We start from the raw sequence: 243,793 nt of genomic DNA on the forward strand, positions 1-243,793 counted from the left end.
AGCCCTCCTCCTTGCCAGAATTGCAACCTGAGATTCTGTCAGTCAGGGATGAGGCTATGTTAGTGAAACGTCTATAGCCTGACCCCCGGTAGGAGACAGTGAGGCCATTGGTGTGAGCATCTGCCATGGCAGAGACTCAGCAGAGATTTGGTGGGCAAGAGTCAGGAGTCTCAGTTTAGACGTTGACACAGGCCTGAGGATCCTCGGAGTGTCATACATGGCATGTTGTGATGGAAGCCTTTAGGGATGTGGATTCCAACCTCCTTTTTGCACAGATGGAGAATCCAAGGCCAGGTAGGGGAAGTTACCAGCTCAAGGTCCCCAGCCATGAGTGAAAGAGCTGGCACCTCTCATACTTCTGTACCTTCAGGTGAGAACCCCCCCATCTCATCCCTACTCTAACAATAGAAAATAAAACATTGAAAATTCAAAAATAGAACACTGAAACCAGGACGGGTACCATGTTTGACCTGGCTGCTTTGGGAGGGCCTATGTGTCTAAGCCCATGTCATGCCCCCTGAGTATCCCTGGAAAGCCAAGTTGGCATCCTGCATTGTGTGGATGGGATTCACGCTTGTGCCAATCACGCACCAGCCCACCTCCAAACGCAGAATGGTGTTTGCGTTTGGGCACGGCATCTTTGCCTGTGATTTTCCTCTGATGATATCTTGTTTTGCCAACTAAATTAAGACTATGACAGAGAACAGAGACTACCTCTAGCAGTTTAGTTCAATTAAGATTTCACATCAACAAATTAAAATGCATCCTCACTGTCTGCAAAGTAAATCTGCCTACATTTAGGAGGAGGCTCTGACATTTGCTGTTCAGACACCTAGCTGTTACAAGCCAAGTATCAATGAGGACCCACCCTTTCTGGGACTGGCTCTGGGGGTTCAGGGCCAGGGTTTGTCTCCAGGGACTTACAGCTTCTGGGCCAGGGCTTCCCAAGCATGAGTGTGAGGACCAGCCTGAGCCTTTGATGAAGTTTTCACTGGTCCTCCAGTGAAAAGAGAAGTAAATAGTCATGTTTTCCATAAAACGAAGTCAATTCAAACTAAAAGACTGTTAACAAACAGTTGTAAATTTGTCAGCCACTCTTCAAGGGACTGAGGATTCACCAATGAACAAAACAGACAAAAAACAGACAAAAATCCCTGTTCTCTAGGAGCTTTTATTCTATGCGGAAGAGACAGACAATAAATAAGACAGATGAGTGAAATATGCAATAAGTTAGAGAGTGATAAGAGCTGTGGAGAAAAATAAAGCCGAGGAAGAGGATAGTGAGTGTGGAGGGCAGAGTTTGGAAGGCCTCCCTGAGAAGGTGACAACTGAGTCAAGACCTGAAAAGGTGAGGGTCTGAGCCATGAGGATATGGGAGGTGCAGGGTAGCGGGGGCACTCGGGCAGAGGAGTGCCAAATGCAAAGGCTGATATGTAGTTGTAGGTGGTGTGTGGATGGAACAGACTGAGCAGGAGGAAGAAGAGGAGGAGAGGAGGTCAGAAGAGAGGGATCATAGGCCATAATAGGGACTTCAGATCATCCTCTGAGCGAACAGGAAGTAAGCACAGGGATGGAGCAGAGAAGAGACAAGCTCTCCCTTAGATTTTAGTAGGATGGTTGTGGCTGCTGTGTGGAGCATAGGCAGAAAGAGGGCAAGGTTGGGAGCAGGGAGACAAGAGACTTATTGTGGTTACTAAGTGAGATATGGTGGTAGCCAGAGTGATGGCAGCTGAAGAGCAGGTGATGTGGGAAATTGGCTCAAAATGTTTAAAATCAGTAATATCTCAGAAAGTTCAGCACCTCCTTGACATCTTTTTTTTTTTTTTTTTTTTTTTTTGCGGTACGCGGGCCTCTCACTGTTGTGGCCTCTCCTGTTGCGGAGCACAGGCTCCGGACGCGCAGGCTCAGCGGCCATGGCTCACGGGCCCAGCCGCTCTGCGGCATGTGGGATCTTCCCAGACGGGGGCACGAACCCGCGTTCCCTACATCGGCAGGCGGACTCTCAACCACTGCGCCACCAGGGAAGCCCTCCTTGACATATTTGAAAAAAGGCAATTCCATTCGTGGTCCTGGGACAGGGACCTCAAATCCTTAATGGCAGCACAGGGACCACCCACAATGTGGTGCTCCAAGAAATGGACCTTTTCCTCTGTAAAATGAGATGAATAATCTTTTCTTTTTAGAGAAGGCAAGTAAAGCTATTTCCTCCATTGAAAATTAGAGAACTGAGAGAGTGCAAGCCCCATGAGGGCAGGTGCTATGTCCACATCCTCTGTTCAGATGTTCCCCAGCAGCTACTTCTAGGTCCAGGACATGCAACTCCAAAAATAGTTGTTGAAAAAATGAATGCATGAGTACCCTTCCCCCATACTTTAGATAGGGATTTAAACAGAGTTTTAATAACAAACTTTGAAATTGTGTGTGTGTATATATATATATATATATATATATATATATATATATATATGTGTGTGTGTGTGTGTGTGTGTGTGTGTTTGTACATATATATATTTTATATATGTATATATATATATATATATACTTTTTTTTTTAAACCAGAGGGCTGTTTGTGTGTGGTGATGGTGGTGAGTTTGTTTTCTGTTGGTTTGTTTGTTTTCAGTGAACATAAAAAATTATGGATTATTATATAGATTAGGTTCTTGCTGCTGAAGGATTTGGGTAACTTCAGGGTTATTTCTCATTCTCTCTTTTCCCCTTATTTTCTTCATTTCCTTTCTCCTTCCTCTGTAATCTTAGTTGGCCATCATGTAAAACTGGACAGAGTTTTATGCTTCCTATTTCTACTCTTTAAAGTAGATATGTGAAATGTTTTTTATTTTTATCTTTTAGAAAAGCCCAACAACTAAATTAAATTCTTTTTTACTTGTGTAACTCTCAGTTGATTTTTCTCTCACTGTATGTCAGCATCCCCACTTTCTGCGTCTAAGGAGTTGATACTACTTCCTGTTGGGAAGGAAAACACACCCAACATAGGACTCTGGACTTCACCACTTCAAACTTCTCTGCTATTTAACTTGCATGGTAATTTGCATAGATCTACATATGTTATGCAATCAGCCTGCTCTCCTTTTACATTTAAGCCTAAAATAATTTTGCTTTTATGATGTTCTTCTCTGCTGCCTTCTTTATTTCTTAATGGTCTTGCGATTTAGATTTTTGTAAAAGGAATTGATGAAAAGCCAAAGGTATAGATACATTACCCAAACAGCTATTGGGGAGAGGGAGATGGGGAAGCAGCATGGTAAGATTGTCTTTGGGATTCATTTATTCATTCAGCAAATGTTTATTGAGCACCTACTATGTGTTAGGCTCTGTGCAGGTGCTAGGACAGTGGTGAGGAAACCAGGCACAGTTCTTACTTACATAGAGCTTATACTCTCCTGAGGAAAATAGACAATAAACAAGTAAACACAAAAATACAAGCATGATTTCTGATACTAATAAGTGCTAAAATGAAAATATAGTTATTGGAAAACTGGTTTAGATTGGGTAGTTCATAGAAAGTCTCTCTGGAAAAGTGAAATTTGAGCTGAGGCCTGAATGATTGGAAGGAGACAACCAGGTGAACATCTGGTGGAAAAGTGTCCCAGACAGCGGGAACAGCCCTGAAATGAGAAGGAGCTTGAAAGGTTTTAGGAGCAGAAAGGAGGTGTAGCATTTTGAATGCTTTCAGTGGAAAGGAGAAGTTGCCTCAATTCAAAGTAGTGCAAAAAAAAAAAAAAAGGAATTGTACTACCTCATATAAAGAAGCCTGAGGGCAGAGGGGGTAGGGTTGTAAGGTTGGTCAACATCATCCAGAGCCAGACTATTCCCTTCTTTCTGCACAGTCACCCTTTTGTGCTGAGGTCCTTCTGGATGCCAAGATGGCTGCCAAAGCTCCAACTTCATACAACTCCCTGGCAGTGGTACAATGTCCAGGAAGACAGGAAGAGGGCAAATCCTTCCCTTTTCAAAACAAGGAAACCCTTCCCTGGATACTGTGCAGATTTCCCTTCATATCTCAGAACATAACAAAAATTTCAACACATATGCATTCCTAAACTGGTCATTAGCAAGGAGAATGAATGACTCAGATTGGTGTAGAGTTGGGCAGAGGATCAGTCTAGCTTCTACTGAACTTCATGGAAGAACCAGTGCTACCAATTTCTGACAAAAACCAGGCTTCTGAGAGTAAAATTAGGCTTCTGTGAGCAAGGAAGAAGTGGGGAATGGCTGACTGTAATTTGGTGCTCAAGAATATTGCCGCAGGAGGACAGTGTGGCTGGAGTACTGGTATAAGAGAAGGTTATGGAGATGGAATGAGGGAATGCAGAGCTTGTTTTAGGTTCTTCAAATGTTATCTTTCAGATCCATGTAAGTCCCTAAGGCCTTACCCCATTTTGCACTAGTTACTCTCTCCAGTGCTGTCTCTCTTCCCGTTACTCCCCCAAGGAGCCACCTCACCTCTGGGTGTGGAGTTCTAGAAAGGCTGCCCAACTCAAATATTAGACACTGAGTCTAACACTAGCTGATGACACTGGGTAAATCCCTTCCCTTCCTTAAGCTTAGTTTCATAATCTACAGCAATGACACAATAACATTTGTCCAACTGGCTCTTCAGGAAAGTTGTAGGGATCAAATCAAAGAGTTTCTGCATGCCCTTTGAATACTATAAAGTGCCGTAGTTATTATTATTGCTGTTACTGTCATTTATCTTCAGTGAGAGACAAAGGTTTTTTTAAAATTTTATTTTATTGATCCGGGCTTCCCTGGTGACGCAGTGATTGAGAATCCGCCTGCTGATGCGGGGGACACGGGTTTGTGCCCCAGTCCAGGAAGATCCCACATGCCGCGGAGCAGCTGGGCCCGTGAGCCATGGCCGCTGAGCCTGCGCGTCCGGAGCCTCTGCTCCGCAACGGGAGAGGCCACAACAGTGAGAGGCCCGCGTACCACAAAAAAAAAAAAAAAAAAAAAGTATTGAAATGTAGTTGATTTACAATGTTGTGTTAATTTCTACTGTATAGCAAAGTGATTCAGTTATACATATATAAACTTTCTTTTTCATATTCTTTTCCATTGTGGTTTATCACAGGATATTGAATATAGTTCCCTGTGCCATACAGTAGGACCTTGTTGTTTATCCATTCTGTACATAATAGTTTGCCATCTGCTAACCCCAAACTCCCACTCCATCCCTCCCCCATCACCCTTCCCCTTGGCAACCACAAGTCTGTTCTCTAGAGACAAAGCAGTTTTAAATTTTGAGTAGTCACCTCCTCCAGCTCCTTGGGAAGGGACAGCTGTCATTTTGAAATACTCTGAAGGGGTAAGGAGGGCGGCCTTGAGCTCTCTTTTGCCCTTCATTCCCCTAGACCTTTCCTCAGTGTCCCCCATTCCCCCCTCTCCCGACAGTCTTCTGTGCTTCTCATCAGAGATGTCCTTAGAAACAAGCTGGGCTGATGTTCAATAAAATGTGAGCTAAAGCTGGCTGAGTTATTATCCTTTTTTCTTGATAAAAAGAGTGGATGTATTTTCATTACTGGCAGAGTGCTTTTAGCTGGTGCGGACAATTAAGCCCTGGAAATGCAGCAATCCATTTCACACTGAGAGAAGATTTGAGGGATGACTCACCAAACACCCAGGCCCCAGAGGAGCCAAAAACATGGCCACTGTACTCAATAATAAAAACCATAGCATTTTTGTGGTAATAAGGTAAAGCAGCCCCTAGATGACTCCAAGTAATTTGCCCCACAGTGGAATGCTGCTGTTGCTGCTGGCATGAGAGCTGTGAGCCTGACACTTCTCCACATACCTCAAGACCCTTCTTAGCCATCCTCTTCCTTATTCTTATCATCTCTTGGGAAGGCAGGCTGGGAGGAGCTCCATGTTATGGGCAGCAGCTTCTGCCAAATGTTACCTTTTAGGTTCAGACACTCTTCTTGGTTTTGCTTCAAAATCTTTTGATCACCTCCCTCACCCCTCAAGCCAGACCCTATGTCCACAGAATCAGATCTCTGAGACCAACGGAGTTGTCCATTCCAAAGCTACAAGATCGGTGGAAAAACCCTCCTTTACGAGATCAATGACAACCCTCCTCTCTCCTCTCTCCTTCCCTCCCGTCTTTTTTTTTCTCTTTTTCAAAGATGAATTAGCTGGGGCTTCCCTGGTGGCGCAGTGGTTGAGTCTGCCTGCTGATGCAGGAGACACGGGTTCGTGCCCCGGTCCGGGAAGCTCCCACATGCCGCGGAGTGGCTGGGCCCATGAGCCATGGCCGCTGAGCCTGCGCGGCCAGAGCCTGTGCTCCTCAACGGGAGAGGCCGCAGCAGTGAGAGGCCCGCGTAACACACACACAAAAAACAACAACAAAAAAAACCAACCAAACAAACAAAAAGATGAATTAGCAGTTCTCATTTCCAGCCCCCAGAGGCAAAGGTTCAATGACCACTGCCCCACCAACCTAAGCTGAGAGGAAGAGTCTTAAGCTGCAGATTCTTGGAAGCAAGAAATTTGCTGGTATTGTGGCTTATTTGGCTACACATCTACCTCCCTCCCTAAGAACAACGAGGGGCAGGGACGGAGTTGCCACCTCCTTCACCTCTGCATCTCCTGCAGCCCGCACAGTGCCTGGGATAGTCAGCTCTTAGGTGTTTGATGAATGAATGAATGAACAAACAAAGCCACCTCTGTGTTGGTTTATTTCTCATGGCTTTGTCTTTTTGTTCTGTTCAACACACAGCTCCACCATCATTAGTTAGAAAGTGGAAATTACTTCAGAGATGCAGGGACTGAGTATCAGTGGAGTGAAAGCGATCTGGTACATTATTACAATTTTTTCTTAAACTATTTAAGTTCTAGTTTCCCTCCTGTTTACTGTTAGAAGGGATCCCAAATCAGTCGTGAACTTTTGTCTGCCTTGAGGGAGTAAGAGGAGAGGGCTGGGGTGGTTGTCCAAGCTTATTATCCTCTCCATTACTCAGTAGTGTTCCCCTGAGCTTTTGCATGATTTTATTTTAATGCTGTTATTTGTATTAGGCCAGCCTCCAGCTCAGCCAGGCCAAAAATGGAGGTGGGGGAACCAGGGAGGAGTTGATGGAAAAATAAACATCCTGTAGGTTCATGATGATCTGACCATGGCTTTAATATGAATCATATTTGCTCTAACCTGCTTTCCCACAGTCAGCATTTCTGCTAGAAATAATTTATAATTATCAAACTCCAGTTAGGCTAGAAGATTCCTTGCAGAGGACTTTGATATGATTAGGGAAAGGCTTGGAAATGTAATTTGCATGGTTCTTGTCCTCTCTGCCAATGACATTCCTGGAGAAGGCATCTTGTCCTTCCTGGCAGGAGAAATTCCAAGGGCAGATAGGAGCTGGGGACCAGACTTCAGGGTCACTGGGGCTGCTGCTCCAAGGCTGGCCCAAGAAGAAGATGCTTTCCTGGAATAATGAGCCTGAAAGATTTCCCATCTCAGTATTTCAAGAACTGAGAGTCAGTGAGTGGCCCAGAGTGGGACAGTGCCAAGTGCATGCTGACCAACAGCTGTGCCCAACACTTCAGTGTGAAGGCCCTTTGGTAACTGCCCAACACCCAGCATGGGTCATCCGAAGAGAGTCCCGGTCTTGCTCCTGGCTGAGAACTAGTAACAATCCCCTCTACCTCTTCCCTCATCTTAACCCTCAACTCTGCAGCAGCTGAGCCAGAGAAGGACAAAAGTTAAGCAAAGGTGCGCTGAAAAATACAAATATTATTGAAAGAAATTAAAGAAAACCTAAATAAATGAAAATATATCCCATGTTTGTTACCAAACCAGGTTCATTTGCCTGACACACAGCAAGCAAAACGCTGAGACACTGAGGTCTGCGGCAGAGAAAGGGTTTATTTACAAGGCAGACAAGTGAGAGATATGAGGACAAGTCTCAAATCCACCTTCCTGAAGGTGAGGGGCTTGGGATATTAATGGGATAAAGAAGCAGGGTGGTCTGAGATGTGGGGAAAGATAATTGGAGGCAAGAAAAAGGTAAAGTAATTGGCGTTCTGCGCAGGCATATCTGAGTTACAGGCTCCTTCATGGGATACCCATTCAGAAAATGGCTGCATTAAGCATGAGGGTGGAGTTTTTGGCCCTCTGATATCCAATGTTGTCCTTCAGACACTCAAGCAGACCCAGTTGAATGGTTGATGGTCTTGATTGGTTTGAACTGGGCAAGGCTAGCTCCATGTTTCTGAAAAACAATTTAAACAACAGTTGCTATAGTGGAATATACATCAGAGGTGTTATCTATAGAGGGGTGGTTAAAGGAGTCTTGTGATATGTTGTCTAAGCTATGTGAAGCTTAGAGGGTATGCAATTTGCAAAAACAATTAAAGCAAGTTTAGTTAGTAAAGGCAGGTTACAGGATATTATTTATTAAGCAAGTTATAGTTTAAGGGATCTAACTGATGACTGCCCTCGGTTTCATGTTCATGGAAGACTCAATATTGTTAAGGTGGCATTACTCCCTAAATTAATTTACACAGTCAATTCAATTCCTATTAAAATCCAAGCTGCCTTACAACAAGAAAAAAACTAAACAAACTGAAGAGCAACAACTTTTCTTAGATTCATCAGAAACTGAGGTCACAGGACAAATGACAACCCTAAAAACTAGAGAGATAGGTGAATGCAGAGAATGCAGACCACTTTACCTAAAGAAGAAGTTGCTGGAGCCAGGAACCAATAGCACTGAAGTACTGATACATGCTACAGTATAGATGAACCTTGAAAATATTATGCTAAGTGAAAGAAGCCAGTCACGAAAAACCATACATTATATGATTCCCTTGATATGAGTATCCAGAATAGGCAAATCCACAGAGACAGAAAGTAAATTTGTGGTGGCCAGGTTGGGGTGAGTGGGAAATGAGGAGTGACTGCTAATGGACACAGGGTTTCTTTCTGGGATGATGAAAATATTCAGATTGTCGTGATGGTTGCACAACTTTGTGAATATATTAAAAACCACTGAATTGTATGTTTTAAAATAGTGAGTATTAAGCTATGTGAATCATATCTCAATTAAAAAATAAAAAGTTGGGCTTCCCTGGTGGCGCAGTGGTTGAGAGTCCGCCTGCCGATGCAGGGGACGCGGGTTCGTGCCCTGGTCCGGGAGGATCCCACATGCCGCGGAGCGACTGAGCCCGTGAGCCATGGCCGCTGGGCCTGCGCGTCCGGAGCCTGTGTTCCGCAACGGGAGAGGCCACAGCAGTGAGAGGCCCGCATACCGCAAAATAAATAAATAAATAAATAAAATAAAATAAAATAAAAAATAAAAAAAATAAAAAGTTAACCAACGGTGATTTGGGATGGGAAATCCAAATTTCCCTTTAGATTCGGTCTGCAGACCGTTTTGGGGAACCAGAGCCTCTGTAGGTCATTTTCCTACTGACTGACCAACCCAGCCTTTGACCATTCCAAGAGGAATTCTGGGACATGGAAGGAAAGAGAGTGAAGACGGGACTTGTAGGAAGGGGGCTAGGACTGGGAAATGCCTGAAATCAGACTCCACAGCCTTGTGATTGTAGCCACTGTTCTGCAGGAGGCTACCTCCTTCATTAAGTCTCCCTGGTTTTTTCTTTCCCTAAAGCATTTCATCCAAAATATATCATTTTGACCCAAAGACCTCTCACTGGATCCTTGTTAGCTTGTAGGCTCTCTGTTTATTCCACAGTAAGCTATTTTACTTGTTCCAGATATGTGTCCCCTCCACAATGACACCACAACCTCTTCCAGGGCAGGACCCCTGTCTTGGTCTCACAGACCCTTAATGTAGGAAAGAACTTTGGGCATCACTTGGCCTTCCCGTCCTAATTTAAATGTAACCCAACTATCAGCTTCTTGGGTTTATCCAAGTCTCCCAGCCTCCTGGGGTTATCTTTCCCCTCATGTTCAGCTGGGAGGAATCACCTTATGCTGCTCCCCACCCTCAAATACAATAGGAAACCCCATGTCCTGAACTCTGTGTCTGGGAATTCTTGTGCAGTGTTTGAGAGAATGGCTTTGGAGCCTGGGTTCACATCCTATCTCTGCCACTTATTGGTGGTATGACCTTGGACAAGTTATTTAACTTCTCTGTGCCTCAGTTTCCCTGTATGTAAAATGGGAATAGTCAAAGCTCCTCCTTCATAGCATTAAATGAGTTACCAGTAATATATGAATATACAGCATGTAGAACTGTATCTACCACTCCATAAGGGCAATAAAAATATTTGCTCTTGGGGCTTCCCTGGTGGCGCAGTGGCTAAGAATCTGCCTGCCAATGCAGGGGACATAGGTTCGAGCCTCAGTCCGGGAAGATCCCTCGTGCCATGGAGCAACTAAGCCCGTGCGCCACAACTACTGAGGTTGCGCTCTAGAGCCTGCGTGCCACAACTACTGAACCTCGCGTGCCTAGAATCCGTGCTCCACACAAGAGAAGACACCGCAATGAGAAGCCCGCGCACCGCAACAAAGAGTAGCCCTCGCTCGCTGCAACTAGAGAAAAGCCAGAGTGCAGCAACGAAGACCCAACGCAGCCAAAAGTAAATAAATAAAATAAATAAATTAAAACAAAAAAATTTGCTCTTATTACCTGTTTCAGCTGAATTCTTGACCTACTGTGCCCCTCATCCCTTTCTCCTCTCATGCTGCCAAAACTCTTCACTCTCCAAAGCATCCCTAATTCAAAGCGATGTGTGGCAGACTTTTGCTAAAAGCTCGAGGGAAACATGCCACACAGCTCAGCCAACAACTTAAAATTGTATCTTGAGCATCGTTGTTCTTCAAAGTCCCCTGATCATTCTTGCCACCAGGCATCTCTCAGTTACCATCCAACTTTTCTTCTCTAACGCCAGCTTGCTGCCTTGCTCTGTACACCCAGTTTCCATCAACACTTTCTCACATCTCCTCTCGCCTTTCCCAAGCCCCTCATCCTGGAAACTCAAAATTTCACGGTGGAATTCTGTTCTCGTTAAACCTCACAGTAGCCATCTAAGCCCTGCATGAGGGGGGCAGGGGAGCATGGGGAGAGACAGGGAGAATAGCTTTTGCATCCAGAGAGGCCTTGAAGCTGGTTTCTTATTAAAGAGGGCTCTCACTACCAGGACTCAAGGAGGCCCAGCAGGGGCCAGGAACACCCCCAAGGTTTCCTGGATGGAGAGAAGTTACCATCTTCCCAAGGAATGCATTGCACACCCAGCAAAAGCCACATAAAGCACCCACTGCACAAAGGACTATCCAGAGAGCAGCAGAGTAAAACTAGCTTCTTTGTGCCATTTGCCTTACATAATTTGTTACTAGGCCCAGATGATCAGGGAGTTATTGTTTTTGAGGGAGGGTTGGAGGTGATATTTTAGCCCAGTAAAGCCTCTGCTTCCCCAGGCCTGATTTTCCTCTGGCACCGCGCTGAACTTTTTCTCTAGCTGCCAAGGAAGGCAGGATTTCAGGCTAAGGTAATTTATGTTAATTTTTTTCCCTTTCTGGTCCATTAACTTTTGTGATGTTAATATATTTTACAGGATCTCCTCACAGCTCAAGTTGCTGCATCTGCTGGGTGCTGCAGGGCCTGCGCAGGGGGCTACCTGCTGGCATGACCTCCCGGGCCCTGTGTGTACTCTTTCTCCACTGCCTGGGGATGTTGGTAGGGGGTGGGTTGGCTCCTGCCTGCTCAGATGAAAGTTAATGATTCCCTGAAGTGGGATTCCCGGAAGCTCTGGGAGGGAAATGTTGCCAACAAAGACGTTCCCTGGGCAGTTTCTTTGGAGTTCCTGTGGCCAACCCCATTCCAAGGCCAATTTGAAAGGAGGCTAGGGTGGAATAAACTGAGCAACGCTCATTTCCTTACATTACAGTGTGCTGTCTTGCAGGGAGGGGGAGTTTTGGGGATTAGAAAAGGAATAATAATCTCTTCGTGCCCTTCAGGTGCTGTCTGTATAGTTGGGGATGGGTTGGGGTGGGAGGGTAGATGTAACCTAATAGGGTCAGTTCTGTTAGAAGGTGATGTTGAGGAGGGGGAAATGTCCCCCTCTACTTCTCTGGAGTTCTTGTGGCTGGATAAATAAAATTGACATGAAACAGATTAACAGGAGAAAAGAAAAAGGTTTTAATTCATGCGCATGGAGGTCTTATAGAGGGACCTAAGAAGTGGCCAAAGCAGGCAGCTTTTATACTTTTTAGACAAGGAAACAATAAATTTGTGAGGAATTGACAGGACAAAGAAACTTAGTTTTGGGCGCCCAATTAGTGAAGAATCTAAACAGCGTTTTAAAGAAGTAACATGGTTTATATACACTTCTTGGCCTGAATTCCCTATCTTGGACGATAAGGGTGTCCTTTTACTTCCAGATGCAGGGAGAGCATCTGTCACGTTAGAGACTGATTTCCTGCTTTCAGGAGACAGAAAGGAGAGTCACAGTGTCCCTCTTGTGTTGGCCGTTTTTAAAGTAACTTTAATGTAAAATAAGCAATATGCCACTGAGACACATTTTGGGATGGCCTAACCTGGGCCCCAACAGTGACATATATGCTCCTAAATATCACCAAGCTTTGCAAAATCCCTCAGGGCTTATAAGAAAACATGGGATTTCACAACAGTGAAAACTTCACCAGTGACGCATTTAAAAAAGACAGGAACCTGATAAAAATCGTAGCATAGCTTTACAAATGTTAAATGGTTAAGCAAAACATAAATACTATAGTAAATATAGCACTCTGATTTGGAAAAAAACCTGCAGTTTGCTTGTGGAAGTGGGTGTCGGCAAAGTCACAGCTCATGAGTTATTGTGAAGTGGAGGAAGGAGGGTTATCTGAAATTTTGTTTGTTTGAATAAATTTATTTATTTTTGGCTGCGTTGGGTCTTTGTTGCTGCGCACGGGACTTTCTCTAGTTGCTGCGAGCAGGGGTACTCTTCGTTGCGGTACGCGGGCTTCTCATTGCAGTGGCTTCTCTTTTTGCAGAGCACGGGCTCTAGGCATGTGGGCTTCAGCAGTTGTGGCTCGCGGGCTCTAGAGCACAAGCTTAGTAGTGGTGGCACACGGGCTTAGTTGCTTCGCCGCATGTGGGATCTTCCCAGACTAGGGCTTGAACCCACGTCTCCTGCATTGGCAGGCGGATTTTAACCACTGCGCCACCAGGGAAGGCCGGGTTATCTGAAATTTGATGGAAAGTTGTAATACCAGATGTGGATGGGTATGGATCATAACACATATGTGGTGTTTGTGTGTGTTGTGTATTTCTACATGGGTTGATTCAGGTGGGTGTATTTTTCTGCACTCACCTAGTGTTTCTTATGGATGAAGTTGTACAGAAGCAAATGTGAAATTTGCATTTTTGTCCAAATTGTTTCCTAATATATCAATCAGTTTGGAACAAATTCATGTTTTCAAAACAAGCCTTATAGAAACATAAGACTCTGTATACAAACACCAAATTCCATAATATCAGTTTGTAACCAGATAATTTATTAAGAAACTAATTCATTTGTTTTCTCTACTTTTTCTTTCCTCTTCTCCATTCCAAGAAGGTGGCCAAGTTCTTTGTAATTCTTTGCCTCTGTGACATTTGCAGAACAGAAAACATGCAGTCATTCAATCAATAAATAAACATTCATGAGTCTCTCCTATACACCAGGCAGGGTTCTACACACAAGGGGATAGAGTAGTGAACAACCCACACAGTCTTTGTTTTCATGGAGTAAGGGTTCTAGTGGGAGCAGCAGACAAAAAACAAATAAATGTATAATAGAATGTCAGGCAGTGAGAAGTGCTGTAAAGAAATATAGAGCAGAATAAGTGGTTAGGGAGTGACTAGGGGTGGAGGGAGAGGACATGACTCCTTTAAAATCGATGAAATAGTGGTGGGAAAGGGGAGATTTGAGCAGAGATCTAAATGAAGTGAGGGAGTGGGCCATATGATTATTTAAGGGAAAAGTGTTCAAGACAGAGGGAACAGCAAGTGCAAAGACTCTGAGGAAGAATCATGCTTGGTACATTCTAGGGATATCAAAGAGGCTGAGGGCCGGAAGGATTGAAAGATGGAGAGAGCAATAGGAAACTAGATAGGAGGCATAGCAGGAACCTGGTCACATAATGTCTGTAGGTCATGGTCAGGTCTATGGATTTTTTTTTTTTTTTTTTTTTCTGGTAAATGTGATAGGAAGTCATTGGAGTGTTTTGAGCAGGTGAGAGACGTCTGACTGAAGTGTTAAAAGACTCACTCTAGATCAGTGCTGTCCAAAAGAACTTCAGTGATGAAAATGTTCTGTCTACTCTGCCCAGTGTGGTAGCCATTGGCCATATGTGGCTATTGAGCATTTGAAATGTGGTAAGTATGATTGAGGAAGTAAAATTTTAATTTATTTAATTTGAATTAATTTGAATTTATATTTGAGTAGCCACATGTGGCTAGTGGCTAGTATATTAGTGCAGTTCTAGATGTTGAGCATAAAATAGACTAAAAGGGAGTGAGAATTGAAGCAGGAGGACTGATAGGAGTGCAATAGTCCACATAAGAGGTGATGGTCACTTGGACTGAGGTGGTAGCATTGGAGGTGATAAAGAAGTAGTTATATTTTTATTCTGGATATATTTTGAAGGTAGAGGCAACAGGCTGATGGATTAAATATTATAGAGTATAAGAGAAAGAAAGGAATTGAAAATGATTATTAAGTTTTTGGCTTGCAACTGAATGAACAGTGGTTTCATTTCCTGCCATGGGAAATAATTGGTAATGAACAGAAAGTTTCCATTTTGTGTTGTTTTGTTTTTTTCCCCCAAACCTAAGCTCACTGATGAGGCTGTTCCAGGGTCCTAGAGTGCATGGAAGAGAGGAAGGTGCCCTGGAATGCAGCCAGGTTGGGAAGAAATCTAAAGTCAGGAACATTTCAAATTGTGTAAACCTAAACCCTACTCCTTGCAGAACTTCTGAGTGAGTGCACTAGAGAAGCCGGCCCCCAAAGAACACTCTGTCCCAAGTCTGGGCCCAAAGCAGCAGAGCTTCCTGATCTGAAGTGACCAGTGGGCTGGGATGATGGATGTGTCAGTGGTGGCCTGGATGGCTGACATGTGGAAGAATCTCCCCGACCCTGCCTAAGACACTGAGCTTCATGAAGGTGGGCAAAATGGCTGGATATCAGCGTTCTGCCAGTCTCAAGAGATGGGTATTTAGAGTCATCTTTACATGCATTTAAGGTAGAGAAAGAAGTGTAGGTACATGAGAAGCATTGTGGATGGGCTGAGGCATTGTGGATGGCTGTGAGGGAGATTGGGGGGATTAGGAGGCAGAGTCAGGAATGGTGGGTGCTTCTACCCCATAGACTCTAGATTCTAAGTCCAACAGTCAACTTTTAGTGCCTTCTGTAAACTTCTCAAGGCGTGTAAAAGATCCTTTCATTCAAGTCATTCTATATACATGTTAGGAATAACCTTTAATCTTTTCGTTTTTCATTTTGAGGAGGGTGGGAGTCACACGCTGGGATATCTGTTCCAAGGCAAGGATATACCTCTCACACGCAGCAGGTAAAATAAAGAATTCAGAGTAAACAAATCTGAGTTTGAATACCAGGTCCCTCCCACACTAGCTGTGTGATTTGGGGCAATTAACTTCAGTTAATTAATTACTTTTTTGTGAGCCTCAGTTTACTCATTCATAAAACGGGACCACCCAGGTCTGAAATGAGGAAAAAATAATGTATGTACAATATCTTGCATGGCACCTGACAAATAGGAAGAGTTCAGTAAATGCTAGTTTCCCCTTCCTATAGAATTGCCCAGAGTTGCTCTTTGTAGCTTCAGCCCCAGAACCTTCTTGTGGTGTGCTGCCCAGCATCTCCTGTTTGACCTGGGTTCTCCATGGCTTGCTCAGATCACATCACAGCTTTTTCTCCCCTGCATTAACGCTAAGCACTTCTTATTAAAAAAAAAAAATTCTCTGTTTGCCTCATACATTGTGATCTGAAAAAGCAGCTGTAAATAGAAGGTGTGCTCCCTATGATGCAGCACTTTTGGCATTTTGCTCTTTAAAGGTTAATGGCCGGGACTTTACCTTTGGAAAACTCAGCCTACAGCACTCACCAGAAATTGCTGTGAAGGAAAGTGAGCTTGAGAGGATGCGGGGAGGGTGCTGAGGAAGGTCTGTGGAGTGGGATGGTGAACCTGTACAGGGAGAATGGTACATTCTAGGAAAAAAAGATAGGCCATGGGCGCCCCCAGTCATGAGAGGTAACAGGACTATGGCTTCCATCTGGCCCCCTTTCTGGACCAGACTGAGGTCTTATTGCCTACCCTTTGCTAGAGAATTCCTGAGAGGACTTGCAGTGATAATTCAGTGCTCAATCATGCTTCAGTTGCAATTTATTTAAAGTCGACAATAGGGTTCCTGCCTTTTACAACCAGATTCCTAGTACTTGAATCTCTGAGGCTGGATTTTTTTAATCTTGATAAAAAAGCTATATTTCACACTTATTACAACACCTGGCACCTGACACCCTCCAGAGACTTTATAAAACTAATGAAATGAAACCCTCAGCATCATTGTAAACAGGAAAGAGTTGAAAAACTAGATTCCATACCCTCTCACGTAGGAGAGAAAGGAACAAACCTGCCTCACCTCCACCTTACTGGTAGATCCAGATTTTTTTAGGCCAGTCTTCGAAGAGCTTTTGATTGGTCCTCAAAGAGGTCCTAGCTCACAACATCTCCTGGAGGTCAGGATATACCTGAAAAATGGGTCAATCAGGCACCAGCATACAGCTCTGACCTGTATGCAGATGAGTCCTCCAGACCCAGGAACCCTGCTCCAGCTTTTCATGCTCAGCATCGGACAATAGCCAGTCAGAGAAGCTGGATTCATCTTTGCCGAATGTCCTCAGGGGATGAAGTATGTGGGCATGTCTGCCCTGAGATGGAAAGGTAAATGCAGGATTTGGGGTGTGGTTCAATTGAGGAAAAGTACAATCATATGATTCTCCCTGACCCTACAACCCAGCTGTCCTGATATCTCATCCCTGATTGGGTCCCTACTGGAAAAACAGTGGGGCTTATGGTCAGAGACTTGAGTTCAAATCATCCTCTGCCACTTAACTAGACTTAAAACTTAATTTTTTTTTTTTTTTTTTGTGGTATGCGGGCCTCTCACTGCTGTGGCCTCTCCCGCTGCGGGGCACAGGCTCCGGACGCGCAGACCCAGCGGCCATGGCCCACGGGCCCAGCCGCTCCGCGGCATGTGGGACCTTCCCGGACCGGGGCACGAACCCGTAGCCCCTGCATCGGCAGGCGGACTCTCAACCACTGCGCCACCAGGGAAGCCCTTTAAAACTTAATTTCTCCAAGTCTCAGTTTTCACATCTGTACAGCAGGAATAATAATACCATTATGATTATCTATTACGGTGTAACAAACAACCTCAAACTTAGTGGCATTAAAAAACAACTAATCTGTCATGCTCACAGATTCTGTAAGTTAGTAATTTGGACAAGGCACAGTGGACATGGGTTGTTTCTGCTTCATGATGTCTGGGACTTCAGCTGGGATGATTTGAAACTGGGCTCAGTTGGGACTGTTGACCATGGCCTCTCCACATGGCTTGGGCTTCCTCATAGCATGGTGGCCTCTGGGACTTCTTACATGATGATTCCATGTTCCAGGAATGAGTGTCCCAGCCAACAAGGCAGGAACTTCATGGCCTTTTATAATCTAGCCATGGGATTCACATAGCATCATTTGTACCATACTCCACAGTCATAGAAGTCACCAGCCTGCCCAGATTCAAGGGGAGAGAACATAGAATAGATATCACCTCTTGCTGACAGGAGGATTAAGAATTTGAAGTCTTGCTTTCAAACTGCCATCAGTTCCTCCCTCACTAGGTTCCTGTGAGGAATGAAATAACAATCTTGTACATAGTAGGGGCTCAATAAATAGTACTCTGTATTCTCTTTATCTCCTTTAGGCCTTTCAGAACAATTTGCACTCACTCCAAAGGAGAGGAACACAACCAAAATGGACAAAATAACCAAAACTGCTTCTCTTTTTTCTGATTTATGTCCAACTCTGGAATACACAAAACCTAGAGAAATGGTCCCTCAATGCTGACTCTTAGGGTGGTGACCTGGGGCAGGTAGGTGATTTAATGTCCCTTGGGAATTTTCAGAGCTACTTCTCAGGATAGAAAATTAAAACTGAAAAAACCCAAAAAACAACCAAAAGGAGATGGACTTCCCTGGTGGTGCAGTGGTTAAGAATCCGCCTGCCAATGCAGGGGACATGGGTTCGAGCCCTTGTCCAGGAAGATCCCATGTGCCGCGGAGCAACTAAGCCCGTGTGCCACAACTACTGAGCCTGTGTGCCTAGAGCCCATGCTCTGCAACAAGAGAAGACACCACAATGAGAAGCCCGTGTACTGCAATGAAGAGTATCCCCCTCTTGCAGCAACTAGAGGAAAGCCCATGTGCAGCAACAAAGACCCAACGCAGCCAAAAATAAATAAATAAATAAATGAATTTAGGGTGGGGGGGGGAAGAACAATTATTAAAACAAAAGGGGAAAACCAAGTTCAGAGCTTGACTCCTCTGCTGATAGGAAATCCAGCCCTGCAATTCAATGCTAAGCATGTCCAAATTCTGCACTATAGCTTTAAGATAAGTCTGTATTTGACTGTGTATTTTCTTAATGCTCTGTGAGGAAATCACCCTGCGAGTGTTTGCATATCTCTGACTGAAAGAGCTGTCCAATGAGGCAGAGGGACTGAATCAGAGGAGGGCAAGGAAGCTGCTGCCAGGTTTGGAGTCCACTCAGAGAACACAAATCCCAGATTCAAAATCCAACTCCAACGTTTTGAGGTCCAAGTTTTGTTTACTCTTGGCAAGCTCACTTCTTTTGTTCACAGAAAGAGTAGAAGTTTTAAGGCGCTCAAAGAGAGAACTCTCTCACACCAGAAGCCCATTCATAAGGCCATGGGAATGAAGTGAGTATAAATGAATCAGGAAATTATGGCTTCTTTTTTCCCTTGAATTGTATATAAGGGAACATAAATTAAGAGAAAAAACTGGTAAGGGAAAGAAAAGTGTGTAGGGTTTTAGCCAACTTTGAAGCTTTGAAAGCACCTTCGGAATCATGTTGGGATGCCTTCCACCAGGCCCACCAAGAGATGCTGGTGAGCAGGTGGACAATGAGAATCATATGGGACAAGCAGAAAGGCCCTGGATATCAAGGGGAAGGTGGTATATTAAGGCAGTATATTAATCTATTGCTATGTAACAAATTACCCACCAAATGTAGCAGCTTTAAACATTTATTATCTCCTATAGTTTCTGAGGGATGGAAATCAGGGAACAGCTTAGCAAGGTGGTTCTGGCTCAGGGTGTCTCAGGAGGTTTCATCGCCTAGGACTGGAGTCACCTGAAGGCTTGACTGAGGCTGGAGGATCTATTTCTAAGATGTCACTGATATGGCTGTTTTCTGGAAGTCTCATTTTACTCCACAGAGATGCTTATGATATGGCAGTGGAATCTCACAGCAAATGATGTGAGAGAGAGAGGAAAAAAATGAGCCCAAGATAGAAGCTGCAGTGTCTTTTATAACCTAATCTCAGTAGTGATATACAATTACTTCTGCCATATTCTTCTTCTTTTTTTTTTTTTTTTTTTTTGCTGCATTGGATCTTCGTTGCTGCACACAGGCTTTCTCTAGTTGCAGAGAGCAGGGGATACTCTTCATTGCGATTTGCAGGTTTCTCATTGCAGTGGCTTCTCTTGTTGCAGAGCATGGGCTCTAGGCATGTGGGCTTCAGTAGTTGCGGCACATAGGCTCAGTAGTTGTGGCTCATGGGCTCAGTAGTTGTGGTGCAAGGGGCTTAGTTGCTCCACAGCATGTGGAATCTTCCTGGACCATGGCTCGAACCCATGTCCCTTGCATTGGCAGGCGGATTCTTAACCGCTGCACCACCAGGGAAGTCCCTGCCATATTCTGTTGGTCACATAGACTGACTCCGGCACAGTGTGGGAAGAGCCACACCAGGTGTGAATACCAGAAGACAGGAATAATTGGAGGCTGGATACAGATGGGAGAGGCACAGAGACCAGGATGGCAGTTGGATCTGGGTTCCTTCCAGAATGCTTTTTTTTTTTTTTAAAAATACATCTTTATTGGAGTATAATTGCTTCACAATGCTGTGGTAGTTTTTATTGTGCAACAAAGTGAATCAGCCATATGCATACATATATCCCCATATCCCCTCCCTCTTGAGCCTCCCTCCTACCCTCCCTATCCCACCCCTCTAGGTTGTCGCAAAGCACGTAGCTGATCTCCCTGTGCTATGTTGCTGCTTCCCACTAGCTATCTATTTTAATTTGGTAGTGTATATATGTCAATGCTACTCTCACTTCACCCCAGCTTCCCCCTCCCCCTCTCCATGTCCTCAAGTCCATTCTCCATGTCTGCGTCTTTATTCCTGCCCTGCCACTAGGTTCATCAGTACCAATTTTTTTAGATTCCATATATATGCATTAGCATACGGTATTTGTTTTTCTCTTCCTGACTTATTACTTCACTCTGTATGACAGTTTCTAGGTCCATCCACCTCACTACAAATAACTCAATTTCATTTCTTTTATGGCTGAGTAATATTCCATTGTATATATGTGCCACATCTTCTTTATCCATTCATCTGTCGATGGACATTTAGGTTGCTTTCATGTCCTGGCTATTGTAAATAGTGCTGCAATGAACATTGTGGTGCATGTCCCTTTTTGAATTATGTTTTTCTCAGGGTATATGCCCAGTAGTGGGATTGTTGGGTCATATGGTAGTTCTATTTTTAGTTTTTTAAGGAACCTCCATACTGATCTCCATAGTGGTTGTATCAATTTACATTCCCACCAAGAGTGCACGAGGGTTCCCTTTTCACCACACCCTCTCCAGCATTTATTGTTTCTAGATTTTTTAATAATGGCCATTCTGACCAGTGTGAGGTGATACCTCATTGTAGTTTTGATTTGCATTTCTCTAATAATTAGTGATTTTCAGCATCTTTTCATGTGCCTCTTGGCCATCTGTATGTCTTCCTTGGTGAAATGTCTGTTTAGGTTTTCCACCCATTTTTTAATTGGGTTGTTTTTTTTTTTGATATAGAGCTCCATGAGCTATTTGTATACTTTGGAGATTAATCCTTTGTCCGTTGCTTCATTTGCAAATATTTTCTCTGATTCTGAGGGTTGTCTTTTCATCTTGTTTATGGTTTCCTTTTCTGTGCAAAAGCTTTTGAGTTTCATTAGGTCCCATTTGTTTATTTTTGTTTTTATTTTCATTACTCTAGGAGGTGGGTCAAAAAAGATCTTGTTGTGGTTTACGTCAAAGAATGTTTTTCCTATATTTTCCTCTAAGAGTTTTATAGTGTCTGGTATTACATTTAGGTCTTTGGTCCATTTGGAGTTTATTTTTGTGTATGGTCTTAGGTAGTGTTCTAATTTCATTCTCCTACATGTAGCTGTCCAGTTTTCTTAGCACCACTTATTGAAGATGCTGTCATTTCTCCCTTGTATGTTCTTGCCTCCTTTGTCATAAATTAGGTGACCATATGTGTATGGTTTATCTCTGGGCTTTCTGTCCTGTACCATTGATCTATATTTCTGTTTTTGTGCCAGTACCATACTGTCTTGAGTATTGTAGCTTTGTAGTATAGTTTGAAGTCAGGGAGCCTGATTCCTCCAGCTCCATTTTTCTTTCTCAAGATTGCTTTGGCTATTCAGGGTCTTTTGTGTTTCCATACAAATTGTGAAATTTTTTGTTCTAGTTCTGTGAAAAATGCCATTGGTAGTTTGATAGGGACTGCAGTGAATCTGTAGATTGCTTTGGGTAGTATAGTCATTTTCACAATATTGATTCTTCCAATCCAAGAACATGGTATATTTTTCTGTTTATGTTATCTTTGATTTCTTTCATCAGTGTTTTATAGTTTTCTGATTACAGTTCTTTTGCCTCCTTAGGTAGTTTTTTTCCTAGATTTTTTATTCTTTTTATTGTGATGGTAAATGGGATTATGTCCTTAATTTCTCTTTCTGATTTTTTGTTGTTAGTGTATAGGAATGCCAGAGATTTCTGTGCATTAATTCTGTATCCTGAAACCTTACTAAATTCATTGATTAGTTCTAGTAGTTTTCTGGTGGCATTTTTAGGATTTTCTACGTAGAGTAGAAAATCATGTCATGTCATCTGCAAATAGTGACAGTTTTACTTCTTCTTTTCCAATTTCTATTCCTTTTATTTCTTTTTCTTCTCTGACTGCCGTGGCTAGGACTTCCAAAACTATGTTGAATAAGAGTGGTGAGAGTGGACATCCTTGTCTTGTTCCTGATCTTAGTGGAAATGCTTTCAGTTTTTCACCACTGAGTATGATGTTTGCTGTGGGTTTGTCATATATGGCCTTTATTATGTTGAGGTAGGTTCCCTCTATGCCCATTTCCTGGAGAGTTTTTATCATAAATGGCGTTGAATGTTGTCAAAAGCTTTTTCTGCATCTATTGATATGATCATATGGTTTTTATTCCTTAATTTGTTAACATGGTGTATCACATTGATTGATTTGAGTATATTGAAGAATTCTTGCATTCTTGGGATAATCCCACTTGGTCATGGTGTATGATCCTTTTAATGTGTTGTTGGATTCTGTTTGCTAGTATTTTGTTCAGGAGTTTTGCATCTATGTTCATCAGTGGTCCTGGTCTGTAATTTTCTTTTTTTGTGATATCTTTGTCTGGTTTTGATATCAGGGTGATGGTGGTTTCATAGAATGAATTTGGGAGTGTTCCTCCCTCTGCAAATTTTTGGAAGAGTCTGAGAAGGATTGGAGTTAGTTCGTCTCTAAATGTTTGATAGAATTCACCTTTGAAGCCATCTGGTCCCGGACTTTTGTTTGTTGGAAATTTTTAAATTACAGTTTCAATTTCATTACTTGTGATAAGTCTGTTTATATTTTCTAATTCTTCCTGGTTCAGTCTTGGAAAATTGTACCTTCCCCAAAATTTGTCCATTTCTTCGTGGTTGTCCATTTTATTGGCATATAGTTGTTTGTAGTAGTCTCTTATAATCCTTTGTATTTCTGTGGTGTCAGTTGTGATTTCTCCTTTTTCATTTCTAATTTTATTGATTTGTGTCCTCTCCCTTTTTTTCTTGATGAGTCTGGCTAAGGGTTTATCAATTTTGTTTATCTTCTCAAAGGACCAACTTTTAGTTTTATTGACCTTTGCTGTTGTTGTCTTCACTTCTATTTCGTTTATTTCTGCTCTGATCTTTATGATTTCTTTCCTTCTACTGACTTGGGGTTTTCTTTGTTCTTCTTTCTCTAGTTGCTTTAGGTGTAGGTTAGATCGTTTATTTGAGATTTTTCTTGTTTCTTGACGTAAGACTGAATTGCTATAAACTTCCCTCTTAGAATTGTTTTTGCTGTGTCCCATAGGTTTTGGGTCATCATGTTTTTATTGTCATTCTATGTAGTTTTTAATTTCTTTTTTGATTTCTTCAGTGACCTCTTGGTTATTTAGTAGCACACTATTTAGCCTCCATGTATTTGTGGTTTTTAGTTTTTTTCCTGTAATTGATTTCCAATCTCATAGTATTGTGGTCAGAAAAGATGCTTGATACGATTTCAATTTTCTTAAATATTCTGAGGCTTGATGTGTGACCCAAGATGCAATCTATCCTGGAGGATGTTCCATGTGCGCTTGAAAAGAAAGTGAATGCTTTTTGGATCAAAGAAGGGCAATCTTCGTAGGATCTCCACTCCATCTTTCTCTTCTGCACCCCTAATGGGCTGTAAACTCTATGAGGACAGAGAATGTGTAAATGTGTCTGTCTTATTCACTGCTCTTTCCTGGTGCCTGGCCCATGCTTGTTACATAGTAAAGCCCTTGATGTTTGTTGAATAATGAGATGCATAGGAAAAGACAGAAGTAGATTAGGTAAAGAATGGTGAATTGGATTAAATCATTGAATTCCAGGCTCAGGAATTTTGTATCCTGGGTGATGTGAAGCCACTGGGAGGGCACTCTTAGACTTAGTTTATGAGCAGGCTCTTATGGCTTCTGCTGCCTGGAATACTCTCTCTTCAGGACTCCTGCTCCTCAGTCAAGGAGGGTAACTGATAACAGAACAAAGTCTTAAAAGAAGCAAGAGGTGTGTGTGTGTGTGTGTGTGTGTGTGTGTCAGTATGCACACGTGCATGGGCATATATGTGCATGCATACGGAAGTTCAGGTGGAAGGAAAATATTACAAGCCCAAAGCAAAGGAAAAAACATGGGTGGAGATTCAAAGACATTTTGAGGTGGATAAGAGAGACCTTTTAAGTCCACAGGGACAAGAGAAAAGAGGGAGAGTGAGGAAGCTCCCAAATAAACTATGTGCACCTGAATCCCTGTTTCAGGGTTTGTTTTGTGGGAACCCAAAACAAGATGTCTCACAAAATTCAAGCATAGATATTTAGATCTTGCTTGGAGGAGATGCAAGACAAGGGATGCTTTTCCAAAGCCCAGAGTCAGGGTGAAGTGTCTTCAGGATGCTTTTCCCTCTTATGGTATAGCTCTGGTAGTTATTATGCTAACAATAATATCTCTTTTCTCCAACAATGTCTTTCTCCATCTTTACAAAACCTGCCTTCTAACTCCCTAGTTTGGTGTATGCCACAGTCCCTACTCTGTCATATATGTCACTGAGCTCATCATGTCTGAAAGAGCTTCATAATCTGTACTGTTAAGCAAATGGAACAAGTGAGGAAGAGGGCGAGAAGGAGAAGGAGGGGGAAGGAGAAGACAAACAGAGGGAGGAAGATGGAAGGTCTCTAACGTAGAACAAGTAATGCAGAGTTGGGCACAAAAGGCAAGGGCAGGGTGATGGGAGGTATGTTACAGAAAGTAGCCAGAAGTTGGGCACTGAACTTTTGTAGGAAGCCAGTGTTGAAACAGCCTGTGAATAGCAGACACAGGCCTTCGCTTGAAGCTGGTTCTTCAACTCTCCTTGACTTCATTTTAAGTAACCCTTCCACCAGGCTGGCATGTGGCAGACTGGAGCTGCAGTGAAGATGCTGGGTTGCTCACAGCTGTGCTGCATGATGCTGTGTGGCATTTCTTCAGTTTCCTCTTTTGCTTCTGTATCTGCTGGCAGCTAGCAGGGGTGGCTCAGAGGACCTGCAGAGCTTAGGAATATGCTCTCCTGGGGTGTGGCACTCAGAACCCTCCCTGGAGCTGACTGCAGATCCCTAGACACACAGTTTTGGCTTTCTTCAAGGCTAATATTCTGGGGGTGGAGCAGAGGCAAGAGCGGGGCTAGGGCAGTGGGGCGGGCCGGGGTGGGGGGGAATTTAGGTCAAATGTCAAGAAGGCCAACCTAGCCCTCTGGATTTTCTGGGGAGAGAATGCAAGGACTGCAAAACTGACAAACAATGCAGGGTGGCTGGGGATTTCTGAAAGCTCCCTTTACCCTTTCCCCAAGAGGAGACTTTGTGCTTCATGCCTTCCTGGAATTCCGCTGGCAGGGGCCTGGACCCAAGTAAAAAGGCTGGGTTTGTTGTTTCTTGAGGTTAGGAGGCAGAGAATCATCAAGACACAGAGGAAACAAGCTTTGGGAGGGAGAGGTAAAGGGCTTAAGCCACGGAGTGACACCGTTTTGGGGTGGGGAAAGAGTCTTTGTTGTGTTCATTCATTCATGCATGCTTCCATTCATACATTCATCTACTTGCAGGCATTTATTACTAGAGTTGCTGAGCTCAGGGGTGGCCCAGATACACAAAGCTTCCTGACTTACGAGTCAGGTTGCTGCCTTTAAGGATAGCTCTCCTGCTGTGGTGAAACGAATCTTTTCTGTTCTCTGAGGAGCAAATTTTAATAGTTCAAGCACAGGGGGTAGATGTGAATTCCAGACTGCTGCCTGTAGAGAGGATGAGCTTTCAGAGGGAGGAGGCCTGGCAGGATCAGTATGCCTCACTTTCCTGCCTGTCCCCCACATTCCCTGAACCCCAAGAGAGGGTACAATCATGCCTGTACTTGGGCAATCTGCCTTCTTGCTTCCTCATTCTTCACTCCAGCACCACTTTAGTCCACGGAATGGGATGGACTTGCAGGGTATATTCTTCCTTCCTTCGATGCTTTCTCTTTCTTTTCCGTCTTCTAATATTTACTGAACATCTACCAAGCACCAGGCACTCTACTGGGTGGCTTTCTTAAAGCTGTTGAAGTGAAATGGTGCTTTCCAAACAAGAAGTATTCTGTTGTCATTCCTCTTTCTTTGGCCACGTGGAGCTAGGCAGAGATGTTTTTTCTCCATCTCTCTTTTCTCTGCCTCAGTCCGTTCTCTGAGGTGACAAAAGCTGGCCTTTGGCTCCCTCCTTGGCGACAGCCCACTGCAGCCCTCCCTTCCTTTCCCCACTTTCTCTGGCACCTACGGGCCTGATGAGACTGGGGCACCGTGAGTCCTGCCGTCTATGCCTGTGTCCATTCCATTAGCACTTTGGTCACTTTAGGGCCTCTGGGAGCCAGGACACTTTCATAACCCCCAGAGAAGACCAAAGCCACCCCAGCCTTCTGTATGCCAAAAGTTCCCTCTCATGTGGCTTCTGCATCAATGACCTACCCCTGGTTTTGTGTGTGTGTGTGTGTGTGTGTGTGTGTGTGTGTGTGTGTGTGTGTGTGGTGGTTTTTTTGGTTTGTTTCTGCCTCAGGCACATTTTCTCTGTAATTTTTGGAACCCAAATATAAGGGAAATCTCATTTGCTCCGTTCTGACTCATTTACAATTAAATACACTTGTTCCCATCTGTGTCTGTATACATCTGCATACATTTGCTATAGCATTGCCCTTAATTTTGGAAAATGATGTGGCTGGTGTTATTTTTACCCTGACTGACAAATTGTCTGAGACCAGTGGGTGTTCACCCACCCAGTGACAGCCCCCACCCAGTCCTGTCCCTGAGGGAGGTGGTGACATTTCTCGCATGGGAAAGACATCAGACCCCTGGTCAGTACCGGTCTTTGTGGTTGCCTGTCTTAGGGGATCCAGCTGCCAGGACTGGGTGTGTTCCTGTCCATCTCAGTGCCAAGGCCTCACTGACCACAGAGATGGGCCTTGACTCCCTAGGCTAACTGCTGACAGCTGCTTTGTTAAGCATCGAATTGGGAGGTGGAGTGGGGGGGGCTTGCTGACACTCAAGGAAGGTGACACTGAGGAAGTGCTGCCAGGTCACCTCAGCCCATCCCCTCCCAGCCCAAGAGAACTGAAGAGCTGTCTTTACTGTTCAGAGGGATATGGTGGCATGTGTGGGTGTCTGCCTCACCTACATACCTAAAAATACCACACCATGGTTGTCTACCACTTTTTTCCTCAAAAACCCAAGTTATATTCACATTTAATGAGATGATGGTGCCTATTAGTACACTTCAAGACCTTTTTATATTATCTCATTGAATAATTTTATTTATACCCATATGCTAAAATAGAACTTGGCCAACAATAATATAGGATGCAGAAGATAAGACATCAACTGCTGCCTATCAAAAAAAGGTTTATATCAAAACAATTCTTGAAACAATATTCACGTTCTGCTGATCTTTAACCTCTCTTGGAAATTCTGTGATGGGTAGTGTTGCTACTGCTGTTGATAAATAATTCAGATCTTCTCAGAGAAAGGCTAGGCTCTCGTATTTTTTCTGCATTACTTCCAAGATCCTGGACTCCATACTTCATGTTGATGCCAGAATTGCCCAGAGTGTCATTCTGTAGCCTGAGACCTCTTTAGGCTGAGAAACAATGATCCATGGGCACCAGTTACAGCCAAGGATACTCTTTGTACTCTTTGTACTTGGCTTTGTCTTGGGCCTAAAGACTCCACAGAGATGGAGTAGCTGCCATCCCTGGCCTTGGAGAGCTTAATGATTGGCCAATATTTCCAATCTAAGGTTGGGGATCAGTTAGCTACTCTCCTCCAGTGGGTTCCTGGGTCTCTGCCATCTCCACTGAGAACCTCTGCCCAAGATTCCTTGACTGGTTAAGGCCTTATCCCTTGCTCAGTCTGAGTGGCTGCTAAGCGCACACACACACACACACACACACACACACACACACACACACACACACACACAGAGTCAGTTGTGGGCAGAGTCAGCTGCTCCTTAAGCAACCAAATCTACTATAAATAACCCCCTTTGCCTACGTTGTAGACCTACAATGCCTCTTAAAATTTCCTCTCTTTTGGTGCTTAACTCCTTGCCATCCCTCAGGTCTTGATTGAGACACCACCTTCTCCAAGAAACCAGGTTGGGCTGGGTGTCCCTGCTCTGTGTCTATATAGCAGTATATTGTAATTGTCTGGAGATGTGTCTTTGGTTTCACTAGACTGTATGCTTCCTGTAGACAAAAGCTGTGTCTGTCTTACATCCTTTGTGCCTAGAGCAGGACCTGATATTTGGTAGCTGTTCAATAAATATGTATTAAATGAGTGAGTGAATAAATGAATGCATTCCTAAACTGAGTCATTTTATAGAATCCAAGCTCCATGGTCATTTCACTCAATTCATCCTGTGGAAGAAACCAGTTTTCTTAAAAAGAAACTGATATTGCATATGTTGAGATAAACATTTAGAGAGATCTACTCCAAAATGAAACAGTAATGACAGTAATAATTGAAAACAATATGGGATAGTACAATAATAGGTGAATTGAATTTTCTTTTTACTTGTGTGTGTTTTCTAAGTTTTCTACAATGAGATATATATACCAAAAGAAGTTACCATGCACAATTATGCTATATAACTGTCTTAAATTCTTTTTATAAATTTGCTTTAAATGCATCTTCCCCTTCCCAAGAAATAATGATAATGCTAAATAATGTTTATTAAAAAGCAGTTGTGTCAGTATGGTCCTCTGAGAAATAGATACCAAGATGAGATCAGGCATGCAAGAGATTAATGGGGGAGCATCTGTGAAGGATAAAGGGAGAGGGAGCTGGGGAAGGTGGTGAGAGTCTTTTGACTACAATGCAGATTTGACAATCTGGAAAAGGAGATGGGCAATGAGGGAGGATTGGGTTGGAAGAGCTTCAGACTGAAAGTGCAGTTCTGAAAAAGTCTCAGCCAGGATCGCTGAGAGTCCTGAGCAAATGTTGGCCATCAGATCAAAGAATAAACAAAATGTCATATATACAAAACAGAATATTATTCAATTCAATCTTCTTCTTTTTTTTTTTTTTGCGGTACACGGGCCTCTCACTGTTGTGGCCTCTCCTGCTGCGCAGCACAGGCTCTGGACGCGCAGGCTCATTGGCCATTGCTCACGGGCCCAGCCGCTCCGCGGCATGTGGGATCTTCCCAGACCTGGGCATGAACCCGTGTCCCCTGCATCGGCAGGAGGACTCTCAACCACTGCGCCACCAGGGAAGCCCCAATTTTCTTTTTTTAAAATTTATTTTTGGCTGCATTTGGTCTTCGTTGCTGCTTTCTCTAGTCGCGGTGAGTGGGGGCTACTCTTTGTTGTGGTGCACGGCCTTCTCATTGTAGTTGCTTCTCTTGTGGAGCATGGGCTCTAGGTGCCCAAGATTCAGTAGTTGCAGCACGTGGGCTCAGTAGTTGCGGCGTGTGGGCTCTAGGGCACCCAGGGTTCAGCAGTTGTGGCACACGGGCTCAGTTGCTCCACGCCATGTGGGATCTTCCCAGACCAGGGATCAAACTCATGTCCCCTGCATTGGCAGGCAGATTTTTAAACACTACACCGGGGAAGTCCATTATTCAATCTTAAAGGAAAGGAATCTGACACATGATAACATGAGTGAACCCTGAAGGCATTATGCTAAGCAAAATAAGCTAGTCACAAAAGGACAAACAGTGTAGGATTCCACTTATATGAGGTACCTAGAGTAGTCAAATTCATACAGATAGAAAGTAGAATGGCGGTTGCCAGGAGCTTCAGTTGGGGAGCACGGGAGTGGGGAGTTAATGTTTAATCAGTATGGAATTTCAGTCTGGGAAGATGAAAAAGTTCTGAAGATGAATGGTGGTAATGGTTGAACAATAATGTGAATGCACTTAGTGCCACTGAACTGTATACTTAAAAATGGTTAAAATGATGAACTTTATGTTATGTATATTTTACCACACACACACAAAAAGTTGTCCATCAGAGCAGTCCCATGTTGGGCAGGAAAGGCCCAACTCTAGTACCCCTGCTAGGTTCAGTCATAGGCTGAGAGCGGCCCAGAGGGTGCATGACCTTGGTGTGGATGCTGTGATAGATCTTGAGGTCAGTCAACTCTGCTCACTACAGCAGTTTTCTCAAAGGGAAATCTGAGCAGCACATCACCATGGCCACCATAGTCACCATAGCTGTGTAAGGCCTCTAGACTTTGACTGCCTGGGTTCAATACCCAGCTCTGGCATTTTCTGGCTCTGTGACTGTGGGGAAATTATTCAACTTCCCTGTGTGTGCCTTAGTTTATTTATCTATAAAAAAGGGGTAATGATGTTAGTTCCTACCTTATAGTGTATTACATAAATGAGCTAATATAGGTAAAGTGCTTACAACATTGCCAGTCGTAAAGTATACTGTTTGTAAGAATTTGCTAGTATCATCATGAAGCATTTACTGTGATACAGGCTCTGTGATAATGAGCTTATTTGATTACTTCAGCCTCCCAACAATTTAAGAGGTAATAATCTCTCCATTTAGAGATGGGGAAACTGAGGCTTGGTGAGGCTACACAGCCAATTAGAAGTGAAGCCCTGAGGAGGTCACTGGTGGCCCAGCTGAAGAGTCCAGGCAATTACTAGGTAATGCTGTATCCTGATCAGCCCTTTGCCTGTGACACTGGCTCTTGCTCCATTCCAAGGTAAGGGTTCCATCTTGGCCCTTGTCCTCAAGGACAAGCATATAGCATCTTCATCATCACCATTATCAAAATTGCCATCACCTTCAGCAGCAGCAGCAGCAGCAGCAGCAGCATCCAAAAGGCCTTTATTAAAAGCATCTAATTATACATTCTGCTGTTCTGTATTTTAGACAATAATTATACAGACTTCTAGGAGCTTAGCAACTAATGCTTTGATGAGCCACGTTAAGGGCTCCCAAATAGCAGGATAAAGGCACAGCTGTAGAGTAACTTACAACTGGTGATGTCTCCTTGGGCAGGCTGTGAACTTTGAGCCTTTTTGATAGGATAAAATCTACTTTCCTTCCCCCCAGACCATAGTGAGATAAGGTTTGAGGACATGCTTGGAGGATTAGGAAGCTCTGTGCAAACTTTAGCTAGCACTTCTCCCAGGCCTCTTTGATTGATCCTGCCCGAGTTCATAGTGAGAATGCTCCTGTACTTCTCACCTGTGAATTCACTGCTCTTGCCCACTTGGGAGTACATGGATGATGAGAAGTAGGATCTTTTTGGCTACACCCTCTGCCTTTTGTTCTTAGTTATTAGAATTTAATATGGTGTTATTTTCCTGGTTTGGCCCATAGGAAGGGGCTGCCTCTCTGCTTTAGGTCTAGATTTATGACAACCCCTCCTACTACTGCCATAAAAATGACCGTTTCCTAATCCATATTTCTCTGAACCACATTTTTCTATCTAGTCAGTCAACACACATTAGTGAAGTACCTATTGTGTGCTGGTTATTGTGTTGTGTGCTAGGGGTAAGGAGGTGAATGGATGCCTTCCTTGAGCAGCTCACTGATATGGGCTAGTGGGGTAGATGACAGGTAAATGTGTCATTGCAATACAATGAGATAAGCCTTGACAGATGTGTGTACCAGGCTTGAATATCTGGGAGGATATCAGAATCTGGAAGAAAAAAGAGAATAACTGTGGGGGTAGGGAGGTGGGTGGTGAGGAGAGGAGGAAAGTTGTTCCAAGCTGAAGGAATTAGAGGCTTTGATTAGTGAAGCAGGTCTAAAGACATTCATAAACCCCCATCCCTCCCAAGCTCAGGGAATGAATACAGGAATTGAGTGGGATGAGGTTGGAAAGATAGATCAGCACCATTCATCCATTCAGCACCTACTATGTGCCAGACATTGTTCTAGGTACTGGGAATAAAATAGTGAACAAGACAGACAAGGTCCAAGATGTCAGGCTACATCCCAGAGGGAGAAGACCAATAATAAGTAAGTAGACAAACAAATGAATAATTTTGGATGGTGACATGTGCTATGAAGAAAATACAATGGGATGGTGGGATAGAGAGTGACTATCTAGCTACCTTAGAGTGGGTGATCAGGGAGGCTGAATTGAGGCGGTGACATTTGAGTTGAGACCTGAACAATAAGAAGGCACTGCCACAGGGAGATTTGGGAGAAGAGCCCAATTGGCAGGGGGACAACTTGTAGAAAGGAGCAGATCCCCAAAGGCCTTGTAGGCAGGCTAAATTGTTTAGGTTTTGTCCTGTAACAATGGTAAGCCACCTGAGGCAGGGAGCACCTGCCTAGGCCACATTTTGGAAATCTCACCCTAGTCTCCTGGGCCTCAGCCTCAGTGAAGACACAGGACACCTTCTCCCTACCCCCTAAACCTGAGTACGCTTTGATGGGCAGGGCAGTCAGAAGACATTGCTCACCACAAGGTAAAAAGGGCTTTGGTCCAGAGAGCCCAATGTTTGGCTGAAAGCTCAAGGTGAGAGCAAAACGCTGAGGGCAAATGATAGCAGTCAGGGTGTCACAATCACCTTAAGCAAATTAATGAAAGGAATAAGGCATTGCATCTAAGGGGACCTTGCTCTGTGCACTGCATTATGGCCCAGGAGGCAGAGGAAACTGGTGTGCCCAGTGTTGGAGGCACTGATGCATTATTGCTTAGCACGACAGGCGGATGTCTTCCGAATTCATGACTCCTGCTGGTCCTGGGCTGGGCTGTGGAGGCTGGGAAAAGCAGTAATGGGGTAGCCAATTTCATTTGCTAAACTGGACCTTGCTCAACCCAGAAAACCCCAAGAAGGGTTTCACTGAGGGCATAATGTCCACTTTCAGTAGGAACTGCTGTTCTAGATAAAGTGCGGTATGTTGTGTGGGGCTCAGCCTGGTGGTCTCCTTTCTGTGTCCAGAGACGTTTCTAATACTCCATCTGGCATGGTCATTCCCCTGCTTAAAATCCTTTACCAGTCAAAAGAATTTATTAGCATGGCATGATTCTAACCTGCTTGTTTCTCTATTCTCTCTGACCTTGCTGTGCCCAGTCATTTAAAAAATATATTTATTTATTTATGTATTTTTGGCTGTGTTGGGTCTTTGTTGCGGCACTTGGACTTCTCTCTAGTTGTGGCACATGGGCTCCGGAGCGCATGGGCTCTGTAGTTGCGGCACGCGGGCTTAGTTGCCCTGTGGCATGTGGGATCTTAATTCCCCCATCAGAGATCGAACCCGTGTCCCCTGCATTGGAAGGCGGATTCTTAACCACTGGACCACCAGGGAAGTCCTCCAGCCCAGTCATATCGAACATCTTGCTTTCCCCCAGAATCCACTATATTCTGTTGCCTCTGTGCCTTTGCACAGGCTGTTCCCTTGCTCTTGAATGCCTTCCCTTCACCTCCAGCAACTCTTCACCTGGCTAACTCCTACTTATCTTTCAGGACTCAGCTTAGATGTCAGAAAGTCTTTCCTGCCCTGCAGAGCTAGGGTTAGAATTCAGTGGGCCACAGCACTCTTCCCCTCCTTTTTTTTTTCTCTTTTTTTATTTCTTCCCAGTTTTATTGAGATATAATTGACAATCTTCCTTTCCTTTTTTACCTACCTCTTTACTTGCAGCTCATCCTTCTGGCCTCCTGAGTCCTCCCAGACTAATCCAAGCTTCCCTCTTATACATTCTCACATTATTTTTCTTTCATACCTCGTATCACAATGGGTAATGACATGTCCGTGAGAGTGTTTAATTAATGTCTGCCTCCTCCGCTAATCTGTAAACACCAGGGGGGTATGTATGTTGTCTGTTTAGTTCATCATTGTATTCCAAGAGCTTGGCACATAAATACTTACTAAATGAATGAATGAATGGTACCCTTAACAAATGGAGATTACTCCCAGCACAGGACTTATCTCATTATAAGAGCCTATGTACTTCTCTGTCCCTCCAGCTATCCTATAAAATCCTTGAAGGGAGGAATGATGTTTGGCTCACCATGATTTCCCAGTGCTTGCCATACTGTCTGGCAATTAGCCACTCAAAAAATATTTTTGAATAGGTGAATAAATTAATGTATGATGACAAGCATTCACTCATGTTCTCTTACCCTTCATTCTTTTTTTTTGGCTGCACCACACAGCATGGCATGCAGGATCTTAGTTCCCCCACCAGAGTCCTAATCACTGGACTGCCAGGGAAGTCCCACACTTCATTCTTTTTGTTTTGGTTTGGTTTTTTTTCATAATGTTACTTTTTTTATTACTATTAATTTTTATTGGAGTATAGTTGCTTTACAATGTTGTGTTAGTTTCTGCTGTACTGCAAAGTGAATCAGTTATACGTATACATATATCCACTCTTTTTTAAAAATAAAATTTATTTATTTAGGCTGCATTGGGTCTTTGTTGCTGTGCATGGACTTTCTCTAGTTGCGGCAAGTGGGGGCTACTCTTCGTCGTGGTGCATGGGCTTCTCTTTGTTGTGGAGCACGGGCTCTAGGCGCACGGGCTTCAGTAGTTGTGGCTCATGGGCTATAGAGCACAGGCTCAGTACTTGTGGCGTGTGGGCTTAGTTGCACCATGGCATGTGGGATCTTCCCGGACCAGGGCTCAAACCCGTGTCCCCTGCACTGGCAGGCAAATTCTTAACCACTGTGCCACCAGGGAAGCCCTATCCACTCTTTTTAAAAATATTTCCTTCCCATTTAGGTCACCACAGATTAATGAGTAGGGTTCCCTGTGCTAAACAGTAGGTTCTCATTAGTTATCTATTTTATACATAGTAGTGTATATATGTCAATCCCAATCTCCCAGCTCGTCCCACCCTCCCCTTCCCTCCTTGGTAACCATAGCTTGTTCTCTACATCTGTGACTCTATTTCTGCTTTGCCAATAAGTTAATCTGTACCATTTTTCTAGTTTCCACATATAAGCGATATTATATGATATTTGTTTTTCTCTTTCTAACTTCACTTTGTATGACAATTGCTAGGTCCATCCATGTCTCTGCAAATGGCACTATTTCATGCCTTTTTAAAGGCTGAGTAATATTCCATTGTATATATGTACCACATCTTCTTTATCCATTCCTCTGTTGATGGACATTTTGGTTGCTTCCATGTCCCGGCTATTGTAAATAGCACTGCAGTGAACATCGTGGTGCATGCATCCTTTTAAATTATGGTTTTCCCCAGATATATGCCTAGGAGCGGGATTGTTGGGTCATATGGTAGCTTTATTTTTAGTTTTTTAAGGAACCTCCATATTGTTCTTAGTGGCTGTACCAATATACATTCCCACCAACAGTGTAGGAGGGTTCCCTTTTCTCCACACCTTCTCCAGCATTTATTGTTTGTAGATTTTTTGATAATGGCCATTCTGACCTGTGTGAGGTGATACCTCATTGTAGTTTTGATTTGCATTTCTCTAATAATTAGTGATGCTGAGCATCTTTTCATGTGTTCATTGTCCATCTCTATGTATTCTTTGGAGAAATGTCTACTTGGGCCTTCTGCCCATTTTTTCATTGGATTATTTGTTTTTTGTGATATTGAGCTGCATGAGCTGTTGGTATATTTTGGAGTTTAATCCCTTGTCAGTTGCTTCGTTTGAAAATATTTTCTCCATTCTGAGGGTTGTCTTTTTCTTTTTTAAAATTTTTATTTATTTATTTATTTGGCTGTGTTGGGTCTTCATTTCTGTGCGAGGGCTTTCTCTAGTTGTGGCGAGCGGGGGCCACTCTTCATCGCGGTGCGCAGGCCTCTCACTGTCACGGCCTCTCTTGTTGCAGAGCACAGGCTGCAGACACGCAGGCTCAGTAGCTGTGGCTCACAGGCCCAGTTGCTCCACAGCATGTGGGATCTTCCCAGACCAGGGCTCAAACCCACGTCGCCTGCATTGGCAGGCAGATTCTCTGCCACTGCACCACCAGGGAAGCCCTAAGGGTTGTCTTTCTGTTTTGCTTATGGTTTCCTTTGCTCTGCAACCACACTTCATTCTTAATATAGCAGTCATGTGACCTTATAAAAATGCAAATCAGGTCACGGTCACCACTTCGTTTCTTAATATTACTAGGGGTTTTGCATTGCTCTTAAAGGACAACCCAAAGTCCTTACCATCACCTACAAGGTCCTACATGATTTGGCCCCTGCCTATTCCTCTGACCTTATGTAGTACTATCTTTTCCTCATTTACTACCCCTCATACACTTGTCTTTCTTGTGTTCCTTGAATACACCAGGCTTATTCCCACCCTCAGGCCTTTACACTTGCTATTTCCTCCTGTGGGATATTGTGCCCCACCACAGGGCTCATTTTGGTCATTCAGGTCTCAGCTCAAAGCTCACCTTTTCAGTGAGGCCTCTCCTGACCTTTCTATCCAAATAAGCATGCCTCCTCCCGGTCACTCTTAGCACTTACCCCTACCTGAAATCACATTGTTCATTTAACTGTTACCTACTTACTGTCTTTCTCCTTCTCTAGAATGTAAATTTCATGAGGGCTGCCCACTACGGTATCTCCAGGGTCTAGTACAATGCATGTCACATAGTAGGTGCTCCAAAATATTTGTTGATTGAGCAAAAAAATGGATGAATGAATGAATATGGTAATAGCCTTCTGTGATGGAGGGGCAGCACCTGCCAAACTTACAGGCAGGTAGAAGAGTGAGTTACTGTGACTAAAGAAATAAAGAAGCTGGCCTGGTAAGAACTGATGGAGGGAGACAGACAGGATGGAATGTAGGTTTGCCACATTCCACTGTGAGCTCATAGAGTCTGGGAATCCCAGGGCCTACTAGACTGCCTGACTCTAGTCAACTCAGAATCAAATTCACTCTGGGCAAACCAAAGACAAAGGCTGCCCCGGCTTCCACTTTAAGTTTTCCTGTATTCAGAATGCCCATGTGGGGACACACGGGGGCATGTAAAGATTCTTGGCAGATGTATCTCTCTGCTCTGTTCAAACAGGTTTTCTTTTTCTCAAAGTTTCTTGGAATTTAGAAAAATTGTTAAGCAACGAAAGTGATGAATGGAGACAAATGACTCATTCACTATTACATCTGAAATCTAAAGTGTATTAATTTAATTGAGCTTACATTACAATGCAACAATTCTTATTCTGATAACACTTTTCATACTCTTATAAAAATCTAAAAATGCCAGACATAAAAATAATTTTTAGAATGGTGAATACAAAGAACCTGGTTTCCATAATAAAGCCTACTGATACTTTAAAGAGAAAAATAAAGCACAAACAACCTCTTCTATCTCCCTCCCTTTTTTTTCTTTTTTTAAAAAAAATATTTATTTATTTAGGCTGCATTGGGTCTCTTGCTGAGCGTGGGCTTTCTCTAGTTGCAGTGAGCGGGGGCTACCTTTGTTGTGGTGTGCAGGCTTCTCATTGCGGTGGCTTCTCTTGTTGCAGAGCATGGGCTCTAGGTGTGTGGGCTTCAGTAGTTGTGGCATGTGGGCTCAGTAGTTGTGGCTCACAGGCTCTAGAGCACAGGCTCAGTAGTTGTGGTGCACAGGCCTAGCTGCTCCATGGCATATGGAATTCTCCTGGACCAGGACTCGAACCCGTGTCTCTTGCATTGGCAGGCAGATTCTTAACCACTGCACCACCAGGGAAGTCCCTCTCTCCCTTTTTAAAAGACTTCTTTTTAGATACGATTGTGCTTGGTTGTCAGTCTTTAACTTTTTTCTTTTCAGGTTCTCTTTGTCCATTGTTATCAACAAAAATACGAGCATGAAAAGGGGGGAGTGTTTTTGTGTACTCATCTTTGATCATATCAGAGAGGAAAGAATCGTGAACACCCACTGCTGACTGATTTTAAAAACTAAATCTTGATTTCAGTTTCTGCAGGGAAGATGAATAACATGAATAAAGAGAACCTTACACATGTTTCTTAAGCATCAAGGGCCTAAGTTTGGTTCTTTTATTTAAAACTTAACTCACCAAATAAAGCCAACAGCATCCTCTATTAGAAGAGACCTGGAAAGGACACAAGTGAGCCCCTATCTTGGTACCCCCCACCCACAAGAGAAGCTCCCAACCAGCCTCACTTATCACACTGTTTGAAGCTGTGTAAAAAGACAAAATGTAACAGTATAACAACCAAGGATTTAAATTACCTCCATCGGGCTTCCCTGGTGGCGCAGTGGTTGAGAGTCCGCCTGCCGATGCAGGGGACACGGGTTCGCGCCCCGGTCCGGGAGGATCCCACATGCCGCGGAGCGGCTGGGCCCGTGGGCCATGGCCGCTGAGCCTGCGCGTCCGGAGCCTGTGCTCTGCAATGGGAGAGACCACAACAGTGAGAGGCCCGCGTACCGAAGAAAAAAATAAAATAAATAAATAAATTACCTCCATCATAGTATAGCCTCAAAATGAAAACTATTCTAATTGTGGCTTGTCAACAAAGAATTTTTAAAAGCCATTGACATGGGACTTCTGTGGTGGTGCAGTGGTTAAGAATCCGCCTGCCAATGCAGGGGACACGGGTTCGATCCCTGGTCCGGGAAGATCCCGCATGGCGTGGAGCAACTAAGCCCGTGAGCCACAACTACTGAGCCTGTGCTCTAGAGGCTGCAGGCCACAACTACTGAGCCTGTGCTCCTATAGCCCATGCTCCACAACCTACAACAAAGAGTAGCCCCCTGTCGCCACAACCAGAGAAGGCCTGCATGCAGCAACGAAGACCCAATGCAGCCAAAATAAATAAATAAATTTATTAAAAAAAAAAAAGCCATTGACATTTCAGAGGCTAAGTGGGGCAAGGTTAAGAGCCTGGTTCTGGATTCTGGTAGATCTGGGTCCCAGCACTGCCATATTCCCAGTGTGACCCAAGCTTCTGTTTCTCATTTATAGAATGAGGAATACAATAATCCTAACTTCTTTAGGATTATTGAGAGGTTTGGATGACATGTGAAGCTCTTACCATGGAAATTGGCATGTACTTAAGACTTAGTAAATAAATACAAGCTATTATTATTTTCAGTCACTGAGTATTAAAATAATTATAATTGTGTGAACAAATGAATTAATGAATGAGTTTTAAGTATACTTGACTTCACTTTGTTTTCTGTCCAACCTTAGACAAGTTATCAGTGATTCTCAACTCTGGCTGCACAGTAGAATCACCCAGGGAGATTTTAAAAAATGCTTAGTCCCTGCCTAAGAACAGCTGAATCTGAGCCCCCTGGGTGGTGCCTGGGTATTATATTTTTAAAAAGCTCTTCAGGTGATTCTAAGGTGCAGACAGAATTGTGAATTACTGTGCTACACAGAAATGAGGAAAATACCCTGGTGTTAAGTTAAGCTAACAGACAAAACTGCCAGGATGGCAGGGCTTTACTGCTTTCCCCCAGCCATCTGAAAGGGAACGGAAAGGCAACCAGTGCCACTAGTCATCCAATTGCCTTTGACCCTGATGTAGTCCCACACTTAGGGTTTTATTTATTTATTTTTGGCTTCATTGGGTCTTCGTTGCTGTGCGCGGGCTTTCTCTGGTCGTGGCGAGTGGGGGCTACTCTTTGTTGCGGTGCGCGGGCTTCTCTTCCTTGCGGAGCACGAACTCTAGGCGCGCGGGCTTCAGTAGTTGCAGCACGCGTGCTCAGTAGTTGTGGTGCACGGGCTTAGTTGCCCTGCGGCATGTGGGATCTTCCCTGACCCACGTCCCCTGCATTGGCAGGCGGATTCTTAACCCACTGCACCACCAGGGAAGCCCGCCACACCTAGGTTTTACCTTTAGTTTTTTCTGACTCCTGTCCCAATCTGATCCCCTTTGTTGGCTTTCCCAGGCTAATCCAAGAGTCCCTTTGGTCTCTTCTATGGGTCTTATTGGGGGAGGGTGGCTCATCATTTCATGGCAACAAGAGGTAAAGGTTTTCCAAACTTTCATTTCAAAGCTGCCAAGTCTGTTCTCATCTTCATTATTTTCGGATCTCTACTCATTTTGGTTCTTCCTTCCTCAAATGAGATAATATACAGGAACGTGCTTTGTAAACTGTAAAGCTGTTTACCAGCACATGAAGATAAATAATAATGAAGTCCTCATAATGTAGAGAATCTCTAAAATGATCTCTGATGGTTCATCTTTATTGACATTTTGACATTATTTTATGTTACTTTTCAGAATACTCCGGGAAGTCTTGCTGATTGACTTTTTTGGACTGTTTTTTCCTTAACATTCTTTTTTTTTTTTTCCTTAACATTCTTGATGCACCTTAATCCTCATGATTATGTACACTATGTTCAGCAACCTGAAGTTGAAACCTGAAGTTTCAATCCAAATATCATCAATTGACATTAGTGACCAAGTCCTTGGCTTCAGTGACACATGGATTTCCTCCTGTATCTATGGCCACTCATTCTTTCTCCAAATATTTTTAAGTGCTTTTTTTTTTTTTTTTTTTGGCCGAGCCATGCGTCATTTGGGATCTTAGTTCCCCGACCACGGATCGAACCTGTACCTCCTGCATTGGGAGCTTGGAGTCTTAATCACTGGACCATCAGGGAAGTCCCTTAAAGTGCATTTTATCTTCTAGGCATTGTGCTAAATTTTTATTTTTCTTTATTTTTGGCTGTGTTGGATCTTCGTTGCTGTGCGCGGGCTTTCTCTAGTTGCGGCGAGTAGGGGCTACTCTTGGCTGCGGTGCGTGGGCTTCTCATTGCAGTGGCTTCTCTTGTTGCTGAGCACGGGCTCTAGGCACGTGGGCTTCAGTAGTTGTGGCACGCAGGCTCAGTAGTTGTGGCTCGTGGGCTCTAGAACGCAGGCTCAGTAGTTGTGGTGCATGGGCTTAGTTGCTCCGCGGCATGTGGGATCTTCCCGGGCTAGGGCTGGAACCCGTGTCTCCTGCTTTGGCAGGAGGATTCTTAACCACTGTGCTACCAGGGAAGTTCAGCACTGTGCTACATTATCGGAGCAGAGAAGTTAAAAAGTCAGACAAGATTCCTGTTCTCATGGAGTATATAGTCTAACAGAGGAGACAGAAAATAAACCATTAGACAAGACAATTCTAGAGAGGGATGAGTGCTATAAAGAAGAGAAATGCAGTAACGTGGGTGGAGAGTGACTGGGGTGTGGGAGATGTGGTCAGGAAAGGTCTCTCTGACCAGGTGATGATGAAACACCAAATGTGTTAGGTGGTGACAAGTGCTAAGAAGTACAGCAGGGTAAATAAATAAAACGGAGAGAGGCGGGAAGGGAAGTGGGTGCTAGTGTTATTTTACAAAGGGTAATTAGGGAAAGACTCTTGGATAAGGTGATATTTGAGCAGAGATCTGAACGAAGCCATGGAGTGAGCTAAGGAGCTATGGGGGAGAAGACCATTCCAAGTAGAGGAAACTGGAAACGCAAAGGCTCTGAGGAAGGAAAGTGCTTCCTTGTGTTATGGGAATGTCTAGGACTCCAGTGTGAGTTGGAGTGTAAGGATGGAGGGGAAAAGCCAAAGATGGGTCTGAGGTTGCTGGGCAAGACTACCACTCTTTTATTTAGAGTAAGATGGGAAGAACTGGAGGGTTTTGAACAGATGATAGGTTTTAAATGTCTCAGATGCTATGAGAAAATAGCTTTAAAACGAATATGTATTCATTGTTAAAACATAAATGGGATATTATATGCATTGCTTTACAATCTGCTTTTTTCCAAGGTGAATTTTATTTATTTAAAAAATTTTTAAAAGTCTGTATTGAATTTATTACAATATTGCTTCTGTTTTATGTTTTAGTTTTTTGGTCCCAAAACATGTGGGATCTTAGCTCCTCAACCAGGGATCGAACCCGCAACCCCTGAATTGGAAGGCGAAGTCTTAACCACTGGACTGCCAGGGAAGTCCCCAAAAGTGAATTTTAAAAATACCAAAATGTTATCATCTTTATCTCTTTATGTCTGAAATCCTTTGTGGTGCCCATTCCCTCACAATCAAGTCTGAAGCCTTACAAAGCCTTCTCCAGTCTGGCCTCTCCCGACTTTACAGCTCTCAAATCACGGGACTTCGTTTCCTGTAGTGGGACTTGGGGCTTTCAGACTTGCTTGTCCCCTTGTCTAGAAATACTCTTTCCTTCCCTCCCTATTCACCTTGTCAATGGCTTTTCTATAGATTCCATGTATTCTTTCTTTCATTCATTTAACAAATATTTATTGAGGGATCTATGTTCCTCAGGTCTTCTTCTAGAAATATATTCTAGGTAACAAGGACATAGCACGGAACAAAACAGACAAAAATTCTAGCCCTCATGGGGCTTAAATTCTAGTGAGAGGAAGACAGGAGAAAACAATAATTAAAAAAATATAAGTGTAGATATATACTGTACAACTTTACATGTCAGATGGCGATCTACCCTAAGGAGAAAAATAAAGCAAAGAAGGAGGGATGCGATGCTGAGGGAAGGGAATGCAATTTTAGATAGGGTGGCCAAGAGGAAGCCTCACCAAGAAAGTGACAGCTGAGCAAAAGACCTGGGGGAGGTGAGGGAGTGAGTCAGGCAGCTATTTGGAGGAGAACATTCCAGGCAGAAAGCAAAGGCCCTAAGCCGAGAGCCTGTCTCTAAGTGTTCCAGAAATTGTAGAGGCCAGTGTGTCAGGTTTGTGGTGGGGTAGGTGAGCTCTGGAGGCCCTTACATGGACCTTGCCTTTTACTCTGAGTGAGATAGGAGCCACTGGAGGGTTTTGGGCAAAGTAGGAGTGACATGTTTGGACTTATTAAAAATTTTAACAGTATCAGTCCAGCTGCTGAATTGAGACTAGACTGAGGGAGGCAAGGGCAGAAGTAGGAAGACCAGTTAGGAGGCTCCTGTTAAATTCAAGCTAAGTAATAATAGCTTGACATAGGATGGTAACAATGGACATGGTAAAAAGTTGGTGGATTCTGAATATACATTGAAGAGAGAGGCACAGGATTTGCCGAGGAATCAGGTATGAAATGTGTGAGAGAAATAAAATAGTCAAGGATGACTCCAAAGTTTGGCCTAAACAACCTACAAGAATGGAATTGCCATTTATGAAATGAAGAAAACTGTGGGATCAATAGGTTTGGACAAAGGTATCAGGAAATCAATTTTGGACATATAGACATAAAGCGTCAGATGCCTAGATGCCTACTGGATATCCATATCGAGGTATCAAGGAGGGAGCTGAAAGTGGGAGTTTAGAATTCAGAGGGAAAGGTTCAGGTTGAGATATAAACCTGCAGTTGACAGCATAGTTAAAGGCAAAAGACTGGATGAGATCACCAATGAGTTGATGGTAGACAGAAAAAGAGGTCCAAGGATGGAGTCCTGGGACACTCTAACAGTAGTTCTTAAACTTTTTAACCTCAAGATCCTTTTACACTCTTAAAAATTTTTGAGGATCTTGAAGAGCTTTTGTTCAGGTGAGTTTTATCTACCAATATTGACTGTTTTATTACATTATCATAAATAGCTTTTTTTAAAACATAGAAAGTCAAAGTTTATTTTGGTAGACTTGCTTTTATAGGCGTTGGTTTAAAGTATAAAATAGCATTTTTTAAAAGAAAAATAACAATGTTTTCTGAAACAAAAGAAAATTCAGGGGGAGAAGTGTCCTTGTTTTGCATTTTTGCAAATTTAATGTCTGGCTTAATACAAGGTAGCTGTATTCTTATATCTGCTTCTGCATTCTGTGTGATGCCATATTATATATATCATGTAACCTGTAAAACACTATTGTACACCATGAGAGACAGGGAGTGAAAAAGGCAAATGATATTTTAGTATTATTATGAAAATAGTCTTTATCTTACAATCCCTTGGAAAGGTCTCAGGAGTGCTCAGATTGAACTTTGAGAACTTTAAGAACTATTTAGAGGTTGGGAAGATTTAGAAGGAATCATTAAAGAAGACTAAGAAGTTGCATCCAGGGAGGCTGAAGGAAAATCAGAAGAGCCTGGTGCCCTGGAGATCCAATGAAGACAGTATTTTAAGGGGGAGAGTGATCAAACACTGCTGATGGTACAAGTCAACTGTGGGCAGAGACTGATCACTGGATTTGGCATCATGGAGGTCATTAGGGACCTTGATAAAAGCAGTTTTGGTGGAGAGGTGAGTGTAAAACTGGCAGGAGTGGGTCACAGCATAAAGGTGACTTACTTAGGTCACTGAACCCCAGACTAGGTTAATTTCCCCCTAAATCTACTTGTATCTCTTCCCTATCTTCACATTTGACCTTCTTTTTTTTTATAGTTTACCTGTTTTAATACCTGTCTCTTCCATTATATTTTAAATTTTGTGAAAACAGGGATCTCAGTTTTATTATCTCAGTTTTTTTAATATGTATAGTTGATTCACCTCGCTACAAAGCAGAAACTAACACCACTGCAAAGCAACCATACTCCAACAAAGATGTATATAAAAAAAAATACCTTCCTTGTGTGCCCAACCTTGTCTCTCTATGCTCCATTCATTTGCCAGAGCTCCAAACTATGTGACAAGGTAATGAGCCCCTTATCGAACCATCTGGAGGTCGGCTCTGCAGCAGCTTTCATGCTCAGGTCTACACCTCAGAGAGAATTTATTGAGCCTCTGCTTCCCGGACCACAGTGACCCCACAGCCCCTCAAATCCAGAGGAATGCCTCAGCCTCAGCAGTGAGGCACTAGTAGCTGGCAGCCCAGCCAGCCCCAAGGACAAGGATTCCATTTCTCTGCACGTCAGGCCCAGGTCATCCTCTCTCTGGTTTTCTTCTCTCCCCCCAGGTGCCATCACCCACCTCTGACCAGGCTGGGGCTGTGGTCCTTCCCCATCAGAGCCACTCTTCCTCTTCCTTGCCCCCAACCCGGGGAGCTGGGAGCCCCCAGGCCTGCTTGGCAATGACATCTGTTCTGCAACTGGAATTCTGTGTCAAGTCTGGTTTCTGTACCTCAGAAACAGCGGGGGAGGCAGAACAGGATGCGGTGGGTGGGGATGGGTGGAGCAGAGTAGAGTCCAGAGCCCAGACCCAAACACACCACCTGAGGGGGGCCAAGCCCAAAGTTGTCCATAACTTCTCATGTGAGGGGGAGAGGGTGAAGAGAGACTGAACTTGAGTTCATGTGTACCAAATCCCGGGAAAGTACGGCTCCTCCAAGAGCCAGGAGACTGGTTCCAGTCCCAGTTTAGTCCCCATCCATGTAACTCTGGGAAGTCACTCAGTTTTTTCATCTGTAAAATGGGTTCATGCTAAAATTATTTCTAAGTTCCCCTCAGTGCTGACATTCAAAGACGCTAATTGTGGGATTATTCAACTTGAAACAACGTACCGCGCGCGGCCAGCAGGCAGATGGTCAGCGCGATGAGCCCGCCGCCGCGGCCAGTGTTCCACCAGCGCCATGGGACCGGGCCTGGGCTGCCGCCGCGTCCGCCGCCTCCTCCCCGCGCCTCGGCCGCCGCTGTCGGGGGAGGGCGCGCCGGGCTTCAGTGGCCCGGGGAGGAGCGGCGCTGCGGGCGGGGGCGCGGCCTCGGGGGCTCCGGCCCGAGGGCCCGGGCTGCCGCCGGCTCGCCCGCCCCTCCCGCCCCTCCATCGCCATCTTGGGAGAGCAGCCTATCTCAGTTTTATTCACTACTGCTTCTCCAGCACATAGCAAGTACTTAGGACATAGTGAATGCTCAAGTTGCCCCTAGTAAGTTTTTCATGCTTTCTCAGGGGTCAGGAACTGACTCCCCATAACTTACAGGGCTCACTGCAAGTCTCTCATCATATTATTCTTCTGTCACCTGATCCTTCTTTTCCTCAAACAAATCCACTCTTTCATCTTTAGGGCCTCAGTCCGTTCGGGCTGCTATAACAAAATACCACAGAATAAGTAGCTTATAAATGTCAGAAATTTATTTCTCACAGTTCTAGAGGCTGGAAAGTCCAAGATCAAAGTACCAGCATCATCATGTTCTAGTGAGAGCTCTCTTCCTGGTTCATAGAGCCTTCTTGCTCTGTCCTCACATGGCAGAAGGGGCAAGGGATACCTCTGGGGCCTCCTTTTTAAGGGCACAAATCCCGTTCATGGGGGCTCTGCCCTCATGACCTAATCACCTCCCAAAGGCCCCATCTCCTAATACCATCACCTAGGGCATTAGGTTTTCAACATATAAATTTGGGGGGACACAAACATTCAGTCTATAGCAGGGCCCCATGCTTAGAAAGGTCCCATGCTTGGTTTAATGCTCCAATGTTGCTGTCTTGAAATTTTAGTAATTTTTGAACACGGGGCCTTGCAAACTAAGTAAATGGTACTTGAGTGAAGTGATGAATATACTAAGTTATGGAGCATAATCCTTTAACTCTGTCTCTTGTTAGTTCAAATATTTATTGACTGAATATTATGTTCTAAGGTAGCTAAGTGTAGTGGGGGGAAGCCATAGCCACTCCAGGCAGGGGAGACCATAGGAGCAAAGGCTTTGAAGCTAGAAACAGAATGGGGTGTGGCTGGAAGAGAATGGCCTCATTAAGGTATATCTCTTGAAGGTTGTTCTCTCCCTTCATGGTCCTATTTCCTTTTGCCACCAACTCTTGACTAGCACAAATCCATAGTGCTTTGAATTACAGTGGGCACATTCACCCACAGACATTAACTGGGCACTGCCTAGGGGATGAGCCTTGTGCTGGGTGCTGTAGGGGATATAGCTCCTGTCTTGCAGGAGTTTGCATTTCCTGGGAAAAGGAGATATAAGTAGTAAAGGCTAAACATGTTGAAGGCAAGTCTCCCTAGCACCCTATTCAGTGCTCAGCACCAAATAAGCAGTGGATACTGTCTTGCATTATTTTGGATTTATAGACCAATATTGAAATCAACCTCTTTCATCATCCCATGATGAAGATAAAACATCATTAGGGTTTTCTATACCAGGATGATAGTGAATATGTATTTGGTTTGTTTTTTGTTTGGTAGATTTTTGGGGGAACATTCACCAGGAAGATAAGGAAGAGTGGCAATAAAATTCCGTAAATGGCCAGAAGGATAGGAATAGACGCCAGGTCCTTCAAATTTGTGTGTATGTATGTGTGTATGTGTGTGTGTGTGTGTGGGGGGGGGGCAATCTCAGGAGGGGACACTGATGTGAGAAGCCTCTTGTCCTCCATCAGGAGAGCTCTCGGTTTCCCCATCTGTCAAGTGACAGATGAGTTAGATGACTTCTAGAAGGGCTTCCATCGCACATTATGAGGCCCCTAGAGTCGGATTCTACTTCCACTTCGCCTCAAGCTGTGAGGCCTCAGTTTCTCCTTCTGTAAAACCAGTGGGTGGACCTAGAGCACTTTTCGGGAAGCCTGCTACTCCGAACACCTGTGGCACTCCTCAAATGAGAGGGCCCAGGACTCTGCGTCGCCGCACCCGGTCCCTGGGGCACCAGCGGGGGGTGGCGCTTGAGCAGGCCGCGCCCGGAGACTCACCTGTGAGCGGAGCGGTGACTCACCTGCCCTCCCCCGCTCGCGGGCTGTTCCAGGAGTCAGCGCTCCTCCTTCCTCTCGGGGGTGGGGTGGGGGGGAGGGTCACTCCCATTCCTAGATCACTAGGGTCCTGGAATTAAGTAACTCAGGGGTGAGGGGCGGAGAGCAAGAGGTCCTGTTGGGGGTCCAGGCCTGGCACTGCCAGGCTCTTTGGTCGAGCGCTTTCCCCAAATCGAGGACCGGGAAAGCTGGGCTGCAGCGGGAGGCGCCGGGAACAGCGCGCCGGAGGGAGGTGCTGGGAAGGGCGGGCGGGGCCGGGGGCGCCGGGCGGCCCATTTCCTCCTCGGAGCCGGACAGGCGGAGACAAAGCGGCGGCGGTCGGCTTTGGGCTTCGGGAATCTTCCTGCACTCGCCGAGCTCGCCGCAGGTAATTGTCTTCGTGCGGGTGCGGGCTCCCCAGCCGGGCCGAGGGGCTCCTCGGGTGGGCGGGCCGGGCGCGGTCACTTCCACGACCCCGCCCGGAATCGGGCTCCGGGCGGGCGCTGGTGCGGCCTCCTGCCCGCTTCCCCGGCGGCGCCCCGGGCCTGGGCCCTGGCCGAGCGGGGCGGGCGTTTCCTGGCGCTCGGGAAGTTGAGGGGCCGCGGCGGCTGGAGCAGAGCGAGCCGCCGGCCCCGCGCCGCCGCGGCGCTTCCTCGCTTGAAAGTTTCTCCCGGTTTCTAAACTTTGTTCAAGTGGGCTTGGTGCGCGCGCCAGGCCCGCGCTGGGCCCCCTCGGCTGCCTTCCTTGTGGGGAAGAGTCGGCGCGTTGTTCCAGGTGCGGGAGGGTCCGGGAGTTGAGTTTTCCATTGAAGTACGTGTGGTTTGTGGTTTCTGAGGTCGCACCCCCGCCACCGAAACTTCCTGGTCAGGTGGACAGGAGGTTTGCTGGGCCCGCAGCCCGCATTCCCGGCCCGAGCGTATGTGAAAGTTTGAGTGGCCCTTTTCTCTGACACAGTCTGGCTGGGAAGGGCAGCCACGCCCGTGTGGACTTCTGGCGTGCACCGTGTTAGCCTTTGTTGTGAAATTACTCAGACTTCTTGTGCTGGTTAATTGGACGCACTTAACACTGATTAGTACTAGTTTTCACGAATGTCCTTGGAACCTTTTTGTTGTTGTTGACTTTTAAAGGAGTGTGCGTGTGCGAAGCACTTGTTGGAAAAAATGTTGACTGAATGCCTAACCTTGGCTTGGCAGGAATGGCTTCCCAATAATGCAGGCGGCAGTTGGCTCAGTTCCAGGACTGACAACCTCTTATGTACTCCCGCGTCTTTGTAACATTTTTTTGGTGTGTTTGTTTTGTACAAAACTTAGAACAATTTAGAAAAGAGTAAGATATGTTAAGTCTCCAACTAAATTAAGGGCATTTCATGTTTATGATGAAGGAAATGATTACACCACTGTATTGTTGCAACAGGAAAGGCATTTCGATGAGAGGATATTTTGTTTAGCAGTGATTCTTAAAGACTGTACAGGTGTATGTTACTTTGGGAAAGTATGAATTTATAAATCAAATTAAGATGTGTTACTTTATTTTACAAGAGGGAGGGGTTGAGAAATTATCCATAGCCTCTAAGCAATTATTTACCCTTTTTGACTTTTACCAAGTTAAAAAATAATTTATCCTCTTAAGGGACCACAGTTGATTAAGAAATAGTCTCTGCCCTCAAGAGTTCACAGTTGTAATAAGGAGACACACACACCCCAGGTGTAGTACAAGGCTGATGGCGTTTAGTACCATAACACTACTGTTGAGAAACTTGTGCATGGGTCAGTTTTACATAATAATAATGATAAAAACTGGTGGAGATGTGGAGTGGGGGCTAATGCTTCCAGGAGGGGACGGCATTTGAACTGGATGAAACAGGAGTAGGGTTTGGTTGGGAGGAAGCATAATAGGGCGAAGGAGTTTGTGGAGTTGTGGTGTAAATCTCTCCTGGTTTTCCATATAGTTTTGGCTCTTGTTTCTCAGCCTTTTTGTTGTTGTTCAGTACACCCATATCCAGGATTCTGTCCAGCATATCTCAGTCTTTCACACCGTTGATGTGGTATCACCCTCCTTCCATCAGTAACATCTCATTCCTATGGTGACTTAAGAGATCAGGGGTGCCCTCTCCTTCCAAGTTGAGAATCAATTCTCTGTGCAGTCTCCCTGCCATCAAACTTATGCTAAAGTCTGATACTTGTGCTAAAGTGGAAGCTTCTATTTTGAGTGCAGATGTTTCACCTCATCCACATGGTCACCTGTGCACTGGAGAGCTGTTTGGGTGCCCCCAGGGGCATCTCAAACTCAAGGGGACCGGGCTCCCCTGGTGGCGCAGCGGTTAAGAATCCACCTGCCAGTGCAGGGGACATGGGTTTCGAGCCCTGGTCTGGGAAGATCCCACATGCTGCGGAGCTGCTAAGACCTTGTGCCACAACTACTGAGCCCACGTGCCACAACTACTGAAGCCTGTGCGCCTAGAGCCTGTGCTCCGCAGCAAGAGAAGTCACTGCTGTGAGAAGCCAGCACACTGCAATGAGCCGCAACTAGAGAAAGCCCACACGCAGCAAGGAAGACCCAACGCAGACAAAAAGAAAACAAAAACAAAACCAAAAACACCAAAAAAACTCAAGAGGACCAAAATGAGACACCTTTTTCTTGTTTAGACCTAAACCAGATGTAGAGATAGGCAGTAACTGGCAGAGTCCTGGGATTTCTTTGAGAAAGTAGTAGTGTGAGACGTGACAGACCGACCTGGTTGTTGGGAGTAGTGGTTTGTGTGCTAATGAAGATCTAGACAGAGGGAACAGGATATTCTGCTTGTGTAAATAAGGGTCCTGAGACAGGAGAGAACTCCATGTGTTTAGAGACCTAAGAGAAGACTTGTGTAGCTTGAATACTTCTAGGGTGGGAGAAGGCCTTAACATGAGATTGCCAGGAAACTACAGGTCACATGTTTGGATTTTCTTTTAAGAGCTGTAAGAAACCATTGTAGGAAGTTTCATGATCTGATTTCCTTTTTAAGAAGATTGCTCCTGGGCTTCCCTGGTGGTGCAGTAGTTGAGAATCTGCCTGCTAATGCAGGGGACACGGGTTCGAGCCCTGGTCTGGGAAGATCCCACATGCCGCGGAGCAACTAGGCCCGTGATCCACAACTACTGAGCCTGCGTGTCTGGAGCCTGTGCTCTGCAACAAGAGAGGCTGCGATAGTGAGAGGCCCACGCACCGCAACTGGAGAAAGCCCTCGCACAGAAACGAAGACCCAACACAGCCAAAAATAAATAAATAAACAAATGTGGGTTAAAAAAAAAATCGTTTAAAAAAAAAAGATTGCTCCTGCTAGTGCTTGCAAGGCTTGTGTATGTGTACAAGTGGAAGTAGGGAGTTGAGCTAAGAAGATGATGGGAGTGAAGGTGGTGGATTAAAGGGAGCTGTATTTTGGAGAAATGAGATAGGTCTTACATATAAATTGAATGTAGGGGCCTAGGATTATCTGTTACTGTTGTTCTGTTGTTTGCTCAGTGACGTACCTTGTTCTCCCCCACTCCCCCAATTTGTATTCCATCACTTTTATAATGAGCTCGTAGTCCTATCACAAGACTCAAGCTAGCACTTTTCCTTTCTGGTAGCAAACTTCTTCCCACTAGCTGGTATACTCCACTGTACTATACCTTGTTATTGATATCCCTGTTTGCCTTTCCCGCTAGAAAATGAGCCTTAGCCTTCGGCATGGTACCTGGCCTGGAGATTAAAGAAAAAATTAGATGCACGTTGAATGAAGGAGGAAGGAGTCTTTTCTTTCTGGAGTCTGGCTTGTGGTTGGAACTATGACAGATGAGGCAACAGTCAGATTATGGAGGGCCTTGATGACCAAGCTGCTGTTATGGGCAAATTGAGAACCATTCTCTTTCCATTCTTATTCCTTTCCACCCAGATCTAATCAGTTGAAATCCTTTACATCTGGTCTTCTTCTTTACATAAATTCCTGTTTTCCCTTCTCTCTGCTTCCACTCTAGTTTAGATTATCTTCTTATCTTTGAACTATCAAAACTACTTGTAGTTCTCTGGATAAATTGTTCTGTTGTTTGCTTTGGTGCCTTTTTCATATTTTTTCCTTTGCTTGGAGCACTGTTTTTCTCATCCATCTGACAAACTTGTTTATTCTTTAAAACTTACCTTAGATGTTAGTGCCTTTGCATTTTCTCTTGGATCTCAGTGCTTCTTGGGTACCTTGTACATATTCTGTGGTTGCATCTTTCATGTCATTTGGTAAATATTTTTATGGATTACTTCCTCTCAGCTGGGGGTTTCTTAGTAGTTGGGTCTTAGCCTTTATTTTTAATAAAACTTTAAAAAATTAAAGTATAACATACATGTAGAAAAGTATTCAAATTATAGCAGTACCTGTCTAATGAATTATTTGAGTGAATACCACCCATAGACACCATCCTGATCAAGAAACAGAAAATTACCAGTACTCTAGAAATCTCTTTGCAGTCACCACCCACCCCTCCTCTCCCTTCAGTTTTTATAATCTGAGAATTTGGAACACTGTTGTTGCTCTGTAAGTGTTTGCTGAAGTTAGTTGAATTTCTTACTGTCTTCCCCTCCACCATTCAGTCTTTTACACATAAGCAGTACTCATTCTTCTTTTGGGAAGTGTACTGCTATCTTGTTGCACTAGTCAAAATCTTAGACAGGCGTTCAGCACCTTCTAAGTCCTGGCCCTGACTTATTTTTCAGCCTTATTTTCTATTGTGAATTGTTGCTATATGTCTCTGCATCTGCCGGGCATTTGTTTTGGAATACTCCGTCCTTCTCTGACACAAATGCTATCCATCGAAGGCTGATTGATATGCTTTTTCTATTGAGACATTGATCATCGTTACTGAAAGTGATCTTTAACTTATCTGAAATTCTAAAATTTGCACCTGATTATGACATCACTAGTTTTTTTTTTTTTTTTTTTTTTTTCCCCTGGTACGCGCGGACCTCTCACTGTTGTGGCCTCTCCCGTTGCGGAGTGGACGCGCAGGCCCAGCCGCTCCGTGGCATGTGGGATCTTCCCGGACTGGGGCACGAACCCGTGTCCCCTGCATCAGCAGGCGGACTCTCAACCACTGCGCCACCAGGGAAGCCCCTCACTAGTTTTTAAAATAAAATATACATAACAAAACTTACCATTTAAATTATCTTTATGTGTACACTTCAGTGGCATTAAGTACATTCATGTTGTTGTGTAACCACTACCACTATCCATATCCAGAAAAATTTTTCATTGTCCTAAACTGAAACTCCATATCCATTAAACAATAACTCTCCATTTCCTCTCCCCCCAGCCCAAGGGCAACCACCATTGTACTTTCTGTCACTTTGAATTATTAACTATGTTAAGTACCTGGCTTATTTTACTTAGCATAATGCCTTCAGGGCCTACCCATGTTGTAGCATGTGTCAGAATTTCCTTCTTTTTTAAGGTTGAGTAACATTCCATTGTCCATTCATCTGTTGATGAACGCTTGGGTTGCCTCCATATTTTGGCCATTGTGGATAATGCTGCTATGAACATCGGTGTGCAACTATGTGTTTGTGTCACTGCTTTCAGCTCTTTTGGGTATATACCCAGAAGTGGAATTTCTAGGTCATTTGGTATGGTAATTCTACGCTTAAATTTTTGAGGAACTGCCATACTGTTTTCCACAGTAGCTATGTTACTTTACATTCCTAACAGCAATGTGTAAGTGTTCCATATTCTTTACATTTTCACCAACACTTGTTATTTTCTGTTTTTTAATTTAAAAAAATTTATTTACTTTCTAATAATAGTCATCCTAATGGATGTGAGTTGATGTTTCATTGTGATTTTGATTTGCATTTCTCTAATGTTTAGTGTTGTTGAGCATTTTTCATGATTATTGGCCATTTGTATATTTTCTTTGAAGAAATCTCTATTCACGTTCTTCGGCCATTTTAATTGTTTGGTTTTTTTGTTGTTGAGTTATAGGAGTTCTTTGTATATTCTGGCTGTTAATCACTTCTTAGATAGAGGACTTGCAATATTTTCTCTCAGTTTTACCCTGTTGATATGTCCTTTGATGTTAAAAAGCTTTAAATTCTGATCAAGTTCCATTTATTTGTTTTTTCTTTTGTTGCTCATGCTTTTGGTATCTTCTAAGAAGTCATTGCCAAATCCAGTGTCAGAGCTTTTTCCCTATGTGTCTCTCCCCACCCCCACCCCAGCTGAGCTGTGTCTACTTTGAGGGCAGGAACTAAAGTTTTTATTGTAGCCAACTTCTGGAAAGAATTTTTTTTAAATGTAGTTCTTAAAATGTCATAGCAAACAATAATTGTATGGTAAGGTGTTTCCTACTATTGCTAATTTGTCATTGATTATGTGTCTATTATCTGATGATTTATGATGTTAACCTGCTTTTAGGGGTTTTTTAATCTTATGAGTCTCAGTTGGAGAGTTTGAACTTTGTCATCTATGTAATGACTAAGATGACTTATAAAGGGTATTTATTTTAATGTCTAACATGATAGAATGCTAATTTATTCTTTTAGTTATGGACTGCTGGACAGGACATGTTTTGGTTCATATTAAGTTGTCTTTTCAGTAAAACCAGTGCACTAGTTCAGTTATTTACATAGCACTGAGTTGCTGATTTACCTTCATAAAGACTCTTGTGGACCATAAATTCTTTTGTTACATGCTGAGCTCCTTCAAGGCAATTACATTCTTTTGTATCTTTTAGTCTTTTGTGATATCTGACTCATATCTAATATGAGTAGATATACTTATGTTATATATAGGATTGTGCCAGATTGATATGGGGGTGGAGGCAGCATGGCTTTACATCCAGTTTATTTAAGTTTTTTAAAAAAATAAAACCACTGAGACTTCCCTGGTGGTCCAGTGGTTAAGACTCCCCACTTCCAATGCAGGGGGGGCGAGAGTTTGATCCCTGACCAGGGAATAAGATCCCATGTGCTGCGCTGCGGCTGAAAGATTAAAAACAATAACAAAAAAAGTCAACAACTTCATTAAAAAAATTCATATTTGTATCACCTAGAGATAAACACTTAACATTTTGGTGTACATCCTGTGATATTTTTTTCTAGGTATGTGTATTGACCGTGTATAACTTTTATAAAAACTAGATTTTACTTTATTTGCTCTTTTGTAATCTGCTGTCCATTTATCATACTTGAACATTTCCCCTATTAATAGCATTAAGATTAACCTTTATGTACCACTAAGAAAATAAACACTGCCAAATAAACTAGGAAATGCCATCAATTGTAAGACACATCCAAATTTTAGAGACTTAAAGATGTGAAATATGTATGCTTTAGAATTGATGAAATATGGTTAATCTCACACTGTTAGCATATTAATGATCCCCTAATGTTCCAGTATAGCTTCTTTAATCAGTCCTCTGTTGGACATTTCATTTGCTTCCAGAGCTGCTTTAATTTGTAGCTGAATCTTTTGCCCGTCCTTACTTCTTTTTTTTTTTTTTTTTTTTTTGTGGTATGCGGGCCTCTCACTGTTGTGGCCTCTCCTGTTGCGGAGCACAGGCTCAGCGGCCATGGCTCACGGGCCCAACCGCTCCGCGGCATGTGGGATCTTCCTGGACCAGGGCACGAACCCGTGTCCCCTGCATTGGGAGGCGGATTCTCAACCACTGCGCCACCAGGGAAGCCCTGTCCTTACTTCTTAAGGGAAACTTCTTAGAAGTGGAATTCCTGGGGGAAAAGATTTGCTACTCTTAAAATAATGTTTTTAAATTGGGGTTAAATATACATAACATAAAATTTACCATTTTCACTATTTTTAAGCATTAAGTGCATTTACAGTGTTGTGCAACCATCATCACCATACATTTTAGAACTTTTCCATCATTCTAAACAGGAACTCTACTCATTTAACAGTAACTCCCCATCCTGCCCTCTCCCCAGCCCCTGATAATCTCTTATCTACCTTTTTTTTTTTTTTTTTTTTTTTTTGCGGTACACGGGCATCTCAGGGCCTCTCACCATTGTGGCCTCTCGCGTTGCGGAGCACAGACGCGCAGTCTCAACGGCCATGGTTCACGGGCCCAGCTGCTCCGCGGCATGTGGGATCCTCCTGGACCGGGGCACGAACCCATGTCCCCTGCATTGGCAGGCGGGCTCTCGACCACTGCGCCACCAGGGGAGCCCTTATCTACATTTTTTCTTTATGAATTTGCCTATTCTAGGTACCTCATATAAGTGGAATCATATTTGTCCTGTTGTCTCTGGCTTATTTCACTTAACCTTTGAGGTTCATCTGTGTTGTAGCATGTGTCAGAATTTTCTTCCCTTCCTTTTTTTTCTTAAATTAAAAAATTGTAAAATACACGTAACATAAAATTTACCGACATAACCATTTTTAAATGTATAGTTCAGTGGTACTAAGTACATTCATATTGTGCAGTCATCAACACCATTTATCTCCAGAAGTCTTTTAATGTTGTAAAATTAAAACTATATACCCATTAAACTTCAAGTCCCCATTACCCACTTACCCTAGCTCTTGACAACCACCTTTCTTTCTGTCTCTGACTACTGTAGGTAACTCATATAAGTGGAATCTTAATCTTTTTGTGACTAGCTTATGTTACTTAAGCATTGCTTAGCATAATGTCCTCAGGGTCCATCCATGTTGTAGCAGAATTTCCTTCCCTTTTTAAGACTGAATAATATTTTATATATATCCCAGTTTGCTTATCTGTTCATTTGCTAATAAGCATTTGGATAGTTCTGCTGTGAATAGTACTGCTATGAACATGGGTATACAAATATCTCTTCGAGACACTGTTTTCAGTTCTTTTGGCTATATACCCAGAAGTGGAATTGCTGGATTATATGGTAAGTTTATTTTTAACTTTTTTTTTTTTTTTTTTTTTGGTACGCGGGCCTCTCACTGTTGAGGCCTCTTCCGTTGCGGACGGAGCACAGGCTCCGGACGCGCAGGCCCAGCGGCCGTGGCTCACGGGCCCAGCCGCTCCGCGGCATGTGGGATCTTCCCGCACCGGGGCACGAACCCGTGTCCCCTGCATCGGCAGGCGGACTCTCAACCACTGCGCCACCAGGGAAGCCCTATTTTTAACTTTTTGAGAAACTTCCATACTGTTTTCCACAGTGGCTGACCATTTTGCATTCCAACCAGCAGGGCACAAGGGTTCTGATTTCTCCACATCCTTACCAACACTTGTTATTTTCTTTTTTTCTTTTTTTTTTTTTTTTTTTGATAGTAGCCATCTTAATGAATGTGAGATGGTATCTCATTATAGTTTTGATGTGCATTCCCCAAATGATTAGTGATATTGAGTAGCTTTTCATGGGTTTATTGGCCATTTGTGTATCTCTGGAGAAATGTTTATTCAAGTGTTTTGCACATCATTGAGTTTTTTTTTTTTTTTGGTTGTTGAGGTTTAGTTTTCTGTATATTCTGGATACTAATCTCTTTTCACATGTATGTTTTGCAGTTAATTTCTTCTGTTGTCTGGATTGCCTTTTCACTGTTCATAATGTCCTTTGGTACACACAGGTTTTTATTTTGATGAAGTTTATCTCTTTTTTTCTTTTGTTACCTGTGCCTTTGGTGTCATATCCAAGAAATCATTACTAAGTCCAATGTCATGAAACTTGCCCTGTGATTTTTTAAAAATTTATTTATTTATTTTTGGCTGCGTTTTGGGTCTTCGTTGCTACACATGGGCTTTCTCTACTTGTGGCGAGTGGGGGCTACTCTTCGTTGTGGTGTGTGGGCTTCTCATTGTGGTGGCTTCTCTTGTTGTGGAGAACCAGCTCTAGGCGCGTGGGCTTCAGTAGTTGTGACACATGGGCTCAGTGGTTGTGGCTTGCGGGCTCTAGAGTGCAGGCTCAGTAGTTGTGGCACACGGTTTTAGTTGCTCCGCAGCGTGTGGGATCTTCCTGGACCAGGGATTGAACCTGTGTCCCCTGCATTGGCAGGTGGATTCTTACCCACTGTGCCACCAGGGAAGTCCCCCTGTGATTGTTTTTTTTCTAAGAGTTTTAAAGTTTTAGCTCTTACATTTAGATGTTTGATCCATTTTGAGTTAATTATTATATATGATATTAGGTAAGAGTCCATGTTCATTGTTTTACATGTGGATATCTAGTTTTCTCAGCCCAACTTATTGAAAAGACTGTCCTTTCCTCATTCGGTGGTTTTGACACCTTGTCGAAAGTCATTTGACTATGAGAGGGTTTGTTTCTGGGTTCTCTATTTTGTTCTATTGATCTCTGTGTCTGTCTTTTGCCAGTACCACACTGTTTTGATTACTGTAGCTTTGCAGTAATTTGATGCCAAATTTGCTCTTGAAGTGAATAATCTTTTGTACAGTTAGGGTCTATGGTTCAGTTGTATGTGTGTGCTGTTGTGAAAATAAAATAAATTCTTTAAACTGTTCTATCTCTGGGCTTCCCTGGTGGCGCAGTGGTTGAGAGTCTGCCTGCCGATGCAGGGGACGTGGGTTTGTGCCCTGGTCTGGGAGGATCCCACATGCCGCAGAGCAGCTGGGCCCGTGAACCATGGCTGCTGGGCCTGCATGTCCGGAGCCGGCCTGCGTACCGCAAAAAACCAACCAAACAAACAAACAAAACTGTTCTCTTTATTATGGAGGTGATTACACAACTGAGTTTGTCAAAAGTCGTAGAATAGTATACTAGAGTGAATTTTACTGCATATAAAAAGTGAAAAAATAAACAGGTAAAAATAAATTCATTCAAAAAGTATGTATTTTGCAAGTTTGACCTTCTGTATAGAGATAAACAAATATTGAAAAACATGAGATCAGTTATCCTTTCTGCTTTCCCAGCCCAAATCATTTTTTCGTCTTGAGGGACTGTGAAGCTGCACACACTTAGAAGTCTTAAAGGAATTTTGGCTATACCTTATGTGTTGGAGGATTTGTTTTATTAGTACCTTCTGTTTTCTCTTAAGAAAAAAAGTTAAACACATCAGGCATTGCGGAGAGTCTCACAGAGCAACAGTTCCTAAAATTTGCCTAGGTGCCCCTGTGCTTGCTTCCAGACATTGAGGGTGATGTTGCTTGTGCAGTGTGGTGGTCGGCTCAGCCCCCCATGTTGTGGGCCTGGGCTGAATGGGCCGAACTGTGTAGGGAGGTGAACAGTCTGGCTTTACTTGCCCTGTCTCATGCTGTTTTGTTCACTTGCAAGAGCACTATACTAAATTTATCCATTATTGAAAGTTCAGAGTGTGCAGAAATAACTGCTTCAAAATAAAACTTCAGCATTGCCCTTTCTCTGTTGGAGCATCTAAATGTTCATTATTTTCCCCTTTAGTTTTTTTTTTTTTATAACTATCAAATTTTCTCTGTGTGCAAGCATACCCCCAACTCCATTTCTAATGGAGCTTGAAATTACCATGCATTTCTATTTACTTGTTGATGGGCTGTCATCTATCAAACCCCCTTTTGATTGGGATTTAATTTGTGCTTTTTCACTGGCTGAAAGTTTGGAGCAATGCATATAAGGTAAATACAGTTTGCAAGGCAACTTTGAGTGTTATTCTAAATATTTGTAACAGATTTGATCATTTGGAACAAGCATTGTATGAGTAGTGTGATTAGATTTTTAAAATTTCTTGTCATCTGTTCAATGGTCCTATAGTAGTAAAAGAAGAGAGGGAATTTTATTGTGGAAGTTGTAATTTTCATCTGTAAGAATTTTTTTTTGCATTTTAAAAATATTCTTTTCCATTATGGTTTATCACAGGATATTGAATATATTTCCCTGTGCTCTACCTTAGGACCTTGTTGTTTATCCATTCTAAATGTAATAGTTTGCATCTATGAACCTCAAACTCCCAGTCCATCCCTCTCCCTCCTCACCTTCCCCGGGGCAACCACAAGTTTGTTCTCTGTCTGTGATTCTGTTTCTGTTTTTGTAGGTAGGTTCATTTGTGCCATATATTAGATTCCACATGTAAGTGATATCATATGGTATTTGTCTTTCTCTTCCTGACTTACCTCACTTAGTATGATCTCTGGTTGCATCCATGTTGCTGCAAATGGCATTATTTCATTCTTTTTGATGGCTGAGTAGTATGCCATTGTATATGTGTACCACATTTTTATTTTGGGGGGACAAAACTGTGAAACTTTACTGAGAGAATTTTAACAGTCACATTTCCAACACAACAACGGCCTGCATGGTTACAGTTTGTCTTCATTTAAACCTGTGGTTTCCCTTCACCTGTAAGATAACATAACATTTGGAAATATTAGTTAGAACTTTATTTAGATGACGCTAAAGGAATACAGAGGACACTACAGTCTTAGTTTTATAAAATGGATTAAAACCAGAACCCTAAGGGTGACCCTTGTCTTATATACAGTTAAACCTCTGTAGAGACTTTGAAGGTAGACTTTCAGGCACATTAACAATATTTGCTAAACACACCACTCTTTCTAGTGGTACAGAGAAACAAAGAGACACTTCAAGTTCAGAACTGATTAAACCCAATGCTTCCATTCAGAGGTAGTTTTTTTTGTTTCTTTTTTTAACATCATCTTTGGAGTATAATTGCTTTACAGTGGTGTGTTAGTTTCTGCTTTATAACAAAATGAATCAGTTATACATATACATATGTTCCCATATCTCTTCCCTCTTGCATCTCCCTTGCTCCCACCCTCCCTATCCCACCCTTCTAGGTGGTCACAAAGCACCGAGCTGATCTCCCTGTGCTATGTGGCTGCTTCCCACTAGCTATCTGTTTTACATTTGGTAGTGTATATATGTCCATGCCACTCTCTTACTTTGTCACAGCTTACCCTTCCCCCTCCCCATATCCTCAAGTCCATTCTCGAGTAGGTCTGTGTCTTTATTCCCATCTTGCCCCTAGGTTCTTCATGAACTTTTTTTTCTTAGATTCCATATACATGTGTTAGCATACAGTATTTGTTTTTTTCTTTCTGACTTACTTCAGTCTCTATGACAGACTCTAGGTCCATTCACCTCACTACAAATAACTCAGTTTCGTTTCTTTTTATGCTGAGTATGTACCACATCTTTATCCATTCATCTGTTGATGGACATTTAGGTTGTTGCCATGTTTTGGCTATTGTAAACAGTGCTGCTATGAACATAGGGATGCATGTATCTTTTTATTTTTTTTTAATTAAAAAAAATCTTTTTGGCCACTCCATATGGCATGTGGGATCTTAGTTCCTGGACCAGGGATGGAACCTGCATCACCTACATTGGCAGTGTGGAGTCTTAACCACTGAACCGTCAGGGAAGTCCCTATCTTTTTGAATTATAGTTTTATCTGGGTATATTCCCAGGAGTGGGATTGCTGGATCATATGGTAATTTTATTTTTAGTTTTCTGAGGAACCTCCATACTGTTTTCCATAGTGGCTGTACCAACTTACATTCCCCACCATCATCTGTAAGAATTTTTTTAAAAAAAGACTTTGAGGGCTTTACAGAAGAAAAAATTTATCATTTGCATTTAATTTTTGTGATGAAGTAATTTAATCCAATTTAATCTTAGTGTTAGATAACTGATGTAATTCCTTAATTGCTAATTTAAAGGGTAATTGTTTTCTGGATTACTTCATTTTGGCTATTCCATTTCATTATATTGAGCTGTGGATTTTCTTCTTTTTCTTGTTCTGAGACTTTATTATTAAATACTGTCATAAGTAAGTGGCTCATCAGTTGTATTTTAAAAATGTTTTATTGCTATATTTTATTTTATTTTGTTAGTATTATACATTATGATTTGAAGAGTGTGTTGAAAGCCTGGTTAATTGTCAGATTACATGTACTGGTTTATTAGGTTAGACTGCAGACTGTTCTTGAAACTGAAAGTGCTATCATAACTCAGAAAACACATTCACTGTTGCACATTTCAAGTTACATGAAGGAAAGGAGCCTTTGCTAATAGTCCATTTGCCCTGTGCAACTCCGATACATGCTTTGTTTCCAAGCAAAGATGCATTGTTACTATTCTCTCATGGTATGTTGAATATTTCATTATGTTAAATATTTCAATATTAATCTAGACTCTTAATCATGGTTTGTGAAAAATGATAGTGCACTGAATAAGGCAGAGCTGAAAGGGTAGGTTATTATTACTGACGAGTCAGTGTTCTTGGGGGTTTTCTGTTCCTGGGGATCTCTAAATTGGCAAAGGTTTCTTATAATCATCTGTTATCATTTTCTTGCTTCCTTGGACCTGGGGTCATCATGTTCTCAGAAAAGCTCTGGACTGACTTTGAAGTGTATCTTTAGAAACCTGTCATTTTGCACAGAAGTGGATAAGTGAAATGTGAGCTTGATCCCTTGGGAGAAAGGGAAAAAACTCAAGGAAATGGAAGATGGCAACCCTTGAGAGAAATTTAAGCTTTTTTGGTGTCATTAAGACCTGTGAAAGAGGTAATGTTTTCTAGGTATCTTTATTGAGTTAGGGTCTAAGGTCATGTTTAGTTTGCTGTATCTCAATTTCAGGGGGAAGGGTTCAGTTAAATACAATGCATTTATTAATCCTGCCTTTTTTTTTGTTTTGCTAATCTATAACGGGAGAGAGATTTCTTAGTCCTTTGCACACACATCGGTGTTGCTAGATGAAATCTAAAAACAGTGGAGCCAGTTCAGTTAATCATTTATAGAATGTTGTTAGATGAAAGTTACCATGCTCAAAAAAGGCATGATCTCTACTCAAAGGAGCTCTCAGCTTTATGGGAGATGGAAACACTGATATCGTGCTATGTGGCAAGTGCTGAAATAGAGATGCTTGTAAAGTGATGGGGGAACCCAGGAAAGAGGGAACAGCTCTTTCTATGAAAGCAGAGGACATTTGTGTGAGCCTTGAAGGAAGGTGGAAGAGTCTGGAGGGGTGCTCTGGGCAGAGGATAGGGGTTATATAAAGGTCTGGAGACATATACTATCTGGAGAAGAGTTTGGAGTGGAGGCAGGTGATGAGGTTGGCAGGCCATTGTGAGTAAGGTTTGTTTGTAGGAGTTTCCACTTCATCCTGCCTGTGGTGGGGAAGCAATGCCAAGTTCTTTTCAGAGGAGAGTCGATTCCATGACAGTGATAACTGGGGCTGTCTGGAGGGTGATTGGAAATGAGAAGACTCCTGAGAATGGGAAGGGTTAGAGTGAGATATTTACTAAGGTGCAGAGGAGGGGAGGGAAGAGGAGGAAAGGGGCCTAGAGTCTCCTAGGGGACCTGGTTTGGTGGAGCTTTGGTAGGTGGAGATGAGGAAGGCTAAGGGGGAATAGATGGGGAGGAAAATGCTTGGCTCGGTCCTTGTGGGGTTTAAGGAACTGAGCTCTGTGGTCATGTTTGTGAAGTCCTTTAGATTGGGAAAGTGCTGCTCTGGCCAGGAAGGCGCTTGCTGTTGGCTTTTGGTCTTTACTATGGTTACTGTAAGAGGTGGGGTTTTCTCCTTTGTCTTTGAGGGTTTTTTCTGGGGCAGGGTGTGCATTTCAGGATTTCTCAAGTATTATAGAATGGTATTTTCAAGTTAAGAAAGATAACCTCCAGTGCCTTCTTAATTTCTTTGCTTGTCTTTTAGCCTTATCTTCTTCCGTTTCACTATCTGTCTTATATTTTTCATTCACACTTGTTCTTGGAAGGTGCCAAAGTTCTCTGGTCCCTTTGCACAAACTGCCCTCCCTCACTCCCAGTACATCAGATCCTCAGTGAGGACTCTGGCCTTTGGGGATTCCTTCCTGGGTGCTCCTCTTTGCACTGGTGGTTCACTGTACAACTCTATACTTTCTGTTTTATTGTAACTATTTTCCGTTCTAGACTGTAAGAGCATTTCCCCCAACTGTTTTTGGAATTCTTCAAACGTACAGGAAGGTTGAAAGCGTAATACAACGAGCACTTGATTCTTCAGTTCACCTAGTTTCATCAACTGTTAACATTTTTCACATTTGCTCCATTACTCTATATAAACTTTTTTTCTGAGGAATTTGAAAGTAGACTGCAGACACTAAGTATTTCACCCTTAGGTTTTTTGTCATGTAACTCCTAAGAGTAAGGACATTGCCTTACTTAACTATACTATATAAGAAATTTTACATTGATATAGTAACATGTTTTCTTTCAAAGAGTGGTTCAAGAATCAGTGTCTGCTCTCCCTAGGAACTTCTGAGAAATTCAGACTCTTACATACTACCCTAGATCTACTGATTCAGAATTTGCCTTTTTTTTTTTTAACATCTTTATTGGAGTATAATTGCTTTACAATGGTGTGTTAGTTTCTGCTTTACAACAAAGTGAGTCAGTTATACATATACATGTTTCCATATGTCTTCCCTCTTGCGTGTCCCTCCCTCCTACCCTCCCTATCCTACCCGTCTAGGTGGTCACAAACCACCTAGCTGATCTCCCTGTGCCATGCGGCTGCTCTCCACTAGCTATCCACCCTACGTTTGGTAGTGTATATATGTCCATGCCACTCTCTCACTTCATCACAGCCTCCCCCTCCGCCTCCCTATATCCTCAAGTCCATGCTCTAGTAGGTCTGTGTTTTATTCCCATCCTACCCCTAGTCTCTTCATGACATTTTTTTTTCTTAGATTCCATATATATGTGTTAGCATATGGTATTTGTTTTTCTCCTTCTGACTTACTTCACTCTGTATGACAGACTCCAGGTCCATCCACCTCACTACAAATAACTCAGTTTCATTTCTTTTTATGGCTGAGTAATATTCCATTGTATATATATGTGCCACATCTTCTTTATCCATTCATCTGTTGATGGACACTTAGGTTGCTTCCATGTCCTGGCTATTGTAAACAGAGCTGCAATGAACATTTTGGTACATGTCTCTTTTTGAATTATGGTTTTCTCAGGGTATATGCCCAGTAGTGGGATTGCTGGGTCGTATGGTAGTTCTATTTTTAGTTTTTTAAGGAACCTCCATACTGTTCTCCATAGTGGCTGTATCAATTTACATTCCCACCAACAGTGCAAGAGTGTTCCCTTTTCTCCACACCTTCTCCAACATTTATTGTTGATGGCCATTCTGATTTTTGTTGATGGCCATTTTTTGTTGATGATTTTTTGTTGATGGCCATTCTGACCGGTGTGAGATGATATCTCATTGTAGTTTTGATTTGCATTTCTCTAATGATTAATGATGTTGAGCCTTCTTTCATGTGTTTGTTGGCAATCTGTATATCTTCTTTGGAGAAATGTCTATTTAGTTCTTCTGCCCATTTTTGGATCGGGTTGTTTGTTTTTTGTTATTGAGCTGCATGAGTTGCTTATAAGTTTTGGAGATTAATCCTTTGTTAGTTGCTTCATTTGCAACTATTTTCTCCCATTCTGAGGGTTGTCTTTTGGTCTTGTTTATGGTATCCTTTGCTGTGCAAAAGTTTTTAAGTTTCATTAGGTTCCATTTGTTTATTTTTGTTTTTATTTCCATTTCTCTAGGAGGTGGGTCAAAAAAGATCTTGCTGTGATTTATGTCATAGAGTGTTCTGTGTATGTTTTCCTCCAAGAGTTTGATAGTGTCTGGCCTTACATTTAGGTCTTTAACCCATTTTGAGTTTATTTTTGTGTATGGTGTTAGGGAGTGTTCTAATTTCATACTTTTACATGTACCTGTCCGGTTTTCCCAGCACCACTTATTGAAGAGGATGTCTTTTCTCCACTGTATATTCTTGCCTCCATTATCAAAGATAAGGTGACCATATGTGTGTGGGTTTATCTCTGGGCTTTCTATCCTGTTCCATTGATCTATATTTCTGTTTTTGTGCCAGTACCATACTCTCTTGATTACTGTAGCTTTGTAGTATAGTTTGAAGCCAGGGAGCCTGATTCCTCCAGATCCATTTTTCGTCCTCAAGATTGCTTTGGCTATTCGGGGTCATTTGTGTTTCCATACAAATTGTGAAATTTTTTGTTCTAGTTCTGTAAAAAATGCCAGTGGTAGTTTGATAGGGATCGCATTGAATCGGTAGATTGCTTTGGGTAGTAGAGTCATTTTCACTATGTTGATTCTTCCAATCCAAGAACATGGTATATTTCTCCATCTATTTGTATCATCTTTAATTTTTTTCATCAGTGTCTTATAATTTTCTGCATACAGGTCTTTTGTCTCCTTAGGTAGGTTTATTCCTAGATATTTTATTCTTTTTGTTGCAATGGTAAATGGGAGTGTTTTCTTAATATCACTCAGATTTTTCATCATTAGTGTATAAGAATGCCAGAGATTTCTGTGCATTAATTTTGTATCCTGCTACTCTACCAAATTCACTGATTAGCTCTAGTAGTTTTCTGGTAGCATCTTTAGGATTCTCTATGTATAGTATCGTGTCATCTGCAAACAGTGACAGCTTTACTTCTTCTTTTCCGATTTGGATTCCTTTTATTTCTCTTTTTCCTCTGATTGCTGTGGCTAGAACTTCCAAAACTGTTGAATAAGAGTGGTGAGAGTGGGCAACCTTGTTTTGTTCCTGATCTTAGTGGAAATGGTTTCAGTTTTTCACCATTGAGGACAATGCTGGCTGTGGATTTGTCATATATGGCCTTTATTATGTTGAGGAAAGTTCCCTCTATGCCTACTTTCTGCAGGGTTTTTATCATAAGTGGGTGTTGAATTTTGTCAAAAGCTTTCTCTGCATCTATTGAGATGATCATATGGTTTTTCTCCTTCAGTTTGTTGATATGGTGTATCACGTTGATTTGCGTATATTGAAGAATCCTTGCATTCCTGGAATAAACCCCACTTGATCATGGTGTATGATCCTTTTAATGTGCTGTTGGATTCTGTTTGCTAATATTTTGTTGAGGATTTTTGCATCTATGTTCATCAGTGATGTTGGCCTGTAGTTTTCTTTCTTTGTGATGTCTTTGTCTGGTTTTGGTATCAGGGTGATGGTGGCCTCATCGAATGAGTTTGAGAGTGTTCCTCCCTCTGCTGTTTTTTGGAAGAGTTTGAGAAGGATAGGTGTTAGCTCTTCTCTAAATGTTTGATAGAATTCTCCTGTGAAGCCATCTGGTCCTGGACTTTTGTTTGTTGGAAGGTTTTTTTTTTTTTTTTTTTTTTTTTTGTGGTATGCGGGCCTCTCACTGTTGTGGCCTCTCCCGTTGCGGAGCACAGGCTCCGGACGCGCAGGCCCAGCGGCCACGGCTTACGGGCCTAGTTGCTCCGCGGCATGTGGGATCTTCCCGGACCAGGGCACGAACCCGTGTCCCCTGCATCTGCAGGTGGACTCTCAACCACTGCGCCACCAGGGAAGCCCTGTTGGAAGGTTTTTAATCACAGTTTCAATTTCAGTGCTTGTGATTGGTCTGTTCACATTTTCTATTTTATCCTGGTTCAGTCTCAGCAGGTTGTGCATTTTTAAGAATTTGTCCATTTCTTCCAGGTTTTCCATTTTATTGGCATACAGTTGCTTGTAGTAATCTCTCATAATCTTTTGTATTTCTGCAGTGTCAGTTGTTACTTCTCCTTTTTCTTTTCTAATTCTATTGATTTGAGTCTTCTCCCTTTTTTTCTTGATGAGTCTGGCTAATGGTTTATCCATTTTGTTCATCTTCTCAAAGAACCAGCTTTTAGTTTTATTGATCTTTGCTATCGTTTCCTTCATTTCTTTTTCATTTATTTCTGATCTGATCTTTATGATTTCTTTCCTTCTGCTAAATTTGGGGTATTTTTGTTCTTCTTTCTCTAATTGCTTTAGGTGCAAGGTTAGGGTGTTTATTCGAGATGTTTCCTGTTTCTTAAGGTAGGATTGTATTGCTATAAACTTCCCTCTTAGAACTGCTTTTGCTGCATCCCATAGGTTTTGGGTTGTCGTGTGTCCATTGTCATTTGTTTCTAGGTATTTTTTGATTTCCTCTTTGATTTCTTCAGTGATCACTTGGTTATTAAGTAGTGTATTGTTTAGCCTCCATGTGTTTGTACTTTTTTTTTTTTTTTTTTCCAGTACGTGGGCCTCTCACTGTTGTGGCCTCTCCCGTTGCGGAGCACAGGCTCCGGACGCTCAGGCTCAGCAGCCATGGCTCACGGGCCCAGCCGCTCCACGGCATGTGGATCTTCCTGGACCGGGGCACGAACCCGTGTCCCCTGCATCGGCAGGTGGATTCTCAACCACTGCGCCACCAGGGAAGTCCTGTTTGTACTTTTTTACAGATCTTTTCCTGTAATTGATATCTAGTCTCATAGTGTTGTGGTTGGAAAAGATACTGATACGATTTCAATTTTCTTAAATTTACGAAGGCTAGATTTGTGACCCAAGGTATTATCTATCCTGGAGAATGTTCCATGAGCACTTGAGGAAAATGTGTATTCTGTTGTTTTTGGATGGAATGTCCTATAAATATCAATTAAGTCCATCTTGTTTAATGTATCATTTAAAACTTGTGATTCCTTGTTTATTTTCATTTTGGATGATCTGTCCATTGGTGAAAGTGGGGTGTTAAAGTCCCCTACTATGATTGTGTTACTGTCGATTTCCCCTTTTATGGCTGTTAGTATTTGTCTTATGTATTGAGGTGCTCCTATGTTTGGTGCATAAATATTTACAATTGTTATATCTTCTTCATGGATCGATCCTTTGATCATTATATAGTGTCCTTCTTTGTCTCTTGTAATAGTCTTTATTTTAAAGTCTGTTTTGTCTCATATGAGAATTGCTACTCCTACTTTCTTCTGATTTCCATTTGCATGGAATATCTTTTTCCATCCCCTTACTTTCAGTCTGTATGTGTCCCTAGGTCTGAAGTGGGTATCTTGTAGACAGCATATATATGGGTCTCATTTTTGTATCCATTCAGCCAGTCTGTGTCTTTTGGTGGGAGCATTTAATCCATTTACATTTAAGGTAATTATTGATATGTATGTTCCTATTACCATTTACTTAATTGTTTCGAGTTTGTTCTTGTAGATCTTTTCCTTCTCTTGTGTTTCTTGCCTAGAGAAGTCCCTTTAGCATTTGTTGTAAAGCTGGTTTGGTGGTGCTGAACTCTCTCAGCTTCTACTTGTCTGTAAAGGTTTTAATTTCTCCATTAAATCTGAATGAGATCCTTGCTGGGTAGAGTAATCTTGGTTGTAGGTTTTTCTCCTTCATCACTTTAAATATGTCCTTCTACTCCCTTCTGGCTTGCAGAGTTTCTGCTGAAAGATTAGCTGTTAACCTTACGGGGTTTCCCTTGTGTGTTATTTGTTGTTTTTTCCTTGCTGCTTTTAATATATTTTCTTTATATTTAATTTTTGATAGTTTGATTAATATGTGTCTTGGAGTGTTTCTCCTTGGATTTATCCTGTATGGGACTCTCCTTGCTTCCTGGACTTGATTAACTATTTCCTTTCCCATACTAGGGAAGTTTTCAACTATAATCTCTTCAAATATTTTCTCAGTCCCTTTCTTTTTCTCTTCTTCTCTGGGCCTCTGTAATTCGAATGTTGGTGCATTTAATGTTGTCCCAGAGGTCTCCTGAGACTGTCCTCAGTTCTTTTCATTTTTTTTTCTTTATTCTGCTCTGCAGTAGTTATTTCCACTATTTTATCTTCCAGGTCACTTATCTGTTCTTATGCCTCAGTTATTCTGCTATTGGTCCCATCTAGAGTATTTTTAATTTCATTTATTGTGTTGTTCATCGTTGCTTGCTTCCTCTTTAGTTCTTCTAGGTCCTTGTTAAATGTTCTTGCATTTTGGATGCAAGGTTTTGGATCATCTTTACTATCATTATTCTGAATTCTTTTTCAGGTAGACTGCCTATTTCCTCTTCATTTGTTAGGTCTGGTGGGTTTTTACCTTGCTCCTTCATCTGCTTTGTGTTTTTCTGTCTTCTCATTTTGCATATCTTACTGTGTTTGGGGTCTCCTTTTTGCAGTCTGCAGGTTTGTAGTTCCCATTGTTTTTGGTGTCTGTCCCCAGTTGCTAAGGTTGGTTCAGTGGGTTGAGTAGGTTTCCTGGTTGAGGGGACTAGTGCCTGTGTTCTGGTGGATGAGGCTGGATCTTGTTTTTCTGGTGGGCAGTTCCACATCTGGTGGTGTGTTTTGGGGTGTCTGCAGCCTTATTATAATTTTAGGCAGCCTCCCTGCTAATGGATAGGGCTGTGGTCCTGTCTTGCTCTTTGTTGGGCATAGGGTGTCCAGCACTGTAGCTTGCTGGTCATTGAGTGAAGCTGGGTCTTGGTGTTGAGATGGAGATCTCTGGGAGATTTTTGCCGTTTGATATTACGTGGAGCTGGGAGGTCTCTTGTGGACCAGTGTCCTGAAGTTGGTTCTCCCAACTTAGAGACACAGCCGTGATTCTTGGCTGGAGCACCAAGCGCCTTTAATCCACATGGCTCAGAATAAAAGGGAGAAGAAATAGAAAAGAAAGAAAAGAAGGAAGGAAGGAATGAAGAAAGAAGGAAAGAAGATAAAATAAAGTAGGATAAAATAGTTATTAAAATAAAAAATAATTATTAAGAAAATTTTTAAAAAGTAAAAAACGAACAAACAAAAAAAAACCAGGACAGTCAGAACCCTAGGACAAATAGTGAAAGCAAAGCTATACAGAAAAAATGTCACACAGAAGCACACACATACACACTCACAAAAAGAGAAAAAGGGGGAAAAATAATATATCTTGCTCCCGAAGTCCACCTCCTCAATTTTGGATGATTCGCTGTCTATTCAGGTATTCCACAGATATAGGGCACTTCAGGTTGATTGTGGATATTTAATCTGCTGCTTCTGAGGCTGCTAGGAGAGACCTCCCCCTCTCCTCTTTGTTCAGACAGCTCCTGGGGTTCAGCTTTGGATTTGGCCCCGCCTCTGCGTATAGGTCGCCTGAGGGCGTCTGCTCTTCGCTCAGACAGGACGGGGTTAAAGGAGCAGCTGATTCGGGGATTCTGGCTGACTCAGGCCGGTGAAGGGGGAAGGGAGGGGGCACAGAGGGAGAGGCACGGAGTGCGGGGTGAGCCTGCGGCTGCAGAGGCCGGCATGACGTTGCACCAGCCTGAGGCGCGCCGTGCGTTCTCCCGGGGAAGGTGTCCCTGGATCACTGGGCCCTGGCAGTGGTGGGCTGCACAGGCTCCCCCCAGGAGGGAGGGGAGGTGTGGAAAGTGACCTGTGCTGGCACACAGGCTTCTTGGTGGAGGCAGCAGCAGCCTTAGCGTCTCATGCCCGTCTCTCGTGTCCGCGCTTTTAGCCCCGGTCGTACCCGTCTCTGGAGCTCTTTTAAGTAGCCGGCTTAATCCCCTCTCCTCTCGCACCAGGAAGCAAAGAGGGAAGAAAAAGTCTCTTGCCTCTGGTAGCTCCAGACTTCTCCCGGACTCCCTCCCGGCTAGCCGTGGTGCACTAGCCCCTTCAGGCTGTGTTCACACCACCAACCCCAGTCCTCTCCCTTCGATCCAACTGAAGCCCGAGCCTCAGCTCCCAGCCCCCGCCCGCCCCAGCGGGTGAGCAGACAAGCCTCTCGTGTTGTTACTGGTCGGCACCGGTCCTCTGCGGGAATCTCTCCGCTTTTCCCTCCACACCCTGTTACTGCGCTCTCCTCTGCGGCTCCAAAGTTTCCCCCTCTGCCACCCGCAGTCTCCGTCCGTGAAGGGGCTTCTAGTGTGTGGAAGGAAACCTTTCCTCCTTCATGGCTCCCTCCCACTGGTGCAGGTCCCATCCCTATTCTTTGGTCTTTGTTTATTCTTTTTTCTTTTGCTCTACCCAGGTATGTGGGGAGTTTCTTGCCTTTTGGAAGGTCTGAGGTCTTCTGCCAGCATTCAGTGGGTGTTCTATAGGAGCAGTTCCACGTGTAGATGTATTTCTCATGTATCTGTGGGGAGGAAGTGATCTCCGTGTCTTACTCTTCCGCCATCTTATCTCCGGCCTCTCAGAATTTGCCTTTTAACAAGATTCCCAGAAGTGCTGATCTCATGTATAGTCCATATTCATATTAAATTCCACCAGTTGTCCCAGTGATGTCCTTCATAGTTTTTTTTTTTTAAATCCAGGAATCAGTGAAAGATCCCATACCTCATTTAGTTGTTGCATTTCTGTAGTTTTTTTTTTTTTTCAAATTATATCCTTTTAATAAATATATTTATTTGGCTCCACAGGGTCTTAGTTGCGGCACATGGGATCTTTGTTGCAGCACGCAGGGTCTTTTTAGTTGTGGCATGTGGGGTCTTTTTAGTTATGGCATACCGGATCTAGTTCCCTGACCAGGGATGGAACCTGGGCCCCCTGCATTGAGAGCGTGAAGTCTTAACCATTGGACCACCAAGGAAGTCCCCTGTATCTCTTTAGTTTTGATTTTCAGTCTTTTTTCCCCCCATGATATTGACACTTTTGAAGAGTTTAAGCCAGTTTTATAGAATGTCCAGTTTGGATTTGTCTTATTGTTGCCACTTTTGGCAGGAACAGTACATGTGTGATGATGTACCTTCCTCAGGGCATTGAAATGATTGTCAGGTTGTTCTACTGGTGGTGATGCTAAGTTTAAACACTTGTAATTAAGTGGCATCTGCCAGGTTGTTCCATTTAAAGGCAACTTTTTCCTTTTGTACTTAATAATTAATTGCTGTGATGATCTGGTACAGATTTCTAATTAGTCTTTGTGTCCCTGGCACCTAGCAGGATCTGCAGGATGTGGTAATTGGTCAGTCATTGACAAGTGAATGACAAACTAGGTCATCAAAGGTATACATTACAAGTTTTAGAGTCAGTTCTTTCTTGCTTTCTCACTCAGTCTGGGTAACTTCCTATACTCTAGTTAAGTTCGGGCATCTTTTCTCCTGGGTCTCCAAGAAAAGTACAGTCCTCTTCTTCCTGCGCACTTCTCAGCTGTGTGAGAAGTTTCTCTGCCTTTTAGTCCCATTGTTGTAAAACAAAACCCTCTTTTTCCCTGTGTCTCTTCTCTTGTGCTTCCAGTCCACATGCTGGTTTCATCTTTGTTTTTCAGACGAGAGTCATCCAGTTTCTTATGGAAACAGGGACTTCCTGTGTATCCATAATCAGTTGCCTGTTAGAGGGCTTAGTGCAATTTTCTCTTAAACACTTCCTTTGTTGATGGTCTCAACCATGTCCAGTGGAAGCTAAGTAAACGAACATAGATATCCAGACCACACTGCAGTTACTTCAGCAGCTCTGGAGCTTGTTTTTGTTTTTTCCTTCACTTAATCTCTCTCACCTCTTATTGCTCTATGCTCCAGCCACATTGGCCACCTCTTTCTCTAAGCCCTGGGAGATGCTGCCTTGTCTGTGTTACCTCTGCCTGCAGTGTTCTTCCCCCAAATAATTCACTTGATTGACTTCCTTGACTTTCAGATTTCAGCTCAAGTGTTACCCAGACAGAAGGGCCCTGGAAGGACCCTACCTAATTTCCTTACCATTACCCTGCTTAATTTTCTTTCTAGCACAGATACTGTCTTATTTGTTTATTTATTTATACTGTTACTACAGCATAGTTTCATGAAGGCAGAGTTTTTGGTCTCAAATAGTGTCTATACAGAGAAGGCACTAAAATATTTGCTGATTGAGTGGCTAAATGGTGGACTGAACGTTGTTTTTTTTTTTTTTTTTAGGTTTACCTTTTGTCCTTTGCTTAATGCTCTTGGTAATCATTGTGTCTCCTAGTGCTTGTGGCATGGAAGTTCTTTAATTCAGTTGTTCCCTGTGTTTCCCCATTGCCTGCTTTTTTTTTTTTTTTTGATATTTATTTGGCTGCATCGGGTCTTAGTTGTACCTTGTGGGATCTTTCATTGGGGTGCGCGGGCTTCTCTCTACTTGTGGCACATGGGCTCTGGAGCTCACGGGCTTAGTTGCCCCGCGGCATGTGGGATCTTAGTTCCCTGACCAGGGATGGAACCCGAGTCCCCTGCATTGGAAGGCAGATTCTTAACCACTGGACTGCCAGTGAAGTACCTCCACATTGACTTTGGTACTCTAGAGCAGATAAGAAACAAAATGAGAGTGATGGTATGTTTTATTATGATTAAAAATAATTACAATCTTTAAAAAGTAATTATAATAATAAAAGTAATCATAATTATAATCTTAAAAAAATAATAAAGATTTAGCCAAGTGTCCTTTTTCTTATACATCTATATATACCTGGAAGTAGAGTGACAGCTTGTACTATGTGCCATATAAGTGCCTGATATAAAATGTATTTGTATATGAGTTGGTCACTGGTTTATGTAATCCAGTATTCTGCTGTAGATGGAAACTTTTTTTACTCTGATTGTGTTTTGGCTCTCAGGTTTGACCAAGGCTAAGTATTTTTTTTTGGACAATGATATTATTGTACTTGTGATTAGAAAGAGACTGTGCATTTTTTTGTGGTGGAGGGAGGGGAACAGGTTTTCTTTTTGTTTACATGAACCTGTGCTTTTTTTAATATATAAATTTATTTATTTTAGTTTTGGCTGCATTGGGTCTTCGTTGCTGCGTACGGGCTTTCTCTAGTTGTGGCTTGCGGGCTCAGTAGTTGTGGCTCGCGGGCTCTAGAGCGCAGGCTCAGTAGTTGTGGCACACGGGCTTAGTTGCTCCGCGGCATGTGGGATCTTCCCGTACCAGGGCTTGATCCCGTGTCCCCTGCATCGGCAGGTGGATTCTTAACCACTGCGCCACCAGGGAAGTCTGAACCTGTGCTTTTATACTTCTTATTTTCTTACCTCTCCTTGGCCCTCTGCTCCCAATTCCTAACTCCTTTACATTTTAGGAGAAAGTGACAGGCTTGGGGGTGGATTTCATAAAATAGGTGTTGGAGTGAGTCTTTATTATTATTTTAACTTTTTGGCAACATTGGGTCTTTGTTGCTGTGCATAGGCTTTCTCTAGTTGCAGCGAGCAGGGCTACTCTTCGTTGCGGTGTGCAGGCTTCTCATTGTGGTGGCTTCTCTTGTTGCGGAACACCAGCTCTAGGCGCAAGGGCTTCAGCAGTTGCAGCACGTGGGATCAGTAGTTGTGGCTTGTGGGCTCTAGAGTGCAGGCTCAGTAGTTCTGGTGCATGGGTTTAGTTGCTCTGCAGTATGTCGGATCTTCCCAGACCAGGGCTCAAACCCATGTCCCCTGCATTGGCAGGCAGATTCTTAACCACTGTGCCACCAGGGAAGTCCCTGGACTGAGTCTTAATTATAAAGGTTACCATTTTTTTTTTTTTTTTTGACAGTAACCAGGAGATTTGAGAGTTGAGATTCCAATAGCTGTGTTAACTCTGTTTAATGCAGATGCAACCTGGCATCCCTGTGACTGCCCTGAGTAATCCACAGTCCTATATCTTGTGCACTGTGATAGTTAACGTTACTGTGGGTACTTTAATTTCTAAATTTCCTGATTTGCATTTAAATGAACCATTCTGACATTGCATTAACTTAACCTTGCTGTTTAAAAAAAATTGGCATTTAGTAGCTAGGTGCGGATATTCTAAAGCTTTGGAGCAGACACATTTTAAGAATAATGTGGCCATTCTGTTGTAAATGAACATTTAATATTTTTGGAGAAGGTATATAGCTCTTTGCACAAATGAGGCAGTTTGCCAACAGCCTCCTTGGTTCTGATGGAACTATGCTTTTATTTTCTGCTTGTTGCTTCTCCATTTCTCTTTCTGTCATGAAGATTGCTAGTCAAATGCCTACCATCTCTGCCCCTGTCTGAATTTATAGTGAACTTTTGCTTTATAGCCAGGATTGCTATTTATAAGGTAATGAAGTCTGAGTAACTACAGTTTAACTTTTTATTTTGTTCCACTAAGCGTGATCCCTCCTGGAAAAACCTAAGGTTGCTGTAATTCATTAAGGTTGGCTGGCTCTAGTAGGTTTTGTAATAGATCTTGTGAAGGATTGCTCTGTAAGTTAATTGGAAAACTAGAAATTGCCAAGAGTTTAAAAGTTATTTGTTTAGTTACTTTAAGCAGTGCCATTAATTGTAGAGAAGTAGAAGCTATGACTAAGATTGAGGCAGGAGCTTTGTCTTGGTAGGCTTGTAAATATTTTAAAATCAGGTTGCATAAATTTAATTCAACTAATACTGTGTCTGCTCTGCATAAAGCATCTTTGCATAAAGTACCTTGCCAGCAACTTAAGGCATATAAAGAAGCATAAGCATAGTTATCATGTTAAAACTTAAAATACAGGTAGGAATACCACAGGCTAAACCTGGGAAAAATAAATTACAATTAATGAAACAGTTCAGAGGCTACAGAGAGACCATTTAAATGAAGGGAATACTAGAATTTCAGAGCTGGAAGGACATGGAGCTTAGAATTCAACCCTTTTCATTTTATTGATGAGAAAACTGAGGATCCAGAAAGGTGAGGTCACTTGTCCAAGGTCAGAGAATAAATGACAAAGCTGGTAGCAGGAGCCATGTTCTTTCCAGAGAACGTATTTTCATTAGATTTTATTTTATTTTATTTTTGTGGTACGCGGGCCTCTCACTGTTGTGGCCTCTCCCGTTGCGGAGCACAGGCTCCGGACGCGCAGGCTCAGCGGCCATGGCTCACGGGCCCAGCCGCTCCGCGGCATGTTGGGATCTTCCCGGACCGGGGCACGAACCCGTGTCCCCTGCATCGGCAGGCGGATTCTCAACCACTGCGCCACCAGGGAAGCCCTATTTTTTATTAAAAAAAATTTGTTTTAAACTTTGAAGAGGTCAGTATTCTTTTGTTTTTAAATTTTATTTAATTAATTTATTTTTGGCTTTGTTGGGTCTTCTTGCTGCACGTGGGCTATCTCTAGTTGCAGTGAGTGGGGGCTACTCTTCGTTGCGGTGCACGAGCTTCTCATTGCGGTGGCTTCTACTGTTGTGGAGCACAGTCTGCAGGCACATGGGCTTCAGCAGTTGTGGCTCATGGGCTCTAGAGCACAGGCTCAGTAGTTGTGGCACACGGGCTTCGTTGCTTCGCTGCATGTGGGACCTTCCTGGACCAGGGCTGGAACCTGTGTCCCCTGCATTGGCAGGCGGATTCTTAACCACTGCACCATGAGGGAAGCCCTTCATTAGATTTTTAAATGTTCTACCTCTGCTTTTTGAAATCCTTTTAGGGTTGGGGTCACCAAAAGCATAACTTGATTCTGTAGTATAGTTTAATAACATTTGGTGTCACTCTTGGAGGGGCCTTTGATTAAAGGTGCCTCCTCACAAGTCTGCTTCCATCATGGTTATTGAAAGACTTGAAAACACACTGAATGGGTTCTCAGTTTTCAAGTGTCAGTGTTATTTCAAGTTTCTCAATGGAAGTGAATGAGTGAGTCCTTTGCCTTAACACCTCCCTCCTCAGAGACTGTACTTAAGAGGATGTGGAGGGCTTCCCTGGTGGCGCAGTGGTTGAGAGTCCGCCTGCCGATGCAGGGGACACGGGTTCGTGCCCTGGTCCAGGAAGATCCCACATGCCGCGGAGCAGCTGGGCCCGTGAGCCATGGCCGCTGAGCCTGCGCGTCAGGAGCCTGTGCTCCGCAACGGGAGAGACCACAACAGTGAGAGGCCCCAGGTACCGCAAAAAAAAAAAAAAAAAAAAAAAAGAAGAAGATGTGGAGTTCTGGGATGTGGAACCAGAAAGGACTTCAGGGGAGAATCTTGTTTAGTGATTGCTAAGTGGTGACCAATAGGGCAAACATAGTACTCAGATATGAGTGTTTGTCCCATACGGTGGTAAAATATTTTGGAACAAGTTTCTAACATTAAAGTTGGGAGATATAATGTAAAAATCTGCAAGTTTGTATCTCTTAAAAAATCGAATGATCTGTTAACTAGAGGTGTGCATGATAAAGATTGCCTGGAGCTCATGGGAAGCTGGGTACATGCTTTTCCCATTTACCAGTCCCTAGTGGGTCTTCCCAGACCCAGAGAGGTCAGGGTCATTTGCAGTTCATTATTGTGCTTACACTCTGCCTTTTTTTCCAGTTAATAAGAAAGTGAAATTATTTTGTAATTGGGAAAACAAAAGACCAAAAAGACTGTTTTTTTTTTTTGAGAATTAAAAAATTGTTATTATCAACGTGTACAGATCGTCAGGGGACTCTTGTTCTTTCTCTAAGGCAGTCCTAATTTTTCTCCAAGTGTCTGAAGCCTTTTTCCCCATTACTGGACCCAGGCTCACCTTGAGCAGCTTGCTCCGTCTTTGAGTTATCTCCAAACAGCTTTTCTTCTCCTTGGCAGCTTCCCTGTGGCTTGAGACCTTGTCTCTCTCTCAGCTCAGGACTCTCATCCTCTCCAGTTTTGCTCACTGGGCCTGAGCAATGGATTCTAAAACTGTAAGAATGCATGTGTATGGTGTTTGGACCTTGTTTGCTGGTTTTCAAAAATAATCAAGTCCTCAGGCCAGGTGCCTTTCCTCAGGCAGGGGTTGGGCTAAGTGCTTTTCCCTGGGCTCCTTTCAAGAAGGCCTTTTATTTCAAGAAAAAAATGAAAGGGTGTATTTCTTTGGGAAAGTGAATTGTTATATGTTGTACTTGTTTAATAATTAAAATCCAAATGTGGCCACATGTCTTCTTGCAGCTAACTTCACTTAAGTTGTCTTTTGACTCCTTCCCTCTGCAACCTTTGAAAGATTTTCTGTTCTGTGTTGATACAGTGGCTGGAATGCTAGGATACAGAAATGTGGGATCCATGGGGAAAAATCATTCCTTCTGAAATGTCTTATCTTTGACATTTGATGACATTTGCTTGAGCTGTTGTCAGTCCTGTAGCAATCTAAAGGACTCCCATCTCCTAGGGTTTACTGACTTGGGCTGATGTTTAGTGGGCAAATAACCTTTAAAAACCAAAGTATAGGCTTGACATAATATGAGTGTAGAGAGCAAATTTGCCCACTTGAAATGAAACAAATTCCCTGGAAATGGGCATTTTGTGTTACCAGATTAAGCAAATCCACATTCCTTTTGGCATTCCATCTTCAGCGATTCTAGAATTTTTAGATGATGCTTCCAATAATATTTTCAGCTATATCTAAAGGAGTCTACCTATTTGTGCTCAAGCATGCATTTATGGGAGAGGATACAGATATTTTTTATACTGAAGTTGTTAGTGTACTGGTCACAGACATGCGCAGTTCTATCTGTTTTGGTCATTATTCAAATATAGGATTTAGATGTCTGATGTTGCTTTCTGTAGAGGGTTTAGAACTGTGCTGATCGGTAAGGTGGCTATTTAACATTAATTACAATGAAATAAAATAAAGATAATCAATTCTCAGCTACACTAGCCACATTTCAAGATGTCTCTCTCCTTCTCCTCTCCTTTCCCCTCCCCCCCTTGTTCTCTCCCTGTCCTCTCCCTCTCCTCCTACCTTCTTCCTCTCTGCTCCTCCTCCCTTCTCTTCTCTCCTGCTACCCCTCCCTCTCTCTCCATCCTGTCTCTCATTTTTCCCCTTCAATTTCCCTCTGTTCCTTGTCTTTCTCCTCTCTCCCTTCTTTTCTTCTCCTTCCCACTCTTCCTCCCACTTTCCATTTTTCTCTGTATATATGCATATATTTAATACATTAGTTTTTTCTAAACCATATGAGAGTAAGTTGCAAACATCATTCCCATTACATGTCACAAGGACATAGCTACAATATAATGATGGGAATTTGAAAAGTTAACATTGATACATTACTATTATCTATTTCAGAGTCCCTGATCAAATTTTATCAGTTGTCTCAATTTTTTTTCCTCCTAATACAATTTTCAGTCCAGAATAACTGCATTTAGTTTTCATGTCTTTTTTAGCCTCTTTTAATTTGGAAGAATTTCTCAGCCTATCTTTGTTTTTCCTAACTTGACATTTTTGAAGACTGTAGCTAGTTATTCTGTAGAATATCCATCACTTTGAGTTTGTCTGGTGTTTCCTCATGACAAGATTGAGGTTATGTAATATTGGTAGGAAATACAACAGAAGGTGATGCTGTATCCTTCTCAGTGCATTGTACCAGGGGGTACATGATGTCCATTTGTCCCATTATTAGGGATGTTAATTTTTGTCACTTGGCTAAGGTGGTGTTTGCCAGGTTTCTGTACTGCAGAGTTATATTTCCCCTCTTGGTAATCAGTAATCTGTTGGGAGTTACTATGAGACTATGTAAGTACTCAGTTTCTTAGTAAACTTTTCATCTGTTTGCTTTAGCATTCTTTAATAATTCTTGCCTGAATATTATTATGATGTTTCCTAAATGGTAATTTTTCTAAATAGGTTATTCCTTCTCTATTCATTGGTTAATTTCCTGTTACGGAGGAACTTTTCTTCTCTTTTGTTCATGTTAGTGTGGACTCATTCAGTGGATCACTGTTTAATTTAATGTTCACAAAAGCCATCTAAAGATAATGATAGTCTTTTTTTCTTTATTATTATTTTAATAAATTTATTTATTTATTTATTTATGGCTGCATTGGGCCTTCATTGCTGCATGCGGGCTTTCTCTAGTTGCGGCGAGCAGGGCTACTCTTTGTTGTGGTGCACGGGCTTCTCATTGCAGTGGCTTCTCTTGTTGCAGAGCACAGGCTCTAGGCACACAGCCTTCAGTAGTTATGACACGCAGGCTCAGTAGTTGTGGCACATGGGCTTAGTTGCTCCGCGGCATGTGGGATCTTTCCTGACCAGGGCTCAAACCCGTGTCCCCTGCATTGGCAGGAGGATTCTTAGCCCCTGCACCACCAGGGAAGACCCGTATTATTATTTTTCTTTTCTTTATTTTTTTGGTTGCATTGGGTCTTAGTTGCAGCACACTGGATCTTTGTTGAGGCATGCGGGATCTTTCATTGCGGCTCTCAGGCTTCTCTCTAGCTGTGGCGCACAGGCTCCAGAGCGTGTGGGCTCTGTAGTTTGTGGCACTCAGCCTCTCTAGTTGAGACGTGAGAGCTCAGTAGTTGTGGAGTGTGGGCTTAGTTGCCCTGTGGCATGTGGGATCTTAGTTCCCCGACCAGGGGTCGAACCTGTGTCCTCTGCATTGGAAGGTGGATTCTTTACCACTGGGCCACCAGGGAAGTCCCTGATAGTCTTTCTAAAAAGTAAATGATAGTTTTATTTTATAAATGAGGAAACAAGTTCAAAGTAATTAAGTGATGATCGAGCCTGCCTTTTGATTATATTGTCCTCCTTACAATTTGTAAAATATTCTACTGTTTTTCATTATAAAAACAACTTTCTAAGTACCTGTCATTTTATAAAATCAGAAAATACAATTATAAAAAAGAATGTTAAAACCACTCATAATCCCCAAATCTTAGAGGTAACAATGTTAATATTTTGGTTTATATATCCCCCTGCAGTTATACTTCATATTGTTTTCAGAATCCCCTTTCTGTCTTCAGTAGTATATATTTTGAACATTTTCTCATAAACCTCTACATTTACCCCATTTTTAAAATGAGAAATTGAGATATACACACCCAGCCACACACTACATGTCTTCCATCTAATTTAACATTTATGAATATTTTTTCATAATTCCTTTGTCTCTCTGTGTATGTATTTTTACTTTCGCTGAATTTGAAAGTTGCAATCATCTTGACATTTCACCCCTAGATATTTCAACATACATCTCCTAAAATAGTCCTTTTTTTATATAGCCACAATTCATTACCACACCTATGAAATTGAGCAGTAATTCCATAATATAAATATTAAAAATTTACCAATTTTCCTGCAGATGTCTTCTTAATAGCTTTTTGTCTCAAGCTGGGATCCAAACAAGATACATGTATCGCATTAGATTCTTATGTCTTCTGAGCCTTTTAGTCTAAAATATTCCCCACACCCCCCATATTGACTTTCTGACGAGTTAATGTCCTGTTGTCTTGTAGGATGCCTTACATTCTGGATTTGTCTGTTACCTCATGGTGTTGTTTAACATGCATGTGTATCCCCTGTAAACTTCTATACTTCATGTAAACTTGTAACACAGTCTAGGTTAGGGTTTCTTTTTTTAAAAAAAAAATTTAATTAATTAATTAATGGCTGCATTGTGGTGAGCGGGGGCTACTCTTTGTTGCATTGCATGGGCCTCTTCATCCTGGTGGCTTCTCTTGTGCAGAGCACGGGCTCTAGGCACACGGGCTTCAGTAGTTGTGGCACGTGGGCTCAGTAGTTGTGGCTTGCAGACTTTAGAGCGCAGGCTCAGTAGTTGTGGCTCATGAGCTTAGTTGCTCTGCGGCATGTGGGATCTTCCCAGACCAGGGCTCGAACCTGTGTCCCCTGCATTAGCAGGCAGATTCTTAACCACTGTGCCACTAGGGAAGTCCCTTGACATCTTATTTAATATGTTAATAAAGAGCATATATATTACTGCATCGCACATTTGTAAAGTATTTTTATAACTAATTTTCAATATATGTGTTTCCTTGGTAATCCTTTGAATTGTATTTCATGTATTTAAAAAAAGTTTTGAGAAAGGGTCTATAGCTACCCTGTGCAGTACTGAATAGCCACATGTGGCTATTGAGCCCTTAAAGTGTGGCTTGTCTGAATTTAAATGTGCCTTAAGTGTAAAACATCCCAGATTTCCAACACTTAGTACTTATGTAAACATCTCTAATTAAAAAAAAATTATGTAATGAAATGATAATATTTTAGATATACTGTTTTAAATAAAATATATTATTGAAATTAATTTCATCAGTTTCTATTTACTTTTTTAACACGGCTACTAGAAAATAAATTACATAGGTGGCTTGTATTTTATTTCTATTGGACAACATTAGTCTATAGACTTTACTAGACTGCTAAAGGGATCCGTACATTGAAAAAGGTTTAGAATCCCTGTGCAGAGGCTTCATTAGACTCAGGTTAAACATTTAATTTTAATTTTGCTGTTGCACAGCTAACTTTGCTCAGTTTATAGTAATACAGAGGCTCTTGAAAAACAGTTAAAACTTTTTTTTTTTTTTGTGGTACTCAGGCCTCTCACTGTTGTGGTCTCTTCCGTAGTGGAGCACAGGCTCTGGACGCGCAGGCTCAGCGGCAATGGTTCACGGGCCTAGCCGCTCTGCGACATGTGGGATATTCCCGGACCGGGGCATGAACCCGTGTCCCCTGCATCGGCAGGCGGACTCTCAACCACTGCGCCACCAGGGAAGCCCTTAAAACTTTTTTTTTCATTAAGAGTACTTTCTCGGAAACGTAGGGCACTTCATATTTCATTATGTTAGGCATATACTATCAGAGTTGCATTATTAGCAATACTGTTTAGTTATTTAAGGGGATGATTATTAGATCCCAACATTGTAAAGGTGTATCCTCTCCCCTTTGTAATTAGTAAGTAACCTGTTCAGGTGATACTTTGGCACCTTACAAATACCCTATTCCCCAATAGCCTATCACCTAATGGTGTTAATATTCATTGATAATCCGTGTTTGAATCAGTTATCACACTGGGGTTTACAAAATGGTCATTTTCTAATTCTATTTTATATTTATGGTACAGAAATTCTCTTCCCACCCCCTTTCTTTTGAGGATACCTGTGGTCATAGGATAGCTATCTAATAGGCAGTTATAGTCAGTTATTCTTCTTGATACTCAACTTGTGAATTTAGCCAATGGAGCCCTTGGTTGTATTATCTTTCTGATATGATCTTGTTAGTCTTTGTGTCTTTCCTTGCTTTCTGCACAATAGGATATATCAGACCTATAATAAGCCTTTTTTTTTCTTTTTTTTTAAGGAAATAGTATTTAATAGAAATAAAGACCTGGGCAGTGAGAACACTAATTTTTGTTTTTTCTAAATTTTGTCAGTATAGTTTTTTTTTTTTTTTTTTTTTTTGCGGTATGCGGGCCTCTCACTGCTGTGGCCTTTCCCATTGCGGAGCACAGGCTCCGGACGCGCAGGCCCAGCGGCCATGGCTCACGGGCTTAGTTGCTCCGCGGCATGTGGGATCTTCCCGGACCAGGGCACGAACCCGTGTCTCCTGCATCTGCAGGCGGATTCTCAACCGCTGCGCCACCAGGGAAGCCCATCAGTATAGTTTTTTAGGAGTAGCACAGTATCCCCTTGTGTGGTTGGTTTTGTGATTTATTCAGTGATCTATTGTTTGAAATTTAGGTAGTTTCCAGTTTTTAACGATTGTATACAGTGTTGATGTGAACATTGTATCCAAGTTTTTACATGTACCTTAATTTTTCCTTTAGAATAAAAATTGAGAGGTAGAATTTCTTGTTCACAAAAATGCACCTTTTTAAGGTTTTATATTTATATGAACAGTTTGTTGTCTGGAAAGTTTTAGTGTTTACTTCAATTACATGTCTCACCTGGTTTTTAATCTTTGAGGCACTACTTTTTTTTTTTTTTTTTTTTTTTGCGGGCCTCTCCTGTTACGGAACGCAGGCTCAGCAGCCACGGCTCACGGGCCCAGCTGCTCCGCGTCATGTGGGATCTTCCCGTACCAGGGCACAAACCCCGTCCCCTGCAGCAGCAGGTGGACTCAATCACTGCCCCACCAGGGAAGCCCTGAGGCACTACTTTTAGAAGCAAACACCAACTGCTTGGTATTTTGGCTGAAGTCTTTTCCCTTAGTCTTAAATTAAAGCCTCTGTCTAATGGAGGTTTACCTTGACACTGATACAGTAATATTTGACTAAGTGTGACTTGAAATTTCTTCTGGCTACAAGTAAGTGATAATAGCTGTAGGTGCAGAGGACAGTAGGCTTAAGCATTGTGTTTTAATACAGTAAGACAAGATATTCTCTAAGAATCCATCGAACAATGAAGTGAGATTTACGTTTTAGATAATAGTGTATAATAAATATTTTGGAATAAGAAAAACCAGAATCTTCTGTATTTAGTCTTCTTTCACTTTAGCTTTTCATCCTAATTCTCAGTCAGTGTGGAAAAACTGGAGGTAGAAGTGTCTTGGTGCCAGAGAAGCGGAAAGGGAAAAGCTCTGTGTGTTTGGGAATGCCCTCTTACAGTAGCCCTAATGTTTGTAAACTCGAAATCTTAAGTGTGAGATGTTGTAAGAATTATGGGCCCTCATGTGCAGGCTGGTAAGAATTTTTTTCATCTTGTGGTGATTGTAGCTTTCCTGGTATAAAAGTCCTTAAGTAGGAGAAGATTTGTTATATGTTTCATGTTTGTGTTTGATACTTGCCTGACTTTATCTCTTTCTCTTTCAGAAATGACTGCTGTCCACGCAGGCAACATAAACTTCAAATGGGACCCCAAAAGTCTAGAGATCAGGACTCTGGCAGTTGAAAGACTGTTGGAGCCTCTTGTTACCCAGGTAAGAATCTGCAAATAAATACATAGTTGTTGTAACATGGTTCCATAGCAGTAGGGCCCCGGTAATAAACACAGAGCAAGGTAATTTAGTTCAAAGCCTTAAGTTGAGTTGGTTGAGTTTAGGCTGATAGTAATGAGACAGTTTGGCTCCGCTAATAGTTAAATATTGATGTGTGGATTCATTTAGCCGTTTAGAAACACATTTGCTGCCATTTTTTCAGTCTTATTGGCAGTAATAGGGGCTCGTGGTATGTAGTGCAACTAATACTTAGAAGTATTTCCAAAAAAGATAGGATGCAGAGCCTTGACTGTTAAGCTTCTTCACCCTGCTTAACACACCTTTTGTTGTGTAGGATTAATTAACAGGTCATTTAACTTGAGGGTGTAGGTTTGGTATGTTTTGTTACAAGTACAGATATCACAGTGTGATGACATTTCATTAACTGTTAGCAACTAGCTATGCACTTTTAGTGTTTTGGCACATTTTACTCGTGTGTGTGTGTGTGTGTGTGTGTGTGTGTGTGTGTGTGAGAGAGAGAGAGAGAGAGAGACAGATACCATGCGAGCATGAAAATGAAATGTAATGGCATGTGTTATCTTTTTCAAAAACTCTGTTCTAGCTCATAAATATAAACTAGTATTATAAAAAAGTAAGTAAGTAAGTAGGAGTGTGTGGTAATACTCGAGAATATTTACTTTTCTTGGAGCCCATCTACTACGGCTCTTAGGTCTTCTGTGGACCACGTTACACTAATAAATGTTTAGTCATCTTCAACCTATACAGATCATCATTATTATATGTGTTAATGATGGTTAATGTCTGGGACTTAAAACACCATCACAGTAGGCTGCTTTGGGCAGTTGTTCCTTTCTTTTTTAAGGGCCTTTCCTAATAATTGCGATTTGTGTGAATACACTGAAAAGATTTCAGAAGCAAGTTATCTTAAAACATTTTGCACAGGTTGAAAACATGGAAAAATGTGACCTCCAGGCAGATCTAATAAATTCATTGTTAACCTCTTTCTAACCTTCTTGATGACATGCAGTAGAGACATGTGACTTGTTTGTTACCAGTTTTTAATTTGTAAATTGAAGCTTAAAAACCTAATGATCATGTTTGAGGAATTAAAATATTTATTATGTTTCTTAGCTTACACATTGAGATAGCTAAATTATCTTGGAAACTAACTAGAGTATCATTCCTGAATATCTTAAATATGGAGAGAGTTGTATGTTATTTGTTAATACTTAGTGGAATCTCATAAGTGTGATGTTTCATTTTATTATGAATAATTTATTCTTGCTACCTTTAAAGATGTTAGTCTTTCTGTTTTTTTTTTTAAAATTTTAATTGACTACAATTTAATTTTCAAAAATGAAACTTTTAGGTTACAACCCTGGTAAACACCAATAGCAAGGGGCCCTCTAATAAGAAGAGAGGTCGTTCAAAGAAGGCCCATGTTTTGGCTGCATCTGTTGAACAGGCAACTGAGAATTTCTTGGAGAAGGGGGATAAAATTGCAAAGGAGAGTCAGTTTCTCAAGGAGGAGCTTGTGGCTGCTGTAGAAGATGTTCGAAAACAAGGTAGGTCAATATTGCTTTTTATGTAGAGAGAGGCAGGCCTTTCTAGAAAAATAATCCTTAAAGGTGACTTTTTGTGGTCAGTATTTTCATTCTTATATGCTTGCCAGTTGCTCAAGTAACTGAATATTCACTTAGTGGAGATGTATTAAGTTGTACTGGCTTAAGCTTTAATCAGGAGAGATTAACAAAGAAACATCTTTTTTGGAGAATCTGAATCTAGTTCCCTTGGGTGTTCCAAATAATAGTTGAGTCTTAGAAATGTTATAACACAATTTGATAGGAAATAAATGGGGCAGAAGTTTATATTTTATCCTATGTAATATCTCTTAGTTTGTGCTGAAGATGTAAGGGTCATAAAATGGAAAAATGTCCAGCTATTCTGAAAATACACTAGAAACTGCTTCATTCTGTCAGACTGGTATGTTAAATCAGCCATGCATATTTGCACTGGCTTGAGTTTAGAATAATTTAAATGTGAGCTTAAAGGAAACTTTTTTTGGAAACTCAGAAGTAGTAAAGAGTGAAATTGTAACCCACAGCTTATCAGTAGTTACTATTAGGAAAACTGTCATCACTATGATGTAATAAGCACAATATAAGAGGACTTTATTTTATTAAAAAATTTTTTTTATTTTATGTTGGAATATAGTTGATTAACAATGTTGTATTAGTTTCAGGTGTACAATAAAGTGGTTCAGTTATACATATACATGTATCTATTCTTTTTCAAATTCTTTTCCCATTTAGGTTATTACAGAATATTGAACAGAGTTCCCTGTGCTATACAGTAGGTCCTTGTTGATTATCTAGATAAGAGGACTTTAAATCTGGACAATTAACTTCTTGAAACCTGCAGTTTTGTGTTAAACTTCTGTTCCAGCAGGAGGACTTCAACAAAGACATAGGTTTTTTTACGGCTGTTTGATATCATCTAAGGTGAACTGACCTCCTGCTCTGTGCATGTGCTTTACTGGCTTTTGGGAGAACCTCAGTGGCTCTCTGATGGCTGACAGCCAATGTACATAGTCCATTGGAGTCTTAAGTCAAATTCATCCCTGTGACAGTACCCAAAAAGAGCAGTGCATTAAATGGAGATGCTCTCTCCCATTGTTCTGAGTTTGTGAATAAATATTTCTAATACTGTAAATGATGAGATTACTTAAGTTCCATAGTACTAGCTAGGTGGATGTGTTAGTTTTCTCTGGCTGCCATAATTAATTACTACAAACTTGGTAGCTTAGAACAACAGAAATATTTTTTTTTGAAGTTCTGGAGACCCGATATCTGAAATCAAGGCGTCAGCAGGGTTGATTTTTTTTTGCTGTACGCGGGCCTCTAACTATTGTGGCCTCTCCCATTGCGGAGCACAGGCTCCGGATGCACAGGCTTAGTGGCCATGGCTCACGGGCCCAGCCACTCTGCGGCATGTGGGATCTTCCCAGACCGGGGCACAAACCCGTGTCCCCTGCATGGGCAGGTGGTCTCTCAACCACTGCGCCACCAGGGAAGCCCAAGGGTTGATTCTTTCTTGGGGCCTCTGATGAAGAATCTGTTGTATGTTCTTTCCTGGCTTCTGGTTGTTGCTGGCAATCCTTGGCATTCCTTGGCTTATAGACACATCACTCCAATATCTGTCTCTTTGTGTCACATAGTATTTATTCTCTATGTATCTCTGTGTTGCAAAGTTACCTCTTATAAGGACATTAGTCACTGATTTAGGGTCCACCTAGTATGACCTCATCTTAATTTGGTTATATCTGCAAAGACCCTATATCTAAATAAGGCCACATTCACAGGTTCTGGGTGGACTTGAATTTTGGCAGGACACTATCAACTTGGTAGAGTGGGTTTTTAATGAATTTATTTTAAAGTGGTTTAATTTTCCAATTCAGGACAATTTTTGAGCTTCCTATTGAGGAAATCAGGATGGCTGTTACTTCATTGACCTCAGAAAGTTTTGTTTCCTGGGACTTCTTGTCTCCTCTAATGAAACTCACAATCTTAACAGGTGAATTTGGTCAGGTGTTCATTGTCTAGTGACTAAGACATTTATTTTCAAAATAAAGCTTAATTATTGCAAGTAACTTTTTTTTCCAACTGTATATGTTCCTTGTTTCAGAAGTTACTCTGATACAAATCTGTAGCAATCATGGTATAATACACTCTCCCCAAGCACCCTCCTATTATGAATGCATATCTAAATTTCTGTTTCTTTGTTTTCTTTGCTTATGTGTGAGAAAATCTTTTATGTGGCTCTGAATCATAAATACTTGTTCGTCCCAGTCCAGCTTTGCAATTATTTTTGATCTATTCATGATTTAGTCACCATAAGTTTCCTTCTCCTTGCAGGAAGACAAAACAAAAGAAAAGTAAAACTAAAGCAAATATATAACTGCCTGTCATCATTGTTACTGTATCAGATGTGAAAAGTCAAAGTGCCTTGCCTTTTTTCTTTTGGCTTTTTTCTTTGGTGATTGTTAACAAATGGTGATGCAGCCTCTCTCCTATCATAAGTAGAAAATACATGGTATGAAAGTGGTTAAGCACACATTCTTTAGTCAACCAAACCTTGTTGGTTATGTTGTTGAAGCTGTTTACTCATCATTTGAAACCCTGAAATGATATTAATGTATCTGCAGATTCTTTGACGCCTCTCCGTTTAATTAAAAAGTGGCAACTAATTTTGATTTTCTTGAATGTACCTAGAGACTCTTGGTTCTATAAAGAGAATGTGATGTGGAAGTTATACTATTTACTTTCGAAGCAAAGTCATAAAAAGAGTGTTGTATCCTCTTATCTCTTTCTCATGGGTTATTCACTCTGGGGGAAGCTGGCGGCTATGTTACAAGGACACTCAGGAGGTCTTGTGGAGAGGAACTGATGTCTCTTGTACCAATTTGCCAAGCATGTAAGTAAGCTGCCTTGGAAGCACATCCCCCAGCTACAGTCAAGTTTCAGGTGACGGCAGCCCCCATCATCCCTGAATTCCCGACCCACAGAAGACTTGGGGAGATAATATTTATTTTAAGCAACCAAATTTTGGGGTAATTTATTGGGTAGGGAAAGATAATTAATGAAAAAACCTTTCCCAGGCCTGCTTTCAGTGGTCCTGAGCACTAATGCAAAACTCTGACCTGACTGCTCTGAATTTTACTGGCATATAAAATGTAGAGTAAGTATGATTTATCTAGCGCTCCATAGCAGATTGACTAATGAAGTAGAGTTAGAATCCTTTGCATTTCAAGTCTGTTGCTTATCCACTGGAACACTTAATTGCTAAAGGATGTATATTTATTTTTATTTATTTATTTATTTTTGACTGCATTGGGTCTTTGTTGCTGGGCATGGGCTTTCTCCAGTTGTGGCAAGCAGGGCTACTCTTCATTGTGGCGTGCGGGCTTCTCATTGCAGCGGCTTCTCTTGTTGCAGAGCATGGGCTCTAGGTGTGTGCACTTCATTAGTTGTGGCACGTGGGCTCAGTAGTTGTGGCTCACAGGCTCTAGAGCGCAGACTCAGTAGTTGTGGCACGCAGGCTTAGTTGATCTGCAGCATGTAGGATCCTCCTGGACCAAGGCTCGAACCCGTGTCCCCTGCACTGGCAGGTGGATTCCTAACCACTGCACCACCAGGAAAGTCCCTAAAGGATGTATAAAAAGATTATTTTGTTCCAAATCAATGTGGGCTACTTTTGCCTAGTACAAGTTGGCTTTTTGGGGGGGGGGGGTAAAGTTCAAGTAGTAAGTATTTTAGACCTTATTGGCGATAAGGTCTTTCTTGACACTATTGAGTTCTGCAGTTGTGTTGGGAAAGCAGCTATTCAGTATATAAACCAAATGGGCATGGCTGTATTCCAGGAACACTTGTTAATAAAAACAGGGGGTTGGCCAGATTTGACCCACAGGCTATAGTTAGCTGACCTCTGATCTAGGGTTAAAGATACGAGCTTACTGTTTTCTAATAAATAATTGATTTAGGTACTTATAATGCTTTTGAGCCAAAAATTGGACCTTCTATATCTTTGAGTTTGTACAAGCCCTGTGCTTTCTGTGCAGTCATAATTAATAACCAGAGACTTGAATGTGTGCAGTTTTTCAGCATAACTTAATTTTCTTTTTGTATTTGCCCCTGATTACATGAATAATAAACACAAACATTTGTGAGTACACTAAAATGTTATCGTAACACTGTCAGTGGGTAAAACATTCACATACGTAAATGCAGGGTCACTTTACCTCAAGACCAGGTGAGTCTCCTGTGGTGGATGGGAGCCAATTATCAATTGCATGGCCTCCAAACCCCTGTGATCTAGGGATTTCATTGTACTGCTAGTCAGCCCAAACTAGTTGTTAACTACCTTATGTGGGCTGAGGCATACATGTGCCTCATAGAGATGTGCTTTTTGGGGACTCTGCCCACCCCCCATGTTCCCCTCCCTGATTAGGTCATTCTTACTTTTTACTTTTTCTTCCTAGCTCTTAGCACAGTGATAATTAAATAATTGGTTGTCTTCCGCTCCTTCGGCTCCAGCAGGGTAGGTTCTATGCTGGTCTGGTGACTGTTCTCTGTGGCAGCTATCATGGTGCCTATTCTATTATAGGCACTTAAATGTTTGAGGAAGGTAATTGACTATGTTCTCCAAGAATTATGTGAGAAAAGTCTCTTTCCAAAAATTAAGGTGAGTTTCCTCCCCACTGCCAAATGTAAATGCAGGGATACTGGTGGAGAATCAATCTTACCTTAAAAAAAAAAAAAAAGAAATTGAGGTACAATTCACTTAACATAAAATTAACCCTTTTAAAATATATAGGATTCAGTGGTTTTTAGTATATTCACAGAATTGTACAGCTGTCACCATTATTTAATTCCAGAACATTTCATCACCCCCAAAAGAAATCTCATACCCATTAGCATTCATTCCTTATACATATATTGATTTTTAAAAAAAATTAATTTAATTTATTTATTTTTGGTCGCATTGGGTTTTCGTTGCTGCGTGCGGCTTTCTCTAGTTGAGGTGAGCGGGGGCTACTCTTCATTGTGGTGCGTGTGCTTCTCATTGCAGTGGCTTCTCTTGTTGCGGAGCACGGGCTCTAGATGCTCAGGCTCAGTAGTTGTGGCACGTGGGCTCAGTAGTTGTGGCTCACAGGCTTAGTTGCTCCATGGCATGTGGGATCTTCCCGGACCAGGGCTCTAACCCACGTCCCTGCATTGGCAGGTGGATTCTTAACCACTGCGCCACCAGGGAAGCCCATATATTGATGTATTTTAACGATACCTGGAGAAGAGTATTCATGAGTCCTTGAATAGGGCTCTGATGAGAAAAAAGGGCCCTTAACTGATTAGGGGACATCCAAGGGACAGAGATGGGAAAGCCTAAATGAAACTTGTTTGAAAAGGGGGAGACATTAAAAAAGGAGGACCAGTGATGGTAAATTGGAAGTTGACTGATGGAGGAATAGTTTCTACTAGAACAGTGTTTTTTAATCCATTAGTTACCATTCACAGTTAGATCTCAAAGGCCAAGAACAGAGACTTGCTGTTGCATCAGTGACTTCTTCCCTACAGCTCTTGGGCATTTTGGGGTGGAGGAGGGAGGAGAAGGCCCCAAGAATCTGAGGTGCACCTTTATGTATTCCCACACGGCTTCTAATGATACTCTGTTTGGTAAAGGGGCCAATGATTGGTGTACTGTGCAACAGTAGATTTCCTGGGAAGAAACTTGTGTTTAGAGACACCAGACTGGGGAAGGGGCTGGGTGACCAGGTGTGGTCTCTGATGCAGAGAGACTGTCTTCAGGAATTCCCTGGCAGTCCAGTGGTCAGGACTCAGTGCTTCTACTGCAGCGGTCCCCAACCTTTTTGGCACCAGGGACCCATTTTGTGGAGGACAGTTTTTCCACAGATGGGGGTGGGGATGGTTCAGGTGGTAATGCGAGCGATGGGGAGCAGGCAGGTGAAGCTTCGCTCCCTTGCCCGCACCTCCTTTGCACCGCCTGCTGTGCGGCCCAGTTCCTAACAGTCCACCACACCGGGTCTGTGGCCTGGGGGTTGGGGACCCCTGCTGTAGGGGGCCTAGTTTCAATCCCTGGTCAGGGAACTAAGATTCTTCATGCAGAGCAGCGCGGCCAAAAAAAAGAAAGGCAGACAGACAGGAGGCTGTTTTTCCTGTTTCATCTTGGAGCTTATCATCAGGACATATGGAAATGTACATTAATAATAGCATGAATGTCATGCAAAGAATGGAGTGGACTAGGAGGTTAAGCATGGGATTAGAAAATCTTCCTGAAGGTGCAGTAGTGGATCTTGAAAGGTGAAAGAAGGGAGGGGAAAAAGTCATTCAGGTAAGAAAACCAACATACAGAGCAAGATGTGGTTGAGGAACAGTGAGGGTTCTGACTGGAGAGGAGTTCTGGGAGGAGAGGTTAGATAAGAAAGAGCTTGGAAGCTAGATTTTAGAGGGTGGCTTGGAATGCCAGGTGAAGAAGGGAGCACTGTCTGGGAAATGATACAGGATTAGAGGGTTCTGTGGCTGGAACAGGTCTCCCAGGTTCAGGTTCCCATATATTTAGATATATGTAGTGACTCAGGACTTGCTACCTCTGGAAGCAGCTTTTTCCAGCCTTGTGTTTATTTTTAAAGCTTTTTTCTTCTTAAATTAAACTGAAATATGTCTCCTTAACTTTGTTCCTGTTTTAAGGATTTCTGCCATCTGGGCAACACAGAATATGAAAAAAAAGTGGTGTTTGGGAGAGATTAGTTTCTCAGGTGTGTGCAGGAAGCTTTAAAGTGGTTGGGGGAGACCCTGGAGGCCAGACCAACAGTCAGGAAACCATCAAGGTGGTGGGCAGTGAGATGGTGCTATTAAGGACAGGACTGGGCTTCCCTGGTGGCGCAGTGGTTGAGAGTCTGCCTGCTGATGCAGGGGATGCGGGTTTGTGCCCTGGTCCCGGAGGATCCCATATGTTGCGGAGCACCTGGGCCCGCGAGCCATGGCTGCTGAGCCTGCGCGTCTGGAGCCTGTGCTCCGCAACAGGAGAGACCACAACAGTGAGAGGCCCGCGTACCGCAAAAAAAAAAAGGACAGGACTGCTGCAACAGACCGTGGAAAGGGAGAGTTGGCCAGTTGTCAAGCAGGTTTACTCCCGGTATGTGAAAAATTACAGTATTTTCCTCAGACTTGAATCACTTAGGGTATATATTGAGGCAGTGTGTGCTACTAAAAACTCCAGGTGAATTACCTAAAATTAGCATACTCCTCAGTTTAGAGCCATTCTAAGATTCTGGTGTGCAGTTTTCCATCAAGTTGAAAAAAATTCCATTATATTATTTGCTTCACTGTTTATTTACACTAATAAAAAGTCAACAGATTTTCAAAGATAGTACAGAGCAGTCCAGTATACCTTTACCCAGTTTCCCCCAATGGTTACATTTTATGGAACTATAGTACAGTATCAACACCAAGAAACTGACATTGGCACAGTAATTCTCTGGTTTTATCACCTGTGAAGATTTGTGTAACCATCTCTGCAATCAAGATGCAGAACTATTCCATCACCACAAAGCTCTCCCTCATGCTACCCCTTATAGTCATACCCATGTTGCTTATATCCCCCACCATCCCTAACCCTTGGCAACGAATCTGTCTCCATCTCTAATTCTGTCATCACCAGAATATTGTATAAGTGGACTCATATAGTATAATATACTCTATATGAGTATATGACCTTTTGAAATTGGCTTTTTTTTTTCCCCCCACTCAACATGTTGCCCTTGAGAGCCATCCAAGTTGGTGTGTCTTATCAGTAGTTTGTGAGTACTCCATGGTGTGGATGTAGCTTGTCTTTTCATCCTCTTAACAGGTCTTTTGCATAGTAAGTTTTTAATTTTGATGAAGTCCAATTTATTGATATCCCCCCATTTATGGATCGTGCTTTTTTAAAAAAAATTTTATTTTTGGCTGCATTGGGTCTGTTGCTGCGTGTGGGCTTTCTCTAGTTGTGGCGAGCAGGGCTACTCTTTGTTGCAGTGCTCGGGCTTCATGTTGCAGTGGCTTCTTTTGTTGTGGAGCACAGGCTCTAGGCACGTGGGCTCAGTAGTTGTGGCACACGGGCTTAGTTGCTCCGCGGCATGTGGGATCTTCCTGGACCAGGGCTCGAACCCGTGTCCCCTGCATTGGCAGGCGGATTCTTAACCACTGCGCCACCAGGGAAGCCCATGGATCTTGCTTTTGGTGTCATGTCTAAGAATTCTTTAACAAGCTTTATGTTAGCTCATGAAGTTTTGTTTTACGTTTAACTCTCAGAGTCATTTTAGGTTAGTTTTTGTATAAAATGTGAGGTTTAGGTTGAGTTCTTTTTTCCCTTGTGAACATCCAAGGTGTTCCAGTATCGTTTGTTGAAAAGACTGTCTTTCCTTCTTTGAATTGCTTTTGCACCCTGTTAAAAATCAGTCACCTGTACTTGTGTGAGATTATTTCTGGGTTCTCTGTTTTGTTGTATCATCTATGTGTCTGTCCCTCTGCCAATGCTCACAGTCTTTATTGCTGTAGCTATGAGTCTTAGAAGTGGGTAGAGTGATTCCTCCCCCTTTATTCTTTTTCTAAATTGTTTCAGCTATTCTAGTTTTTATTGCTTTTCCTTATAAATTTTAGATAATCTTGTCTATGTCTACAAAAAACCTGCGATTTTGGTAGGAATTACATTAAACTTGTAATCAATTTGGGGAGAGTTGATATTTTTACTATATTGAGTCTTCTATGAACAAAATAATGTTTCCATCAATTTAGATCTTTTTTATTTCTTTCATTAGTGCTTAGCACCATGTATATATATATATATAATATATATATCCTCTATACATTTTATTAGTTTATTTTATTTTTTGAATTATTATAAATAGTATTTTATATTTATTTAGTTTTGTGTTTCTTTTCAAGTCCTTGGCTACACACATATGCATTTTACCCGTTTTATTTCTAGCTTTGATATCATTTTACTATTTTCTTTAAAAAAAAATTTAACACTAATTACAGGCATTTTTTTATGATTTAGTATAACCTTGGAATTTATTGTCTTTAAAACTATGTACTTTCTGGGACTTGCTGGTGGCGCAGTGGTTAAGAATCTGCCTGCCAGTGAAGGGGACATGGGTTTGATCCCTGTCCCGGGAAGATCCCCCATGCTGTGGAGCAGCTAAGCCTGCGAGCCACTACTGCTGAGCCTGCGTGCCATAACTACTGAAGCCCACGCGCCTAGAGCCCATGCTCCGCAACAAGAGAAGCCACCGCAATGAGAATCCTGCGCACTGCAACAAAGAGTAGCCGCTGCTCACCACAACTAGAGAAAGCCCGGTCAGAGCAACAAAGAGCCAATGCAGCCAAAAATAAATAAATTTATTAAAAAAAGAACCAAACTATGTACTTTCTATTTCATCATTTCCCTATTATTAGACTTAGAGGTTATTTTTATGTTTTTGATATAAATACTGCTGTAGTGGGTGAATACCGTGTGTGTGTGTGTGTGTGTATATATATATATATATATATATATATATATAATGTTTTCCCCTTAAAAAAATATACCTTTAAGATGTATTTCCTGGAGTAGGAATATAGGGGCACAGATCTTTTTAAAAAAAATTAGAGTATAATTTATATTATATACAGCAAAGTACACAAATTGGTGTACAGATTGAAGAAGTTTTACATATATGTATACTCATGTAAGTACCATTCAGAAAGTTTCCTCAGGGACATAGATTTTAGGACTTTAAAAATGTAGTCCTAAATAGTTCTCCAGTAGGGTTATATCTATCTATCTATCGATCTAGTTTGCTTAGTGTTCATATAACCTCACCTGTTACAGGTTACAGAAATTCAACTCAAACTTGTTTAAGCAAAAAGGGAGTTATTGGGTCTTAGTAATTGGGAATTCCAGGAGTAGATCCTGAGTTCAGGCATGGCCAGTGTGACTTGACTGAAAGGATGTGAAGCTTCCTTCATCACTTGCCTCCATGTATTTGTTTACCTCTGTTTTCATATATACATATTGGACAAGATGCTCACCTCTAGTTTGAGGTGGTCATCCAAGTTTTGTCATCCCAGCAGATGAAACTTTTCTTTCTTAGTGTTTATATCTTAGTCATGGAGGGGACTGATTAGCTTTGCTTTGGTCACGCTCAGCTCTAAACCAGTTTCTATCTCCAGAGGAGATTGATTAGCCAGTGTGGATCACATGTTCACTCCAGGACACAAGGAATGGTGGAGCGTTCTCCTAGGGAACAAGGGATATAATAATATGATGTTTAATGGAAGCAAATTATCCTTCTTGATAAGTAATGGGATAGTCCATTAAAATTTTTTACTATCTTTAGAGGTGTAAAATGCTACTTTATCTTTTAAAAATTTGCATTATTTGGACTAATTGATGTTGACCATTTTTTTGGTGTTTATGACTGTATCTGAAACATGATGGTGCTTGTGAGAGCCCCTAGGGCAGTGAGAAGTATCTATAAACATGAGCGCTGGGCTTCCCTGGTGGCGCAGTGGTTGAGAGTCCGCCTGCTGATGCAGTGGACATGGGTTCGTGCCCCGGTCTGGGAAGATCCCACATGCCGCGGAGCGGCTAGGCCGGTGAGCCATGGCCACTGAGCCTGCGTGTCTGGAGCCTGTGCTTTGCAACGGGAGAGGCCACAGCAGTGAGAGGCCCGCGTACCGCAAAAAAACCCCAAAAAACAAACAAACAAAATAACATTAGTGCTCCTTGGTTGATTTGTTGAATCCCTGTTATTTTTCTTATTGATTGGAATAATGCCAGGTTTTCAAAAATTGTGACTTGGCTTACTGGACCAGAGGTGCTAATCTTTTAGGTTTCTCATCACTAATCTCTTGGTATGCAGAGGATTAACTTGGGGAGTTGGAGAATCAAGACATGATTGTGTGTGTCTGTAATGATTTTAATGGTGGGACCTGATTTATGGTAGTCCTGGAAAAGGTGGTTGAGTTTAGTTGAAAAAAGCAAAGATTGCAGGTAAATCCAGTGACTTTTACTGCCTCCCAGACCATGTGGTTTGATTTTTGTTCCATGACTGCCCTACTAGTAACCACACCCAGTCATCTCTCATGTATGTGCTGTTATTCACATGGTGGACAACATGAAAACATCTGGATAATTCACTGTGGCCTCCTCTCCAATATTGGAAAAACAGTTAATAGTAATACCTACATACCCCATCTCCCCAAATGGATAGAAGGTAAAAATAGAGTAAATCCTTTTACTAAGTATCCTTGACAAGTAAATAGAAAGCAAACATTTTAATGTTTGGCTTATACTTTCCCACCTTTCATGTCTGTTTATGTCAGGCAGTACTTGTCTTAAGATTTCTTCGGAGGCTTTCCTTTTCAAGTTCTGGCTTTGGGATCATTACAGTATTCCATTTCAGGTAAACTTTGTTTATAATGCAAGCAAGTTCTTGAGTAGAAGTAGGACTTAGCTTATTGAGAGCAATCGTTGTTCAGTACTAAGTTTCAGGTGTTATAAGAACCATCTTTTCTGTAGAAAGTGTCTTGTAACTTTTAGAGCAAGAAAGCAGTATATATTGGTGTTCTAAAACAATAGAGTTAAAACTATTGAGTTTGCTAAGATCTGTGTGATCTTAGCAGTTACAGTTCGTTGGTGAGCATATTCATTAATGGACTTGTTGCACAAATATCTTCTCAGCTTTTTTTAAATCTTGAAAGTACAGAATTACATAGATAAAACTGATGGTCTTTTAAGGACATTGTTACAAAGAAAGATTAGGCAGTGAGGGTTTTAAATTGATATTAAGAGACATTCTTTTATTTATCTCAGTAATTGTGCAGTGAAATTGAGGACGTAGAGGCCTTCTTCCTTGTTATAGTTTGAATGATTTGTATACAGGGAGAAAATAGTATATACATATGGGGAGGTGTGCGTGCATGCATGTTTATGTGTGTGTGTACATGTTTTTGTGGTGTGTATGTGTGTGTGTGTGTGTGTGTGTGTGTATATATATATATATATATATATATATATATATATATAAAATTTTTTTCCTTTGTAAATCTTGGCAAGGCAGTTTTAAGGAAAATAGTGGATGTATTTTATACCTGACAAAAGAATATTGAGCACAAGCTATCAGGCTCTTGAGGCATAATTTTCTCCCTGGCAACTAACTAGAGTCAGATTGAAGGAGGTGAAAATTGGTCTCCTGTCCAGTGCAGATGTTGACAGCTTCAGACTGGTAGACCCACATCTAATATAGTCAGCCTTCAAGATAGATGTTAGAAGGCAGATGTGATCAGGACAAAGCAGCTGTCAGTGAGTGTCTCGAGTAGGATTTGAGAGGTAGACAGGAGACAGAGTGAAATCTGGGTTTGCTAAGTTCATGATGTGAAGACTTGAAACATAGCTTTGAGGAGCTTTGTGTGGGTGTGTGAGACTGCATTTTAATTTGTCTGGTCTTGTTAAGTGTGGTTTTATTCACGTTGAAATCATGAGCTTGATCTTATATATGGGCTCTTTAATTTTTCACAGGAAAAAAAATGACAAGTATTCCTACCCTGGAATATTGAGTATGGGTTTCAAAAAGTGTTAATTATGCTATGGAAGAGCAATAGCAGAGAAACATTTAACGTTTTGAAAACGATTAAATTTAAGTTAATTAGGTTTTCAGATTAGTGTAATCACTTTCTTCATTAAATCTAACAAGAAATCAGCTGATTTTTCTCATACTCTTGCTTTAAGTTCTGGTTTCTCATTTGTTATCCTGCCTTTTCCCCTTGCTATTTTGGTAGATTTTTCATCCTGTTTTCGCTGCTTATTTTTGTGGAAATTTCTTTTCGTGTGATCCCGTGATGGCTGTATCTGTTGTTAGAAGTGCTCCCACTCCAATTCCTACCCTTCATATGTTCCCGAGGACTGTGATTAATTTAAAACTTGTTCATTATTGACCCCTCTTCCTCCACTCTCACTATTTAATCCGTTTTCTGTTGTTCTTCATTTAACTTGAGCAGGAAAAGCAAAATATAAATTCCAAAAAGTCATTAACTGGTTGTCATCTGAGTGTTTTATGTCTTAAAGTTGTCTGTCTGACTTAAACTGTAAGTCTCTAGGCTGGAGGCTACATTTTCTTTGATTTGGGATGTGTCAGGGATGCTGTCTGCTTCTGGATCACTACCCTTGTGTGAGCATATGCTGCTTCGCAAATACTTGGGTTCTGGTGTAGCCAGCTTTGAAATGAGGAAAGGAGAATAAAGTTATTAAATTCTAATGTTTCCTGTCATTTTGAAATTGCTTCTTCTTTTTTTAAAGTCTATCTTGTTAAACTCACAAAAATAATAACACAGACCAGGATAATAACACTTTTAAGATACAGTGGGTAATATTCCTGCCTTAATATATTTGTACAGTGTAGCTAAGGAAGTTATCTTAGGTATGGAATTTTTGACTTTGACATGACTTCAACCATGATGTAGAAACGTGGTTGCTACTAGTTAATTTCTTAAGAAAGTGATTCCAAGTTGAAATGCATATTATGCATTTATTTGAATGTGTAATCAGGAAGTAAGTGCCTCTCTTTGGAGTGTTTTTGAATAGCAGCAGGGCACACTTGAATTAGTAAGGAAGATGAGAACATGAATATGTGTGGTACTCTATTTAAATTTTTTAAAAAGATCCATTCTGTCTACTAGAAAAAGTAGAAATTTCAAAACTCTTTTTCTTACCCAGAGTGGATGGGGAAGGGTGTAGATTGAGAGTTTTTCTAGGTGCTCCCTGAACTGATTCAGATGGGCTGACAGTATTTAAATAACATATTAAATGTTTTTTTTTCTGGGTTGATTTAAAAAAAATAAACAGTTTTTAAAAAAATTTTATTTATTTATTTTTAACATCTTTGAGTATAACTGTTTTACAATAGTGTGTTAGTTTCTGCTTTACAACAAAGTGAATCAGTTATACATATACATATGTTCCCGTATCTTTTCCCTCTTGCGTCACCCTCCCTAATAAACAGTTTTGTGGATTAAAAATGGCACCCCAGGGAAGTTCTCTTAAAGCATCTGTCAGGAATTCTTTGAATCATTGTCAGTTTTTCTATAGTTATGGACGTGTCATCTAGGGGTCTGTGGTTTTTGCCAAATATCACCCATTGATGAATGGAAAGGTGAAGGTGGAGAGCATTAAGTGTTTTGTTCATGTTCATCTGTATGTCACAGGGTGGGTGAGTTATACCATATGTATTCCACCATTTGGTTCCTTCCCATAAGGACTATGTTATAAAATCTGTTATTCTTTGCAACTATATTGCCAGTTTGTCTTCATCGACAAGTGTGGAAGATGTCTTATTTTGTTACTAGATCATGGAAAATGAATTAAAAAATTTTGGGTGTTGGAGGGAAGGGATTGGGACAGTTTGGAAAATGCATGTTAATCCTTGATTATCTTGAAGTTGGTAAATAATTTTGTGAAGACTTGGTCCTGTCAATTTATTATTTTGTAATAAGAAAGTTGGTGGAATTATAACAATGAAGTAAGAATAGGTATATCACTTTTTGGTGAGATCTTTTAATCAGATATGTTTAAGAGAATTTGGTATAAAGTAGGTTTATCAGTGGAGCTAAAGCAATAAAAACGTAACTTTCAAGAATTAGGAATCCTGTATTCAAATTCAGGGCTGGATTTTTTTTTTTTTTTTTGCTTTCTACTGTGTAAAAAGATGCCCAGCTGTTAAGTACAGGGTGGTTTATAACAGACTTACCTGTGATATTGGTTGCTTGTTCTTTTTTTTTTTTTTTCCTCTTCTTTGTCTGGCTACTCTGGGTAGAACTGAAAATATTCCTTTAACAAAAGTTAATTTTCTGCAGTGAACATGTTTTTGATAAGTAAGAGCAAAACAGAAGTAAAAATCAGCTATAATTTTGTTACCCAGAGGTGAAATCAATGGTTAACATTTTGGTCTTGACCCCTCCAGTTTGTTTTTTATGAATATACTCACATGGGTAGAATTATGTTTTGCTCATTTATTTTTTTCACTTAATGGGTCCTGAACATCTTTCAGTATCATTCAGTACTTTCCTACAACATAATTTTTAATGGCTGAATAATATCCTCTATAGAGTAATATGATTTAAGAAGGTTATTTTGAACCAGAAAACTGAAGACTTCTCTTTAATATATTTATGACCAGAGTTTTATTCACTTTTCAAAAACTTAAAAGGAGTGTGGTAAATAGGACAGTTTTTATTTTAAGGACTGAAGCCTGCCATTGTTAACAAGGATAGTATGAGATATCTGAGAGAATGAAAAATTTTAGACAGTTAAAATCATTCTGAGATAAAGAGATCAAAGTGACTTGACCAAGGTCATCCAGGAAATTAGTGGGAGAGGGGGAATCAGAATTACACATATGGCTGTGAAATTGATCATGAAATGAATAAATAATGGAACATGTTTAAGATGATGAATGGCTTTTAACTCTTCTCCTGGAAGCTTCTGTCATTTTAACACAGGGCTGTGTTTGCTGGTCCTCAAAAGCATATTCAGGTGGATGTCTTAATATATCTTTTCTTTTGGATCTGGCAGTTGATAACAAATAATATGGTCTTATAAAATGTTCTATTTAAGAAATGTCTAGTTAGGGTCTGTATAATAGTTGAGCTTCTCCTACAGCAGCAAAACAAAAAAATAATGACAATAAGATTGGGTCTGCAGATGGGCCCCTTATTTTACCAGTTGGCTTTCCCATATTTTGGATAAGCTTCTCAAGATAGCTGATTTTACAAAGCTTTTATTTCATAATGTAGGCTAATTTTCCTTTTTCCATTTTGCAGTGACACTAGTAGCCATGGGATTTTTTTATACCTTTGAAAAAAGAAAATTTGCATATAGACTTTCTTGGAGTGCTTTAAGTAATTCGTTTCTAGGAAAACCTCAGTTTTATGTATCACAGACATGAATTAAGGATATTTTACATTTTAAAATTATTTGAAGACTTTTTTCTTTAAAAAGATATTCATTATAGAAAGTTAAAAAAGAAAACCCACACAAAGAGCAGAAAATAATCACCCATCGGGCTATACAACCTTATGCTATACCACCTCTGTTAATATTTTCATGTATGTTGGTGTAGTCTCCCCCATGACATAAATACTTTGTGATTTCCGTTCTCATTGTGCAGTACAGATTATAGTATATCTGCTATTTAAGGTGGAAATTTAAAAAAAGGGTTTTTTTCCATTAATAAAGACACCTGGAGCTGGTAGATTATATAACTTACAGAAGATAAACCATGTTCCTCTGCTGGGCTGGCAGAGTTCTTTTTTTCTGGACCTAAAGATAGAAAATTATGGGGCTTCTCTGGTGGCGCAGTGGTTAAGAGTCTGCCTGCCGATGCAGGGGATACGGGTTCGTGTCCTGGTCCGGAAACATCCCACATGCTGCGGAGCGGCTAGGCCCGTGAGCCATGGCCGCTGAGCCTGCATGTCTGGAGCTCCGCAACAGGAGAGAGGCCACGACTGTGAGGCCCGCGTACTGCAAAAAAAAAAAAAAAAAAAGGTAGAAAATTTCTGGCCAAGGCGCATATTAGAAGTATCCTTAGTATTGTTTTTAGGGAAAATATAACTTTGCTCTATATTTTGAGTCTCCTTGGAGGACTTTTGAAGGCTTATAGAGATGTTTCCATAGCTGAATTTCTGAGGACTTGGTGCCCTCTGCTATGGCATTGTGATTAGGAGCCATTTTTATAGTATGGCATGGGCTTTGGGGGATGGGAACTTGTAAATAGGATATACGAGGGAGATGACCAGTTTTTAAAAACCTGAAGGAACCTCAGATTGGCATAGATTCTCTCTCTCTCTCTCTCTTTTAATTTTAAAAACAAGCTGGAAAAACTAAAGCCCAGCAAGGGGAACTAAGTCGAGCTTTGTAGCTGTTATCACAAAAGGACCGGTTTTTACCACTTTCTGCACTATGGAGATGGGAGTGAAGGAGATGCCTCCTTTACTACTTCATCACTACAAATTAAGAGCCAATTTTTCCTTCATCCTTTGAGAAACTTGCTAGCATGATGTTATTTCTGAAAATATAAGAAATGATTGGTGTGTGAGCAATGACAATGTTCTGAATAGGTTTAAGAATTGGAGAAAGATGAGAAAGTGGAAGGGGCACAGAAATATTTGTGAGCTTTGTATTTATTACCTCATTTAATTTTCAAAACAGCCCAGTGGGGTGGGACATGGTATTCTCATTTTACAGAAGAGAAAACAGACTTAGAGCTGAAGCAACCCGAAGTCACACAGCCACCAAATAGCAAAGTTGGGATTCAGACCAAATTCCAATACCTTGTTTGATCTACTCCAGACGTTGTTCTGGGAGAAGAGTATATATTCATTAATATTACTTAGCAACATTCTTTGTTTTAAAGGAGTGGCATAATAGCATATCTCATGTTTCCTAGGCTCAAGTTAAAAAAGAAGAAACAGTCCTCTCTCTTTTTTTACTTTGTGTGTGTGTGTCTCTCATACACACACACCCACACACACTTTTCAAACCTGTCCTTTACCCATAACTTTATAAAAAGTTGAATTGCTTTGAAGGGAATTTACTCAAGGTATTTGATGCTTCAGAATGGCCTTTATCTTGTCCTAGTATAATGGTGTTTTTTTGGTTTACTTTACTTACAGTTGCCATTTGTCCTTGTTTTGAACTCCAGAGGAGCTTAACTTTTATCCCCAGCTTAGTTAAGGAGAAAATGCCAGGGGATGGGCGTGTTGACAGATCAGATTTCTTGGCTGATGGAACAGTAGTAGTGGGTTATCTTATGTTCCATCTCCATTATATCTTGGTTAATATGAGATGTCATGTAGTAGACTCTAGACAATTGGGACAAGGCCAGAAGACCCAGTTATATTCTCAACCTTTACTGCTGATCATGTGACCTTGGACAGACTGCCTGTCTGCCTCAGTTTTCCTAGTTTGCCTTTTTTGTGTACAGAAAGAGTACTTTTGATAACTCTTACAAGTATGCACTATAAACTATTTGGCAGTTACATTTATCGTTTTTTTAAAAATTTAAATTATTTATTTATTTATTTATTTATTTTTGCGGTATGCGGGCCTCTCACTGTTGTGGCCTCTCCCGTTGCGGAGCGCAGGCTCAGTTGCCATGGCCCACGGGCCCAGCCGCTGCACGGCATGTGGGATCTTCCCGGACCGGGGCACGAACCCGTGTCCCCTGCATTGGCAGGCGGATTCTCAACCACTGCGCCACCAGGGAAGCCCACATTTATCGTTTTTAAAGGTTGATTGATTACCTTATTAAACATCTCAAGTCAATCTTATAATATCATGTTCCTTTTATAGAGATGACCATTTAGCAGAAATTTGAGGTCCACCCCTCTTTTTTTAAAAAAAAGTTAATGGATTGGGGCTTCCCTGGTGGTGTAGTAGTTAAGAATCCTCCTGCCAGTGCAGGAGACATGGGTTTGAGCCCTGGTCCAGGAAGATCCACATGCCGCGGAGCAGCTAAGCCCGTATGCCACAACTACTGAGCCTGCATGCCACAACTTCTGAGCCTGTGTGCCACAGCTGCTGAAGCCCGCATGCCTAGAGCCTGTGCTCCCAGCAAGAGAAGCCACCACCATGAGAAGCCTGCACACCACAACGAAGAGTAGCCCCCGCTCACTGCAGCCAGAGAAGAAGCCCGTGTGCAGCAATGAAGACCCAATGCAGCCAAAAATAAAATAAAATAAATAAAATAAATAAATTTATTTTTAAAAAGCTAATGGCTTATTTACTATTCATAGTTGAGTGGAAAAAAATTGTATGTTTTACTCCATCACACAGTATGTTTTCTGATGTATTTTTCATTACTAATACCATATGTTAGCCATGAAGTTAAGGGTTTGCCATTATGATTGTGAGCTAAAAGAGATGAGGGTGGATGTAAATATATTTAATTTACTGTGCTTCTTCCTACCAGTTCCACTTATTGTTTGACCTGATAGTAATGTAGAATGCTATCATGCTAGCTGTAGAGGCATGAAGCTGTTTAAGAGGAACGTGGGGAGGGAGTGAGAATTTGGAAGGAGGGGGTTATGGTATAAAGAGAGATTAGAGTTGGGTATAAATTGGGGGATTATTACAGTGAGGTTAAGTAATTAAATTTAAAATTATAAGACTTTATGCTTGTCCATTTGAATGTAAGCTAATTATAGAAGAGTTTTGATTCATTTAGATGGGCTATAGCTTTAAGAATGTACTGTAAGTTCATCCTGTTTGGCTTACACTGGGCCTTTAGTTCTTCCCACAGTTCTTTCATTTACCTCAGGTTAATTCACGTTTCTATTTCCTGTAGCAGCTGCTTCAGAGTTTCTTCCACCCTCCTCAAACCTTCATTTCCATTACCATCCTGTTCAGTTTTTTTTTTTTTTTTTTTTTTTTTGTGGTATGCGGGCCTCTCACTGTTGTGGCCTCTCCCGTTGCGGGGCACAGGCTCCGGACGCGCAGGCTCAGCGGCCATGGCTCACGGGCCCAGCCGCTCCGCGGCACGTGGGATCTTCCCGTACCGGGGCACGAACCCGTATCCCCTGCATCGGCAGGCGGACTCTCAACCACTGCGCCACCAGGGAAGCCCCCATCCTGTTCAGTTTTTAGGAGAGCTTCATTTACTGCCTCTGAGAAAATAGATTCTCTAGCTATGCTAAACTTCATACTACCTGGAAGCCTCTTGCTACCTCTGCTTTCACTTCTCATCTGAGGGTGCAAGAACTCCATGGCTCTCACTTCCTCCTGTGGTCCTGATTATGTGTGTTCCTGTCTGTGATCTGGAATCTTCATTCTTTTTTTTTTTTTTTTAATTAATTAATTTATTTATTTATTTTTGGCTGCACTGGGTCTTTGTTGCTGCGCGCGGGCTTTCTCTAGTTGCAGTGAGCGGGGGCTACTCTTCGTTGTGGTGCATGGGCTTCTCACTGCGGTGGCCTCCTTTGTTGCGGAGCACCGGCTCTAGGCGCGCGGGCCTCAGTAGTTGTGGCACGTGGGCTCAGTAGTTGTGGCTCGCGGGCTCTAGAGCGCAGGCTCAGTGGTTATGGCGCACGGGTTTAGTTGCTCCGCGGCATGTGGGATCTTCCCGGACCAGGGCTCGAACCCTTGTCCCCTGCACTGGCAGGTGGATTCTTAACCACTGTGCCAGCAAGGAAGCCCTGGAATCTTCATTCTTTAGTTATATGTCTTTGGTGTCTTTTTGCCTCCTTTACCCCCTCAATGTGTCTGTAAATAATTCCCATAGTGATAAAAGATAGTATGGGAGTGCAGGCACTATTCTAACCTCTCTCCTAAACATTGGGTTTCATATCCACAGTAAGCCTGGGAGGTACATAGAGGCAGTCCTCACTTTGCACTGTTCCAGTATGCACAAATTTGTTACCACAGTTTCATAATACCAGTTCCCCAATAACATGGTTCACATTTTAGTATATTAACTGAGTGATTGTATACAGTACAGACTTTGCTGCTAGCTCTAAAGTGTACAAATCACTACATAAATAAAAGGTCTGCATCACGATTACTGACCAATCATGTCTCTTCTTTCAAGGTCTGTTAGTGATTGATTGGTCACTGCAGCTATTCAGTTCATGCACAGTGTGTCATGTTGCCTCCTTGTCTCTCAGTGATAAACCCACGTGAGCCATTTTATAAGAAGAGATCATTGAAAGAGGGAATTTGCTAACAAAGATGAAAGTACAGCAAAGAAAGAAAAAGTGATAAATCCAAGTTTCAGAAGAAATAGCTGACTGGAAATGTTGACACTGCTGCTGTTTAAGAGACTTTAGATATGCAGTCAGAGGAACTTAGTGAAGGCAAACTTATTGACATAAATGAGAAAAGTAGTTGTGATGGAAAGGATAATGATGTCCAAGAGAAAGTGATGTTATCAAAACCTTCACATTAAAGGAACTCTTGGAGATAGTTCATAACATTGAAAGTGCAAAGGAAATGCTGGAAACTGATCTAAACTTAGAAAGAAATAGGATAATTGTGAAGGGATAAAAAAGATACTCTGTATCATGTTGAAAAAGGAAGCATTGTTCAGAAACTCCTTTTGAGTAGTTTTCTTACAAGGAAATAAAACATTTTCATTCTCAGTGTTATTATCATAGTGTTTCAAGTTATGTATTAAATAAGTATTAGTTGTACTATTTTTGTTAAATTTCCCTGTATATTTATAATCAATAGTAAGGAGCTTTTAACCTGTTGACAAAAAATTTTAAAGGTCACAAGACAATTGTAATTATTCCCATTGATGATGATGATTATTATTTTTTTTTTGCGGTACGTGGGCCTCTCACTGTTGTGGTGTCTCCCGTTGCAGAGCACAGGCTCCGGACGCGCAGGCTCTGTGGCCATGGCTCACGGGCCCAGCCGCTCCGTGGCATGTGGGATCTTCCAGAACCGGGGCATGAACCCGTGTCCCCTGCATCAGCAGGCGGACTCTCAACCACCGTGCCACCAGGGAAGCCCCCCATTGATGATTAAGATCACATTGCATTGTTTCAGTTTGTGTGATCATTTTTACAGACCAGCACTACTGTGCAAAGTAAGGATTACCTGTATTATTTGTTGTACAGCTGTGGAAACTGACCTGTGTAGTGGTGAGGCTACAGTTTCTGTCTGATTGTAAGTTCATGATCATACTCTTTCATTATACTACTAATCCTACAAAAAATAAAAACAAAAAACAAAAGAATTTTCTTTAGTAGGCCCTTGACTTTTTCTTCTTAGTAGCAGACCAAATTCTTTTTTTTTTTTTTTTTTTTTTTGTGGTACGTGAGCCTCTCACTGTTGTGGCCTCTCCCGCTGCGGAGTGCAAGCTTCGGACGCGCAGGCTCAGCGGCCATGGCTCACGGACCCAGCCGCTCTGCAGCATGTGGGATCTTCCCGGACCGGGGCACGAACCCGTGACCCCTGCATCGGCAGGCGGATTCTCAACCACTGCGCCATCAGGGAAGCCCCAGACCAAATTCTTGAAAGAGCAGTTTTATTTCTAACTTGTTTTGTTATCCTTGAAATCTGGCTTTTGCATATACCACAGAATCGCTCTTCCTCATTACCTCCATGCCAGCCACACTGGCTTTCTTGGTCTTCCAAGATCATTTTAGTGTGCATCTGCCCTAGGGTCTTTGACTTGGTGTTCCCTCTGCTTGCAAAGTTGCCTTCAGTTAGCCACATTGCTCCTGTGCTGCCTTTTTCAAGGCTTTCCTCAAGTGGTACCTTTTCAATGAGGCCTGCCTTGATCCCCCTATTTTAAGTTGTATGTTATATCCCCACTCTCCCTGTCCTTAGTTCTGTCACTCCCCCTCTATAATTGATTTATTTATTATGTTTATTATCTTTCCCTCTCATTAAAATATAAGCTCCCTGGAGCCAGGAATTTTTGTCTGGTTAATTTCTATCCCAAGTGTTTAGAATAGCACCTGGTTCATTGCAGGCACTCAGTAAACACTTGCTGAAAGACGGCATGGATGCCCTTGAGGGTCATTGGTGAACAGATTTGAATACTCAGGAAATGCAATGAAGATCTTTTCTCTGTCTTCTCGTCTTGTTTTACCTAATAGTAATAATTTTTACCAACCCTATATTGTCTCCTAATGCAAGGTAATAAAGTAGGCCTTTTACATGTCTTATTAGTTGACCCTCACAGCAAGTTATTCTCTACGTATTACAGAAGAGGAAACAGGCTATGGAGTCCAGTCACATAGTAAGTGGAAAAGTCAAAACTCAAGCTTACCTCCAACTCCAAGGTGTGTGCATTTTCAGGTCACTGCATTTGATACTCTTATCTTTTTATTTTCTGAGTCATAATAATTCACATACTATAATATTTACCTTTTTAAGGCATACAATGGTTTTTTTTTTTAACATCTTTATTTGAGTATAACTTTTACAATAGTGTGTTAGTTTCTCCTTTACAACAAATTGAATCAGTTATACATATACATATGTTCCCATATCTCTTCCCTCTTGCGTCACCCTCCCTCCCACCCTCCCTATCCCACCCCTCTAGGTGGTCACAAAGCACAGAGGTGAACTCCCTGTGCTATGCGGAAGCTTCCCACTAGCTATCTAATTTACATTTGGTAGTGTGTATATGTCCCTGCCACTCTCCCACATCGTCACAGCTTCCCCTTCCCCCCTCCATATCCTCAAGTCCATGCTCTAGTAGGTCTGTGTTTTATTCCCGTCCTACCACTAATCTCTTCATGACATTTTTTTTTTCTTAGATTCCATATATATGTGTTAGCATACGGTATTTGTTTTTCTCCTTCTGACTTACTTCACTCTGTATGACAGACTCCAGGTCCATCCACCTCACTACAAATAACTCAGTTTCATTTCTTTTTATGGCTGAGTAATATTCCATTGTATATATGTGCCACATCTTCTTTATCCATTCATCTGTTGATGGACACTTAGGTTGCTTCCATGTCCTGGCTATTGTAAATAAAGCTGCAATGAACATTTTGGTACATGACTCTTTTTGAATTATGGTTTTCTCAGGGTATATGCCCAGTAGTGGGATTGTTGAGTCATATGGTAGTCCTATTTTTATTTTTTTAAGGAACCCCCATACTGTTCTCCATAGTGACTGTATCGATTTACATTCCCACCAGCAGTGCAAGAGGGTTCCCTTTTCTCCACACCTTCTCCAACATTTATTGTTTCTAGAGTTTTTCATGGTGGCCAATCTGACCGGTGTGAGATGATATCTCATTGTAGTTTTGATTTGCATTTCTCTAATGATTAATGATGTTGAGTATTCTTTCATGTGTTTGTTGGCAATCTGTATATCTTCGTTGGAGAAATGTCTATTTAGTTCTTCTGCCCATTTTTGGATTGGGTTTTTTTTGTTGTTGTTATTGAGCTGCCTGAGTTGCTTATAAATTCTGGATATTAATCCTTTGTCAGTTGCTTCATTTGCAACTATTTTCTCCCATTCTGAGGGTTGTCTTTTGGTCTTGTTTGTGGTATCCTTTGCTGTGCAAAAGCTTTTAAGTTTCATTAGATTCCATTTGTTTATTTTTGTTTTTATTTCCATTTCTCTAGGAGATGGGTCAAAAAGGATCTTGCTGTGATTTATGTCATAGAGTGTTCTGCCTATGTTTTCCTCCAAGAGTTTGATAGTGTCTGGCCTTACATTTAGGTCTTTAACCCATTTTGAGTTTGTTTTTATGTGTGGTGTTAGGGAGTGTCCTAATTTCATACTTTTACATGTACCTGTCCAGTTTTCCCAGCACCACTTATTGAAGAGGCTGTCTTTTCTCCACTGTATATCCTTCCCTCCTTTATCAAAGATAAGGTGACCATATGTGTGTGGGTTTATCTCTGGGCTTTCTATCCTGTTCCATTGATCTATATATATTTCTGTTTTTGTGCCAGTACCATACTGTCTTGATTACTGTAGCTTTGTAGTATAGTCTGAAGTCAGGGAGCCTGATTCCTCCAGATCCATTATTCGTCCTTAAGATTGCTTTGGCTATTCGGGATCTTTTGTGTTTCCATACAAATTGTGAAATTTTTTGTTCTAGTTCTGTAAAAAATGCCAGTGGTAGTTTGATAGGGATCGCATTGAATCGGTAGATTGCTTTGGGTAGTAGAGTCATTTTCACTATGTTGATTCTTCCAATCCAAGAACATGGTATATTTCTCCACCTATTTGTATCATCTTTAATTTCTTTCATCAGTGTCTTACAGTTTTCTGCATACAAGTCTTTTGTCTCCTTAGGTAGGTTTATTCCTAGATATTTTATTCTTTTTGTTGCAATGGTAAATGGGAGTGTTTTCTTAATTTCACTCTCAGAGTTTTCATCATTAGTGTATAAGAATGCCAGAGATTTCTGTGCATTAGTTTTGTACCCTGCTACTTTACCAAATTCATTGATTAGCTCTAGTAGTTTTCTGGTAGCATCCTTAGGATTCTCTATGTATAGTATCATGTCATCTGCAAACAGTGACAGCTTTACTTCTTCTTTTCCGATTTGGATTCCTTTTATTTCTCTTTTTCCTCTGATTGCTGTGGCTAGAACTTCCAAAATTGTTGAATAAGAGTGGTGAGAGTGGGCAACCTTGTTTTGTTCCTGATCTTAGTGGAAATGGTTTCAGTTTTTCACCATTGAGGACAATGCTGGCTGTGGATTTGTCATATATGGCCTTTATTATGTTGAGGAAAGTTCCCTCTATGCCTACTTTCTGCAGGGTTTTTATCATAAGTGGGTGTTGAATTTTGTCAAAAGCTTTCTCTGCATCTATTGAGATGATCATATGGTTTTTCTCCTTCAGTTTGTTGATATGGTGTATCACGTTGATTTGCGTATATTGAAGAATCCTTGCATTCCTGGAATAAACCCCACTTGATCATGGTGTATGATCCTTTTAATGTGCTGTTGGATTCTGTTTGCTAATATTTTGTTGAGGATTTTTGCATCTATGTTCATCAGTGATGTTGGCCTGTAGTTTTCTTTCTTTGTGACATCTATGTCTGGTTTCGGTATCAGGGTGATGTTGGCCTCATAGAATGAGTTAGGGAGTGTTCCTCCCTCTGCTATCATTTGGAAGAGTTTGAGAAGGATAGGTGTTAGCTCTTCTCTAAATGTTTGATAGAATTCTCCTGTGAAGCCATCTGGTCCTGGACTTTTGTTTGTTGGAAGGTTTTTAATCACAGTTTCAATTTCAGTGCTTGTGATTGGTCTGTTCATATTTTCTGTTTCTTTCTGGTTCAGTTTCGGCAGGTTGCATTTTTAAGAATTTGTCCATTTCTTCCAGGTTGTCCATTTTATTGGCATACAGTTGCTTGTAGTAATCTCTCATAATCTTTTGTATTTCTGCAGTGTCATTTGTTATATCTCCTTTTTCATTTCTAATTCTATTGATTTGCGTCTTCTCCCTTTTATTCTTGATGAGTCTGGCTAATGGTTTATCAATTTTATTTATCTTCTCAAAGAACCAGCTTTTACTTTTATTGATCTTTGCTATTGTTTCCTTCATTTCTTTTTCATTTATATCTGATCTGATCTTTATGATTTCTTTCCTTCTGCTAAATTAGGGTTTTTTTTGTTCTTCTTTCTCTAATTGCTTTAGGTGCAAAGTTAGGTTGTTTATTCGAGATGTTTCCTGTTTCTTAAGGTATGATTGTATTGCTATAAACTTCCCTCTTAGAACTGCTTTTGCTGTATCCCATAGGTTTTGGGTCGTCGTGTGTCCATTGTCATTTGTTTCTAGGTATTTTTTGATTTCCTCTTTGATTTCTTCAGTGATCACTTGGTTATTAAGTAGTGTATTGTTTAGCCTCCATGTGTTTGTATTTTTTACAGATCTTTTCCTGTAATTGATATCTAGTCTCATAGCGTTGTGGTCGGAAAAGATACTTGATATGATTTCAATTTTCTTAAATTTGCCAAGGCTAGATTTGTGACCCAATATATGATCTATCCTGGAGAATGTTCCATGAGCACTTGAGAAAAATGTGTATTCTGTTGTTTTTGGATGGAATGTCCTATAAATATCAATTAAGTCCATCTTGTTTAATGTATCATTTAAAACTTGTGATTCCTTGTTTATTTTCATTTTGGATGATCTGTCCATTGGTGAAAGTGGGGTGTTAAAGTCCTCTACTATGATTGTATTACTGTCGATTTCCCTTTTTGTGGCTGTTAGTATTTGCCTTATGTATTGAGGTGCTCCTATGTTGGGTGCATAAATATTTACAATTGTTATATCTTCTTCATGGCTCGATCCCTTGATCATTATGTAGTGTCCTGCTTTGTCTCTTGTAATAGTTTTTATTTTAAAGTCTATTTTGTCTGATATGAGAATTGCTACTCCAGCTTTCTTCTGATTTCCATTTGCATGGAATATCTTTTTCCATCCCCTTACTTTCAGTCTGTATGTGTCCCTAGGTCTGAAGTGGGTATCTTGTAGACAGCATATATATGGGTCTTGTTTTTGTATCCATTCAGCCAGTCTGTGTCTTTTGGTGGGAGCATTTTAATCCATTTACATTTAAGGTAATTATCGATATGTATGTTCCTATTACCATTTAGTTAATTGTTTCGGGTTGTTTTTGTAGGTCTTTTCCTTCTCTTGTGTTTCTTGCCTAGAGAAGTTCCTTTAGCATTTGTTGTAAAGCTGGTTTGGTGGTGCTGAACTCTCTCAGCTTTTGCTTGTCTGTAAAGGTTTTAATTTCTCCATCAAATCTGAATGAGATCCTTGCTGGGTAGAGTCATCTTGGTTGTAGGTTTTTTTCCTTTATCACTTTAAGTATGTCCTGCCACTCCCTTCTGGCTTGTACAGTTTCTGCTGAAAGATCAGATGTTAACCTTATGGGGATTCCCTTGTGTGTTATTTGTTGTTTTTCCCTTGCTGCTTTTAATGTTTTCTTTGTATTTAATTTTTGACAGTTTGATTATTATGTGTCTTGGCGTGTTTATCCTTGGATTTATCCTGTATGGGACTCTGTGCTTCCTGGACTTGATTGACTATTTCCTTTCCTATATTAGGGAAGTTTTCAACTATAATCTCTTCAAATATTTTCTCAGTCCCTTTCTTTTTCTCTTCTTCCTCTGGGACCCCTATAATTCGAATGTTGGTGCGTTTAATGTTGTCCCAGAGGTCTCTGAGAGTGTCCTCAGTTCTTTTCATTCTTTTTTCTTTATTCTGCTCTGCAGTAGTTATTTCCACTATTTTATCTTCCAGGTCACTTATCTGTCCTTCTGCCTCAGTTATTCTACTATTGATCCCATCTAGAGTATTTTTCATTTCATTTATTGTGTTGCTCATCGTTGCTTGTTTCCTCTTTATTTCTTCTAGGTCCTTGTTAATTGTTTCTTGCAATTTGTCTATTCTGTTTCCAAGATTTTGAATCATCTTTACTATCATTATTCTGAATTCTTTTTCAGGTAGACTGCCTATTTCCTCTTCATTTGTTAGGTCTGGTGTGTTTTTATCTTGCTCCTTCATCTGCTGTGTGTTTTTCTGTCTTCTCATTTTGCTTATGTTACTGTGTTTGGGGTCTCCTTTTTGCAGGCTGCAGGTTTATAGTTCCCATTGTTTTTGGTGGCTGTCCCCAGTGTCTAAGGTTGGTTCAGTGTATTGAGTAGGTTTCCTGGTTGGGGGGACTAGTGCCTGTGTTCTGGTGGATGAGGCTGGATCTTGTCTTTCTGGTGGGCAGTTCCACATCTGGTGGTGTGTTTGGGGATGTTGGTAGCCTTATTATGATTTTAGGCAGCCTCTCTGCTAATGGATGGGGCTGTAGACCTGTCTTGCTCTTTGTTGGGCATAGGGTGTCCAGCACTGTTCGTTGCTGGTCCTTGAGTGGTCCTTGAGTGAAGCTGGGTCTTGGTGTTGAGATGGAGATCTCTGGGAGATTTTCGCTGTTTGATAGTGCATGGAGCTGGGAGGTCTCTTGTGGACCAGTGTCCTGAGGTTGGTTCTCCCACCTCAGAGACACAGCCCTGATGCCTGGCTGGAGCGCCAAGAGCCTTTAATCCACACGGCTCAAAATAAAAGGGACAAAAAAATAGAAAGGAAAGAAAAGGAAGGAAGGAAGGTTGGAAGGAGGGAGGGAGGGAGGGAAGGAAGGAAGGAAGAAAGGAAGGGAGGAAGGAAGGAAGAAATGAAGGAACGAAGAAAGCAAGGAAGGAAGGAAGGAGGAGAGGAAGAAAGGGAGGAAGGAAGGACGAAAGGCGGGAAGGAGGGAAGAAAGGAAGGAAGAAAGGAAGGGAGAAGACAAATAAAGTAGGATAAAGTATAGTTATTAAACTAAAAAATAATTATTAAGAAGAAAAATTTCTATTAAAAAAAAACAAAGAAAAACTGGTCAGTCTAACCCTAGGACAAATGGTGAAAGCAAAGCTATACAGACAAAATCTCACATAGCAGCACACACGTACACACTCACAAAAAGAAAAAAGGGGAAAATAATAGTATATCTTGCTCCCAAAGTCCACCTCTTCAACTTGGGATGATTCGTTGTCTATTCAGGTTTTCCACAGATGCAGGGCACTTCAAGTTGATTGTGGAGCTTTAATCCGCCACTTCTGAGGCTGCTGGGAGAGACCTTCCCCTCTCCTCTTTGTTCGCACAGCTCCTGGGGTTCAGCTTTGGACTTGGCCCTGCCTCTGTGTGTAGGACGCAAGGGCATCTACCCTTCACTCAGACAGCATGGGGTTAAAGGAGTAGCTGATTTGGGGGCTCTGGCAGAGGCTGGGGGGAGGGAGGGGCATGGATGCGGGGCGAGCCTGCGGCGGCAGAGGCTAGTGTGATGTTGCACCGGCCGGAGGCGCGCCGGGCATTCTCCCAGGGAAGTTGTCCCTGGATCCCGGGACCCCGGCAGTGGCGAGCTGCACAGGCTCCTGGAAGGGGTGGTGTGGAGAGTGACCTGTGCTCGCACATAAGCCTCTTGGTGGAGGCAGCAGGAACCCTAGAATCCCACACCTGTCTCTACTGTCCGTGCCGACAGCCGCGGCTCGTGCCTGTTCCTGGAGCTCCTTTACGAGGTGCGCTTAATCCCCTCTCCTCGTGCACCAGGAAGCAAAGAGGGAAGAAGAGGTCTCTTGCCTCTTCAGCAGCTCCAGGCTTCTCCCGGACTCCCTCCCAGCCAGCCGTGGTGCTCTGGCTCCTTCAGGCTGTGTTCACGTCGCCAACCCCAGTCCTCTCCCTGAGGTCTGACCTCCGCAGCACGAGCCTCAGCTCCCAGCATCCGCCCGCCCCGGTGGGTGAGCAGACGAGCCTCTCGGGCTGGTGAGTGCCGGTCGGCACCGACCCTCTGTGCGGCAGTCTCTCCGCTTTGCCCTCCGCACCCTGTTGCTGCGCTCTCCTCCGCGGCTCCGAAGCTTCCCCCTCCGCCACCCGCAGTCTCCGCCCGCGAAGGGGCTTCTAGTGTTTGGAAACCTTTCCTCCTTCCCAGGCTCCCTCCCCCTGGTGTGGTCCCGTCCCTATTCTTTTGTCTCTGTTTATTCTTTTTTCTTTTGCCCTACCCAGGTACGTGGGGGCGTTTCTTGCCTTTTGGGAGGTCTGAGGTCTTCTGCCAGCATTCGGTGGGTGTTCTATAGGAGAAGTTCCAGTGTAGATGTATTTCTGATGTCTCTGAGGAAGAAGATCTCCACGTCTTACTCTTCCGCCATCTTGAAGCTCCTCTATTTGTCGGTTTTCCCTTGCTGCTTTCAATAATTTTTCTTTGTCTTTAATTTTTGCCAGTTTGATTACTATGTGTCTTGGCGTGTTTCTCCTTGGGTTTATCCGGTATGGGACTCCCTGTGGTTCCTGGACTTGGATGGCTATTTTGTTTCCCGTGTTAGGGAAGTGTTCGACTATAATCTCTTAAAATATTTTCTCAGGTCCTCTCTCTCTCTCTTCGCCTTCTGGGACCCCTATAATGCGAATGTTGTTGAGTTTAATGTTGTCCCAGAGGTCTCTTAGGCTGTCTTCATTTCTTTTGATTCTTTCTTTCTTCTGTTCTGCAGCAGTGAATTTCACCATTCTGTCTGTACTTCTGCCTCAGTTATTCTGCTATTGATTCCTTCTAGTGTAGTTTTCATTTCAATTATTGTATTGTTCATCTCTGTTTGTTTGTTCTTTAATTCTTCTAGGTCTTTGTTAAACATTTCTTGCATCTTCTCAATCTTTGCCTCCATTCTTTTTCCAAGGTCCTAGATCATCTTCACTATCATTATTCTAAATTCTTTTTCTGGAAGGTTGCCTATCTCCACTTCATTTAGTTGGTTTTTTTGGATTTTGTCTTGTTCCTTCATCTGGTACATAGCCCTCTACCTTTTCATCTTGTCTATGTTTCTGTGAACGTGGTGTTTGTTCTACAGGCTTCAGGATTGTAGTTATTCTTGCTTCTGCTCTCTGCCATCTGGTGGATGCCGCTGTCTAAGAGGCGTACAAGTTTCCTGATGGGAGGGACTGACTGGTGGTGGGTAGAGCTGGGTGTTGTTGCGCTGGTGGGCAGAGCTCAATAAAACTTTAATCCACTTGACTGCTGATGGGTGGGGCTGGGTTCCCTTGCTGTTGGTTGTTTGGCCTGAGGCAACCCAACACTGGAGCCTACCTGGGCTCTTTGGTGGGGCTAATGGCAGACTGGGAGGGATCTGCCAAGGAGTACTCCCCTGAACTTCTGCTGCCAGTGTCCTTGTCCTCACGGTGAGATGGAGCCACCCCTGACCTCTGCAGGAGACTGTCCCACAGTAGCAGGTAGGTCTGGTTCAGACTCCCCTGGGGTTACTGTTACTTCCCCTGCATCCTGATGTGCACACTACTTTGTGTGTGCCCTCCAAGACTGGAGTCTCTGTTTTCTGTAGTCCTGTCGAAGTCCCGCAATCAAATCCCGCTAGCCTTCAAAGTCTGATTCTCTAGGAATTCCTCCTCCCGTGGCTGGACCCCCTGGTTTGGAAGCCTGACATGGGGCTCAGAACCTTCACTCCAGTCGGTGGACTTCTGTGGTATAAATGTTCTCCAGTATGTGAGTCACCCACCCAGCAGTTATGGGATTTTATTTTATTGTGATTTCGCCCCTCCTACCGTCTCATTGTGGCTTCTCGTTTGTCTTTGAATGTGGGGTATCTTTTTTGGTGAGTTCCAGTGTCTTCCTGTGAATGATTGTTCAGCAGTTAGTTGTGATTCTAGTGTTCTCACAAGAGGGAGTGAGAGCACGTCGTTCTATTCCTCCATCTTGAACCAATCTCCTTGCCTTCATTCTTGAATGATTATATTTAGTGATTTTGATATGCATTGCCCTTACAGCAAATGAGGTTGAGTATCTTTTCATGTGCTTATTAGCCGTTTATATATCTTCTTTGGAGAGGTGTGGTATAATTCCTTTGCCTATTTTAAATTGGATTATTTTTCTTTTTATTGTTGATTTTAAGACTTCTTTATATAATGTAGATAGTTGATCCTTATCAGATATATGGTTTTCAAAAATTTTCTCCCATTCTGTGGGTCTTTACATTTTCTTGATAGTGTCCTTAGAAGCACAGAAATTTTAAATTTTGATGACGTCCAGTTTTTATCTTTTTTTCTTTATATATGACACTTCAGGTGTCATAGCTAAGAAACCATTGCCTAATCAGAGTTCTTGAAGACTTTATCAATGTTTTCTTCTAAGTATTTTATAATTGTAGCTCTTACATTTCGTTTTGATATATTTTGAAAGTATATGGCATGAGGTAGGGGTCCAACTTCATTGTTTTTCGTGTGGATATTCAGTTGTCCCAGCACTATTTGTTAAAAACACTTTCCCCCCTATTGAATGGTCTTGGCAGCCTTGTTGAAAATTAATTTACTGTATTTCTGGATTCCCAATTCTATTCCAGTGATTTATATGTATATATTTGATTTTGTTGACCACTTTCATTTGCAAATGCTTATCTTCTTGTTTTAGACAGTTTGTCATCTTGGGTCTCTTTGTTTCTCGTCACAGAGTCTTCTTTCCTTTACTCCTAAAGCCGCAGTCTCAAGGGCTTCAGCTTTTTTTATTAAAAAAAAATCTTCCCAGTTCATGTGCACACATATAGTATGCCCTGGCCCTCCTCTCCATCTCAGGACAGCTGTACCTTGAATCCTTTAAGTAATCTTCCACCATGCTTTCTTTTCCCTTATTTTTTATTTAAAATTTTTTTTTTTGTTGTTGTTGGTTTGGCTTTTTATTGAAGTATGATTTACATACAATATTATATTAATTTCAGGTGTACAAAATAATGATTTGATATTTTTATACTTTACAAAATGTTCAGTACAATAGTCTAGTTACCATCTGTCACCATACAAAGTTATTACAATGTTATTGACTATATTTCCTATGTTGTATATTACATCCCTGTGACTTATAACTGCAAGTTTGTACCTCTTCATTTCCCTCAGATATTTCACTCATCCCCCCATCTCCCTCCCCTCTGATGTCAAACCATCAGTTTATTCTCTGTATCTATGGTCTGTTTCAGTTTTCTTATGTTTGTTAATTTGTTTTGTTTCCAGATTTTATGTATCAGTGAAATTATACAATATTAGTCTTTGTCTGATTTATTTCACTTAGCATTATATGCTCTAGGTCCATTCCATGTTGTTGCAAATGGTAAAATTCCCTTTTTGTAAATGGCTGAGTAAGATTCCATATATATACAATGGTATCTTACTCAGACATAAAAATATATACATATAATACAGCTCCAATTTAGTGGCTGCACAAATTTTGCAACAATTTTTGTTCTGTAGAAAACAAACTTATGATTACCAAGGGGGAAAGGGAGGGGGGAGGGATGAATTGGGAGATTGGGATTGACATATACAGACTACTATATATAAAATAGATAACAAATAAGGACCTACTGTATAGCACAGGAAACTCTGCTCAATACTCTGTAGGTGATCTATATGGGAAAAGAATCTAAAAAAGAGTGGATATATGTATATGTATAACTAATTCACCTTGCTGTATGGCAGAAACTAACACAACATTGTAAATCGACTCCACTCCCATAAAAATTAGTTTACATTCCCTCAGTGCATGAGGGTTTCTTTTTCTCCATATCCTCAAAAACACTGATTATTTTTCTTTTTGATAATAGCCATTCTGACAGGTGAGAGGTGATATCTCATTATGGTTTTATTTGCATTTCCCTGATGATTAGTGATATTGAATATCTTTTTACATGTATGTTGGCCATCTATATGTCTTCCTTGGAAAAATGTCTATTTAGGTCATTTAAATTGGGTTAAATTAAATTAAAAATTTTTTAAATTTAAATTGGGTTGTTCATTTTTTTGATGTGGATTTGTATGAGTTCTTTACATATTTTGGATATTAATCCCTTATCAGATATAGTGCTTGCAAATACCTTCTCCCGTTCAATAGGTGCCTTTTGATTTTGCTGATAATTTCTTTCACTGTTCACAAGTTTGTTTTGCATCTTTAAGATCATTACCTTGAACTCTTTTAAAAAAATTTGCATACAATTTTTAAAGATTACTCTCCATTTCCTTCATTTGTAATATATTCCTCTGTCTCCTCGTTTTTTTTCCTAATTCTCTGTGTTTATTTCTTTTTTTTTTTAAACATCTTTATTGGAGTATAATTGTTTTACAAAAGTGTGCTAGTTTTTCCTTTACAACAAACTGAATCAGTTATACATATACATATGTTCCCATATCTCTTCCCTCTTGCACCACCCTGGGTAGCTGTGCCACCCAGCTTGTGGGATCTTATTTCCCCAACCAGGGATTGAACCCGGCCCCTTGGCAGTGAAAGCATGGAGTCCTTAACCACTGGACTGCCAGGGAATTCCCTCCCTCCCTCTATTTTTAAAAAAAATTTATTTATTCATTTATTTAATTTTTGGCTGCATTGGGTCTTTGCTGCTGCACGTGGGCTTTCTCTAGTTGCAGTGAGTGGGGGCTACTCCTTGTTGCGGGGGGCAGGCTTCTCATTGTGGTGGCTTCTCTTGTTGCAGAGCACAGGCTCTAGGTGTGCGGGCTTCAGTAGTTGTGGCTCACGGGCTCTAGAGCACAGGCTCAGTAGTTGTGGCGCATGGGCTTAGTTGCTCCATGGCATGTGGGATCTTCCCGGACCAGGGCTTGAACCCGTGTCCCCTGCATTGGCAGGCAGATTCTTAACCACTGCGCCACCAGGGAAGCCCCCCTCCCTCCCTCTTAATAATCAAAGGTTATCATATCATTTGACCCCTGCATTTATAATTTACTACTGTTCTTTCCTGGGCTCATACTGTGGCTTTCTGACCCATATCACTGGCCAGGTTTATTATGTATGCTTTTGTTAGGTTGACCCTGATTTCCCTCTTTGGCTCAGGGATTCTTCTTTGTACTCTGTCCATGGCCTTTTTACCCATCATCATATCCACTCCCCCATCATCTGATGCTTCTATACACATCCTTTACTTCCAAGTTAGACTAGAGAACTCAGCCCTCAAACACGCGTTTTTATTGTATACCCAGCTTGTTAAGTGGTTCTAAGAACATAGGCATTAAGCATTACAAGTCCTGTCTCTCTCATTTACTATTAGGAGAAATAGTAACTAACTTAATCAAGTTAAGTTAGTTACTGTTAAGTTAGTTAACTTGTCTAAGCTTTAGTTATCTCTTTTGTAAAGAGGGGCTAATACCACCTACTTTCTAGGTGGTTCATAGGATTAAATAAAATATGCATAGTGCCATGGATGGGCATTTAATAAATGTTAGATATTTACTATGTTGCTGTTCCTTTTGCTTGAGGTGCCAGCTCCCTTAACTCTACTGCCCCAAGTTCTTCCTATCCTTTGAGGGTAGAGTCCATTTCAGAGCACCATGTCTTCAATAAAACTGTTGTTGGCATTTCACTTATACCTCAAACTGGTCATTAGTGCTTCCTTTTTTGACCCTATGCTACTTTGTGCCTTTCTTAAAGCTCATATGTTAAAAATGCCACATAATTTCTGTATGATCACTTTCTTCTTTTCTGGTTTATAAACGATTTGAAAGCAGAGGTAAGTCTTACTCAGCTTCATATCCCTGGCACTGGATTTATTTGTTTGTTTTAGTGTGTATTATGCTCTCAATAAATAGGTGGAATTCTTTTTATTGCATAAGGTCAGTATTTCTTATTTAATATCCCTTGCTTAAAATTAATATTAAGCAAATATCTTTTTCTGCAAGGCTTTAGAGGTAACTTCTTACATGAGTAAATAACTTTTCCTGATATATTCCCATAGCACCTTGTCCACAGTGCTATTGTAATTTTGACTGCATTGTAATATTCACTAATTTGTGGGCCCTTTGAGTACAGGTGCCTTGTCTTAATCAGCTTTTAATTGTTTGCTTGTCTGTCTTCCCCCCTCCATAGAGTTCCATGAGGACATGGGCTGTTTCTTGAGCACTATATTGCTGGCCTTTAATATATAGTGGGTGCTCAAATATTTGTTGAATAAATAAATGAATGGCTGAGCTCTGTCTTTTTAAGTACCATAAAATAACATTTTTGTTAAGTATCTACATAATTGTCGTATCTCTGTATCTTAGATCCAGGAAAACTTTTAACTGTGAAATTCTTCATTGTGAGTTATTTCTGACCTGACAAATACTCAGAGCTTGTCTTTGCTCTTAATACTATATTTTGCTTCTTCGCCTAATTGATATATGAATCGGAGGGTGAATTTAACTTTTTCCCCCTAATCTCACATTCTGCAACTAAATTTGATAGCTAGGAGAAGTTTGGTAGGTCTTTTCAGAAGTAGCTAGGCTTCTAGGACTTCCCTGGTGGCACAGTGGTTAAGAATCCACCTGCCAATGCAGGGGACCACGGGTCTGGGAAGATCCCACATGCCGTGGAGCAACTAAGCCTGTGCACCACAACTACTGAGCCTGTGCTCTAGAGCCCGTGAGCCACAGCTATCGAAGCCTGTGTGCCTAGAGCCAGTGCTCCGCAACAAGAGAAGCCACTGCAGTGAGAAGCCCACGCACCACAACGAAGAGTAGCCCCCCACTTGCCACAACTAAAGAAAGCCTGCACACAGCAACGAGGATCCAACGTAGCCCAAAATAAATAAAATTAAAAAAAAAAGAAGTAGCTAGGCTTCTTGATAGTGTACTCTTTTTACATTTGTGGAAGAGATGAGAGAGTGAATAGCCTTTAGGCTTTAATCTGAAGTGGACATGTTCAGCCAAGGGAGGGAGTAATTTTCCAGGAATCCAAAGATAGTCACCATAGAGGCACTGTCAGTATAACTGGTGGAACAGACACAGCCCTGGCCCTACAGTTGCTTTTAGCTATAAGAAAAGAGAAACGATAGACACCTTAAATGATTATTATTAGAAACACATAACAAAAATGTGTAAGTTATTTTACAAGTTTCTAGGAAATGTTATAAGTAACTTCTTAGCATTGTTGAAGCCAGGATTGTATAAGTTGGATATTCCTAATAACTGTAGTAAAATGTATGTTTTTAGCCTAATTTTTAAAATTATGGATATAATACCTGTTATAGAAAATGTTTTCATAAGTACAGAATAATGTAAAGAGTCAGATTGTAACCTAGTATAACTATTATTTGTCTTTTAAAAAAAAATTATTTATTTTATTTTTTTTGGCTGCATTGGGTCTTCGTTGCTGCACACGGGATCTTCGTTGAGCCATGCGGGTCTTTCGTTGTGGCACATGGGCTTCTCTCTAGTTGTGGCGTGCGGGCTCCAGGGTACTTGGACTCTGTGGTTTGTGGCACTTGGGCACTCTTGTTGAGGTGCTTGAGCTCAATGCGCACGGGCTCAGTTGCCCCACGGCATGTGGGATCTCAGTTCCCTGACCAGGGATCAAACCCACATTCCCTGCATTGGAGGGCAGATTCTTTACCCTTGGACCACCAGGGAAGTCCCTATTTGTCTTTTGACTCCAGTCTTTTCTGTATTTTTTTAAACACAGATTAAATACATTTATCATTTCATCTTTTTTTTTCTGCTTAAGGTTTCATCATAAGCTTTAACATGTTTTTCCATATATTTGTTAATATTTGCATAATAGTCAGTTGTAGGCTTTACCATAATTTACTTAACTAGATGCTTGGTTGAGCATTTGAGCTGTTGGAGGTGTTTTGCTATGAGGAAAATGAATGAGTCAGTGACTGAACATACCAGTGAGTTTCTGTTTGAGCTGTATGCATTAGGTAGTTGTGATGATTAATGAAGTATGGTGGTCCTACATAATGGTTGCTGTGTTTCTGTATCATTCTGTGGATGTGAGGGTAGATTGCATTAGATCCATTTTTTTCTCCCATTCAAATCTTGAATTTTTTTTTTCCATTAGGATACATATAATGGTCCTTCTTGGAAAGGAGTATTATTAGATCAATTGAAAGAAGTATTTTTAAGGCTCTTGATACATAGTGCTAAATCACTCTCTAGATATTGTGCTTTTACCAGGAATGTATGAAGGTGCTTTTCTTAGGGACAGCTAGAAAATAAACAAAAAAAACAACAAAAATAAAAATCGTTAAACTAAATTCTGCACATGAAATATACAAAGTTTGAATTATTTTTATTTTTTAGAAATGTAGACCAGTTATTTGGTTCATTCTGCTGAGTTTGTTTTTCTATTCCGTAAAACAGGTGATTTGATGAAGAGTGCTGCTGGAGAGTTTGCAGATGATCCCTGCTCCTCTGTGAAGCGTGGCAACATGGTTCGGGCAGCTCGAGCTTTGCTCTCTGCTGTTACCCGGCTGCTTATTTTGGCTGACATGGCAGATGTCTACAAATTACTTGTTCAGCTGAAAGTTGTAAGTATAGGCCTATGTCTGTAATTTGTTCTATCACAGCGAGGCTGCTGCTGGCCATACTTAGTTCAACATTTCTTAGGGTTTGGTTTGGTTTTGAACTTGGTTTACCTAAACGGACCAGGAATGTTTTTAATTTCCACTCACTCCTCTGTTCCAAGTGAACATCATACTGGCTCTGCTATGAACCTGTGTTGTCTTTGTTCTAATAAAGAATTTGCAGAAAAGGTTTTGTTTTGACTCCTTCCCTTTTTGTGGTAGTGATTAAACATTTCCTTGTACCAGTAGAGTTCCAGAGTTGAGAAATCAAGATATGTTAAATTGTATCCTTTTAGATGGAAGTCACAATAATGCTGTCCTTCCCCACCTCCCATAAAACTCCCATGTAGTAGCTGCTTAAATGTTTGAGGGCCATGTAAATTGAAGAGGAAGTTTGGATTGCTGTGTGAGTAGCTGTCGAAAGGAATAAAAAATTTTAGATTTTCTTTATGTACAGACTTGTATTGTTGAGAATTTTTCTTTTGGGGGGTGTGTGTTTTATAGGTAGAAGACGGTATCTTGAAACTGAGGAATGCTGGCACTGAACAGGACTTGGGAATACAATATAAGGCCCTGAAACCCGAAGTGGATAAGCTGAACATTATGGCAGCCAAAAGACAACAGGTAACAACCATGATTTGAGGATACATATAAGTTGTTTATATTATTACCTAGTGGGAAAAATCGATTTTACCTAAGTTTTCAAAAGGTACCGATAGCTCCCTCTGCTAATACAGTTCCATTAAAATATTTAGTTTATGATGTGTCCTTTAAGTATTGTTAATAAAGTTAGTATTAAGTTGTATTCATGTTTTGCTCCTATTTTGATTCCTGTGAAAATTTTACTTTAGGTAGCTTAGCAGTTTGTGATAGTGTCTGGGGAAGTGATAGGCTTTTGTTCTGTGTGTTCAAGGATGAACTTGAGTTGGTGGTGAAGTTTAATTCAAACTTTTAAAAACCTTAAACCTGTCAAAACATATTGGAATTACTTCTATACCAGAAAGTACCTCCCCCTCCATATTTTGTAACTTTTAAAGTGTTACTTACCTTTCACTATTAGTAGTTTTCATAGTGTTAGGAATTTGTGTTGTGTGGTATGTGGATCAGTGTTCTTATTTTTCCAGCCTTTGCTAGCCCTTTGGCATTTTGCTGTTGGGGTGCTTGAAGTCTTCCCTGTGCCCTTCCTGGATGCTGTGTGTTAGATGTGTGTTCCTTAGGGGGGATGCATGTGTCACCATCCAGCTCTTATAATTTCCATAGTCCTGGTCAAGCTTGTGCTATTCTTATTTTTAAAGAGCGCTGAGAAGATGAATTCTTTATTTTAAAAATTAATTAATTAATCAGTTTTTGGCTGCGTTGGGTCTTCGTTGCTGTGCGCGGGCTTTCTCTAGTTGCGGCGAGCAGGGGCTACTCTTCATTGCGGTGCTTGGGCTTCTTTTGTTGCGGAGCATGGGCTTTAGGTGCACGGGCTTCAGTAGTTGTGCCATGCAGGCTCAGTAGTTGTGGCTCACGGGCTTAGTTGCTCTGCAGCATGTGGGATCTTCCTGGACCAAGGCTCAAACCCGTGTCCCCTGCATTGGCAGGCAGATTCTTAACCACTGCACCACCAGGGAAGTCCTGAATTCTTATTATTGTTAGCCAATGTAATTGAATTTGAAAAAAGTTATTGCCACTTTATTTTTTTATAGTTGAAAATCATACATGTGCATTAAATTATTGACCCACCATTACTATTAACACTTAGGTATATGTATTTCCAGTTTGGTTAAAATATTTTATGCTGCAGTTTACAGAAAACCCAGCTCCAAAACTGCTTGAACATTGAGGGGTTTATGTTCTCGCTAATTAGAAGCCCCAAGTTAGGTTAAGTGACTTCAGGGTTGTTAAATTTAAAGGCTTTGCAGTATCATCAAGGATTCAGTTTCTTGACATTTTCCAACACTGCCATCTTCAGTGTGCCTGGCACTGGTTGGCTGTAGAAGCTCTAGGTATGACATTTGCATGCATCAGTATGTCCAGTGAGAAAGAAAAGGACTGTTTCTTCCATATGTCTCTCGTTATAAGCAAATGATCTAGAAGCCTCTAACAGATTTACCCTAAATATGGATTGTATAACATACCCATTCCTTACTAATCATTGGTAAGAGGAAAGCAGTTAACTCTATCTGACTCAGTAATGAAGATCTGCCTTCTTGTCTGTGACAGGGGTAGCCTTCCTGAGAATAGGAACATTCAGCCAGAACTCTGACAGGCATGAGGTACATGGGGTCAATACTGTAAATGTCCATTATATGACAGCCTCAGCTTTGGAGACTTCAGCTTTCATTTGGTTACATTTACATTAGTATAAAATTCTACCCCACAGGATTGAGAGAATTAAATTAAAGAATTTGTGTGAAGTATTTAATATAGTGCCAGACACTCAGTAGGTCCTCAGCAGTGTGCAGTTGGTGAATAATAGTTATTGCTCATATTTTAAGCTGTAAGGTGTGATCAGACTGAATCTGTACATATGAGATCCTGGTTTTACATTTCCAGTACTTAATGTTACACATGATAATATAGCTAGATTTGTTGTATTGCCTGAGTAATTTAGTTAGTGTAGGCTCAGTGTGCTTTTATCATTTGGCCTTGTGTTGGCTTATGTTTCCATCACATAAATCACAAGTAGTTTTTTCTTTTTGAATTTTTGAATTCTACAGGTTCTTATTAGGTATCCATTTTATACATATTAGTGTATATATGTCAATCCCAATCTCCCAATTCATCACCGCCCCCACCCCCCCTGCCACTTCACCCCCTTGGTGTCCATACCTTTGTTCTCTACATCTGTGTCTCTATTTCTTCCCTGCAAACTGGTTCATCTGTACCATTTTTCTAGGTTCCACATATATGCGTTAATATATGATATTTGTTTTTTTTCTTTCTGACTTAACTTCACTCTGTGTGACAGTCTCTAGATCCATCCACGTCTCTACAAATGACCCAATTTCGTTCCTTTTTATGGCTGAGTAATATTCTATTGTATATGTGTACCACTTCTTCTTTATCCATTCTTCTGTCGATGAGCATTTAGGTTGCTTCCATGGCCTGGCTATTGTAAATAGTGCTGCAGTGAACATTGGGGTGCATGTGTCTTTTTGAATTATGGTTTTCTCTAGGTATATGCCCAGTAGTGGGATTGCTGGGTCATATGGTAATTCCATTTTTAGTTTTTTAAGGAACGTCCATACTGTTCTCCATAGTGGCTGTATCAATTTACATTCCCACCAATAGTGCAAGAGTTTTTTTCTTTTTGCTGGGGCTGACTGATCCGAAGAAGAACTTGTTGTATTATAGTATGGTAATTTTATAAATATGGCAAGCTGGCCAAATTATGTTCACATTTATTTTACTTAACATTCTTGATATAAGTTCTCTTGAATATGTGAAATGAAAGTTATATTTAAAAAATAAAGTTTGGTGAATAGTCTTACTGTCTTAAAACCTAGTCTGATTTTGACTTATGAAGACTTACTATTATTTGAGGAAAGTGAGAACATTTAGACTGACACTATTGCATATGTTTGCAAAATGGCAGAATAAGTAAATTGATGATGTTCTTGAAATAAACACAATAATAGTCCAGAATTTTGTATGCTACTGGAGAAACTTACTGGAAAGTAATGCTGCCTGAGTTTTAATTTTGTCTGCCATGAATCCATGAAGAGTTCCTTCATAATCCCTGATGTATTAAAAAAAAAAAAACAAGTAGTGAATTTCAAACATTTCCAAAATTAGATGTCATAAAAATCTTGAAATTATTAGTTAACATGCCATATGATCTTCTGTTAGCACCTCCATGTCTGTTTTCTGCCCTTGGTCACCCTGCTCTCTGCCCCAGGGACCTGACCTGTCTGGACTGCATCCAGGGGCTTCTTTGCCCTCTGGCTTCTGGTTGGGTTGGCCACTGGGAGCACCATTAGGAGATCAGAGGACAGTGAGGATAGGGTTTTATCCCTCCCTCCCTGCTGGTTGCCCTGGGTTGCTAAAAGTCATAGCCTCTCTTGGGTGGTATTCTCCCCACACCTCACTTCCTGGGTTCTGGTAACTGCTGCCTCGTTTTGTCTCTTTGGGCCTAAGTGCCCTAATAGCCTGTGGTTTTCCTGTACTTTGTCTATACCTTTTGTAGCATAGTCCCTAAACCATCTTTGAATTGTCCAGTTTGATTTTACTATCTGTTTTCTGCTGGTATCTTTTTTAAAAAAAAAAAAATAAAAGAAATATTTATTTATTTGTTTGTTTGCCTGCGTTGGGTCTTAGTTGCAGCACTCGGGCTCTCTAGTTGGGGTGCATAGGCTTAGTTGCGGTGCATAGGCTTAGTTGCCCCATGACATGTGGGATCTTCAGTCCCAGACCAGGGATTGAACCCATGTCCCCTGCATTGGAAGGTGGATTCTTAACCATTGGACCACCAGGGAAGTCCCTCTGCTGGTATCTTGAGTGATACATTTTAAAGTTTGTCTTGGGTTTGTAGTGTGTCATGGTCATTTATAGTTTTCCTTGGACCTAATTCTTTAACCTTTAGCCTTAGCCTCCTACAGTAGAATTTGTTGAATAGGCTGGCTGTGGGTGCCTGTGTGCCTTCTGATCGTAAAGTGACTTTTTTAGGGCCTGGGCCTTGGTGTATATTTCTATAAACTAGTGGTTTTTTTGGGAATTAAACTCAAATCATTTCATCCTAAAGTACCAGCCTGGTGGAAATTTCATTCTCCCTTTTAGATACTGGCCATTGGCCTCCTTCAGTTACTGGTCACAATTTTCCACATGTGTTTTCTGGCAGAATTCTTCTACTGCTGTACCTCATCAAGCCTTTTATATTTGCAGGCAGCCCTAGTCCAGAAAAAGGGTGTTTCCTCAAGAGCAGTATTTGGATATGATGTGTGTACTTGGATGCTTTAGCCTCCCTTGTACCATTTAAGCAGCAGCCACCCAGTGAGGAAATGTTGAACCTTATGAGATCTACAGGCACTCTGGGATTTACCTGTTTGTCTCTAAGGTTTTTCTGGAACGTGGCATGGGGGTGAGGATGTTGCTGAAAATAATAATGAATAACTTTAAAAAGGTGTTTACTATGTGCTAAAACACTGTTACAGTTCCTTGATAAACACAAATTTGTTTAATTTTTACAAAAACAGTATAAGGTAGATCCTACAGTTGATCAGATATTAGTTTTTATAGGTGAAGGAACTGTATGTAGCATAGAGAGGTTAAGTAATTTGGCATGGACATTCATCTAGTAAGTGGTGGAGCCAGGTTTTGAACCTAGGCTTGTCTGGCTCCAGAGGACAGGGATTTTGTTTAAACTGCTACTATAATCTCTAATGCCTAGAACATTGCCTAGATACAGTAGTGTTCAATAAATATTTGTTTAACTAAAGAGAGAATAACCCATTTTGCTGTACTGCAGATCCATCCTGGAATGGGATTCTGTGTGTGGCCATAATCTGTTACTTTCTTGGGCTAGAATATTATTTGCTGACTAGAAGTTTTGAATTTCTATTAGTCTGCAGGCTCTTATTTGACTGTAAGGGTGAAATAGATGGCAGAGGTAAGGATTTGCCAGCATCCACCCTGGTTCCTGTGAAGAGGACTACCTCTGCCTTACATTGTCAGCTTGCCTCCCCAATATGCTAAAGATGGAATACTTTGATGTTTACATTCTACCCACCCAGGTACATGAGCTTGTTGAAATAGGTTTGGAAAAAATGTCGTGCTTCTTACCTAGTCTGAACTCTTTCGTGATTATTTTTCTGAAAGCCTGAACAGACAAATTGGTAATGGATAGTACTGCCACTGTTTTATGTAAATCACTTGTACTGGATGGGTTTGACCATGGACCATTTCTTTAAGTATAGTCATTTGGATCCAAGAGAAGACAGCTGGTCAAAAGTATCTATGGGGAGTTCCCTAGCAGTCCAGTGGTTAAGACTCTGGGGAGTGGTCACGGAGTTCGATCCCTGGTTGGGGAACTAAGATTCTGTATGCTGGGCAGTGTGGCCAAAAAAAAAAAAAAAAAAAGTATCTATGGCTAAGTTTTATATTGCTAAGAGGGACATGAGAGGAAACTTTCACTTGAATTTCCAGGTCTTAGTTAGAAAGTGTTATGGATTGCTTAGAATTTAGCTTCTGTTTCTTGGTCACTGCATGTGATAGTTGGTTCAAATTATGTTGAAAGGGGTCATTTCCACTTTATGTTTTCTGTTTGTTTCTGAGTCTGTTTGAAATATAACTGGATTGGTCAAATTGGTGAATCATGAAGGCTAAAGTAGACCAAGGAACTCTATAATTTTCTAAGTAATCTATTACACTGCTTAATAGCTCACTTTTTTTCCACTAATCTGGGTTACTTATCAGGACTATATATCTTGAAGAGAATTCTTATGATTGATCATTATTATAGTAAATAGTGCTGCCTTGTGATAGTGTCTATTTTCCTATCTTAACAGAACCTAGTTTCTTTGTCCTACGGCAAAAGCAATTCTAAAGAGAGAAAATAGAACACCTTAGCAGTTAGGACAAACAATGGTAGCTGTCATTTTCATCATAGATTAAAATACATCCCCCGTACTTGTAAAAAGAAGTCTATCAAATATAGATTATGATGAGGGCAAGACATTTAGAAAATGCCACACAGAACATGTACACTAGCTGCTTACGCATAATGATGAGCCCTAGACCTTTGTCATAGTTTGAGTCTTGAAATGATCATTGACTCTCTAAATCCATGGGGTCCTATTTCTGAGTATTGAACCTGATGTAATCTTTGGAAAGGTAGGAGGTTATCATACCCGGCCAGGCAATGGCTTTAGGAAACTCAGATGTTGAATAGTAATTTTGGCACCTTTTATAACTTTAGGTGACCACAAGTGTCTTTGCTAACCTTTACAAGAGGCTGTACTGATATCTAGGTTATAGATACTTAGGAAGAATGCCAAAGTTGATGGCAAAACATTTTATAAAACAAAGGACATTATTAAGTGCTTAAAGGCAAATGCCTTCTTAGAAAACTTAAAAGTCCCTGAGGTTGTGGTGAGGGCAAGACATTTAGAAAATGCCATACAGAACACGTGCACCAGCTGTTTAAGCATAATGGTGAGCCTCAACCTCCTGTCATAGCTTGAGTCTTGAAATGATCACTGATTCTCAAAATCCACAGTGTCCTGTTTATGAATATTTAGCCTAATGTACGGTGCTACAGGGCATTTAGAGTGCTGTGTGCTATTGCTTGCAAATTCAGATTCCAAATGAGAAAAGAATTCTAGGAGGAAAAGTAAGCTGTCATATTATACAAGGTTTGAATAAAGATGCAAACCTAAAACATATAGTGAGATGAAGTTTCAGGAAAAGGGAGGAGGTTTGGTGTTCTAATGCTTAATTAGGAACTCATTTAGAAAGATGAGCCATTAAACAGCTGTCAGACTTTAAGTTGAGTAATTGACTTTGGCCTTTCTAAGTCAGTTTTCTCTTACTGTTTGCACATGTAATACTCATTTAAAAAACATTTAAATTTGTACTCTAGGATTCAGTTGGTGACATTAACATTGAAATTCTAGGATCACACGTAAAATAGAGTTGGAACAGTTGGTGGTCAGTTATGGTTATCACTTATATTTCTCTTGTGTGGTGGCAATCCACATTTACTGAAGACTTAGTTTTCGCTGAGTAGTTGCAGTAACGTAGGGGTACCAGAAATACCCCCTTTCCATCTTGCTTATTATTGGTATCACTTAATTGTCACTTAGCGTATTCACCCAGTTTATCAAGTAGATGCTGGTGGTTGAAACCATGTTAGGAACCTCAAATCCTTTAAACTCTGAATTATATTTATGGGGTAGAGGAAATTGAAAAAGGACAGTTTCACCTAAGACTACATGTCTATAGAGTATTACAGTGAAATACAAACCTTTTGGATTAAAGTCATGGAGTCCATGAGCCTCAGCTGTATGCCTTAATAATCCGGGTCCTAAGGTGGTCTTTGGGATGTGGGAGGGGAGATGTTCTGTACTTGGGAGAACAGCCTGCCACATCCTAACCTGGCTGGTTTGCATAGTTTGTGTACACTTGTGGTATCCCATCCCAAATTTCATTAAAATCTTTCAGTGAACTTTTGTAAGTTAATAAAAAAGAAATCCTCTTAATAAGTTTTACTGTGTTTAAATGTGTCTCTGATTTTTCTATTTTGGTTGGAATAGGTACATCCATCTTTATAAAGTTGTAATCAAGATGCTAGTCAGTTTTATGTTTTGTTTTTTATTTAGTGCTGTTCTAGATGCTTTACATGCATTGTTCCATTTAATCAAGACAATTGTAAGAGAGGTAATATTATTGCTCCTATTTTACAGAAGGTGAAACTGAGGATGGAGAGTTTAAATAGGATCATAATTGTAAAAATTAGAGCTGGAGATTCAAATTCAGGTCTCTGTGTTTTGGAAAAGTTTGAACTCTTACCTACTAAGCCATACTGCCTCCTTTGTGGTGAACTTTCAAGTCAGACTGTTAATGAAAATATTGTCTAATTAGTAGAAATTCTAACTTTTCAGAATTCACTGACAAATTTTTATGAGTAGAACCCATATTCTTGTTTTACTCTTGTAGGAACTGAAAGATATGGGCCATCGTGATCAGATGGCTGCAGCCAGAGGAATCCTGCAGAAAAACATTCCAATCCTCTATACTGCATCCCAGGCATGCCTACAGCACCCTGATGTCGCAGCCTATAAGGCCAACAGAGACCTGATATATAAGCAGCTGCAGCAGGCGGTCACAGGCATTTCTAATGCAGCCCAGGCTACTGCATCAGATGATGCCTCCCAGCACCAGGGTGGAGGAGGAGGAGAACTGGCATATGCCCTCAATAACTTTGATGTAAGTTATACTTGGAAGGAGACTACAGGCTCTTGACCATCCCTCAAAGTTAACAGATTTCTGGGGAAATGTGATCAAGGTTTCTCATGAAAGCTCAATTTCGACTTAGATTTGTAGTCTAAGTTGAAAGAAATTTTATGAACCATCTGTCTACTTGAACTTGACTTGGCCTAAAGCATTTATCTTTTCTTCCCCCTTCCCTTCCTCTTCCTCTTCCCCTTCCCTTCTCTTTTCTTTTTTAGTTTTAAACTTCTGAATCCTTTTATGCAACTTGTGTTTCCTATGAGGTCATTCTTTGGTGAAGATATGAATTTGGTTCATTTCAATCAAGACTTTAACCTTCTGGTAGATATGAAGCTATATAGGGAGATACAGAGGCAAAGTGCACTTAGGCTCTGCCCTCCAGGGGCTCACAGTCAGTGAGAGATACAGACACATCATAAGTGACTGCAGCAGAAGTGCTGTCATCTTAATCTGACTTGTCTGCCTAGATACACTTCTCTTCTCAGTGACTAAATAATAGACAAAATTTAATCAAGTGGAAGCAAATTTAGGATTAAAATACTTCCTTAGCATAATGCCATATAATTACCTTTTATAGATGATGCCCCAGATCTGTTCTGTGTATATATTCTGTGTACACACTATCCTATGTATCAACTTTAATCTTAATTTTTTGGGTGTGTTTTATGGTGTTAAATTCCTACCCACAATGCCTCATGGCTTCCAGTAGATGGCAGCAGTTTAAGATTTTTTTAAAGTGTTTTTTTGTTTGTTTGTTTGTTTAAACCAACTGTTATGTTATTTTTTTAAAAAATTAACATAAGGGAAAATTGCCTTCCAGGTGACCAGCATCCTTTCATTAGCAGGAGTGCTTTGAGGTATTGAATCAATGGAGTGCATTTTAACAGTTTTTTCTGGTCTTTATTTTTCTTTCCTTTGTCTCACCCCTTTACTTTGTCTTGGGTAAAGGCAGTGTTAAGCCTAAAGACCATGATGTTAGAACTGAATTTTTACCCTGGAGCCTTAAACATTAAATGACTTTATGGCAGACTCTTAAGATATATCTTAGAATTAACTGGCACTGTTGTTTTTCTTCTTCAAATTTGGCAGTATTAGGTACTGGCCTCATTCAAGGCAGTACAGATTACATTTTGCCCTAAGTTGAGTAATGTCTGTCAGAGATCACTTAACCTCTTAAGGCTACAGTGAAATTTAATTCATAAAATGACAGAGTTGGACTAAACGGTTACAGCTCTGTTGAAGTTCTATTACTCTATGTTAAAATTCTGTGACCATTCATTCTTCATTCCTGTTGGTCATTGTGAAGAAGATGTTGTGTATTCAGTTTTGACCAGAGAAATACTGCAGTAACTTAATCTGGTAAAAAAAATAATCAGCTAAAATGTAGGTTAATAATAAACCGAAGGAACTCTATGTTTAGTTTTGAAACTGACGGTTCTTTGGAAGGGAAAGAAGACGTGTACTTATTGGAAAAGGGCAAGCTTTTTTTAGAGAAAAAACTTGGCATTTAAACTGAGATCAATAAGAGCATAGTTCGTATAAAGAAAAATTAAAGGCAAAATATTTGTACAGACATTTATTGGTGTAAGGATAAATTGTATCAAGTAGAGAAGTTTGAGGAAGGCCAGTAGATCTTGTCCTGGGGGTGTGGATGTTTGACTTAGTACCTATAGCTTACTAGTGACCTGACCTCACTCATCAGTGGTAAAGCTGGATTTAAGTGGAGTCAGGGGACTGAAGGGAAGACAGAGGAAGGATTTATTCTTTTGTTGGCAACTGTATCTCAGAGAGTGGCTTTGTTGGGACACATTGCTGATAATCTCTTACAGAATACCTGGAGGTCTTTCAGCAAAGAAAGTCTCTAGTTTGGAATTAACAGGATAAATTTGAGACTGAATTGTTTATAAGATTTAATGAAATGTATAAGATGAAGAAAATTGAAATTGATTATAAACTCATTCCTTTCTGAAACTTTGGAGACAGAAGTCAGTGTTTTGTTTTTATTTATTTTTTGTGGTGAAACAGTTCTGCTAATGTCCTGTAGCAGTTTTATACTCTGTACATAGAAAAGAACAAGAGTGCTAATGTTTATTTTCCTTGTAATTCTCATTTGGTAACTTACTGCATAGGCTGACCTTTAGATGTTCAGATTAAGTAATGTGAACATGATTTTTATGCCGACATATTTCTGTTTGTTTGTGGTATCATACTTTATTCAGGCCCCATTCCGCTGGATAGTATTGCTTCCAGCGTCTTCTTTGAGAAGTAATCCACCATAGGCCAACTTGTGTGGGATGCCCCTTATCTGCCAAGAAGTAGAACTTTGTTTCAGGCATTGAAATTTTTATGTTATATATTGGTGTTCCTAATCAACACTTTCCTCACCTTCCTGAATATTGGAGGGAATAGAGATTACACTAGCATTCAATAATGCTTCCTTTGCAGAAACAAATCATTGTGGACCCCTTGAGCTTCAGCGAGGAGCGCTTTAGGCCTTCCCTGGAGGAGCGCCTGGAAAGCATCATTAGTGGGGCTGCCCTGATGGCTGATTCATCCTGCACACGTGATGACCGGCGTGAGAGAATCGTGGCAGAGTGTAACGCTGTCCGCCAGGCCTTGCAGGACCTGCTCTCGGAGTACATGGGCAATGTGAGTAAGAGGAATTTTCTATGGCAGATGTTGGATCTGAGGTGTTTTTCAGAACTTTTCTTTGAAGTAACAGGAGTTTTCCATAATAATTGTTCTGTCTTAACTATACATGTATACATGTCAAATATGTTTTAACTATATATGTCAAATATGTTTTTAGCTTCTTGACTCTTGGGTGGAGTAAAATTTTTCAAGGAATGGATAAATGGCTTTCTGTAGTGCCCCCTTTCTGCCCAACGTTTTGGTGTGAAAAATTTTAAACTTACAGAAATCATGTAATGAACACCCATCTCCCCTTTATCTAGATTCACCAATTAACATGTAAATACATGTGCGTGTTTGTGTGTATAAATATATGCATGTATATGTATATATACACATATACAGCCTTTTCTATTTTTATGAAACATTTGAAAGTAAGTTGCAGACATTGTATTGCTTTGCCTCTAAATATTTCAGTATGTGTCTACTAGGGATAGTAACTTTCAATACCCCTAAAATTCCATTATCACATGTAGGTGGCCATCTAATTTTTTGGGCAAAATGGAATGCTGAAAATATTCATAGTTGATGAAGTTATTTGAATGAGCCATGTGCAGTGCTATAAGAGTAAGTAATTGCCAAGTAGAGCTGTATTAGGTGAACTGAGTAGTGTTTTTGAATTTTTAAGGTTTGTGTTTAAAAACCAGTGCTGTGAAATTGGATACCTGACAACTTTTTTGCCATAGAAAATACTGTATCTGTTGATTTCTTTTCTGTATTGTTAATGTCTTCTTTTTTCCTTCCCTAATACTTCTTTCATTCCAGTTATTTAATGCTGGTTTAGGGTTAGTGTAGTTTAGACCTTGTACCCAGTATTTTACTGTGGCAAAGAAGGAATAAATTAAATAAAAATTATATAAAATCATTTTAAAGGGAAGAAGCACAATGCAAGTTAGTTCTCACTAGTGATTTTTCCCTATTTAATAGTTTTCACGAAAAGATCTTTGGTACTTTCTCATTTGTTCATTTGCCATACATCTTGTTTGTTCACTTATATTCTTATATAAGTGAAAATATAATGGCAAGTCATGATGGAATTCCTAGGGTGAAGATGAATGCATTCCTGTGTATATCTTGTTTTACTATATTGTAAAACGAGTGAAGCATATTGAATTTTTTTTAAGCCATTGCCCTGTTTTGATCGTATGCAGTCTACCTCAGAAAAATGAGATTAGAGGCTTAGTTAAATCAAATGGAAAAGCGGTTGATAAGTCACAGTGAAAATGTGGGACACATTTAAAAACCCATATATAAGCCTGAAAATCAGAAAATATAAAAAAATGAATAATTTGAAGACTGGCTCAGGGAAACAAAGACTCATGGCATGTATGTGAAGCAGTTACCTATTGTCGTGTGCTGAAGTGGTACGAAAGTGTTCAGTGCAGTTATGATTGGGAAACCACTTTAAAAACAGCCTTTGTGGGGAAGAGTATGTGATAAATCTGTTCTCATTCTTCCATACTAGAGTTTCCTAGCCAGTCTAAAAGATATTCCTTGAGTCTTGGGGTTGGTCAGATCTTGGACTAGTCGTCTCTGATCATGAGGTACCTCCTAGATTCTCCCCAGAATGCCAGACAAATAGTACTTTCTGTTTTGTGCCATGGATGTAATGGTGGGAGATACTCATTTATACTGAAGATATGGAGACCATAACAGCACTCTTACATAACATTTTAGTATATAAGTGAAAACTAGAACAGTGATTGATGTCAGGCTGAAAATTAAGGATTATGGTGGGGGTTTTGAAAGAAATTCTCTCAATATTCAGAAATATATTTTAGAAGATGATTTCTGAACACATTTCTCCTAAAGATAAAAATATTTAGTTTCCTTGAATTGACTCACATAACAGTGATCATGCTGTTTCCTGTCAAAAAGTGATGGAGTGAGGATAAAGGGGGAGGGCAATGAAGCACATTTGAAGAAAGCTTAGAATGCTAAAAGGGTCTGCAAGAAGCAGAATCAACTAGGGATAGATTTTTGCTTATTTATGAAGCATTCAAGAACATTTAGAACCTCCAGTGACAGTCAGAACTTAACCGGCAGTATCTTCCTGTCACTCAGTTCATATTGAGTATGTGTCATCTGCAGAGTAGTGTGCTGGGCACTGTGTAAGAGGAGGAATGAGGCACTGATCCCTCCCTTCTGAAACATACAGCAACAGAACATTTGTTGGGAGTGCCATCATAGGTACTACTAAAATACCATGGGGATTGCAAGGAGGATGAGATTATTTCTAGCTGGAAAACCTGAGGCAATTTATGGAGTATCTTTGTATTGAGTATCTTTGTATTGAGCTTTACCTTTATTTTAAAAAAATGATTCACTTTAAGTTTTGATTATTTCTTTTGAAAAATATTATATAAATAATTATGGTATGTGGAGAATTGAGACAGTCTGGATTAATTAAAACTTGTTCAGTACTTAGAACTTTGTTGACAGAGTGGTAAAATCCAGAAAGGTTCACATATTTTTACTTTTTTTCATTTCCTGGATTCTCTCAGTCATGTCATGATTTTTATAGATACATACTTTTAAAAAAATCGTGTAATTTCTTGAGCCTTCCTTCTTCATCCTGTGTTGCCACTTATCAAGTTACATTGGTGTTTCCTCTAAGGCAATGATTTTTTAAAAAAATTTAATAAAGTTTCATTTTCTAGAATGTACAGTTGGTGGGATAAGGCAATGATTCTTTTTTTTTTTTCCATTACGCGGGCCTCTCAATGCTGTGGCCTCTCCCGTTGCGGAGCATGGGCTCCGGACGCGCAGGCTCAGCAGCCACGGCTCACGGGGCCCAGCCGCTCCGTGGCACGTGGGATCCTTCCGGACCGGGGCACGAACCCGCGTCCCCTGCATCGGCAGGCAGATTCTCAACCACTGTGCCACCAGGGAAGCCCAAGGCAATGATTCTTAACTTTGGATGCAGATTAGAATCCCTGGGGGGCTTCCCTGATGGCGCAGTGGTTAAGAATCCGCTTGCCAATGCAGGGCACACAGGTTCAAGCCCTGGTCCGGGAAGATCCCACATGCCGCGGAGCAGCTAAGCCCGTGTGCCACAACTACTGAGCCTGTGCTCTAGAGCCCGTGTGCTGCAGCTACGAAAGCCCGCGCGCCTAGAGCCGGTGCTCTGCAACAAGAGAAGCCACTGCAATGAAAAGCCTGCTCTCCGCAATTAGAGAAAGCCCATATGCAGCAAAAAAAAAAAAAAAAAAAAGCTTTTTCTGAAAAAGGAACTTTTAGAAATCCTGATGTCTAGGTTGTACCCAAATTAAGTCAGAATCACCAAATTGAGTTCCAGGCATCAGTATTTTTAAAAGTTCCCCAGGAGATTCCAATGTGCAGTTAAGGTGGAGAAAGTGCTACAATGGTTTATTGCATTTGTCCTTTTCTGTCTCCACTGCTGTTGTCTTATTCCAGGCTGTATTCACTTTCTCCACTTCCAGTTTGTTTGGCCTGCTCAGGCCAGTCTTGAGCTCATGCCTTCAGTAGGACATTGTTCATTGTGTTATTGAAATTCCCTTCCTACTTGTTTAAACCTAACCTGCCCTTCCTTCAAGGCCCACATTTCCCCCCCCCATCTCTTTGCTGAAGGCCATTTCAGACTACACTGTTCTGCATTATTTCTTTGTAGCTTGAAGTTTTGCACTCAATTGTTTACTTCCTTGAATCATTGCTCAATTGTATTTCCTATATCCATGTAATTTCTGCAACTAGCTTTTGAAAGATGGGAACTATTTAAAAAATATTCTTTCAGGGTCTAGTATAATGGTAGTAGAGATACTCAATAGGTGCTTGCTTAATGAACTCACGCTGACTTGGGAGAATGGATAAAGTGAACAGTTTGGGATATTCATGGTACTAGGGATATATTAGTGGAAAAAACAAAGATCCTTGCCCTTATTGACCTTACATTTTGGAGGGTTATGGGGGAGGAGGCCATGGGTGATTTACCCTTACTTCTTTAGCTCTTCTGGTATACAGATGACATTTTTGGAAAAAATTAATACTCTGAAATAAACAGTGAATGGAAGTGATCATAGGGTGAGGGCCAAACTCCCTTTTGGGTTTTTTTTTTTTTTTTTGTGGTAGGCGGGCCTCTCACTGTTGTGGTCTCTCCCTTTGCGGAGCACAGGCTCCGGACGCGCAGGCTCAGCAGCCATGGCTCACGGGCCCAGCCGCTCCGCGGCATGTGGGATCTTCCCGGACCGGGGCATGAACCCGTGTCTCCTGCATCGGCAGGCGGATTCTCAACCACTGCGCCACCAGGGAAGCCCCAAACTCGCTTTTAAAGGCTCCAAGGGCCAGGAGTCCAGCAGCCTTAATGCTTCTACTTGCATTGTAGTTTGAAGAGCTAGAGATAGATAGTCTTAGATCTATCACTAACTTACTGTATGATGCTCTAAGAGATACTGATGTTAAGGGTAGTGCATTTGACCCCTACTTACTTAAACATTATGGAAATGCTTCAGATGCCTGACAGCAGAGGGTTTTTGACCATTCAGTGCATCTTTGTTTCACAATTGACTTCCAGGTTTCCTTGAAATGAAATGTAGTTATTGTGGTTATGTTTAATTTGTTCTTGCTCTATCAGCCTAAGGTTACTCTATGAGGATTCTAGAGAAAGAAAAACAGCTTGGATGGGTTTAAAAGTGAATGGATTGGACTTTCCTGGCGGTCCAGTGGTTAAGACCCCGCGCTTCTACTTCAGGGGGTGCAGGTTCAATCCCTGGTTGGGGAAGTTCCGCGTGTTGCAGGGTGCGGCCAAAAAAAAAAAGTGAATGGATTGAAATTAAAGTGAAATGTAGGGCTTCCCTGGTGGCGCAGTGGTTGAGAGTCCGCCTGCCGATGCAGGGGACGCGGGTTCGTGCCCCGGTCCGGGAAGATCCCACATGCCGCGGAGCGGCTGGGTCCGTGAGCCATGGCCTCTGAGCCTGCGCGTCCGGAGCCTGTGCTCCGCAACGGGAGGGGTCACAGCAGTGAGAGGCCCGCGTAGCGCAAAAAAAAAAAAAAAAAAAAAAAAGTGAAATGTAATTGAATTTGAAAAAAGTTATTGCCACTTTACTTTTTTGTTGTTGAAAATCATACATGTGCATTAAATTATTGACCCACCATTACTATTAACATTTAGGTATATGTATTTCCAGTTTGTCCCCGTTCTTGTATGCAGAGTGTTTTTAAATTTTAAAATAGTTTTAACCCTCTTAATGTTCTCCACATAGACATAAAATATTCGTATAACATTCAAACCATTAGGTTAATGGTGCAACAACATGGGTGGACCTGGAGGACATTATGCTAAGTGAAATAAGCCAGACACAGAGGACAAATCCTGTATGATCCACTTCCATGAGGTTCCTAGGGTTGTCAAATTCATAGAGACAGAAAGGAGAATGGGGGTGCCAGGCGCTGGGGGAGATGGGAATGTGGAGTTACTGTTTAATGGGGACAGAATTTCAGTTTGAGAAAGTGAAAAGTTCTGGAGACAGATGTGCAGATGGTTGCACAATAATGTGAATGTTCTTGAGACCTATGAGCTATATGCTTAATATTGGTTAAGATGGTAAATGTTATGTTATATGATAAACATAGTAAAAAAATAACAAACAAAATTAAAAACCAAACAATTAGGTTAATGGGTTAAAACAAACTACTAGTTTAATGGGTTCAACTTTCTGTTTCTTAAACGTGTAGTTGACTTAGGAGCCCAGTTCTGTGTTATAATGCTGTTTGAAGATAGTATTTCAATACCAGTGAAAAGTCTCCTTCTGAAGAGCCCTGTACTTGGTACAGCTGAATTCTTTCTTTCACACTCTTCATCCTGCTAAGGGATATGCTGATCCTTAATGTGGTCCTTTCTCCCTTTGTTAGGGCATGTGCTTTGAGTTTTTCCCAGTACTGCAGTAGAATTTATTGGGACCAAACTTATTTGTCTCTTTTATCACACTCACATTCCCCTCAAAAAACAAATGAACAAAACTCTCCACTCTAACCCCCCTGCCCCCAACCCCAATCTGAAAACTCTTAACACAGTATCTGAAACATAAATGACCCTCGGTCTTTGAAATGAATTCCATTTGGTTTTGACCTGAGCAATCTTGTCCAGCAGTTCATGGTCATATGCCAACTGACTAGAATTAGAATTGATAATTGGTGAGAAGAAACACATGCCTTGGGCTTGAGTAGCTTTAGCTCTGTTCCATCCAGTGTGGTAGCCAGTAGGCATATGTGGCTATTGAGCACTTAATAGGTGACAGGTCCAATTTGAGATGTGCCGTGAGTGTAAACTGTATACCAGATTTCCAAGACTTACTGCACGGAAAAAGCTGTAAATATCTCAGTAATCTCTCATAATATTTTGGATATATTGGGTTAAATAAAATCTGTTCTTAATTTTTACGTGTTTCTTTTTACTTATGGCTACTAGAAAATTTTAAATTATATATGTAGTTTTTGTTTCTTGCTTGTATTATATTTCTCTTGGATAATTCTGACTACTGGGTAACCAACCAGCTAAGGTGAGTAGATAAGAGTTAAGCATCAACTCTTTCCTTTTTTAAAAAATTAATTAATTTATTTATTGAGCTAGCTGTGCTGGGTCTTAGTTGTGGCACGCGGGATCTCCATTGCCGCATGTGGGATCTTTAGTTGTGGTATGTGGGATCTAGTTCCCCGACCAGGGATCGAACCCTGGCCCCCTGCATTGAGAGCACAGAGTCTTAGCCACTGAACCACCAGGGAAGTCCCAACTTCTTCCTCCAGTGTCCAGAATGGTAACTTACATTGTAGCTATTGTAGCTTGTATTTTTTATACCTTAAACTAGTTTTAGGCAGAAGAAAATTGGTACAGCTTAGGACCAGGTGAGGATGATGTTGCTTAAGGTTAAATTTTGTCTTTGTTCTTGCCCAGAAACGTTGGAGGTTGTAGGATCCTAAAAGAATAATGAAGTAACTGGACATTTTTTGTATTGGACTGGGCCTATATTTGAGGGGTTTGATTATGTTAGCATATCAGGTATAAAATTTTTATCTGATTTAGATAATAGTTAGATATGGAATATATGAATAAGGTGCGGTTAATGTTCACTCTCAAAGATATATTGTTATTGCAGTGAGGGGAAGCACTTAATCTAGATGCTAATCTCTGCTCAGTTTTGCAAATGCTTTCCTGGAACCACTTTAGCAGAGCCAAAGCTTCCAAGCCTTTGAAGGACTCCTTCGAAGAGCTTGTTAACTGCATTATTTTGTGGCTGCATTTTCTTATTTTCAAAATTAGAATAGGTTAATTTTTTTCTGATTATAAAGTTCTCTGTTCATTATATATCACCATTTTCCGTATATCGCATTGCAGAGTTCATTCTGTCTATGTGTGTATGTACACATTTATCTGTTCTTTTCTTACTGTTTCTTCTTTTTTTTGACAACAGAAATAAGGATTGTCTTTACTATTATACTGCTTACCATATACTAGCCATTGTGCTTAGAGACATACATTATTATTACCTGTTTGACTTCCATAATAACCCTATTGAATTGTTACTTGCTCAGAAATACTCAGTCATATAGCTGAGATTTGAACTCAGATCCCTGTGACCTGAAAATTTGAATGCTTACTACTTTTATCATAGTGGATCTTTGTAAGTCAGCAAATAACGATTTTACATCATCATCTTTAATAATCATGGTGTTTTTCACTGTATAGCTTTATAAATGAAATTTATTACTGAAATTTATTAATGAAGTTAAATACTTCACACTAAATAAGGTAAACCCAGCTCTGGTATAGCTGCTTAAAGTGAGCTGAACAAGAAAAGAAAGCTTTTTCAGAGTATTCTCCCAAGCTAGACTCTCTGGAGTTACTTGAGTGTCATAGATGTTTCAGCTGGCTCTGTGATGTGCAGCTGCAGGGCCTGAGTTTTGTTATATGATATGCTATGATTTTCATCTTTGTGTGAGCCCTTGGGTTTCCTGCAGTAGACTCTTGCCTCTATTGCTAGTCCATAGTTCTGTAGCTGTATGATTTTATTGATTTGTTAGTGTAAGCTTTTCAGTAAGCTGCCTAGTATATTTGGAGAATTTAGGTATAAATAGATGTTTCATTGAATGCAGAATTCGAGCATGTTTAGGACTTAGTCCTCTTGACATTAGCATTTATTTAATTTGGAAAGCTTCTTTGTCAAAAATTGTGTGATTTCTTGTGGTGTGAGATGAGAGGTTTAAGAGAACTTCTTAAGTCTGAGGAGGACATCTCACCCTAGTTATATTTTATGTTGCTTTTTAAGAGGCCTGAGGTACTTCCTATATATGCCACTCTGGCATTATGGATTGAAGTATTTAACAGGCAAGTTCCTAACCTTTTATATATAGAAAGATGCATGTTTATATATTAGATAAAATGGCGCTGGCTTAATGGAACAATAGTAGAGCGGTCTCTTGAAATCAGGATGATGGGGCAGACCCAGAAGCCTGCCCAGTGTCAGGCTGCAGATGCATCAGGTTTTAGCCTACAGGACACTGCTGTTAGACTGTCCTTGGTATTAATTTATGCTTTTTACATGTCATGCGAGCTTGAAGAGCTTTTATATCTAAAAAATGTGTCTAAATTAAACGGTAGTAATAACCTCTAAATATATCAGAATATTAGTAATTATCACTGGGTGGTGGGATAATAGGCAATATAAATTTTCTTCTGTAGTTCTTCCCACATCCCCCCACCCCGGCCCGTATACGGGCCTCTCACTGTTGTGGCCTCTCCAGCCATGGCTCTCGGGTCTAGCCGCTCTGTGGCATGTGGGATCTTCCCGGACCGGGGCACGAACCCGTGTCCCCTGCATCGGCAGGCGGACTCTCAACCACTGCGCCACTGGGGAAGCCCCCTCCCACGTTTTTGACAATGTTTCTTATGGTCATTATGACACAAAAGTTTAGAAATAAACTTAGACCCTTAGTTTTATGTGTCATGGATTTTTAGGTTTTGTTCATAATCATATACTGTGCTTATTTCCAAAGTACTATTAATATGAGAACACTGAAGGTTTTTCACGTTAATACAGTGATTCGTCTTTTTGAGGTAATGATTTATTCAGGACTAGTTTGAAGTGGTGAGTTGTCTGCGAGGGTTTTTTGTTTACTACAGTATATACTTCTAGAAAGTCTTGGTCAAAACAGAGTCAGTTATCTCTGTGTGATAGTATTTGCATTATCCTTTTCTTGAACTATTTGTCAGTGATTTTTGACCATGGAAATGTAGAATTATAAATTTTAGAATTTGGAAGTGACATTAGTTATCATAGTGTAGGGTTGACAAACTTCTCCAGTAAAGTCTTGCCTGCCATCTATTTTTGTAAATTTCATTGGAACATAGCCATGCACATTTGTTTACTTACAATCTATGACTGCTTTTCCACTGCAGTCATGTAGTTGAGTAGTTGTGACAGAGGTGGAATGGCCCCCAAAGCCCCAAATATTTGATATCTGGCCCTTTACATACAGGGGTTTGCCAAGCCTTAATCTAGTCCAGCCAACTAATTTTTTTTTCCAACTAATTTTTTGAAGGTTTTAAAATACAAACTCAATTTCTCTTAATGGATGTGAGATTATTTAGGTTATATATTTCTTCTTAGATAAATTTTGGAAGTTTGTGGCTTTTAAGGAATTCCATTTTATCCAGTTAGTCAAGTTTTATATGCAAAAGTTGTTTGTAGCATTCTCTTATTATCCTTTTAGTGTTTGTGGGGAGTCTGTAGCCATATTCTCTAATTCATTTCTAGTGTTGGTGATTTGTATCTGCCTCCTTTATTTTGTTTGCCAGTCTGGCTATAGGTTTATCAATTCTGTTGATCCTTTGAAAGAGCCAGCTTTTTTTGGTTTCATTGATTTTTCTGTTATTTTCAATTTCACTGATTTCTGTTCTTCATTGTTTCTTCTGTTTCCTTTAGGTTTATTTTGTTTTTCTTTTTCTAGTTTCTTGAGGTGGGAAATTAGGTTATTGGCTTGAGATCTTTCCTCTTTTTAAATGTAAAGATTTAGGGCAGATTTCCATATAAGCCCTGCTTTGTCTCCATCCCATAAATTTCAGTATTTTGTATGTTCATTTTTGTTTAGTTCAAAATATTAAAAAATTTTCCTTGAGTCTTCCTCTTTGACCAGTGGATTATTTGAAAGTACAGTATGTTGTTTAATTTCCAAGTATATGGAGATTTTCTTGTTAAATTTCTGTTATTGATTTCTAGTTTAATTCAAATTCAGTATGGTCAGGGAACATACTTTGCATGATTTCAGTTTTTTAAATTGTTTATTGAGATTTGTTTTATGACCCAGTGGTGCTATCTTTGTGATGTTCTGTCTGCACTTGGCTATGTTTTTTGGCTGTTGTTGGATGGAGTGTTCTGTAAATGTCAATTAGATCCAGTTGGTTGATGGCGTTGGTTGATTGAATTGGTTCAGTACTTCTGTACCTTGATTGCTTATTTATTTGTTTGTTTATTTAAGGTCTAACTTGTTCTAATAGTTACTGAGACAGTTATAGCCCTGTCTGCCAACTATAATTGTGGATTTGGCTCTTTCTCATTTCAGTTCTCAGATTGCTACTTTATGTATTCTCTCCAGGGCTTTTAGTTGCAATCAGTGGGATAGACAGGGTGGTTTAAAATGTTTACCCCATCTTAACCAGAGCTAAAACCAACCACCTATTTTCAAAACAGCCTGAAACTAGAGGTAACTTGGCTATGATCATACCCAGGTAAGAATAGTTAAGATTAGAATTAAGCCTTCTGATGATCAGAGCTACTTCTGATGGTCCTCATCATTTGTGATGCCATGGATGGTGGACAGTAATGCTTACATTGAATAGGCATCGTTAAAGCTTGATCAAGTAGCCTCCCCCTGAGCTGCTTTCTCAGCTGTGAAACAGGGTCATTAATAGCTGCCCCTCTACCTGACTTTGTTAGAGCGCACAGAGAGCCACTCAAGACCCAGCAAAATGAAGAAAATGGGATAATGGGTGGTGGTAATGCAAAAAATGCCTTGAGACAAAGGAGCATTAAATGATGTGTAGCCAAGAACAAGGTGAACATGGATCTGGATAGGCAGTGACCGAGGCTGCTCTCCTGTCTCTTGTAGCAGATTCTTCTCAGCTCTGTGTGATAGCTCCATTCCTTGCTCTGTCTATAGCAAAGAGCCAAAACAGCAGTCTCCACCCACAAGTCTGCATGATCTTGTAGTTCAAGCATCTAATCACAGCTGACAGAGGATCTCCCCCACCACCCCTCATTTGAGTGTGGAAAGGGAAGGGGATACCATGTTTGACTTGAACATAAAACTAGAAAGTGCTATAAATACATGCAAGTTGGTATCGTTTTAGGAAATTAATAATACACTTCCTTCTTTCTCATTTATTCTTTTTACTTTTGGCAAAATTGTCATATGTTGATAATAAATTGATTCTTTTAAAATCGTGTCATTGTTTAAATGTATTTTATTGTTTATAAAATAAACCTGTTTATCTAGAATGCCCATATGTGACAAACATGTAAAATTAGAAGCTTATCAATCATAACTTTCTACCCTAATATTTTCTGTCCATTGATCTTAAAATTTTTTTTTTTTTTTTAAATTGGGTGTTTTAGAGGACTTAAGGTAGTTAATAAAACTCCTTGAGTTTCCAAACTATCCTTGCCAGAGACAGGTATAGCCCTGGCTGCCAGGAAATTTTCTCTTCTGTGATTTCAGGCCTGCTCTCTTGAAAATTAGTATGGTTTTCATACTAAAGTCTGTGGAATGTGATATTTTTCTTCTCTGAGTGAATGCCCTTACTTTTTCTGTTCATTTTGTGTTCAATCTGTGTTCACATCTGATGACTGCTAAATAAGTACTTGACAGTCACTCAATAACTTATTTATTTTAAAGTGGAATATTCAATATTTAGAACCAAAGACTGCTGAGAACTGATTTTGTTTGGTCATTCTCTGAAAATGGCATAGGACCTTTTCATAATGGTGTGATTTGGAGATAACACTATAAGGAAGACATTTCATTTGAGGTGCTTTATGCTAAAATAATCTCTAGTCAGTAAATTGTCTTACAAGGATTATTTTCAGATGTGTTGGAATGATTGGCCTCCTGGTTTTACTCCAGTTGCAGATATTCTAACTTTGGGTTTTGTAATTTGCAGTTTGTAATAGTCTACCGTATAGAATGCAGTGTGGCATCTGATTTCAAGGCTTCCCTGATAATTGTCCTTTAAATTTAACTCCGCAGCATACTTGTCCTGAATTAATTCTCCCTGTTTTGAGGGAGAATTATTGGTTTTGTAGACTCAAATAAGAAACTCATCTTCTAGGAATAAAATGATTTATGTTTTGACTTGGCCTTGTTCTTGTGTCTATATGAACATTGCTTATTATTCCCTGGTGTAAAATAACCTGAAATATTTTATAAGAAAAATCGTAAGTATTTGACCAGTGATACCCAACTGTAATCTTTAAAGCTCATAACAATAAATTCACTTGTTGCTGGGAAGTAGACCTATTTGTTTATGTTGCTGTTTTTTTTTTTTGGCTGCATTGGGTCTTCGTTCGTTGCTGCACATGGGCTTTCTCTAGTTGCGGCAAGTGGGGACTACTCTTCGTTGCAGTGTGTGGGCTTCTCATTGCAGTGACTTCTCTTGCTGCAGAGCACGGGCTCTAGGTGCTCGGGCTTCAGTAGTTGCAGCTTGTGGGCTCAGTAGTTGTGACACACGGGCTTCAGTAGTTGTGGCGCACAGGCTCAGTAGTTGTGGTGCACGGGCTTAGTTGCTCCGCGGCATGTGGGATCCTCCTGGACTAGGGATCAATCCTGTGTTCCTGCATTGGCAGGGGATTCTTAGCCACTGCACCACCAGGGAAGTCCCTATGTTGTTTTTAAGATTCTATGTTGGTGAAAAAAAGATAAAGCCATTATATACTGGAAAATTGTTTGGTTTTTAAAAGTTGGTTGTTTATATATACCCTTATTTAGTGATTTCTTTTGTGATAAAGGAACCCCCTGTCCCCTTGACCTTTTCAAAGCTGGTTTTTCTTAGGTTATCAAAATTTCTTAACTCAGGAAATGGACTTCAAAACATTAGGAAGACATTTGTTGGATTTTTTTTCAAAGCAATATCAAACTTTGTAGCATTCAGAAAAAAATTCCATTTAAAAAGTGGAATTCTAATCACAGCGTTTGTTAAAACTGACTCCATTGACTAGCTCTTACTTGCTGTCTACAGATCTGTCATTTTGGCAAACTCTAGAGCTAGAATCAAACTATTTTTTCTTGAGTTGGTTTTCCCAGCTAGTGCAAAATTAGCTATTTTCTTAAAACCATTCTGAATCAAGAATTATATTAGTTTGGGAATTCTCTGTTGGCTGAGTGGTTGGGACTCACTCCACCCTTCCATTGCCGGGGCACAGGTTCGATCCCTGGTCAGGAAGCTAAAATCCTGCAAGCCAAGCAGTGCGCCCCCCCCCCAAAAAAAAATTACATAAGTTTTAGGGTTATGATGGTAAATGTCAGTAACTATATGTTTGCAATATGAGGTTTTGGACAAGTAATAGTTCTTCTAACCCTCAACATTTGACAGGATTTGAACATCCGGAGATGAGCATAGATTCAAGGGGAATCCCTTATGAAATGACATGATGTTGTAGATTTGTTTTAAAATACTCCACCCCAAAACTAACAGAAGTGTTATAAATGACACTTTAAGAAAGCAGAAAGTTGATAGCTGTGAAAACTTGGTGACGTTGCATAAGGAAGTTCATTTTAGTATTCTTAATCCTTTTGAATGTTTGGAAAATCCCATAATAAGTTAAAAAAAGACATCTCTTATCATTATGGTTAGTTGAGTAGATGTCAGCATATTAGATGTTTAAGGGCATAGTCTTTGCAATGTTTACAGCCCTTCTGAAGGCATTTGTCTCTCTTGCAACCTCTCGAACAGCTTGCTTTATTCTATTCCAACCCCCTTCTCAGTCCCTAGTTCTTAGGCCAGTTAGATTCTCTTGGGAATTTGTATGGGAAAATAATGAGAAAACGATGCAGTTAGTAAGTGGAAACTGAAGTAGGAAATTACGCCATTAAGTGCAGTCAGGGTCGTGAGGGGTCATGGCAAAGTGAATTTGTGGGTGGGCAGCAGCTATGAATTAATTAGGCAGCATAGAGGGTAACATTGGGTCAGGTATTTGAGGTTGGAGAAGGGAGCAGGCAGCTAAGAGGAGGATCCTATTCTTCCTGTATGGCCTTCTTGAGGCTGGTTGCCCAGCTGTGCTTGGGTTTTTGTATATGTGTCCTTGAATGAAGTAAATGCTTTGTCACTGTATTTGATTTGAGTTCCTTGATTCTCCAAAAAGGAGTGTACCTAATATAGTCATTGGACGATGCAGAGTTTTCTTGGCTAAAGTGTTAGTAAGCACTTTTTTTAGAAGGTCAGAACGGTCATTGCCTAATCGTCTAGGCATTCCATAGTCTACTACCTGAAGCATTATCAGAGCTATTGCCCTCCCCTGAATCATATATTTTTAAAAATTTTATTTATTTATTTATTTATTTTGCCTGTCTTGGGTCTTTGTTTCTGTGCGTGGGCTTTCTCTAGTTGTGGCGAGCGGGGACCACTCTTCATCACGGTGCGCGGGCTCTCACTGTCGTGGCCTCGCCTGTTGTAGAGCACAGGCTCCAGACGCGCAGGCTCAGTAGCTGTGGCTCATGGGCCCAGCCGCTCTGTGGCATGTGGGATCTTCCCAGACCAGGGCTCAAACCCGCGTCCCCTGCATTGGCAGGCAGACTTTCAACCACTGCGCCACCAGGGAAGCCCCCCTGAATCATATTTTTAAAGCTCTATCATGTATAGTAAGAAGTTTTCTGTTTCTTACCTGCTTGACTGTTGTATAATTTAGTAGTGATGTTTCCTTGTTGTTCACTAAACTTTGATTGAATGGAATTTAATAAATGGCAGTAATTAGGACTTTCTTTTTTTCAGGAGGGTGGTGGTATGACTTCTGTAGATTTCATATTAATTAAGAAGTTGCCTCAGCACAATTTTAGGTGGCTTAAACAGTATTTTCTTGGCCACGATGATTTCAGATTACCTGCTTTTGCTGTTGATTTTGAAAATACATGGTCTCTAGCTAGAGAAAACCTTATTTGAATATAAACATTCTAGGTACTGTTTCTATTATTTTTCCTTTTTTAGTGCTCTTTTTGTCGGCAGAAATCAGAATGAGGAGTTCTGGTTTACGAGATAATGCTGGGGCAATGAAGTTTTTTAAAGAAAAGCACAAATAAAATTATTTTATTATTATAAAGCATTGGAGCAATTATAAAACTTTTATTAAATAGGATATACAAAGACAGGCAAGGTTGGCATTGACTGGCGTTGAAGAGTGGGTGAAGGGAGAAACAATAATAGATTTAGAATCAGGAATTAATTAGTGTGCAGGGAATGGCAAACAAACCTCTTGGCTTGGTGGGAACAAAGAGCTTTTTTTTTTTTTTGCTGCACCGATCATGGCATGTGGAACTTCCCTAACCAGGGATTGAACCTATGCCCCCTGCAGTGGAAGCGTGGAGTCTTAACCACTGGACCACCGGGGGAGTCCTGAAGAGCCACTAAGGAACCACTTTACAAGCAAGACTAGCTAGAAGCAGTCCTCTTTTCCCCTTAGTGGGTAGCTCACTGACAGTCAGAGGTATTGGGAAGTGTTTGCTTTTTCTCCTTTAATTTGCTCCTATGGAGAAAGGTATTGTTTAGAGTCTAGTGATAAGTGGCTTGTGGAGAGAGGAATTTTAATCATTATTATTTTTATATTGTAACATCCTCAGTTGACAGCATTCTTGTAGGGTGGTTTTAGCCTTTGATACATTTCCTCAGGCCCAAGAAAATGATCTGCTAAAGCAGAAACGAATGAAACTATTCCATTTAGCCTCTAGACAGCGACACATTAAGGACTAATGACTGCCAAAAGGAAATGTCAAACACTAAGCTAGTCTACTTTTTTTGGCAGCTGAAAATCCGGTGAATCAACAGTTTTGGGGGGTGTATATTTAATGTGGGTGGAAGAAAAGAGTGTCTAACATTCTTTAAGGCCCTGTTAAGTTTGGCACGGTTGGACTTGGAGCCCACTTCTACTTTTCTAAACCCAAGGAAGGCATGTGCCACAGAATAAGGATAATTACTTGTTATGTAGGTAGTATTGGATAGACACATTTTAAAATGTGTTTGTGGGCTTTGTTTTTATGTATTTTTGTTTGTTATAGGTGCTAAAAAGTGGTGCATTCATGTGTGATGAATCAAGAGTTGATTGCCTTGGTACCCTTTTTCACAAACAAGAATTATCTGAAGAGTTTTTTTGAAAATGGATAAATTTGTGATTCTGTAGGTTTAAGGAGCAAATTTAGACTGAATACTAAAAATTACTTTTAAGAAAAGGACAACAAATTTAGAGCTTTAAAACTTAAAGCCAAGTATGGTCACCATGTCCCGGATATTTAAAATTTAGTACTTAAATACTCACATCCAAGGATTGGAGGAGTGATAGCTAAAGGGTATACAGAGCTTCTTTTTAGGTGATGAAAATGTTCTAATGGTAGTGGTTGCGTATATCTGTGAATATACTTAAAAAATATTAAATTGTATAATTTACCTGGGTGAATTGTGTATGCATTGTCTTAATATACATCATAATAAATATACATATCTTAAAGCTGTTTAAAAATATTCACATGCTTTTTCATGTATGTATCCTAATGATGTGGTGATCATTTTAAATTGTATTTTATATAGATTCATGCCATTTGTTTATCTTATATGAAGTAAAGAATGTTTTCCCCATTTTGAAATGGGGTCTGTGTCAGTTATTGCCATCAGAATGACATTGGCCAAATTAAAAAGCCTACATAAAAGAGCATAAAAGTTGGCCTCTTTTATCTCCTGGCTTTGTATTGAATAGACTAATGGCCTGAAATTTTCTGTGGCTGTTTTATTTAAATTATGAATATGTCAAGTTAAGGGTTGTTGAATCAAAAATGATTTAAAAACTCAGAAATCAGATTGAACATGTATCATTTCAAAGCGACTATTTTTTATTTTTGTCTTTGTGAAAAAGTGGCGGATCTGTACAATATGCATAGTTAGCCCTTAAATTATCACATTTTAAATACTTTGGACTTTTTATTTGAAGATTCTGCATATAATCACTAGAAATTTGATTATCTTAGAACTCTAAGAACTATAAAAAGGAATCAGCTTTTATATTAATTACATAGTCTTTTTTTAAAAATTGGGGTATGGTTGCTTTACAATGTTGTGTTAGTTTCTGCTGTACATCAAGGTGAATCAGCGATATATATACATAAATTCCCTCTTTTTTTGGATTTCCTTCCCATTTAGGTCACCACAGAGCATTGAGTAGAGTTCCCTGTGCTATACAGCAGGTTCTCATTAGTTATCTGTTTTATACATAGTAGTGTATATATGTCAGTTCCAATCTCCCAGTTCATCCCAGCCCCTCTTTCCCCGCTTGGTGTCCATACGTTTGTTCTGTACGTCTATGTCTCTTATTTCTGTTTTGCACATAGGTTCATCTGTACCATTTTTCTAGATTCTATAGTCTTTTTACATTAAAAACTTTTTTTGGTCAGAGGAATATAATGGATTCCAAAGAGGGATTTTGATAGAAATAATGGTGCTCGTAAATATATACTAGTATCTCATAGCTATATTCTAGGCCCACTTGAACTTGAAGAAATTGCAAAAAAGATGTAGCAGAGGTTGTAGGTCAACTGGCTTGTTTAAAGCAACATTAATTACTTTGTTAACCTATAATAGATTTTTGCTTTTTTTGTGTGTCTATGAGTTATTATTTGTAGCTCAACAGCATGGCTCTTCAGTTTGTGTTATGCTGGCTGTTTCTGGTCTTTGTGGTGCACCTACCAGAATAGAATGGCTGATCCCGTAGGGTTTGCTGCTGCCCTGCAGAGCTAAACTGCAAATCTATCAACTTTGGTGGACTTACCTACTGTGAAGTGTAGGCAAAAGTTGGCAGCCTCCTTCCAGCTTTCAGTGATCCTAAGGCTTTATCACAGAAGTATGTTCAGTTACATCATAGAAACCAGCAACAAATATACAATCATAAAATAAGTCTCATTCCACTCTGTGTATATAATATAAAATTACAATTAGTAACAAGGGTTCAGATTAACCATAATGACCTCATTTCAGAGTTTTCCATTTATGTTAACCTGCTAGGTAGTTTGTACCTTTTATCTACTGATGTTTGCTACCAGACCAAACTGTAACAGGCTCCAAAAACATTCATATGAGAGAAGGGATTTTTAAAAATACTTAAGCTTTTTCTGAAATTAGGAGGAAAACTGTGAACATTCATTTTTAGCTGTCATAATTCCTTGGTTAAAATGTCAGTTGAAATAGTCAAATGTAATCTCTTTTCCCCACTTTTCATTGTTGCTTTGTTTGGGGATATTTGCACCCGCACCCCCCCCCCCTTTTTTTTTTTCTTAAAGAAGATCCTCAAAGAGGAGGCTGATGGTGGAATTTCAGGCACAGTGACAGGAAGTAAGAAAGATGTGTTTTGGTAGAGACAGTCACCCTCAGATCAGTGTGGGCAGGTGCTCGTGAAGCCTATTTTGGGGAGGGAATCTCTCTCTAAATTGATGTCCTGGGAGACAGAGCATATTTTTGCCGCCCCAAGTAAATTTTCAATGAATTACAGAAAGGAGCTGTTGGGGCAGCTCTCGGTTCTGTTGCTGCCTCTTGGAGCTTGGTACTAATGAAGTTGGTATTTCTTTATCTGGGACTGAAAGTAGAAGCTGAAGATGACAAACATTGTATAAACTAGTGTATCTCTCATTAGTTATGAAGTTGTCAGGGATGCTTACTGTTACCTATGTTTCTGGAGAGAAATCAGGTGGCTCCTCTGTATCTTTAAAATTCTCTTTGCTTAGTTGGGATTTAGTGGCTGCCTTCTGGGGTGGTGAAATCTACCTAATTTGAAGCTTTGTTTTCCCTCCAGAGATGTTTGAACTCTGTGTTTACTAATATGTATAGGTTGTTGGCATTAGGGTAAATTTCATATTGAAGGGATTTTCAGTGAGTGCTGTTGTTCTATTTCTTTTTTCCAATATAAATTTATTTATTTATTTTTGGCTGTGTTGGGTCTTCGTTGCTGTGTGTGGGCTTTGTCCAATTGCTGCTAGCGGGGGCTACTCTTTGTTGCAGTGGGCGGACTTCTCACTGCAGTGGCTTCTCTTGCTGTGGAGCACGGGCTCTAGGCGCTCAGGCTTCAGTAGTTGTGGCTCGCAGGCTCTAGAACACAGGCTTAGTAGTTGTGGTGCACGGGCTTAGTTGCTCCACGGCATGTGGGGTCTTCCCAGACCAGGGCTCAAACCCGTGTCCCCTTCATTGGCAGGAGGATTCTTAACCACTGCGCCAGCAGGGAAGTCCCGTCGTTCTATTTCTTGACAGCTGCACTGAACAGGAAGAGTCACCCAGAATCCCCCAGTCTCAGTCGCCTCAACACTGAGTTGGGGATGATGATTGTGCCTACACACATAGCATGGTTGAGAGCGTGTAAAACAGCCTCTGCTGTTCATACTACTGCTACTATTACCAGTACTATTACTAATAAAGTTTAGAATTTTGAATGGTTTAAAATTTTAACTCCTCTGTTTTTTATTTTTACCTGTCCTGCTTTCCAGTGATTTCTTAGAGTAGTTGCATTTCTCCTTCTGCTGAGTGAAAGAGCTTAATTCCTACCCTCCCTCCGTTTACCTTCTTCCCTCCTCTCTTTTAGCAATGGTCAAATACATTTGGAGAATTTTCCCTTTTTTATATGCATTCTGGTAATAATGTCTAAAGATTGTATTAATTTTTAGCAAGTGTGTCCCTGCTGTGTCGCAGAGATTTATTTTATTGCTTTCTGTTTGTTTTAACTGTCTTTCCTGAAGTTGGTGGCCTTATTCCCAGATTCATAATATGTTCTGTTTACTATTAAAACGTACATTTTGCTTGGGTCTGGCATACTTCTTTATAGTTAATTCTGAGTTATCTGGCATGGGGAAGCGAGGCTCTGATTGTCAGTGTTCATTCTCTGAATTGAGTTTTGTATAGGCATCTCTGTTTAAAATCTCCATTATTCTTTCCCAGCCATTTTGCATTTATTTGATGATTGCATTTGAAATAGATTTTTAAAAATTTCAATACTATATCGATATACTTTATTTTCTCATTCATTTTCTACAAGTCATGTTTATTTGTCCTCTCTAGCTTATTAAAACATCTTTCTAGCACCAGAGGAAAATAGTGTTATGAATAAAACTTTTTCTGATCTTATTAATAAGATCTTTTCTGATCTTAATTCACTATTTAAGAGAATTTCTACACCCTATAGCTGGTTAAATAATTAACCCAAAACAGTAAGTTTAGGCATTGCATAGGTAGTATTTAAAAGACACTGGAACAGGTAGTGTGAGGTCTAGAAGGTTTCTTTTCCCTTTGATGTTTATAATCTTTATTTCTTTTTAGAGCTCTAAAATGGCTGAAGAGAAAAATCTTATTAGGAAAAAATCTTTGTAGTTAAGCTGGGCTGACTTAGAAGTGAGGCACGTGGGCTGGCTGGCAGCATCAGTCTTCACTTAGGAGATATGAACAGTTGCCTTCAGATGTTATCTGTGAACTTGCTCATTGGATTAATGGTTAGTTACTTGTGAAGTGATACTAAAGCTACGAGTAATGGGAAGCGTTTCATTTGCTGCCTCTCATAGGCCTGTTTTGAAAAAGGTAGGTCTCTCTTGTTGAGCTGAGATCCTATGACAGCATTATTGCTTTATACTTAATAAAAAGTTGTTTTGTAAATTCTCTTTTAAAAATTAATTAATTTATTTAATTTTTGACTGCTGTGGGTCTTCGTTGCTGCGCGTGGGCTTTTCTCTAGTTGCGGTGAGCGGGGGCTACTCTTCGTTGCGGTGTGTGGGCTTCTCACTGCGGTGACTTCTCTTATTGCGGAGCACGGGCTCTAGGCTCGCGGGTTTCAGTAGTTGCAGCGTGTGGGCTCAGTAGTTGTGGCGCATGGGATCTTCCCAGACCAGGGCTCAAACCCATGTTCCTTGCATTGGCAGGCAGATTCTTAACCACTGTGCCACCAGGGAAGTCCCTGTTTTTTTAATTCTTAAAATAGGTAATATATTTACATGGTTCAAAATTAAAAGGGTATAAAAGAATATATAGTGAGTATATACTTTCGTTCCCTTTCATTCCTGAGTCCCCTTTCATTCGTGTTCTGTAGCCATCATCTATTTTCTTTCCTTACATTTTGTTATATTTCCTTCCAGAAATGTTTTATGTAGATACAGTGAAGTGCACATGTAATTAAAGGTGTCTGTATTGAGAGTTTATATTACTTAATTGTAAAAGAGACTTTGATAATTTCTTGATTTCTGCTTATTTTTTTTCCTTTTAAAAGTGTTATGCTAAGTATTATATACTTTGCACTTATGGCCACCAAACTGCATGCCACAGCTCCCTTTTTTGGCCAAAACTTTCTGCAGTCTCTTTTTTCACTCCTAAAAAAGCTGTTTCCAGTTTGTCTTTGCTTTCCTTCCTCTTTCTTAGATATTTAATCTCAGAGGCCTCTGTTCTGTTCTCTCTACTGTGGCATCAGCTTATAGTCCCTTATTGTAATGAAGTCTGTAAACCTCACATATCTGGAATGTAATCATTGTGTTGTGTTTCCTGTCTGAATTGCTTTTCAACTAAGTCAGATTGAGTAGCCCTAGGCTAGGTTTTCTATTATTGACTGTTCTGTATAATATTGAGTTTACTTCTTCTCTTTAACAAATAATTACTATTAATGACAGCACATCTTAGTGTATTATCTGTATAGCCAGTAGGCATGTACTATCCTCTTTGAAATGTTTATTTCAGAGTGTCAGATCTCTTTACACTTCATAATTTATTACCTTTTCTCATCACAGATGGTTTATAGTAGTCTTCATTCACTATAATAACTTTCAAAGTTTTATCATTTCACTATAGTCTCTTTCAGTTTTGCATATCTGCCAATTCCTATGGTCTTTAACTCTTGACCCTGGCTCTTGTCCTGGAAAAAACATTGATGCTTTCTGGTTTTAGAGCCCCAAAGATGATACCTCTATAACTTTTTTGCCTATTACCATTATACTGGGGTGGGGGGAAACCCTGTCTAATAAGTCTTTTTTTTGTGATTGATAGTAGTTTCTGCTTTCTAATATTGGACCTTTAACTTCAACCAAGCACAAGGAGTTTTTCGTTGTTGTTGTTGTTGTTGTTTTGTGGTACGTGGGCCTCTCACTGTTGTGGCCTCTCCCGTTGCGGAGCACAGGCTCCGGACATGCAGGCTCAGCGGCCATGGCTCACGGGCCTAGCCGCTCCGCGGCATGTGGGATCTTCCTGGACCGGGGCACGAACCCGTGTCCCCTGCATCGGCAGGCGGACTCTCAACCACTGTGCCGCCAGGGAAGCCCACAAAGAGTTTTTTCATTCAGTTTAGGGCATATTGTGCATTACCTATAGCCATGGTAAACACTGCCGTGCTGTGCTCTAGGAAGAAAGACTGACTGTTAATAAATAAATAAACAAACAAAAAGTACTCTTTTGCCTTGTGCCATTAGGAAACATGCAATGCAATGTAACCGGTGATATATGTCTGGGAAATTCAGTTTTAGGATAATTCCACAAAATATTCTGTGTAGAGCGTATCATGGGTAATCAAGAGAGGGGAACCCATGTTGCCTTTAATGGGCTCCTATCTCACTGAGCCTCTCTTCTTTGCTGGGCACTGTTGTGCTTGATCTCTGACCCCAGGGCTTCTGGGGCCCTAAGCTTCACATCCTCAGGAGATTTTCCAGTTGATTAAGGCAACTGGTCATCTTGGGAAGTGATGCTACATTGCCTGTGGGTAAAGGTGGACTATGATGGGGATGGATGGTTCCTGCCTCTAAGTAAGGGAGATATTCATTATAAGTACAACTGATTGATGTGGGTGCTACCCAGTCAGTATTGCTCTTGTGCTGGAGCAGGATTCTTGAAGCCTCCATCAGATCTGGCATTAACTTTTAAGTAATGGGATGTGTGTATGTGTAAGTGTAATATTTCAATACCTTTAACAATGTCTCAGTGTATTCCCACTAATATGGGCCTTGTCTATGAGGCTGTGGGTCAATAGCTGCCACCCCCCCTCTGCCCCCATCAACATTTCCTGCTTCCAGGCTCAGTTCAAGGAGCTACTTTCACCTCTTTCTTGGCAGTGTTCCAGGACAGTGATTCCAGCCTCTTCTCCACTGTACATTCTCTTTTCACTGCCTTCCTTCTCTTCTTCCGTTTTCTGCTTTTTTTTTTTTTTTTTTACATGTTTGTCATTTCCTTTCCAGGATCCAGTGAATCTGATGACTAGTATAGTTTAATTATAGTTGCTTCCTAGACTCTATATTGACTTTTAAAATATAATTACAAGAAATTAGGCATCACTTTTAACAAGTGCAACTAACAATACAAAAATTATAAAGACAAAGATAATTCACCCTTTTTAAAAATTTATACTTACTCGCTCACACATACACATGCACATGCACATAGCTTTTCCATAAATGAGACCTATATATCCATACTCTTTATTTTTTGCTTTCCCCTCCTTCCACTCAGATCTCTCCCTCATCCCATATCTTCCTTGTCCAAAGAAACAGTGTTAGCAATCTGGTATGAATATCTCCATACTTTTCTCTGCTTATATCTCTACTGTCCACACCCCCAACCCCCATATTGATTTTTTGGCATAGGTGTTTCTGTGATCAAAGTAGGATCATTGTTTACAAACCTACGTCTTATTGTTGAACAATGGAAATCCTTTCAGGTCTCCTGATTTACCTCTTAATTCATTCTTTTAATTGCGGAGTAAGATTTCATAGTGTGGATATACCATAAATTATTTGACAATTTCCTTCTTCTTGTGAGCATTTGCTTTAAAAATTTTTTTAAGCATCATGAACAATGTTGCATTACCTTGCATTTGGTACTTTGTTTCTATGAGATAGATTCTGTATTTTATTTTTATGGAATTGCTGGTGCTGGGTTGAATAGTACATACACATTTTTATTTGAATGGCTGTTGGTAGATTATTTTCCAAAAAAGGCTAAACTAGTTGCAGTTCTACCACCAATGTAAGAAAAGAGCCTTTTCTTCACTTCCTCTGTATAGTAGGTGTTATTTAATTTTTCTAATCTGATGGGTAAGAAGTAATAACTCATTATTACTTTAACTTGCATTTTCTGACCACTTTTGAATTCAAATAATCTTTTTATATATTTGTAGGTCACTAGATTTGCTCTTCTGTGAATTGCCTATTTATATCCTGTGTCCATTTTTCTAATGGCTTGTGTGTCTTTTTCTTTGCTGGAGCTCTGTAGAGTATAGCTATTAACCTATTATCTGCCATCTGCATTGTGTATATTTTTTTCTAAATCTGTCATTTATCTTTTGATATTGTATATGGCTTTTTTCCCTCACCATATCAGAGTTTTCTTTTTATTTTCATGTATGTATGTTTATCTTTTGTTTCTTGGCTAGGGGATTTCCTGTTTTAGATTACTTACGTACACAAACGCACACACCCCTTTGTGTCACTAAGGTTTTAATCACAGAAGCAGAGCAACTATGAAAGATATATAAGGGATTTATTATAGGGATTTGACTTTATGTATTGGGTTGGCTTAAAAATGCCTTTGGTTTTTAAGTAAAAATAAAAGACACATTTTTCATTTTCGCCAAGAACTTTATTGAACAATGTATTCACCCTTTTGTTCCACAACCTTCTGCCATTTTTTAGGCAACTTCATAATTCCATCTTCCCCAAACTTTTTATCTTTTTGAGTAAAGAACTGTTCCAGGTGCCTTTTACAGTCTCCCAGGGAATTGAAATTTTTTCCATTAAGAGAATTTTGTAAAGATAGAAATAAATGGAAATCCAAAGGTACGATGTCTGGTGAATACAACAGATGAACCATAACTTCCCAGCCAAGCTGTAACAGTTTTTGCCTGATCATCAAAGAAACATGCAGTCTTGCATTATCCTGATGGAAGATTATGTGTTTTCTGTTGACTAATTCTGGACACTTTTCGTCGAGTGCTGCTTTCAGTTAGTTGGTCTAATTGGGAATAGTACTTGTTGGATTCATCGTTTGGTTTTCCGGAAGGAGCTCATAATAGAGGACTCCCTTCCATTCCCACCATATACACAACATCACCTTCTTTGGATGAAGACCAGCCTTTGGTGTGGTTGATGGTGGTTCATTTTGCTTGTCCCATGATCTCTTCTGTTCCACATTATTGTATCCACTTTTCATCACCCATCACAATTTGTTTTAAAAATGGAACGTTTTTGTTACGTTTAAGTGGAGAATCGCATGTGGAAAAATGGTCAAGAAGGGTTTTTTTTGCTTAACTTATCTGGAACCCAAACATCAAAGCAACTAACATGACCAAATTGGTGCAAATAATTTTCAATGCTTGATTTGGATATTTTGAGTATGTCATCTATCTCCCACATGTTATAATGTTGCTTGTTCTCAGTTAATGTCTCGATTTGATTGCTATCAACTTCAACGGGTCTACCCGACCGTGGAGCATTGTCCAGCAAGAAATCTCGAGCATGAAACTTCTCAAACCACTTTTGACACGTTCAATCAGACACAGCACCTTCTCCATAGACTGCACAGATCTTTTTTTTGCATTTTGGTCGTGTTTTTACCTTTCTTGAAATAATAAAGCATAATATGCCAAAAACGTTGCTTGTTTTCTTCCATTTTCAATATTAAAATGGCTACACAAAAATTCACCAATTTTGCTAAGTCTTTTTTTAAATGCATGCTGATATGAAAGCTGTCACATACAGTCTAACAAAATTGTTTCTTTTTCTTTTTTTACGCGGGCCTCTCACTGTTGTGGCCTCTCCCGTTGCGGAGCACAGGCTCTGGATGCGCAGGCTCAGTGGCCATGGCTCACGGGCCCAGCCGCTCTGCGGCATACGGGATCTTCCCGGACCGGGGCACGAACCCGTGTCCCCTGCATCACAGGCGGACTCTCAACCACTGAGCCACCAGGGAAGCCCAACACAATTTTTTTTTTTTTTTTTTGTGGTATGCGGGCCTCTCACTGCTGTGGCCTCTCCTGTTGTGGAGCACAGGCTCCGGATGCTCAGGCTCAGTGGCCATGGGTCATGGGCCCAGCTGCTCTGCGGCATGTGGGATTTTCCCAGATCGGGGCACGAACCTGTGTACCCTGCATCGGCAGGCTGACTCTCAACCGCTGGGCCACCAGGGAAGCCCAACAGAATTGTTTTGAATGAAGTTAAAGAGAGCTGAATGCTACTAGAGCCATCTTACGGAAAAAAACGAACGAACCTTTTGGCCAACCCAGTAATTATGGGAGCAGATTAAACAGTTCATATGAGGGTGTTGCTTTTGTTTCTGGTGCTGGAGCTAGAAATTATCAGGGCATGCAAGTCAGTAAGAGAACATGGTACATATGGAGCAGGATCATTCTGGAATATGAGGACAGCCTTCAATTCATGTTAGCCTCTCACTACATCCAGCCCTCCAGCTCTGATGATAGAGGTATCTTGAAGGAGATGAGTACCTTTATCACAGATTTAAATATGCATCTGGCCCAGAAGTCAGAAAAGCTGAAGGAGAAAATCCTGTAGGAGTTGTGGTCATGGTCATTGCCCCGTGCTAAGCAAAGGAGCCAGCAGAAAAGCAACAATGTGTGTGACCTGCAGTAGCACCTTGTACCTGCACTGACCTTCCCAGTTTAAAAAGGTGGTGCTGCTTCATTTCCACCTTTCAAATCTCATGCCAGGTTGTCTATTGTGGTCCAGGCTAACCTGGAACTATGCAGGGAAGAGAATTCTGGGAAGTGTAGTTCTGAATTGGCTAAATCGACACAATACAAATGCATCACAATCTTTCATTTGCCTGGTGTGAGATAAGTGCTCCAACTTAATATTTCTTCTAGCTGGATAGTGACTTACGTTTATACTGTTCATTAAATAAGCTATGGCTGTGAGTGTGCATAGAACACATGCAGAAGTAGTACCCAAAAAAGAGAAAAGACTGTTTAACTCTGGTTCTAGGAAAGAATTTTCAAATGAGAGTATCATATAAATTGACATATTCCAATTACAGATTCCTTTGCAAAAATTTCATGGTTGAATACAAGGTAGTAATTAATTGCCTAACTTTGAGCTTTTAGGTTTCATAAATTTATAAATTTTATAAAAATTTTTTTCCACACAGGCTGCTTCAGTTGTTTAGGATCAGAAGTTATTTGACCTGGCTGGATAAGGGAAGTAGCCCAGTCATAGATCTGGTTTAGTGGAGGTTTTCAGGGCCTTCTATGGTAAACTTCCTTTTCACAGTTCTCACTGACATTGCATCTGGAGGATTTCTATACTCATAAATAGTTTTAAGAATATTTGTTTTTATTTGTACCTACGTTTGCAGAATTTGTGTGGATTTCTGCAGTTTATTTATGGATGTGCAAGTTCTTGAATGCAAGCATTTAATGTAACTACACATATTCAAGTGAGGGGTTCTTTAATCAAGTAAAAATGACTGGTACAAGACTTGAAATCAGAGGGAGGTGCCAAAGTTTAAAAAAAAAAATCTTCGACAGGAAATGAGCTAAATAATGGCTTTCTCATTGAGACAAATAGAAGCTATTTTATTTTGTCTTGATCCCAGGTCTTTTTGCTTCCATTTTCCCTCAACTGAACACAGGCACTTGTGCCTATTGAAATATTCTCTTACATAGACTTAAGCGAAAAGTATAAATGCTTGAAAACTCTCAAGTACGGAAAGACATAACGAAAGGCTGAATGAGTAAGGCTGCCAAGCATCACTGGAGAGAAACTTAAGTGAGAGAAGAGGTGAAGAAAGAACAAGTTTGACAAACTTCTCTGGCTGCAGTAGTGTAAAATATAGACATTTTGTGGTACAGTGAAAATAGAGTAAGGGATTTTAAGGGCAGAATTCATTTGACCTACTATGTCCCTCTACAGTAAGTCCCCTACATACAAATGAGTTCTGTTCTAAGAGCACGTTCGTAAGTCCAATTTGTTCATAAGTCCAACAGTGTTAGCCTAGGTACACAACTAACACAATTGGCTGTACAGTACTGTAGTAAGTTTATAATATTTTCACACAAATAATATGTAAAAAACAAACAAACACAAAAAATAAACATTTTAAATCTTACAGTACAGTACCTTGACAAGTACAGTAGTACAGTACAGCAGCTGGCTACAGGGGCTGACATCGAGTGAACAGGCAAGAAGAGTTACTGACTGGAGGAGGGACAGGAGGTGGGAGGTGGTAGAGCTGAAAGATCGTCAGCAACAGGAGACAGAGGGCAAGCTGCAGTTTCACTCAGGCCTGACGTTGATGGCACAGGTTCTGGTTCTTTGCTGGATTCCATTCTATCTACCCTCTTGAAAAAAATGATCCAGTGTTATCTGGGTAGTAGCTCTTTTTTTTCTCATCAAAGATGACATGGTAGCACTGGATTGCATACTGAACGGCTGCTGCAACCTTTGTGTGCCGTTCTACATTCGGGTCCTGTGCCTCAAGAACTAACAGTGCGTCCTCAGATAAAGAAAATCCCCTTGCCATTTCCTGCATCGTGAATCTCTTTGATTCTTCAGTTACTTCTTCCTCTTGTCTCTCTGTCCTTTCTCTGGGCCTCCAGTTCCATCAGGCCTTCATTAGTAAGCTCCTTGTGTTGCACAGCAACAGAACTGTACAGTAAAGAACACAAAAGCACAACCACTTGTAGAGGATGCACACACGTGACAATGTATGCCAGACACATGAACTAACTTATGTGATTGGATATACAAATGCACTTTCTCATCTTTGAAAGTTGGCAACTTGAAGGTTCGTATGTAGGGGACTTATTGTATTAGAAAAGAATTCTCTCTTAGCCTCTCTGGAGATATTTTTCCCAGTTCCCCCTTTTTTTTTTTTTTGGACTAATTTATTATATCATCTTATTCTTCCTTATCCTATGTGGATACTGTTCATTAAAAGGGATAATGATGGAGTTTCCCTGGTGGCACAGTGGTTGAGAATCCGCCTGCTGGTGCAGGGGACACGGTTCGTGCCCTGGTCCGGGAGGGTCCTGCACGCCGCGGAGCGGCTGGGCCTGTGGGCCATGGCCACTGGGCTTGCGTCTCTGGAGCCTGTGCTCCGCAACGGGAGAGGCCACGACACTGAGAGGCCCGCGTACTGCCAAAAAAAAAAAAGAAGGGATAATGATGGCTTATATAATATGTCATCCTGTATGTAGAGGTATTTCTTATTTCGTGGGACATACACTCTGAGTGATTTCTCCCTAGCACTGGCAAAGCATTTTCACTGATCTCCTCACAGTTTTGAGTACCAGTTGTAACCATTGACATATTTTCAGTTTCATAGACAAAATCATTGGAGTTTAGAATATGAAGAGCAAAACCGATCTCTTCAAGAGACCAAACCCATGATTGGCCTTTTAACCAAGCAAGCTGACCAGCCAGTTGTATATATCAATGTTATTGTGGATACAGGAAATTGTAGATTTACCATTAGAAATCCTTTAATATCAATACAGAAAATCTCATACATACTGGGTACATTTTTTCCTACCTGCCTTCTGAAAATGTGCACCTTGTTGAATTTTAATATTCTTTTTAAAAGCTTAGAACACTGTATTTTACCGGTGGTTCTAATTGTAGACCCTCTCCTGGAGGTGTTCTGGGAGCCCACGCTTCTAGTGTTTGGTGGGTGAGACAGTCTCCATTTTGTCCCTCTCTTAGCACAGGGGAAAGCATGTCCCTTTTCTTGTTTTGTCAGAAGAGCTGCAAAAAGCAGCAAGAGTTGACATCTGGTTGGGTCTTGCCATTTAATTTTCCCCTACTTTGGTTAAATTAAAAATATTTTTATATACATATTTTTGGCCATGAGGCATGTGGGATCTTAGTTCCCCGACTGGAGATCAAACCCATGTTCCCTGCAGTGGGAGTGCGGAGTCTTAACCAGTGGATTGCCAGGGTAGTCCCTTAAATCAAAAATTAATGTAGAATTCTTAACTCTGTGGAAAAATCTGGATATCTGATAATTTTCATGGTTTGCCTAAGTAGAGAAATTTATCAGCTAGTCTTTTTTTTTGGGGGGGGGGGTAAAATTGCTTTACAATGTTGTGTTTCTGCTGTACAATGAAGTGAATCAGCTATATCTGTACCTATATCCCTTCCCTCCTGGACCTCCCTCCCACCTCCCCCATCCCACCCATCTAGGTCATCACAGCACTGAGCTGAGCTCCCTGTGTTATACAGCAGGTTCCCACCAGCTATCTATTTTATACGTCATAGTGTATTTATATTAAGCCTAATCTCCCAATTCGTTCGACCCTCCCCTTACCCCCCATGTCCACATGTCCGTTCTCAGTGTTGTGGCCTCTCCCGTTGCAGAGCACAGTCTCCGGACGCGCAGGCTCAGCGGCCATGGCTCACGGGCCTAGCTGCTCCGTGGCATGTGGAATCTTCCTGGACCGGGGCACGAACCCATGTCCCCTGCATCGGCAGGAGGACTCTCAACCACTACGCCACCAGGGAAGCCCCACATGTCCGTTCTCTACATCTATGTCTCTATTCCTGCCCTACAAATAGGTTCATCTGTACCGTTTTCCTAGATTCCACATACATGCGTTAATATACGGTATCTGTTTTTCCCTTTCTGACTTATTTCACTCAGTATGACAGACTCCAGGTCCATCCACCTCACTGCAAATAATTCAGTTTCGTTTCTTCTTATGGCTGAGTAATATTCCATTGGCTATATGTGCCACATCTTTATCCATTTGTTTGTCTATGGACATTTAGGTTGGTTCCATGTCCTGGCTATTGTAAATAGTGCGGCAATGAACATTGTGGTACATGACTCTTTTTGAATTATGGTTTTCTCAGGGTATGGCCAGTAGTGGGATTGCTGGGTCATATGGTAGTTCTATTTTTAGTTTTTAAGGGTCCTCCATACTGTTCTCCATAGTGGCTATATCAATTTACATTCCCACCAACAGTGAAAGAGGGTTCCCTTTTCTCCACATCCTCTCTAGAATTTATTGTTTGTAGATTTTTTGATGATAGCCATTCTGACCAGTGTGAGGTGATACCTCATTGTAGTTTTGATTTGCATTTCTCTGATAATTAGTGATGTTGAGCATCTTTTCATGTGCCTCTTGGACATCTGCATGTCTTCTTTGGTGAAGTGTCTGTTTAGGACTTCCGCCTGTATTGGGTTGTTTGTTTTTTTTAGTATTAAGCTCCGTGAGCTGTTTGTATATTTTTGAGATTAATCCTTTGTCCGTTGCTTCATTTGCAAATATTTTCTCCCATTCTGAGGGTTGTCTTTCATCTGTTTATGGTTTCCTTTGCTGTGCAAAAGCTTTTGAGTTTCATTAGGTCCCATTTGTTTATTTTTGTTTTTATTTTCATTACTCTAGGTGGTGGGTCAAAAAAGATCTTGCTGTAGTTTATGTCAAGGAGTGTTTCTCCTGTGTTTTCCTCTAAGAGTTTTATAGTGTCCAGTCTTACATTTAGGTCTTTAATCTATTTGGAGTTTATTTTTGTGTATGGTGTTAGGAAGCGTTCTAATTTCATTCTTTTACATGTAGCTGTCCAGTTTTCCCAGAACAACTTATTGAAGAGGCTGTCTTTTCTCCATTGTATGTTCTTGCCTCCTTTGTCATAAATTAGGTGACATATGTGCTTGGGTTTATCTCTGGGCTTTCTGTCCTGTACCATTGACCTATATTTCTGTTTTTGTGCCAGTACCATACTGTCTTGAGTACTGTAGCTTTGTAGTATAGTTTGAAGTTAGGGAGCCTGATTCCTCCTGCTCCGTTTTTCTTTCTCCAGATTGCTTTGGCTATTCGGGGTCTTTTGTGTTTCCATACAAATTGTAGAACTTTTTGTTCTAATTCTGTGAAGAATGCCTTTGGTAATTCGATAGGGATTTCATTGAATCTGTAGATTGCTTTGGGTAGTATAGTCAATTTTCACAATATTGTTTCTTCCAATCCAAGAACATGGTGTATTTCTCCATCTGTTGATGTCATCTTTGATTTCTTTCATCACTGTTTTATAGTTTTCTGAATACAGGTCTTTCGCCTCCTTAGGTAGGTTTATTCCTAGGTATTTTATTCTTTTTGTTGCAATGGTAAATGGGATAGTTTCCTTAATTTTTCTTTCTGATTTTTTGCTGTTAGTATATAGGAATGCCAGAGATTTCTGTGCATTAATTTTGTATCCTGCAACCTTACCACATTCATTGATAAGTTCGAGTAGCTTTCTGGTGGCATCTTTAGGATTCTCTGTGTATAGTATCATGTTATCTGCAAACAGTGACAGTTTTATTTCTTCTTTTCCAATTTGTTCTTCTTTTTCTTCTCTGATTGCTGTGGCTAGGACTTGCAAAACTATGTTGAATAATAGTGGCGAGAGTGGGCATCCTTGTCTTGTTCCTGATCTTAGTGGAAATGCTTTCAGTTTTTCACCATTGGGCGTGATGTTTGGTGTGGGTTTGTCATATATGGCCTTTATTATGTTGAGGTAGGTTCCCTCTATGCCCATTTCTTGGAGAGTTTTTATACTAATGGGTGTTGAATTTTGTCAAAAGCTGTTTCTGCATCTGTTGAGATGATCATATAGTTTTTATTCCTCAGTTTGTTAATATGATGTATCACATTGATTGATTTGCATATATTGAAGAATCCTTGCATTCCTGGGCTAAATCCCACTTGATCATAGTGTATGATCCTTTTAATGTGTTGTTGGATTCTGTTTGCTAGTATTTAGTTCAGGATTTTTGCTTCTATGTTCATCAGTGATATTGGTCTATAATTTTTTGTGTGTATGTGATATCTCTGTCTAGTTTTGGTATCAGGGTGATGGTGGCTTCATAGAACGAATTTGGGAGTAGTCCTCCCTCTGCAAATTTTTGGAAAAGTTTGAGAAGGATCAGTGTTAGCGCTTCTCTAAATGTTTGATAGAATTCGCCTGTGAAGCCATCTGCTCCTGGACTTTAGTTTGTTGGAAGATTTTTAATTACAGTTTCAGTTTTATTACTTGTGATAGGACTGTTTGTATTTTCTAATTCTTCCCATCTCAGTCTTGGAAAATTGTACCTTTTCAAGAATTTGTCCATTTCTTCATGGTTGTCCATTTTATTGGCATATAGTTGTTTGTAGTAGTCTCTTATAATCCTTTGTATTTCTGTGGTGTCCATTGTGATTTCTCCTTTTTCATTTCTAATTTTATTGATTTGCATCCTCTCCCTTTTTTTCTTGATGAGTCTGGCTAAGGGTTTATCAATTTTGTTTATCTTCTCAAATAACCAACTTTTAGTTTTATTGATCTTTGCTATTGTTTTCTTCATTTCTATTTCATTTATTTCTGCTCTGATCTTTATTATTTCTTTCCTTCTACTGACTTTGGGTTTTCTTTGTTCATCTTTCTCTAGTTGCTTTAGGTGTAAGGTTAGATTGTTTATTTGAGATTTTTCTTGTTTTCTTGAGGTGAGGTCGAATTGCTATAAACTTCCCTCTTAGTACTGGTTTTGCTGTATCCATAGGTTTTGGGTCGTCGTGTTTTTTCTGTCGTTTGTTTCTAAGTATTTTTTTATTTCTTTGATTTCTTCAGTGATCTCTTGGTTATTTAGTAGCACACTGTTTAGCCTCCATGTATTTTTGTTTTTTACAGTTTTTTTCCTGTAATTGATTTCCAGTCTCATAGCGTTGTGGTCCGAAGAGATGCTTGATATGATTTAAATTTTCTTAAATTTTCTGAGGCTTGATTTGCAACCCACAGTGTGATCTATCCTGGAGAATGTTCCATGTGCGCTTGAGAAGAAAGTGTATTCTGCCAGTTTCAGGTGGAATGTCCTATAAATATCAGTCAATTCTATCCGGTCTCTCGTGTCATTTAAAGCTTGTATTTCCTTATCTATTTTCTGTTTGAATGATCTGTCCATTGGTGTAAGTGGGGGTGGTCCTATGTTGAGTGCATAAATATTTATAATTGTTTAAGGAGGGAAAACTTAACTTATTCTTTTTTCTACTTTCTTCCAGCACCCTAAAAAATACATAGCTTTCTTACTCAGTTTTTCCATTTCTTTCGTACAGGTATTTAAAAGATTGCTCAAATTACCCTATATGTTTTAAATTTTCTCTTCTTCTCTTTTTCTTTTTTCTTTTTTTTTTCAGCTAGTCTTGATTGTAATGAAAATCTGAAAAAGAAAAGTTTTCTTATTTAACACACTGAAGAACTCTTATAAGTATGATGGTTTCTGAGTCTTTCTCAAGAAAGAGGAAGTATTTGATTACAGACAGGAAACCAAAAACATGATAGTGTTAAATTCAAGTAGAGAATGAAAGGATTCTGAAATTTTGAAAGTTGTTGCTGTTGTGAAATGTAACCCTTAAGATCTCATTTTTCACCTTTAATTTCTGTTATTAAGATAGAACTTAGGTAACGTTTGGGGCTTTTATTAAAATTGTATTGGCAGCCATGCCACATAGTTTTTAACAAAACCAGCAGTTACACTGAGGTTTCTAACAGTGAAGCCATTAGTCAACCTCTTATATATGAAAGTAACACATTAAATCTTGTAATAAGATTCTTTTGTAGTATGTGAGAGACTTAAATTAGCAGGTTGTCACTACACTGTGCTCCTGCATTTCTGTTTAATTTTGCACCATATAAGGGAATCAGAAATTATTGTTCTAAAAGTTTAAAACTTTAGCTTCTAGAAAATTTAAGAGTACATGAATAAGATGGGGAAAAAAGGGTAGATTTCACTAGAGTGAATGGGACCCAAACCAGACCTTTGCCCCATACTTAAAAAAGTAGAAACTGGTTCTGCCTTTTCCATGTCTAATTCATGAGAGCAAGTCCTTACTGATACTTGATAAAAAAAGTTGTAAATATGGAAGCATGGAGAAACTATGTATCTTCTCAGAAAACAGTTTCAGATTGGAGATTAATAGTGAAAACTTGAAATTTAACATGAGAACTTGGAGGCTCTGTTTATTACATCCTAGTGAATGAATGATTTCTTACATCTCTGCCCCTCACGCTACCCATTTCTCTTGAGCAAAGCTCTCAGAAAGTCTTTTTTTTTTTTTTTCAATTGACTATTGGTTCTTGCCCTTTGCCTGTCCTTCAATAAATCTTTCTTTTATCCATCTTCCTTAGCAGCCCTTTTCTGATAGTTAAAATTATAGGTTTTGTGTTTCTCAGCAAAACCAAAATTGCTAAAATACATTTTTCTAAATCACCACTTTGACCATCATATCCCAGCCATCTCCACAAATCCAGAGTGGCCGTTCTTGCTGACCATGTTAAATCTGAGCACCTTTCCTGGCCCCAGAGGCCCCTTGGCATTTGGCCCTACCTTCGCTGCACTTACTGGTATCATCTGTCAGACTAGTGTGGCTCTGGCCTCTCCTGCACCCAGCCGTATTGAAATCCTAATGGTGCTTTTGTACCTAGCTTTAGGCTGTTTTCTCCACTGCATTTTTCAGTGCCCTCCCTGTTTACTAAATATCAGCAATCTAGGTGGTACCATCCAATTCACCTCTTTTGGGCTTATCTTCTTTTATTAGTTATTTATTGAATATTTTAAGTTTTACCTCTGACTAAACTATAAACTCCTGAGGGCAAGGGCCTATATCACCTTAGCACCTTATATATAGTGAAATGTACAAATTTTAAGTGTATTATGTGATAGGTTTTGATAAGTGCACACACTTTGTACTCCAATCCTTTATCAAGATAGAGAACATTATATGGTTATCATTTTATTGAATATTTGGCTACCTTGTAGCTCAAGTACATGAGCCATACATTTCCCCCTACATTAAAACCTGCTTTTCTGGGACTCCCCTGGCAATCCAGTGGTTAAGACTCCATGCTCCCAGTTTAGGGGGCATGGGTTTTATCCCTGGTCGGGGAACTAAGATCCTGCATGTTGCATGGTGCGGCCAAAAAAACAAAACAAAACAAACAAACAAAAAACAAACCAACAGACCTGCTTTTTTGATTGCCCCATGTTCTCTCTCTCTCTCTCTTTTTTTTTCTCCTTGTCAGTTCTTGAGCCTTTAATTTTTCATATGAACGCAAAGGTCCATTTCTCATTTTCACTGCACTGTGCTATTAGGATGTTAATAGGAATGCCACTGGATTTGTAGATTAATTGACATCTTTACAACACTGAGCCTTCCTATTTATACACATTGCCTACTATTTCACTTATGCAGGTGTTCTTTTATTTTTTTCAACAGGTTTTACCATTATCTCTAAGAACAACTTGTTTCTATCTTTTTAGATTGGTTCTAAATACTAAAGTTTTATTGCTATTTTCAGTAGTTTACCTTTTTATAATGAGATTTTACTTCCTTTGTGGTATTGTATACAGATGGTATTAATTTTTTTTAACATCTTTATTGGAGTATAACTGTTTTACAATGGTGTGTTAGTTTCTGCTTTACAACAAAGTGAATCAGTTATACATATACATATGTTCCCATATCTCTTCCCTCTTGCATCTCCCTCCCTCCCACCCTCCCTATCCCACCCCTCTAGGTGGTCACAAAGCACCGAGCTGGTCTCCCTGTGCTATGTGGCTGCTTCCCACTAGCTATCTGTTTTACATTTGGTAGTGTATATATGTCCATGCCACTCTCTCACTTTGTCACAGCTTCCCCTTCCCCTTCCCCCTCCCCATATCCTCAAGTCCATTCTCTAGTAGGTCTGTGTCTTTATTCCCATCTTACACCTAGGTTCTTCATGCCATTTTTTTTCTTAGATTCCATATACATGTGTTAGCATACGGTATTTGTTTTTCTCTTTCTGACTTACTTCACTCTGTATGACAGATTCTAGGTCCATCCACCTCACTACAAATAACTCAATTTCATTTCTTTTTATGGCTGAGTAATATTCCATGGTATATATGTGCCACATCTTCTTTATCCATTCATCTGTTGATGGACACTTAGGTTGCTTCCATGTCCTGGCTATTGTAAATAGAGCTGCAATGAACATTCAAAAAGAATGACTCCTTTTGAATTATGGTTTTCTCAGCGTATATGCCTAGTAGTGGGATTGCTGGGTACCCATCCTTTTTTGGTTGACTGCCATTTGATAGATATTGTTTAAAGATTCCTCAGGTTGGTGTAGGAGAAAAGTGTGGTTTTATGATTCTCTTCTTCATCTCTCAGTCCCTTGGTGAAATCATTCAGTTTTATGACTTTCAATACCTCTATTCACTGATGATGACTTCAAAATTTATATTTCCAGCCTAGATCTTTACCCTGGATGTGTCATCTCTACTTAAATTTCAGCTTTAACATGTGAAAAGCTGAATCTTAATCGTTCTTACTCTTCTCCTTCCCAATCTATGCTGTCCATAGTGTTCTGAATCCCAGTTGATATTAGGTCTTGGAATTCACTTAGTTTAAATGCTAATTAATAAATCAGAATAAAGAATATAGCCTTTCATAGGTTTTATCTAATCCCCAGATGCCCCACCTCCCGTCCCGCCCTGTCCCCTCTTCAGTTTAAACTGAGGACTGTGTGTGTCTGTATGTTTGAAAATCGACGTAAAATATTTCGAAGGCACGTTCTTCAAAATACTGATTATTATTTTGGAGAGCCAGAAGATTTGTGTTTTTAACAGAATTATGTTTGTTTAATAATTTTTGTAATAATTTATGGTGATGTATCTTGTGGGAAGGTCAAGCAGACTTTAGATAAACCCTTTTACAGTTTGTTTCTTCACATTCTATCTGTAATTCATCTCACGTGTAATTCTAAGAGAGCACAAATTGGGTGTCTTGATGATGATATCATTTATGCACTATAATGTCTTTTGACACTTTAGGAATGCTGCATCAAAAAGAAGAAGATTCTTGACCACCTGCTGTTAGGTTTTCATGTAGAGTAGCAGATAAATCTTAGCCTGGCAGTTTTACCACAATAATAAAATGGGCTCTAGTTGTTGGAAGTATCAAGTGTCAGAGAGCAGTTTTGCACCCACTGGCCTGAAGGGATTGTTAGGAGATGAAGGAGATGCGGTGACCTGGTACTGTCCCAAGATGCCTACAGGAGTGTGCTGAGGGTAGTAGATTCTTTTCTCTTCTTTCTCACTGCTATTATTTTCCCTTGTGAATTTCAAGGGAGAGTTAGGGAGGTTGATCAGAGAGAAGGTAGCATTGTCAGGGTCACTTCTGAACCCAGTTCTTAGTGTGTGCCATGGGCGACAGTCATAGCATGGGGTGCCTGATGCTCTCACCTTTTTCTCTATTTGGAGCAAAAACTATGGCAGAACGTACGTTCAAGTGAAAGGTCAGTGTTTTTGTGGCTAGTTCATTGGAATCCTGACAAAACTGGTATGAAATTTTAGAGCACAGATGAGGGAAGTAAGGATTGCTACCTATTATCTTGAGAATTCTATATTTCTGAAACTTTTACAACCATGGCCTGTGTACCTGTGTCCTTTATGCCCCAAGGCATGTTCCCCACCCCCACATAAAAGCAGCAAAATAGCTATTAATATTAAAGATGTGAAGAGTGTTAGGGATTTTATTTAGTCAGAGAGCTGGAGTGAGTGCTAATTATTAAGAGCAAAAAGGGCACTATCCTTAAATGACTGGTATTTCTTGTCTTTTGAAAGTAAAAGCAAAGTGAATAAACATTATTTGTTACTTGAATCTATACAAAGGGAAGGGTAAACTGAGAAGACAACTCATGCATAATTGTGTTTCTAACAGTATTTTCCAAGTTGTATGGATTAGTTTGCAGCTGACAGACACTTGGTTTTGTGGAGTTGAGGAGTATTTTTGAAATTATGGCTGTTTCTTAAAAAGAGGCTGCTTAGCGCTGGATATACTACAACTGAACAGTTTCCCCCCAATAAGGTTGTTTATCCTTGGAGTTTTGGAAAACATGAAGAGAAGAAGAAATGTGAAAAGCTTGTTTATGTGGTGGTAAAAGAGGAAGGAGAACAAGCCTAGGGTCAAGAGATGGGGAAAGTGCAGAAAAGTTGGGGGTGAAGGAGCAGATAAAGTAATTTGCCTTGTTGGATAAACTGGATCATGATCTTGGGGAAGACAATGTCAAGAAAGAAGTTCTTGAGTTGAAAAATCTGGGCCATAAGATCTGTAGGTTCTGATATGACCAAATGTGTGTCTTCATTCAGACAGGTTAATTCTGCACAAGCTTTGTATTTAATAGAGATTTTGGTAACATGGAGGATCACTGCACAACAATCATGAAACATATCCTCCTGGATTGACGGGTTATCTTTGTCTTTTAAAATTCTCATACTTCCCTTGCTCAGACCCCTCAATAATTCTGACAAATTTGCCTAGGAACCAAATCTGCCACAATTGAATGGGCTGCTTCCTAAATTAGATGTGGTAGGCTTGAAGTACATTTTTTCCTAAGCAAAAAACCCCGAACATAATAGTGATTCTTAATTCTCAGTTACGTATTTTGTCCTAAAATAAAATTGTCAGAGGCCGAGATATCAATGAGATTATTTTATATTTATTTTGAAAAACAGAATCTGTTTGTGATAATGGATAGTATGTGTTGTCCTATATAGTTTTACTGAACAAGGAAAAACATTACTTGATTTTTAAGTGTCTTACCCAGAAGGAATTTTGGAATTATGGATTCTAAATCTTTTGAAATTTAGCCTTGATTCATAAAGCCAAACCAAAGTAATATCATGACTAATATAATAGTACATTTATATAAAGCAGATTACTTGACTATGAGATAATATAGTCAGTTCTATATCAATATTAGATACAAAAAGTGTATCCAGGCTATTGGCTTATTAAAAGCTCTCGCTAATTGTCAATCTTCATTTTAGATACTATACATTAACTTAGTGAGGGAAGTAATACTAGAAAGTAGAGAGTTTCAGGGAGCAACTCAGGGGCCTAACATGTCTTTATGTGATTATATTCTCTACTTGATGGATCTCTCTCATCTAGTTCTCCACATATTGTTATTAAAAATAGCAAACATTTGTTAAATGTTTACTGTGTTCAGGACTTTCCATGTATTAAATTCCCTTTTGATTGTTACTGCTATTAATTCCAACTTAAGGGTGAGAGACCCAAGACACAGTGAGGCTGATGGACTTTTCCAGGGTGACAGGCCCAAGTGTGGGGGCAGGTCTCTGAACACAGTTCTCTGTTTGCTCCTGTTGAAACCTAGGAGGTTTTGCTAACAGCATACAGAATGGGTTTTAAATTTTAAAGAGACTGTTAAATTGCTGACAGCTATTCAGACCATTGAATGCTTTATCTTTTTAAATGTGTTCTTTCTTTGGAAATTAGTTTTCATCTTATAGATTCTTACCCAAGGAGAACATTTATGAGTATCATCAGCATAACTAGAGATGATGCATGAAATGTGCTTCTCTTCATTCGTAATGTAGTGGAAGAGTTTTAAATTTTAAATTGTACTCCTAGCCTAGAAGATTTATAATGTAATGGATTAGGAATTTACTGGGTGTCCCTTATGTGATGGAACACTCTAGTTTGGGTCCCAGGGATGTGATAAGGAGGAAACATGAACTGTTCTTCCAAGTAGGTGCATATTCATTCTTGCTGACTTTACAGGGTCACAACAAAGGTTAGATCATACCACAAAGCATGCATCATGCTTGTGTTAGCCTCCTTTCCCATAGTTTTTTCAAGGGTTGACATGAAAAACATGTCTAAAAGCTCCTTGGGGATATTGTCTGACATGTTTCCTTATTGTTCCTAAAGCTGGCTCTATTTTAAAGATAATTCACAGACTTTTGCATTTGTGTCATTCCCCCCAAGTAAACCAATGTGCTTCCTTTATCAGACGAAAGCTGTTGATTTTCTTCTTTGCCTTGGCCAGGAAGATCAAGGCCCAATTAGTGTATACTAGTGTATACTAGAATTGTTTCATTGCTCTGTTAGGGCTTTTTTGTGAGTTAACCAAAATGGTTTAGGGGGCTTCCCTGGTGGCACAGTGGTTGAGAGTCCGCCTGCCGATGCAGGGGACGCGGGTACGTGCCCCGGTCTGGGAAGATCCCACATGCCGCGGAGCAGCTGGGCCCGTGAGCCATGGCCGCTGAGCCTGCGCGGACGGAGCCTGTGCTCCGCAATGGGACAGGCCGCAGCAGTGAGAGGCCCGCGTACCGCAAAAAAAAAAACAAAACAAAGCAAAACAAAACAAAATGGTTTAGGATCTGGTGAAATTGCTAGACTCAACACAATATTTGCAATATAATTTCAAGAGATTCTTGCATCCTATGAAACATGTCCTGGACCCTTAGAATTAAGAATCCCTGCTTTTGATCTTTTTACATCCTTATTTCAATCATTCTGTACATATGAATGTATTTTGCTAAGTTTCCTTGACTTTTAGACTGTATGTAAATGATAAATACATTGTTTTCAGAGATCTTTAGGTGCTGAGCACTTACCCTCTCTGTATTTGGCAATGAGGCCATAGGAAATGTTTTTGTTTATCACAGGAGGAACTTTTTTGGTTCTCATGATAATGAAGCAGATAAATGGCTGTAGGGTTTTTATTGTATGATTTTCCAGAAAAAGCAGCCTGGAGGGTGTGTGTGTGTGTGTGTGTGTGTGCACTTGGTAGAAATACCAGGGCCTAAACATGGAGTTTTTGTGCATTGAGCACAATTGTGAATGGATATTCAGTAAAGTTATGACATTTTTACATCTCTTCGCTGTGGTTCTTGGTGAAGTCTCTTCATGGAAGTTGTGAAAAGGCTTTGGAAATTGTCTCTGGGGCTGCAGTTTTAAAATCTGGTTCCCAAATGAGGGAAGAGCCTTCTGTCTTTTGGTGGTGGTAGAGCCATTGGCCCCTGCCTTCAGGATTGTTGTTCACAGGTGCTCCTTCATGTTGGAGCTCCTGAGATGGAGGATGGGCTAGCTTTGCTCTTGGCCTCCGTGTTTAAAGGGAGTGTATATTCACTTGGTAGGCTTTGCGGGAAAGCATGTTTCATTGTACTTGCCTTTCAAGATGTCTTGCTCTTTAATGTCTCCTTCAGATAGAGCTTCAGGGAGGCTCAGCATCTGTCCCTTAGAAGTGTTCCCAAAACATTGGCTAGTGAGGAGGAACTCATGCTAAGGGGAGATGTGGGAATAGCTGTGATTTTCACCTCTTTTTCCCTTCTTTCTTTGTAAAAGACAATTTGTAGTACATTTTGTCTCTCTAAGGGAGACTCGAGTACCCAGCTGGTCAGATATATTTAAAAAAAGAAAAAAAAATCTCTTCACACAGACCTTGAAGAATTCTATTATAAATCTGAGTGGGAACCTGAGAATGCTGTGGCATACAGGCAAAAGTAATTAAAATAACTGATAAAGAAATCAGATGTAGCTTTACATGGGATTTTCAAGATTAAAATGTACGAGAATTATGTTAATAAGCTCTGCTTTTAACTCTATAAAGGATAGGAACTCATTCCTTTCTTTGTGCACCTTGAAACTACTATCACCTGTGCCCTCTAGTGCATACTGGATGAGTTAGTTTGACAGTAAAATTCTGTATTGTGCTTCCTGCCTCTGCCCTAATTCTGCTGAGGTTCCTGGCATAAGAATACCCTTAGCCTCTCTGATCCCCTCATCCCTAAGTGTTTATTCCTGCCTGTCTGGTCCTGTTGTACTGCTCCTGGCCTGGAGAAGTAGTAAGGTCAACTTAGCAAGTACAGCGACCTGTGGCAGTCAATTCTTAAGGCCAGGGCAGTTTCTGCCCCCAGTGCCGCCGAGGCAAAGCATCCTGTCCTGAGGATGTTTATGCCAAGCAAGGGAGACTAGTTAAAAATCTTCCCTCCCTTTCCCCTATCTATACTTACTGAGCTGATGTCTGCGTTAGAGTGGGTCATGTAGGGATCCTAGAGACCCCAGTATGGTCAGCACCTGTGGACCTCCCTCCCAGGAGTGGCGTGCAAGGTACTGCTAGGATCTACCCCAACAGATCCCTGAGGTAGAGGCCAAGTTACTGTTTGCTGGGTATAGGCAATTGAGTACCTTTTTGAAGTTCCCCAGGCTGTGGCGGAGCACAGGGGAGGGTGGGGGATGGCGGCCAACCGTAGGCCCTGTGAGCCCCACAGACAGCTGTTTGTCCACTTGCTAAGGCTTGTGACAGAGCAGCTTCTTATTGCATGACTGCTGTTTACTGGCATGGTGGCTTTTTAGCCAGCCCTCCCCTCCCCACCTTACTTCCTAGCCTAGTTTTGCCTGTCTCCAGATGAAGACAGGTGATGATTAGCTGCCCTTTTTCCAATTGGCACATTTGGCATTATAGAGAACATGGTACAAAACAACTGTTCATTTGAGGCTTCTATATCTGTCATAAATGAGTTTTCAAGTTTCACATGTCAAAATTGATAGGTTACCAAGGAAAAGCTTTGGGAAAAAAAAGAAAGACATTGGCTGTTTACAGTATACACAATTTTAATAACAAAACTTCCCTGTACACTGCACTTGTTTACCCCCCACCCCAGTATAATCGTATTTTCTTCCCACCCTCCCAACCCACTTGACCACCTCCCACCCCCACCCCACCCACCCAGATGGCTTAGGGTGATTGAACACAATAGGTTTGGACTGTACTTTCAGTTTCCAGTTTCAGTGTTGATAGGAATGTTCATCAAACATTCCATAGATCAGGCTTTTAAAAAATTACCAAGGAAGAATAGGTTAATTGAAGGAATAGCAGACATTTCCAAATGTCTGCAATAGCAGTATGAAAGCTTAAACAGTCACTTACTATTCGTTTTTCACCTTAAATTATTTAAGTACTACGAGTTTGCCCTTGGTTAGGAACAGAAATATTTAATTATCTGTGGATGGCCTTATCACTTTTGTCTTCTTTTTCTGGTTGAAGCAATTTAACCAATAAGATATGAAAAGCATGTCCCAAAACAGATTTTTGAGACCAGTCTGTCATTGTATTGCTTTATTAAGAAAATGATCATGTAAGTCATCTTCTAAAAATAATATTTCAAAATTTCATACTGATATCCACACTTTGAAGAGAACGGGACATTTATAGCTCCCCCCTCATAGTTGCGTAGGAAGTATGCCTTAAGAAAATTATATGCCTGTTTTGAATTTTAGGATTAAGACCTAGTGCTACATAGGGTTCATTTTTATTGGAAAGAGTCTAGCTCTTGGTGACTAGCATTAGAATAAGCAGATGGATTTTAATAATTAGTGGAGTGGGAAAGTTCAATCAATTCCATTCAATGAATTGGTACAGAAATTAACTTAGGCACATTAAGAAATTACATGTGTTAGTGCAGATTTTTGGCTTAAAAAATTAGTATCTTTGCTATTTGATGTTGGCAGTGGGTATTCTCTGAGTTGTATATGGATTTGCAAATTTATCAGCTCACTCTCATTTCAGAAAGGTGATTGAAATCCCTGGCAAGCTACAGAAATGAATATAAATGATTCCAAACTAGCTCTTGGTTACTAGGTGGGTACAGTATCATAGCCTTTGTTAGCTTGCTTTTCCCAGAGAGATTTAATTATTTTTCTGTTTTTTAAGTGGTCATTTTCCTCTATTCTTGAAAGTGAAAAAAGGGAGAGGGGGCGTTGAAGAGGATAAAACGACAGCAAAAAACAAAAGGCCTAACATTATATTACCAGGATCTGCAGTGTAGTTGTGATGCTTTTCCACCCGAGCCAGTTGGTAAAGAGAGCACATATGACTAAGAGCCTCATCTTCAAACCTGTGCTGATACCAAAACACAAATAGACCAAAATTAAAAGAAATTCTGCCTTCTATAGGCAATTGAAAAGGGAAGTTTGTGCTTTAAATGGAAAAGGAAAATGCTATTTGGCACTGTTATTCACTTTTCTCAGAGAACATTGCCCAAAAAATGAAGGGCCAAAAAAATCTGTCAATTTTCAACTGAAAAGTATGCCTTCGTGGCCTTGGCTATGCTGTTCCCCTGAATTACTAAATGGCTTGCTTTTCCAATTTTCTTTGCTACATACATTAAGGATTTTTCCAATTGACGGTCCATTTCACTAACTGTAATCTTTAGGATTAATGTGGGGACTCCCAGCCACTATCTCTCACCCTTCTGCTCACAGTTTCAATTAATTTTGGGTTGTGGTTGAAATGATGGAAACTACCTCTCTGCTCTCCTCCAGGGCTAGTGGAATCTTGTGTGTCTAGGACACAGTTGTATTGTGATAAAGTTGTTCTCTGACAAATGGCCATGGTTACCCTGATAAATGGGTTGGTAAATTTTAGCTTGTGGAGCTCTCATTTGTAATGGGGCTTCTGATCCAGCCGTTCTGTAAGGAAGCTGTGAGACGTGCTCTATGCCATAAAATCAGCTTCTGTCCTTGCCCAGGCAGGCCTAGTGTCTGCTTTAACATGAGGTGAAATGCTCACTGCTCAGGATCAGCTGAGATGGGCTGAGATTTTGCCAAACTAATCTACCCACCTTAAAAATTGTAGAGAGCACATTCTTACCATAATTTGTGATCTTGTCTTTTTACTGAGACACATTTTCTTTGAAATGTAGGTAGACATCCCTCTCTTAGTATTAAATCTCATGGATTAAACTGTAATCTTAACATGTTTCAATTCAATCCTGGGAAGAAATATGCCTTGATTGAAGGGTATCATGTTAAGTAAAAGATAACTTTTTTTATGGTAGTGGTTTTCTCCAAGAATTTATGCCTTTTTTCTCATCAGCAAATGTCAGTTGTAAAAATGCTCATTCTTCTAAAATCAAGTCAGTAGTCTAATTTCACGGTTTTTGCTACTACATACATGGAACCTCATTTATGGAAAAATTCTGTGTCAATTGGTAACTTGCATCTAAATCCTAAATATGTCATAGTTTCTCCATAGAAATCATAATGGAAGAAACAAAGTACTTGTGGCTCTTTTCTACACGAAAAGTGTGGCATTATCATTTTTAAATTACTGAACATTTATATTAATACCAGAGAACCTCCCCCCATCCCCTTTCCAGCTGCAGGTCCCCAGGCCTTGCCCTGTTTGATGCAGATCATGTATAGTTGCCCATTTGCTTGGCTGCCTTTTAACTTTGCTAACCTGTTTTAGCAAGAGTCATATTTCAAAATGCTGCCTTTCTCTTTCATCCCCTCACCTCCTTCGAGTTACCACTGTGTGGCTGCATAGGCATATATTGTGTTCTGCCATGAGAAGGTTTGCCTCAGATATGTGTTGTTCCCTTCACCTAGAAGGACCTGCTCTTAGAGTAAGAATAGGTATCTATTAAAAGGTCAAAATTTAGCATATAATATTTATAAAATGATTTTTTTCAAGGTTCCTTTAAAATATATTTCTAACAAGAATCAGTATTATGCCTGTTGCTAGCCAGTTATTTTTAATTTGGCTCTTTGAGGCTTGAAGATCAGGAAAAGGCAGAAGAAAGAGGTTTAAACCCCTTTGTCAAGGCATCTTTGATCATGGCAGTTGAGGGAGAGATGGAGGTGGGGGGTGGAGGACAGGGGGAGAAAGAGAGAGACTGGGAGAGAGACTGTATTTCTGTGTGTGCTTTCAAACTAGAGTGAGCAGCTGGTCGTAGGATTGCTAAATTGACTCAGTTTATCTCTTTTCTCTCAAATAATTCTAAATCTTTTTTCACATATAAATGTATATATAGGATTTAGTAAACTAATTAGTAAAGTGATAAATTAATACTAGTATAAAGTAAGTATCTAAATGCCACAAAAATCAACGTGTCCATTATAAGTCAAACTAGAGATATGAAACGAAGTCAGTGTAATTATTTAGTATTGATTTCATTGTAATGACACCTTTTCACAGTCACTTGGATTCATTGTTTAAATATATTAAAGAGTCCCTCAGCTTATTAGAATTACATAAAGGGTTCTGATTTCATGATATGGACTTTGATAATATCTATTAACCCAGGCAAAAACTTTGGAAGAAGAGTGTTTAATATTGACCAGTCTTCAGCATATGTGAAATTCTACTCCCCACGCTGGCAGTAAATAGTAGGTTTGAGTAAATACCAAATTATCATACAAGAGAACTTTGCTAAAGTCTCCTTTTAAGCAGCAAGCCAGTTGTGGTACTTGGGGTAGAGAGCAATGATCAAACAAGTATTGATCCATATCTTTCTGCTCAGTAGCTTCTTTCCAAACTGCCTTCAGTAGAAAAAAAATAGCATATGGAGACCTTAGGGTAAATGTTTACCCATGATAGTGTATAATTACATACATGAAATGTCTTATTTTGAAGTAAGCATTTTTAGACTTTCCAACAACAGTGCAAATTAATGTGAGCATCACTTCATTTAACACTTAAAATATGGTTTCATTAAAAAAAATTTAAAATACTTCAACACGTCAGAAACCTAAGTCTCCACTTGGTTTGGAAAAATTAGCCTTAATGTCACCATTGGTAAAAATTAGATATGTATTTAGCCCCTACTATGTAAAATAGGTTACTTATCTGATGTGATTTTTGATGATGGGTAGATATTATACTTCACATTCTTTGTATGGCAGCTGCTGACATTTGCACTGTCCATAACCATTAATGATGATGAAGGGTCCTTCATGGGTGGGTTCATATTCATTATATGGTCCTTGGTCTGACATGTTTGACATATGGAGTCGCGTTTGGGATCGGAGCTGCCTGTGGTTCTGAATCATTGAGCACTGCCTAATTCTTCTTAAAGTGGGAGGGCAGCACTTCCTGGAGATGAACACTATAAAAATAATAAAAAAGAAAGAAAACAATAAAGCCATTGTTCCCGTAATTACCCGCTGAGTGAAGATGGCATTGTCTGGTTCGGGAAAGTGTTCTTCAGTAGTAACTGCTATGCCCGCAGTAGTTGGGATTTCTTTGTCTCCCACATGGTAACTTGATGAGCTTATTCTTTTTGTATATTCAGTGGTTGGATCTTTATAAGTTGTAGCCATGGCGGTGACAGTGGTTGATAAATTCCAGCAGAGCTGAAATCCGTGGACTGCATCTAGTATATCCTCTCCTTGGGTGTGGTCGGGGCTGTGGCATAGGATGGAATGCTCCCACCGACCTTGGAAACTGCCCAGCCAGGAGGCCAAAGCACATATTCGAGGGCTGCATTCCCACAGATTGCCAGAGAGGCCAACCGTTGTGAGGGATCTCAGGGAGTTTAAGATCTTGGAATCAAGGCTGTTTAACTTGTTGTTATCCATGAGGAGTATTTTAAGATTAGGCATCGTTTCAAACACTGTCAGGTCGATGGCTTTTATTTCATTTCCAGTCAGGTCTAGCTTTTCTAAAGTGCCCCAGGTCCACTCCATCCCACATGTCAAGTTGCTTATTTTGTTCCATTGTAAGAAGAGTGTGTGCAGACTGGTTAGCCGTAGGAAATGAGCAAAATTAATCTTCGTCAGCTGGTTGTGCTCTAGGTGAAGCTCTCTCAGTTTGATTAATCCTGCAAATCCATTGCGAGCCAAACTTCGCAAACGGTTTGTGCTCAAATCCAGAAACTCCAGACTACGACAGTCCCAGAACAGGCGTACTGGGATAGTCCGCAGGGAGTTGGACCGTAAATGCAAGGTCTGTAGCTTCCGGAGGCCATAGAAGAGCTCTGGGTGCAGAGATGACAGCTGATTAAAAGACAGGTCCAAATTTTGCAGGTTAATCAGTTGGGTAAAAGTTGTGTTTGGTAAATAAAATATTTTGTTGGAACTTAAGATTAATTCCTTAAGTTTATATAGTCCTTGAAAAGCATCTTCTTTTACTGTTGAAATTTGATTATGGTCTAAGTGGAGCCAGGTAAGTTGACTGAAGCTGGCAAATTGATCCCTTTCGAGCTCTGTGATGTGATTGTGCCTCAGGGACAGGCCCAGAGAGCCCTTGTCTGTGGTGTTTGGCACTGAGTGGAAGCCCTGAGAGTCGCAGTAGAAGAGCAGCTTCTCACAGCGGCATTTGGGTGGACATGCCATACCCAGGGCAGGCAGCATTTTTAAAACCATACTCATTGCATATATTGCTGCCAGCATAGGGGCCCCTAATGGCCACTTGAAATGTAAGCCTGCAGAATATAATTTAAGGAAGACAAGAAGATAGGATATTTTTCAGCAGAGCGTATGGGCTATTAAAACAACAACAACAACAACAGCAACAACATAACATTATGGCAAAGATTTCACTACGTATAACTTATTTTTCATTTGCTGCAGAAACACTAACCTTGTTAGTATGACTAGAACAAAACTTAAACCATTAAGAAAGAAGATAAAACACATCCTGTCATCAGCAATATATGTTTTTACCTAAACCTCAAAATCCAAAAATGTGACAGTGATCTCCCTCATAAAATGTGAATTCAGTGGCTTATTATTTTAAAAGCGTTGATTCCTTGCTGACTGTACAAGACACATAAATACATGGACTTACCCATTCTTCTGAGCACATTGGAGCCTGCATTCAGTCTCGGTTGTCAGACTCAACGCAGTGAGTCTGTAAAAGGCTCTAACATGCGGGAGCCTTTGACCAGTTTCCTGTTTTCTGTGTCCCAGGCTTTCCGAGTAAAATTGAATCCACCAGGGTGAGTTGTTTTTTCCTTAGGATATTCCTCTCGAAAGCACTGGTTTCATTTTTTGTGACCACTCTGATCCCCTAAATCAGTTTTAAATATAAGTTATTAATTTCGTCCTCCTCTAACTGCTCAGCTGGTTAATCAAAGCTTCAGCCTCTCCTTTCTGCAGCCGTTAGTTCTCTCGGTCTTAACTTGTTGATGGCAGATGGGCGGCTTGTTGCAGAGAAGAGCTCCTGGAGCAGCATGAGTGCATTTACTGAAAAGCTTTTCCGAGAAACGGCACAAGAATGGATTTGCTTATGTGCTGCGACCACACAGAACTGTATATAGGCTGACGTCACCGGGTGACGTGTCTTTTGTTTGGGTTTTCCAGAAGCTTTACTGTTATAAAGCAGTGTGCTTTGTAACAGTATCGGGGTCATTGTAAGACCCCTGATTATAATGAAGCGAGAAAGAAGAACTCCTGACTTTAAAACATGGTATTCCTTCAGTGTAGGAAGCAGCAGTGAGGTTGTAATAAAGGCTGCATTCAAGAAGACCCGTCTGAACAGTGAGTTGGGTTAGCAGAGTGATGATTTTTTAATGCTTGGGAGAGCCAGTGTTAGACTGCCGATTCTGCATAGAGAGATCATCTAAATGGGCAGGAGCCTGCATGATTTATGAAGTGCTGATTTAACAGCAGCCTCTGCAAGTGCCTGCTGCTCTGGTAATTTGGAAAGCTACTCAATCACCTTGCTGTCATGCTTGGTTAAAATAGAAGTATGACTATGATTTGCTTCAAATGTGTTGGTAAACTAGATAAATGGGCTTTGCTTCTTTGTCATTAAGAGTTTAACATCATAAACCAAGAATAAAGGGTAAAAAAAAAGAGGTTGGAAAACAAAGCATTTGGTTATTTTGCTCTTTGAGAATTTCAGGAGAAAGCTAATTAAAAAGGTTCTCCTTCTCTGTCTTATTTTATATAGTAGTGTTTTCTCACAGTGCTAATTGAAAAATAATGCTGATTTGATCTTTGGATGTCTTAGTAGGAGAAACGGGTAGGTTGATACAGTCATTTAATATTGCATGACCTAAGTGTTAACAGTGGAACAGAAATGATTTAGGACAAGTGGTATAGCATGGCTGGATTCTGACATGGTCCCTTGTATTTACCTCAGAATTTCACCTACTTCTTCAGCTAAAGGCCTCTACTGCTCTGGGATTGGGGCATTGTGACCCTCAAACAATAGAGCATTTGCACACTCAATGGTGCCTATTGGCACACTTAAGAACTGACTTTGAGTCTTGTACTAACTGTTGTTGAAATCTCTCTAGGGAATACAAAAGGGCACTCATACTCTGGAACAGGATTTTTGCTTTGGCTGTTTTTACTTGACCTAACACCATCTTCTCCCTCTCGAATAGTATCACTTTTCAGAATTTGGTTATGACTGTACAGCTCCATGTTTACTATTGTATAAATGTAAAAGATATTTCTACTTTGAGTCAGGGTCATATTTCCAGGCCTGACAAAGGTAAGGCCTTTTATACATGTGACATTATTGTTATTATTTTTTTTTGCGGTACGCGGGCCTCTCACTGTTGTGGCCTCTCCCGTTGCGGAGCACAGGCTCTGGACGCACAGGCTCAGCGGCCATGGCTCACGGGCCTAGCCGCTCCGTGGCATGTGGGATCTTCCTGGACCAGGCACGAACCCATGTCCCCTGCATCGGCAGGCAGACTCTCAAGCACTGCGCCACCAAGGAAGCCCCATCTGACACTATTGATTTGGCCTTCCAGGCCATTTCTCCCATATCATTGGCACTTATCCTTAGTAGGTCTTGTCTCAGACCTGAAGGCAGAAATCTGAAAACTACCCATTGTGTCTGTGAAACCAGAACATCATCAGTCTGTTGGCTTCCAGGGGCTTTATCACACTGGGCATGTGTAAGAAGTTATTGTCTCAAGGGGTATAGTTTCTGTGTTGGAGTGTGGTGCTAGAGTGAGGACCGGAAGACTCCAAGGTGCCTTCCTCAGCGCTCCGTGGAGACAGCAGCAGCTGCAGGTGTGTAGTTTGTCTCCTCCTAGAAGCAGACCCCAAGGTAGGATTAGAAGTATAAGAATTTTATTGAGGAAAATGCCTGGGATGTGTAAAGGGAGAGAGAAGACAACAGGAATACACTTAGGTCTGGTAGAGTCTAACAACCATGGGGCATGTCTGATATCTCTAAAAGGAGAAGACTGAAGGAAAGACTCTGAGGGCAGTGCAGTTCTAAGATAGCGTGCCCAAGCCAAAGTTACCCATGAGTGGAACCTCTTATTCTCAGGAACTAGTACTCCCACTGTATTCCTGCTTGCTGGTTAAGGAAGGGGGAGGGAGAGGTCCTGTTTTAGAATTCAAGGATGCCACTCCCCCAACTGACCTTGATCCTTTCCATAGTCTTTCTCTCTTGTAGGCTAGAAGTTCTTAACCTGGGTCCATAATTGGCTTGTAGAATTTTGTTGCTTGTGCATTTTTCTGTGGATAAGGTTTAATCAGATTCTTACAGGGTCTGTGACCATAGGTTTCAGAGTGACCGTTCTATAGGAACTTGTTCCCAAAACTTGCAATGAGGGGAGTCTGACAAGGGTGTTTTTTTTGTTTTTGTTTTTGTTTTTTAAGGAAAAGAAGCCCTTGGGATACTGTAAATGCTCTTATTGAAGTCAGCTACCCTCTGATTTAAAAAAACCTTTGCGGGCTTCCCTGGTGGCGCAGTGGTTGAGAATCCACCTGCCGATGCAGGGGACACGGGTTTGTGCCCCGGTCCGGGAAGATCCCACATGCTGTGGAGCGGCTGGGCCCGTGAGCCATGGCCACTGAGCCTGCGCGTCCGGAGCCTGTGCTCCGCAACGGGAGAGAGGCCGCAGCAGTGAGAGGCCCACGTACCGCCAAAACAAAACAAAACAAAACAAAACAAAAACCTTTGCAAGGCAGGAGGAGCTGGATTAAATTCTCCCCTGAAGTAACAACTTTAGTTCCATGTGGAGAAAAGCATTAGAACCAATTGGATTAGAGCAACCATGATTAGGAATGAGTTGTATGTGAAAATTTAGAGGGAAGAGCATTTCCTTCCCCTTAAACTCTTGGTTCCTTTCTGCTCTGTAGTCTGCTTGGCCTACTTCTTACATACTAACAAATGGAAAACCCTTAAATTACATTATCCCAATACTGCTATAACAGATTTGTGGGCAAGGAAAATTGCACAGAAAGGCACCAGTGCAATCAAGAGTAATTTTTTTTTGTGGTACGTGGGCCTCACTGTTGTGGCCTCTCCCGTTGCGGAGCACAGGCTCCGGACGCGCAGGCTCAGCGGCCATGGCTCATGGGCCCAGCCGCTCCGCGGCATGTGGGATCTTCCCAGGCCAGGGCACGAACCCGTGTCCCCTGCATCGGCAGGCGGATTCTCAACCACTGTGCCACCAGGGAAGCCCGAGAGTAATTATTTTTTGATGCATCTGGAGAAGTGGGCAGTAATGCCTGCCGTATTACAGTACCCAGAGAGCACAGTCCGTCTAGGTCACCAGCCATCTTGCCCACTTGCCCTCTCTTTGGGTTCAAAAGGTTTAGACTGTGGAATCAAAGAAGATGTGGTGTTTGTCTTAAAATTGGTTGAAGTACCATAGTTCCTACTGATGGAATTTTTAAATCATTTTTTGATCTTTATCTTTCTTTAGCTAAAAGGACTAAAAAGAAACCCATGTTCTTTCTGAATTAAACTTTTTCTTGGTTTCATTTTACAACAGCTTTATTCTGCATACATATGCCTTTGACTTAAAGTGGCAGTACAACCTCTGGAAGGTACTTTCCATATCATCTGTTTCAATTTTCACTGTTTTAGTTGTTTGTGACAAGGCAAAGGACAAGTAAAATCTAGCCCGCCAGTCCTCTCTGTAAATGGTTGTAAGCAAATTAAATGAGTCATGTGTCAGGGCTTAGGTGTTGTAGTTACCTGTATTACTCTACATGATAGTTTGCTTTGAATATATATTGCTAATTAGGGACAAATATTTCCCCACTTGGAGAAACAGATGTATGGGTATATACATGAAATCTTCTAATTTTTGGTAGAGAGGGAGCTGGATTTTGCTTTATGCTAAAGAGTCAAATGTTTCTTAACTAATCATGCCCAACTCCAAAAATTTTAATACCCCAGCACCCAGAGGTGTGGTGAGGAAGCACAGAGGTGCTCTGGAGAAGTATGTTAAAATAAACCTTTTTGCTTCTAGTCTTGGTCATTGTTCCTTGGAGATCTCCTTACGATCATCAAAAAGTGGGTGGAGATCCAAGATTTGTGGGTCTGAGTATATTCCCTCCTAAGAACCTTTTAGGGTTCCTAGTTCGCAGCCACATACTTGGGCCTGTATTGTATCAATACCTGTATTAGAGTTGAGTGGGTTTTACTAGCCTGTTTTTGGAGGCGGGAAAGAAAGAGGATGGGAGAATATTCTGATAAATCCTAGAGTTCACTGCTTTCAAACGTGTGTATTTGGAGACAAAGATTGACTGTTCTTTTAAACTATTTATTTATTTATTTGCTGTGTTGTGTCTTCGTTGCTGTGCGCGGGCTTTCTCTAGTTGTGGCGAGCAGGGGCTACTCTTTGTTGTAGTGTGGGCTTCTCCTTGTGGTGGCTTCTCTTGTTGCGGAGCACAGGCTCTAGGTGCGCGGGCTTCAGTAGTTGTGGCATGTGGACTCAGTAGTTGTGGCTCGCAGGCCTAGAGTGCAGGCTCAGTGGTTGTGGCGCACGGGCTTAGTTGCTCTGCGACATGTGGGATCTTCCCGGACCAGGGCTTGAAACTGTGTCCCCTGCATTGGCAGGCGGATTCATAACCACTGTGCCACCAGGGAAGTCTGACTATTCTTTTAAATTTTTGATTTGCTCTTTAACAACTACTGGGGTTTGGCACTAAACCATTTGTTATCTTCCCAAGAACCAGAATTTATCTGACAGAGGCAGATAGAATATGTAAGGATTGATGGACTTACCAATCTGTCATGTTAGAGATGGGCTAAAGAGTAGTTGATCATCCCAGGTAGAGCCAGAGGATCTGAGAACATTTAAAATTCTAGGCTCTTAGAGTTTTGGTGAAATCACAGGGCACCACTGTTGAGTGTAAATAAGTATCTCTATTGCTGGGATCTTTCCTTTCAAAAGCCCTTTAAGAAGTAGACTGTCCATGTTAAGCCTACAGAATCCCTATTTTTGACCTCGTCCTTGCCCTCCATTAATTGTGATTTTTAAGCTGTTTTGTTATCTTTATTAAACATGACTGAGAAAGGAGTTGGAAGTAGTGATGGTTACACCAATGATGATGAGCTATGTCCCTTTTGATGCTGTGACTTAACAAAGTTTGGTTTTGGAGGCATGTGCTTTTTGGCAGTTGTTGGTATTGGTGGGGTGGCAGAACTAGGATCATATGACAGCCTAATTCTGTTGTGCTAGCATTGTGTTCTGTGCCCAGGGCTAGAAACTACAGCAGTAAATTTTGGGGTGATGCACCTTAGGTAAGGGAAGATTTTCCATAGAAGTTTGGACAGAGGTACATTTAGACTACAGAAATCTTTTATTTCACCTATTGTAGATATCAAACCAACCCAAACCAAACAGAACTGTCCTGAGGTCTTGATAAATGCGTAGACTGTTTGAAATTTATATTGCCAAGCCCTTTTCTTATTCTTGCTTGCCAGTGGCTTTATCGTGTTCATGTTTCCCCCATTCTCTGTGCATGGCAGGCTTCGTTTTTTATTCTGAAATAGAGCCGAGTTTGCTTTTTTTTGTTTTGTTTTTAAAGATTTAATTTTTAAAAATTTATTTTTGCCTCTGTTGGCTCTTCGTTGCTGTGCACAGGCTTTCTCTAATTGTAGCGAGCAGGGGCTACTCTTTGTTGTGGTGCGTGGGCTTCTCATTCTTACTAAATAAATTAATTTTGTTTGTGAAATATTTTACAAAGATTTCTTCCAGTTAGTCATTCGTTTTTTAAAGGTTTTATGGTCTTTGCTATATATACTTAATTTTAATGAATGGCAGGAGAATCTTTTCCTTCTCGTTGGAAGGAAAAAAAAAGTTTGTTCTCCCAGAGGTCACCACCAAAATGGGTAAAATCCTCCAGGAAATTCTAGTTCTTAATACTTAAAAAAAAAAAATCAATTACAAACTTAAATGTAATTTCCTGTATGACTTTTACTTACTGCTCTGACCCACTGTTATGTTATTCTGAACTTCTGTCAAGCCCAGCACAATAGTGTCTTGCTGAATTAGGGGTTGCTCTGAATTATTTTATCTCAGATTAGAAACCCTCTGAGAGAAGGATTATGGCTAATCCTGCCTACTCCAGTGGATGTAGAGTGCTCAGTAAAGATTGTCTAAATAGATAGAAGTCTGTCCACGCAGGAGGAAGGTGGAATGGCTTCTTCATGCTTCTCTTAAAGATTGGTTTTAAAAGCTCTTTCACTGTCTCAGCCAAAACTGTGTTGCTTAGAGGTAGTCCCAGGTATAATAACCTTTGCCTCTCCTCAGTTCAGCTTATATTTACTTGTTGAGGGAAGCTTTATGTTGAAACCCCAAACATACAATATCTTTTTCTTAGAAAGCCCTTTTGTCACTGTGTAGCAGGGGCATACATACCAACATTGAGTGAGTCTAGGTGGTCTCTCTGCTTAGTGGAATAGAGTCTCTCAATTAGGTGGGAACCGAGGGTCACTAATTTTAAAGATTCATTGGGCAAATTTACTTTGGCCTAGCCAAAACTAGAAATACAAAATCATAACAGCCTTAATCTCAAAGAGAAATAAGATCTTGTTTTACAGATCAGCAAGCCTTCTGCTTTCATCAAACTCATTATTAAGTTTGTAAGTGTGTGTACTCACCCCTATTATATTTTAAATTATTGGAACTGTAAACTTGCTATTTGGTCTTTTTTTTTTTTTTTTCTTTTTTATTAAGGGATGCTTTGATTTAAAAGGTGGTCTGGGCTTCCCTGGTGGCGCAGTGGTTGAGAGTCCGCCTGCCGATGCAGGGGACACGGGTTCGTGCCCCAGTCTGGGAGGATCCCACATGCCGCGGAGCCTGTGCTCCGCAACGGGAGAGGCTACAACAGTGACAGGCCCGCGTACTACCAAAAAAAAAAAAAAAAAAAAAGTGGTCTGTCTATTATAACCTAAAAACTTCAGTAAGTAACTGCTTCTGAACTGCTCCCTACTGATTAATGAGGCATAAACCTCTATTTCCTAAAGTAACAAGAAAGACAAATAAATTGATTTTTAAGGTAGTTTGACAAAGAATTAACAGATTCATTGTTGTGTGAATTTTGCCGTGTGAATGTAATTCCCTCAAAAGTCAAGTTTAAGGATTTGCTTTTATATAACTTTCTAAGTATTATAAATCCTTCTACCCAAATTGAGGACATTGTAGGCAATTAGGCTCTCATGAGGTTATTGAGCCCAACCTTTGGATTTCAGATAACAGATGTTTTCTGGAGTAAATGATCTATTAGAAACACCCCCAAAAATGTAGCTAGGTACAATGACAAATTTTACTAGGTTTACTTCAAAGTGAGTGCTTGAGTATCTAAGAAGTGTACTGAGGATAGACAGTTGTGCTCAGAAAAAAATTTTTTTAAAAAAAGAAATGTACTGAGACTTTCCTGATTTAAGCATTAATTATGAGGTCAGTTTGATTTTTTTTTTAAATTCAGTTTTAGCCACCTTTGCCTTAGATCCTGGTATTTTGATCTTTGAGATTGTCAGTAACTAATTATACTTGTCAAGTTCTCTTCTGACTGATGGCCATGAATAAATCACAGTTTATTCCTACAGGTAGAAATGCTCATATTTTCTCAGTTTTTGTTGAGACTCTTTTTTTATTCCCTTAAACCCATTAATATTAGTGGATTACTTAACTTTATTGACAGTACTGTTGGAGGAAAAGGTTAAGGATATGACCCTGACCAGATTTGATAGGGACCATATCAATGTGTCAGTTATATTTCAACTTTTAATTTTAACTCCTTTTTTGTCTCCTTTCTGTCTTCTGCTAAATAACCTGTATCCATCAATATTCCTTCTCTTTTCTTCTAATAGCCCAGAGATGGAGGCAGAGGGACAAGTGTCATTGTCTCCATTTAACAGATGGGGGATAAGAGAGAGATTGAGTAACAACTGTACATTAAAAGGCACTCAGAAAGTGTGTAACCACATCTCCCCATCCCCGGCTATTTACCTACTATGCTGACTTATGTACTGATGACATATCCATACCAGAATGTCTTGAGGGCAACCATGGGTAGAGAAACACTGGGTTAAATTCCTTTGTCCGTTCGTATCTCTTCTGTCTCTTCTGTAATTACTATATGTTTTACAGAAAGAGCCACATTTGTTGACAGGGAATTTTGTAAGGAAAAACTTTTAATATATTTCGTAGTTTAACCTAGCTGATGTCTTACTAGGTATTTCTAAGCACATGGCTAGCTATCTCTACCTGGGATAACTACCTTTGTCCCTTTTCTTTCAACTACCATCCATTTTGATTCTGCTTAGAATGTTCCCCAACACAAATGTCCACTCAACCCCCTGACCTCTGAACAAATGCTGATTTACATACCTCTCTCAGAGTGGCAGATAGGTTCTTCTCTGTGCAATACAATTGCATTAAGCTTAGGCTAGAATTTTAAGCAATCTTACAATGCATACTTATTTGGCCTATATAATATACACTGTTAACTGAAGTAATCTGACAAAGCATTCTTATTTGAGCTATATAAAAATGTTATTAACTCCTATCCATCATGGTACATCTTAGTTTTAAAACTTGTTGTTTCACATTGTTTTAGTGCCAGGTGCCATCTTTCACATTTTGACATTCTTCGTATCTCAGAGTTCTTCAAAATCAGGTATACCCTGTTCTTGCTTGCAGTTCTTGGAGAGCTGGTTCATTAATGAAATTGTATGCTGAACCGTTTTTTTTTTTAAACATCTTTATTGGAGTATAATTACTTTTCAATGGTGTGTTAGTTTCTGCTTTATAACAGAGTGAATCAGCTATACATATACATATATCCCTGTATCTCCTCCCTTTTGTGTCTCCCTCCCACCCCTCTAGGTGGTCACAAAGCCACCGAGCTGGTCTCCCTGTGCTATGTGGCTGCTTCCCACTAGCTATCTATTTTACATTTGGCAGTGTATATATGTCCATGCCCCCCTCTCACTTCGTTCCAGCTTACCCTTCCCCCTCCCCATATCCTCAAGTCCATTCTCTACATCTGCTTCTTTATTCCTGTCCTGCCCCTAGGTTCTTCATCACCATTTTTTTCCCTTTAGATTCCATATATATGTGTTAGCATACAGTATTTGTTTTTCTCTTTCTGATTTACTTCACTCTGTATGACAGACTCTAGGGCCATCCACCTCACTACAAATAACTCAATTTAGTTTCTTTTTATGGCTGAGTAATATTCCATTGTATATATGTGCCACATCTTCTTTATCCATTCATGTGTTGATGGACACTTAGGTTGCTTCCATGTCCTGGCTATTGTAAATAGAACTGCAATGAACATTCAAAAAGAGTGACTCTTTTTGAATTATGGTTTTCTAAGGGTATATACCCAGTAGTGGGATTGCTGGGTCATATGGTAGTTCTGTTTTTAGCTTTTTAAGGAACCTCCATACTGTTCTCCATAGTGGCTGTATCAGTTTACATTCCTACCAACAGTTGTATGCTGAACCTTGAATTAAAATATAAATTTAATTTTTCAAGCAGAACTTTAAGCAAAAGTCTCACCTCTTGGCTTCTCTTATTTTGGCAGAACTCCCTCAATTTCCATCATGAAATAATATGGAGCCCCTAAGAGTTGTAAAATTAGGTTTTTATGAACAAAGCCACATGGTGCTCTCCCCAACCGCCTGTATGTCCCAACTTGGGGCTAAAAAATTTGATTTTTCCATGTTGATCTGAACTTAGTTATTGACTATCATTACATCTCCTTGTAAATTACTGCAATGTGCATCTCTTTCCTTGTTTTCCAGGCTGGACGTAAAGAAAGAAGTGATGCACTCAATTCTGCAATAGATAAAATGACCAAGAAGACCAGGGATTTGCGTAGGCAGGTAAGCTGGAAGAAGTTTTGATTGCTTTCCCAAGTTTTCAATTTAGTTGTTTTGGTTAAAATCCCAACAAATACTGGGCACATATTCTTTCTTGAGTTAATGGATGAATTTTCATAGAAAACTGACTATCTCTATTTGTGTTTTGCTAATAAGCCTCTAAATGGCTAATAAAATCTCTTGGGGACCTGGAATAATACAGTCCCACTGGAATGGACTGAATAAATTAGCTCTAGTGTGAAAAGGATGTTCAGGTAAGAAAATCAATTTAAAATGACTTGGGGATCTGTGAAAATACCCTGAAGGATCTTGTGATGTTAACTTACAAACAATAGAGACAGCAGTTGAAGTTATTTATTTGACTTGCCCCATTCTGATTTTGATCCTTGATGGAATTGTGTTTCTAGTACAGATATTGTGGATATAGAGGTATTTGGGGCCATCAGTTTTCCGAGTTAGTAAGTACAGAGGGTCTTTCTCTTCATTTAATGTTAAATAATCCCATTAACATTTTGGAATTAAATTGAGTTGTAGTGTTTAAGAAAAAGTTGGACTGAATTTGTAAAACAATGTATTAAAACTTAAAAAGAAGTTGTAATAGTAATACAAACAATCTCCTGACTTAGTGGAGAAACATTTTATTGTTCATATCTGATATAAAGCAGAATTAAAGATGGAATGTATCTATACATCTTCCTTTTGGTAAAGTAGTATCACAAATGGTTATAAAGATAACCTTTCGATTTTAAGGTTCATAGTTCATAGTGTGCTCACCGTGTTCAGATAAACCAGAAAGTGCTTTTTTTCTCCCTTCGCAGTTTTATTTAGCCAAATGGGCTAATTATATATGTATTTCAAGGCTATGTGCCAATTCAATCTAGAGCTGTTTTCTGTTCAGTTTTTTATTATTCCTTTAAGATACAAGCTTTAGTTTTGTAATTCCCAAGGAAAAAAAGGATTTTATTTTGAAAACTGAGATTCTGTTGCTGAAATGCTGTAACTGTAGTGTAAGCTGTTATCTCCACAGTTGTGTTTTCTGTGTTGCAGATTATATAACTGCATGGCTTACACGAGGGGTCCTCATATAAGTGCAGCCACACTGTCAGGAGCTTCCATTAGATTTAAAAGTGCAAGAGAAAAAAAAAGCAATCTAGCTTCTTGGTAGAAATAAAATCAAATTTTTACAATTTAATTATTAGCTCCGCAAAGCTGTCATGGACCATGTTTCAGATTCATTTCTGGAAACCAACGTTCCACTTTTAGTATTGATTGAAGCTGCAAAGAATGGAAATGAGAAAGAAGTTAAAGAATATGCCCAAGTTTTCCGTGAACATGCCAACAAATTAATTGAGGTAAGTGTATTAGCATTTTATTAATTATGTGTAACTTGGTGGACTGTGGTGATTTTTAACCACAGTATTTAATCAGTGGAAAAATTTAGGGGCTCATCTGATGTACAATATGTGTAAGATGAAAGTCTTTCATTATTAATGTCTCTCCAAAACTACCATTTTGGTCAGTTTACATTAATTACATACATAATTAAATATAGGTAGTCTTTATCCTGGAAACTTAACATCTCCACTTGGTGTGAATGCAAATAAAGATAGATGATGACATGCTTAAACTCAGAAGACACTGTAGAAAGTAGTGGCTAGAAGCTGGAGCTTAGGAGTCATACTGCCTGGGCTTGCATCCTGGCAAATTACTGAACCCCTCTGAATTCCCATTTCTTACTATAAAATGAAGATATTAATGATGCCTATCTAGGGATTATTTTGAGATCTCAAAGAGATGTTGTATGTCAAGTGCTTAACCTGTTGCCTGAGACACAGACTCAGCTCCATCATCTTGTTTTAAAATTGTAGAAATTGGGAATTCCCAGGTGGTCCAGTGGTTAAGACTCTGCGCTTTCACTGCTGAGGGCGTGGGTTCAGTCCCTGGTTGGGGAACTAAGGTCCCACAAGCCAGGTCACATGGCACAGCCAAAAAAAAAAAATTGAAGAAACTGAGCCCTAATGTGCTGCTAATTAGATATGTTTGAACAGTAGACATCTGTATGTTAGCGGTTGGTTTTTTTGGCTATAAAAAGAAAGAGTGAGTTGCTATTTAATTTCCAGATAAGTTAGGCTTGCCTCCTACCTTTTGATTACTGAAATTATGCTACTGTTTAATTGATTTCATTATTACTTTATTTCAAAAATTGGACACACTGTAAGCATATACCCAACTTATTTAATTTTGTAACCCTAGTATAAAACATGTAATATTTGGAAGAGATATTCCATAGACCATTTGGTAAGTTGGTCATTATGTAAGGACAGAAAATGGGCCTTTTATGTAAAATGTGTTTCTTGTACGTTTGGATTTATAGTGAAATTAGGCCAGGTTAGTACCATAAAAATATTCTAAGGAAACCATCAGTTATCACATTAAATGTGTTACTAATTTTAAATCTGGTTTTCTTTGAACATTAATTGTTATTCTCACCTGAATTAATTATGTGCAAAATACGTAGGTCAGTCTGCTATTCAAGTTACTGGTTCTGGCATTTGGTTAGAAGACTTGCATTTTGTGTCTCCATTAAGCATAATCTTTTCACAGTAGTCATATGACTGCATGAGGTGTAACCTCCAAATGTACAAAGATTGTCTTCACAAAGATTGTCTTCAGGAAGCCAACCTCCTGTAAGTAGCCTACATCTTAGAAAGCGTTCCTGTGAGGCAGGAAGCAAGGACACTGCCAGCCCATGGCCTTGGCTAACAGGTAGCAGTAATGGCATGGGAAAGGGCATCTGAAGGAGTATGGCAGGAGGAACCTCACAGGGCAGCCCTTTTCTGTTCTACAGCTGGAGGGCCCTTTATAAGGACCTGCTGTACAGTTCTCAGCCTCTCCATCCAACAGAACTGACACTGGTTGAGCACCTGCTGTGTACCATGTATATGCAAATACAATGTACTTTCCACATTCTCAGGTAAGGAAACAGGCTTAGAGAGGTTAAGTAACTTGCATTCCTCCCACTATGAGGGCTGTGCCACTCAAGCTTACTGGTGTAGTGGACAGCCTTATGCCCAGTAAGAAGCACTAGATGGACCTGGTGGGTTTGGAGAACTTGCTCCAGGAACTTTGTCCATGCTTATACTTCTTATTTCATTCTGAACTAACCAAGGGCCCCTTAATGTTTAGATTTTGATATTCCCTGTCACAACTCACTTCTGACTCCTTTCTCACCTCTCTCCCCTCTCCATGCCCTCCACCCCCATCGTCCCACACACTATATATGTGTATTAAATGACACATGGTTTTTCATTGCTTGGTGCATAACCAAAGGCCTTGTAGTATCATTCTGCAAACATTCAAATTACATTTATGGTAATAGAGATCCTAGGGTATATAATTGCATGTGTGCATGGAAAGGAAATGAATTTTTAAAGTGTTTGTTATATAGAAGCCTCAAATTCCTGATTCAAGGCAGAACTTCATTCTTCAATGACAAGCCTTCTCCTCCCCACACTAGTACTTTTGTATTATAATGAAACATTGAATTAGTGAGAGACTTGTTTTAAGCAAAGGTGAAATACTTCATTGTGATTATTTTGTTAATCTCCTGACATCTTCCTTTCTTTTTATTAGTTCCCCCTCTTAAGTGGAGTAAATGTCTGCAGGCCAACTTCGGTTTTAGGGGCCATTTGCTATTTTTCCTGGGGTTTAGGGGGAGTAAGGGTGCTATGTGAAAATTGGGAATGGCTGGTGGTGATAGGCCTCTGGCAGGAAAGGAAGGGCTCAGATTCTGCAGCCACTGAGAATTCTGCCAGATATGTTTGTCCTCCTAAAATATTGAAATACAGTTCTATCACTAACCACCTGGTATTAGCACAGACTCCACTGATGAAGGGCATAATTCCCAGTAAGATTGCCCTCACTATAGATGCCAACTGCAAGTTAGGGGAGTCCCCAGCCCACCTGTACTTCTGACCCAACTGTCTATAAATTCAAGGGTTCCCATGACCTCTCATCCCTTCTTCCCAAGACTGCCCTCATTTCAAATGCCAGCTGCAAGTTTGAGGGTCCCCAGTCCACCTGCTCTTCTGATCAACTAGCTATACATTTGGAGGGTTTCCATGGCCCACTTCAGGTTCAGTAATTTGACAGGACAACTCATAGAATTCAGGAGAGTGCTATCCTTGTTACTGCATTTTATTGTAAAGGATACAAATCAGGTCCATCCAAATGAAGAGACACATAAGGTAAAGTGTGGGAAGGTCTCAAAGACAGAGTTTCCTGTCCTCTCCCCATGGATCAGGGTATGTCACTCTCCTGGCACATTGATGGTTCAGCCAGGAAGCTCCACTGAGTTTCAATATCCAGAGTTTTTACTGAGATTTCATTATGTGTAGGTATGATTGATAGAATCCCTTCCTTCTGTGGACCTTGGTTTTTCCTGAAAGCCTCCATCCTCTAATCACATGGTTGGCATGGTGGCCTCCCCATCCTCAGTCATCTCATTAGTCTAACATATATAGGGGCTCACCTGGAGTTACCTCGTTAGCATAAATGATGAATAAGAAAGACACTCCTGTCACTCGTGAAGTCTCTCAACGATTTAGAAGTTTCCTCCCAGGAATCCAGTGCAAAGACGAGACATTTTAAAAAATTATACAACACTTCCCCATCTTGAAGGAGTGTGGAGTGCATGGTTTTCAGATAGCCTGCTACCCAGCCATAAACACCACATGGAAGAGGTAAGACAGGGCAGGTTTGTTTTCTACAGCTTTATGTAGATCCTGTTTGTGGCCATTTACCCAGTGATTTACCACTTGTTTTATCTGGTGTTCCTTGCATTGTTTGGTTTTACTTTTCCCTGGAGGTTCGCCCGTTAGGAGCCCAGTTTACTGATTGAGTCCATCTCTTCTCCCCTAAGTGAATGGTTCTTCCTCATAGAATCATTGATTCTCCCTCTGTTGTATAAATCCCCTTCTGTTTAATATCCGTGTATTGACACTTACCCTTTCTTAGACTCATTCTGTAGTGGGAAACTCCCTCCTTCCAGAGGCAGCACCTTCCACTGGTGGATTCTCTGGTTGTTAGGAATGGGGGGCCACAGTCTCCTTCTCTGGAACACTCCCTGTCCATCTTTTTACTGCTGCACACAGATGAATTGAGAGGAGCTATAAGTGAAAATAGACACCTGATTTCAAAGATGTGGCATGGAAAAAGAATGTAAACGATTTCATTATCTTTTTTATTGATACATGTTGAAATATATTATCTTGAGATTAAATATTATTTTTTCTAATCTCACCTCTTAATGTGGCTCACATTGTATTCCTGTTGGACAGCACTAGTCTAGATGATTTCCTCAGGCCTTTGAGAGGCTCTCTTCATTCTGCCTCTTCTCTGAATGCTCGACACTTAAGTGCCAGTCCTTATTGAACACCTGCTGCAAGAGTGGGCGGATGGAGGTAGAGCAGCCAAAGCTCCCGTTGGCTTTTGGGCAGTGACCTCACAGTTAGTCAGCTCCAGGATTTTGCTTCCAGAGGTGCTGCTGCTCAATTCCATCTTCTCCATCCTGGTCTGTGTGGGTGCAGTTGGTTGTTTGGCTTTCTCTGTTTTGACACTCATCCAGTATAAACTTCTTAGATTCAGTCTGGTGTTCTGTCCTGTCAGGACTATTGCTGGCATTGCTCTTCATATTATTGATAGCCCCTTCCAAACTTGTATCATTTCTTTCTTTTTTAAAAAAATAAGCATATCTTTTCTCCTTTTATCCAATATGTTTATAAAATACTGTCTAAGACAACCCATAGGATAGAACCTTTCTTTCAGCTTGTCACTAGAAATCATTATGTTGATTGTACAATTCTTTGTATATAGTTAGCCGTTCAGCCAGTTACAGATTCCTTAATTTTTGTCTTGATCTCTGTCCCTGCCCACCCCAGCCAAATAAAATAGTGTAAAAACTTATGCTAGGGCTTCCCTGGTGGTTCAGTGGTTGAGAATCCGCCTGCCGATGCAGGGGGACATGGGTTTGTGCCCCGGTCCGGGAAGATCCCACATGCCGCAGAGCGGCTGGGCCCGTGAGCCATGGCCGCTGAGCCTGTGCGTCTGGAGCCTGTGCTCTGCAACGGGAGAGGCCACAATAGTGAGAGGCTCGCGTACCACACACACACACACAAAAAGGTTATGCTATAATTTGGGTTGTCATGTAAAGTTGCTTCAAATGTATTAATAGTTACTGAGTAGTATTAGGGATAGCATCCACAGAGAAATGGGAATATTATGGTACCTTCTCTGTATACCACATTATGGAAATATAAGATTAGCTTGAAGAATAAAAACCACATACTGACTCGTGAGGTTTTATGAGCAGAAGTGAATTTCCGCAGCCCCTCCGTGTGGGCATAGTGTTAGGAAGGCTGTGTGGTGCCTGCTGCCTATTGGATCCTTATTAAATGACTGTGATTTTACTTGGGAAAGCAAATAACAGAGTGTTTGCTGTGTGGCTGCTCTTATTTTCTCAGGGTCTGACTAGGACCTCTGACTGCCTCACACTACAGTTGTCAGTGGGATCTATTACCTCCCCACATGGTATTGAATCCCCTTTTCTTATGTGAAGGGTACATAGAGGTTGTGCATCTCAAGGCCAGTGAGTAGGGGAGCAGGAGCTGAGGGTCAGTATTGATGAGCTGGTGACCCTTCTGTTCACCGTTTTCTTCTGTTCTGGAATATAGCACTGAGGGCTTTTCTTTCATGTTTATGAAAGGGCATGGCCATGCTTCAAGGTAACGATAACACCTTTTATACTTGACTCTTTCTCTCATATCAAGTTAATGATTTCTTTATGTTGCTTGTCAGTTTAGTGTATTGAGGTGAAAAATTTATTTTCTGTCAAATATTAACCTTTTTGTCAATAATGCAACACCCATGTGTCCTTTTTAATTGCTTCATTCTTTGCCTACCTCCTTTGCTGTGAGCAGCTTAATAGCTAAAGAGCAATCAGTTTTCCCTTTTTAATTATGCTGTCTTCTGGTTCATTTTCAATTTCAAGAATTGAGAGTGAAATAGGAAAAACACAATTCATGAAATCTTGCCTGTAAAAACTGTCTATCATTTAGTATCCCTTTCCCCTCAGCCCAAGACACTGTACAATAAGATAGTATTTTGTTCATTGCCTTGTGAATTAAGAACCAAAAAGTAAATGTAACTGGTATGATTTTGAGCTGGATTATCATTACTTGCTATGTCCCCCACCACCACCCCAGGACCAAGTATTTCCCATTATCCAGGACTTCATAGGGTATGGGTTTATTGGCTTGAAATTTGTATTTTAACTGCAAATTGAATGATCTGCATTATAACTTTTATTCTGTGTTGTGCTTATAATACGCAGTAAAGTGACCTTGAAGAAACCTCTGTAAAGGGCATTTGAATTAAACACTGAGCTTATACGATCTGCCTGTGACGTCTTGGATTTTCTCAGTACTTCTGTACAATACTATAGGCTGAAATTCTTGCAAATGGCAAATTAAATGAAGCTTCAGTTTTCCAGGACTGTAGGATATTTGCATGAAAGCAGTTGGGTATTCTTAGGGAAGAATGCTGACCTCGGAATCAAGAATTTCCTGAGCATAATGAGCTTGGTTTTCTCACATTTTCAAGGGTGTGTAATTTCACATGCATGGGGTTGTGTAAGACCAAAGTGTCTTGCCTCTACTATTTTAACACCTTAACACCAAGCTTTTTTGGCTGAACTTAACCACCTAGTCAAATTTTGGGATGGTCAGGTGAAGGCAATGGATGTATCTTGTTCTCAAGGAGAATTGAGATTCTTTTCTCTTGGAGTGTTGGCAGGAACAATTAAGGAAGCACTCTGCCCAACTCTGGCCCTGCTTCAGAAGAGTGTAGGCCCTCCTGTTGCCTCACCAGTAGAGCTGATGGACTAGTGTTTAGACAGGCACCCTTCCTAGCCTTATTGACAGATTATTCAGGAGATTAGACAGAAATAGGGAACTTTTAAAGTGATCCGTATAATAATATGTAAATGGAAATGATGACAGTATCACTTGGGTGGTTATCTACACATGAAAGCCTTTTTAAAAATATCAAATAGCCAAGCTGTTTAAAATAGTTTATGATGTTTTAGTAAATTCACAATTTCTAATCCTGTTACTAGAGATACTTATATCCTGCCTCTTCCTAAAATTAGATTTGGCATGGCTTATTTTGAACAAAAACATGTAAGAGAAAATAAGGTAGATGTAGAAAATCAGGATGTAGGAGAGAAATAATGCACAATTACGAGCTATAATTGCCATGCTTGAGTTTGGTTGTGGCGCTGCACTTCCTGGTAGCATGGAGGAAAGGAAGACACACAATCAGTTCTGTATTCTCGTCTTTAGAATGGAAGAAGTATGCCCATTTTTTCATGGGAAATAAGCCTATCGTAAAATGTTTTAAAAAAAATCCTTACTTGGGACTTTTACATAAGGAGCAGTGAATGATTTAATACATAGGGTCCTCAACATTTTAGTAATAAATGTAGTGACAGAGTCCACATGATTTTTTTTTCTTGTAAATTCCCTCTAAAATGGCAAGGTCATAACATTCAGTTGACACTGAATTGAGTTCCAAAGAGCTGTGGTGAAGAGCTAACCCAGCATGTGGCCTTCCGTCTCCCAGTAACAATATTAGGAGAACTGAGAGCTGTGAGTCTGTGAGTCCAGTGCTTCCTCCTGATCATCCCAGTGTAGCTTTCTTTCTTTTTAAAAATAATGTTCAACCTTCCTTTTTCTTTGTGTTTTAAATGTATCCTGTAAAGAGCATATGTTTAGTTACTGTTATTCAGGTTAGCAGCGTTTTTTTTTTTCCTGTTAATTAGGGAGTTTTGTACACACACATTTATTATCATTATGACATGTGGATTCATTCTTACCATTGCATTTTTGTTCTCTCTTTCCCCTTCTTAACCCACTGCTACCATCCCTCCTCCTCTATTTCTAACTCTCCTTCCCTCTTTTGGATTGATTGAGTCCTCCCACTTCCTTCTATTTTTTCCTCTCTCTTCTCATTTGGAAATCATACACTCTGTTTTATTAGTAGCAACTCTGGATATTTTAAGCATGCATGTTTAATTCAGAGGTTGAGGTTAAGTAGTATCTTTTCCTCCTTCTGAAACAATATGAGAATCTTAGAATGCTTTGACTTTAGTTATTCTCTAACTTAGATGTTATTGTTGTCCAGTATTTTGGTTCTCTTAATTTTTAGCCCCATGAGTTAGACACTGTTGGTATTGCTTTATTCACTTATTTCAACTTTTGCATAAAATTTACCCGATACCATATTTTCATTGCTTCCCATTTCTTCTTGCATATTAAACCTTCCTTCTGGGATTGCTTCCTTTTTTCCTAAAGCATCTTTATTAAACACCTTTAGTTGGGGCAGGAAGGATCTGTCTGGAATAAATGCTCTGAGATTGGTTTTGGTTTTCTTTTGTCTTAGTTTCTTTATTTTGGCTTAATTCTTGAAAAAATAATTTTATTGGATGTATAGTCCTAGGATGATTCCCCCCACTACATCCCTTCAAGGATTTGAAAATATTATTACCCTATCTCTGGCTTCCATTGTTGCTGTTGAGAAATCAGCAGTCAATCTCACTGAGCTTTCTTTGTAGATAATTTGTGTTTACTTTCTGGCTGTTTTTAAAATTACCTCTGTTCTAAAGCTTCACTTCAGTGTGTCAGGATGTAGATTTCCTTTTATTTACTCTGCTTAGAATTTATCTTCCCAGATCTGAAAATTGTTTCATCCATGCTGAAAAATTTCAGCTGTTACCTCTTTCAGTATTGCCTCTTTTGCATTCTCCCTGTCTTCCCTTCTGAAATCCTCATAGTTGAATAATAGACCTCAATTTATCTTTCATGTCTCTTAATTCCTTTTATGGTTTCCATGTCATGAAAATGTCTTGGTTTTCCTGAATAATTTCTTCAGTTTGACTTTCCAGGTTCGTAATTCTCTTTTCAGCAGTGTCTATTCGATATTATTTTAAATTTCTAGAAATGGTAGACATTATTACTTTTCTCTTAAAGTTCTATTTTGACCCTTCTTAAATCTGCCTAGTTTTTTTTTTTTTTCTTTTCTTTTTTTTTTTTCTTTTTTTTGCAGTATGCGGGCCTCTCACTGTTGTGGCCTCTCCCGTTGCGGAGCACAGGCTCTGGACGCGCAGGCTCAGCAGCCATGGCTCACAGGCCCAGCCGCTCCGCGGCATGTGGGATCTTCCCAGATCGGGGCACGAACCCGTGTCCCCCGCATTGTCAGGCGGACTCTCAACCACTGCGCCACCAGGGAAGCCCCAACCATTTTAAAAAGAAAACTCAGGTGGTAGCTTGACCCAAGATCACATGGCAAGTGATGTAGAGTTTGAGCTTCAACTTTACAGCATGGTACCCAGGTCTTGGTGTCACTACTTAGACTTAAAAGCTCCCTGTTCCACAATTCTTGTCACTTGTTTCACCTCCACAACAGGTATAGGCTACTATGAGAGTAGGTCATTAATTTATTACCAAGAACAAAAACAAATCTCTTCTTGTGTTCCTGGCAAGATTCCAGGGTAAGGGGCAGTGGGAAGCAACTTGTGTTTGACTTAAACAAATTTTAAATTTATTTAAAGTCATCAACACATGTATAACAGAGGAAAATTTGTCATAATGGTATATTTTTTCCCCCTTATAACCTTGTTTCATACATTTTATTTAAGTAAAGAAATTCTAGAGCTTTCCTAAATGTCTGAAAAGTTGTCTTTCCTGTCATGTACAGATGTCATATTTGTTGATTTGACACAGCCTGACTGTGACAGTTTTTTCCTGCACAGCACAGATTATTACTGGGCTACTCCTAAAACCAGCTAAAGCCCAGGGCTGTTTTTTGGTTTTTTTTAAATCCGGGAGTTGAAAGTTTTCTGAAATGTTGTGTTCTTCTACAGGGTCCAAACTTAAATGGGATAGGCAGAAGTGGTGCAAAAGAGGCCTCATGATTCCAAAGCTGGTAGTCATAGTGTCAATCTTAGCCCACCTCTTAGATTAGCGGGAATCTAAGATGTTTAAATTGTTAATACACAAATTACTGTGGTAGCAAAGATATAAAAATTTATTCCCAGAGCAAATTAAAGATGTTGCTCATCACTCTCCAAAGTCTCAGCTCTGCTAGGTTCTCTGGAAGTTAGCTGCTCTGAGTATTTTTACTTCAAACTTCAGAAACTTCTTCAGTCTACTGAGCTGCTATCCCAGATTTCTAGAGCCCCACAAAGAGGTATTTAGGAAGCCCCTTCCCTCATTCCCAGCTTTCACAGCAGTCAAGCCTGGCACTAGTATATGAGGTTAGCTTCTCAGAGAGCTGTGGTCGAGATGTTGCATTTGCACATTTGTCATTGTTAGAAGTGAGTGGCGCTTTCCCTGGAGGGTGAATTGAAGCTCATTCATCTGGAGAAGACTGTCAGTGACAGGCTCCCACTTCCTCCTCCCAGGGCAGGCGGGGTGGCCTCCTGAAACAGGCAGTGTACTCTTGTAGAACATTAAAGTAATGTTTTTAAAATAAAGAATGTCTTCCCAAGTCTTGTTAGGATTTGTATCAGGAAACAGGAAAGATGGTGTACAGAAGTCAGCCATTTCAGCCTTTAGCCACACACCATCTCATGTGTCTGATCTGTAGTAGATAATACTTACTGTAATCCTTTGCTTCTTAATTTAATTATTTTTTTCTGAGTTATACAGATTCATAAAATTGGGAGAATATAAAATTATACTAGTAGTGGCTAGAAGAGCGGAAGGCAGAAACAGTGACAGACCTTCCTGAATCTAACATTTGACTGGCCTCCGAAAATGGTGGGCATGGGGTGGGACTGGGGATCTTTGTTAGTCCCACATTGCTAATTCAGTCATCAACCTCAAATCTTATATTTGGTTTCAAAATGCCTTGTTAAGTCAGTGAAGCAATAGAAGCTGTGGCTTCGTAAACACATCTAATTTAAGCTTTCTCCTTCAGTAGAGCATCATAAAATGTACATTTGAGGGATAATGTTTGTAAAAGTTTTATGTTCTACAGAATTTAGCTTAGGTCATATTTTGTAGCACTTTTAAAGGAAACAAATAGAAATCAACAATTATCTCTATAGACTGTCATCGGTAATAGAAGTGCCTCTTTGCTCAGGTCCAGTTGAAACTGGAAAGTGGAATTGTAACCTTCAGGGAGTATAAATCTTACTTCTTTAGTGTGATTTTGAAGGCCCCTACCCATTAAAGATCTGACTTAATTTTCTTTTTCCGTACATTTTTATGTTTAAGTTGCATGTTAGTTCTTTTGTTTCTCCTTGTGATTAGGCATTGCAGGATTGTGATAGTTCGCAGTCTTACAGAAAGCTGATAATCCCTAACTGTAACACTGCGAACAACAGTAATGGTATATAATTTTTCTTGTGCCTTTATCTGCTTAACTTGGGTGGAGGAGTGAAAATCAAAGGTTATTGCCATTGCCTTTGTTTACTCTGGCATTTTAAATTCTTAGAAAGTGCCTCTGATATTCAACTGCCTACGCCTCTATCATTCATAACTCAGTTTGCAACTGGGGTAAGATATGTCTCAGCACTGTGTATTCAGTTGGTCCTTGGTATTGCTAACAGAATTGGCAAGCCTGTTTATTTAGAAACACTGGTAAGTGATCACAGCCCTAGCAGCCGCTACAGAACAACATTCCCAGCACAGCCAGAGCTTCAGCAGAAGTATGATACAACTTGGAAAGATTGTTTCTGGCTACATGAGTAGTGTCATTGAGGCAGTTGGATGGCAAGGTAAAGATTTTAGTTCAAATGAAATAGCATCATTCAGGAAACAGTCCAGCTGTCAGTGCTTTTGAGAAACCAGTTAAAAGACAGTTTTGCTCTTAACTATGGGATATCATCTCTGTTTCTTCTTCCATTTCTGATGAGGATGGCCCTGGGTCCATCTTGATGTGTCAGTGCTATTTTTTAAATTTGAAAAATAGCCTTGTGTTCAAATAAAACTCATCTTGGCTTAAAGTAAGCATCCATTCACCTGTCAAATGAGAACAGCAGCTTAGAATTTCCATTTCCTTCCTTTAAGAACAGCTGCAAAGTACATTTTTATTTGAGGGTACCAATGATTCTTTGGTGCCTTTGGTTCCTTAGTTTTTCTCATGTCTCACACCAGGAGACACTCTTTCTAAAGTTATTATTCAGGCAGGTTAGAGCCCATGTAAAGCCGGTGAGTTACAAGCCCTAGGATCTTTCAAGGCTCTGCCACCAACTTACAATGTGACCTGTGTTGTGAGTTTAATTTCCTTAGCACAGAGCTAAAAAATTTGTCCTCATAAGCAGGTAATCAATCTGTGAGAAGTAAAATACCTTTGGTGCTTTTGTGATTTGTTCTGTAAAGGTCAGGGATGGGGTAGGTGTACATTTGTTGTCCTTTGCAGTTAAAAGAGAAAAATCTTCAAAGGTCTTTTTTATCTTTTCTTCTAGGTTGCCAACTTGGCCTGTTCCATCTCAAACAATGAAGAAGGTGTAAAGCTTGTTCGAATGTCTGCAAGCCAGCTAGAAGCCCTCTGTCCTCAGGTAAAGTGCAACCAGCAATGTTTAAGGTTTCACCAAATTGGATTTGGGTTATTAGAGTGGGGATGAGGTTTATTTTGTTAGTTTCGTTTTTAGGATTTTAGATAGAAGTCTTGAGGACAGAACGCTGATCCACAGTCCATATAGCTTGAGAAATTTATGTTTGACTTTAAGTGATATTTCCTTGAGGCATCATGTGTTACTGTCTCCTTGCCCTTCATTAAAAACATATAGTGTCGGGACTTCCCTGGTGCACAGTGGTTAAGAATCTGCCTGCCAATGCAGGGGACTTGGGTTTGATCCCTGGTCCGGGAAGATCCCACATGCTGCGGAGCTGCTGAGCTTGTGCTCTAGAGCCCGCGAGCCACAACTGCTGAGCCTGCATGCCACAACTACTGAAGTCCGTGCGCCTAGAGCCTGTGCTCCACAACACGAGAAGCCACCACAATGAGAAGCCCATGCACCGCAAGGAGGAGTAGCCCCCGCTCACCACAACTAGAGAAAAGCCCACACGCAGCAGTGAAGACCCAGTGAAGCCAAAAAAACAATATATAGTGTCCTCCACTGCTGGCAAATGGAGAGTAGGCAGTGGCCATTCTACACCCTCCCTAAGGGAGGGCCATCTGCAACATGTGGTAGTCCTGGAATCAGGGTGGTTACCCACAAGCCTGAAAGAGTAACTGTTACCCACCCACACTCCATTGTGATGCCCAGTATTTGGATCTTGTTAGAGGGAACGAGATTCAAGAGCTAGAAGCCTTACTTAGCTATGTCCTGAAGTAGCCTTATGACACAGATATTAATAATGTAATTCAGCCAGCTACTGAAGTAAAAGCTTAAGAACTTTTCTCCATTTATAATGGCATATTGGAAGACTGGTTATCAGGCTAAGTGAAGCATCTGGGGCTCTAGAAAGACTCTGAAGCACACAGAATAATGGTTGCTTTGTTAAATGTTAGATGAGTTGCCTGCCTCCTGTGACGGGAACTGATCCTGTTTGTGTACCTGACACTCCTTGCCCATCACAGGGATTTCTAAGCAGTGTCAGTGCTGTTTTGGTGGAGGAGGTTGCCTCTTCAGTTTCCCAGGTAGAGAATGGTCATGGGCATACTCTGAAGATGTACATTAAACTCTTTCTAAATGTCCTGTCAGATTGCACTGACCACAGATAAAGGGGAATAAAGCAAGGGAACTGGAGTAATAGAATAGAGGTCACAGGAATGAAATTCTATGTTATGTCTGCAGCCAACTTTATAATATACCGTGACTAATACTTTGATTCTTTCATATGTATAATTCCTGACGCTCAAGGTAGGTGACCAAAATAAGTAAAGCCTGGTTATTAACCTGGGATCCTAACTGGTACACAGGTTAGCTAGGGCATTTATTCTCATTCTCAACCATGTGGGTTAGTTTGCCAGTGAGAGCTGCTTCATCTGAGTATTAGTGTGATGAGCCAGTTGTGGATCCACATTATCTAATCAACATTTCTCCAGCTTTAATCCAGTCATGAAGTCTGCTACTGGTAAATAGCTGTACAGATAATAAGCACAATGAATTTAATCACCTACAGAAAGTTCATGGATGACCAAGTTGTATGAAATAAATTTAGAGTAGATTTTAAAGATTTGGCATTCTTTTCTCAAGCTTGCCATTTTACCCTATCAGCACTTTATTATTATTATTTTTTAAAGAAAAGGGTGGAATTTAATCTTTATTTACAAGACACTGCAAGATATGAAATTCCACATAGAAATAAGAAACCCATTGAGAGGAGAAGCTTCATACAGTATGTACAGTTTGGAACTGTTCAAGAATTGTTTCTTTGTGAAAAGTGCTACAATAACAAACCACATGTAAAAAGAGTTCTTAGTAGAGAAACAGTAAGACAGACTTCTACCAAACATAGTACACAACAAACAACTTTATGCCTCAGGTGTACAGTTTAAAAGTTGAAGGTCCCAGCAGTGCCATCCTGAACTTGGAATTTTGAAAACCCTTCAGAGGTAGTTTCTGGCACAACATTTGGATCTTCCTCTTCCTCCACAGAGAAATACGTCTCAATCAAGTTTAATGAAGCTTTGTACACAGACTCATTTTCATGATTTTGTAGAGCTTCAGTTTTGTCCAAACCTCCACATTCTTCAATCATCATCCTAAGTTTCTTAGTTTCACCTAGTTTCTCAGCAGCGTGAAAGATATTTGAAATGGCGTCCAGAATAACCAGAGTAATTTTGGTGTCTTTCGCAGTTAGGAGGTTCATCAACGGTTCTATTATGCCATAATGAACAAGGTATACCATCTGCTCAACTGTTCCTCCACGTGTATAGTTGGTCACAACCCATACAGCTTCCTTTTGTGTCTTAAAGTCTGCCTTAGAGAGAATGCCAACAAGGAACGGGACTAATCCATGATTTACAGCTTGTTGTTTCTGGTCCTGGTGGCCAGCCGTGATGTTTGACATTGTCCACATAGCTTCCTTCTGAATGTTAGTTTTGGAGTTTGTTAGCAGGCTGGGAAAGATGGCAAGTGCTCCTGCATCTATTACAACCTGAGTCCGTTCATCTGTCCCAATGACAATATTCCCTATGGCTCGTTGCGCAGGAGTCACGATTGGCAATTCAGTAGCTCCTAAAAGCTTCACAAGTTGGTTCAACCCCAGTTTTCACAACCATTTCAATCCTTTTATTTGGACCATTGGTAAGGTAGGAAATAACCCAGCAGGTATCAACTAAAACTTCTGGATCATTGTGATGCAGGAGATGAACTAAAGTAGGAAGAATTTGCTCAACGGAGTCTAAGGGGGGGCGGTGCACGATTCTTGTTGTGACAAAGATTTGAAAGTGTCCAGGTAAGATTATGTAAGTAACCACATGCTAAAGATGACTCATCAGGAACCGCCAGAAATGCCAACAGCGGGTCAACTGCACCATACTTGATAACCAAGTCTCAGAAAACCGAGCTATCACCTGCAATGTTTCCTAGAGCCCATACAGCTTGTTCACTGATGTGAGCGTGGGGAGATGCCAACAGAGAAATGAATGCTGGAATAGCACCTCCATCTACCACAGCCTTGGTCTGTTCTGATGTCCCAGAAGCAATGTGAGTGAGGGCCCAAGCAGATTCACACTGAATGGGACTACAATCCATTCTGCTCAAGAAGGACACAAACTTTGGAATCAAACCAGCCCGTATTATGCTGTCTATGGGGGGCTATTTTTCCCTAGAAAGCAGTTTCCTAGCAGCGTGAGTAGCTTGGAGTAGGCTTTCCAAGTTGTTGCTATTTATACCTTTGACAATATCATCAACAGACCAATTTATGGTGCCCTGGTTTTTGCATTTTTCCTGCAGTGGAGAAGCATCATCTGAAAAAGAGCTGACATTTCTCCTTTTCAGCGTCTGGTCATCCTTCTTAGTTTTCCTGAGCTCCACATTAACTTCTGTTCAGCGCCGCCTCATTTCTGTACTGTCTTTCCCCTTGTTCTTGAATCTGTTAAGGCGGGCAGCTTGTGAATTAGCATCCTCATTGGTGGACATGGTTATGAGACAAAGGAAGAAAGCTACACAGTTGACTCGAGTTTCCACAGGAGGTGATGTGGGGCGCACAGGCTGCACATCGGCTGCCCTCAAAACGTCCACCACAGTCAGACCGAGGATGGTGTGCCAGCACTTTACTTTTAATGCCTTTGGTTCTCCATTTGATTTTGAAATGCTTGAAAAGCGACAATGCTTTCACATATTGGCTGAAACAGATGGTAACATACGCTGATCACACCTACTAAGAGTATTTATATAAATGATCTTAAAGCCTAGAAAAAAAAAAATCACATGGAGAGTCTAGTAGATCCTAATGAGAGTGATGGTGTGCATAAGTCATGTTTGGCTGGGACATGTTGCCCAGGTTTTAGGTTGCCCTCAGAAAGCACCTTTTTTCCTCTCCTTTGTAGGTTCATTTCTCCTGCTAGAACAGACCTCAAGACAGTGTCCAGACCACGCTTGGAATTGAGTATATGTCCTAGATAAAAAGGTGTTTCTCTAGGTGTGATTATTCCTGCAGATTCTCTCCTAGGCCCCTTCCTACCCTTGCTCACAAACAGGGCTGGGCATGTTCATTGATGGCAAATACAGTAGACATTTGCAGGCATGGTAATGACAAACTATGTAGCATGTGCCATTTCTAAATGAGGTAACTGTGACTCCACTCCAACCCATTATTGCTAGATTCTTTCATTATTTTTAAAGAGAAGAGAAGTCAGCAATTCAGATTTTTTTTAACAAGTCTCAATTTTAAAGGATTGGTAACTAATTTAAAGTTTTGAAATTCTTTGAGGAGTGTAAACCAGATTTCTGGGAGCTGCATCTTACCTACCCTGGCCATGTATTTCATGCTCAAAGGACCTCTCTCTCCTTTAAGGTAGCTGATGGCTGTCCCTCTCAAGAGGAGTGGAGCCCTCTCCTTATTCTTCAGCCTGATGTGGGCAGTGATGTCAGGCATCAGGGGGGTCCTAGTCCTGAGGTGTTTCCTTCCATGGTCACTGGCTTGTTTGATAAACAAACCCTAGGCACATTAATCAAATTGACTAGGCTAGTTAGTTAATTCACCAGGAGTTTAAGATGGTGTTTAATATGCTGTAGCATGTAGACAAAAAGTTATTATATTAAAGTGTATGTTTCTTTATTTGAGGCTACTGTCAGCATCCATCCACAGTATGGAATATGTATCGGGTTTTTCCGGTTTGTTTTTCAGGTCTCACCCACACTGCTGCATTCAGGCAGCCCTGGCCCCTCTGCTGGGGGCTGCTTTTCTGTGGCTCCACCTACAGTCTGGAATTGGTTCCTAGACCTATTGTTCCTTTCTGGAAAGGAGAGGTGACAGATGGAACCTGTAGAGGAGTTTTCTTCTCCATCTTTCAGTTCACCCAATAGCAAATTAATTTTTGGAAAAGGGAAATTCTGTTCTAAAGTACTAACTTTTTAGCATTTAAGCGACTTAACTCCAATATTTGCGGTGTTAAAGTTGAGTTCAGGCAGAGTCACCTGAGAGTGGATTTATTTTGTTGCTTGGGGGAGGAAAAAAAGCACCCACATATTTTGGTGATTTATGAGTAGGAAAGAAAGTAGGTCAGCTCTTTCCCTGCATTGCCTTCTGTTTTGTGTCTGCAGTATCGCACTGTTCATCAGAAAGGGGACCTCTCTCCATCTGAGCAGAGAGCCCAGCCTCACATGCTTTTATCAGGAGAAAAATCTAACTGTTTTGGGAAAGAACCTGATTCTCTACTCCCATGTCCGCCCCCCCCCCCCCCCCCATCATCTTGCTCATGGATGTGCTCAAGTCTTAGTGCATGGTAGCTGCTTAAAACACTTTCGTTTTTCAATTCATCTGATGCTGGTCAAAAGAAAATAGAAAAACCCTGCCAACAGCATGTTTCTGACAGTTGATAATTCATATGGCCTTTCTTGGAAATTTAAGCAAGGGTGAATGAATTAAGTATTTGAAGCTGCTGCTTATCTACATTTCTTTATCTTTTTTGGGGTGTATTTCTCACTAACTAAATTGAGAAAGAACTTATAAAATTGCTGGTTCTTTCTTCTGCCTCCTTAGATTTATCTTCCATATTGCTGCTTCTCCCATTGTTCTGTGGGAATGCTGATCATTTTTGTGGCTGACAGGCTTGACAAGCATCAAATAAGCATAAACCCAGACAGGCCTGGTCTATATAGGTAGTGAGAAAATACATAGCTCTTAAATGAGCATGCAAGGCATACGGGCCAGGGAAGCCTGTGGCCTCAAGTTCTCATTCACGTATTATTTCACAATCATAGGACCATCTACCTTTGAATCACCTCACTTTTCTACTTCTGATATTCTCTAATCGTCTTACACAGCAATTGCACAAAAGAGCTAAAAGGAGATGCTTCTGACTAAAAGTTTTTCTCAGCATTTTCTGTACCTCTTTCCTTCCTTACCCCCTCCCATGGAGGTCTGCAGGTAACAGGCCTCCAGAGACACTCTGGTTTCCTTGTAAGCCTTGCATATTGGTACTGGTTTATTGTTTTGTTTTCTTGTAAAGTCTGATTTCCATCTCATAAAAGTTGGAAAGTGTTTCCATTTTTTTGAGAAGTCTATATAACTGGTATTCTTCTTTAAATGTTTAGGGGGGGTTTATCAATGAAGCCATCTGGCCTGGAGTTTTCTTTTTTTAAAATAAATTTATTTATTTATCTTTGGCTGCATTGGGTCTGTTGCTGCGTGTGGGCTTTTCTCTAGTTGGGGTGAGTGGGGGCTACTTCGTTGCAGTGTGCGGGCGTCTCACTGCCATGTCTTCTCTTGTTGTGGAGCATGGGCTCTAGGCGTGTGGCTTCAGTAGTTGTGGCACACGGGCTCAGTAGTTGTGGCTTGCGGACTCTAGAGCACAGGCTCAGTAGTTGTGGCTCACGGGCCTAGTTGCTCCGCGGCATGCTGGATCTTCCCAGACCAGGGCTCGAACCCGTGTCCCCTGCATTGGCAGGTGGATTCTTAACCACTGCACCACCAGGGAAGTCCCTGGAGTTTTCTTTGTGTGAAGATTTTCAACAATTAATTTAGTTTCTTTATTAGGTATAATGATATTCAGATCATTTATTTAAACATTTAGCCGTTTATTCTTGAGTGAGCTTTGTATTTTATTAATTGCTACTCTATTATTTTTTTTCTTCTTCTTGCTTTGGGTTTAATTTGCCCTTCTTTTTCTAGCTTCTGAAGTTAGAAGCTTTTAAATCATTGATTCGAGACCTTCTCTTCTAATGTAACATGTAATGTTGGTGTGTGTGTTAAATAGCATGGTTGGGATGGTCAAGAAAGACCTCACTGAGAAAGTGATGTAGAAGCAAAGACCAGAAAGGAGATGACAGAACAAGCCAGAGAGGGTGTCTGAGGGGAGAGCACTCCAGGAAGAGGGAACAGCAAATATAGAGGCTTTGAGGAAGGAGGGTCAGGTATCTAACAGGAGTGTGAATGGTATCGAGGCTTTTAGGGCCGTGGTAAAGCATTTGGCTTTTTACTCTGAGTCACATGGGAAGCCATTGATGGGTTTTGAGTAGAGGATTGACATGATCTAACTTCGGTTTTAGCAGGGTCTCTCTGACTTCTCTGAGGAAGGATAGAAGCAGAGGGACCCCTTAGGAAGCTGTGGTTAGCAGAATAATGTGCTGCCCCCACCCCCAATTTTCTAATTCCTGAAACCTGTGAGTATGTTACCTTATATAGCAGAAGGGACTTGGCAGAGGTAAATAAACTAAGGATCTTTCAGTGGCTAAATTATCCTAGATTATCTGGGTGCATCCCCAGTATAATCACAAGGGTCCTTATATGAGGGAAGCAGTGGTGTTGGCATCAGAGAAGGAGATGTGATCATGGAAGCAGGAGTTGGAGTGATGTGGCCACAAGCCAAGGCATGTGGGCAGCCTCTAGAGGTTGGAAAAGACAAGGACTGGATTCTCCCCTATAGCCTCTGGAATGAACAGTTATGCTGACACTTTGATTTTAGCTCTGTAAGACCCATTTTAGACTTCTGACCTTCAGAACTGTAAGATAACACATATGTGTTGTTTTAAGCACAGCTAGTTTTGTGGTTATATGTTACAGCAGCATAGGAGACCAAAACAGACAAGAGTGGAAGTGGTGAGCACTGGTTATAGAGTCTGGATATATTTTGAAGGTAGAATTTACTGAAGAATTAGTTGTGAAGTGGAGGGGAAAGAGAAGAGTCAGGAAAAATTCCAGGGTTTGATCCTAAGTAGCTAGAAGGATGGAGCTGTCATTTATGTTAATTTTGTGGTGCCTATTAGACATGCAAGAAGCAAAGTCAAGTTCAGGAAAGAGGTCTGGACGAAATGTATAAGTGTGAGATCCATTACCACATACATGGTGCTTAAAGTCATGAGACTTAATAAGTTCACCAATGGAATGTGTAAACCCAGAGTAAAAAGGTCTGGGAAATAAAACTGGGGTTCCCTAACATTTAGAGTTTGGGGAGATGAGCAGTATCCAGCAAAGGAGATTGAGGAAGTGTTATTGACCAGAAGAGCACCGGAAGCTGGCTCTGTCTTGGAAGACAAGTGGGATAAGAGTTTCTAGGAAGAGTGATTATTCATGTAAAATGGTTGTAGAATGTGACCTGAGAACTGATCCTTGGATTGAGCAACATATAGAGATCACAAGTGATCTTGGACAAAGAAGTTTAGGTAGAAATTTAGGAGAGATAAATTTGGCTGGAGTGGATTCAAGTGAGAAGAGACAAATTGAGTATAGCAAGTTGACAGCTCTTTCTAATTAAGGATTATGGAGACATGGGGTGATAGCATGAGGTAGGTATGGGGTTGAGAATGTTTTTTGCTTTTGATTTTTAGTCGGGAGCATTTTTCTATGTTTAGCTTATGGAAATAATCCAGTTGAGGGGAAAAACTGGTAATAAAGAATAGAGCAGAGAGAATTGCTAGGACATTGTCCTGGAGTAGAGGAGAAGAAATGAGATCCAGTGGACAAGTGGCAAGGTTGGTAGGAGTATAGATAGGAACATTCATAAGTAAAAAGAGGTAAGATAGAGCATGTGGCATGGATGCAGGTAAATGGATAGGTGCGGTGATAAGATTCTATAGACATTCTCTTTTGATTGCATTAATCTTCTCATTTAAATAGGAAGCAGAACTATAAGCTGAGAATGATGATGCTGGCAGAAGTGTTACAGGTTTGAGGAGAAGGTATGGAACAATTACTCTTTTAGGGTTCAGACTTGAGGAGAGGAAGAGACTGATTGGACTAAGGACATCTAGTTCTCTTGCTGTCCCCAACACTATGAGTCCACTTGAAGTTGAGTGATACAGATTTTAAAGGAGTTCCATTCAACATGGTTGAGAGCAGGAAATCATGAGTTTTATTTTAGATATGTTTATTTTGAAATGTCTGAGACATCTGAGTAGAGCTGTTGGGTATGTAGCTAGGAAATGACTTAGGGGCTAAAACAAATGGTCTGGGTTGGAGATGTGGGAGTAGTTGGCAGACGGGTGGTATGTAAAATCATATGATGAAATTGCTCACAGGTGGGAGAAGTGTAGAATGAGGAGAGAAGGTAGCACAGGATCAAGCCTTGAAGAACTTCAGCATTAGTAGAGGAAGACAAGACCGCAAAAGAGACACAGAAGAAGTAGCCAGAATGGTGGAAAGGAAACAGAAAAAGTATTTGACAGAATCTAACATCCAGACCTGATAAAAACACTTTGTAAACTAGGAATAGAAGAAAATTTCCTCAGCCTGATAACATCGTACTTAATGATGAAAGGCTGAATACTTCCCTCTAGGATCAGAAACCAGACAAGAATGTCCCGTTCAATGGTGTATTGGGGGTCTTAGCCAACAGTAGCATTTAAAAAGTTGCCAGAAAAAAAAAAAAAAAAAGTTGCCAGGAAGGTCCCACATGCCGCGGAGCAACTGGGCCCGTGAGCCACAATTACTGAGCCTGCGTGTGTGGAGCCTGTGCTCCGCAACAAGAGAGGCCACGATAGTGAGAGGCCCGTGCACCGCGATGGAAAGTGGCCCCCACTTGCCACAACTAGAGAAAGCCCACGCACAGAAACGAAGACCCAACACAGCCATAAATAAAATAAATAAAATTTTTCTTAAAAGTTGCCATGGTATATATGGTGGTAGTGCATAGTTTGGGGCTCTTTGCAAATTTAATGAGCAAGAATAGTGACTCATTAATTTATAAGTGAGAGTAAACTTTTCCCTCTAGTTGTTTCCTAGCGATTTGTAGGTCACTTAGGTAGGCTGTTGATGTCTTACCCCATTTTCTACTGGTATTTTAGTGTTCTCCTTACTGATATACCTAACACTATATATACTTCATCTGTCATGTATACTTAAATACAGATGTAAATAGAGAATTTTCTAAGATATGAGGAATGTTTGTTCAGTAAATGCATAAATAAACACGTTCTTTTAGGCTTAGCTTTCTTTTTTTTTTTTTTTTTGCGGTACGCGGGCCTCTCACTGCTGTGGCCTTTCCCGTTGCGGAGCACAGGCTCCGGACGCGCAGGTTCAGTGGCCATGGGCCATGGGCCCAGCTGCCCTGCGGCACGTGGGATCTTCCCGGACCGGGGCACGAACCCACGTCCCCCACATCGGCAGGCGGGACTCCCAACCACTGCGCCACCAGGGAAGCCCTAGGCTTATCATTTTTAATTTAACTCATTACCTATCTGGAAACGATCTTATTTAGCACATAAATATAAGTATGAAGTGAAGCTATAACTTTATTTTTCTCCAAATAGCCTGTATCAAATGTAGAAATATGCCATTTCTCACTGATTTGTGATGTCACTTTTATCATGCACTGAATTCTGCTCTATGATAGGGTCTGTTTTTAGACTATTCCTTTCAGTTACTTTAGCTTTGTATTACATTTTAACTCTTTTCATTACCCTTCTTAAAAAATATTTACTTATTTATTTGGCTGCACTGGATCTTTGTTGCGGCACACTGGATCTTCATTGCCGCGTGCAGGATCTCTTTTGGTTGCAGCATGTGAGATCTTTAGTTGCAGCATGCGGGCTCTTAGTTGTGGCATGTGGGATCTAGTTCTCTGACCAGGGATCTAACCTAGGCGGCCTGCGTTGGGAGCACGGAGTCTTAGCCACTGGACCACCAGGGAAGTCCCTCTTCATTACTCTTGCTCTCTATCCCTAATATCTTTTTGCTATTCTCAGCTATTTACTGTTCCAGATTAATTTGTGAATAAATAGGTCAGTCTTCCTACTCCTAAAGATGGACTATGTTTCTATTTATTCACATTTCTTTAATGTACCTCAGAAAAATTTAGTCATTTTTGTTACTTCAGTCCTCTGGGTTTCTTTACAGATTTAATCCCACACATTTTCTATTGCTTTCATGAAGAGCTAATACTCCCCTCATTTTATGTCCTGTTTTCTGGTATATAGAAATGCTACTCATTTTTATATATTTATATTGTCTCTAGCTAGTAACTTAATGAAGTCTTATTAATTCTAAGAGTTTTTTCAGTTAACTCACTTCAGTTTCCTAGATAAAAATGATCTACATGAAAGGTAATTTTGTCTCCTTTCTAACAGCTTTTTCTTATTATTTCTTTCCATTTCCCACTTTATTTCATTAGCTAGAAAGACCATTATTATATTTAACTAATGGTGACAGTAGGTATTCTGATCAATAACATCTTGATTTTTAAGGTAAATGATTATAGAATTTCACCACTAAGTATCATGTTGGATGATTATTTAAAGTAGTATGTTAAGTATCTTTCTATTCCTAATTCATCAGAAATTAGTATTTATCATGTCCTTTGTAAACAGTTTTGTAATCAGAATGAGAAAATTCACCTTAGACAAGGTGCTTTTCCTCCATTATATATAAGGTATTACAGAACAAACAGAGCAATTTTCTCTTTGTAAGGGAAAATTATCTTAATATTTAAGACATATAATTAATTCCCTGACCTGTGTTTACTTGGCTCTCTTAAGAAACATTTTCTTCACCCAGATTTTCTTAAAAGGCTAGCTCCACACTGATTCATTGATACATTAGTGAATTAATGAGTTAATTAATGAAGAGTAGTCCACAATGTTGAATCACCCAGTGGGAAATGAAGGGAAGAGGGAAAAGAGTCAAAGAACAAGCCTGGAAATGATGAAAATAGGGGAGACCACAGTATAACACAAGGGAAAGGTAGGATACCTCTTCTTCCAAATAATTTATTGTCCAAACCCATTCACTTTTGAAAGTAGTGGGCTATTAATAATAACTGAGATAGCCTAGTCCCCAAAGTCTATGAATCTATAATTGATAGTCTTGATAATCTATCCCTTCCAGTTATCTAGGAGGGAAGAGGAATAGTTGCACCAGTCTAATGGGTCTGATTCTTGTTTAGTTTGTTGATTACAGTCTTTGGGGGCTTGTGGGGGCTAAGTTGATAACCTCACTCTTGAATACTTCTCAGTATATTAGGAATTATACATATGACCTAAAGGCATGTGGTTTCTATAACACCGAAAAAACATCATCCCAAACTCCAACCCTCAGGTAGCATGCCCAAATGACTCTGGGGTGACTATTGTTCTGCCTCTTCCAGATGTCCACTCCATCACCACCAGTTTCCTCTTGTCTTTGCTTACCTTCAGAGTTGCATTATTATGAACACATTTATTTCCAATAACCTATAAGCACCTTGTACATAGAAATCTTACTATACTCTCAGCTCCTTTTCATACTTACTTTCTCATTATTCACTCATTTACTGAATATAGCAAAGGATCTGAAAGACATTTCTCCAAAGAATATACACTAGTGGTCAACAAGTACATTAAAATATAAGCAACATCATGAGCCATCAGGGAAATGGAAATCAAAACCACAGTGGAAAAAAAAAAAAACCACAGTGAGATATCACTTCACATCCACTAGGATGGCTAAAGTTTTTTAAAAAAGGAAAAAGAGGGCTTCCTTGGTGGTGCAGTGATTGAGAGTCCGTCTGCCAATGCAGAAAATACGGGTTGGTGCCCCAGTCTGGGAAGATCCCACATGCCGCGGAGCGGCTGGGCCCGTGAGCCATGGCCGCTGAGCCTGCGCGTCCGGAGCCTGTGCTCCGCAACGGGAGAGGCCACAGCAGTGAGAGGCCCACGTACCGCCAAAAAGAAAAAAAAAAGGAAAAACTAAAAACAGGTGTTGAAGATGTGGGGAAATTGGAACCCTCATACATGCTGGTAGGAATGAAAAATGGTTCAACTGCTTTGGAAGACAGTATGGCAGTTCCTCAGAAAGTTAACTATAAAGTTAACCATATGATCCAGCAGTTCCATTCCTAGTTATATATTCAAGAATAATGATAACAAACAAAACACATATGTGAATGTTCATAGTAGCATTATTCATAATGACCAAAAAGTAGAAAGAATTCAGATATTTGTCAGCTGATGAATGAATAAAGAAAATGTGGTAAATTCGTATAATGACATATTATTTGTCAATAAAAAGGATGAAATACTGATACATTCTATAGCATGTATGAACCTTGGAAACATGGTAAGTGAAAGGAGCTAGTTCCAGAAATGCACATATTAATATGATTCCATTTTAAGGAAAAGTCCAGAATAGGTAGATCCATAAAGACAGAAGTTAAGTTAGTGGTTGCCAGGAGACAGGGTTCAGGGAAATAGGGAGTGACTGCTAGTGGGTGTGGGTTTCTTTCTGGAGTGATGGACATGTTCTAAAATGATTGTGGTGACGGTTACAAAACTGAATATACCCAGAATCTTTGAATCTTACGATTTAAATGGGTGAATTGTTTGGTATATAAAATTATATTTCAGTAAAGCTGGTTTTTTTTCCTAAAAAGTTACTTTTTATTATTCTAGAAGAAATTACTTTTTAAACTTAATAAATGTTACAGTTTCTGTGAAGTTATTATATGTCAAATACAGTATATCTCAGAAAATAATATTTTTCACATATGTACTTTGAGAATGTACCAAGAACCTAAAATGCCAAATGTTCATCACAAGATTAAGAACGGTGGGTGACTGGAACAAACCTAGTTATCATATAATCAGAATAGTGATGTGCATCTATAAGATGGAATAATAAACAGTTAATGTTTTTTCACATACATTTAATGATACGGAGAAGTATTTAAAAGAAGAAACAGGAATAGTCAGTTTTATGTAGCATATAATTTAATTATGTATTGTTTGATTTGGCACACATAACATAACATAACATGTGTGTGAGGAAAAAACCTGGAGTATAATGTCAAAAATTGTGAAGAGTTGTTATCACAGGGTGGAGAGATAAGAGAAACTTTTGTTTGTTATCATCCATAGTTCCAGTGTATTACTGTATTTCAGATGTATTACTTCTCCATTCACATATAAAGCCTGTTTAATACTTCTCTACTTTATTTTTGTAAACTGTTACAGTGGAGCATGTGGTATCATGCGTCCTCATGAAATGCACAGGAGACAAAGCCATAGCCACCGTGCTGACCAAATTGTCTCACTTGTTTTATTTTCATGACTCTGAAAGAGTAAACAATGAACTTTAATGTCTTTGCAGGTTATCAATGCTGCATTGGCTTTAGCAGCAAAACCACAGAGTAAACTGGCCCAAGAGAACATGGATCTTTTTAAAGAACAGTGGGAAAAACAAGTCCGAGTTCTCACAGATGCTGTCGATGACATTACTTCTATTGATGACTTCTTGGCCGTCTCAGGTAATGAGCTGATTCCCCAGAGAAGTATGTGAGGCTGTGCATAATTCCTTTCACCTAAGTTAAAATAATTGGCAATCAAAACGCCCCCAAGTATGGGCAGGTAAATTATTCTAGCAATAATATTGTGCTGGTTTTCATTTTAATTAAAAACAACAACAACAAAAAAAGCTACTACTGACTCCTCGGCAGTGGGACTTGGGGATGGAGTTGTTTCCCTTGTTATGGGACTGGTCTCGGTCTTAGAAGTGTGAATTAGTAATTAGTAATCTGCCTGGCAGAGGTTTTTTCTGTTGATACAGAGTAAGATCTTGCAGCTGTGACCTGTACAACACCATAGCCATCCACCCCTCTTGCTGCTGCTGTGTTTAGAAAAAACATTGACCTGTGTCCTGGCTGTGGTTATTTGTTACGAGCCTATGAGACTTAGGAGGAGGGATTCCCAACATCATCAGCTTTAGTTTCTTTTGTAAAAATTGTTCCCCTTGGAAAGCTTCTCTTTATGTCTCCCTCAGAAAAGATCGTAGTTTAACTGCCTGCTTTTCGAAAGACTCTGTCTGCATGATGCACGGATAGAAAACAGAGAGGAGATATTTAAGTACCATTTAATTATGAACTTGCAAAAAATAAATCTGGGTAATTCACCTCACAAAAACAGTTGATTTCATTATAATAAACATAAACTGGTAATGACATAGTAAATTGCATTCATATAGAAAATGTCTGTCAACTTCAATTCCCTGTGTATCACACAGAGATAAGTTTCAATCCATCTTCTTGGAGTTGAGCAAGTATAAATGCGTTCTCCATTTGACAGGCCTCTGCTGCCCTCGACTGCACTGCTTGCTCTCTGGAGGTGCCAGGCTTCCTGAGGCCAGTGGTTGTGGGCAGAGTCAATGGCTGGTACTTGTAGGGCTGAAACTACCTGTCACCCCAGGGGACCACAGTTTGGAATGTGGGAGATGTGAGTGGCCATGGGGCTTGAAACAGAAGCGGGGCTTAAGTACATGCACAGCACAGTCCTCCAGCAGTGACCTATATAAGGTGACAGTGTGTTCTGCATACCAGTGTTCCCCCGTGTCTGCTTGCTCTCCTTGGGATTGGAGCTTTGGCTCTACTTGAGATAGTGGGGAGCAGGCAATCCGTAAACTGCAAAACAAGGGGGTAAACCATGCTGCTGCAGGACTGCCAAATTGCAGGTGCTGGTACTTTAAAACAAAAAACCCATTTGTAAGCATATCTTTGCAGGTGCCAAAAATGCAGGGATTGCTTTTTTGGGAAATCTTGGCCTTCTGTTGTTTTCCCCAGCGAAGTACTGAATTATTCTTTTTCATAGATTTAGAGAAGAACATTCCACCTTCACAGCACACTTTTAAGCAAACAACAAATTCTGATATCTAAATGCAAAGCCCCCCTCTGGAGATAGATATTACATTCCTAAACTTACTTACCAAGTAAGGCTTGGTCTCAAGGGTTTTTCTGTCCTTCTTATAGCAAAATAAAATGTAATAGAATCAAATGTCCTTCATGCAACATTCTTCAAATTAGAGAACAAAAGGGATTTTGCAGTAGCATTTAGTGGGATCCAGGCAGTATCTTTAGGGTATATGACATAAAACAGAGGAACAGTAAAGAGAAATCAGATTCTTTAACAAATACACTTTTGTCTGGTGACTTTGTTCAATTTTTATGCAAATATGGGAAAGTAGAAGAGTTGACTTGATGGAAAGGAGTTTAGACAGTTTCTATTTAGCAAATAAAAACACGGAACAGTCCTCTCAGTCAGAAAGTGGCGCTTTCAGAGCATCTGAATTTTAAAGATCCACCTTAGTGTGTTTCTCTAATGTTTTGTCACAGGCTTGCTTAGCAGTGTCAAGTAATTAAAAAATTAACAGGACAAGACTGTTACTCACAATCCCTTTGATTTTTATGGTGTGCTTTTTTTCTTTTTTCTTTTTTTTTTGCGGTATGCGGGCCTCTCACTGTTGTGGTCTCTCCCGTTGAGGAGCACTGGCTCCAGATGCGCAGGCTCAGCGGCCATGGCTCACGGGCCCAGCCGCTCCGTGTCATGTGGGATCTTCCCGGACCGGGACACAAACCCATGTCCCCTGCATCGGCAGGCGGACTCACAACCACTGCGCCACCCGGGAAGCCCATGGTGTGCTTTTTAGGGGCATGGGATGAAGGGAAGAGACAAGCAGATGCCTGTGCAGAGTTCTACTGGATTGACCAGTTAATTTTTAGCATTCAAACTCCTTTATACCCTTATGCACTTACCTCACCCATGGCAGCTTTAGCACTTTTTATGTGGCAGACTAGAGATGTCTCTCTATCTCACCTGATACACTGGCTCTCGTTGAGAGGAATCCCATTTTCAACCGGGAAGGCCCCCACTGGTCCCCAGTCCTTGGCCCTTGTGTAACTCACAGCCTCTCTAGAGGTGCCCCATGGATTGGAGAGCAGGCATCATCTGCAACCACTGTGTGCAGTCTTTATACCAGAAGCTGAGATCTGCCCACTCCTATTACCCAGAGGCTCAGTAGTCTGTCTGCAAGGTGGGCATATTTCTGAGTAAGAGGCTGCAGGACAAGTGCCCAGCACAGGGTCTGGCTTAACGTTGGTGGACTTCATAAAATTTTACTTAATGAAAAGTAAGAATGCTGCTTGACTCTTGGAGTGGTGGTGTTTTACTGTGTCCCGGGATATTGTGGCCCTATGGCAGTGTGATAGGTTTTGAGGAATAGTTCTAGTAATGATTTTTCACCATCAATCCCCTTTGGGATCCCTGGGGCCTGTGTGTTTGCTGTAGCCCTGCCCACTCATGAGAATCCATCCAAAGGGAAGTTACTTAGGGGATAGGACTGAAAGGACCCTCTGCTGCTCTATCTCCATTGTTCCTGGATATTCTGTCCCATTGGTTCCAGAAGTTCCCTCGTGCTTATTACAAGTTATATCCTAAATTTGTGGCTCAAAAATTAATGGTCATCTTGTGTATAACCTGGTAAAGCCATTAAGACCCTGATGCCAGTGTTTCATGAGGCTGCAGGGCAGGAGGAACTTGAGTCACTGTGTATCAAATATGCCAGTCGCACTTGAAAATAGAGAGGGACATACATGCAAGCCACCTCCGGGGGAGAGGGAGTGAAACCCCTGTTCCCCAAGCTGTTCTGTTGAGAAGGTTGCCTTGTAAATATTGGAGGTGGTTTAGGATGCTACAGAGCGTTCAGCAAACCGTGAATATATTTGTATGGACCGATCCCTTAAGGACAGTGGTTTGAAATTTATCAAAGTGATAAAGACTGTTTGAATTTCATTTGAATTGTATTTGATAAACATTTTCCATGGAAATGAAATTTACTTTCTCATTCGTTTACTCTGCTTTCATGTGGAAGTTCTGATCCTCCCCCCCCCCCACACACACCTTTTTTTTTTTAAGTTGCACGTGGTTGGTTAGAGTGGTTCTAGTTGGGTTTATTACTTTTCTTTACCAAGTGCTCTTGGAAACAACAACGCATTAGATACTTTGGGCAACACATAGGAGTAGTAATTTGTACTCTTTCTTCTTCAGTGTCAGTGTGCCCAAATAATTTGGTCTGATTGGTCTAAATAAAAGGATTTTTGTACCTAATTTTTGTTTTTGTGTTTAATCGCAAAAATCCAAAACTGAAAGTAAGGTAAGGAAGTGGTGAAATTAGTTTGATTTCTGACTCCCATGCCCCCTAGCTTGAACAAGTCACTCAATACTTCTGTGCCTGGTTTCCACATTAATTAATAGTGATTTTTAAAAAATGGTTACTGTAGAGTGAGTTAAATGTCAAGCACTCAGAATCTTGCCATAATATTAGAGTAAGTTCTCTATATAACATATTAATATTATCATCTCCTGTGTATGCATAAAGCTGCACTGATAAAGATATCCAGAGCAAGGGGAGGGCGGAACGGGCCCTGTTAGACATTGTGGACTAAAGTATAAGTTATGCAGGCTTTCTGGAGAATGCCAGTTGGCTTGGTTCCAGAGGGCAATTAGGCATCATACATCTACTTTATACGTATATGCCTTTTGACTTAGTATTCCCATTGCTAGAAGTTTTCCCCAGGGATGTGTACATAGACGTTTGCGAAAATACCTGTACAAGAATGTTCACTTCAGCCAAAATGCCTAAGAGAAGACTGGATAAGTGAATGATGGCCCCTCCGTCTATTCAGTAGGGTACGGTACAGCCATTAATATGGATGAGGAAGATCTCTGGAGGCAGTTCTAGAAAGACTTTCAAATGAAAATCAGCTATGTTAACGTCCATAATGTGACCCCTTGGAGACAGACTGTTGTATGTGTGTGTGTATGTTTTTTTTTCCTATTAGAAGCATCTATAGATAAAGACTGTATTAAACAATCAGTTTTTAATGGGGTACAGATTGGTGTGTCTACTCAAAATGGAGCCATGCTGAGTTTACTTGGAAATTCAATTAAGGTAAAGTAACTTATGGTTTAAGTTAGTGTGGGTACCTCCAACCCTCCCATATTGGCACATGTCCAGTGGGAACTCACTTCTCCCTTAGGGCTCAAGTGTAGAGAGCAGGTTGTTGTGTCCTGGGTATATGGTGGCTACAGCTGGCTGGGGCTTTCCCAATGAAGGTGGAAAATGTTACTTTAGTCAGCTTCCTGAAATAGAAGCCTTCCTTGGTGGCTAAAGAATGGCAAGCCTTCCCTGGTTTGGGTTCAGCTGGAAGAAAACCTGTATAAATTCAAGAAAATCTAAATTGATTTTTAAAAACACACTTGCCTAGATGAAGGTTAACAAATCCTTGGTGGAAGTTTGGGCTACTTTGTTTAATGAATGACAAATAATGCTATACTTCATTGATTCTAAGATGTGCTTTCCCTCCCCTGGTATTAACAATCCTGATACCAGGATGAGTCTTAAAAACCAGTGATATGAGAAAACACTGGTTCATAGTTTCATTAGCAACATCTTTTCTTTCCTTTTTATTCCTTTCCTTCCCCTTCCCCAAATGTTAGATTCAGTAAAAGCAGCAGTTTTTAACCTAAGGCCTAGTATGGTAGGCAGACTCAGTACCAGTCTGCTTAGTTTAATATGTAGAGAGTTTGTATATAAAAGATGTTTCTGATCTAAACATGGGCTCTAAATCCATTTATTCTTATAATTGGTTCACATATTCCTCCTAAAATTGGTTTATGTAAAAAGTTTAATACGTTATCTCTTTCAGTAGTGCAATGGTGTAAATTCTAGCAAGTCTCCTAATTTTTGAATTAGCACATGCTAAATTATGGTCTTCTTAGCTATCTTGTGGTAATTCACTTTTCCCTTCTGCAGTAGAAATTTTTACTATATTTTGGCTTTCCCTGGAAAGATATTTATTTTAATTGATGAATTTTTATTTTTTAAAAAGACTTTTAGAGCAGTTTTAGGTTCACAGCCAAATTAAGAGGAGGGTATAGAGACTTTCCATCTACTTGTGACCGCCACACACGTACAGCCTCCCCCATTATCAACATCTCCCACGACAGCACATTTGTTACAATTGATGAACCTACATTGACACCTCATTATCACCCAAAGTCCATAATATACACTCCTGTTCACTCTTGGTGGAATATACTTCATAGGTTTGGACAGATGTTTCCATCATTGAGTATTTTCACTGCCTTAAAAATCCTCTGTGCTCCACCTATTCATTCCTCCCTGCTCCAACCCCTGGCAACCCTCGAGGTTCCTGCATGTCTCTTCATAGCTTAATAGCACTTTTTTTAAGTGCTGAGTAATATTCCACTGTCTGGATGTACCACAGTTTTTCAGTTCACCTACTGAAGCATGCCTTGGTTGCTTCCCAGTTTTGTCAATTTTATGTATAAAGCTGCTATAAACATCTGTGTGCAGGTTTTTATGAGGACTTAAGTTTTTAGCTCCACTGCATAAATACCAAGGAGTGCAATTGCTGGATCATAGGTAATAGTATGTTTAGTTTTGTGGGTGCAAGTCCCTGCCTACAGTCTCTTGGGAACTACAAAATGAAGGGCCTTGCTCCCAGAGCCTACAGGGGATCTTGAAGTCCAAAGGCAGGGCATTGTGGTGCCTCTATTCTTTGCTGAATCCACTAAGTATCACTTGCCTCTGGCTCCCCTTGAGATAAGAGGAAATAGCATCGTGACCACTAGACACTGTCATATATAACTTGACTGAGTATGTTAGCAGAGGCTGTGAGGGAAAGGTAATGACTTTTGGAAGGGAATTAAATCAGGAACCAGTCTAGATAATGACAGGTCAAAGCATAAGGTAACCAGGGATGGCAAAGAAATGACCAGGTGTGTTTCTTTCTTTCTTTTTTAAAAAATTTATTTATTTTTGGCTGTGTTGGGTCTTTGTTGCTGCATGTGGGCTTTCTCTAGTTGCAGTGAGCAGGGGCTACTCTTCGTTGCGGTGCACAGGCTTCTCACTGCAGTGGCTTCTCATTGCAGAGCACGGACTCTAGGTGTGCGGGCTTCAGTAGTTGTGGCCCGTGGGCTCAGTAGTTGTGGCTCGCGGGCTCTAGAGCACAGGCTCAGTAGTTACGGCGCACGGGCTTAGTTGTTCCGCGGCATGTAGGATCTTCCCAGACCAGGGATCGAACCTGTGTCCCCTGCATTGGCAGGCGGATTCTTAACCATGGCGCCACCAGGGAAGCCCCAGATGTGTTTCTTAAACAGATTACATTTGCCCTAATTGTCCTGTCTCTTCCAGAAAAACCAGAACCATTAGTCTTTCACCTATTGTGCCAGGTACTTTCTTGGTTTAAGGAAGTGAGCATGTCTTTAACAGACACTGCTTCTAAGAGTTCTTACGTGTCTTGAAAGCTCCTTTCCAAGCTGGAAGGAAATGGGCAGGCAGTGACCTGGGGGCTTGTGTTGCTCACTCACCCACCCACCCCATGGATTGTGGGCATCCCTGTCACTTGGGCCGTCTGCTGGTGGACTCTGCAGTTCCTGGTAGTGAGAACATCCCCTTTCCCATTCTGGGTCGATCCCTACATATCAACCTCATCCATTTTAATGGCTGCATAGTGCCCATAATTTATTACCCACTCTGCTCTTGGACATTTTGGTTGCTTCCACTTTGCTATTATAGATGAGGTTGAAGTGGACTCCTCAGTCTGTTGTTTCCAATACCCACTGCCAAGCTTTTTGCTTTGAGGAAAAAAATAGCTTTGGTGGGTCCTCCAAATCCAGCTCTATGACTAGATAGCTTAACAGGAGTCAAGGGTTTCCTCAAATATCACAACAGGTCCACCTGCATCCCATGAGTGGTTTACTGAATGTTTTGCCTCAGGGGTGGTCCCTCAGCGCCTTCCAGAGGGGGCTTTAACCTGCCTTCCAGGACCTTCTCCTGTTCCAGAGCTGTCCTGGCATCTTGGTAGCTTGTCTGAATACCATCGGCATCTACTGGAGGGAGGGGCAAGAAACTGGGAGAGTAAGACCTTACAGTGAACCTTTTCTTCTAATTTAGACTTTGTTTGGGATGTAAAACCAGTGAAATCATTTAAGGGAAGGAGAAGTTATTAAGGATTCTGTGATCTTGAATTTTCTGCCTGGCTTAAAACAACTGTGCCTTAAAAATGGGCCTCTCTGTTTCTCTCTTTTAAACCTGGAATAAAGATTGTTGTTCTTGGAGGTGATTGCAGGTTGAGTTTCTGTGGGACAGTTAATCCAGTCTCTTGAGTGAAATGATATGTGTAAAGCTTTTGGCACTGTAGCTGGCACAGAGTGAGCTGTCGATGAATGACAGATGCCAACTTACAGTTGTCCCCTTCTAGTGGAAGGCCTCCTCCCTTATTCAGCTTTTTTTGTGTGTTCCTCAGAGAATCACATTTTGGAAGACGTGAACAAATGCGTCATTGCTCTCCAAGAGAAAGATGTGGATGGGCTGGACCGCACAGCTGGTGCAATTCGAGGCCGAGCTGCTCGGGTCATTCACGTGGTCACCTCAGAGATGGACAACTATGAGCCAGGGGTCTACACAGAGAAGGTGCTGGAAGCCACCAAGCTCCTCTCCAACACAGGTGTGGGGGCTGCCTCCCTTCCCTGTGCTCCCCACACACAGATGGCCTGCTGGCCAGGCCATCCAGTTAGTGCAGGCCCTGTGGTTAGGAAGTAGGACGCTGGGACTCAGTTCGGTCTTAGGACAAGAATTCTGGAAGGTATGTCAGATTTGTGAGAAGTTGGTCAGCCACATTAAGGCCTCACAAACACATTTCCTTCATGTGTGTCCCACGATTAATGATGGGAGTTATTTTAAGATGAACGTCTGAGTTATATCTCCTGTCAGTGAACGCACTTAAATTAAGGAGGGTCCCATTCTAGCAAGGCCTCAAGTTAATCCCAGTTCTCAACCCTGTAAATCCTATGTTGCAGAATCTGCCCAGAGACAAAGAAGATGATTTGAGTCTGTAAAATACAGCATTTGATTTATTTCAACCATAAATACTTCTCACATAGGTAGAAGCAGAGGCTCTTCACCATGCACCCTGCCTCTTTGTGTCTAACTGAGGGATTTGGGGAGGGCTGGTAGAGCAGTGATGTTTGCAGGGCCAGCAGGATCTGCCATGCTCTCCTCTCTGCAGTCATGCCACGTTTTACCGAGCAAGTGGAAGCGGCCGTGGAAGCCCTCAGCTCGGACCCCGCCCAGCCCATGGATGAGAACGAGTTTATCGATGCCTCACGCCTGGTGTACGATGGCATCCGGGACATCAGGAAAGCGGTGTTGATGATAAGGGTGAGTAACTGCATTTCAGATGTTTTAACAGCTTCTTATCATTTGCTAAACTTGAGCAATGCATCATTTTGGAACTCAGCAGATGAGTGGCAATATATTAAAACCATGAATCTAAAAGCTGTTAGAATGAGATATATTTAATTATGTTGTCTAAAATGACTTTTAGTTGCAAGTTAGAGCCCTGACTTGGGCTGAGAAAGAGAGCTAGTATGAGTTGGCCTTGACGATTTACTTTTAAGTTAAACAATTGCCACAAATACGAGGCTTCCGCTTGAGTTAGAGGGAAACTACAGAAAATAAAGGCTCATCAGTTAATTTCAGAGAAGGGAGTATTTCCTTAACGCAGGTTGAAGCTCTTCTTTACATGGAGCACCCCTCGCCTCAAAGGTGGCAGGCAGGCAGGATGCTAGAACCCCAGGGTTTTGAGGGTGAGAATGAGGGGCTGTGGCAACTCTGGGCTCGGGGCCAAGCGTTGAGCCCTCTCACCGTAGCTGAATAGAAGTGCCACCTGCTCTGGGCCCCATGTGACCCATCCTCTCTGAGACAGCAGTAGTTCTCACCATCTGAGACAATGTCTAGGGCCCCCTGTGGATTAGCATGCACAAAGGGGTTTTGAGAAACTACTGACTCCTCTGTGATCGTCCCCAGTGTGCTGTGCTGGGACTCACAGCTGCCCTTGCCATAGCAGTTGATCCCTCACATGCTGTTCTGAGCATGAACAGCTCTGGAAGCTGGGAGCAGAGCCTGTGCCAAGCTCCCCCAGTCTCACCTGGACCTCCCCCAGGTTCGGGCCATCCCTGACATAGCCAACAGAGCCAGCAGTTGGAATGCAGGGTCTGCCTGCTGAGTAGACAGCTGCTTTGCTATGCTGATGATCTAGTCGGGTCAGGGGAATTTCAGTTACACCTTCATGGGTTGCTTGCTAGTCAAACCTCCCAAGGTAGGCAGGGGTTCTGTCGCACTTTTTACCCCCTCAGCTGGAAACAGAGGCCATTTCTGAGGCAGGTGTATTAGGCTGGACCCATTCTGTATGCAGTGTAGAAATGCTTGGGCAAGACTGCGTTTCTCTCTGGGGTGAGGAGGAAAGAGAACTATTCAAGGATGGCCTGGTTGGCTGATGGCTGTCCCTGCAGGCCCAGGTCACCTGGACATGCTGGGGTGTCAGGGGGAGAGCTGGGGGAGCCTTTTTGCTTTCTTCACGCCTGCTGCTGTGCTAGAGAGCAACCCATGCTCAGCAGGGCGTAGCCTGGTTGAATGCAAGGTTAAACCCAGCAACCAGATCTCAGTGGTGTGAAGGGATCCCTGGGTCAGGTGTACCAGTGGTGGTAAAACACAGCTCTATTTTTCCAAAGTTCTTTGCATACTGACAGACACTTAGAGAATAGAAGAAACGTTAATGATAATGAGGAGTCGCTGGGTGTTTGAGATTAATGCCTTTGGGGTTTTAAGTGAGCTGGTACTGCGCACACTCCAGGATGCCTGCACATTCCAGGGCCTGTTCTGTGGAAGCAGGTCGGGTTGTGGGAAACTACACCCTGGGAACAGGCAGGCAGCTCAGATTTCTCTTCACGTCTGTGACTCTAAGCAAGTTTCCTCATCTTTCTGAGACTCACATGGTGGTGTTGATGGTTTTAATGGGATGAAATGGAGGTAACGTGTTTAGCTCAGGGCCTGGAATGTAGTAGCTGTTTCTTGCGCACTTACTGCTGTGTTGGAGCGTAAGTATGACAGAGGCCCTGGCAGGCTCGGTGAGATAGAACCCGGGGTGTGGTCAGCTGGGAGGGCCCAGAGCAAGGGCAAAGTAGGTCTGCGGCAGCAGTGGTTTAACTCCTCCCGTATTGTCTTGATTTTAATTCAGGAATCATCCTTCCAACCCCCAGGCCTCTCAGTTTCTTGATGTCTTATCCTCCCCCAACCTCAACCTCACTTGCCTAGTCTTACCCAGTCCTTGTCATTACCAGTATCTACATCATCCCAGTGTCAGGTTTCCCCCTTCCATCAGCTCACTGTCTCTGGTGCTGTGACTCCCAACGGTCCTTTGAGTCCATCAGGATCTTCAGCCGGTTGGCCCTCCCTACTTGCAACCTTCACTAAGGCCTTCAGGTCCTTGCCTCATTCCTTTTCCAGCTTTGAGTCTGGTCCATTAGTATAATCTCTTTTGTCCCCTTTTATGTCCTCTTATTTGCCTTGAAAAATACAATCCTAGTGAAATTCCTTCTCCTGCTGAGCATGGTGTTGAAAAATGCAGCCACCCTGACTGGGGTCACCGAACCCAGGACCGTCAGGGGGCCCTTGATGCCATGCAGCCTTGGCAACACAGCCATAGAGTCTGGGAGCATTTCATACCTTCCTGCTTGCCTCCCCATCTGTGCCCCATCCTACGTGTCTGGCCTCAGTGCCTGTTGCACTGAGGATCCTGAGGCAGTTAGAACATCTGCTCCTGGCTGAGCCCGTCCCCTGCACTGGGTCCCATTCTCTCTTCCTCCAGCACCTTCCCCCCCAGCATACAAACATGCCATTATTTCTCCTGTTATAAGAAAATCTCCTGGCTCCCCTCCTCCTCAGTCTCCTTTGCTGGTTTATCCTCATCCCTCATCTTCTCAGCCCCTTACCACTGGTACACCCTGTAGCAGTTTTTCACCTCTCTTCTGACTGTACTCATTCCCCTGGTGTATAAAGACGTGAGAAAACCAGCAAGAGGTTGACTCTTCTGCGGTCCACACTCACCTAGCCACCTTGCCTGCTGCCTGTCACTTGTCTAATAGGCACCTCAAGCTTTTTATTCCCCAAAGTGAGCTCCTCATCTCTCTCCACCCTGTTTTCTCGTATCAGTTGATGGCAAATCTGTCTTCTACTTGCTCAGGCCCGAACCTTGGATTCACCTTTGATTCCACTTTTTGCCTCAAACCCTGAATTTGATTTATCGGCAAATCCTGTTGGATCTACCTTCACAATAAATAGAAACTCTAAACACTGTTCCTACCCTGGTCCAGGCCACCAGCATCTCTCACCTGGATTCATGCAATTGCTTGCTTCTCAGCCAGTCTCCCTATTTGCATCCCTAGGTGCCTGCAGTCTCATCCACAGAGCACCCAGGGTGATCCTTTTAAGCTTCAATAGATCACGTTATCTACTGCTTAGTACTCTCCAAAGGCTGCCATGTCATTCGGTCCTTACACTGGCCCACAAGGCCTTTAAGAAGCTGAATCTGTCACCTCTCTGACCTCATCTCCTACTGCTCCCCTGCCTTTGCTCCCAGGGCTTCAGCTGACACTGTGCCATAAGGGCAGTGAGCTGAGCCCCAACTGTGGCCTTGCTATTCATCCAGTTCCCCAAGCCTTTCTGTTGGTGACTCCGTCCTGCCGGAACACTCCTCCCCCAGGTACCTCCTGTGCTCCCACCTTCATTGCCTTCAGGTCTGTGCTCCAGTGTCACCTTTTCGTGAGACCTTTCCTGACCACTGATATAAAATTACAATCCTCCTCTACTGCTTACTTACAGCACTGATCACTTTCTAATAGGTCATGTGGTTCACTTTTGTCATTTTTCCCATCAGAATATATGTGAGAGCAGGGATTTTTGTCTGTGTCATTTTGTACCTTCAGGGCCTATAACAGTGCTTGGCATACAAATATTCAGTGAATGAATGAATGAATAGGAGATATTTGGTTTTCTTGGCAAGAACAGTTCTTGGGTCTGTGATGGGCTATCGAGGAAGGTGGGGAAGTGGAGATCCTGTTAGGAGGGCACCCCTTTGACAAAGCTCCTCCACAGACTGAGGCTCAAGTGTCTGTGACCTCAGGATTAAAATGGCAAATGGCAGCAAGACTCCAGGATCTTGCATTGCTGTGTGACTCACTGGTTCCTCGAGTGACCCTGGCTGTCCTCACCTCCTCGTGGAGGGGCAGGCCTGGCCTTTGCACCTGTACAAACCCAACATACTCTGGGCAGTTTTGGATGCTTCCTCACAGGAAGCCCTTGGGCTGGGCTTGGATTAGGTCCTGGTGCAGATGAGGGACTCGCCTCACTGCCCTCCTGTCACAGGCCGGCCGGCTGGGCTAAGAGCCAACCCCAGCTGCTCTGCCTGCTGCCCTGTTGCTGATAACTTCCAGAAGATGACATTATGTTTCAAGTCAGCAGCTAATCATGAGAGGCTGGAGAGTGTACAAAATAAGAATTTTATTTTATAATTAAAGCAAAGAGGTAGGACCAGTAATTGGTCCCTTTGGTATTTATTCAGACCTTATCTGCCATATTCTCTAATAAAAGCAAGTACATAAAAATACATTGCCTATTTTTACCTGTCAAATCAGCCTTTGGTACCCTAAGAGAAGTCCCAGTATTAGTTAATTCATTTAATTTTCTTGTTTCATAAAATGGGAAAGTTATAAGAATCTGCTTAATGTTGTATGAAACTGCTATTTTTAATACAGTACCTTTTCCACCCAGGACAACTCTCATCTGTCTTAAGATGCAGGTGTTAGAGAAGTACGTTAAGAAGTGAAAACCTATGTCAAGGTCAACTCATTGGTAGAAACTGAAACCCTCATCCCTATAAAGGACCTGTGTCCTTTGGGAAGTGCTGGTGTGGTGCCTTTGCTTGCTGTTTGTTGAATGGGCTGCCTGGCACGTGCATGAGCTAAAGCAGGGTCTCAGACAAATATTGAGCGATTTTAACTTTATTCCTCACGACTGTTTGAAATATTGCAGAAAATTCTGGATGTCTATACATCAGATTGTGGACCCAGAGGCCTGGGGCAGCTGGAGGCCTAGGGTTGTGTTTGACTTGTGATTTCTGTCTCGTGGTAGACCCCTGAGGAGCTGGATGACTCGGACTTCGAGACAGAAGACTTTGATGTCAGAAGCAGGACAAGCGTCCAGACAGAAGACGATCAGCTGATAGCTGGCCAGAGTGCCCGGGTAAGGGACCAAGTTTAACTTGTCCTGCAGACCCTCCCTGTCCTTCTCTGTTCTTGGCTTTTTCTTTTCCAGGAAAACGCATTATTGAGAACACCATTTTTCCTCTTGTTTTCTCTGGCAGTAGGACCGACGTTATCCTAAGTTGTGACACCTGCTAATCAATTGTAGGTTCATCCAAAACGTCTTCTCAGCTGTGCCCTGAAGCTTTGGTTTGTGAAGAGCCCTGAGTCAGGAAAGCCTTAGGATCTAGTCAATGCAATGTTTGTTAATAGGACAGTGAAATTCAAAAAAGATTGCTGTCTTTGCCTATCTCAATGATACCATGGGCATGAACTATTTAATATTCATGGATTAAAAAAAACAGTGGTACATTCAAGAAAATCAGAGCCATTGCATTCATTTAAGTCATTAAATCTTCAATCAACTGCATTTATGTTTTTGGGAGGATGCCAAGAAATATTACTAAGGAGTCTTTTTTCACCCCTTAGAAGATATTTTGAACAGCGGGTACATCCCTGCTTTAAGCCCCACTCGGTCCTAAGCATTTTGGGAAGCTGAGTGGAGAGGAGCCCAAGGCCCTGAGTCTGTGACTTGAGGTGGGCAACAGGCCTCCAGGTGCTGCGGTGATAAGGTTTAAATGCCGTCTCAAGTACCTAAAAATTATACCCTGCAGCAGGTTCTTTTCTGCCTGCTGCTTGTCTTCTTTAAAATTCACATTCTAAAACTACTTCTGGGTCACCTTGAAAAGTTGGAGATGTATTACAGCCACGGAAAGGACTCCATGTATTAGCCCCTTCCTCCTCTCCTCTCCCCATGGCAGGAGGCAGAGGATGAAACTTTTTTTTAAAGTTCAAATGTTTTTTTAAAATATTTTAATTTTATTGGAGTATAGTTGATTTACAATGTTCTGTTAGTTTCAGGTATCAGCAAAGTGATTCAGTTATACATTCTTTTCTAGATTCTTTTCTCATGTAGGTTATCACAGAATATTGAGTAAAGTTCCCTGTGCTATACAGTAGTTCCTTGTTGGTTATCTCTCATAAGAGATATATATGTGGTAGTGTATGTTCATCCCAAGCTCCTGATTTATCCCCCTGCCCCCCACACGTTTCCCCTTTGGTAACCATAAGTTTGTTTTCGATATCTGTTAAGTCTGCTTCTGTTTTGTAAATAAGTTCATTTGTATCTTTTCTTTTAAATTATCACTCATATCACATATGAGTGATAGCATATGATATTTGTCTTTCTTTGCCTGACTTACTTCATTTTGGATGATGAAACTTTTAAAGAATTAAGTTAAGCAGATTCTGTCCCTGTGCAGGCATGATCATGAAGCTTCTGCTTCAACCCCTCATACCCGGTTTTTCTCCACACTAAAACTTGTTCTTGAAAGTGGGTCAGGAATTCAGGCTGCTGTAAACTTCGGTGCAAAATGGCTCTTCAGGCAAAATGAAACCTATTAAAGCATTAGCCTACCTGTGTCATAGATTGCTTGGTGGAAATATTCTTGGCTAATGCACTGTGAGAACTTCATATTCTCTTTATGTAAGAGCTTCCTGGGCTTCTGATTTTAGGCGATCATGGCTCAGCTTCCCCAGGAGCAAAAAGCAAAGATTGCAGAACAGGTGGCCAGCTTCCAGGAAGAAAAGAGCAAGCTGGATGCCGAAGTGTCCAAGTGGGACGACAGTGGTAATGACATCATCGTGCTGGCCAAGCAGATGTGCATGATCATGATGGAGATGACAGACTTTACCCGGTGAGCAGTGCCCTGCCCCAACCTGCTACATGGAGGGCTGCCCCCCTCCCGGCAGGTCACCTCACACAGGCAGGACGTGCTGCTCTGTACACACTTTTCTGTTCATCTCCACCTATGAGGGCTTCACTTAACAATCATTCTTGTTCCCTTTTTTCAGAGGTAAAGGACCGCTCAAAAACACATCAGATGTGATCAGTGCCGCCAAGAAAATTGCTGAGGCGGGATCCCGGATGGATAAGCTTGGCCGTACCATTGCAGACCATGTAAGTGACAGACTTGCCACATGGGCCTCGAAGTTCATCCTGGGACTCTGGCAGCCCAGCGGTGATCACAGTGTTTTTCATGAGACACAGCACTTTTCCCATCTCAAAAATTGTTCTTAACTCGTCAACCTACTTGACTAACATCAGCATAGAGTTTTAAGGATTTCTGTATTCCTGTTTCTTCTTTGACAAGTTTTATAAGGCAGGCCCAGTTTGCATTACAGCACATCTCTGGAGCAGGTGTGTATGTCCTGAAATCTTCCTTCGGTTGACAGCTAAAACCAGCCTTTACTGTTGTTTATTATCTCTCAGATCTCTTCAGGATGTCAGCTCTGGGCAGGAGCTAATTCTGCAAGCCCTAATAATACACTGAAACTAGGTGTATAAGAGCCTCTTCTTGTGGAAGTATTGCAGTATTTCATGTGAGAATCAGGAGCCCTTTTGGCTAGTGCTTTTGGAAGGCTGATGTGCCCAACTGGGGATAGACATCTATGTCCTCAATCACCCAGCCTTCATCCCTTCATTCTCTGTATTGATATGTCCAAAAAAATGTGTTTCCTACCTTCTGGAAAGTTTACAACATATTTCCCTTGATGTTCCAAGATGTTATCAGCTGTAGTTACAAACCGTTCCCAGTCCTTTCCCTGAAGTATCCACACGCTCAGCCTGCATTGGGGTTGCGGGACAAGTGACAGTGGTTTCACATTGCTCAAGCCAAAGATTGGGAAGTCATCCTCAACTCCCCTCTTTCATGTAATAACCAATACTCAGCCCTGGTGCTTCTACTGGCCACATGAATCTCAACACCATCTATCTGGTCCTTCCCTCTTAGCAGTCCCCAGCTGAGTCCTGGCATGCATGGCCCACGCCTGCACGACTGTTACCCCTCCTCACTGACTTCCTGCTCTCTCCTCTGCACTCCAGCCTCCACACAGTTGCCAACACAGTCTTATATGATCATCTTAAAATGCAAATGAGGTATGGCTCTGCCATGCTTCAGTAGCTTCTTAGAATAAAATTCTAGATCTCCAGCATGGTCTGCACCCCAGCCGCACAGGAGGGAGGTTTTTGCATAAACACTTGAGAGAGGTGCTCTGTTCCTTCTTTAGGTGAAGTCTCCGAAGTTGGCCCTGAGCTTTGGCAGCAAGACAGGCATTTCCCTGTGACTGGTCAGGACCCCACGGCTCCCACGTGCTCTTCTTGCTTTGGTTGACTCATCTGTTCTCCATCTTTGCCTAAAATGACTCTCCTTTCATTGGGTGTTTACAGAATGCATCATAACTGAGCAGATAAAGTCCCTCTGAGCAGAAGAGCTATTTGGATGGTTATCACCTAGCTCACAGCACTCTCACTTTTCTCCAGAACCAGACTCTCGCTTGCTGAGGCTGTTTTTCACCTTTAGGGGCAGGGGCTGCAGCAGAGAGTAGCCTAGGGCTATGATGGCCCCAGGTAATTGGTTAACTCCTCTCTTGCCCTTTGCTCAAGCAAGGAGTGAAGAGCTGGTGGCACACTGAGCCTTTCAGAAATATCTGTGGGGGTGGGTGTGTTTGGGCCGGGCTCAGAGTGCTTTGTGCTAAAATTCCGCTCTCCCGTCAGTGCCCAGACTCAGCCTGCAAGCAGGACCTGCTGGCCTACCTGCAGCGCATCGCCCTCTACTGCCACCAGCTCAACATCTGCAGCAAAGTCAAGGCTGAGGTGCAGAACCTTGGTGGGGAGCTGGTCGTCTCCGGGGTAAGTTCCATCTGTGAAGAGAGCTGGTCAGTGGGAACATGCTAGGAAGTGTGCTGTGGGAAAACTGGAAGTTTCCTCTTGGTCCTCAGAGGCCATGGGCTGCACGTTGGCTACTTCCTGCAGAACTGCAGCTCTGCTTAGCATGGTTGGTGACAGCTAGGAGCTCTTACAGTGCTTACCTCTTCCCCCTTGCTGACCATTCCATAGGTAAAAGTGTTTTTGTCTTCATCACTTTTCTTCCCCCAGAGAGAACTGAGCCTGTTCAGAAATTGCAGAGATGACATGTAGGCTTTCTCAAACCCCCTCCACTCTCAAGAGTTCCCAAGTAGTATCTCTTTCTTCCCTTGTCTGTTTACCATGTCACAGTTCTGGACCCCTTGTCACCTTGGGCAGGGGAAAGAAGACATCTTGCTCCACTGAAGCCCTGTGGCTTCTGCTAAACCCCACAGAATTTCCTTTCAAAGACTTGGACATACTCATACCATTTGCTTACCTGCTACAACATAAATGCCCCTGTCTCTGAGGAGCAATAATCTATATTCTCTAAATGAGAGAGGAGACTCTCTGGGTCATTACTGAAAGCACCGGGGGGGGGGGGGGTCTCTGTCTAGGAGGCTGACTTATTGCCACCTCCCCCTGCACCATGGCCGTCCATGGCTGTTCTCAGTGCTTATGGTTGGTTACAGCTCTGCCATCACTCAAAAGATTTCGGCAGATCCTTCCCCAACTTGAGTGAATGAAAACTTGTTGAGGGGTGGGGGCAGGTAAAGTAATCGTACCTTAGGTTTTTATCACTCCTCCCTTCTTCAAAAGACCTGAAACAGAGGCATTTTCAGGGTATTTGGAGAAGAGCACCCAGTCATTGGGAGAGCCAGTCAGGAGGAGTGCTGCTGCCCCGCCCTGTCCTGGTCCAGGAGGAGTGGGGACTCCCCTGCCAGGGACCGACAGCCTCCAGCTGAACCAGAGGGTCCAGGCCCTCCGGTACCTAGACCCAGGCCCCTGGGTACATGTGGGGTTGGAGGTCAGGTCTGTGCTCCTCACCTCCCTGTCTGTGCCTCTTAGGTGGACAGCGCCATGTCCCTGATCCAAGCCGCTAAGAACTTGATGAACGCTGTAGTGCAGACAGTGAAGGCGTCCTACGTGGCCTCCACCAAATACCAGAAGTCTCAGGGGATGGCTTCCCTTAACCTCCCTGCTGTGTCGTGGAAGATGAAGGCGCCTGAGAAAAAGCCCTTGGTGAAGAGAGAGAAACAGGATGAGACACAGACCAAGATTAAGAGGGCATCTCAGAAGAAGCATGTGAACCCTGTGCAGGCCCTCAGCGAGTTCAAAGCCATGGACAGCATCTAAGGCTGCCCCTAGCCCTCAGGGCTCCTAAAGATATGTCACTGTTCTTCACTCATGTATTTGCTAAATAGAACACTGATGTTAGATTCCATAGGAAAATAGATTTCAGACCTGGCCAAGCTGGTGAATTTTGCAAAGACATACTTGTGTTTAAGTCAGTCAAAAGTACTTTTAGAATTCAGGAGCATATATCTAGCTATATTTTTTTTGTAAGCGTAAAAATTCCATAACCAAAGAGAATCCCACATTAACTTCTTAGTAACACTGTTGACCAAGTTGAGATACCTGTCCTCCTAGTGGTGGCAGCTGTAGGGTTTAAGAGAAGGGGGTCTGACTCCACCCTGGTTCATGGAGAGGGCTTCCACCGGTTCCGGCAGTTTGGCTGGTATTAAACGACCAAAGATGACCCAGAGTAAGCAACCCGGGCATCTTAGGAGGCCCTGAAAAAAGGAACATTCCCAGAAAGGTCTTCAGAGGGACAAACCACATGAAACAGTCAAACATTAATGTATCATGAAGAAAACTGATTACTCTCTTTATGACATGAGAATTTTAATGCATGGTTACAATAACTAATGTACTCTGCTGCAGGACATTAATAAAGTTGCTTTTTTCAAGCTAGAATGTTGTGATGCTGTAATCAGAACATGCTTTTTTCCCTTTTTTCAGCTTCAAATGCAAATTCATCACTGGGCTCACTTCTAATAATTGCAGTGTTTCCTGCCTTGGGCTTATGAGAGAAGCCTGACAAAATAGTGTTTGCTTAGGCAGTAATTTAGACTTACCTTATTTGTGATTACTATAGCGATTACTATAGCTACAAGGTATAATTTTACTTTCTTATTTAAATTTTATGAATTTGAATGTTTTTTACACTAACTTTTCCCAATAAAGTCCAAAATGAAACCAAGTCTAAGGGGCCAGAGTCCTTTTCTTTGCCTTCCAGTGGAGTCAAGTTTTACATTAAACATCTCCTGGATTTGCCTGCAGCATCTGC

General features: G+C 41.0%; 2 protein-coding genes and 1 pseudogene across 5 annotated transcripts; 1 reads left to right on the plus strand and 2 right to left on the minus strand.

Annotated features, from left to right (window-relative positions):
• The first annotated feature begins 47,637 nt into the window (after positions 1 to 47,637).
• Positions 47,638 to 243,420, plus strand: CTNNA1 (catenin alpha 1). 3 transcript variants are annotated; one of them, XM_059061247.2, is made up of 18 exons: positions 47,638 to 47,943; positions 84,598 to 84,704; positions 86,092 to 86,287; positions 124,449 to 124,615; positions 125,156 to 125,275; positions 133,289 to 133,558; positions 136,028 to 136,231; positions 196,043 to 196,123; positions 197,320 to 197,472; positions 209,649 to 209,741; positions 223,858 to 224,014; positions 231,866 to 232,066; positions 232,628 to 232,779; positions 237,589 to 237,699; positions 239,274 to 239,455; positions 239,613 to 239,718; positions 241,315 to 241,449; positions 242,512 to 243,420. In XM_059061247.2, exons 2-18 carry the CDS (start codon positions 84,600 to 84,602, stop codon positions 242,797 to 242,799), a joined length of 2,721 nt encoding a protein of 906 aa, XP_058917230.1. In that variant the 5' UTR covers positions 47,638 to 47,943; positions 84,598 to 84,599; the 3' UTR covers positions 242,800 to 243,420. The 3 variants fall into 3 exon arrangements, with proteins under 3 accessions (XP_058917230.1, XP_066887829.1, XP_066887828.1); XM_067031728.1 differs by lacking the exons at positions 47,638 to 47,943; positions 84,598 to 84,704; positions 86,092 to 86,287; ... (2 more) ...; positions 133,289 to 133,558; positions 136,028 to 136,231 and adding an exon at positions 186,187 to 186,708; XM_067031727.1 differs by lacking the exons at positions 47,638 to 47,943; positions 84,598 to 84,704; positions 86,092 to 86,287; ... (2 more) ...; positions 133,289 to 133,558; positions 136,028 to 136,231 and adding an exon at positions 186,261 to 186,552.
• Positions 181,679 to 186,324, minus strand: LRRTM2 (leucine rich repeat transmembrane neuronal 2). 2 transcript variants are annotated; one of them, XM_059061276.2, is made up of 2 exons: positions 185,861 to 186,324; positions 181,679 to 185,495 (listed from the first exon to the last, which is right to left on the minus strand). In XM_059061276.2, the coding sequence occupies exons 1-2, from the start codon at positions 185,862 to 185,864 to the stop codon at positions 183,949 to 183,951; spliced, it is 1,551 nt and encodes a 516-aa protein (XP_058917259.1). In that variant the 5' UTR covers positions 185,865 to 186,324; the 3' UTR covers positions 181,679 to 183,948. The 2 variants fall into 2 exon arrangements, with proteins under 2 accessions (XP_058917259.1, XP_066887832.1); XM_067031731.1 differs by having other exon boundaries at positions 182,359 to 185,067; positions 185,861 to 185,982.
• Positions 211,684 to 213,286, minus strand: LOC131755075 (importin subunit alpha-1 pseudogene; annotated as a pseudogene).
• Positions 243,421 to 243,793: the final 373 nt, after the last annotated feature.

This window comes from Kogia breviceps, chromosome 4 (genome assembly GCF_026419965.1).
Source record: "Kogia breviceps isolate mKogBre1 chromosome 4, mKogBre1 haplotype 1, whole genome shotgun sequence".
NCBI classification, from domain to species: domain Eukaryota; kingdom Metazoa; phylum Chordata; class Mammalia; order Artiodactyla; family Physeteridae; genus Kogia; species Kogia breviceps.

Bases quoted from the DNA above. Each gene is read 5' to 3' on its own strand.
- CTNNA1 (XM_059061247.2), top strand. From the start codon at position 84,600: ATGACTGCTGTCCACGCAGGCAACATAAACTTCAAATGGGACCCCAAA. The intron at 133,559-136,027 runs GTAAGTTATACT...CTTCCTTTGCAG, and splicing joins ATGCCCTCAATAACTTTGAT to AAACAAATCATTGTGGACCC. The intron at 209,742-223,857 runs GTAAAGTGCAAC...ATGTCTTTGCAG, and splicing joins TAGAAGCCCTCTGTCCTCAG to GTTATCAATGCTGCATTGGC.